General features: G+C 38.4%; 2 protein-coding genes and 3 long non-coding RNA genes across 10 annotated transcripts; 2 read left to right on the top strand and 3 right to left on the bottom strand.

The window, feature by feature from the left end:
- The first annotated feature begins 8901 nt into the window (after positions 1-8901).
- Positions 8902-69273, top strand: LOC117596386 (uncharacterized). Its single transcript, XR_004577517.2, has 3 exons — positions 8902-9395; positions 9687-9827; positions 69127-69273. It is a non-coding gene; the product is annotated as an uncharacterized LOC117596386 (long non-coding RNA).
- A 29088-nt stretch (positions 69274-98361) lies between these two features.
- Positions 98362-144468, top strand: elavl2 (ELAV like neuron-specific RNA binding protein 2). Of its 3 annotated transcripts, none has more exons than XM_053231031.1 (8): positions 98362-98756; positions 121503-121593; positions 123727-123967; positions 131823-131926; positions 136862-137015; positions 138259-138484; positions 139213-139251; positions 142048-144468. In XM_053231031.1, the coding sequence occupies exons 2-8, from the start codon at positions 121522-121524 to the stop codon at positions 142373-142375; spliced, it is 1164 nt and encodes a 387-aa protein (XP_053087006.1). In that variant the 5' UTR covers positions 98362-98756; positions 121503-121521; the 3' UTR covers positions 142376-144468. The 3 variants fall into 3 exon arrangements, with proteins under 3 accessions (XP_053087006.1, XP_053087007.1, XP_026801171.1); XM_026945370.3 differs by lacking the exon at positions 98362-98756 and adding an exon at positions 99851-100221; XM_053231032.1 differs by lacking the exons at positions 98362-98756; positions 121503-121593 and adding an exon at positions 99845-100221.
- LOC117596385 (uncharacterized) lies at positions 139233-240084 on the bottom strand. Of its 3 annotated transcripts, none has more exons than XR_008301196.1 (4): positions 239909-240084; positions 228286-228337; positions 158327-158451; positions 139233-140474 (listed from the first exon to the last, which is right to left on the bottom strand). It is a non-coding gene; the product is annotated as an uncharacterized LOC117596385 (long non-coding RNA). The 3 variants fall into 3 exon arrangements; XR_008301197.1 differs by lacking the exon at positions 239909-240084 and adding an exon at positions 239725-239824; XR_008301195.1 differs by lacking the exons at positions 228286-228337; positions 239909-240084 and adding an exon at positions 158682-158793.
- A 6340-nt stretch (positions 240085-246424) lies between these two features.
- LOC113545701 (doublesex- and mab-3-related transcription factor A1) lies at positions 246425-251209 on the bottom strand. 2 transcript variants are annotated; one of them, XM_026945156.3, is made up of 3 exons: positions 250944-251209; positions 249087-250549; positions 246425-247440 (listed from the first exon to the last, which is right to left on the bottom strand). In XM_026945156.3, the coding sequence occupies exons 2-3, from the start codon at positions 249457-249459 to the stop codon at positions 246659-246661; spliced, it is 1155 nt and encodes a 384-aa protein (XP_026800957.1). In that variant the 5' UTR covers positions 249460-250549; positions 250944-251209; the 3' UTR covers positions 246425-246658. The 2 variants fall into 2 exon arrangements, with proteins under 2 accessions (XP_026800957.1, XP_034157276.1); XM_034301385.2 differs by having other exon boundaries at positions 249087-251209.
- Positions 251210-267880: 16671 nt separating this feature from the next.
- LOC128317632 (uncharacterized) lies at positions 267881-272334 on the bottom strand. The gene is made up of 3 exons (XR_008301150.1): positions 271906-272334; positions 270512-270635; positions 267881-267986 (listed from the first exon to the last, which is right to left on the bottom strand). It is a non-coding gene; the product is annotated as an uncharacterized LOC128317632 (long non-coding RNA).
- Between the last annotated feature and the right edge of the window lie 1182 nt (positions 272335-273516).

Genomic DNA, 273516 nt, shown 5'->3' on the forward strand with positions numbered 1-273516 from the left:
TCAAATCTAAACTTGAGTATTTTTCCAAAGAGCTTGAGTCCTGATTGGCACTATGAGTTTCCTAGTTTCTTTCCATGTCCCTGTTCTTTCATCCCTGCCAAAGTGGCCATCAGACAAGGAGTGTGTATGTTCATGGAGGTTTCATCTGATTACACCTTGCTGATTGTGCAAGGTCATACGCTGTTGCTTCACATCTATCAAGAGTGCTCTCTTTTATTGCCAATACAGAATCCTGGTGAGAATATCAAACAGTGTTTTATGGTATTATGACCCATTTAAATGTGCCGTGTTGTGCTTTTGTTTTGGGGATAGAGTGGAAATAAAACATACCACAGGACAGAAGGTGCCCAAAGGGAGGATTAAAACAGCATAGTTGAATAATGGACTGGCTGTTGAAAAAACTGATGAAGAACTTGTGAGTGAAGAAATATCTTCAAGATCATAACACGAGGCCAGCTCGCACTTGCTGGTAGCAGTAATTAAAGATCTGCATAGTCTGCAGACTGCATAGTCTGAATGTGCCTAACAGCATCACCACCCCATCAGCCCATTCTCTTACAGAATCTCCACCCTGTCCCCGTGTGCCTTATCCCCATACCATACCATCCCTACACCCTTCCTCCCAACCCATGCTCCATCATAATCTCCCTGCAGGCCCCATCATCTCTGCATCTTCACCTCCAACATATCTCCATGTGCTCCAACACTGCTTCCATCCTGTCATATCAGGCCATATCTCCATCCCAGTGACACTTTTCATGCCTTCCCAAACATCCACACAAGCTCTATACCTGCCCCGTCTGAAGGCCCAATCTCAATTCTTCGTCTCATAATCTCCAATACTGTCCCCACTCCATCCTCACAATCCCCAATACTTTCCCCACTTCATCATCACAAGGTCCAACAATATCCCCAATGCATCCTTCAACATTGCCCCCATTCCATCCTCTTGAGCTTCAATCCTTTCCCCATTCCATCCTTCCAACCTCCAACACAGTCTACCAAGTCCATCCCCACAAGCCCCAACACTTTCCCCACTTCATCCTTACAAGTGTCAACACTGTCCCAACGCCATCCTCATGAACTCCAACACTGTTCCCACTCCATCCTTACAAGCTCCAACAATGTCCCCACTCTATCTTCATGAGCTCCCACACTGTCCTAACCCAGGTCCACAGGCTCTAACACTGTCCCACTGACTCCATCCTGTTATCTGCTCTATCCCCACTCCACAGTGCAAGCATTAACTGTCCTCACCTTATCCTGGGATTTCCCAACCCTGTTCAAATTTCCTTCCAGTATTCCCATTTAGATCCCTACCCGATCGCTGCATGCTATATCTATACATCCTTACACAAAATTACATAAAACTGTTCTCTCATTATCGAATGCTTCTGTCTGACAAATGATTCTTTCACTCCTATAGTTGTTCCAGTATGTTAATCATATTTTTCACTGTTGTGCACAACATTTACATTTATTATTCCTTTTAAGTTGACAAATAGGGCATAGTCAGCGAGGGAATAGGACAGATGCTGGTTTTGAGATGCAGCCTCCCTCAGTTTAGAAACATTCTGTGCAGTTCCGGTGGAAATCAGAAATACATTTACCCGGAGTTCAGAAATACAGGAACATTCCTCAGACTTAACCTCCTCGATTCCCCACCTCACCCGAGACTCATTTTCACCACCTCTGACTCACACACTCACATTTCCACACGAAGCTCCGGCAAGTCCTGCGATTCTTCAGATAGAGACACTTTTAGCCGTGCTGGTGTCGTTTTCATGCCACGTTCCCATAGAAACAGTCCCTTGGCATAGGCCATTATAGAGAGAGAAGGAGCTGCTCGTCACCTGCGAAAGCTTTCAGTGGGATTTCAGGAGTCACAAAGTCTATAAATGGCCAGAATGTGCTATCATTCTTTCTCTGTACATCCCCATTCTCCCTTCTTAAAGACCAACGTGGGAAGGAGAAATAACTTGCTGAACTAATGTTCTCTGTGTGAATTATTGCTCTTTAATGCACATGCTTAGAGAGGAAACTTTCATATTGCTCACTTTCTTCTCTTATCACTAGTAAATATGCTAATTATATGCAAAGGTATCAGAAAACTTATTAATTGATAAATCAACATGCCCATGGTTCATGTCTGTGTTTCTAGGAAGTGCACAGTACACACACACTTTGTGCATAAATCTTCTTGCTGCATTTTTTACCCTATCAAATAAGCTCCTGCCAGACACACGGCTGAACAAAATGACACTGTGTGTAAATGAGTAGAGGTTTTATGTGATTATACTTCACTCCTGTTTGGCAGGTGAAAGTGACTCATTTGCAAACGAAGCGTTTCCCGAGGTCATGCAGGTTTTTGACAGCTGAGTGAGTGATTAGGCATTATACCAAGAGTTACACACTTTTAGTCAATCATGCACCCACACACATTAAACCTGCAGTAAATTTATTTACAGATGACACACACCCACACACATGCAGCCATTTGCTCTTTCTTCACTCAAGATAGAACTAATTCCCACTTGCAATAATGACACATATGTCACTTTCTGTTAGTAGAGACTGGCAAGCAAGTTCCACTTAGATAGATAGATAGATAGATAGATAGGCAAATAGGTAGATCGATAGATAGACAGACAGACGGACAAAATTCTAACTTTAAAATTATTGGCACCCCTGCAATTAATATTTGGTGAACCTTCCCCTCATTTATTTATTTATTTACTTACTTAGAGTTTGATTGTCCATGAGTCATTTGTAAGTAATGAGCTATGAGGCCATATGAACCTCAGCAGAGCTACAAATATCAAATGTCTTTACTCTGAGGAAAAGATCAGACAGCAGCTTGATATGTATGTAGTTGATTTCTCTGTGTGCATGAATGCAAGATGTATAGTCAAAGTTGAGGACAGTCATTTTGAGAACTGAGCGAAACTGAACAGAAAAAGAAAACAATTTCTTTTGCTTAAAACTGACCACGAAACTGGTGTTAATTGTCAGCCATCTTTGTATTGTACATATTCCTCCATCACACACACTGTCAGAGCTGTGGCTGAGCATTTGTGCAATATGAATAAATAAAACAGAGTGTACACTTTTCTCCTGCTCTCCCAGCCTCTCTCTCTCCATCCGTCTCTGAACTTAATTTCACACTCCACTGCGTTTCTCTGACAATCTCGACAAGCTGACGCCAAAGGCAAGAAGGGATGAGACAATGGTCTCTGCTATTAGCGTTTCTAAAGCCTCTAAAAGTATGGAAACAGACGGAGGATGAGAGAAAGAAAGCACATTTATATAGACATACTGTACGTATATATAGACATATATGCATATGCATATGCATGAAGAGACTTGTTGCACCTCTCAGTAGTTCAACAGGAAACTGATAATCAACAAATTAATAACACTTTAATTAACAGATTAAAAAAATTCATGTAGATGTAAATATGTCAAATTGAATGAGTAATTGAAAATGAATCATTATAAGTGGCATAATTAAGCAAACAACTCAACATGGAACAATATTAGCAACTTGAGACAAGACTGCAAGACAAATCACATAATGTTATTGTTTCCATAGCAACTGCTAATGTGCAGTAAACTTTTTTTTTTAATTTGCATTGTTAATTAACAAAAAAAAAAAAGAAAAGAAAAAAAAGAAACAACAAATAAAAACGTTTAATTGTTGATATAGTGAAGCTTTTAGTGTGGAGATGTTTACTTATCATTTCTGGAAGGAGTTGCCAGTGTTAGGGCTTTGTAACAGTCAGTAAAATTTCAGACATGGGAAAGTATTCAGGACAGAGGAATTTGCGATTTCTGGTTTCTCGGTAACATGACAACCTGCGTTTTTTATCATTATTACTGTCCCATAGTGAATGTGACTATATATGCTTTGTTCTTATAAACAAGTTTTATATTTCCTAACTGTGTAGTTCTAAATTGCATTAAATCACATTACATTCTAACATACACATTAGCGCTTAGTAGTATTTTGTAATATGTGATAAAATATGCAAATATGTTAAATATTTTATTGTAAAAAAAAAAAAAAAAAACGGTTGAGCTGTTATTTGATGAAGTATTTACTGATTCAGTGATATTCTATGGTTCCTTCGAATCAATACTGACATGTACAGCTTATGAATATTAACACGTAGCTTCGATCCAATATTCGAGGTTGTTGCCCTAACACGTTCCCGGGTGTGATATGAGCTGACACTGACCATCAAATATTTGTCTCTCATGCACGCCGAGGCTTCTGGGTAAACGCAAATGATTTTCTGCCAGGCTGCAGATGGACACATTACAGTGTGCAGAAGCTGTATGGATTTTATGTTTGGCATAATGAGAACGGCGCAGCCTTTGAAAATATGAATCTATTTTCTGAGGCTTTTGAAGCCGAGGGCACAAACAAGCGTGAAGCAATCATGTCACACAGTCACTCCCAATATTGTTCTGCAGGGTCAATTAATGAAGACGGCATAAGATGTCATTTTTTTTGTTTTCCCCCTAGCACTGAAGAGACTTATATGTGATATCTCTGCAGTAGTATAATTGCTATATGCTAATATGTTAGTGTTTTAATAGTAGGCATGTTAATCCAGAAGGAAGCTTATGAGACGGTACACAACCCTCAGCTTGGTGCTAATGTCACAAACCCCATAGCCATGCTAGCAGAAAATAATGTTAGCAAAAGATCACAAAGGTGTTCAGATAATTATACAAAAACACAGCTCATAAAGTAAATGTAAATATATAAAGTAAATGTTAATTTATTTAGCATTAAACATTATAATTATACTGTACATTGGTGAGACTTTCTCACTACTGGCAAACATGAGCTAGTTTACTAGCGGTTAGCTAGCTGGCTAGCAACAATACGTGCAGTAAAACACAGCACACAGTTGTACATTACAAGCGAGAAATGTCAATGGATACTAAACAAACCTAAATATGGAGATGACTGATAATATTACACTTTACTCCAATCTTGGAATGACGTACTGCAGTCACTGGTGTTGCGACATCTTAAGCAAGTTCTCAGAGTGAATTAAGTTTTTTCGACCATTCCCGCTAAATAATTAACCACATACCACTATTAAGTAGTATGAGGTATGGTATTCCACAACATACCTCATACTACTTGTGGGCTCAAGTCTTACTTTAATCATGGTGAGAATTTTAGCATTAATTAGCAGAGAGGAATCATTTGTGGCTATGAGATACTTAATTTGTGGTCCTGACACATTAACTTGTGGCCTCAATAAATTAATCAGGGGCCGTGCCTTAGGTACACTGCAAAAAAATGACGTCTTAGCAAGTGAAAATATCTTGAATATAGTCAAATATATTTAGTATATCTTATTATAAGATTACAATAAACCATATATATGATTATGAAACCTGTTAAATAGCCTTGTCTTGGCAGATAATTTTTCTAATTTTTAGCATTTATTTCTACAAAGAAGCAAAATTACTGCCAATAAAATAAAATTTAAAGTTTGAAATCTGTTTAAGAATTTTAAACAGGCTGAATAATCTTGTATTTGATTTATAATAATCTCATAATAAGAAATACTAGATCATTTTTATTCCCCTATTCAAGATACAGTATTTTCCCTAGCTATCATTTTTGGCAGTGTAAGGAAGAAACCAATCACATCACATCCAGAAGTGTTTCATTTCTCTTATACCACATCAATTTGTCAGTGTTATGTCATGACATGTTGTGCTTTTAACCATTTACAGTTACTTTTAATGTTGCTGAATGTTGGCAAAACAAGCTCCTAAGTTATAGCATTTTGTTTTTTTTCTCTGTCTTGAAGTTAATAAGACAAACTTAACTATACCAGTGTAAGTACAAACGTTGTCAAATGGGGAAAAATTCCTGGTAAACTGATGTGACGTTGATACAATAAACTGAAGTCATGTGTCTTATACTGTCTCATACAGTCTTACACTGTCTTATACTGCAGAGTGATTTATTGTCCAGAAATGAACAATTGCAAAATGACACACACACACACACACACTATAAATGGCCGTAGGCCAGCAAATCCATTGTGGAAACGTCTGACTTATGGCCAATCACATGAATCAGTACTGTATAAGTTTATCTGAACACACACAAATATAGACATTGTACTGATCTAGTGCCAACTATAAATCTGATTTAGTGCCATGCAAAGTAACTGATGTTGAGCCATTTATTCTCTCTCTCTGTCTCTCACTGCAGAACGAACTTTGTGCCCTTTTTATATCAGACAGTTCTGTATTATCTCTGTATATCTGAACACACACACACACACACACACAGGATTGATTTTGATCTGTACTAAATAATTTAGCGCCGACTATATTTTTAAAAGTATAGATATAAAGTAACAAAAATAATCCATATAGTTCATCTATTTTTCTCTCTCTTGCACCCCTTTGTCAGTTTTGTCAGTTCTTAGCCACTGCAGTCACTAACAACGCAGCGTTGAGCTTTAGAGACCCTTGACTGCGTTTTCATCATCCTCAGCGTTTCGTTGCAGAGCCACAGGTCACCTCCAGGCCCTTGTGCTGCTCTGGCATTCCTCTTTCTGCAATGCACGCTGATTTCAGACGCACAGCCTGTAGTTGCATGCATTTAGGAACATACTGACTCTGAAATGGCTTTTTTTTTTTTATATAGCCGTACTGCCATATCTGTCAAACTGCGCTGAGGAAACTCTTGCATCATATATGTCATGAGTTACTCAGGGAGTGAAATCTTGGGTTTTTTTTTTTTTTTTTAAGGAAAGTGAGTGTGATCGGGACATTGAAGGCTAAAGAGATGGACAGATGGGCTGCAGTGATCAGAAGAACTTCATGAACTCACATACAGGAACCTTTGACCTTCGTTTCAGAGTTAACGTTCTGGTTCTTTCCAGCAGGAGAGAGAGCTAGCGGCCTGCTTTTTTGCAGCACCTCACAGAGTGCTAAAAGGCTAAGAATAAAAAGGGACTTTAATAAAAGGAAAATAAAATAAATGTATATGAAAAAAGACACAACACTGTAAATGTAGACTATCCCACTCATATAATGTAGATTTTATGTAGAATAATACACCAAAATAGACAAATACAGATATTACACAAACTTTATATTGTCCGGTACATAAATATTTGGACACTGACCAAGAAGTACAAGAATTACAGAGAATTACACCTTTTATGCTAAAAAAAAAAAAAAAGCACTTTAGGTCCCTTTTTAAGGAAACAGACTAAATCAGAAAAACTAACCATCATAAATTTACTTGTCATTTTCAGTGATTGGTTGTAAGTCATTACAGTCCATGACTGCCTGAGGTCACGAACCCATAGACATCTCCACTCTTCTCTTCTCTTCTCTTCTCTTTATTCTTGTGCAAGTTGATCTGTGTTTCATCTGTCCATAGGATGTTGTTCCAGAGCTGTACAGGTGTTTATTTTTAGATGTTTTTGGCAAGCTCTAATCTGGTCTTCCTGTTTTTGAGGCTTACCAAAATTTACCTCTTGTGGTAACCCCTTTGTATTTACTTTGGTGAAGTCTTCTCTTGATTGTTGACTTTGACACTGATATGCCTACCTCCTGGAGGGTGTTCTTGATCTGGCCAATTGTTCTGAAGGGGTTTTTCTTCACCAGGGAAATAATTCTTCATCCACCACACAACACTTTGGGCCTGTGTAAGATTGGACACCCCTGTTGTAGCTCAGCCATCTCAAAGTTCGATGTGTTGTGCGTTCTGAGATGCTTTTCTGGTCACCCCGGTTGTAAAGAGTGGTTATTTGAGTTACCATAGCCTTCCTGTCATCTCGAACCAGAATGACGATTCTCCTCTGACCTCTCTCATCAACGAGGCGATTCCACCCTTATACCCGCCGCTCACTGGATGTGTTTTGTTTTTTGCACAAGACTGTGTAAACTCTAGAGACTGTTGTGTGTGAAAATCCCAGGGGATCAGCAGGTGCTGAAATACACAAACCAGCCAATCCGGCACCAACCACCATGCCATGGTCAAAGTCACTAAAAACATGTTTTTCCCCGTTCTGATGTCTGATGTGAACATTAACTGAAGCAATGCGATCAAATTAATACCAGATATTAAAAGACAAAAGACAACAGACAAAAGGAAAATTAAAAAATTTCATTAAAAAACTTTTTAAAAAAACATTAATACAAAATATACAAAAGACAGGGCACCCTAAAAGATGGGCATTATACATGTATTTTTACACAGCAGACATTAATGTGGATTTAACGTGGATTTAGTCTTAAACTGAGTATCTTTATTCCTGTTGTCATAGACACAATGACAAGGGCTACACACAGAAAGACACTCTCAGACTGAGTACTTACTCTTAATGGCTGCAGATTGCACATAATTTTGTCCTTCTGCAGGCTGTGTTTATTTTGATACTCCAATAGAGAAATGCTTTTTTTCTCTCTCTCTCCGGTTGTTTGCATACATGCTAGGGTATTTGTGCCAGACAGACGAGTACAGTGATGTGCTTTGACAGCTTGTCAATCAACTAAGCCATGTCTCTAGTTCATGTTGACATGGTGGCAGGTGATGTAAATCTAACATGAACTTACAGCATTTTTTGGAGATATTCTGGTAAAAGTGTGTGATCAAAATAAGACATAATAACACTGGAGATCATGTTTTCTGTTAAAATTTTAAGTGATATTACTTCTGCTCCTGGCAAGATTTAACATCCAAAGATCTGACGTAAACATTTAAAGTAAATTTTTTTTACCCGCCCCTTCATTAATGAGCTCTGCTGACACACTGCAGTTCCTCTAGTCACCATGAGGGGGCAGTATGAATCTTTATAAATAGAAGGTCTCCTCTGGCAGTGGTGTGAAAAAGGCCAGCATTGTTTGACTACTCAAGTGCACTGTCAACAGTTTAAAACAAACTCATAGCTCTGTTTGTCAGAGAGCTGCAGGAAACAGCTTTAATTTAACCGGCAGCAACTACAGTTCAAGCTTTTGCTGGTTTCTGTTTTGATTCTGGTCATGTGTACTGATGCCATGTTTTACACACCCTCTCTGTCTTTCTTTACAACTCTTAAGGGTGTAATCTCTTTCTTGTAATACCTAATACTTGCTATCAGCAGCAAGCTAGCACAGTGTGAGTGCTAAGTAGCAGGATTACTAGTTACCTAGCATAATACCTAGCTACCTTGCTTGCTAGCAAGCAAAATAAAATCCCATCCGCTGTCACAGACAGATGGATTCTCGTTGTCTCTCGGTAATGGCCATGTCTGTCACACGATTGCGCAAGAGGAGTTCCCTGCTGAAAAATCCATCTTGGTGTGACAAGATACCAGCTGCCAAAACTGGCCATGCTAGCAGACCATCTTTGCTAGCTAGTAAGTTATTTTCCAGCTTCCTTACTACTTCAGTAACTGATCAATTGCCTCCCAGTCAGATGGTCTACCAGGTTGACAAGGTCCACCTGTGTTTTGGTACCTGGATTATTTAGCAGGGTTTGTAGCAAGGAGACAATTTTAAAAAATAATAATAATTCAATACAGTAATAAAGTAAACAGTGATAAAAAGTTACATGAAGCAATTTTCTTGGAAATTTCTGCTAACCAAAACTTATAACCCTGTGAACCCAATCAGCATTACATTGTACATGTATTTTACTGTGTTGACAGGATTATGTTGACAACAAGACCATTTTTTCAAGACAATTGCATCCGATTGCAGTGGCTCCTGAGTCAGTTCTGTTTCTGATGTCTACACTGATGCTGACTCAATCCCACGGACCACCAAGGAGTCTCTGTTAGAAACTGTCGGTGGGTCCATTATTTTTTTTCTCTAAATAACTATGTATAATTTCTGTTAGTTTCTCTGTAGCTGTTAAATAATCCATAGTCATGAACAAATAATATGCTTTAAAATACATAATCGAATAACAAACCGGGACTGTAAAATGGCGATGAAATACAGCCAAGGTAAAATTATGAATGGAATTCGATAAGGGTGGGAAAAACAATATGGAATGAGTGGAAATATTGTGATGCCTAATGTAATCCATTATCTAGCTTAAGTATTCACCCCCTTGAACCTTGGCACTGTAACTCTACACCATACACCATTTTGCATTCATAGATCAGGGACATTGGAGGAGCACAGAAAGACATAGACATTATATAGACCAATATGTATATTTTCCTGACTTTATATGGAGCAATAAAGACTATTATGAACTATGGAATATAAACTATATATAGTCTAATCATGACCTTACTATTATAAGGTTAAGAGTGGATGGGAAAACCTTATAATAATAATACTAAGGTCATGCAATATAAAATAATAGTCTTAGGAGACCATATGTGGACTAATGTAAACGTTGTAACTTTGGTAAATACTAAACCTGTGTTCACACTAGCAAGCCAAAAGTCGTGTGTTGGTTGTAGTTTGTTGCTTGTAGTTTGTAGTTGAGTTCGTAGAGTTCAAGGCCACTCTATGATTTATACATGTTATGTTTGTTTTTTATTTGCATGATATACTGTATGCTTGGCTATATACTAGCTTTGTTGGCAAGGGAAGGTAACTGTACGAGCTACATACATCCACCAGTGGCACCAATAATCTCTGCTACTTCCTTGCAAGCTTTATTTTTTTCTTCGTAATGTCTCTATACACATTTAATGAGAGGTTGCATATGACTGGATATATAGTTTGCATATAACTGATAAAATCTTAGTTCAAATGGTGTGAATTTGACTACTGTTGATGCATGAAGAAACACAACATTTCATTTGAAGTAAGAAAGAGAAACAAAAATCGAAGACCATATGAAGTGGATGTCACGGAGGACTGAGGCTTTAGATGAAGGAGAAAAGCCAGATCCATCTCATACATTTCGGTTCACTGCATAAATGGTGTATAAAGGGCAAAAATGGACTTACAACATAAATCATCAGAGTGTTCATTTCAAATATCTGAATGTTCTGCTCATCCACAAAACCTTTTCCTCCAAAATCCATTTCCCAAAAAAATCAGACCACAATCAATAGTGCGGAGAGCCGAACAAAGCGCAGTTGAACTATGGGTAAAATCGGATCCCCGGCAGCTCATAAAAGCCCAATGAGCAGTAATGATCTCGTAATGAAACACGTTCTCCTGAGTTCTTTATATCAGCTCCGTGCTGCACCGCCCCCGGCTCCATCACAATTATTAATCTGAAGTAAATACCAATTAATATGGAATGAGTATTGAACAGAGCATTTGGGATGCTCTAATATAGTCAGATTATCCATCAGCTCCCTATTAGAATCCAAACTGCCTTTAATTACACCACTAAGTTATTTTTTTATAATCAGAGAAAAGAGCCACCTTGCAGGAAGTTGGTGAGACTACTGGAACAGGAGCTTAAACATTAATGTATATGGATTTTTTTGGTAAATATGTAAGCATTATGGAATGCATCCATTGTGGGGCTCATTTCCATTTAAACAGAATGTCTCACTGTGTTTTATGTGTAATACACTTCGAGCAGTGTGTGTGTGTGTGTGTGTGTGTGTGTGTGTGTGTGTGTGTGTATGTGTGTGTGTGTTTCCAGCACTGCAGAACCCTTTACATACTCAGCATTTTCAGATGATTCAACTTCAAGGTTTAACAGAATGGATTAGTGAAAAATATGCACAGTTGTTCCGCTATGCCAAAAATAAGTACATCAGCCAAGACGTGTTAGATTTATTTTTCAGTTTTGCGCTGGAGCTTCAAGGCTAATGTTGTTAACAAGTGTCTAAATCATCCCATTCACCTCAAACAGTTTTGTTGAGGTATTCAGTATCTCAGAATTGCTTTCTGACATCTTTTTAAAAGGATATATCTTTATATATCCTTTTAATATATCTTTACCAAATTTATATCTTTATAAAAGGGTAAAAGTTTCTTCCTTGTGCCTTTTCAGTTTTTGTGTTTTTCAAATGAATATTTGTGTTTTTCAAAATATTAGTTGGATATAAATCCTTTGTTTACGAATTTTCTGGATTATCTATGGAGGTAATAAATGGATGGAAAAAGAACATATAGAACAAAGGATTTGAGCAGAATTCACCTCTTTAAGGTAGATTTGCAGTGATGAATGTGACAAAATGAGAAATGTTACTTAAAAAGTGAATCAAAATGAACAGTCTGAAAATAATTAATAATGATATAAGCAATTTAAGAACATGGCAGGCAGCCAGTTCCCGGTGTGTGACTATTACAGAACACATCAGCAGTTTGATTGAAAACTGTCAAAAAAAAAATTTTCCTCAGTACATTACAGCGGCTCATGCTGGATGTTTTAAACTGTAAATTTGCTGCGCTCTTATTTTCGGGAGTCACGTCGAGCGTGTGAGTTATATCGGTTTGATATGTGGGCTAATGATGGATCATTTCATAAATATGTCTAAAGCACATTAGTCACTGCGACAGAGCTGGTAGGTTGCCAGATCATTACCGCACACTGCTATTAAGGACACAGTCAGCGTGGTTAATTGATTTTGCACTGCAGTGATGAAAATGAAGGCAACTCTGAAAAGGCTGAAAAACCCAAACCACCTCAAAATGTTTTCAGAATTTTCAGCATTCCTTCAGTGTTGATTTTTCTATCCTTCCATTTATCTGTCCAATTATCCATCCATCCTTCTTTTTATTCATCAATTAAGCTGTTGGTCCATCCATCTATTCATCCATCCATCAAATGAACCATTTGTATTTCTGTTTTTTTCATACAGGTGCCCATCCATCCATCCGTCCATCCATCCATCTTTCCATTCATTCATGACCTGTAGATATATCCATGTATCACTCACCCATTTATCTTGCTGTTTTTTTCATACAGCTACACATCCTTCCATTCAACCATCCTTTTAAACATCCACCTACCCATCCATCCATCCATCCATCCACCCATCCATCAGTCCAACCATCCATCCATCCATCCATCCAACAGTTCCACTAATGTTTTTTGTTTTTTTCCTTTCTCCACTGCTCACATTTGCTTTGTCTGGCTTCTTGTCTGATCCTTTACTCATTTGTTTTATTTTTAGTTTTGTATTCTTGTATTTTTCATTAGCTGTTTATAACAGGAAAGACAGCAGACAATTAAGCAGCTCTCCCAGGCCAACAGAGTGAGCCTTTAGGGCAGATATTTTCCCCACAAAAATGTCACCACATTAGAGAGTGAGTTTTACACCTTTAAGACTTTAGTGATTGTCCTCCTTTGGGACAGTAACATTCTTTTCCCCTATAGGGCAGTAAGGGTCATTGTCTATTTAGCTTTCCTTTGGGGCAGTAAGTGTAGCAATGAAAGTGATACACTTTACACATTTTTAAAATAATGTGTCATTTCTTCATGACAGTAAGAGGGCAGAATTATAAACCCTTAATGTCAGTGAGTTTTTCTTTTTTAGGATAGGAAAAGTAATGTCTCTTCGGTGTGTCTGTCTTCTAAGGAGGGGTACGTGTTGCCCTGTTTTAGGACAGAAGTCAGGTTTGCCCCCTTACAGTAGTGAAGGGATTTAAGAATGTATTTCGTTTTAGGGAAGTATAATTTTGCACTCTTTGGGGTAGTAATAGTGTGTTGCCCTTGGAGACGGTAAATGCATGTCACCTCTTCAGAGTAGTGAGAGTGTTGTGCCTTTAGGGCAGTAAAAGTGTTTGATCCTTTAATACCTTTAGAGTACTCAGAGTGGTACCTCTTTGCGGGTGTAAGAATAACACTCTTTTAGGATATTGAGAGGTACCATTCTTTTGGGCCAGTGAATGTCACCCCTTAGGGCAGTAGGAGTTATGCCCCTTTAGGGCAATAAGAGTGACTTTAGCACTCTGCTTTTCTCCTCTTGGCAAAAAAAAAAAAGCCAAAGGAGCCCTGTGGGCACAGCCATAAATAGATATTATCCTGTTCGTCATATTAACCAGCACGGTCTGAGTGGCTTTTTATAATCCTCTTTAGAACACTTCAAGGTGTGGGCTTTGTGTGAAACTAGGTGTTGGGGTAAGACGGTTCTCGCTTAAGGCTGCAACACACACACACACACACACACACACACACACACGCCACAGCTTGAGAGTTTGCTTTTGAAAGTGTTTCCATGTTTGTTCTCTCTTGGCTGACTCCCTAAGGAGTGACGTAAAGTAACGAAATCTCACGCCCAAATTGCCTCGCTTTTTGAAAAATGCTCCCCGAAAGGCTTCTGACACACAAACAGGAAGGCAAGTATCTAAAAACAGAAAAGTACTTTAACACAGCAGGAGAGAGAGAGAGAGTAACAATAATGAGAGTTTTTTGTGTGTGAAAACCGAATAAGGAATTTTATATTCATAGAGCAGACCAGACTCCCTGTTTTAGAGGCACTGCAAAAAGGAAATGCCACTCTATAAACATCATTTACATATTAAAGGAGTAAATCAACAAAAAAATCAGACATTTTTTCCACTTACCCTAAAGTCTGGCGCTACCAGAATAATATGGCCGAAGCAATAAAAGCCTATCTCATCTCAAATCTTTTTCATTTCAAATAAATTATTTTGCCAAATAGAAAGGATTTACTGTATTTACTCATTTAGTTTATGCATTTATCCAGCTTTCTGGGAAAATTTATCCAAGAAGGCTGCAAAGTAACAGCTAAAACAATTCTTTTACTCATACAAATTTTGATTATTCAGCTCATTTTTGAAAAAAATACCTTACTCTGGGTAATAGATTGAGCCATTAGGGCAGAGTTTCACTCTTCTGGAGCAGGAAGAGTATCCACCTGGTAACCCTTTAGGTGTGAGCTGTCCCTTTAAGGCAATCTTTTGCTCCTTTGGGGCTGTAAGAGTCCATCACCCTTTTATTCGGGCAACTTGGTATCCCTGTAGGGCAATAAGATTATCACTCAGTTATGGCACATAATTATCTTTATGCCTTTAGGGCAGTGAGTGTAATACCCTTTATGGCACAGAGTAAATACGTCTCAAATGCAGTGAGGATGTTAGTGTGTTTTATCATGACAGTACCTTAAAAGTGTCTATACACTTAGCAAGTGTGAGCCATCCCATTAAGGCAGAAGTTTGGTGTCCCTTTAGGGCAGTAAAACTGCCCAAACTCTTTCTTTCTTTCTTTCCTTCCTTCCTTCTTTCTTTGTCCTTTGGGGCAGTAAGAGTGTGTCACCCTGTGGGGGAAATCTGACATGTAGGTAATAAGAGTATCACCCCTGTATGGCACAGATGTTGTTATGCCTTTAGGGCAGTGAGTGTAATACCCTTTATGGTGTAAAGTAAATACGTCTCAAATGCAGTGAGGATGTTAGTGTGTTTTAGTATGACAGTGCCTTTAAAGTGTCTATACACTTAGCAAGTGTGTGTCATCCCATTAAGGTAGAAGTGTGGTGTCCCTTTAGGGCAGTAAAACTGCCCAAACTCTTTCTTTCTTTCTTTCTTTCTGTCTGTCTGTCTGTCTGTCTTTCTTTCTTTGTCCTTTGGGGCAGTGAGAGTGTGTCACCCTGTGGGGGAAATCTGACATGTAGGTAATAAGAGTATCACTCCTGTATGGCACAGATTGTTGTTATGCCTTTAGGGCAATGAGAGTAATACCCTTTAGGGCACCTTGTGAGGGCATTCCCCGATATTACACTGCATGTTTTACCTTGAAGGTTTTTCGCTTTACACTAAGCATATCCCTTTGAGCCGTGCCTTTAAGGCAGGACTATGGTGTCCCCTTAGGGCAGTGAAGCTCTGCCAACTCTCTGTGCTTTTTTCTTTCTTTCTTTGTCCACAATATTGAACTACTTCGATCAGCTAGAAGACCCAAAAAGCAATTTATGTTTAGATGGCAGAATTGAACTTGGTTATATTTCTCTTCTTCTATGGTTTCAATGTTATATTTGTAATATTATCCATATCAGTAATACAGGAGTATATTCATCTTGAACACCCCAGTGTACTGTAAGATGGACTGGATGAAACGTTTTTTATTGACGCAGTATCATGTTCGAGCCTATCTGAGAGTCCTTGACCTTCCCTTCGGACTCCAGAAAGGAATCCACTTACAGATCAATAACAGACGAGCGAGCGTTCAGCGGCTCATATGTAAGCTAATAAAATAAAGGAACAGCCTCTAAGACGATGACGGAGATTTATCCAAGGGAAGATGATGAGGCGAATCAACAAGCGTGTTAAAAATAGTGGAGTTATTTAGATAATAAACTTTCTACAGCTTTCTATAAAAGCTCTTGAGTATCTGTGACAAAGATCCAAATAGACCCATTTTTTAAACATTATTTATGTTTCCAAATCAATTGAACATGCTGGAAATGACGTTCTCAGCTATTTGAATTGTATTTGTGCATGATGTGATGGTTTCGCTGGTCGGCTCATGAGCTCTGACGCAACTGTAAATTTCAAAAGGGATGTTGAGGTTATATGACGTGGTTAACTATTTAAACCGTAGCTACCTACCACCCTATATTTTACCATATATTTTATATATTAATAATATTTTGCTATATACTTTTGAAGACGTTTTGAATTTTATTCTGGAAGACAGGAATGAATAAACTCGGATACCGAGGAAATCTGACAGTTTATCATGACATTCTCTTTTCTTCATTTCCTAGCAGATGTATATAGTATGTGTACGAGAAAAAGGAGGACGTCCTTTTTAAATATGTCAAAGTATTATGTTTGAGTATTTCACGCTTCCGAAAATAGTAAAGGATTTGCATTCAGTCGGAGTTTAACTTGTCATGTTTGCAATATTCTGAAGCAGGTGACAGGTGACAGGTGTGTGTTTACATGAAAATATTGAGCCTGATCATGGGTGACAGTCATCCCACCTCAGGGTTTTAAGACTAATCCTTAGACACATGAACCAGAACAGCAACGCGAAGAGATGAAAATTTAGCAGGAGTCCATTTCTGCAGAGATAAGCTGCTGAAATGAACTTCCGTACTGATTTACATGGTGTTTACTGCATTATGGTGTCAGGGACAGATTATTTGAATATTAAATATTAAATATTAAATATGCTTCAGTAGTTCATCAAAATTCTGATGTTCTAGCATAATATCATTTCTATAGTAACAACTAATTCATTGGGACTTGTACTGCTGATGCTGCATGTAATGGAAAGCTAATAATAGACACATTAAAATCTGGCTGATATTTAATTTTAAAAAAGGCATAGGTATGATTGTCATGTAACACTTATGTGTTTTTTTGAAAGTCTCATTCCAGATTTATTAACCTTTTGCTGTTATAATAACCTCCACTCCTCTCGGAAGGCTTTCCACCAGATTTTGAAGTGTGACTATGGGGATTTGTGTTCATGCAGCCACAAGAGCATTAGTTGAGGGGTTGAGGTCAGGACACTCGAGTTCTTCCACTCCATGTCTTCATATAGCTCACTTTGTACACAGGAGCTTTGTCATATTAGAACAGGTTTGGGCCTCTTAGTTCCATTTACAGCATTCAGCAGACACCTTATCCTGAACGACTTACATTTACCTCCTTTATACAACTGAGCAGTGGGGGTTAAGGGCCTTGCTCAAGGGCCCAGCAGTGGCAGATTGGCAGTGCTGGAATTTGAACTCACGACTTTCCGATAAGTAGTCCAATGTCTTAACCACTGAGCTACCACTGCCTTACAGGGAAATTGAAGGGAAGGGAAATTGTAAGGCTACAGCATATAAAGACATCCTATACAATCACGTGCCTCCAACTGGGTGGCAACAATCTGGGGAAGAACCACATAAGAGTGTGATGGGCAAGTGTCCACAAACTTTTGGCCATATACTGTATCTATCTATTGTAATATGCATTGGATTAGACTATGTCCTTAACCTGAACACTAAGAGATTAGTCTCAATCTTTTCCATCCGTCTCCCTCAAATGTCCTTGTCTCCCTGGAAAGCTAGACTTGCCAAAAGCCAAGTCCAATACAAATTAGATTTATCCCTTAAGTTTTCCGTCGGACACTTTGAGACGCGACTCGGGTTTCCTTGTCAGGGGAGGAACCGCTGACCGTGATTTCATTTGTCTAAGTAGATAAATCATCGGTATTGAGCTCGTCTCTCTCGGCGTGTCACTCTCATTTAATTTGCCACTCGAGGGAGAAAGTGGCGGAGTGGAAAGCGCTGAAGGTTATGCCAGTCTTGAATCTTAATCAGTGGCGTCCCATCAGTTTCCCTGCTCCCTGCTTTCACCTTTAACGTTTGACTTCAAGCGTCTGTTTGCCAGCCATCAGCATGGAAATGATCCGAGTCCGAGTGAAGAAGTTACATTCAACTTTGAAGACTTGACACTTTTTGACTTCATTTCTATCCTATCACCTTTCAATCCAGTCCAGCGGTCACCGGTGATATGAAAAACAGTTTTAAATGGAATTAGCCTCGCTAATGCATGACATTTCACTGAGAAGCACAATGTGGAGGAGGGAAAATTATGAGGCAATTCAGCAGAAATGTGGGTTATCGTTTCTGTAATGTCAAATCTGACTGGGGTGAGTGTGACGAGGCCACAGCGTCAAACATGGACAATTACACTGGCTAACTTCCAAAAGCATTCACAGCAATACCCTTAGCGAGCCCCCACTCTGCTAAATTGCTTTTGTTCGACACCCTGCGTTTTTAAATAATACTGTCGAGTGAAAAGCTCTCTGTAAGTGTTTGGATTGCACAGCGGTGGACTGTGAACTCATAGTGCGCACTTTTGTTACACTCTGCCATGAATAGAGAGAGCATTCAAAACCTAAAATGCAAGAAATATTATAGATTTTTAGCTCTCCGTATGCTCCCCACTTAGCAGTGGATCCAAGGCATCTCTTAGATTTTATGGCAATGCAATTTATTTTAAAATATCAGATTATTGATCCACGGTCCAATTTATAACTGTTGTAAGGTGCGCAATAACTGTTTCGCAGACAACATTAAATGTAACTATACATGGATAAAAAAAATATGACGTGTCATTCCAAAATTGTAATCGTTGGTAAATTGCTGTTATGTAAGCAAAATAAAACACTCTGGGACATGCTGTTATAAGGAAAACAGTAAAGTTTGTGGTGGTAACAGTAACTCAGCTTCGTGTCAGAGTATCACATGACCCAATCACTGATTATTTTCCTATCACAGCATGCATCTGAGTGTTTTATTCCTTACAGAAATAAAAGAAGAAACAACTCAATTGAAGCTATTAAATGCAAATCAGATAATTGAAGCTTCATTTTGCACAGAATATCATGTCTAACAAAATAAATTACATACAAGACTTACTAAATTTGTTGCCATAAATGGAGACCAGGATTTCGCTGATATAAACGAACACCCGCAAAAGCACACACGTAGACAGAAAGCAGATCTTGTTTTACGTTCTGATGCCAGAAGATTATTTATACCACTAAAATATTAATGTACAATCCAATCATGTGATATAAAAATGTCATGAAAATGTAACTGTGCTTCAGGATGATTGAGAGGCACGAAATTGACTGGCTGTTGCTACACCATGCATCGCACATGTTGGTATTGTATTAATTCTCAAATCCACATGTTTTTGTTGCAGTTGCGTCACTCTTTGCAAAGTCTCTGCCTAAACCAGTGGCAAGAAAAATACAGAGAATTTGCCATATCCATAAACACCAGTACTGCTGGTTATATCCAGATCCTATATAATATGCGTGTGTTGACATCCAATGACATCCACATGGATTTATAACTGGATGGATGGATGGATGGATAAACATAATCAGTTTGGAGAGGAGGACACCAATGATCTTTTGATAAATGATCTTTTGTGGTACAGATTTAGAATTGTCATAAATCGGTAACATTATGAATTTTAAAAATGCTGTTTTTAAAGGCAAACTGATCAAGGTTATTTACATTATATAAATTATACTAGCAATTAATGGTTTGAAGGACTATAGAAAGAGAGAGAGAGAGAAAAAGCGAGAGAGAAGCTAAACTCCACAGATCATGGCACTTTGGGCTTATTTTCCTCCTCATTGACAAACCGTACTTGTTGGCCACATCGAGAGCTGACACACCGTGACAAATCCGTCCTGCTGTATTGGCTGTTTGATCCATACGCAGCCCAGAGGTTATTGGCATTTGCCACTCACGCTCAGCCCTTAAACCCCACTGCTGCTGATTAGGCAAATACACTCTCTCGCAAATAATTAATGCTCAACGCTGAACTTGTTCTGGGACCCAAGAATGAGGAATCCCCAGAGACGAAGAAACCAATCCTTTGTTAGCGTGCGCTTTGTCCTTGAATATGCTAAAAGGTGTTGCAGTGTTTTTAATAGTAGTGAAACCAAACAAATGAAGATAAAGATGTCTTGCTGCTCATCATCAGTTCTACTCCAACAGAGAGATGTCTTTTAACAGTGTGTGATTAGCTATAAACAGGTAGAAGATAGGCTACTGGGGTTTATTTTTTAAACTAGGAAAGTGCAGAAAAGTTTTAGTATGGAAATGTCATGCAGAAATATAGACGTTTGATGTAATTTAGTATTTAACACAGGAATTGGACATTTCTTAATGACTGTTTCATTCATATTTCACTAAACTGACCTGTAATTTCACCAACTACAATAATTCATGTATATGTGTTACAAAATATCACAATTATCACTGTGTGTGTGTGTGTGTGTGTTCTCTGATATGTGATTGAAACCCTTCTTCTTTGCTGCATTAAATCACCTACCCAATGCAGGCTCACACACTACACACACTACACACACTTAATTGCATAATTAAATATTTTTATATCCCTGTCTCAGAGGGAGGATGGAGAGTCGTATAAACACAGCAATAACTCGCCACTCTGTCTCTTCACTGAAGGTCAAGTGAGTCTGAATATTTTATGACCAGAAATGAAAGAATAATGCATCGAAATCAAGATGCCCTTCAGCCAAGATTTTTTTTTATTATTATTGTTCACACTGAAAGCTGAAACAAAGTATATTAAAATCATGTATTTCACTACTACTATTCAAAAAATACTACTACTACTACTACTAGTAGTTGTAATAATAACAATAATAATAATTATAATAATAACAATAATAATAATTATAATAATAATAATCATCAGCATCATCAAAAATGCCATTTTGGATCTGATGTATTAAATAAGAGCTTATAATTTACATATAATTTAGGGGGCCAAGCACCAAAGGTATATAGGTACCCTATTGTAATTGTTTTATACTTTTGCAACACCAAAGTTAGACACAGATTTGCAAAAACAACTCTGCAAACCAATGTTGTAGAAATGAAACTATACTTTCCTCTGATTCTTTGGGTGAGGCCGAGTTCAACATATTCATTTTCACCATATTGGATTTTCTACCACTTTGATTTTATTTTAAAAAAACAGTTTTTGCTTTTTCTTCTAGAATTTTGTCCAATTGCCACAAAATTTGGATCACAGCAACGTGAGGTCAACTCTAAAAAAAAAAAAAAAAAAAAAAAAAAGAACTTGTTTCTCAGATTATCGATGTGGGATGGTTCGTCCATAATGTGCAAACGAATAAAAAAGGCGAGACAGGCCAGACAGGAAGCGAGGGTATACTTCGTATACATAAGTGAAGGACCAGGAACTAAGGGACTCCAATACATTTTGTCTAAATTCACCTCTAGGGGTTGCTATAATTCACAAATTAGTAAAAGTCTTATAACTACTCAACATCAAATCATGATTGTTCTTGATGTAATGAATTCGTGATGGCCAAACATAAAGTCAGCCATTTTAAGTTTCAACAAAAAAACAGTCTTTCAGTTCTTCTCTTACACATTTTGTCCAATCATCATGAAATTTCCATCACACCATCGTGAGCTCAACCCCAACAAAACCTGTTTCTCAGATTTTTGATACACTAGTGGTTCGTCCATAATGTGCAAACAAATTTGATGGTGAAGTCGCCAAACATGAAATCAGGCCATTTCTTAGCAACGTTTTTAGGTATTAACACAAACCTGTTTACCAACAGTCCCTGATGTTAACAAACAAGATTTGAGTTGCAACTCAGTGCAAAGTGCTTGGCCCCTTAATTGCTATTTGAAACTGTACTTTTTTTAACTTCAAAAACAAGCACAAAGTGCAAAAAATATTTGTTCTCAAGTGTATAACTAAATTAGAATATGATATTGTTGGTATTGTGAATGTCGACAATGTCTGTTGCTGGATCTGACCCCACAAACGTCTGATCACTGGCACAGAACTTCACCTGCTGCACCACCACTACCCATACTGAACACAGTGCTTTAGTCAGACTGAGACTGATGGAGGACAAATCAGACACTCTGATAGCTGGATATCAGTCTCATGTGTCGGGTAAGTGGAGTGTCTGCGGTCACGCCGATTTATCACCATGCCACAGCGAGTCTCTGAAACCCATCAGGGGTGAATTAAGCTGCTCTGACCACGTTAAACACTTTAAACTCTGCAGATGGAGGCTGTTTGTCACACGTGGATGAAGAGAATAATTCCTGTAAAATATCGTCTGCAGTGATAATGAAATTGCAGCCGATGTCTAAAAGCAAACAATAAAAGGTTTGCTTTTCATGAACAGGCTGAAGGAATGACATGCTGTGGTGTTTCTGTAATGAAGGTGTTAATGTAGTCTAAGAATATAGTCTAAAATGTCTGACAATTACCATTATATATGTATATTTTTGTATTTAAGGGGGAAAAAAACCTTCTCAAAAATGTTTTAATAAAATGAAGATTGGAATCATGGTCCTAGCTGTTATTCATGTTCTAATTTTACTTTTTCATTAAGCATCATCTTATCCAGCTATTATTATTATTAAGGTTAAGAATAGTGATGGGGGTGCTATGACTCACTTTAGTGGTTTGATTCTTTCTAAGGAATCATTTATTTAATCAACATTTGCAAGTTTTGATTTGACTTGGAGACTAGAGATTATATGAAAACAATCAATCAACAGGGTGTTGCGATGCGGCGCAACACGAACTGGGGTTACCTTTCCCACCCCAAAGGTGATTATTTTATAATAATACTGTTATTATTTATGTTATAGCAGCTCCAGTCAGTCATTCCCTCACCAGCCATGTTGTCATGTTAGAGAGAAAGTGTAAACTCCTCCGTCCTGAAGACTTTCCCATGGCGGAAAACTTTCAGATAGTTACAAAACACTGACACTAGAGACTCCTTCCATAGAAGTTAAATGAACATCTCTTTATAGAAAACCTCCCAATATCAGTAATTAGATGGGTTTATTTCCTGAGTTTTATTTGTTAAGTTCATTTATTACTAGCCTCAGATTACGTGGCTCGTCTGCCATACACTTCCCTGTGAATGAGCTGTTGCTATAGCAACAACGAGTGCATGAATATTAAGCTGTGATTTGAATTACAGCTGGAACTTCTGCTGTTGTAGAAAATGAATCAACACCTTTTGACCAATCAGATTTGCGAATTTGTGATGATTGGTAAGGCATTGTAAGTAGATACTAGTAGTTATATTCACAGAATGGAACTGATCCTACATCATTACTATCAGATGAATACATGGTCGGCTCTTTATGCTCCGATGTCTCTTGTGGGATTAATATTAATGCAACAGCCAGCCATTTGAATCCCATTTTACAGGAAGATGGTTGAGAATACATTAGTAATATCTCGAAAGCCCCATGTGTGTGTGTGTGTGTGTGTGTGTGTGTGTGTGTGTGCTGATACAGGATCTCATATTATGATCCTTTGATTGGGGGAAATAGGAGATCATCTTTCCATCTCCAAATCTGCTAATGAAGAGAGGTAATGCTAGCTGAGCCACTAAACCTCAGCTTTTATTAAGAGACGGCCAACACAACAGGCCATGACAGATTTTCTGTTGCTTTTCCTGTTCATCAGAAACCAGCCTTTCCTTAACACACCTTTAACACACATTACCGATGCTTAATCTGACTGAATATGGTAAATCAGAAGCATTGTCAGTGGTTACGGACCCCTTGAACGTTTGTGCTCTTCCAAAAATATTCCAATCGATAAGAAATGGCATTTCCTCCAAGAGTACTTGGAGAATAGAGAGTCCTCTAGATGCTACGGCAGGATAAAATCCTGTATACAGACCAGGTCTAAAAGAGTGCAAAGAGACAAAAACAGCTTAAATTTGACTTGGATGAAATTAAAACCACCATTAACACCCATTGCTGAATGGCTTTAATGGAAGGTAATAAAAAATGCATAATAATAATGTAATTTCTGTACTTTAATGGGCTTCAAACATTTGTGCATTTTTCAAAAATATTAATGGGAAAATCATGTTTTTCTCCACTGGTGCTTTATTTTTGGAATTTTTGTTTAAAATACATGTTCTAAGTTAATTAACAAGATGATCGTGAAATGTCACTGGATCTGTCTGCTCCGTGTCACCTGATTGCTGATACTTGCATCTCTTCAGCACCTCCAGTCATGGACTCTTTAATTATACCAAAGCCCGAGAGTCTAGGGGCCAAACCTCACACTTTCCATGTGCTTGCATTTGCGTTATTCCTTGTTTCCTGGCGCTCTAGCAATGATCAGTTTCTTGTTATGTCTAAATCTTGCTGTGCCTAGATCTTATTACATGTCAAGTTCTTGTTATGTCTTTCTGGTTCTTATGTTCTTATGTCATTCTTATGTCATGTTAGGTCAGTTCTTATGTCATGGCTAGTTCTTGTCATGTAGTTCTTGTTATTTCCAGTTACAATGTCATGCCTAGTTCTTATGTCCTGTGTAGTTCTTTATATTTCTAGTTTGTGTCATGACTACTTCTTGTTATGGCTAGTTTTTATGTCTTGTCTAGTTCTTATTGTGTCTAGATCCTACGTTGATTTCTTTTCTAGCTCTTATTACTGTATGTCTAGTTCTTGTCATGTTTAGTTCTTCTTATATGTAGTCCTTATGCCATGTCTGGTTCCAATGTGTAGATCTGGTCATGTCTAGTTCTTGTTAATTCTGGTTCTTGTGTCATATCTTGTTCTTGTCTTTATTCCTTTTCATGTTTAGTTCTTGTCATGTTTAGTTCTTGTCATGTCTAGTTCTTAAGTCATGTCTTGTTCTTGTCTAGTTCTATTCCTTGTTTCTAGATCCTCTAGTAATTATTAGTTCTTCTTATGGCTAATTCTTGTTTTGTCTAAATCTAGTTCTTATGTCGAGTCCTTTTCATATCTAGCTCTTGTTATGCCTTGTTCTTCTCAGGACTGGTTCTTGCCATGGCTAGGTCTTCTTATGTCTTGCAGATGTGACACTTATTAGTCAGGCATTATGACAGTTCGCATTAAATGTGTCATGAATCTAATCATATGTCATGTGTCATGTAATAAAACATGCTAGAGCACAATTAGTAAAAATTAGCGTATGACATGGATGGTAGCTGTCAAGATACCCATCATCGCAGTCATCATGACACTTCAAATAGCGAAGAATAATGAATACTTGTCTGAGAAAAAGAATTTTCTCTTTAAAGGTTTAATAACTGATGTTGGCTAATAAGAGGTACTTGGTTGGACTTGGACTTTTGTGAAAAGTTTGCATTTACTTTCATTCCATTGGTGGAAACTTGGTGCAGCAGCTTTTGTCTCACAGCTATATCCCTGGAGTGAAATGTAGAGTTCATCAGCAGGCTTTTGGTGGACTGACTGTTTTTTGTGATGCATGACAAAAAGTCATGACCTCGATACGGCCCAACAATTCAGAGCTTCGGTGAGGTTTTTGTTGGGAGATATTTTCTGAGAAAAGCTGAGAACAAAATCAAATGGTTGTGTATTCTCCTCTCTGTGCTTCTCTCAGTGCTTCTGTGACGAGAAATGCCACACCCTGTCCACACACAGATCACCGGCTCGGGTTGACAGTGTGTCAAACGGCACAGATTGATGATGCGTTAGCTGCCAGGGAGCTGCATCATATTAGCAGGACAATGAAACAGTGGGGAATAATGTCCCATTGCTGAGGATGATGGATGATGTTTTACCAGCATCGCAGTTTACAGCTGAGCAGCAGGAAGGAAATTAGTCTCGCATATAGCACACTCACATACACGCACATATACACTGGTTTAAATGATCAGCTAGATGAGAAAATATATAAATGACTGACATGCAGCAGAGGTGTTTAGCAAATGTGAATCTTAATATGGAATCGACTCTCTGCTGTATGAATGATCCAATTCATTATGATGCAATATGATTCAGTATTGTGCAAATACATGTAGATTAAATGTAAAAAGTAAGAAACCACGCCTTCTTAATTTCTTCGCGACTGCTATTGAATCAGTGCACACTCAATTTTGGACAACTGGAATCACTATTTTTCTTTTAGCATATTTCGGTGTCATTCCAAGTCCCGCCTCTCAAAATTTAAAAGGCGGAGCTGTTACTGGAAGTTCAGTAGAGTAAATAAATATGTAACTTAAATATGTACTATTCCCACTGTTTAAAAAAACATTTATTTAAAATAAGATTACGAAGCTTGCTTGAAGCAAATATTTATGTAAAAGTTTTTAGGTGAATTAGATTTCCATTATTGGTTAGCTACATTAGCCTCATAACTGGTTGGATAATTGAGTATCTTTGGAACAAGAGGAAAAGTGCTTTAAAATACAATTATTTTTAAGATAGCTTAAACACTTCTGCTTGAGCTAATTCGTGCAATCATGTGCATTTCTATCCCCAACCTGAATAAACGTGGCATTGACTGACCCAGGGTCAGCTTTATCTGTGAATCTGCTTATTTATGTTTTCCCTCCAATACCAAAGCCTCTAATTTATTCACAATTACCTTTTAATTAGAGTTCAATCTAATCTGAATATAAGCATCGGCGCTTGTTCAATATAAGCAATTTATATGCAATTAAGGAACCTATTAAAATATAATTACTGATTCTTGGAGGAAAAAAAAGATCGATTGAAGAGTGGAAACTAAAGGACCATATTTCTCCCAAATGAACTACAAGATGCCGAGAATGTAGATAAAGGTGTGTGTGTGTGTGTGTGTGTGTGTGTGGGTGGATGGGTGGGTGTGTGTGTGGGTGTGTATGTGTGTGTATGTAAAGTGCTGCTTTGCTGGTTTAATAGCTAATATCTGGGGTGTAAAAATCAAGTAATTGAATAGCAGGCTCAGTATTTATGATACGTTGCTGTATGATAAGCTCCTTTTATTATTAGTTTATTACTAGAAACATCAAATGATTTTCCTTTGACACTCTCTTGCTAAAGGGGGCGTGGTCTCTGTCCCTTCATTCATACAGCAGGTCGTGGATCATCTAGATGTTAAATGGTGAGATGCGCACCACCTAGATCATCCACAGTTGGGTTGAAGTGATTGAACACCATAGCTAAGTCTTTTTTCTGTAGCATTTTATTCACTGGTGTGTAATGATGTGTTATGCAATTTCATATCACTTCTGTTTTACTTCAAACTGCAATATAGCAGCCAGAGGGAGAGAGAGAGAGAGAGAGAAAGAGAAAGAGAGACATCCAGTGAGTGGCAGTTTAGATTGGTTTAAGTTGACAGGAAGGCAACAGTAACTCAAATAACCACTCTTTACAACTGTGGTAAGCAGAAAAGCATCTCAGAATGCACAATTTGTTGAACGTTGAGGCAGACATGCTACAGTAGCAGAAGATCACATCAGATTCCACTCCTGTCAACTAAGAAAAGGAATCTGAGGTTACTGAGGTCTCTCTCTCTCTCTCTGTGTAGCTGACCTCAGAGATCAGTATTGATGTAGAAAGATAAGCTGATAGCGCAGGTTTCACGTACTCCACCATGTTCATGGCGTCAGCATACATCACCTTGCAGGAAAATAACGATTTAAAGTGATCTAATTCAGGATCTCGAGTCGCTCAGTCAGCTAAGGAAGTGTTTCTGACTAACTATGTCTGACTGCTGGTGGAGTGAAACGCCAAATGTCTGCATAGCAGTGCTTGGACTTCTATGAACAGATTACCTCTCATATCAACAGACCATGTGGGCTTCATGGCACTAGAAAGCAAACTATTCTTGGTATTCTTGGTATTCTTGGTATTGTACAAACACATCTGAGGGAAATATTTGTCCATAAGACTTAACTACGTGCATTTTCACTACTGGTCTCAGACTTTTGGACCCCACTGTATACCACAGTGATCATTTTTTATTAATTAAAGAATTAATAGAAATTTTTATCCATTTATAATTACAGTTAATGTTGAGGAACATCTGTGAAACAAGAACACTTCACCATCAATGGTAGTTCTTTTTTTTTGTTTTGTTAAATAACAACACTTTTTAAAAATCTGTTTAGATTATGATTATCTGTTGTACAGGTTTTAGAAGAAGCACATTAAAAAAAAAAACTGTGATTCAAATTCCAGTTATCGAAAATGAATCAACACCTTCTGATCTATCAGAATTGGGAATTCAACAGCGTTGTGGTATATTCTCATTTATTAACCTGCTCTCACACCTCGTGACTGCATGATGAATGGTAAAGAAGATCAAAACATATAAATATAGCCATGCCTAACATTTCTCTGAAAATAGAACCAACAAAATCATTTATTTGCACACATATGGGTTTGAAAATAAGCAGCAGAGGAATTACTTCTCATTTCCCAGAGTGCATTTCGAAGGATAAATCAAAATGTCCTCTCCCAACTGCTCCTTTGTTCCCGCACTCGTTACATTTTCTCACCAAGAATCAGCACTTAGGCGCCTGATTGGATTGTATCTTGATTTCATACAGCATTTAGACAAACCTGTTAAAAAGGGGTCAGGTCTTAGCGCTCATCAGTCATCCTGCCAGAGAAGTGGAGGATGATGGCAATGGGATCGATATTTGTCGTCCGTTCGAGAAGAACAATACCCAGATTGGTCGAGGCGAACCTGTTTCCTGAATGGTGTGAGTCTGATGGTGTGAGTGTTCACCACATGGGGTAGATTGTGTGTATTACCTAACCTGAGTGTGTTTCCTTTTTGTGACAAAGTGCTTGTATTAACCCTTGCAACCCCTGCATAACCCTTTTTTTTAATAAATATGAGCTGTTTTTACTACTATATTAGATATAAATCACCTCCAAACCACTCCAATGATATGTACACCATTTTTATTTTTATTACCCCATTAAATGTTGCTCATCTCCATTCAGCATGGCGGACAGTGAGAGATGTCTTGGGCATTTTGTTCTAAACATTCTACACAAAAAAGGTCTGTACATTACATTAACAAACATTAAATTTTTTAATAAGACATCATATAAATTCTGAATTGCATTACATTTGTTAATATAATATAATATAATATAATATAATATAATATATCCATGCATGATTTTTCATCTGATCTGTGGTGGATTTTCATTTATCTATATTTTTATTTTCTTTAAAAAGGTATTCTTTAGTGAATGAAAGGTCAGTCTTGACTGTATGTTACCAAACAGTCAGAGAAACCAGGACCAGCTCTGAAATCCTGGATTCTCAGAGTTATAATACTCGCATTTATGTATAGATAGGTTACACAAAGAGCAAAGAAATGGTATACACTGAAGAATTCTTACATGCACTTCAGTCCTTATACAATAGATATATTCAATGCACTGGTTCAGCTCCCCTGTGTACCCTTCCCAGCACAAAATATAGCTTATTCAGGATGAATACAGAAATGAAACAGCAAAAATGAACCTAAATAAATAAATAAATCGCTACATTAGCCTGGAGTCCTATCCAGGGCTTGTTTCTTGCATACAGTGTTAGTAGTTTCAGATCTGCTGCAACACTAACCAGGATAAAGCAGTTAGGAATTATAATAAATAATCAGAGAGGATGGGGTGATGAAGCAGAATTACCAGTACCTACCTGAAATGGATTATTTTCCTATAACAGGATTTCCAAAGAACATGTTTTATTCCTCTTATCCCACAGCAAGAACATAGCAAATAGCAAACATACTTTTTATCCATTTATAGTTATGTTTAATGTTGTGGAATGTCTGTGTGCCAAGTTAGTGCCTGTTACTTATGTTTGTTTTTTTCTTTATATATAAGTTATTATGATGAAAAAAATGCAGCTTTCCGTGTTACCAAGAAAAGCAAACTCCTCCATCCTGAGTTACTGTTCTCACCCCAAAGTTGATTATTTTATTATATTCTTGTTATCACTTCCATTATAGCAGCTACATTCAGTCATTCCCTCACCAGCCATGTTGTCATGTTACCGAGAAAGTGTAAAGTCCTCCGTCCAGAAGACTTTCCCACGGTGGAAAACCTACTGATTTTCTAGAGACTAGAGGCTCCTTCAAAAGAATGTTCAGAAATCTTCACCCTAACAATGATTATTCACATTTCTAAATTCATGATGCAGAACATCTGCATGATAACATTTTAGAATGAAATCATTAATGCAACATTGCAGACAGAAGTACTGTTGCAGAAAATGAATCAACACCTTCTGACCAATCAGAATGGAAAAGTCAGCAGCACTGTGGTATGCATGTCTCGTGTGTCCAAACCTTTGCCCAGTAGTGTAGGTCACTGCCAGAAAAAAAGGTACAGCAGTAGTCCCTAAAGTCCCTTTATGTACCTGAAATGAGTTTTACACTGCAGAACACTGCCTTTCACTTCTTCAGCTGAATGATACATAGAAATCTATAGAATGCATATCCTTGAGAATTAAGTACAGTTTCATGTCACTTGAAAAATGCACTTCCTGTTGGACATTTCAGCATGGCTGAGGAATTTCAGCTCCACTCACTACATATATAGCATTGTCATTTGAATATGATTGAATTAAATCTGATTAAGCCCAAACTGGATAAACAAAACTCAGAACTCGCTAACTCAGTTAAGAAATCCATTTCATTTCTGCTTTATCTGTTTAGGTCAACAACAATATAACTGCAGCACAAACACACACACACACTTACACATACATACACACAAAGAGACCCTGCAGCAGGAAGGAGGTGTGGATGTCTGTAAGTTTAGATGGTATTAAAGTATATAGTATCTGTGTGTGTTTTGTTTTTATCTGCTTCATCTATTGGCCTTCTGTTTAATTCTCAGTCCCTCCTCTTAAGTAAGAGCATCAAAAGACGTCCAAAAGCGAAAAAAAAATTAGTAGTGTCAGCCTGCTAAGCTGTTAAGATAGCTCAGTTTCAGCTAGCTAGACCTATATGTAAACAAAGACGATAACATATATCAAACATAACTTATACATACAGCTTATTTACAATATTTACCAATTACAAAGATTACAATAACAAGCTATATTATTACTGTTATGGATTTGGTTCCTGCGAATATGACTGGTGCTGATGGGTTTAAGTTTGAGATGTCAGTCATGTTCATTACTGTTTCAGTGATTGGCAGCTAGTCACAAGGTTCCCTTTGAGAGATCTCCCAATCATCACATGGAAAGAATATGAAGAAAGTACGTTCATGTGAGATAAGTGAAGAGCACAGCTATTTTTTTCTATGTAAAACCCTCCAATTAAGCCTTGCATCCGGACGGGACCCAAAATGGCATGTTGTCTAATGATAGTTTTTCTTTCCTCCTATTAAAGCACGGCGTACTTGAATGTGCCATAGAACACCATAGAAACTGCGCATCAATACAGGAGATGTGTCAGAGGCTTCAATGGAGATTATCCTGCAGGCTGTGCTGTCACCGAAAACAGATTGAGTTTAAAAAATGAACAGCGCGATAATGCAGCAAAGTTTGATCCTTTGATTCGTTAAAATGTTGAATTTCACCAAGAGTGACACATTTCTACATTTAATATAGAAACATTTCATTGCCGCATTTTCATGAAATTTTAAATTTCAGGGACGTCAGGATTCACACGTCCTCTGTGGTATAGAAGCTATTTAAGCTTTTTAGAAGAAGTCAAGTCAAGTAGATCTTTACTGTCATCACAGCCATATACAGTGTGCAGTACACATTGAGATGAAATAACATTTCTCCTGGACCCAAGGTGCAAGATACATGTATAGCACACACAGTAGAGCGTAAATACTCCTACACAGAGGGGCAGTAGTGCATAAATACTCCAGTCACAAAGAATATTTAACATGGCAATAAGACACTGAAGTAATCATAAGGTCCATCGCTGTGACTAGAATGATATTTAGTATAAAGTATAAAGTGGCAGTGTCAAGTCCCGTCATGCCTCATGATGGCTATCTACAGAATTAGCTTCTGAATGTTTACATTAAAATGGTGATTGTGATGTTACACATACGATGATGATAACTGAGCAGTGAATAATAGGAAAGCTTGCAGTGTTTACCTAATATGCTAGTAGGCTAACTTCAGTGTCATTAATTCAGTAATCAATCCACCTACACTCAAACAAAGCTGTCACAATCCTGATCGTTCTGCTTTCAGTCTTAATTACCTGTGCTATTTAAGCCCTTGTCTTTCTACACCCTGCTCAGTCAACACCTCACAAGTCTAAAAGGTTTCTCCTTGCTTCTAAAGGTTTATTGAGCTTTCCTTGTACTTGTTTAGTGTATTTTGAATATTAGACTTGTTTGTTGGACATCTTCCGAAAACTGTGATGAATTTACTGGTTGCACATTTGAACTATTTGTCCATATAGTACACAATAATAGAAGGGATTTAGGATGGGTTCCCTTTTGAGTCTGGTTCCTCTCAAGGTTTCTTCCTCATGATGTCTCAGGGAGTTTTTCCTTGCCTCTGTCGCCTCTGGCTTGCTCATTAGGGATAAATTCAAATATTTACAATATATTTTTTGAATCCATTTATTTCTGTAAAGCTGTTTTGTGATAATGTCCATTGTTAAAAGGGCCAAACAAATGAAATTGAATTGAATTGAATTTTGGTGCACAGATTTCTGTCTTTCTGGTTTAACTAAATTAATTGTATTTTTTTAGCCATATTTGTTTGAATTTAAAGATCTCTTAAGTAAGGAATACTTGGTGGCGTGGTGTTTTAGGGGAAAAAAAAAAAATCAAAGATGGTGATGATGTGATGCTACCTGACGGGAAGTTATTGTTCTCACCCCAAAGTTGATTATTTTCCTGTAACAGCGTGTCCTTTATTTATACCCAAATAATTAGTCCACAATTACAAATAGTAATTTTTTTAAAGAATGACACACCATGCTTTGTATTGGATTGTAGTTCCTTTTATATCAGCGATAAACATTCGTTCCCTCACCAGCCTCTTTTCTTCTTTCTCTTGAAGTAAGAAAGTGGTGTGCAGAAACTGGAGACTCCTTCCAAAAATGTATAAAAAACTTTACCATATCAATTATACTCTAAGACTTGGCTAAATAACAATATGTTTTTAATCCATTAATTATGAGGCTTAGATTAGGGATTAACAATCATACAAGTACTTGTGAGGGAATCGTTATTATAGAAAAGATTCCTTCACAAGTACTTATATGATTGTCGGTACACAATCTAAGTCTAATAATAAATGGATTTGTTTGAAGTTTTCTTATGTAAGGAATAAAACATTGTGGATCACCAGCCTCCTCACCAGATTTAGAACAAGTGCATGATTTGAAATAAAATCAGAATCAAGAATTCAGCAGTGTTGTTGTTTAACTATGAATATTAGTTGAAGTAGCTCTCAGTGGGAATTGTTATATATAAAGCTGGACTCCGAAACCAAACACTTGATAAAACGTCCACAAAAAATAAATAAATAAAAAATTCCCCGGCTCTCCGGCTTTCTTTTTGTCCTCATAATTCTAAAGTGTATTGAAGGAGAACAGTGTATTCTGTATCACATCAATAGCTGAGAATAGCTTTTCTCTGCAGAGCAGTAATATTAGTGCCTAGGGATGTGTGTGTGTGTGTGTGTGTGTGTGTATACCACTGAGACACACCAGTCAGAAAAAAATGTTGATAAGCTGGTTGTCTGAATGCAAATGACAGAAATTAACAGCAGTCTGAGCTGGTGAAACGTAACATTTTATAACATCCTGCAATAAAAATTGTGTGTGTGTGTGTGTGTGTGTGTGTGTGTGTGTGTGTAGCTTATGCATGTATATATTCTGTATATCGTATCATTTTATTCAAGCAAGACCTTGTGAGAAGTGGGAATATGATTTTGTGTGTGTGTGTGTGTGTGTGAGTGTGTAGGTGGCTACAGGGATGTTATGTATTTGCTGATGTCTCTTTTTGAGCCTCGCCATGCAGGAGCACCGCGATTGATTTCTGCTCCAACTCACTTTAATGTGACAGAATAGGAGAAAAACACACAATCAAATAAAGTGCAAAAGTTTGAGCGCATCAATCCTCTGCACCTGTCACCAGAGGTGACTTTTCATTAGCGTGCTCTGTCAATAGGGAAGTGTGAGTGTGTGTGTGTGTGTGTGTGTGTGTGTGTGTGTGTGTGTTGTCCATTTTCATTAGATCCATCTAAAGGGTAGTCAGATGCAATTACACTGTATAGATCTCACTCTTACACATTCACCTCAGTCTTTATTTTATTTTCGAGGATTTCTTTTAGTTTAGTTATGTTTTAGTTTATTTCCTTCTTTATCTGTTCGTCTGTCTTTTTTTTTCAGCTTTTCCATTTGTTTTCAGTTTAAGGTGTTTTATTGGCTTACAAACAATGGAACATTTCTATATGTACAGCTGACAGAAAATGTAAATAATAATGAATAAACAACAACAATAATAATAATAAGAAGAAGAAGATGATGATGAAGCAGATGAAGGAGAACATGATTACAAGGAGAAAGAAAAACAAGATGATGATGATAAGGAGGACAGAAAGAGGAAGAAGAAGAAGAAGCAGAGAACAATGAAGAAGAAAAGTAAAAGAGGAAAAAGGCAAAGATGATGATGACAAAGATGAAGGAGATGATTAAGCAGAAGATGATTACAAGGAAGAAGAAAAAGAAGAAGAAGGAAAAGAAAATGAAGAAGAAGAAAATGATTTTGATGATGATGATGAAGATCAAGATGAATAAGAAGAATTAAAAGAAGAAAAAGCTGAAGAAGACAAGGAAGATGACGATTATGATAATGATGATGAAGATAATGACCAGGCTGAAGAAGAAGAAGAAGCTTTAGGATTGATTTTCTTGTCGACTTCCCTTCACAACTCAGATGTGTGTAGTCAGAGTGTATGAGAAGACAGAAACACACCTCCCCTTGGCAACAACGATGCGGCTGGAGCGATTTCCCCAATCCTCAGACCCTGATATGAAACGTTTGCGGATGTAAAAACAGGTGCAAACATTTAAAAAAGCCAGTTTACTGACAGGATCTTTGGAGGACTGCGTGTGTCACATGAGCCAAATCACACATCTTGAGGTTTTGTGCATTTGGATTAATGAATATGCAATTTGGGAAGTTTTTTAACAAAACAGTGTGGTGTCAATGCAAATCGATTCATTTTGCACTGACAGTGTGATTCACTGCAGCCTGGAAGTCACTTCCGGAACGGCGACTGCATGCACAGATTAATGCGATGACTTACCACATGTCCTTTATGAGCTTTAACAAGGTTCTCTTTCACATATACCTTATTAACATAATGCTCACTCATGGCTATGATTTTTGTTCTTATCATATTTGGTCTCACTGCCTTTAGTCTGCTTTCTATTTGTATTAATTCAGTTTTCCTCTTGTGAGAGTCTATTTGAGATCTGAGCATGAGAACAATTAGCACATGCTAAAAAAAACTCATTTACATATTGTTTCCTCCCCCGACTTTGCATGTGCCATAATTAAAGCGATTCTTCATTGCAAATCACCCGCAACACGCCCACTATTAGTGCATGCAATTTATCCCATCGAACACACAAATTAGTACTTGTTATTATGGATCATAATAAATCTGTGGCTCAGTGTATGCAGATTAGCTGGCTTGCTAACTGGCTTGGTTCATACATTCACATTCTATGACTAAGAGATTTACGTTATTTATTCATTTATAGAAATTTATAAATACTTAAAATCTAGGAGGAACACTCTTCAGTGCACCAAAGAACCTTTAGTATTTAATTAGTATTTAGTAATTTAGTATTTATTTAGCTATTCTTCAAGAATAGGCAATTGCCTTGTTTACCCACAAGACAGCAAAACCAAACACATGACAGCAAAAACAAAAACAAGACAAAAAATTCAGAAATATTACAACAAAATAAAAAACAAGACAGCAAAATAAAAAAAAAACAAGACAGCAAAACCAAACACTTGATAGCAAAAACAAAAACAAGACAACAAATTCAGAAACATTACAACAAAATCAGAAACAAGACAGCAAAAAAAAAAAAAACAAGACAGCAAAACTAAAAAAACAAGACAGTAAAACCTAACACATGGCACCAAAACAAAAAACAAGACAGCAAATTCAGAAACAAGACAGCAAAACATACACCAAGACAGCAAAATGAAAAACAAGATATTACTTGAAAGCAGAAAGCTTAGGATATCACTATAACAAGTAACATTTTATTTAAGTTATAGTTTTGCTAGGCTAACTAGTTTATATTAAATTAATTTTTTTTTTTTTTTTGCTAGGCTAACTAGCTAACACAGACTGAAAATGTGCAATTCTTTTTCCTTATGATAGTCAGCAGCCAATCAGCAAACCGTCCAATCAGCAACAAGCATGTAATAAGCATTTAATAAGGACCTACTATTTCTATTTTTTGGTTAATGTGTTTCCAAAATTGCTGCTGTGTGGGTTTTTTTTCTGATTTGCTGTTGCATTAATGTGTTTTTGCACTTACGGGCCACAGTAGTTTTGGGAAACCTTTGTGTGAAATTGAAACGTCTTAATTTTCTCAGTATATCTTGTTGGTGCTGCTATAGATTATATTCAAACAGTAACACAGCGTTAATTGTCATCATCTCTTATCCATCGCTACTGCTATAAACTGATATACCGCTGTGAGGGTTGGATGTGTGGAGGCGGATTCCCATTTTCAGTTCATTAAAACAAGCACGGCTTGAAAATTGCAAAAATGGTCGGCAATTAATTTTTAATCTGAAATCATCAACTCAATATTTGAGCAAACATTAAAGCTGAAAAGGGGGTGTTTACCCAGAGGAATAGCTTCATCTGCAAAACGAATCAATAATTCTGATTGAATATAGTTCTCTATTTAATGCTCATAACGCTGACATTGTTCGGGACCCCGGACTGCGAAGAGTAATTGAACGGGAGATTGTTTCATATCGTTTCAATCATTTGACGCAGTGAACAAAAAATGATATTGTGTTCAATTATGGTCCTCAAATTGAAGACCTTTGAATTCATCTGTTATAAAATTCCATCTGGTTTATTAACAGGATGAGATGATGAACACATTTATGGGTCGAGTATGTGCCAATAATTGGTTATATATATTAATATACCGCAAAATTCACCACAATTAGCATGTTAGCGTGAACATTTTAAAAATACCATTTTTTAGACAGCCTTCTTGTCAGCATTTGGACGTCTTATATGTATTAGTCGTTATTTTGGACAGGTAGACTCAGATAAACACATAATTCAAGTCAAATCGATTCAATAGATATTGTCGCAAAGCAGCTTTACAGAAATCTGGATGTAGCTTTAGATCTCTAATGAACAAGCCTAAGGTGAGAGTGGTGTGGAAAAACTCCCTGAGATGACATGAGGAACCACCATCTTGTACACCAGTTAGTACAAGCTAGTAAAGCTAGTAAAGCTAGTAAAGCTAGTAAAGCGAGGGTTGTAAGTTTGGCTTACTTACCGAGTATACTTGTAGAGCATAATATGGTTGTAATACTGTGCAATAGCACAATAATATACTAGTAGTAACAGTAGTATTCTGTAGTATGCAAGTATCCTAGGACCTTGAGCATCCTCACTATAAGTTGTATGTTCACACGCAAGATGCTGTGGGAGAGATTTTGCATTTTAGTATGTGTCTTTGATACAATGCCTCTAAACAACATCATTGTTCCTCAAACAGTGTAGCTCAGTGATTAACGTTCTGAAGCAGTAAACAGGAGGTGTAGAGTTTGACCCATGCTTACATAGCATACGTACTTCTAGAGAATATGATGCTCTTATTACTGCCTATAAGGACAATAGCATACTACAGCATACTATTACCATAACTAGTCTGCAAGTATCCTACGATCTTGAGCATCCTCACTACAAGTTGTCTGTTCACACAGAAGTCACGCAAAGTCATTATGGGGACCAAAATCCCATAAGTCTCCATAAGTATTATTAAAGTGTATCTGGGACACATACCTGTATACTAGCATACTAGTATATTTTTGCACTTGTAGATAGTATAGTAGTATGCTAGTAATTTGAGTGTACTCTATTTGAGCAGCCTGTTATGAAACACATCGTGGAATCCAAACATTTTATAGGGTCCCCATAAGACAGATGTATGGGACATCATAAATAGAAAGCACCCCATGAGGAACTGTGTGTATGCGTGTGTGTGTGTGGGTGTGTGTGTGTTTGCAAAGGCAGTAAAATATGACAGTAAAAATAAATTGCATATAAAATTGATGAACAGAAAAATGATTTCACAAATCATTATTTAATCAGTTGCTTTAAACAACCTCATACACAAGTCTCTGAATAAACATCACAGATCAGTGATTAATGAAGAACGAGAAGTGATGCAGATGGAAGGAAATGGAGAAAGAGCGAGTGTATGAGATAGATGGAGCTGTAGAGTGAAAGAGAGAGGGAAGGAGAGAAAACAGGACTGGAAGGAAATGTTAAAGGGAACCAAAGGAGAAAGACAGAATGAGATGGATGGTAAAGAAAGAGAACGAAAGAGAGATGGATGGAGAGGGAAGAGAAAGAGAGAGAGATGGAGAGTAAGCTTTAAAATCCCCTTGTCTTGCATCTTTGTTAAATTACACAGAGAACCGCTTTCTATTTTCTTTTTTTCCTTCAGGGTCCAAAGACACAAACGAGGCCTCGAGGGCAGCAGCCTTTTGTTTACTGTTGATTATGTGTTCAAGGAGGGATGAGTGTGTGTGTATGTGTTTGTGTGCATGGGTGTGTGTGAAGAAAATTATGGAAAGATAATTAATCCTTTCAGGGGTAAACAAACATGTTATCTTGAAAGCGACGCGAGTAGCTATTATGATAATTCGGCGTCATGGTGGCTGTTTAAAGTTGTAATTAAAAGCTACAGGCCGTTGTCCTCCGAATGTGGGTTTCACCTTTGTGCATTAAAGAGAGGCTTCCTCAAAAGTTTCATTTGGACTAGATTCCTTGGAGTGTGTGTGTGTGTCTGTGTGTGTATTCATCTGTCATCAGGTAAAACATCCTGTTCAGACACAAACCTCTGGGACCCAGAGATGTTTTGAGGACAAAATTCTGGTCCCCATTATGCAGTATATGAGGAAGTGCAAAGGTTTATGTGTGTGTGTGTGTGTATTTCTATTTCTATATCTTCCCCACAATGATAGGAAGGTCTGACAGTTTTACCTTGTGAGGCCTTTTGGTTGGTCCCTACAAGGCAACTGTTTTTAACTAAAACTAAAAAAAAAAACTAAAAGAGACCAAATGTTTCTTTATGGTTACTGAGATTAGGTTTATGGTTAGGTTTAGCTTTAGGCATAGCATTAACTAGCTACATTAATAATTATGTCAGTGGAAGGTCCTCACAAGGATAGTTAGACAAATGTTTGTCTGTATGTATGTGTACAGTATGTGTATGTCTGTGTGTTGTGACTACAGTACATTTCCGCACTAAAAATAAATATACGCAAACTTGATTACTAGCAGTGACTGGACTCTGTATACTGTATATAGATACACTATATGGCCAAAAGTATGTGGACACCTGACAGTCACACTGTTATGTGGTTCTTCCCCAAACTGTTGCCACAAAATTGGAAACACACAATTGTATAGGATGTATATGTTTGCTGTAGCATTACAATTTCCCTTCACTGGAACTAAGAGGCCAAACATGTTCCAGCATGACAATGCCCCGTGCACAAAGCAAGCTCCAAGAAGACATGGACTGCCAAGGTTGGAGCAGAAGAAATTAAGTGTAGTGCACAGAGCCCTGACCTCAACCCCCCTGAACACCTCTGGGACAAACTGGAACGCAGACTGCACCCCAGACCTCCTCACTCGATATCAGTGCCTGACCTCACTAATGTTCTTGTGGCTGAATGAGCACAAATCCCCACAGCCACGCTCCAAAATCTAGTGGAAAGCCTTCCCAGAAGAGTGGAGGTTATTATAACAGCAAAGGGGGACTAAATCAGCATCCATATTTGGCCATAGTGTATAAAGAGTATACAGCAATGTTACTAGTTTGTATTATATCTATTCTAATCTGGTTTATTATATTAGTAAACAAACAGCTATAGTAGACAGACCTTCAGGGCAAACTTGACACACTTCCAACACTAGGAAGGAATTAAGCTTCCTTTAATAATTACCGTAATTATATGCTCAATCTCTGTCAAGTGTTTAGACGTAAGATGACTTTTATTTTTATTGGTCTTAATTTTCTTTTCTTTAAATAGCTCTCTCTCTCTTTCCTTCTGCTCATGATGTTTATTTTCCTCCATTTGAATTGAGCTAATGCATCTTCTGTCTTTAAGCCTGTACAAAAGCATTTAGGCAAATCTTTCACGGTGATTGATGGCTCCTGGTTGTTACACACTTAGCCAGAGTTACTGGAATGAGCACAGCTTTGGAGAAAGAGATGTGCAGCCAGATTAATGCTTGGGTAACACGTTGATCATGTAATACAACAGATAACAGTCCTTTTGCACCACAAAAATACATATTGTCATTGCCTGACCTTCATAATAGATAGATTACTGGAGATAAATTGTCAAATACCGGCACAACGTTAAGTTCCTTTACTATTCAGTGCACGGAAGTTTTTTTTGTACATAAATATACAGAATAATAAACAGATGGCCTTAACAGTAATGAAATGTTATAACATGGCATAGTCAATTATGCAAACACAACACAATGTACCCTTGCTTGAAAATCAGAAGCATTATCTTCTGCTTTTGCTGATTTGTCATTGAGATGAGCCCAGCTGTTCGCACCATATTTCACCTTCCTAATCCACAAGGGCGATAAGCACAAGAATCATGTGCTGTCAAACCCGAAAACAAGCTTTATTTACAATCATCAACTTCCATTTATTCAGACCATGTCAGCTGTGCACTAGTGAATGATGAGGTTTTATATATTACTCAAAAAATTGTAAACAATCTGAATTATTGAAGCATGGCAAATGTAGATAAAGGAACTGGCTGCAGATTAAGTCCAGACCTTGAAGTATCCAACACTCATGTATCACTGTCCTCCAGTATGCAGTCCACAGTGAATAATAAACCATGCTTAGGATGCATGCAAATATATGCAGATGTAAAATTATTCACATACCTCTGCAGCATTCAGATGTTAAGTAGTTTAGAGATAGCAGTATTTTTAAGCATGTCTTTTCAGCGTTCCCTTAACAATGGAAGAATTCTTCAAGGTTGGATACTGGCTAATGTTATTTTCTCCATCAAGCATTAACATTCATCAACCAATCAATAACGCTCACCTAATACACATTAACAATAGTCAGCAAACATCAACATCATTCACCATAAACCATCATCAAACGCCAATATTTACCATCAAGCACAAACAATCTATAGCAATCATCAACATTCTCTATCAAATACCAATGTTCACCAACAAAACACCAACATTCACTGACAAAACACCAACATTCACTAACAGAACACCAACATTCTCCATCAAACACCAACATTCACTGACAAAACACCAACATTCAGCAACAAACACTGACATTCACCAACAAAACAAATATTCACCAACAAAACTCCAACATTCTCCATCAAACACCAAGATTCACCAACAAAACACCAACATTCTCCTTCAATCTCCAACATAATTTAACATTCTCCATTAAACATCAACATTCACCAACAAAACACCAACATTCTCTATCAAACACCAACATAATCCAAACACTAGCCTTCTCCATCAAACAAAGCATTTTCCATCTATCACCAACATTGACCAACAAAACACCAACATTCACCAACATTCTCCATCATTCTCCAACATTCTCCATCATTCTCCAACATTCTCCATCAAACACCAACATTCACTGACAAAACACCAACATTCTCCATCATTCTCCAACATTCTCCATCAAACACCTACATTCTCCATCATTCTCCAACATTCTCCATCATTCTCCATCAAACACCAACATTCACCGACAAAACACCAACATTCTCCATCATTCTCCAACATTCTCCATCTAACACCAACATTCTCCATCATTCTCCAACATTCTCCATCAAACACCAACATTCGCCGACAAAAAACCAACATTCTCCATCATTCTCCATCAAACACCAACATTCTCCATCATTCTACAACATTTACCAACAAACAACCAACGTTCGCGAAACATATTTTAACAATCTTCAGCAAATATCAACAATGTTCACCATAAACTATCATCTAACACCAATATGCACCATCAGACACCTGTGTAAGATGTTGTTATAGAAATGTTAATGTATTTTGAACAAGTACGTTAATATAATAGCTGCTGAAAATTAATCAATCTGACCAATCAAGATAGAGAATCAATAATATAATATATATATAAAGCATCTTTCTTACAAAAAGGCTCACATCTCCTTTTTTTTTTTTTAACATATACATCTTTACATCTGATCTTTTGCCAAGTTATATTATGGGCAATAGATTGGATTTAAGTGTCTATTTTTAATAGCAGTTCTCAATCATCATGTCAAAAGTCAACTCCTCAGCAAACCCTAACTCAAATGTTCCTGTGCATGTGTGTGTTGGCGTGTATGAGGTCTTTCTTCACAAGAACAGTGACGTGCCAGAAGTGGGCACTCAGTGAGTAAACACTGCTGTCAGCCTGTAATTGCTCTGTCACACCACAAAACTAATGGCGTCCCACCCGCTCCTTGATTTTACCTAAAACAGCAATCTAAGGGTTTTACGACAGACACACACACACACGCGCACTCACATGCACACTCTTTCTGTCCTCTTGCCATCTACTATGTCAAAGGACTTTTTTTCCATTGTTTATATGGAAATGCACCAAGAATGTCAGGATCGATAAGCCATTAATCATTGTCTTCATTAATCAATATGTTAAATGATTATAACAGTCTTAATAAGTCTACAACTAAGAAATTACTATTATTATTAATATACTTATTACAACAATTTATAATAGTCCTACTGTGGGTTCAAAAGGAAATGGACGGCATCAAATTATTATGCACAATATCACGTATGTTGAGTATTGTGATATATCGTTTATCCGATGATCAGCTCAGGAGAGTACGCTTCTGCTGTGTTGTGCTATTTGTATTGCAGACGCTTATAAAAGCGTCTCTCTGCGTAGGGGATAGAGTAACAGCACAAAGCCATGTGCATTAACATGTATAGAAAATACAGCGTCTGGAGTATTTTTAGATAATGGAATTAAACTGCTGTCTGCTGGGAAATACGCAAGATCGTCCATCACACACTGCACCGGTACGTCCATTAGGGGTACAAACACACACACACACTCGCGCTTGCACACACACACACAAAGTGGAAAAAAGGTGGCATTAGACACGACTCTCTGCGTGAGCAGACTTTAAAAGCACTTAAGATAATGCAAACGATGGTATAGTACAATATTGAGGGTTTAGGCTGCATTATATTATTAAAATCATGTAAGAGCCACATTATTTACATATTCATCTGCTCTTTATACATGGCTGAGCTATGAACATTTATAAAAAGAAGAAAAATAGTTATCTGACCTTCATCTTACTGTGTTTAAAACAAATACCCTATTGTATTTCAGTTTCTGTGCACGTTGATTGTTTCATGAGCATAAACGTGCCAACATTTATTCTCCACTTTGTTGCCTTAAATGGCATCAATTCATAATTTTTGGGGTTTGGTGCCCTGTGATTTGTAACACCAGATTTTTTGAAAAGCAATATGTTACCAAGTTAAAGGTAGGCCATCTAAGGCTACTTTTGCTAAAATAACCCATTTGCGATGGTAACTTTTGGAGCTCAGGCCTTGTAAGTGACACGTATGAAGGTCTTCATTCCATGTCAAATTTTCATCTCCCGCTTCCATTCCATCTACAGGTTTTTAGTAGAATTGAAATCCAGAGACTGTGATGGCTATCAAAACACTGATTTCATCTTGCCACATATTCATCTGTTTGATTTGGATGTATATTTGGGTTTATGGCCTGGTTTGAACCAACTGGTAGATACAACCAAGGTTTTTGGATAAAATATCCTGCTAATTAACCAATTAGAAATTTTTTACAAGAGTCTAAGAACCAACAGCCATCAAAGAGCCCCAAATCTACCCACATATTTTACAGTATTTATCAGGGATTTTCCTTGAATGCAGTTTTTTTTTCTGCCAAACCTGTCAATCATGTTCATAGCCGATATGTTTGATTTTGCTCTCAACTGACCACAGCATTCCAGTTCCAGTGACATTTGGTCTTGTTCAGGCACCAGAAGGGCTTCTTTTGTGTAACATTTCCAAACAGTTTGCCATATACAGTACATCACTTCTCTATGTCCATCTGAAAAGAAAAAAAAGGCACAGTGGGATTCGTCCATTTTTGCTGGAGATATTGCTGAAAACCTCATTTTGTTCCATGTATGTAGGTCTAAGTATTTTTCTAATATCATTTTTTCCTAATGTTGAAAAACTGAAATCTGTGCAATTATTAGCTCTACATTAACTGTTATTACAGCTTTCAGGCTTTTTGCATGTTCCTTCTCTTTGCAAGATTGTGAAAAACCATGGGTATGACTGTGGTATAATTGTAACACTTGTTATAATTGTATAGTTTCTTGCTTCAGAGGCTCTCAGACTGTTAGGTGTGGAAGGTGGCAGCGATGAAATAAAAAAAACGTCCACCTCATTTCCTCATAAAGCTCATAAAAACATTATCCTTTTTTTCTCTAATCATAGGATTATGGTTAAGTATGGTCATGGTTTTCCCACAGATTCTATAAGAAAAACTGAAAAAATGGGGGGAAAAAATACATCTTTTTTAGCTCTGCATCATCAAGTAATTACAATACATCTTTACAAGGACAAAAATTATAAGGTGCAATCTTTCGCATACTACAGCCTCTGCTATCCTCTGCCATCTCTACCTTTCAATCATTTTTTTTCACACCAGTGAAAAAAAATGGTGATTTTTCTGCATGCGCTTCATCATACATCACATTTATTGTTATTTTCTAAGTTATCCCCAGTTTAACAATGATCTTTTTCTAATATACAGTACATATAAGTTTACAGCATTCCAGCTGACCCACATGATGTTATAATTGTGCCACTTTGCCTGTACAACAGCAGCGCAGGACTCCTTTTGGATTCAGTAAAAAAAAATTTATTTGGTAAACTTGCACTTGAAATGTAGAAAACATATGCATGATGTTAAGCGGTAAGTATGAATTCTCTAATTTAAATCATCACTAAGCAACTAAACTCAAACCACTTAAAAAATTATCAAAATCATATCTAAGATTAAGAGAAGATACATAGATTGGGGATTTTGAAAATAAATATTCTCATTGTATTGCTGTAAAACTTTAGGTTAGGTTCAACTTTATTGTCATTGTCAGAGTACAAGTACAGAGACAACTAAATGCAGTTAGCATCCAGTAGTGCAAATAGCAAATGAGTTAAAATGAGATAACAAGGTTCTGGTGCAATAAGTTAACAGTGTACAGGTAAAGCTAAACAGTATGATTCATACCAGTAATGCAAATGGCAATTAAGTTAAATGGAATAAATAAGAATTATGGTGCAGTTATTTGAGATAAACAGTATGCAGGTAGAGGTAAGCAGCATGATGCATGCAATATGGTGCAGTGGATACGTACAGTGGATTAAATGCAGATGTGCAAATAGCAATAATGTGCAAATAACAATCTGATATAAATAATAGCAATAATGACAGATAATGCAGTAAAGTGCAAGTACTTGCAAATAATTAAAGGCATAGTCTGGGACAGTTGGTGTTTTTTTGAAGTCTGTTGAGATGTGTGTGTTCCCTACGACTAGGGTGAAACTACATCATCATCTCTGCTGTGGCTGTGGCCCATTTAGGCTTGTTTTTCCTCCGTGTAACATGAACAGTCGGAGACATGACCAGTATCACATTTATCTCTGCAGCACTGATGAAGCTGCACTGGTTTTATTGCCTATTTATTTGAATTATTCATGGCTAAGACGATGTCTACCATGGAATGAGCATGGCACTATGGAGAAAATCGAAGATATCTTAAATGCAGGAGATTGGAGTTTCTAAGGCTCAAGGCTAGTTTTACATGGTTGATTTGGAAGGTTAAAAAGTGTAGGATTCATTTAAGCTTTCTGTATATATGTATGGGATTTGTGAATTTGTGCTTTCAGTTTGGGAATGTGTGTTTGGGAGCAAATGATACACTCACCCTTCATGTCTTGATAACACTACTGTTGGACAACTAGGACATATGAAATGCTGTAAAAAAAATAAAATAAAATGAAAAAATAAAAATAAAAAAAAAAAGCTAGCTAATGATTACCACGTAACCATATAACAGACAATGTAAAGGCACAGCGGCAGTGAAAACAAGACAAAACAATCAGAAATATCAACATTTCCCTCAGATGTGCTGGTTAGCTATTAAGAAAAGACACCAAACAGCTAAAATTACACTGTAATTATAATTAGCACTGAATGCTAACTGAAACAGAGTAGGGAAGTGTGGGAAGGGGGATGGGAGAGAGTGGGGGAGGGGTTTGGAGGGGTTACAATAACAACAAATGCAACAGATCATGCCAACAGCACTCACACAAAATAAGCTACTAACTCTCATGACGATATGTTTGAAAGATTGAATATCGTGGTATATCTTGCAACCGATTATTAGCTTCCACCTGGTATGAACCTGTGCCTTTACATTTGTGTGAAAAATGCAGGCAATCTTGTTCCCATTTTCTCAGGCTCTGTGAAAGCACATTAAAACCCCATCGATCCTCCGAACTCTGCAGTGTAATCCGAACGTAAAGAGGAAAAAACACACACAGCCAGCGTATAGATTCACAGCAGAGCGGGGGAACGAGCGCCGATCAATAGCAGTGATCAGGAATAAAATAACCTTTTGATGACCAGAGGAAACGCGATCCATTCGTCCCAGTGGTATTGATTCTCCCCCTCCCTCGTTCCTCGTTTTTCTTGAGTGCTTACGCAAAACAGGAAGAAAGATAATAGTGGGAACACCTACAGCAGTGTGAAGACATAAAGGTTGGAAGATAAACTCGGTTTGCATGGATCACGTTAAACTGCGAGAAAAGGTGAACTTTCAGGATGCAGTGTGGAAGAGGATGGGAAAGGGAGTGACAGCGAGAATGAGGACTGTATTCTCTGTTAAACTAAGAGTTGGAAAAATCATGTAAACAAGTTTCCGCTACCTCAAACGTAGTTTGTTGCACTTTAATGCACTGAAGTTATGAAGCTTATGTAGCAAGTAATGAAGTAATAAAAGCTTATCATTTTTGTTCACACAGACGCTCTGATGTGGTTTAGGACACAGTGGGACTGCTATAATCTATAAACATGAACAAAAATAAGTTTACAGAGTTCATAATTTACTTATAAATTTGAAGAAAGTAAATCATTTCCTTTACTTGTTAGCTATATCCTCACAGCTTCAGCACAAAGCTAAAGAAGAAAAATGTCACACACAAAACATGTTCAAGTTGACTTGGCTTAAAGGAGAAAACAGTTTAATCTCCAAATCCAAAGTTTTGCTGAACTGGGGATTTTAGGACAGAGGTGAACTTTCAGGATGTAGTTTGGAAGAGGATGGGAAAGAGGGTGAGAGCGGATGGATGGATGGAAGGATGGAAAGAAGGGAGGAAGGAAAGAAAAGGTGAACTTTCAGGATGTAGTTTGGAAGAGGATGGGAAAGAGGGTGAGAGCAGATGGGTGGATGGATGGATGGATGGATGGATGGAAAGAAGGGAGGAAGAAAGAAAGAAAAGGTGAACTTTCAGGATGTAGTTTGGAAGAGGATGAGAAAGAGAGTGAAGTGTCCATTTTAGGAAGACAGGAAGGAAAGAAAGAAAGAAAGACAGATGGAGTGATGAGACAGAAAGTAAGTTGTCTTGCTGTGTGTGCGATTTTCTATGATTTTTTTCTCGAGTGTGTTTCGTCATTTAATGTCAGAAAACAATACTTTGTTTTGTCCACAGCACAGAGAGAGAGAGAGAGAGAGAGAGAGAAGAATGAGAAAAATTGAGTGAGGGAAACATAGGATGAGAGAGCGCAATGCTTGAAGGGATGCAAATTGATTTCATGCTGTGAGAATAAGAGAAGGTTGATGTATTTGCTTTGTGCTGAGGAGAATTGAGCTCATTTCTTTCTGCAGGTGATTTGTGTGTGTAAGCACTAAAGGAAACGTGCTGTTTTAAAGCAAACTCTCTTACTGTACGCTACACATTTAACCCCATCAGGTGAAACATCCCAGTGCTCTTCAGGGCATCGGTGATGACGGGCTGGTGAGATGTGCAGCACTGCTCAGCCGAGTTACTATTATCACCTTGAAGTTGTTTACGTTCTGTACGTCCTGAAGTGTTTTGTGTAAGATGTTTGGAAGGAGTCTCCAGTGTCAGCGCTTTGTAATCGTCAGAAGTAAAGCTGTAATTTTAAGGTTTCTGACACGGGCTAGTCTTCAGGACTTTGTGCTTGGCAGTTTTGACAGGCTGTGGGGTTGTTGTTGTTTTTTTTGTCTTTTTAACTCGAAGAGAGAAAAAAGAGAGCGAGGGAACGACTGTTTGTAGCTGCTATAAGGTAAGTGATAACAGGAACTAACTTGTTTTGCGGACGTTCCGCAGCATTAAATGTACCAATACACGGATTACAAGTATGACGTTGTTTAAAAAATAAAAAACTAAAAAAAAAAAGTGTTGAGAAATTGTTGTGGTGTAAGAGGAATAAAACACTTTGAGGCATGCTGTTATAGGAAACTAATCAACTTCAGGATGGTAACAGTAACTACTACACCACTGAATAATACACTCCTCTGTGTGGTGCATACTGTCATCTCTACTACCCTCAGTCAATAAGAACACATTGTTGTGGTCTGATATTAGTGAAGAATGATGGAGTCTTGGTTCTCTCTCTCTCCCTCTCTCTCTCGCTCTCTCTTTGTCTCTCTCCCTCTCCCTCTCTCTCTCTCTCTGTAGTGTTCTTCATGCGTGAGTGCTGAAGGAAGTCTAATTAAGCTAATGCAGCAGATGTGTCATAAGGTGGCCGTAGTGGACGGGTGGGATGATTTAGTGTGTGTGTGTGTGTGTGTGTGTGTGTGTGTGTGTGTGTGTGGCCACACCACATACTGATTTATTGCGCTTTTAGTTGCGTTCTGTGGGACTCGATTAACTGAAGGTGCCAAGGGGCCGTCTGTTCAAGGACAACACACACGCGCACACACACACACACACATTTAGCCATAGAGCCAGGATGAGAACATGTAGTATGTGTGTACATATATGCTTCTGGCAAATGTGTGTGTGTGCGTGAGTGTGATCTTGCATGCATGTATATACTCAGATATGTGTGTGATTGTGTGTATGTATGTGTATTCGTGTCTGCAGAGGGCAGTAAAGGTTCCCACAGAGGTCTCTCCTCCTCTCTCTATTAGTGTTAGCCTCAGCAGCAAGGTGGACACACCCATATCTGCAGAGGAAGGATGGAGGGATGAGGGAAAGGAGGGAGAGAACAAGAGATCAAAGCTATGGAAGAAAGGAGCGAAATATATGTTACTTATGTCACACAAATATAAACGACATTGCACATGGTTTGTATTGTTGCATTGTGTGTGTGTGTGTGTGTGTGCGCGCGTGCGTATATGGTGCAGAACTCTTATCTCCACAAGCGCATTAAGTGTGTAAACCAGGTTCAGTGAGTTCAGCTTCATCTACAGGACGTGATTTGTTAGTTTATAATATACACTCGTGCCAATCCTGCATCGTGTCCTTCGACAAGGAAGAAAAATAATGGCAGTGAGTCAGAATAAATGCTTTTAAAAGAAGAACCGCACACACACACACACACACACACACAGCGAGAGAGAGAGAGGCACAACTTCTTCTCTTATAAGTCTTTTTCAGTAACACACTGGAAGTGCTGGATTCAAAGAAATTATTAATAACAATTCCACCGCAGATTCAGGATTGTGGTTTTAATTTTGCTATTTTTTCCAAAAATCTTTCCAGCCAGGGCTTGAAACTTGAAACTGGGACCAGTGGATAAAATGGTGCTGTTCCTACATACATATATACATACATACACACATATATACATACATACATATATACATATATAAAGAAAGAAAGAGTTTTATATAGTCTGTACATACAGTATATGTGAGGCTTGTAGAATGTTCTGTTGTTGTTTCCCTATTTCTCTGTTCTTCTATTTTGGGTGGTACTTTCCTGGTACTTTATTTCCTTGCTACCTCCAGACAATGTTCTGCTCCCTGTATCTTGATTCCCTCGTTATGTTTTCTGGTTCGCATAAAAAGTAAATAGAGTCTGTATACACTTGATGAAGTAACAGAAGAAACACAGATGCCAGGATTGGCTAGTGTTGCTGTGATGGACAGAGGACAGAGAGTATGCCATCCCTCCTACCCAGAGAGCACGGCCAATTTTGCTCCCTTGGTTCCTAGCATCATCGGGAGTTGAGCTATCGACCTCCAGATGATAGGGCGAACACTTTTCTGTGGAGCTGCTCAGGAGCCCCGTTGTTTCATTGTTTTGATGTTGAACCTCCTTCCAGTTCTCTGTTTTAGGGTGAAATTTGTCGCTATGCCTGATAAGTTCCTTCTACGTTAACTTTCCAAGCCAATATGACGGTTTTTAGCATCTGCTTACAGCTTCTTGATTGTCAAATAAAATCAAAAATTTTAAAGTGAAAGTGGGCTTGTTAAGAAAATCATTCTGACCCTTCAGTAGTTTATCAGAATAAAGCTTTGAAATAATGTTGTTGGAACCATAGTATTCCGCCATACTGATATATCGTCATGCACGTAGTTCCAACTACATCATCCATCCAGAGACCCTGACTCTCTCTCACACACACACACACACACACACACACACACACTGACACATTTCCAAACTTTTCCATCAATGGGAATTTGAGTCAAAATTCTGACACATAGAGGTGTGTGTGTGTTAGAAGAGATGAGCCGTGACGATTTCAAATATGAATGCAAATGATGGCGTCACCCCACAAACATGCTTCTATGTTGAAAACTGACATCCAGAAAGTTCTGAATTCCTCAGGATGTGTGTGTGTGTGTGTGTGTGTGTGTGTGAGGGAGGGGAAGAGGAAATCGTGGCCTGTTTTCACTCGCTGTTGTTGATGAAGTTTTTTTGGGGTGTAGCATGGCAGCTTCTTACGACTGATTCGACAACTGTGAAAAACATGGTAATGAGGCGACATGCAGATGTTTTTGGAAAATATCGAATTCGTTCCAGCACATGCACCACACATACTAATATGACAGCTACTTCCAGGAGATTCGAATTAACATAAATTAACATACAACTGATTATGAAAGCAGATGTTTTCTCCTGCCCGTCGTTTCTGTAGTGTTGATGCACACATTCACAGATTTTCCGCTCAGGAGTCAAAATTGCACAGCACCTATGTTGCATAAGTGATAACTTGTAGCACAAAAAAAAAAGACTGAAAAGTGAAGTTTTGCATTTCGTAGCAATTTGGTTGCATTCCGTATGAAGATTTATTTAAATGAGCAATTCACTTTTGAGTAAAGGATTTGGATATTTTTACCACCTCTATTTAATTGCTTCGGTTTCCTTTTACAAACAAGTTTCCCCACCATATTTTGATGTTTGCTAATGGTAGTATTTTTTAGATTGCAATGCCTTCAGCGTAGGATCCTGAAGTCTAACACTGATGTTGCTTCTGTCCCTTGGACCCCCAAGGGGCTATCTAACAAACTTCACTCGACTGAATAAATTATTGGAACGGTGCTTAAAATAGCCAAGGGAATTCACTCGACTAACATTGTGAAGGGAAGGTGCTGCTGAAATGAGTAATGCAACAGGGTCCTGATGTTTTATTCCACTTTTAAAGCACAGCCACAAGCCTATACTTTTTGAGTATGGGTGAGACAGCTTGAGAAAGGTAAATACTTAGAGATCATTAGTGAAGGTGAAGTGGGTACAAATGTTCAGTGAAGATTATTAACTGTGACTATAATCTGAGATTGGTTTATCTGCATTTCCAGGACAGTTTTGGAAGACAGAAGGATGATGGGACATTTTAAAGATGTGCTTGTATGTAATTCTGGACCAAATGTAGTAGAAGGAGACAGATGTGTAAAATTATCATTTATTTTTCCTGAAATAATTACACAGAGACAAAGACACACAATATATCAGGCACAAAGGAAGTGCTTTCATTATTATATTTATAGATTAGAGCTCACCAGTCATTTATTCCAGTAAGAGCATCGTAACAACCGATAACGAGTGTCTAATATCCCAAACACACAAAGGAAATTCCTCCATTGTTCTCGTAACAATGCCATTAGATGTATGGTCATAGTCGCAGTTTATGGATGAGCACTAATCCAAGAGCCTTTGCTGCTATGTCATTAGAGCCCATAAAAGTTAATGTGCTTGAAGGTAAGAGGGTAAAAAGCTCTCGTTAAAGGGTAAATGAGTGCAGGGACCAGCAAAAAGCTTCTCTTCACAAGGGCTTAGACAGCACTTTTAGATTGAAGTGGACAGGTTATTCTATTGTGGTGGGGAAAGCTACTGTTCATTAATGCTAAAATGTTAAATAATTCTACTAATGAAATCTGTAAATCCATTAATTATTTGTAAGGGCAATGTTATGAACATAATAATAGTATTTCAATAAAAAGTCTAAGGTCACCAACCAGCTAGGCTAGCTAACAATGTGATAACACCAGTAGCTAATTATCAAGACTAGTGTTTACTGGTCAAAAGTTAGTTACTGCCTCAGTCTGCATTATTGTGGTGGCTAGAAAGGGGGCCATGCATCACACTTTAATAAGGATTCTGTCTTCCATGCCTACATTTACAGCTTTTGACAGTCACAGATATCCGGTCTCAGCTGGTCATTCCACAACCTTCGTGCCAGTACAGAGAAGTGCATTGATGCTTGTCTTTCTTGTGTTTTGAGGGATGGTGGGTCAAGGCAAGCCTTGAAGGACATGTGGTACAGAGTGGGGTTTGAAACGTGTCTTTAGGTCGGTGGATGTCGTTTCGGTTTTGGCTACGTAGACAAGTCTTATTTTTAAACCACAAGCATGTACAGGAACCCAGTGAAGGGAACACAGCAATGGTGTGAGGTAGGAGAACTTATAGAGGTCGAAAAAAAAGCCATACAGCTGCATTCTGGATCAATTGCAGGGACCTTATGGTGAGCGTGAGAAGATCTGCCAGAAGCAAGTCACAATAGCCCAATCTTCTGCTGTCAAGGTCCTGAAGAAGTACCTGAGTGGCTTTTGTGGAAAGAAATTCCAGAATCCTGCCTTCGAAAAGGAGGAATCTACATGACTGAATCAGGTTAGCAGCAAGTGTGCTGTCAAATGGTGTGATCCAAGAGTTCTCCAGGGAGATGGCAAGATCTTGATGTGGAGGTGTCTGCTAAATTGGTTGTCTAGTTCATCTAGCACAGTAGCCATAGGGCCTGCTTTGGTTCTTACCCTCTCTTTTGCATCCTTCCTCCCTACTCCTCCTTTATCCCTCAGTTCCTTCCTCTACCAGTTCCTTCTTCTTTTTGGTTGGAGTCACCCAGTTGATGAAGATGCCCTAGCAAGGGTGGCATTAAGCATAACCCCTTTGCCAAATCAAGACAAGGAAGACTTTCCAACTACTGTGTGTTGTACATATATAAAAAAAAGTGTACTCAAGGATCAAACACTCCCACTGGCTTAGAGGTAAGATGATAGTTTGACAGTAAGATTGACAGCAAATGATAGTTTATTATTTTGGTGTGTCTCCTAGGATACACATTCAGTTTTCCCACTGACCAGCCCTTAGACAGATCCTCATCCAAGCTCCTTCAAGTATGTTATGTTTACATGTACAGCATTTTATTATTATACTGTTAGATCTAGCACTTTATCCACACTAGAACTGTGTATTGGTCGGCGCTGCACTGTCTTTTACTGTGCCTAGTGTCCTGTTTTAGTAATTATTTTACTGTCTTGTGCTGTTTGCACATGTGCACTTTATGTAGTCCTGTGTAGGTCTGTGTAGTCTTATTTTGTTCTGCGTAGTCTCATGTAGTCCTGTGGTGTTTTATGTAGCACCATGGTCCTGGAGGAACCATGTGTACTGTGTACTGTACCAGCTGTATATGGTTGAAATGACAATAAAGCCACTTGACTTGACTTGGCTTGATTTGTCATTGTAGCTCCCCCTGGCCCACTAATCCCAGCCTTGATGTGTCTACTACTCAATGCCTTCTTCACCCACCAGCTATAGCTCCCCATCAGATCTATGGTTCATTTCAACATGGATCATATCTTTGGTGATCTCATTTTTGCCTTATGACCAAGTCTTGGGCAGTGGTAGATCAAGGCTACAGATCACAAGGTTGTGAGTTTGAATCCCACCATTACCAAGCTGCAACAGTTGGACCTTTGGCAAGCCCCTTAACCCTCAATTGCTCAGTTGTATCCTGTCTCAACAGTAGGTCACTTTAAATAATAGCATCGCTAATTGTAAAATGTAAATGATTAATGTAAGTCTTAAGGTTGTTTATAGGGCTATAAAATCTTCTCTGTTACTACAAACTTCTACTTTGTCTCCACACACCAGGAAAGGGTCTGATGGTTCCACGTGATCTCATAATTGTAAATATATAAGAATTTAGACAAACAAACTGGTGTAAAGTTTTAACAATGCTTAGGGTTAACTGTTAAGCCATATAAATACAAATACCAATGAATCTGATGTTTCTCATTAAATTTTAGATAAATTTTACACAAGAAACGGTAGGAAGGTTTAATGACCTAGACGTACTTTTCATCTGTTCTTAATTTATCATATTAATCCCAATGCTATGCCCATGTAAAAGCACTTTAAATAAGCTTCTCATTCTTAAGAGGTTAGGACATCCTGAATATATTTGAAGAGTAGACAACAAGACTTTTGTAACTGAAAAACATCCTCAAAGTTACAAAGAATGCAATGGCTTCTAAATAGCGTAATCCTGTACAAGGGCTGTGTACCGTACTTGCTGAAGTGCACTTGATGAAAATGTACCAAGTAGTAGGGCAGAGTTCCAAGTCAATGGATACAAAGTGACCTCGGAAGGACAGGAGACTAGTGCACAGACAGCAGATTGTTCTCTATCGCATTGAAGACCTTGGAATAGCACAGATTTAACTTAATTACCTGGTAGTAAAAAGAAGACTGCAGCTCGCCTCAGTGACCCCATCACCCCACGCACACACATTCCACCAAGCTCGAATTTATGATGTCTTCTGAGACCTTTTGATCCGGTAAAAATTGTGTATTAGCTTTGAGAGAGAAAAGACTTTTATAGGCGCTTTTAATGGAAATTTCAGATGTTCAATGGCAAAATTATAATCGTTCTTACGGCTGAAGATGAAGTCATTGTATCCTTAAAAGATCACAATTCTCAACTTTTGCTGGAATGAATGTTATCCATTTTGTTCAACTCCTAAACTATATTTTACCCATGTCTGTTACAGATACATCTGGGCATATAACTGCCTTAACCTTTGCAGGTTAAGTAAGGAATAAAACATGATGTGCTGTTATAGGCAAGTAATCAACAAAGTGGTGTGTGATGAAGAGGAGCTACTATCATCACCCCAAAGTTATTTTCCAATAACGGCACATTCTGAAGTGTTTTTTTTTAATCCGTATAATAATAAATATATAGTTACATTTATATTTATGGAAATATATAGTTATGGAACATCCTCTAGACAATGTAGTTTATGGTGGACAACACTTACTCAGACACTGAGTATTTGTGTTAGTAATAGTATTATTTCTGCTGTATTTGTCAACTGTCTTTATCATTCTCACTGAAACTGTACATCATGTTTTTTTGTTGTTTTTTTTTATAAGAGTTAGATGTTCAGGTTCATTTGACAATGTAGTTAAGTTCCTGCCAGGATAGTTTGGAAACTTAGCTTTGATGAGTCAGTATTTCCATTCCACCCTTAATATTGATTGCTGTACATATCTTTCAGCTTGGAACTAAAAGTTTTGGTCCATGCTTCTTTTTATTTTTTTTCTTAGTCCAGACACAATAACGAAATGATGCGGCTGCACTGTTGCTGGTTTTGGGTAATGAGTCTGGAAATATGCCAACTCTGTCTCATTCCCTGTGGATGTCTGTCCAAATTATTGAGATATATATATATGGTTCGTCTCAGGCCTGCTTGGTGTTTGGGTAAGATCCTAATCTGATTACCTAGGCAATGATCTACATTAGATACATTAATGGAAACTGTAATAGGCAGCAGTGAATGTAGCCCATCTTGTTAGTATCGATTCTCTTAATGTTAAAAGCACTTTACAACAAAAGGGAGATAGCCTTGTACTCTCTCTCTCTCTCTCTCTCTCTCTCTCTCTTTCTCATAGGTAGATCTGATGTCCTGGAAAAAAGCAAGTGTCTTTCCGAACCCAATGCCAGCAGAAATAAAGTCGCTCTTAAAAGCTGATCACAGGCCAAAACTATCCGGTGGAACATTAGTAACTGTTCATGGATCAGTGCTTATCAGGCGCTTACACAGCTCAGTGCATGGACAATCTTAATTAGCTATATCCTCAGAGGGTGTTGTGCCAATATAACTGATTTTTAATTACATCTTAAAAGAATTAAGTACAAATTTTAGTTAAAAAAAAAAATAGCTTGAAAGTGAAAACATTATTAAGCTATATTATTTTCAGTTAATTTTTTTTATAACTTACATTTTTTAATTAAAAAATCAGCATACACTGGGTATTAATCCCAATCTGACTTCACAACAAGGAAATAATTATATCATGATCAGGAACTAATTTTAATGTTAAAAATATTGTTTTATATCAGGTATCTGAGAATATCATATCACAGTAACAACACTTCTGGAATTTCTGAATATTGTTAATTATTTCAACAAGTATAAAATGATCATGCCTTAATGGCATATTGTTATGCTTTTATTAGACATTTATTTTACATAAAGAAGCACTTTCAACCATGTAACATGCAGTGACAAGAACTTCTCATGTAAACGGGTGAATTAGCATTAATTGAAATTTGAAAATATTTGGCTCGTTGCCCCTTCATGGTTGTTCAAGTGGAGAAGTTTGATAAATGAGCTGAGTCATTTCAGATGGCACTCTGTGTGTCTATTCACACATCACGTCCAACAGATGGCAGGTGTTTAATAGATTTAGACAAACACACATGAAGCTGTCTCTTCCAAGGGCATTCGTGTTTACACAGGATTTGATCCAACGCAGTATATTAATATTAATATTATACGAGATAAAATAAACCATACTATTATAGGATAGATTAAAGGCACATCAAAATTTTTACCAGTTTATTGTGTAACATCTGTGAGTCAGGTTATGTTATTGCGGGTGTAAACAGCCATTCCCTTGTCATGTTACCGAAAAAGTGCAAGCTCCTCCATCCTAAAGACTTAGCCATGGTGGAAAATTTACTGACTGTTACAAAGTGTTGACACTGGAGACTCCTTCCATGAATAAAATAAAATAAATGTGTCCAAAACCTCACCATATCAACAATTACCTTTGTTAAATAACAACACACTTTTTAGATAGTTGTGGGCACTACAGAAACAATAATACATCAGAACAAGCACGTTAAACTAAACCTGTACTGCATTACAGCTGGCGCTGTTGTTAGAGCTGCTGCAAATCATAGAAAATGAATCAACACCTTCTGAACAATCAGAATCAAGAATTCAACAGCACGGTGGTATAAGTGATATTACAGGGAAAGGAGCATTCCTCCAGATAACATGACAGCTTTAAATAGTGTGTCTTGTTGTCCATGCAAATGAGATTATTGGGAAGAGGAGAGATAACACTACTGAGGCTGCAGTCCTCCATCTTTCCCTCTCTCCTTCTCTCCCTTTCTCCCTCTGTCTGACATTTCCAGTCCTGACATTCTATGACATTTTACCATTTTGTATAACTGATTTTCAAGCTGGGGAATTAAAAGCAGAGCTAAAAGGAACATCGATGGCAAATTCCTCTCTCTCTCTCTCTCTCTCTCTCTCTCTCTCTCTCTCTTGCTCTCTCTTTCGGTTCCTCTATGTTGTCACGGATTTCTCTTTTCTCGTCTTAATCTGTTTGGATTATATAGCCAGCTCGTGCTGTCATTACCCAGCACCAGTAGGCGTATTTGTATCACGATGAGAGAAAGGGCTTAGACACACATTTGAGACCTTGGATGCTTTTTTTTTTTTTTCAATATGACATCATGACACTTCATTTTCAGCAAAAGAAAAATAAATACAGCATTGACAACAAAGAAAAAGTTCATGAACGTCATTTTGTGAGTGTGATTTTATTTACATAATATGAATATAATGTTCTTATTAGATTGGGTCTTTAATAAAAGGTGTCTGATGAAGTAGAGCATGGGCCAGAGTAGTCATGGTTGAATCCAAGGCATAGAAAACTCCATTTTAGCCTCAGCTGTTTAGTTGTCTCCATTAGCTTTATTTGAATGCAATTTAAATGAATTTTGCTATATTATCTGTTTAAACGTTTAAACTGGATTTCAGGCATATTTAAGTAGTTTTACATGGGAAGTTTGTCATGTCCATAGGGCCAAATTGTGATGGCTAGACGACTGGGTCAGTGCATCTCCAAAACGGCAGGTCTTGTGGGGTGTTCCCAGTATGCAGTGGTTAGTACCTACCAAAAGTGGTCCAAAGAAAGACAACCGGCATACTGGCAACAGGGTCATGGGTGCCCAATAAACAAGTGTTATTGATGTGCGTGGGGAGCGAAGGCCAGTCCGTCTGGTGCAATCCCACAGAAGAGCTACTGTAGCACAAATTGCTGAAAAAGTTAATGCTGGCTATATCCATCCGAATTGACGTCTTGGTAAAGATTCCATTATTTCTCTTCTGAAAAGAGGTTTTGCTCTTTTGCTTCAGTATATAGACACTCCAGGAAGTGCTCAATCTTTTCTATCATCTCCTGCCAACACCAGAAGAAACCAAGTCCAAGTTTAAAAACAGAACAATAAAATATAGATGTTGCTTAAAACGACAAGTCTAACACTTCGAGGGGTAACAGAGTTCCTGGCACAGGTAGTCTACATAGATGTTATGGTCATGTGACCTACTAGTGAACAAGTGCAAGCATAAGCATACGTGTGCATTGTGAAGGCGCTTCCATCTCTATCGTTTAGAGAGATCGCTTATCCTGTGCCAATCATAATTATGTAATAATAAAAATAATAATAATAATTATTATTATTATTATTATTATTATTATTATTATTATTATTATTAAGGAAATCTTATCCTGACTGAAGAGTACTTTAGCTGCATGTAGTTGAATGTGTGCCATAGTTAGCTGTGTTTAGCCTCATTCATCTGTGTTTAGTTGGGTTTTAACCTCATTTAGCAACATTGGGCCTCATTTATCAAGCTGGATATGAATTAATTAATTATTTGTAAATCACAGATTTGGTGTTTATGAAAATCCCATCATTTCCTGAGTGTGCGTAATTTTACACATAAGAAGATTAACTAATGTAAACCTCGATTGATTGGCTTCAGATCATATAAATCATAATGAGTTACTGTACTTTTATATGCGGTTTATCCTGTCAAGTTTAAATGGCTTGTTCACCTTTTATCTACTTTACCTTTTCCATAATTTGGCTACAGATTTTGGCCTTTCAGGTGCTGTTAAATAATATAGATTTTTATTGGCATAGACGTGAGAGTAAATAACTCTTTTTGCAATTTACTCAACATTTCCGCTGTGTAAGCTTTGCCTTTTATGGAGTTTTGTGGGTGTCATTAAATGCAAATCAGCTGTGCCATGTAACCTGGTAATTTAGCAGCCTTCTGTGATTGCATTTTAGCATATTTAATTTCTTTTCAGCTGCATTTTATTTGCAATTGCATTAATTTCAGCTTTGTTAGCTACATTTTAGCCTTGGCTGCTTATCCTTTTTGTGTCTATGTACAATCCCATTTATATTTATATTTGTTTAGTAGATAGTTTAGCTGGCAGCTTTTATCCAAATTGTCTTCCACGTATATCAGACATTTGAGAGGTAAGCATCTTACTGGATTTGAATGGATTTGAATGCAATTTTTTTTAAAACTGCTGAGTCAGCTATTAAGTCCAGCGGTAGACCAATGCCATATCCAGTATCTTTTTTTTTGTTCCATTTTAGAAGCTCTTTTAAAATGTTTTTCCATTAGAACATTTGGTGAGTGGGATCACCTATTTAAAAAATGCTGTCTTTTGTTTTCTGTATATTTCTGCATCACTATACATCTTTGACCCCCATATTTATCACGTCATATTGTGAGATATTTATCTTCTATATGTTCTGATGTATTCATGATCTTTGTCCAGGGGCAGCAGTTATGCAGATGAGTCATTTTCTGTACAGTGATCTTAATACCACCATCTCCATCATGGCCTGATGCCTTGCTGATATTACAGCACAGAGCAGAAAGCCTGGCTCTTGTCTTTTTTATGTCTTTTGATCCAGCTTCATTTCAAGAGCTTTAATGCTCCATTGGAAGCTGGCTCGAATGAGACAAAGGCTCTTAAAAGCTGGTTTTCAGATGTACAAGAATGATCTGATTCGTCCTGCCCACACAAGGTACCTGAATGTTTTTTTTTTTTTTTAAAGTGAGCTTTGCTGCCGGATCGTTCATTATCATAATGAGCATGCAACCAAATATAGCTTCAGTTACAGCCTGAATGACAGGAGAGCAGTTCCATGTGGAAACGTACCTACAGTGAAAGTCTGTATACTGAACTTTATTCTTATTTTAACACTAAACCAGCCATTATTGATCATGTCTCTGGAGTTGGTAATTGGCTCGGAGTCGGAAGACAGAAGAGCCCTTGGTCATGGCCGTGCATGCTTGGATTTGATTCTGCTTCAGCTAAAACCTCTTAAAATGTAAGTGAGAGCTGCAAACATTACTAACAAGAAAATCCAGAATTTTTCCACAAAAAAATCCTAGCATATATCGCTACATGGCATGACGCAATGCTAACATCATACATAAATGATGAAAATGTAACTGAGAACTGCATTCAGCAGAATTTATAAGCAAACAGTTAAGTGTATAGGTGAACTCTCTATTATTTAAAACTAGCACAAGTACATGTTGTGTCTGCAGTCCAGTTCACGTCAGATGTTGATAATAACTGTCTACAATTGTAGCAAAAAATATTTCTTGTTGATTAACTGACTATTTTGTAGTTTTGACATAAAATAGGCTACACACTTACTACTAACATGAAAGGAAAACATCCAAATGGACTTGCTGGTCATTTTAAAAATGTTTTTTCACACACCTGTTTTCATCACTTTGTCTGAATTGTAGGAAACTCGTTGGCTTTAAAGCCCCCTCTATACCAGTCATATCAATGACAAGTTGTTAAAAATGGGAATATCAGATCCTTCCCCTTTATTCCGGGATGGTGTAGTGTTCAAAATGAGCAACTCCCACGCCAGCAAGTTAATCCAGCACCTTTAACCAACCAGTCCTGTGCCTTTTGATTCAGTTTCTCAGAATCAGCACCTTCTCCACCGTCGAGCCAAAATCTGAATCATAATTGATTGCAATCGAAATCTAAACTAAGTTGGGAGCTTCTTTGCTAATGAATTTACCCAACCTGGGAGGCAAATTAATCTCCTCCGTATTGACGCTGGGAAGCTGAGAGATTAAACGTCCAGGAGATCACAGTGTGCTCAGTTCGAGGTCTCGGCCATGTCACTTCTCTTTGGGAATAATACAGTGTATAGAATGTTAAACAAGTGTTAACCTTCTGTTAAAGACTTTTGTTAATGTTATGTTAATGATGCTCATGTCAATGCAGAAAGGATTATGATTGATTAGATCTGAGTACAAATGAAATAGCTTGTAGCTATAGTAGCGCTGTATAACATATGAAACGATACATGATACACGATATCAAGTGATACAGTATGTTTTTGCTATAAAAGCTCATAATGTTGAAACTTACACAAAGCTAGCAATTTAGCAACATGAGTCATGCTGGTAGCATGCTACATTAAATGAAATGCCTAGCACAGAGAGTTCTTTGGTAGATAGCTGGCTACTTGTTGAAAATTGTGTGGCATTTTCACATGGTAAATTTTTCTACTAAATATTTTTGTGAAAACTAGTGATAACTAGCATTTGCCTTGCACCTTTGGGGTTGGGGGTTTGAATTCCGCCTCTGCCCTGTGTGCGGAGTTTGCATGTTCTTCCCGTGCTTCGGGGGTTTCCTCCGGGTACACTGGTTTCTTCCCCCAGTCCAAAGTGTGTGTCCAGGGTGTCCCCCGCCTTGTGGCCCGAGTTCCCTGGGAAAGGCTCCAGGCTCTCCTGTGTAGGATAAGCGGTATGAAAGAGGGATGGATGGATGGATGGAAGTCTGATGACCTGCAAAAGTGAAAAAAGGAGGATATCTCAGTTAAAGATTTCATTCTGAATGTGGCGCAGGAACATCACAGACATTTTGACAGTCAATATCTGATTACAAACTGAATTGATTAATGTCCATTTCGCTACGTCACATAACTATTCAACAATTTGATTACAGCGTGGCATTCACTGTGTAAGGAAATCACACTTAGCTAGCAAGGTTTCAGAGTGTTTTTAAAGAAGATAGCATAGACAAGGTTTAAAAGTAAATAAAAACATTTCCAAATCGTTTTAGTGAAATATTTATGGTTTCCTAAAAGTTGAGTTCTCAATGTATGTTGTAGGTAGACACAACCTAAACACGTTTTTTCAGCTTTTCTGGTTGTTTGTCAGAATATAGCGACATCCAATGGGTTTTTTCCCAGAACACCACACAAATTATAAACACAAAACATCAAGAGTATGTAAATGCTTAAAATCCTGGTGTACTGTTTTTAAGCATAAAATTCGCCCACCTCTCCATTTCATTCGGTTGTTCACATAACCACAGGATCTTTGCTACTTTGAAAAGTTTAACTTGAGGCTTGTCCTTTGAGATCTGTTGAAAATCCTGCTGAACACCATGTACACACACACACACACACACACACAGGCACATTATCTACCCACTCTTTCAAATCTCAATCAGTTGTCCTCGCATGGTAGAAAATTAGCATCCAAATTTCAGAGAGTTTCATTGCAAGAGCTCATTATTGGCAGCCAAAGGACAAATTACACACCCTTATCTCCTTTCAGCTCCAATCAGTTACTGCCATTAACCAGACCAGTGCATCAAATTGCCGACAAGTGTTGTGCCAACTGTGCACCAAATATCACTTTGATGAGATTGCTAACGCAATGTGCTGTGCTTATGTGATCTTGTTTTTTGTTTTGTTTTTTTATTCCTGACTTGCCAAACCTCACATAGACCGGTACATCTACAGTAGGAATGTAATTGAATATGAGTGCATTATTCAGAAAGAACAGATAATGTGTTGTAAATATATACAAATACAGATATGAATAATAGGAGCACTATTATTATTGTGTGTGTGTGTGTGTGTGTGTGTGTGTGTGTGTGTGTGTGTGTTTATAAAGCTTGCCAGAAGAGTTCAATCTTGAGTGGAATCTATTTACTATCATGTGGGCATGACAGAGTGTGGTCAGATATGAAGCTCGCAGGACAAAGAAAGACCGGTGATGTATGATAATAACTATCACAGTGGTTTAAATTAAACTTCTAGTTTGTATAATTTTTTGCGAAATAGAACCAAATAAATTTGGTAGAAAATATCACAAACACGTACAAATAACAATAATAATTGAGTTAAAAAAGTCTTGCGCACTTCTCCAGCTGAGTTCAATTAGTTACTCGAGTGATGTAGCTGAGTTTGAGGAACTGTCAGGGGCAGAATTCAGAGACGACGCTGATAGTGCTGATATTTCTAGCTTTCCAGCATTTCTAGTGGAAAAAAAGAAAGGAAAAAAACCATTCTAGTTTAGGACATACCCACTTCGGGTTTAAATCCAAATAAAGATACAGATATGGATGTTTGGAGCACTAAACAGATACAGATACAGATAGCGTCATTGCGTTACATGTCAAATCTATAGGTTGTAAGTAAGTGACCAGTGAATCAATATTAGTTGTTTCATCTATTTACTGGCCTGGCGAAGTCATTAAAGTGTAGAACATCACATTCTCTATTTTCAAGCAACAACCAACAAATTAGACAAAACAGTAAAGCAATTATCATACAAATAAAGCTACTTCTGATAAATACCACAGCATTAGTCTTTGTCTTCAGCTGACTCCGGTACCGCTGCTTCTTCATGGATAATGCTCATGATACCACTGACATTTATCCTCAAATCTCAGATTAAATATTCATGCGTGAAAGAACAAAACAAGAAATTAATCACAGGAGAAAAATAAGCATGCACGTTTTCCCGAGCTTTTGTGGCCACTCTTAAAAGGTCTACAGCAGAACGCCATCCATCCTCGGCGTGTCGGAGAAGTCCTTTCCGTAATCGCTCGTCACGGTAATTAATATCAGCTTATTGAGTAAGGTAGAGTCATTATCTCGGTTTGACCGTGACGATTTATCTCCGTGTGTCGCAGGGTGACAGCAGCGGGAGCCGTTTACTCCGAGCAGGTAGAGATCGATTGAGGGCTCGCTGTGCTGCTCGTCTGGAGGCTGCCTGCGTTTCAGCTTTTACAACTTTCTCACTCCTGAGATTGTAAGCTAGATATACCTCCAGCCAGGCTTTGAGAGTCGTTTTGCCAGTGAGGATCAACTTGTAAAGTATTCATTTCATTTCATTTTTGTTTTTTTGTTTGTTTGTTTTTAAATCAGAAATAGTTTTAGCTCTTAAATCCAATTCCTGGAGGCCTGAAGCTCTTCCAGTTTATTTTTCTTGCTGCAGTGTACAATATTCAGCTTATCAGGTGTGTTACAGAAAGAATACTTGCTGGAACACTAAAGTGTTCACCTTAGCAGCCCATTAAGACCAACATTTTATCATTGTATTAAATACACTCTATTTATTTGGTTGCTGACATTACTGACCATCAATAACAGCACAGAAAATAAGGGGGAAAAATATCCAGAGTGTAAAATTAAAAGTAAAAAATATATAAAGAAAAGTGATCAAGGTGATCAAGAAAAGTGATTAAAATGTTAAAATGCTAAAAAAAAAATAAAATAAAAAAATATATAAAAAATATGAAAAAGCTACAAATGATAAAAAGGGAAAATATGAATGAATAAAAAAGTAAATGTCAAGTAAATTTATTGTTAATTTGTTCATTCTTATTATTTTTAATCATGTAAACTCGAAGATAATGTTGAAAATAAAAATGAGAAAGTAAAAAGTGATAAAAGGGGGAAAATACGAATTCATAAAGACGTAAATGTCAAATACGATTTTTTTTAAGTCGCAAAATAAAAAGGATTATAAAATATTAATATGAAGATCAATGATGAAAGTAAAAATGTTACATTGAAAGGTAATATTTAAAAATTTAAAAAATGTAAAATGATAAAGGAGAAAAATATGAATTCATAAAAAAGTGAATGTAAAGTAAAATTTAAATAAAAAGAAATATAAAAAAATAATGTTAAGTTCAAGATCTATGGTGTTAAAAGTAAAATGTAAAATTAAAATTTCCCCTCATACCACCGTTATAATATTTCTGTTCAGCTCCAGCCTGAGACTTGATAACTGATTGTGTGTGTGTGTGTGTGTGTGTGTGTGTGTGTGATGGGAGTGTAAAGTCAGTGGCCTCCAGCTGCGAATGTTTCTCTCAGAAACAGCGAGTCTCATCTGGGCTGCAGAAAGCCTTAGAATTCCTCATCAACTCCAGATACAAGAGGGAAGCAGATCTGACACTCAAGTAAAAAAAAAAAAAAAAAAAAAAAAAAAAAAAAAAAAAATCAAAAATAAATAAATAATATACTCTAAATCATCAGAGTGAATATGACTGGTGTTGTATTCATTTATAAAATAGCTCTTTTGCTGGCACAAGCAACCTCAACTTAGCATGACTGGCTTAAAAAAAAAAAACTCTTCAGCAAAGTTTGGCTTGCTCTCCTGGCTGGCTCACCAAATAGTTATACCAAGTGTAAAAACTGCTTTTATAATAAAATAAACAAATAAAAGAGTGATTTGTCGAAGGGAACCACTTCTTATACAGAGAGATGTTTCCATGTTGGAGCTTTTCAGCGTCTCTGGGCCGTGATATAAATCGTGTGAAGTAAATCGTAATCTAACAGTCGTGATTTCTCTTTAATATTCTGCTTCCTGCAGTTGTGACGGTGTGTTGATTTGCTCCACCTCAGTTCTGCTGATGTTTATTGATCAGTAAATCTGATCATGCTACGACTATCAATATTCTACAGCTTTGCTGAACACTACAGTGCTGCAGAGGAGGAGGAAGTGGAGGAGGAAACATTTACATTCTCTTTCATTATATTTCTGCATCTTTCTCTGTATCTTTATTTTTTTTTTCCTCATGTTCTTCCTGTATTTTTCTCTATTTCCAGTCACCTCTTGTCTCTTTCATTCCCTGCCTTTCCTCCCTCTCTTTCTCTAGCTTCTTTTGTCTTATCTATACATACCTGTACATCCTCTCCCTTTCTCCTTCCATCCTCTCACTTGTCTCATTTGTACTGTTTCTCTGTGCCTCTCTTTCTTTTTCCCCCTCTCTATCTTTATTTTCTCACTTTCCTTTTTTCTCAGTATCTCTTTCAATCTTTCACTTCTTGTTCTCTTTCTGTGCAGAGGACTATTGTTGTCTTTCTTTAGGGCGGTAGGACTCGAGTCCAGTCTCCAAAGGTTTTCTGTATTGACTTGGACCTGTCGCAGACTTATTGGCATTTGTACTTGTATTTGTCTCGGCATTGTTCCGTTGGCAGATAATTTTTCATATTTTAAGCGTTTAGGTCTAGAGAGAAGCAAACTGGTCTTCCAGTAGAATAAGAAAATGTACTTTGAAATGCGTAAAAGCGTCTAACAACAGGCTGAATAATTTTACATTTGATTTAGAATAATCTCAAAATAAAAAATATTACATCTCTTTTTTGCATAATCAAAGTACATGATTTTCATTTGCTAAGATAACATTTTTTTTTGCAGTGTTTATAGATAGATAATTCCATATATACTCCTACGGTTACCTTGAAGAAACAGGACACACACACACACACACACACACACACACAGTCCAAATAAAAGCCACAAATATACACATGCTATATGGGTTATTTTGACTATTCTGACACACTGTTTAACTAAATACACTAGACAAGACAGTACACACTGATTATGTATCTGGACTATCACTTTTTTAATCCATAGACATGTAGTCGCCATGCAGTTAAACCCACTTCAAGTAAAAATTGGGATAGTCTTGTGCAATTTTATGTGCAATGTGAGTAGACACCATAAAGAGCCATTGACTTGCTGCCATTTTGTCGAGGGTGCAGTCATGATCCGCTATATCAGACACCATATCAAGAGAGAATAAAAAGATTCTGGCTACACAGAATTGTCCAAACCTGTCCTAAGTATGTATTAATGCACATAATAAGCTGACTAGCTTGTCCTTCATTTGAGTTAAATTACACAACCACTCTTAAGGCTAGTTATTTATGTTGTCAGAGTACCTAATCATGGGATTGGGCAGCACACTGGAGCGTTGATTTGCCTGGTGGAATAGTTAATAAATGTAAAATTTGTCCACCACTGACATTAGTATACGATTTGGGACTACAGGACTTTGTCCTTTACAATACAGACTACTGCCCCCTCCTGGTGTGGAGAGTTGTTTTGGGCTCACAGTTGTCAAAAATAAAAAAATATTAAATACATTAAGAAATATGTCAAAAAATAGAAAAGGTTTTGTCACATGACATAAGAGAAAATGGATTGTACAGGAAATGGAGGAGAGAAAGAGTAAAAAGACAGACACAAAAAGGAGAGTGAGAGAATTACTCAGGGAGAAAAAGGGAGAGACAGAGAGACAAGAGAGAGATCAATATTTATAGATAGACACAAAGACAAAGACTGAAGGAGAGAGAGAGAGAGAGAGCGAAACAGAGAGAAAGAAAGAGACAGACAGAAACTAGAGAAACAAACAGAATGGCATGGAGGAAAAAGTATTAGAGATAGAAAGAGGCAAAGGATTGTAGTGAGAATGAAACAGAAGACAGCAAGAAAGAGTGCTAAAGCCCCTCAAAGCCCACAATCCTTCACTGTGTCCACAGCAAAATCCCTCTGATGTCCTCATGGTGTGTGTCAAGACAGAGGGAAATGTTGAGTCCTCCCTGCAACGCCCAGACAAAGAGCAGTGTGTGTGTGTGTGTGTGTGTGTGTGTGTGTGTGTGTCTTGGTGTGTTTCTGTGTATTATGGTACACATTTCTGTGTCTTTCATCCACCACTCTGTTTTTTAACGACCAGAAGTGGCAGTCTAGTTTTCTGGATACACTGTATTTTAGCTAGACATTAGCTCCGGAGATGTATACAACCTCGAGGAAAGCCTCTATATTGAGTATGAGCTCTGAGATTACATTTATTAAGAAAGTGAATGAAAGCGAGAGAGAGAGAGAGAGAAGAACATAGAGATGCACTAAAGATAAAAAGGGGAAGTGGAGAGTGGGATAGAGAGGTAGAATAAGAGAGAGAGAGACATAACATTTCCATTGTGAGATGTGAAACTTCATTCTAGAATCAGTGCACTCATCTGTCTGCTGTCTGACTCACTAAGAGTTTTTAAAACCACTAATCAATTTTGCATGAACCCTGACCCCATAGTGTGTGTGTGTGTGTGTGTGTGTGTGATTATCTCACCAGGAAGACAACATCCTGTTCACACACCGACACCATGGTGACCAGTGACATCATGGAGACAGAAATCCTCATCCCTATATAAACAGTTAACTTCAGAATTATTGGCACCCTTTATGGAAATGAGCAACCATGAATAGCTGCAATGCAATACGTGATTTTTTTTATTTATTTTTTTTTTAGATGAGGGTGAAGTATAGTTTTCTTTTAACACAGTATATTTTTAAATAAATAAATAAATAATTAATTAAATGGTGGTTTTAAAACTATTGGCAGCCCTCCACCCCCTGTATTGTATGATAAGGTTGAGGCACGTGTAGAGGGATTCAAAGGGACCAGGCCTCCTTTCTAATCAGTTCAAGTTCCTTTATATTCTTAGGCTTAGGGGTGTAATGATCAGATAATTTGGTTCGATGCATCGATTTGAAAGGCAAATGACTGAAATTAATCATGTCACCACTCATTGATTGATTTTTATAGATTATAATTGATTAGAAATCAATAATTATTGAAAAAAGGATAGACAATTGATCATGAATATTTCTAAACTGAGGTGCAAATGTGATGGTGATTTGTCTGTCACTCTGATACTCTACATCATCATTCACTAATTAACAGTAGGCGCACCCCAGATTCTGAACAACGTTTGCCACATATCAATCAGAGGCTACTAAATTAAATGGTATTGTATTGTAGTAGCTTCAGTACTATCTTCAAATATTGCATTGTTGCCTTACAAATCAAATTCATATAACGTATCGTATGTGGAAGCCTGAGGATTAGACCTCTACATAGGCTTGTGCATATGGACTGCCTTCGACAATTTAGAAAGATTTTTATAATAAGTGGGCTTCATTTCATAAAGCAGGATCAGAACAAATTTATTTGTAAATCATTTGTAGGAGCATTGGCAGAAGAGATATGGTATTCATGATAATCCTGTTAGTTCCTATAAAAATCCTGTTGTTGCAGATAAAGTACATGAAGTATGATTCACTGTGTGTATGAAAGAAAGAAAGAAAGAAAGAAAGAAAGAAAGAAAGAAAGAAAGAAATTTTGTCATATTACTTTGACCCATATTGACTTGAAACCCTGGATTGGTATAAGATCAAAGTTTGTTAATGATTGTCAGCTTGGTGAAGTTTGGGAAGAACACAGCCATGGCTATTTCACTCCTAGAGACCTTGCTCAAGCTTGGTGTGGCTCAACCTTCCAATCAATATCACAAAACCTTAACCATTGAACCAGTACTGCCTTCAATCAGCAGTGACTCTCTGGGACTTAAGCTCACAAACTTCTGGTCACTAGTGCAGAAACATATCCACTCAGCAGCTACCATTGCTAGTTTGAGGTTCCTAGAGGCACTGCAATATCCAATATCCAATGTGTGGTTAAATGAAGTAACGGTAACCATAACTTCCATCTCCCTGCTCTAAAAATGTATTTAATTTGTAGTCCCCATGGAGAGATTGTACCACATTAAATGAGAGGAGAGATAAAAACAGATAAAACACTTGGTAGGCCAAGATACAAAGCCAAAATGTTGAGCCATGAGCCCAAAAGATAGAGATGGGAAGCCTAAAGGCTAAGACATGAACCCAGACAGGCAAAAATGTGAAGCCAAATGACCAAGAAGTGAAGATAAAAACAGAGACATGATGCAGAATGAACAAGTAGGTAGAATCATGAAGCAAAATGGCCAAGAAGGGAAATAAAAGGCAGAAATGTGAAGCCAAATGGCCAAGAAATAAAAGTAAAAGTAGCGATGTTAAGACAAATGGCCAAGAAGCAAAAGCAAAGATAGAGATGTGGAGTCCAAATCCCAAGACCCAAAGCCAAAACAGAGAGAAACAAAGCCAAAAGGCAGAGCAGTGTATCAAAAAATGAAAAAATGAGACTGCTGTGTCCCTTGTAACAGTGCTTATAAGCACTACTACACCAACACAGGTATGATCTGATGTGTGTGTGTGCGTGTGTGTTCTATGAAAAATTGATGGGTGTATGCTACCGTCTGAGAAGATGGAAGATGCAGCCGGGGCCTTTGAGACAGCATGTGTCTCATGCATGAAAAAAGAAAAGCCGTCATGCTTGGAAATTGTATCATCCTCGCCACCCTCCCCCACTTTTTCCACTACGTATTTCTTCCCAAAAAGCACATGATGCTGGAATGACAGAACGGATAAGAATCCTTCAAAGACTAGGCGAATTTAAAGCTCTTTTCTCAACAGGAGCTGAGATTCGGTTCATTAAAGATATATGGTTGGTGAGCAACTGATTAGCAAATAGCTAAAAAGACACACATTCGCTATGTGGGCGAGTGGCTAATCAGCTTTCGCGGGATGGTATTGACATCGAACTGTTCCACATTTTACATTCACAATCGCCTCTTTATTTTTCCATCTCTCTTTGGCTTGACACCATAATGACATGACGGTGGAACAGAACGGAGCTGCTCGTAATTAGCTTCCATTTTGTAAATGAAGCTATCAGGAGGAAAAAATGACAGGATTTCACACTTTCCAAATTAGATTTTTGCAGGTTGTGCCAAACCAAGTGTCCTTGAATGCTTCAAAGAAACAACCCTTTTCTTTTTTTCTCTCTTCTGCCGTTTTCTCTCATTCAGCACAGGCAGCGCTTGACAGACCCGCCGCTTTGCTCAGGTGCAGATTATGCTGACACGCTCATTTGTTCCACTAATGACTTTTAACTGTGCTGAAATAGGAGTGACTCTAATCACAGATGAGTGATCACCAGGATAGGAGCATGTGAGAGAAATATAGAAAAGATGGGGGGAGAGAGAGAGAGAAGATCATGATAAGATATCCACAATGACCTCCATTCCTCTCTTTCTCTCATAGCCTCTATCACTCTTCTGTACATACAAGTACATGCAAAGGTACTCTATCATGTATATTTTCAGATGTAAATAATGTAACCGCTAAGGAGTGAAGAGGGAAATGAGAGGAGGTTGGGGGTATTAGGGGATTGGTGAGGAAAAGTAGGATTATGGGATTACTGTGGTCAAAGGTCTTAGAGTGTGTTAGATGCGTAAGAAAGGTTTAAAAGAGAATATAGATCATTAGAGATGCATTGAGGGGTAACAGGAGTAGGACGGTGGGTTAAGGTCGAGTTAGAAAGGGTGAACGAGTGTAGGTGGAATTTGGAAAGGTTTACATGGGGTTAGAAGAGTTAGAGTGGAGTAACAAGGTGGTACAGGTGAGGGGATTACAAAGGATACAGGGAGTTTAGATGGTAGGATAGGTGGTTAGGAGGGGTTAGAAAGGTTTAAAAGAGGTTACGGAGCATTAGATGGGCTTGGAGGAGTAACACAAGTAAGAAGGTGGGTTAAGGTTGGAATACAGGGGGTAAAGCAGGCAGGATGAGGGTTTTACATGGACCGAGAGGACTGAGTGTAGAGTAGCGAGGTTGTGGGAGTACAGAGGAAAGAGGGAGTAGGTGGTTAGAAGGGGTAAGAAAGAGAGAGAAAGTTGGGAGTTTGTTGGAGGGAAAAGGGTTAGATGTAAAAAGGAGTAAAGGGAGCTGGAGAAAGAGCAGTTAATCTGTCTAGAAACAGGGCAGAGAGGTTTAAAGGTACGAAGTTAAGAAGGGAAACGGTAAGAATAGGTTAGTAGGTACGAGAAGGATCCAGTGGTGGTGGGAGTTAGAGAAATGATAAAAGGGGTTACAGATATAAGGGGTAAATGGAACCAAGCTTATATTTGCTAGAAGGTGTAAGACTGGGTTGGGTGGGGTTTAGAGGAGGTAGGAATGCAGTTGGTGTTATAAAAAACGGTAGAGAAGTAAGAGGGTGGGTAAAGAGGGGGTTGCGGGCAGTTATATAGGGTAAGAGGTCAGAAATAGATAAAGAGAGGTAGAGGGTTAGAAGGGGACTAAAGCTGTGGAAAGTGTTGGGTTAGCAGGTTAAGCAGAGGTTGGACATTAGACAGGTAAGAAGGGGTTTAGATGGGAAAAGGGGGGAATTATGGAGGTTTGTGGAAGAGTTAGGGTACAACATGAAGGGTTAGTTGGGTATGGGAATATGATACAAGGAGAAGGAGGGGTTAGTAGAGAAAGTAAGGGTACAAAAGAGGGGTAAAGATCATAAGACAAGGTTAGAGGTGGTAAGACAGGGTTGGAAAAGTAAGGAAGGATGAGAGGAGGTTAAAGAAAGTGAAGGTTTGTGAATACATGGTGGGGATAAGTGTGAAAAGTGGGGGGGTTAGTGGGTGAAGGTGAAATTGGGAATGTTGGAGAGGCAAAAAGGGGGCACTAAGGGTAAGACAGGGATAAAATGCAGGAGGGTTAATTGTGTAAAATGTTGGGAATATTAGAGCAGTAAGAAGGAGGTGAGAATGGTGAGAGAGGGTAAAAAGTATTGTTGCTTTACATCCTTACCTGCTTGGCATGAGGCATGACTATAGCTTTGAACGGCCTCCAGTTTGTGCTGCCTAGGCAAGAAAGTAAAGTAAAAAGTCAGGGATTGGTGGAGCTACAAGAGGTTATAGGAGGTTAGAGGAGGGGTAGAGGAGGTTTCCTCTCTCACTTTCCTTTTTATTTTGTTTCTCTCTCTCTTTGCCAGTGTGCAGTAAGAGCTGTAGGCACTCACACTACAGCTTGTCACTTTGCAGCATGTCAGCAGTCATCAAAGAGTATCTGCACTGAGCCTCTCTATTTCACTACAGTGAGAAAGAGAAAAGAGAGAGAGAGAGAGAGAGAGAGAAATACAACCTAATGAACTGCATTCATACTTGGGTGAAGTATTCAGTTTGATGCTGTTTGATGCTACACCAGGAATATTAACCTACATCCTCTCTCACCCTTAGGCTCGTGCAAGTCATGTGATCCATCATGTTTGACTTTCTAATGTATTGCAACACGAGAGCGAGGGGGAAGAGCAAGACAGCGAGGCACAGAGGGAAATCTCTTCATATGGAGCCTTGTAATGGTATATTTGAACTAGCCTGTTAAGTCAATACAGTGCCGTGAGTCTGCACTGTTGCCGTTCGCATTTCAGAGGATTAGTCAGCCTACATGCTCACTTCCTTATTCGCTACAACATAAACAAGAAGTGACATTTGTCCAAGGATAATATGTATTCAATACCACTCAATAGTCTCAGTTTATTTACTTCGTTCAAAGCAATGAGAAGCAAAAAGGCCAGAGATTCGAACCAGGCTTTCAGGAGTGAGCCATTAGCATGGCAGCCATGATGGATGGAGCGCTTTCTCTGTATTAACCGCTACGTTAAAAGTCATTAATCCTTTAGGAAGTGCTTTTCACATCCGACCCTCCCTAAGGAGCACGAGAGACAGAAAGAGACTTGAATCTCAGAGCATGTTATGTGAATGTATGCCGCAGAGAGCCAAAAGGCGGTTTACGGTTTCTGTTTAAAGAGCGGTCGTGTCCCAACATCCCACACAGAGCTCACTAGCTGTGCTTACTGCACCATGGTTTAGCTCACACCAACACTGTCACTCTTAACCCTACTGTAGTGTTCACTACTTAGCAAACGCTCTGTTTCTGTCCACCTTCGGCACTTTTGAATGTGAAGAGCACTTCCTGTGTCTGATATACCTAATTCTGTCATTCTCATTGTGTGTTTCTCTTTCCCTCACACTCTCACTCTCTCTTTTTCTCTTCCTGATTCTCTCTCAGTCTCCATACTACCCACACATTTTTTATAGACAGCCAAGGGATCAATTTTGAACGAGAGCTCCTCTTGTCTCCTGTCCTCTGAACTTTGCCCTCTCACCTTCTTGCCTCTGAAGATTTACGCCGTGTGTTAGCCCGGCGATGTGCCGTAATCGACTCCAGCAGTGCCAAGAGAGTGCGTGGGCGATACACTCATCTCTGATCTCTACGGCAACCGCTTCCAAGTTGCTTCTCATAACAACCGCATCTGGACTGCGTGTGCTTTACAGTCCATCTACAGTTTTGGAAAGAACTCTCATCAGAAGAGTCAAATTATCCCACCAAATCCCAAAACCATCACAACAGAAAGCAGTCAAAAAGCCACGTCAAACTAAAGGCTAGGTTCTCACGCTTCTGTGAGTTATCATCTGAAAGGCTGGAATGTGCATAGCTATACGTGTACTGGGGGCCTCCTTCTCATAACCTGAAATTGCATTTTTGTAATCCAGGCCCCTTAAGGGCTCATTACCTAAGGGCTATGAGTAATCAGTTCCATAACTAGTAGTTAAATTCAGTTGAAGTAAATAGTAGTGCTTCTGGAAATCCCACATCATATGTCATACTGGCCGGTCACTGGAAAGATAGCAGAATGTTTGGGCATTTCTTCTTCGGAGAATGACTTTTCCAAGCTGACTCTCAACAAAACTCCCAAATATAATCTTTCCACAATAAATCATACCAAATCATAGAGTTAACCCCACCCTGTCCTAAAAATTCAAACAGAGTATTTCGTTGTCCGTGAATGTTGTGTTTCTGTAATTGCAATATATCCTGTCACATCCATTACCAGCTCAAACTATCCTTCCGATCTTAATATTATTGTTCTCGGTCTCATCATAGGCCTTTTGCATGAATGTAACACCACACCACACCCTTTTTTTTTACCACATTTTTTCCCAGTTTGGTCATTTTCCAATCCCTGCCCACTAGCTAGATCTGCTCTATCACTAACAGCTACCAACCAGGGAGAAAGCAAGTACTTCCTCCAAGGTGTGTGAAGCCACCACATCTTTTCAAACTGCTGCTCATGCTACATACATACACAGCCGAACCCTCAGAGGAAAGCACTATCTACGCTCTTCCACATACATGAGCTCACAGACTCCCACGATTGGATAGTGTCACTCTGACTGACAGGGAAGAGAGTATGCCATCACTTCCACTCAGTTCCATCGAACATGGCCAATTTTTTCTTTTGGATTCCAGGCCCGAGGATGGTTGCGGTATTGTTCCACAATCTCGTGGTATTGTACAATCTCGCAATCTCTCGCAAATGCTTTTCTACTGCTCCACTTGGGAGCCCCTTACACGCACACTGGTCCTCTTACTGTAATGCGCCTCTAATGAAATGTGTTAAAATAACATTCTTCCAGAGCAGAAGCTAGAACACAGCTGTATATGTTATATCAAATAAATATGCTATACCAACTATCCGTGGTGGTTCAGCAGGCTCTGGGCTATGGATCAGAAGGTTGTGAGTTCAAATCCCAGTGCTGCTGAGTTGACACTGTTGGGCTCTTGAGCTCAAATATAAATTGCATTGAACAAAAGTGTGTCAGATGAATATATATGTAAATATAAAAGCTCAGCCAGCCCAGACACACACACACACACACACACACACAGGGACATGAGGTGACCTTCACTAATGATAAAGTGTGTAAGCACTTTCATAACCCTGACCCTACAGGTCAGAGGTCAGAGTATGTTCAAGGGTACAGGAAGGAGGCAGAACCGGGTCATGACATATAGCTGAGAACATGTGAGCAGGGTGTGAATAATTCATAGGGCAGGGGGAATATTGCTTGTGTAGTGAGTATGTGAAAGAGAATGTGAATGGATAAAGCAGCATCCTTTTTTTTTTTCTTTTTCCGTTTTCGTTTCTTTCCTTTTCTTTACATTGTTTTTAACTCAGAGCCTCTCAATTACTGAATAATTCTTACAGTTTGTATCTAATACACAATATCCTGTCTATATAACAAACATACTCTAATGTAGATTTACTCTGTGTATTGCTTTATTTATTTTCTTACTTTTTCCTTTAGTTAACTATTAACAAATATAACTGTTCGTTGTTTATGGTGAAGTTAATAATATATAACCTCCTCCAGTTTTCTAGGCATTATTACTTTCATTATATTTAATTTCATTATATATCATTGTATTTTTGCTTATTTGAGTAAATGAATTGAAGGAAAAATAAGAATTTGGCACTTCTACTTTGGCTATTTTACTGTATTGCAGTACAGCATTTTGTTTTGAATTCAAATATAAATAGTCTGACATTTCAGTGTTATTTTCAACAGCAAATCTACTTCCATTATCCACTGATAAAAGAGTACAAGACAAACAATTCTATATACCATGTTAAAAGTGTACAAACTCCAACTCCAACTGTAACTAAAAAATATTTTTAAAAAACGCAACAATTTTAAACAAAAGCATGGTAAGACTTTGTTCAATGATACCTTGATACAATAGTGTTTAAGTAGACAAACAAGTCAAGGACTAAACACAGAACAGGTGAACACAGCCAGGCAACAAACTAATGACAGGACAGGGGCGGAGACAGGATTAGAACAGAAACCAAAATGAACACAAGTCATTTGTCACCATGGGAACTGAGACATGAAGGGGGAAACCATGACACAATGTTGACTATTGACTTTTTTCTGTTAAAGAGACAAATACATGCTGATTCTGACTCCTGATTACATACACATTACTTAAAAAAACAAAACAAAGGCACAGCTCCAGAGTTCGATCCTGAGCTCAAGTTACTGTCTGTGAGGAGTTTTGCATGTTAATTCTGTGCCTGTATGGGTTTCCTCCGCGTTCTTCGATTTCCCTGCATCTCCCAAAAACCCGTTGGATTGGTGACTCTACTGTAAACGTCCCCTAGGTGTGAATGAGTGTGTGACGGTGTGTGAAGCTGCCCTGTGATAAACTGTCGTCCCATCCAGGGTGTATTCCCACCTCATGCCCGCTGCTCCTGGGATAAGCTCGGGATCCACTGCGACCCTGACCAGGATAAAGCGCTTACTGAAGAAGATGATGAAAATTTAATCATGTGGGTGCCAAACTGACATTCATCACATTAGAGATTTTTGTGTTTGATAGAACAAAATATATTATATGCATAAGGTTGTGTCTTGTAGCAGGAAAACACGCATACAGATTAAGAGCTGCCCCACACACACACACACACACACACACACACACACTCACACACCCTCGCTGTGTTATTAGCCGTGGCTCAAGTGGCCACAGAAGAGAGCTGAAAGTTTTTCAGGGGTTTATATTGCAGAGGGAGCAGCAGGAAGCCTGAGTGGGTGTGAAATGATTTCTCAGCGCTGCTGGGCATTCGTGGCCTTTTGCTGCTCAGCACAATCTAATATTAGAACATATTACTGTGCGATTTTTTTCTGACATTTAAATGTTATTACGGCGACTGAGGTCCTTCCTGAAAATGTCCAAGCTTTCGCCTGCTAACACACACACACCACACACTTACACACACATGGCAAGGACACTGGTATAACTGCAGCGCTTCTCTCACAATACAATGCAATTCAATTGCTCAAGGTGCTTTATTGCCGTGACACATAAAGGTACATTTGTGGGTTTTTTTTTTCTTTTGTGTTTTTGTCACTGCTCAGGAGACAATGTGTATGAATATTGTAGAATAATAAAAGAAGAAAAGGACCACATAGGTCTGTAAAACAGTTACCAAAAAAAGGGAGAAAATGATGAAACAACATTAACTTGATGTGCAGTTCCTAAAGAAGACATAATAATAAACAGAATTACTCTCTCTTTAACACACAAATGCACAGCTCTAATATTTTTAATATTTCTTTAATTTCTTTAAATATCCATTTAATGTCCCAATACAGGTACTCGGCAGTTAAGGTTCTTGCTCCCTCTGGTCGTCAGCACTCCTTTCAGCCCTTAAAGCCCATTAAAACAGGAATGCAACATCCCCGCTCATGGAGATGCTGAAATTCCCCGGATCCCAGATCAACCTTCTGTTACACAAAGGATCAGATCTCTATAGCTCGCCTGCCTGAAATAACTCCCCCATGTGATTACCCAAAATATTAATACTAGAAGGGGGTGTCTCGCTCTCGCTCTCGCTCTCGCTCTCTCTCTCTCTCTCTCTCTCTCTGTGCTTCTGAGATGATATAATAGGCCTCTCAAGGCGTCATCGACAATCTGAGGTATTAAACTACTTTAAAAGCAGCCAACAATCCAATATGCTGTGATTTACAGACTTCTAGCTCTTTGGTGTAGAAGAAGAAGAGGTCCACTCATCTTCACACTAGCGAGTAACAGAGTGATAGATGATCATTTATTTTCTGTGTACGTGTGCTACACAGAGCTGCAATTTCAGCGACTGCAGTAAGCAACAGCATGACATTTGCACTCAGATGTACATATATATACATTTTTTCTGGTCAACTGTAGTGGATAAATTATTGTTTGTCAAAACTGTCCACTCACTCACTGCAGTGGAATGTGGAATGTATATGGAAGGAAGACAAGAGAGTGAGAGAGAGAGAGAGCAGGAAGGACAGAAATGGATTATGGGTTTGTCTGGATCTAAGCCAGCTGATGTCACAGTGTGTTCTGGTGACTCGAACTATTTCTGCTTCAAAAAAGTGATGTGTTTCCACTCGGTGCGCAAAAGCTGGTGTAACCTATTGCTATACCTGTGTGTGTGTGTGTGTGTGTGTGAGAGAGAGAGAGAGAGAGAGAGAGAGAGTCCTACTTGTTTTCCCTGTTCGCTTTTGGTTAGATTTGTTGCTCCACGGGAAAAAAACTCTGCTGCAATCAACTAGTCAGCGGGAGAGAGGAGCACACACACATACACTCTCTCTCTCTCTCTCTCTCTCTCACACTCACACAAAATCACTAACCTTCACTTCTAATGAGAAATGCTCTAAACATAAGCATGAAGTCTGACAGTCATGTCCATTCATTGTCTCTCTCTCTCACATGCGCACACACACACACACACACACACACACACACACTGTCTCTCTTTCTGTCTCTTTTTTTCTTTGTGTGTGTGTGTGTGTGAGTGTGTGAGTGACTGGGTTTCTATTCAAACATTTTCCCAATTTTGACTGAATTTGCAAAAATGTAATTTAATCTGTGTTTCCATGAGCTATTAATATGAAGGTGGCATAATTAGAAAGAAATTAGACACAACAACATCCAAAACATCTGGCTGATGTTTGTGTTTGTAAAGAAATGAGCGCCAAACATCACGTCTTCAGCAGTTAGGGTACAGTAAAGCACAATATAGACTAGCTGGAATGTAAAAGCAGTGGAAAATCTTAAACCATAAAACTCGCTCATCTTATAGTGCATGTGGTTCGACGTTTCTCCAGTTCCACTTACAACTTTACTTCTTCTTCTTCTAATTTGCAATTAGTTCCTAGTTTTCCTAGAACTTATAACTGTGGTTTCGTTGTATCCTGTCATAAATGACCTCTCATTAAATGTGTATAGAGACATTACGATGAAAAATAAAGCTTGCTAGGAAGTAGCAGAGATTCTTAGTGCATCTGGTGAGTGTATGTAACTAGTGCAGCTAGTTAGTTTTGCTAATCTGACAACGAAGCTAGCGTGGAGATTAGCAATCCAATTTAAATACATTTTAAACAAAAGTGGTGACAACTTCTGGGAGAATAGTTTTGTTTTAATGTGCGCTGAGTATTTCCATGTTTTTTTTTTGGTTTTGCTTCACAGTTTAACAATCAAGGTGTTATAAATTAAATACAGTCATTGTCACACTGGCGCTAATTAAAATTCTCCAATTAAGGAAAAAATGAGCATGAAAATTCATATACACACGCTTCAGTTTTTGCACTTTCAGGTTTTATGAATCACAATTAGTACTTCACATTTACCATAACGTCATTTTAGGATTGAACATCAAATCAGATCGTACAAAAGTCATATAAATGATACATTATATACAAAAGTTATATAAAAGTTGCGAGAGTGCAAAATGAGTCCAGTACTTTCGACTCACTCGCTGCTAGACATTTCAGCATACAGAGATATGACATAACACTTTGCTGATCTTTGACAGGAATGTGTTCCAGCAGCTGGGATTAAAATAAGGATGAGAAAAAATAGAACTATGGATATAGCGTGGGTGGATACACAGAACTGTGTGAATTAACATATATACAATAACCTACACATATACGGGTCTGTACAGAAGTACAGGTTGAGTGTAGCGCTGTAGTAAGTTGCACCTACGCAATAACTGTGCAAAAATAATCAAATACTACACCTGCCTTTTACCTGCTTCAGAAGTTTTATCCATGTGTCTAGGAAATCTATAGACTGAAAAGATATCACTCTGTATTATTCACTTTCATCATACTGAAGTCTAGTAATGCGCATATTAAAACACAGACAGGAAACAGATCCACAGGAGACGTAGTCTCTCACTGAGGACTAAAAAAAAATACAAAAACGACTAACAGCTAACAAGTAATGGAAGACTGAAGTAATCTCATCTACAATCTTTTCCACTAATACATTTTCCAAAATCTTCATTTACCCGCTTCAAATGACATTGTTAAGCCGCAAAATCTCATTTGCAAATAAATGATTTTGTGAAATAGCAGGGAGAAGTTCCTGCACTGTAGCTCCATCTTCAAACTGGATGATAAGAAAAACACTGATTCTGGTTGTCCAAAATTGCTGCCCCAGTACAACAGTTACTTCCAAACACCAGTCTGATCCAGTCTGATTGGTTGAAAAGTGTTCCATCCATATCTACATCTATAGACAGTAAGTGGCTAATACGTTATCATTTCTATAGTAACAACATACACAGGGACTTGTATCATAGCACTCCATATAACGAAATTTTTAAAATGTGTGTAATTGTTCATATGAGGATTTTTTTTTTTATATATATTTATTCAACAATTATGGAAGGAGTCTCCAGTGTCAGTGTTTTGTAACAGTATTTAGGGAAAGTCTTCAGGACAAAAGACCTTTATTTTTCCAATCAATCAATCAATCAATCAATCAATTGAGGCTGGAGAGGGAACTAACTTGTTACACAGACATTGCATAGAATTAAATGTAACTAAAAATGGATAAAAACTATGACATTAGCACTAGCAAATTGTTGGGGTAACAGGAATAAAGCTGGAGGAAAATAACCAACTTTGGGGCCACACCACATCACCCCATTATTTTCCCATACAGCATGCCATATCACTCACCTGGTTACATCAAAGATGGCCGCTGAGTGGACAGGCTTTACTGTATAATGACTTGATTTTCCTATAACAGCATGTCCCCAAGTGCTTCATTCCTTATGTACAGACAATACCATATGACTTACATTGTTACATCCAAGATGGCTGCTGAGTGGACAGGCTTCTTGTGCTTCGAAATAATGATGCAGCCTTTTTTTTTTTTTTTTACTGCCGTCACTGTTTTTACAGTAATCTGTCCAGCTGAACTGGAGCCTAATGTCTAGTTTGGGCAAGTCTTCATTTTAAAATGGAATGGAAAAACGTCTAGAGGAGCTTAAGAAAAGATGGCTCCTTTCCAACATAATCAGGTAACTTATGAGTGAAGAGTATACTGACCAACTGCAGCACAACAGGACACCATTTAGTCACAAGGATGGAAGTGTTAGCACTGCTTATGTTAGTGACCAGAAGGTTGTGAGTTCAAATCCTATCCCACTGTTCAATTATCTTCTAGTTTAACATCTCTATAATTGGACTCAGTCTGCCAAATGGTTAAGTATAATGTAGTTAAAAAAAAGAAAAAAACATTTAAGGCGGTGATTCTTATATGACAATTTGTCATCCATCTTTTTTTTTTCCCTCCAATCTCTCTGACACTTTCAAAAGTTGGCATCTCTATTGCTTGTAATTCACTTTTTGACCTTCTTAATGCTCTCTGTTATTTTATCAACAGGCAATTTAGGTGAATAAATATTTTAGGTGTCAGTTAAACAATTGAGTAATTGAATTTTTAATTATTGAGTCGTGGGTGTTTGCTCAGAGAAACGAGCTCAGACTTTTTTTTTGAATCCGTGCGAAATTAAACAAATCTTTCCTTACTAGCACAAACATATTAACTGTGAGGCTTTTTGACGAATTATAATGAATTCATACTTTAAACTTAATCAGCATCCAAACACGGGTCAAAGAATTGGGATGAAGAAAGTTCTGGAAAGTTTTTGTTTTGCATAAAAGTGAATCTGGGATGGATGTTGTAGACAAAATCTAAAGATGCCGATGGATACAGAGGAACAGAGTGGAAGGAGTTTGTTTTCTGACCAATCAAATGCCTTTGTGTTGTTTTAACGCTAAGCAGGATTTGACACATACGAAGAAAAAGTGTGTCGATTTGTACAGTGGAAAATTGATGTCTGTTTCCTACATGGTTGAATAAGAAAGATGTGAAAACACATGATGTTTGTATCAACCCTTTTCTGGGTTCTTCTGAATGCATGTAAAGGATCTTGTCATGGATCGAAGGACAACATCAGATCTTCTTTTGCTAGCTGCTAAAGCACAGATCAGAATCCTCTCACTCGTAGTGATCAGGCTTTTTTTTTTTTTTTTTTTTTTTTTTTTTTTTCCGCTGTAGCACTATTGAAAATACATCTTCTGGATATTTGGTCAGGCGAACCAAAAGAGAAAATAAATGCTTGATGCAATACACAAAATGCTTTAAACTTGTTTTTTATATAATTATCTAATCATTCATTTAATTCCAGTCTCTGTGTGCTGCACACTTGGTCAAGGTTTGTTCACCTTTTTCCATTGCTTTCATTTTGTCCAATGAATGAAAGAGTTTTACAAGTATGTTTGCAGCCCTACAGGTCCCATAGCCAAGGTTTTTAGTGTTTTGTTTCGATTATGCAGAATTGCAAACCAAACTAACTAAATTTTTTTTAAAAAATCAAATATATTAATTTCCCTCTGATTTGGACTCGGCAAATGGACTAATAGTTGTGAAAGCACAATCAAAGTGGAACTATGTGTTCACCATTATACTATTCCAGGATATTTTAATTTAAAAAAGACAGACTTTTAATGGAAATTGAAACTTAGAAAACAGCTGATAATATAGTTGCACTTTGAACTGTTGAAATCTGTAAATACAGACACCCCCTACTATTTTACAAAATGATTTATTTCAAAACATGAACTATGTTAATTGTCAATGCTCAATTACGTTTTAAAGAAGTTTAGGAAGGTTTGCGCATGAAATTTGGGTGAGATAGACTTTTATTGTTAGCTATAAACTAGAGAACTGAAATGTTAGACATCAAGCATGTCTTGGCTAAAATTCAAATCATAACACTTGGAAAATTAAACACATACATGCATTTCAGCAGCCATGTCTCAAGACAAAGCCACTGGAAGGTTTAACTCAGTGGTTAAGGTCTTGCGCTAGTGACTAAGGTTGTGAGTTCAAATCCCATCACTTTTCTTAACCTTCAACTGCTCATCTCTTTGCTTGGATTGTATTCTGCTTCGTTTGTAAGTCGCTTCGGATAAAAGTAGCAGCGTGTTCATTTCATCTCTGAACACACTCTCAGCAACAGCTTTAACCAAGAACGGACGTTTTTCCACTTCAAAGCACCATGGCCTCGTTTCTCTTCCCCCCTTTTTTTTCCTAAGATGAGAGCTAATTTTAAAAAAAGCTCCATGACTGAATTGGAGAGCGTGACATATGGTTGAATGCGGCAGCGACATCTCAGAGTCAATTTTGTCGCGGAAGCGTTGCCATTAAAGATCACAACAGCGTTCAAATGGAATTCATATCGACTGCGATATGGCGGCGGCATCCTCACTCTCCCACTTCTACAGATTCAGAGACACTCGAACCTTTTGATGTGACATAAGAGAGCATGTTGAGAGCGGAACACTTCAAAGGTTGGACACGTGTGCCTCTATTAAGAGTGTTTGACACGATTCATACACAATTCTAAAGCAGGAACTGTATGGAAAGTTTCATATTCCTGTACTGCATTCTGGGCATGAAACAGTTTGTTGGTGAGAGTTGGTGTAATGCTCATGAGAAACAACATGTGTCTTTAGTAGTCTATGCTAAGACTAAACATCTGTTCATTTGGCATACACGTTCATCCAAAGCAGCTTGGGGTTCTTTCACACAAGACATTATTTTCTCAACCACCAGCACACATTTTACATGTTAGTCTACAGGAAGTGGCCTCAGACGAAACGCACTGCCAGCAACAGTTTTCTTGGTAACAGTGAATAAGTGAAGTCAAGCACTTTTTCCTCCCTAATCAGTCAGGTCAAAAGTTGGGTGGCAGCAGAGACAAATAAATATGTAGGACTGCTGTGAAGAGCTGGTGAAAAAAAATAAGAATCTTGTTAAAGAGTGAATATAAGGAGATTTACAATTTTCCAAAGTTTCAATGTAATTAAAAATAACAACTTTGCTATTTTGGGGACAGTCCCTGGTATTAGATGTCCCAGTTTAACTGCATACAGTCAAGTGCTCACACAAGCAACTCAAATTCTCTTGATTTGACTTCTCTATGATGTAAAACCAGCAGGAAATCAAAAGTTTACCATACCTAGAATGTAGAGCTTTTTTCACCACAGCTTACAAACTAACAGCAGGTGAACATCATTTTTTCTTTGGGCCAACATTGGGCCACCAGGACTGGCAGATTTTCAGCCACCTTTAAATCGACCTTGCCAGTGTTGGCAGGATTGCCATGAAAAGTGCTCCTTTGCCAATGTTGAGCCAGCAAAAATTTGTCCATTGGGCCTACAGGAATGACAGAATTTTAGCCACCTTTAAATGCCAATGTTTGGTCAGCATTGGGTTAATTTTGGCAGGGTTGTTGGGACTATGTCAGCCATTCCGTTGGGCCAACATTGGGCCAGGATAATTTAGTCCATTGGGCCTTCAGGAACGTCAGATTTTCAGGTACCTTCAAATGGTGGGCCAGTGTTGGCAGGATCGACATGAAAAGTGCTCCTTTGCCAATGTCGGGCAACACTGGGTCAACTCTGGCAACATTGGGCCAGCAGTGGGTCAGCTTTGGTAGTACTGTTATGAAAGTGCTCTTTTGCCAATGTTGGGTCAGTAATGGGTAACCTTGGCAGGGTTGTTGGGACAATGTTAGCCATTCCACTGGGCCAACATTGGGTCAGCATAAGTTTGTCTGTTGGGCCAGCATTAGGCCATCAGGCCTGACAAATTTTCAGCCACCTTTAAATCTACATTGCCAATGTTGGGACAGTGTTGGCTGGGTTGCTATGAAGAGTGATCCTTTGCCAACATCACCCCAATGTTATATAGGGAGAGTCAACATCCCCAGCTAAAATAGACAATGGGTCCATGTCAGTTTGCTAACAGGGAAGTTTTAGGGGATCGGGGGAAAGACTTTTCAGACATCACAAGAATCTTTATAAAAAGACATGGCCATACATGCAGAGCAATCTGGTCATAATCATAACATTAGCTAACCTAGTTCAGTATAGAGGGAATGCATGGCAAGCATGACTACGATGGATTCTGCTGATCGTGACCCACTGAAGCTTTAGACCATACTGCTATATAGTTCTTTAGCAGTCCTCAGTCAAATCACTGCAATTTTCACTGATAACTAACATTAGACAGCCATCATTAGCTGACACAAGTTAACAGAATAAATATGTTGTTGAAAATCTATATTAGACAAACTAAATAATAAGCTAACAATTGCCAATTTAACAACTTTCTTACTGCAGTTGTCCACTTGGAGTTTTGCTGATTGCACATCTGAGAAAAAAAGCCCATTGGAATGGGTATATTTATTGCAGTAAAAGTAGCATTTGCTTTAAACTGCTGTGAATAAAAGTTAAAGTTGACAGAAACATTTCAAGTAAAATAAAAAATATACCCAACAAGTATTTAAGTACAGTGTGAAAAAAAATCCCCTGTGTTATTACACACCATGGTAAAAAGATTAAAAAATAAATAAAATAAATAAAAAACCCAGATCTCAAAATAAATCAGAGCATGGGTGTTAGGAAAAGAAAAAAATTGCTTAATTAAAAAAAAAATGCAACCATCTGGAACTAGCTTATTCTTCCTCATAATAAGATGTGGTGATTTTATATAAAATTGATGTGGGCAATTTTATGTAAACATACTAATAATTATTTAGTATTACAGGAAATATGTACTTATTGAACTAATTGAGGAAGACCAAATACTAGATTTTCTTTCTCTCTCTGTACCATAATCATCAGCTTTCCCTTTAATTACAAAATAGATCACTTGCATGAGACAGTGTTGTCCTTTATTTCAAGACCATGTTGTACTCTGTATTGAATCTGATTCACAGATAAGTTTCCTTCCTTCTAGCGTGTCCTTCTCAAACACCCCTTTTTTGCATTATAAATATGGAAGACTGTTTCCTCTTCCTTTTTCCCCAGCGGAATGGAAATCAATGCTAATCTAGCCGGGTGAATCGGGCAGCATTAATCTTGTGGATCTGTCTGTTTGACTCGGTGGAATCGATCAATACGACGGACTGGAGGGAAAATGCTCATTAATCTCTAATTCTCCTCAAAGACACTGGCAAACTAAAGAGAGAAATAAACTGTTATTGTAGGACTCCAAACATGTCTTATATCTATTCAGTGAATATTAATGACAGATGGACACAAAAGTATGTGCGTGTTGAATGGTGTGTGTTGCTGAGTGACAGATATCATTGGGTAAAAGCAGCAGAGCTTAAGTTAATCAGCTGATAGCATGTTTCATTTGACATATACTTAAATATGTTGTATGTTGAGGAATATGAGTGTCATAGCCTCCATAATACTGCTGCACCCTGTACATCACCTTTCATGCTATAGACTGCCAATAAACACTAAGGAAATAATATAGCGCTGATTTATGGCAACACTAATAGGACAAAAATTAAACTAGACTGCACCAGTAGGGGGCACTTATGTTTTGTTATAGACCCAGTACTAACGTGAGGCTGTATTCAGAGTTCGTTGAAGCATGCAGTGGGATTTGGGATTTAATACCAAAACTGTGTGCATCTGTGACATAACTACAGATTTAAGGACTATGCAAAAGTTAAGCGAGTGTTACACACATGGTGAAGGGAGCTGTGTAGCCTTTTGTATTTTTCATATTTAAATTTTATCTTACTTTTATATCATATTACATTTGAGAGAGCAAACAAAAAAAATGCTATTTCCTTTTTCAGTCCGTATTTTCTATCCCCAATTTTTTTCCTGGGCTTTAAAGTCAGTGATCTATACGCTATTAAAAAAACACCATCTCAGATGTTTCTAGTGAAGAAAAAACTAGTGACCTCATAGGCATGAATTACACACAGGTAATTTACATAATCAGAATGACACACCCAGAAGCAGCTACATAACCCAACTCTGAATATGTGTAACTTTCCTTACATAAATATTAACGTAATCTTTTGAATTAAGTCAGTTAACTCTGAATACGGCCCATGTAGGACAAAAGTTCATATCAGACAGACTGTATGAGATGTCTTATACTCCAGAGCCACCTGTTAGCCAAAAAATTATTGTAACTAGTGCATTTGTGGGTTTTATTACATTTATTAAATCAGATTTGTCATTATCATCATCAGACATGTGTGTGTACAGTATGTTTTATCTCCTCTCTGATATCTATATTGGTCTCTGTTCCTCCTATATCTCTCACTTTTCATACCTTTTTCTTGTTTTCTCTTTCTTTCTGAAATGTATATTCCAGAAAGTCATCTCTCCAGGACTACAGTGAAGTCATGGCTAATATATTCCCCGTCTCAGTCGGTGTGAGAGAGCTGAAGTGCTTTTGAATGAAGTGGGCTTCACAGCAGATGATACTTAAACACAATATTTCACAGGTAATCAACACATCCTGGAGACAACAAATTATGCTTTGTTGTGTTTTATATTTTCTGAAACACAGGCTTAATTCAGTTAACAGCCATATCATACACACAATGAAAGGGCCTAAATGAATCAAATGAGTGTGTGGGTGTTTTCAGCAACAAAATTTGTGTGATGTGTATTATTTTCTGTGCAGGAGAAACATATTTTTATGTATAATTTATATTTTATAGATACATTAAGGAAATATTATGGGTGGGGGTCTGGGAGGGATCTGGGGGGGGAGTGCATTACATATTTTAGTCTGGTCTCATGTGTGTATGACATCACCCAGACACCCCATTAGCTATGCATTATGGGTACTGTGGGATTTCCCCCTCCCCCTCCCAATGAGTCATATGTGTACAATGGATGAGATCATTCAGTTCCATTACCCAGAAAACATCGAGCAAAAAACAAAATAGACTCACTGTTGTTGAGTTGTTAACCTGGATTCATACACTGTTCAAGTGGCTATAAAGTTGTAAGGAGCCTCTTGTTAGGGAAAATATGGATTCCAAGGATACGCTAGCTAATGATTTAGCAAGTCTGTGTGCACCTGTTATACAGACAATGCAAAAGCAGAGCGACACTAGAAATGAGTCAAAAGTGTTAGGAATATGAACATTTCTCTCAAATGTGTAGATAAATTACTAAGAAAAGATTGAGTGACTAAAATTACCCTGTAATTACACTTAGCCTCGTTCGCTAACATCGACCAAACTTCCATGCACTCCGCCATATTGGCCAACATCAACATTCCATTACAACTCATTCTATTACATCTTAAACAAAGTGGCAGTATTTACGGAGGTAACCGATCAAAAAAATGTCAGAAATTTGGCAATGTTGGTTTTCATCTTAACAATTTTAGATTTTTCTGATCTTCTCCACAGGAAAAAAAAAACTAATCAAATATAAGTGTTGTGGATATTGTGACTAGAGGAGAATAATAAGCCAAAGAACTTTTACTTTCAGGCCTTGTATTGTTAATAACATAAATTCGGTATAATGCTAAGATGAGGATTAGCCTACCATACTGGCCAATGATGTTTTTATTCTAGAAAAACAAAGATGGGACACTTTGAAAAAAAAGTCCTTCAGAGATGCAATCTGGAGTACATCAGGAAAACCCAGAGTGTACTGGTGGATTGTTTTTTTAGTCGAGCAACTTCATACCATCATAATGAAACATTTCTCCATTCCAGTGGTGAGACACTTTAACAGCAATGGGCATGACATTAATGACATCTCCGTTTGCATTGCTAGTTGTTGCAACATGAGGAAAAAGTGAGGAAACCGAAAGGAAAATAACTGATCTTGACTCTCGGAAACACTACAGAATCAGTATCATGATTTTACAACAGCTATCACATCATTAACTATTTTGAATATCATCTGGTCACTTCACTTGCATTGCTAATGAACAACTTTTGTCCAGAACATCATGTTTCTCTGGAAATAGTTTTGTACTACACTTTCTTTACTTTTACAACATTTACTATTTTGCTAAAGCACACTGCAGTTACTTCCTGGATTTGATTCTTGGATAAAAACTAACGTTGATGGTAATAAAACACTTGGGGGAGTGCTGTTGTAGGAAAGTAATCAACAGTGGGGTCATGTGATGTGGACAGACCTGAAGTTACAACCTTGCAGTTTGTTATTTTCCTATAAATGCGTGTCGCAAAGTGTTTTATTCCTCTTATACTACAGAAAAAATTAAAATCCTCTATATTAAAAAAAACAGTATATAACACTTTTTATCTGTTTACAGTTACATATTATGTTGCAGACTTGGTTTGTTCACAAAGCGAGTTAGTTCCTGTTATCGCATACTTTATAGAAGATATAAACAGTTGTTTCCCTTAGGGGAAAAATTTAAAGGAACAGCTATACATTACAACATTGACACTAGAGACTCCTTCCATTATACACCAATATCAACAATTATACATACAGCAGCATGATTTATTATTAAGTGTAGATTAAGTAGAACATCCACCATGTCCCTGTTAATTAGCTGTTACTATAGAAACAATAACATATTAGAACTAGCGTATTAATGTAAACCTGCAATTATAGAAAAACTGCTGTTATAGAAAATGACTCAACATCTTCTGACCAATCAGATTTGAGAATTGGTATACGTGTTATACTATACAGGAATGTATATGCATACGTGTCTATGTGGATATTCCACTCATGTTTGTATATCTCTGTATTATCCTCACTGCGTTTTATGAGTGTGATGTCATTTCTTTATGATGAATTGTCTAGCAGGAGTGAGTCAAAGCTGCTGGATTCATGTTACGATATTGACGCTTCACTGCTCAATAGATCTGATGAAGAACCTGGGATGAGTGTTGAAACGTGTTCAATTGTTGTAAAAATGCTGTGGTAACATTTCCATTTCCCAGCAGGCATGAAGCAAGTCTTATCTTATCAAGCGATGTCATAGAAAAGGCTCAGTTTATGAAAATGTCTTTATCTGAGCATCATTTCTCACCTTGCTGTCTGAGATGTCACTGTGTAGCCAGGTAACGGTGCCTGAAAAGCAGTGTTTCACTGCAATTATGCCCATTATCTCGTCTTGCGGTGTCAGAGGCTGATTGTTGACACTCGTTCCTCCCCTGAGCGTGCGCTTCCTCTAATCACCTGTCTCACATTCAGGGCATGCTAGCGCTGCTCTTCTCTGGATGCAGAGCATGACAGCGCATTAGTGCGACTGCTATTGACATTTCACCTCCCTCGCCGAGGGGTGAATGTGACGACCTCCAATTGTGCTTTCAAAGACGGATGGGTCAAGAAGAGTTGACCTTCGACCCCTGAGGGCAAAGCAATGCTGTGAACTGGAATATAAGATAATAGCACACTTTGTATATGTGTACGTTTGAGCATTGACCCATGCACTGACCTAAAGAAAAATAAGACTCTGTGTCTTTTGTTAGCAGCTGTTTCTCTAGTATGTGTTATGTGAATTTGGGAAAAAAGATGTGATGTTTACTGGAATATAATATAATTCTACTCTGTTTGTACATGTGTGTGTGTGTGTGTGTGCGTGTGTGTGTGTGTGTGTGTGTGTGTGTGTGTGTGTGTGTGTGTGTGCGTGTGTGTGTGTGTGTGTGTGGTGTCCTCTGTAACGTGTCCTCAGAAACTCTATCTATTACAGCTTATGTTGCCTTTACAGTAACAAGTCCCTTGAAAGCCATCTCACTGATTCCTGGTAATGATTCACCATGAAACATATAAATCCGGTTTGGTCTCGTGGGATAAAAATGCAATATATTGTTTAAAGAAGCAGGGAGAACAGTGTAAACATATAGCAAATGTTTTATCATATCAAGTGTTGAGTTATGTTAGAGTTATATTAAACATCCAGCCAAATCAGAATGACAAAAATAGGAAAGATATAAATTAGATACTTAAAAAAAAAAAAAAACGTATCTCCTGCTCAGACAGGTTCCGGTTTTAGGATTGTTTTCATCCTACCACAGGGCTCTTAAATTCTCAATTCTGATTGGACAGAAAGTGTTGATTAATTTTCTGTAACAGTAGCTCTGGCAATAGAGCAGCTGTAATTCAAATCACAGGTTTATATTAAAGCACTAGTTCTAATACAATGTCGTTTATAGGTTCAGCTGATAAACAGAGGCTGTATGATGATATTTAACAAATAATAACTTTTATTGCCTTCTGTAAGGAGACGTTTATGTAATATTTATGGAAGGAGTCTCCAGTGTCAGCAGTGAGTAAGTGTTTACAGCACGGGAAAGACTCAGCACTTTCCAGTTTCCTGCTAACATGACAAGCTGCGTTTTTCTGATATTAACTTAAAAAGAAAGAAAAAAGGAGAGGCTGGCTTGGAATTGACTGTTCCACTGATGCTCCGCATCATTACACGTAACAATAAACAGATGAAAGGCATGATGTGTCATTTTTAATAAATTAAACATTTAGTATGTTTGAACAATTGAAAAATTGTAATCAAATTACAGATGTTACAGAGGGAGGCCACAAGGGTGGCCAAGCGTATTTCATGGGGGGCCGTGGCCCCTCCTTTAGAGCCGCCCCTGTCTGAGACCTGTCCTAAAGTTCTTACACTGGAACAGAAGTAAAAGTAAAAGATTGCTAAAGTTGCATTTGGTAAGATCAGTCAATTTTTTCACGATTAGGTCTCTAACAGTTAAGTAGATGGATTTGACATTTGAATGCCCACACCTTCAGCCCACACCTTCATTCCCACCCATGTTCATAAAGCTCCGCCCCCAGGATCTACAGTAGCCTGTAGAGTAATTTGTCTATAAAATGACAGAATCCTATTACTGGTTTATGGTATTTTTAGATTTAATGATATTTAGAAAAATCCCAATTAAATAAAAGCTAGAAATAGTATAGTAGCATATTAGATGCTAGTACATACACAATGGATCTTATATAAAAGCACACTTTCATATTCACTAGTCCACTTATGCTTGACTATATAGACAGTAAATGTCAGTACAAAATATATGTTATGAAGAAAGTGTCTGCTGCTAAATGAAAATTTCCATTAGCTTTGGGTGAGAAGTGGCCACTGCAGTCATGGCAAAGTATTCATTTCTGCCTACTATAATAACCTCATAAAAGATGTTGGGGAAGTTTGGTCTCTTCCATTACTGTTTTTAACACACATTTGCTGACTTCCTTCATTCATGAGTCAGAGGTGTGCATCATCTCCATCACCCTAGCAGCATAAAAGGAAGGGTGTCGACAACACTCGACCTCGGCAACAACGACAGTGAAGTTTTTGAAGATTTGCATACAAAAGTTTCTTTTAAACTCTATATAGTGCCATATCGGCTTGCTGACTACCTAGCATGCTAAAGAGCTAGCAATATACTGTAGCAAATACTAAACTTGATGTACAGACGAAGAAATAATGATGAAATTGACGAAAACAACGTAGCAAATCAAGTAATACATTTCGAAACATAAACGCATTTATCCACCATGTTGGTTGTTTAATGCAATTCAGTTTGTCTGTAGATTTTGGACCAGAGAAGGCATGTTGAGTGTGCATTTTTTTGGAAATTTTACTCCATTTTCTCCCAATTTGGACAGCTACCAATTGGGGAGGGTGAAGAGTAACTCATGCCTCCTCCAAGATACATGAAGCCACTACACATGCTACAGTGCTCAGCATAAATGAGTACACCCCACTACATTTGTCAGAAAACTTTTAGTTTCCTTTCAGAATCAACATTTTCTATGAGATACTATACTACAAAATACTCCTACAAATGTGGGCCATTGATTGCAAACAAGATTTGTTAATTTGCACACACAAAAAAGTGATTTTCCTAACAAATTCATTCAAGCCCATGTTGCAAAAATGAGTAATCCCCAATTATAGTCTTAGGAGAAAAGCCACACTTAAGACTACAAAATTCTACTTAACAGGCATTCAACCACAGGTGAGTCTAATGATTCATTTAAGAGGTGTCCAGCAGACAGATGACTATAAAAGAGCATTACTTAAGAAAGAAAAGCCCTTCCCATTTCATGCTGTCAGCAATGGCTCCCCATGGAAGAGAAATGTCCCAAAATCTGAGAAAGAAAATCATTTCTTTACACAAAAAAGGTGAGGGCTACAAGAAGATCAGCAAAGCTTTACATATCAGTCAAAATACTGTAGCAAAAGTGATCCAAAAATTTAAGAAAGATGGAAGTGCAACCATCTTACAGAGACGTCCAGGCCGGCCACTTAAGTTAACATCTCGACAGGAGCGTCTTCTGATGAGAAGGGTTGAAGAAAATCGCCATGCAAGTTCACTGCAGTTAGCTAAAGCAGTAGAAAGCCAAACTGGAGTGACCGTTTCCCGTGACACCATACGGCGCACACTGCAGAGGAATGGCATGCATGGGTATCGTCCACGAAGGAAGCCTCTCCTAAAGCCCATGCACAAAAAAGCACGCCTAGAATTTGCTAGGGCCCATGCTGAAAAAGATGAAGACTACTGGGACTCTATACTCTGGAGTGATGAGACAAAGATCACTGTTTTTAGAACTAATGGGTTTAAAACTGTATGGCGTCGTAAAGGTGAGGATTTCAAAGAAAAATGCATGGTGCCTACAGTGAAACATGGTGGTGGCAGTGTCCTTATGTGGGGCTGCATGAGTGCTGCTGGTGTTGGGGAGCTGCATTTCATTGATGGTATCATGAACTCAACGATGTACTGCTCTATACTGAAGGAGAAGATGCTGCCATCACTCCGTGCACTTGGTCGTCGTGCACTTTTCCAACACGACAATGATCCAAAACACACATCTAAAGCTACTGTTGCATTTCTGAAGAAGAACAGGGTGAAGGTGATTGAATGGCCAAGTATGTCTCCTGATCTGAACCCAATCGAACACCTGTGGGGAATTCTGAAGCGACAAGTTGAGCATCACTCTCCATCCAGCATCCAGGCTCTAAAAGAGGTTATTCTCGAGGAATGGAAAAAGATAGATGTTGCAATATGTCGCCAACTTGTTCATTCCATGCCTAGAAGACTTGGTGCTGTCCTTAAAAATCACGGTGCTCATACAAAATACTAGATGTACGTAGTAGTTTTTGTTGCGATGTGTATTCATTTTTGCTTCAACCAATTTGAGTAAAACTGAAGATTTTGTGATCTAAGTTAGATTATTAACCTTAATTTCATGTTATGGAGTTAAATAAGTGTTCAATAAAACTCAGCCTTGTGAAAACTTTGGAAATTGTTCTTTTGTTCATTGAGCTACTGATTAAATTCGTACTTTTTAAAGGGGGTGTACTCATTTATGCTGAGCACTGTACGTCACACAGCGTAACACACTCAGAGTAAAGTGTGATCTACGCACTTCCACATACATGAGCTAACAGATGCTCACGATTGGTTAGTGTCTCTGTGATTGACAGTGAAGAGAGAGAGTACGCCATCACTCCCACTCTCTGAGCACTGTTTTTTTAATCTTGACAAGCTACGTGGTTTACCTGAGAACTATTACTAAAGACCACGGTGCCTGCACAGAAACTTTGGCTACTTTTTCACGACAAGTGGGAACTGGGAATTTTCCACTTCCTTCCTACCTTCCTCTTTGAGGTTGGTAAGAGTGAATGCACCAGGAAAGCTGATATTTGTATTTTTTTAATATAAAAAGCTTTTTCACTTTACACATAACCTCACCTTTGCTATTCCATGTTTAAAAATCTGGACATGCCCCTGATTTGAATGGAAGTGAGAAGTGTCTATGAGTTTATAGATTGGCTCAAAGACATGCCTACCAATTTTTTTCCCATGGAAGAAGAAACATGTTCAGATTGTTAAAATCAGCCCTGGAATCATTTTCAGAGGCGTGGCAGCAAGAGGAATGTCCCAATGCTAATGCAATAGGTGCCATTGCCATCTCCCACATCTCTTATACTGATGTTCTGGGTGTTGATTGAAAAGCAGATTTGGACACGTGTAGCTCACATGTTTCTGTCTTGCCGGTAATGTTCAGGACATACAGTATGTACACTATATGGCCAAACGTTTGTGAACATCTGATCATCACACCCATAAGTGTTCCATCCCCAAACTGTTGCCACAAAGTTGGAAGCACACAGTTGTCTAGAATGGCTTTGTATGCTGTAGCATTACGATTTCCCTTCACTGCAGCTAAGAGGACCAAACCTGTTCCAGCATGACAATGCCCAAAGCAAGCTCCAGGAAGACATGGTTTGCCAAGATCGGAGTGGAAGAACTCGAGTGGAAGAACTCAAGTGTCCTGCACAGAGCCCTGACCTCAACCCCACTGAACACTTTTGGGACGAACTGGAACGCAGACTGCACCCCAGACCTCCTCACTCGACATCAGCGCCTGACATCGCTAATGCTCTTGTAGCTGAATGAGCACAAATCCCCACAGCCACGCTCCAAAATCTAGTGGAAAGCTTTCCCAGAAGAGTGGAGCTTATTATAACAGCAAAGGGGGACTAAATCTGGAATGGGATATTCAAAATGCATGTGAATATTATGGTAGGGTGTCCACATACTTTTGGTCATATAGTGTATAAAAGCAGACAATGAAACATCTACTGTACAGCAATACATTAGGGGCATGGCCACGGGGTGGTGTTGTCACCCTTGAACTAGACCTTGCTTCCCATTTGTATCGCTGCAGACTGAATCACTCTCTTTGGATGGATATGTGTGGCAGATATCCATCCATCCATTCTCTGTACTGCTTATCCTACACAGGGTCACGGGGTAGTCTGGAGTCTATCCCAGGGAACTCGGGGCACAAGGCAGGGGACACCATGGGCAGGGTGCCACCCCATTGCAGGGCACAACTGCACACCCATTCACACACTACAAACAGTTTGGAAATGCCATTCAGCCTACAGCACATGTCTTTGGACTGAAGGAGGAAACTGGAGTACCTGGAGGAAACCCCTGAAGCACGGGGAGAACGTGCAGACTCTGCGCACACAGGGCGGAGGTGGGATTCGAACGTTTGTAGCCGTTCCGTGAGTTTTCCATAATCCTATGCCGTCTTCCTATTGGTGGCTTTTAGACGAGTGTCGTAGCTGCGCTCACACACTGAGATGTTAATAAAAAATTTTTTAGGCTGTCTTGGGTTTCAATGGCACTAAATTCCCCGCCACTGACCTTGTCACATTATGCAATCTCAACATAGACAACGCAGATTTCAACTCACAACCAAAGAATTGTTTTATGGTCGGAGATAGTAAAATCCAGGTGAATAAACTGTAAAGTCAGTGTAAAGTCGGTTTAACTCTCACTGCACCCTCTACACTTTACAGCGACAAAAATTTTTAAATTGCAAATGATGTGCTTTAGTCTCTAGCAGGGATCGAATACCCATAATGCACTTTGCTGTTTGACAGTAAATGTATAGATGAAATGAGTAGTATGTCCATCAGTCTTCTGTACTGCTTATCCTACACAGGACCCTCTCCCAGGGAACAAGGTGGGGGACACTGTGGACACAAACATGCACTCTGGACAATTTAGAGATGTCAGTCAGCCTACAGGGCATGTCTTTGGACTGGTGGAGGAAATCGGGGTACCCCGAGGAAACCCCTGAAGCACTGGGAGAGCATACAAGCTCCACACAGCCAGGGCAGGGGTAGGATTCAAACCCCCAACCCTGGAGGTACGAGGCAAATGTGTTAACCACTAAGCCACCGCACCACTGAGTGTACTGAGTGTACTGAGTGTAGTATGTGTAATATATAATGTATATGTAAAAAGAAAGAAAGAAAGAAAGAAAGAAAAGGTCATCCATCTACACTCCTCGCCTTGTTGCGTCCTTGTGATTTTTGTCTCATTCATTATTTCAGATCCGCAGGGTGGCTCCAGCCCCAGTGCAATGATTGACAAATCCGGGAGCCAATAGCCTTTAAGAGTGGGCGGGCTCACGGTGCGAGAAAGGGAGGCGACAGCCAATCGGATGGCGCTCTTTGAAAACCTCACTGTGGAGGAGTGTACTCTGGTGCGTATGTGTGTGCCGGTGAGTGTGTATGTGTGTATATGTTGAGGTGTGTGTGTGTGTGTGTGTGTGTGTGTATAAATGGCCGCGCAGCTCTCTCTCTCCTCCGCATGTTTGACTTTCTCCAGCTATGTGGCGCTTGGGTGCAGAGCAGCAGCACGCAGCCTCCTTTTTTTAATTCCTCCATCCATCCATCTCTCCATCCTTCTTTTCTTTCTTTCTTTTCCTTTTTTGATTTTTTCCCCCTCCCCTGCTTGCGCTGTCCCTTTTTTTGTATTCAATAAACACTTCATTTGAATCATTTTGAGCCTTGGTTATTATTATTCTTATTATTCTTATTATTATTCTTATTATTATTCTTATTTATTTATTTCATGCTGCCGAGTTGCAGATAGAGAGAAAGCGGATTGTGGTCAGTGTAGCGCGCGCTCGGTGGCTTTATATTATTGGCTTTAAATTTGGCTCTGGACGTCGCCTAACTTTGCCTTTAGACACACGGTAAGCTCTGCTTATTCCTTTTTCTTTAAAAATACTTATGCATTTCTTTTTAAATGTGACCTGGGATGGTAGAGAAGGTGTGTGTGTGTGTATGTGTATGTGTGTGTGAGGCTTTACGTTGAAATATGACAGCTCGGGACCGGGAATAACCGTATGTGTGTGTGTGTGTGTGTGTGGTTTTGCTGCGCTGATTTTGCATGCTGAGCGGCGCGTGCATCGTGTAAGAAGCGTGCATGCAGTATGCATTATCCATTCCTAATATATCATACACCCTTATACTGCTACTGCTACTACTACTAATAATACTACTTTTTAATAAAATTGTAATACGTTTTCCTTTTATGTTTATTGTAATTTTAATGGGATATTTATACTACTAATATTTTTTGCTAATTATGATAATAATAATTATTATTATTAACACTTTTGGCATTAATATGAAGACATCATGGTATACAGATGAGATGAGAGGAGATGATCTTCTGAACCACACACAACAAGAACAAAAATTAATAATAATTCTTGGACTTTTAAGAGGCAGCTCAACCCAGAGGTCACCTCCATTTCACTGCAATAAAGCTATTAAATGAATGAAACGTTAGTTTATTTCCTTAGAAAGCATGACATCTGTGCTGTTTATCTGTCTGCACCAATCTATCAGTCATCGATCATCATTTTGTGCATTTTAGCCCAATGATGGCTGAATTCTTTGTCTTGGTGTTAAAGCTGCATCCATCCTTAAGGCTTCATATAGCAGTTGAATATATAAGCTGATGTAGTAAAATCTAAAGTTCCTTCATTAGCCAGGTTTACATAGCAATATGCTTTTTATGTACATGTATGAGAAAGGCACATGGCATTACAGCCAATCAGAGGGAGGATAATATGGACAGAAAATATGACACTAGTATGTGGTTTGAATATTTTATACTCTCTATTTCACTCATATGGAGTATTTGTGATTATAGGATTCATCTTTGTTCACAAACTGCAAGTTATTTCACAGCATATTTAATATTATTGTTGATAAGGTGCAATTTCAAGATTAAACTTTTTTTTTTTTTTTTTTTTTACACAAATACATGCTCTTATATACTATTTCATTATAACACATTATTATTCAACTTCAGCAACAAGAGAATCAGTGATGTTTAATTTCTAATCAAGCGCCACGTTTCCAGCTGCTACTGATTCCCTACACCTGAGGCAGGATAATTAGCACTGTGACCACTCATCCCGCCCACTTTTGAATCATTCTGTCCAATCACAACAAAGCAGAACTCTGATACTGTGTTCTGATTGGCGAATTGGCGCGGTAGTTTGTCTCCTGATTGGCTAATTGACCTGCCAGTTTATTTAGGCTCGTCGTTTTTTCGCGCCACTGCTTTCACTCTGAGCTCGGCTTGGGCTTCTTTGGACCTGCGTTTTGGTTAAAGGAAGGACGCCTCGCTTTAATTAAAAAAAGGTAAGAAACGAGGAGAAAGTTGTTTTATTGGTAGAAAACCTCTTTACATGTTAAACGGTGGTGTGTAAAATGGCGTCTGTGCGCTTTTACTCAGTGTTTTTAAGCTTGTGTGCCGTTTTAGCTTCCTGCGTGCTACTAATAAAGCTAACGCAGAACAGTTTAACGACTTTTTGTTTTAATTTAATTGAACTTTGCTGTTAGTTTAGCTTTAATTTGTTTATTGCTAACATTTTAAACTGAAGAAAAAAAAAATTCGAAAACTTAAAAAAAAAAAAAAAAAAAAAAAAAAAAAAAAAAAAAAAAAAAAAAATCGTCGCGCGCTTGTATCGAATCGTTATGTTAAGTAGCGGCGCATTGGTGGGCCGTGTTCCAAACGCCTCCCATCTCTTTATTCGAGTGTACTACGTAACCCGATGACGCAATTGCGTTCCACGCACAGTGTAGTGCACTACTTATCTAATACGCTCTAATTTAGGATTCGACCTAACGGTTTTTTTTTTCTGTATCGTAATGGCGTTCGCCATTTTAAAAAGCAACCGTTTTGTTATAAAAATATTTTTGTATAGCAAAATATTTTAGTGGTTTTTAGAGTTCTGTATAGTCAACGCTTGTAGAGAATGGGTGTTTATTTGGAGTTTTATTTCATTTATTTGTGGTGTGTTGGGTGACGTCACGTCATTTAAAGTTAAATAATCCATATGGAGCAATATTGCTGTTTTTTTTTTTTTGGTGTACATTAAAACAATTTAAAAGCAATATCAGAACCTGTTTACACTCTCAGTTTCAATAAAAATGATTATACGTCATCTCTGTGCGATTCTCGACTCTGATTGGTCAGAAGACGTTGAGTTCTGCTAGTAGTGCTGGCTGCAATACACATCACAGCTAATGCCTTATCGTTTCTATAGTAACCGCTAATTCACAGGGCCGTGTTCCAAACCGCACACTACCCTACTACACTAAGGCAAAATAAAACTATAAATAAAATTAAAGGTGATGCACTATTTAGTGGATTAGTATGTGGTTTGGGACGTAGCCAGGGACTGTGACTGTGGCAGGTGATGCCTATAATCTAATGCTAATATTCCTTTATATGTATTCAGGAATACTATATTATTAACTAGCAGGTGGTTAAAGGTTGCTAGTTATCTAGCTCAGTTTCCCCATATGTGGACAGGAGTGTTAAAGTCTGGATTTCTGTATTAAAGTCTCGCTTTAAGTTTTCATTCTTGGTGCTTTAACCATAGACCACCATGTTGCGTAACTGTTTTGATTGATCCCTCGGTTAGGTTAGCTAGCTTATCAGACTGGGTTTGTTTCTGAAGGTTCATCCTCTCATCTTGGATGGGATTGGTCCAAAGTGGTGGAGCTTCAGGACATGCTGTTGTAGGAAAATAATCAGCAAAGAAGTGGCTTGATGAACATCACGTCGAGTTTTATTCCTCTTCTACCATGTGCAATTTTTCATTTATTGATGAGTGATGTTTTAATTTTTTATAGTTGCATTTGTTGTTGTGGAATGCCCAAGAAACAAGTTATAATTTGAAAGTGTTATTTTTGTATAAAGGCATGGCTCGGACAGTAGTTCCTGCTGTGAAATGAAGGATAAGTTTATATTAATGCGCTCATTAAAATGATCTCTGGATGCTCCACGGAAGATGAACACTGATTTAAAAAAAAAAAAAAAAAGAGTTTAACATATGATTGTTGATGTGGGGTGTTTTTTTTTTTTTTTTTTTTTTTAGGGAAAATTTAACAGTTATGGAAGGAGTCTTGGTTGTAAGTTCTTCGTAGCAAATTTTCTCAGCTCTGGAACGTCTGCAGCGCGTTGTGCCGCGTCACACCACCACGTGTGTGTTTTCGTCTAACAGTTATTCCTGACAAGTCAAAAAGCAGTTTATCAACTTGTGCAATAACTTATTCCAGCTATAAACATTTCCTTCCCTGGTCTCAAAGTTAAATAACACTTTTTTTTATATATATATAATTCAGTTTATTACGCTATGTGGAGCGTCTGCTGAGTCCCCGTGAGCGAGCTTAACATTAACATAAACCCCTGATTTGAATTAAAGCCGGAACTACAGTCAGCTCTTATTGTAGAAAATGAATCAACACCTGCTGACCAATCAGATCGGAGAATTCAACTGGAAGAGGATTTAATTGGTTAACTCATTTTTTTGCACTTCAGAAGTACAAACCTAAGATGTGAGCTCTGTTCAGAGTTGTATGAGCTCAAAATAATATTTTAATCGTGTTCACGTAGGCGTCGGTGAGATTAATGTTGCAGCACCTGAGAGTGTAGTGGTGTAACTTAATGAGAGCGATCTTACTGGCGGTGCAGACTCGAGCGCTTCATTACTCTGAGTTTCTCATCACGTTTTTAGAGCTGAGAGTTGATTAAACGGCAGCGGTAATCAGTGTGTGCTTGTTATTTCAGTGTGTGTATCATTGTGAGTGTGTACTGGCTGCCAGTTGAACAGTCTTATTTCTGAAAAATGTGATTTATTTATTTTTTTAAAAACAAAATACAGAACTGAACTGGCTGCACATCGCAGAGCGTTCACCAGCACAGTTTAGGGATCTTCCTGCTCTTTCACCAGTTTGCTTTAGGAAAGTGTGACGCTTGAACTGTCACGATATCGTGTTTATTCACAGCTGAAGCAAAGTATATGATCACAATTCCTGAATGAAACTAGAAGCGAAACTACAAACTCGTCAATGTGCGGCTTTGATCATGCTGCCCTTAAAACTGATACAAAGCTGATTATATCCGTTTCCACGTCTGTTTCTACGTGTTTACAGGAACATGAGCCGTTTTGATACCGAAAACAATGTTCGGTTTCTCCACCCGAGTCGTCCTAGATAGCGTCTTATGGTGCAGGCTGCTCCAAATTTCTGTTTTCAACACTGCTGTGTTTTAGGTTTGAAAGCTAGCTAGAAGGTGACTAGCTGAAAAAGGGCTTTAGTTGTGGATTCCTGGTGTGGTGGTTCACATTAATAAAATCACAATGTGCAAATTTAAATCAGCAAGATTGTCCTGCTTAAAAAGAACTCGCACTAATTTTACTTGCGTGTTGTAGTAGAGCTGGACGATATGATAGAATATTGATGTGATCAATTGTCATGATGTGCTTTTGAAACATCATTACTCTTTAATCTTTTACTAATTAATCTTTTTAACATTACATCTTTTTTAATAAAAGTTGTAATTATTTTTTATTTAAAAGCTTGCTCAAATTGGCTGACTTGATTTTTTATTTTTTTTTTGCATTAAATAGTTAAAATTAAAATGTTACTTTTTTTTTAGGTTCAAACGTTTTCATTTCCAGTGTTTTTGTGAAATCAATTTTTGTAGAGATTATATAAAAGTCTGATTTCTATAAATGAAACACTGCTGTGTTGCTGTCAGTTTGTGAGCAATTCTAAACTTTATACCTTTATAGTGAACCTGTACCTTTGTGTTTCGTGTCGTACACGTGAAAGTCGTGATGTGATGTTTTTGTAATATCGCCCACTCCTACACTGGAGTAGTTAAATTTATCGATCAGCTGATATTTTGTGCAACACCGGCAGATAAATCCTTCTTTACTTTGGGTGCGTACGCTTGTGATTCCAGTGTAATGATTGCGTGTGTGTGTTTGATATCCTGTTGGGTTGCACTACATTGAGCTGCTTGACTTCTTGGAAAAGTGCGTGCTCTTCTAAAAGACTCGTATCTTAAAGCTGCACAAGATATTTAGTTGTTTCAGTAATCGTCTTTGCCATGAAGTAGCTAGTGAAGCTGGTATGGCAGTAAACTAATACGAACAGTAATCGTCTTAGCAGTACTGAAATCATAGTGCAGTCATCGCTTGTGATGTAGAGGTAAACGCGCTACACCATCAGGGTCGGCTCGAGACGATCGATAGTGTAGTAGTCCCGGCTTCAATTTCATGAGCATTCCTGACTCAAAACGCCTGAGTAATACTAACTCTAGCGATGACCTCCTACAGCTGACTTGTTTGTTTTGTCTTTTTTTCCCTCTGTAATGAATTAAGCAGCGTTCACACGACTTTCTGCATGCGAAATTTCTTGGGAGGCCGCTGATTTTTTGGGAAATTTCTTGGGAATACACGCCCAGACGCTGGCTTTTTTTAACCCACAAATTGTGGATTCTGACGTGCTTGTGTTTCATGTTGATTTTATCTTTAAAAGCTTGTTGTGTAGAACGGGATGGTGCAGCATCGCTATAATCAGTGCTTCCTCCATCTTGGATTTACTGAAGAGGTCAAGCAGCGACGTGTCGATATTCGATTGGTCACACGTCTTTGCGTGATGGTCGCAGGTCAGCGTTCACCAGATTTGAACTTTGGAACGCAGCATAATGCAAAACTTCTTCACATTGAGCTTGTTTCCAGTCTCTAGCATTCGCATGCGTATGAATGGAAGTCGATGGAACTGAAACGTCTAGTGCGACTGCCGATTTAACGTGTAACACGTCTCTGGCCACGCCCCCTTGATATCCTGATACTTAATATCTTCCAGTGTTGTGATGAAATCTTTATCCTGTCGCCTGCCTCTAATCACACTGCCTTAAAATCCCCATGAAGCCTAAAATACGACTGTTATTTGTTGGCCCTTCACAGAAGAGTTTCTTCTTATTATTAAACTGTCCGTAATGTCGGCGCTGTCCGAGCGTCTCCCAGAAGTACATCCACAGCATCCACCATTTCACATTCAGGAGAAGAAGCTTTATTAGCAGTGTGTGGAAACACGAGAGTCCCGTCTCACTTTTATTCTTCTCTGTAAAGACGCTGCTCATCTGCCTAACGATGGGAATCAGGGTTCTGTACGGTTTTAGGAATAAACATTCACCATTAATGTGTACGTGAAGTGATGAATGATGCTGTAGTGTCTACTAGATTGTTTTCTACAATCTCGGACGTTTGTGTCCTGTTCCTCATACGGTGACGCCCCGTTCACAGCATCAGCCATTATCTATAGAAAAGTAACTTGTGAGAATAAAGTAATGCTATTTACTATAATAAAATAATACACCTGTAGCTGCTGTTATGAACTGCTCCTTTAATTAGCCTGCACCATCTCGCATTTCTTAATGATTTTATTTTTCTCCTCCTGCAAATGCTTTCCCAGGTAGCGTGTGCAGACCTGCTGTAGCCCTATTCAGATTGGGTTAGTTTATCAAACAGTTTAAGAGACACTCACTCTTATTTCAGTTTGGGATGAACTCGGGTTCCATCAACAATTTAAAAAAAAAAAAAAAAAAAGTTTACAGGAAGCATCCATTTTTTGTGATTTAGGAAGTGTTTACTATCTGGAGGAGAGTCACTGATCCGTGTGCTGCGAGAATAACGTGGCAAGTAGCAGTAGCCAGATTTTTATCTGGACGAGACTAAAAAGATGAGCGCTGAGTTTGGTGAAGAACAGTAGAGCTGTAATTTTCTCAGAGGAGGACGGAGAACGCCGATACGGACAGAAATAATATTCACAGAGGAGCATCTGTAAAACAGGAAGTTTTTCCAGGACCTTGTGTGAATTTAATCCTGTCTGAATAGGGCTTTAAATAAAATCTCTTTATGTAGGCACTTCCATAAAACTTTCCAAAAACAGTGTGTGAAGTATCTCGCACATTTGCTCTTCTGTATAGCTGGTTGTTGACGTGAGCCTTCTGTGATCACGTGACTGACGTTAGCTTGCTTTATGTTGTAGTGCTACAAGCAGTTCTCTATTTCACACTATTTTTAAACAACTGGATCAAATTTTTTTCTATCTGCAATCTGAGCCACAATTGTTTTGCTGGTACCAGCTCTACTCTTTCTACATCTCTTCTGCCTACAATCATACTCTCTCTCCATCTCTATCTACGCTCATACTCTCTCTCCATCTCTATCTACGCTCATACTCTCTCTCCATCTCTATCTACGCTCATACTCTCTCTCCATCTCTATCTACGCTCATACTCTCTCTCTCCTCATACTCTCTGTATACTCTCTCTCCATCTCTATCTACGCTCATACTCTCTCTCTCTCCTCATACTCTCTGTATACTCTCTCTCCGTCTCTATCTACGCTCATACTCTCTCTCCATCTCTATCTACGCTCATACTCTCTCTCTCCTCATACTCTCTGTATACTCTCTCTCCATCTCTATCTACGCTCATACTCTCTCTCTCCTCATACTCTCTCTCCATCTCTATCTACGCTCATACTCTCTCTCTCTCCTCATACTCTCTGTATACTCTCTCTCCATCTCTATCTACGCTCATACTCTCTCTCTCTCCTCATACTCTCTGTATACTCTCTCTCCGTCTCTATCTACGCTCATACTCTCTCTCCGTCTCTATCTACGCTCATACTCTCTCTCCGTCTCTCTCTACGCTCATACTCTCTCTCCGTCTCTCTCTACGCTCATACTCTCTCTCCGTCTCTCTCTACGCTCATACTCTCTCTCCGTCTCTCTCTACGCTCATACTCTCTCTCCGTCTCTCTCTACGCTCATACTCTCTCTCCGTCTCTCTCTACGCTCATACTCTCTCTCCGTCTCTCTCTACGCTCATACTCTCTCTCCGTCTCTCTCTACGCTCATACTCTGTATACTCTCTCTCCGTCTCTCTATGCTCATACTCTCTCTACATCTCTATTTACACTCATACTCTCTATCTACTCATACTCTCTGTACTCTTTCTTCATCCATCTACTCTCTACATCTCTACTATCTAGGCATACTTGCTATACTCCATCTTTATCTACAGTCATACTCACTCTCTCTCCACGTCTACCTACAGTCGTACTCTCTCTATGCTCTCACTGTGTAGTGTAAGAGTTAACGGCTGTGAGTTGAGCAGTTGTGCAGCGTGCTATTTGTTTATAAGATGTGATTGCATCACTCCGGTGTTGTGCTCTTGATGGGCTGTAATTTGGATTTGTGAAAGTCGTGTCAGTTTTGTTTCACCTTCATGGCATTTAGGTCCCTGACCTTTTACTAAATAGGATGTATGTTCTCCCTTGAGCCACATTAACATCTCAAAGTGTTAACTTGCCTTTATATTCAGGTGAGAAGTCGATGTCTGAAAGCAGTCTCTGCTCCCTATAAGAACACTGTATAGGGTTTAACCTGGTGCCTTCTGCACGTCACAGTCTGTGTTCAGCTCTTAAGTTTCTCATGGGAAATGCTGACGGCTGAAATGTTGAGACGTACGACAACATTATATCGATATCTTGGTGAATTGTATCACAGCACATGTGGCAGTCTGGAAAAAATCGAACACTTTCCAGTGTAAAGTGATCTCAGTCTGTGTGTAAACACATTGTGAGATTTGTCCCGATATGTCCAGATGTTAAACTTTAAAGACTTTTATTTAGCGACACTGTTAGCCAGGTTAGCGAGGCTCATCACTCAGTGAGTTATCTGTAGGGATGGGCTCTGTGCTAAGGGTCGTTTATCCGTTTTAATGATCAGTGTTTCTGAAATGCCTTCGTTTTTAATCAGTGTTTATCTTGCGTTAATGTGAGTGAGTGTTTAGCCGCGTGCATCAGTGGTCACTTTTTACTTGTTTTACTTTAATTCTGTGGAAATCATTTCATGTGTTTTAAAAGGCTTGGGAATTGAGAATTCTCTAAATGTGCTTTTTCCTTCATCTGCCACCGCCCTCCTCCTTTTTCTATTTAATTTTACTACTTTCTCATTCTCCTCCTCCTTTCTTTCCACTACCTTCTTTCTCTTCCTTTCTACTTTCTGCTCCTTTTTTCTTCCTTCCTTCCTTCATTTCCTTCTTTTTCTCCTTTGGTCTTTTCTCCTCCTTTTTCTTTCTACATCCTTCCTCCTTTCTTATTCCTCTTTTTCTTTCTTCTCCCTCCTTCTTGCTCCTCCTTGTGCTTCCTTCCTTTCTTCTCACGCGTCCTCCTCCTTGCCCGTGATCCTCCTTCCTTCTTCCTCCTCGTTTTTCCTTCTCCTTGGTAAACTGCTCTTTCTGTGTAATGACTGTAAGCTGCAGTGAGTTTCAGTTATTATTGATTGACTTGTTGAACAGTTGATTGATCATTAATCAGAAAGTGTGTTAGAGCGACCTAAAATCTTGGTGAAAACAGAGAAAGTGCAGACTTGGTTGGAAGACTTTAAGAACAGTAAATTAAAAGCCGTTTTTAGTAAATTAAAGTTAAGGAGTCACACATCCCCTCATTATTGCTTCACTAACTGACCCTGTAGATGTGAGATTTTCTACAGATCTTCCGTCAGTGCTGTTTACCTCGCCGTCCATCAGGATTCACTCGCTTTATATCGTGATGTGGAGCCGATTATTGCCACACGTGTGTGTTTTAGTTAAGATTTGCATCCTGTTCAGGAGTGAAAAGGAGGTGTACGAGCTTGTCGTGATGCATTATTGAGGCCGAGCGTTTAAGATCTTCAGACATCAGAAACAGAGAGAGAGAGAGAGAGAGAGAGAGGAGCTGTCCTTTGTGTTGCAGTAGAACAGAGCTGTCATGGAACTAGGTTAACTTACTGTTCAAGGCCTTGAATATATTTTTCTTTTTCTCTTCTTGCTCTGTGTGTGTGTGTGTGTGTGTGTGTGAGCGCACATGCATGTTGAGCAAGAGAGAATGTGAGCCTGTGGTTCTTTCCCCATCATGCATTTCACCAGTATAAGAATGACCTGTTTAATTCTTTAATATCTACAAAAATAATTTTATTTTAACTATTTTTGTTCATGGTTAATAACAAGAGAAAAATTAGTGCTTCCGGTCAGTTAGTATTGTATTTTTATTTAAACAAATAATAAATTTATCACAATGATTTTATAATTTTATATATTATCTACTCGTCATGTTGCTGTGGACTGCTAGCGTAGCTAATGTGTTCAGTTGAGTTTATTTCCAGGAAGCCGTGAGTGTAATTGTGCTAATTAGTACTGTATGGCTGAAAAGTTGCATCTGCCAGGTGGTTACGGTTTTATTTCCCATGCTGCGTGCTGCTCAGTCAAAAGCTGCTGTGGTGCACGTGTTAGTGACAATCCTGTGTTCATAATAAATATTTAGCAGGGGTTAAAGTGCGACATTACACTGGGTTGTAAATATATTTTATTGAATGTTTCAAGTTAGTGAACGAGTTTGGTTAGTGAACGAGTTTGGTTAGTGAACGAGTTTGGTTAGTGAACGAGTTTGGTTAGTGAACGAGTTTGGTTAGGAGGAACTCGACAGATAAAGTGGATGCTCTCCAGACACGAGCTTGGTCATGCTGTGTGTTGGATGCGTTTAAAGATCATTAACAGTTTGAAGAGGACTTGAGAAGAAGATATTAGATTTCGTCTATCTTAACCCATAAAGATGAAACAAACAAGTTTTAACACTTCAGGGAGGCTAAAAGCTCTTTGCTGTAGTAACGTAAGAGCCGAGTGATGGAGCGGGTGTGGCATCGCTTGCCTAATACGAGTTCCATGGTTACAGCGGGAAAAATACCGGAAGCTGGTTACGAGTCGGCTTTAGCTGCAGTCACTAGCGCTAGTGTTTAGTCAGCATTTTTTCGGTTAGTTACTCGTTAACAAGGTCAGGGTTGCTGCGAAACTCAAGTCTGTAATTAAACGTAACAAGTTATAAGCTGTATCTAAGCGCATTATAAAATTGAAAAAATGATGCGTGCGTCATGCGCTCCGTGTTGAACAGCAGTGGAGATACTTATTCAGTTATTGTACAGTGAAGTCACTCTGATGAACAAGATACTGTTTTCTTTTCTTAATTTAAATCTCTGTTCCTGTTTTGAGAGCGAAGACATTCACAGCTTTATCTGTCCAAAAGCATGGAAAAGTGAAGATGAGACGCATCAGGGAAAGATGTGTTGCACACTGTGTTTGTTGATCTGAAAGCTGCAGACACGACGTTTTCCTGCAGATATGACTGTCACTGCGAGCCTGCCGCCTTTCTCTTATCCCACGAACAACCACAACGTGATAAACGCTCACACTGTGGAGCTTTTCATGTAGTGGATTTACTGTTTATTTCCTTCTGGTTTTTGTTTTATGCACTTACGCAGACACGTCAAACAGAAAAACCTTAAAACTGCGATATAAAACACTTCCTTTTTTTAACATTTTTTTAATGTTTTTTTTTTTTTTTTAAATAAGAGGAATCCAGACATGAAGTGATGAAGTGCTGGAACACTTGCACTGAATGAAGCATTATGTAGAGATGATCCACTTTTGTGACGCCTGTTCAACAGACAATGAAAAATAAGGTTTTCATGTCTCACCCTTGTACAAGGATGTGTGCAGACATCCTTCACTCCAAACAATTCTTCTCCTTCCTTATTTTTCCTTCCTTCTCCTGCTTTACTCTTCCTTTTTCCACCTCGCTCATCCTTGTTCCTCCTTCTTTTACTATTCAGCGTATGGCATGAAAGAGTAGTTTTTTTGTGCTTTTACAGTTGAATACATTGATGCTGTGATTTAAGCTAGTTTACCATACTGTGAATATTTCAAACTGTTATTGCTTGTTTTATTTTAACAAAACTGTTGTCATTCAAATAGCTGAAACCTACAAAGTCTTAGAACAATGTAAAATAAAACAAAGCTTGCTCAGGCATCTTTATTCTTGAGTGATTATGCCTCATGGAGATCTTTCCCTACTGCTAAATAGCTTTAATAACTGCTATAAAACTCATCTTGACTATTTTTATGCTCGCTATTTCCTAAATATTTGATGTTCTCAGAGTGACTGAGCTCATTACCCATCATGCAGGCCTACATTTTGAGTAGAACGGCGTTAAAGCGGCTCTCTGTACGTAGATGCGTCCTGACAGCCGGAGCTGTGTGCAGAGCGGCAGCGCGGAGAAGCCGTTAACCCGCGTGTTGCATATGTGGGCGTGAGATCATTTGGCGCTCCTTTCTGGATTATTTTTGCCTCGCAGCTTGCTATAACACCCGCAGCGATGGCAAGAAGTGTGACCGTTTTCAAGCTTTTGGTTTGGATCATGCAGGTTTTAACCCTGAATTCACCAGATCGGTCTTCAATTTAAAAGCTCACGCACCAGATTGCGTAAACTCTCACTGGTTGGGTTTGGAGTATTGGTATATTATTGGTATATTATTTAGACCGTGTAAACACTTCTGGCACGTGCCTGAGATCATGCAAAATCAGCACCAAAACCCAATTAGGTTTTGGATTAAATCGCACTCTGCAAATAGACTTGTGCTGATTATATAATGTGGTGTGTGAAATCGGTGCAGCACGAGCTACAGTGAGTAAGTGTACTTACTGAAAAACTGACAGACGAGTGTAGATACTGTAAACGGGCAGCTCTTGCATTTTGGGATGATTTTAAAGCCAAGCAAACCTGAGACAGGAGTGTTGAGATGGTTGCTGGCAAAATAAATCAATCAAGTGCTAACAGTTATCACCGTAGCACAGATGTGTGTTTTTGATTTGTGTGGAGGTGCGAAAGTTTGTTTTATTTTTGACCCCTTTGCTACAGTGATTATGGGAGATGCCTGAAATCAATGCTTCTGCTTTCTTAGATAACGACTGCATCCGAATTACCTCGGAAGCGGGAAGTTGGAAACTTGGAATTGTCATTTTTGACCTTGTGTGTTTGAGCTACATAGTGGGGAAAATGTTACAGAAAGTTATAGACTTAATATACGAATGCAGTATGGTTCTATAGTGATTGATCTAATGCAATTATATACATGTACATAAACGTGTAACTCCTTAAAAGGTAAGAAGCGCTACCTTTTACTGTTCCTTATGTGAGCAGCCATGTTGATTTGACGTCACTTGCTGAACTCGAGGTTGAAGACTGTCCCGAGTTCCCAAGCAGGACCTCTGAGGCTTTTTCTTCCCCCTGGGAGGTTTGAAATTACAAGCAAAAGTAGCAGTCGGATCAGACAATTCTTCTAACAAGAAAATGTTCAGAGAAGGGGCAAGAATTTAGGATGTGAAAGACGCTTTTACTTTTGCTTCACGCTGACTTTACCTAGATGAATTCACGAACCATTAGAGAACAGGAAGGTGGGAAAGTGGTCTGTGTGGTCGGTTAATAAAAAGGACAATCTGGGAATTAAGTAGCATGTCAGCAGACTTTTGCCTCTGTTTATTGTGTGTAACATTTGACGTGGACCGGACTACAGAACAGACAAATGGTAAGCTTGAACACTTTGTTGTGCAGATTGCAGTTGAACATCAGTTCAGCCCGATACGCGTTTCATTTGGAGCCGTCTCGTCCACTGACGTACTTGTTCTGCGTTAGATAACGGTTACTTTACTGCTGAAATTGGACAAAAACTGTGCTTTTGGTTTTCGGGTTTGACCTAAAAAGATTAGTCTTACAACACGGTGTCAAATGTTACACTTTTACAAACAACGTTAAAAGTCGTGACGATTAGAAAGTGCTTGAATCTTTTTTTTGCTTTTTGCATTTTGCTGTCCTGCTGCGGTCAGCACTCGGTCGATGAACAGAGAAAATGTCGGCCATCTTGAAGTGTTGACTGTGAAATCACCTATAAATCCATCATGCAGCTGAGTTTTCACCATCGCTGTGGCTGGGAGCAGCAGTAGCCTTCCCCACTGCACGGCTCATAACGTTATTACACTTTCCTTAAACCCGAAATGGCAGAAACACTCGTCTTTGTGTGTGTGAGAGAATCAGTCATTTATCATGATATTTTTATGGTAAATCGTGAGCAGGGAGAAATCACTGTCGCACGAGTTTACTGCGATGTGGAAAGTGAGCATGTGCCCGTGCCGACCGTAATCCACCGGGATGGTTTTAGTGACGCCTCCAAACTCGATGCACACTGAAAGAATTTTACTGACGGAGCTAAAGCAGTGAGGTGACTGACTCGTCTCTCTCCTCCTGTGAACTCCTACACTCAAACCTCAGCATCTTGTCACTCAGACTTATTGCTATTTATACGTTATGTTTTGATCACTGCACCCCCACCACACACACACACACACACACACACACACACACACACACACACCAACTGCTGCACCATTTGTTGCAGGACTGAATAAAGGCTAGTTGCGTCATTATTACATTGAATAATTCTGATAGATACATGAATAGAAACACAAACAGGTCACTGAGTGTGCAGTTAATCCGAAATCTTTTTTTTTTTTTTTTTTTTTTAAAGGAGAAATAAAATACCCACAGACTGAACCGCGTGAAGGACAAGTCATAAAACCCAGATAATTATCTCTAACGCAGTGGTTTTTTTTTTTTTTTTTTTTTTTTTTTTTTTTTTAATGCTTGCAATAATAATAACCCCAAATACAAAAAATACTTGTAAAGCAGTTTGTTTGTTTATTTATTTAATTTGGTGGTAGTGATAACATCCCCAAATAATTACCTTTTAAAGCAATGTGTATTTCTTTTTTGTGTTTTTACATCAGGGATGCAGTGTGTAGATCTTTATTCGATCATGTCTTTGATAACGTGTCGTTCTTGCATCTTGGACAATGTGGCAATCTTCAGCTTGTGTTTGGGCTGTGAGCTGCTTTACTATCTGCTTGCACTGCAAAAAAAAAAAAAAAACGACTGAGTTTAAGACTGACTGCGTGTATTTATTTTTTTTTTCCCTCCTGTTTCTACATTCTTGTACATTGCCGATTCCTAAAAAGAACAAGCCACGTTCTAGTCTTTAATCTAGTAAAGACATTCTCCTATTAAATTTTTTTTTTGCTACCATTGACTGAGAACGTATCCGTGCTTGAATTGTATGCAGTTTATCAGGATGTCTCCTGATAGAGATGTTGTGATTTTCTCCCCCACTCCTAATAAACGCTTGCTGTTTTGTGAGTGAGCGATGTTACGTGATGGTGCACGTGCGATGTGCAGCACTTGAGCAAAGTGAGATTGTTGCTGTATTCTAGCTCACTTTCGTGGTTGAGGAAAATAACCGTACTCGTGTCCTTCCCTTGAGGCCGAGATGGAGTGTTATCCAACAGTTCAGCATTCAACCTTACGAATAAAGCCTCTCCCAAGTAGGGCAGAACATTCAGCGTATTTTTTTTTTTTTTTTCTTTCTTTATTTTGACCTGCTCTGTCATTAAGTCACTCTGACCCAGGAGCACGTTGTGAATTTTTACGCACTGTAAATTTTTAGCCTCAGAAGTCCAATTCTGAACTTTAAATGAGATATAAAGGTACACAGTGTTCACAGACCCAGATACAAAGTGAATACTAAAGGTACAAAACGTGTGCTTTTTATTCTGGTTGTTCAGGGTTTGTTTTTTTTTTTTTTGCATTTGCTAGTGCCTCTGAGAAATTAGTGAAGGATTTTGACACTGTAGGAGGCATCGTAGGCTACATTGAGAGATTTACAGTCTACAGATATAGCAGACGCTTCAAAATATCGTCACCAGTGCGACAGTGGGCGTAGTAAATATATTAGCTGGCTCGCCAGGCGACTAAACGCTCCAGTGTGCTGCCCAGTCGCGTTTTCCGGTTGCCTGGAAGCAAGCTACGTACAAAACTGAGCTAAAGTAGTGTAATAACGTATAATCAGCTTCGTAATTGCGTTAATAAAGACTAAGCCCAGAAATCCTAAACTATCTGGGCAAACAACCCCACGTGGACTTTATGAACTTTCTGTGACCCCCCCAAGCCTTAGCATTTTGTTTTCTCATTATTTACTATCACCATATTCAATAAATATTTAGTTGCGTCTCCCCTCCGACTTCTGTTGCTCCACTGAGTCTGAGCCGCTCTAGTCGTGGAGCTAGGGGAGGTAGATGGATGGAGAAATTTGTCCTTTTTTTTTTTGTTTTTGTTTTTGTTTTTGTTTTTTTGAAGAACTACCCTGAAGTACGCTAGTGCAGTGCGTCATGATGGCAAAGACTACTCGTAAATTAAACATGGCTTGTTTGAATGAGACTCGCAGTAACATTTCAGAGTAGTAGCACACAATCCATCTTCATAGTTGGAGAAATATTCATTTGAAAAATGAATCAATAAAATGCATTTACAGACATTTTCTTTCATGACCCCATTTGTGAATCAGCTCAGTTTTTAAATGCCTGGACTAAGGCATTGAACAAATGTATTTTTAACTTTTTCTAATAAAGTTTCTAATGCATCACACCGTTTGTGACCTTGTTGGAAGCTGTTGAAGGTTTTGGCTGTGAGCTGCAGTTTTCTGGCCTCACGTTGGGCCTCGGTTATCGCGCTGGATATGAACGGATTTATTCGTGACTCTTTCGTACAAGTGTTTAAACAAGAAATTTGGTATTTATGAAAATCCCACAAATACAGAAACTTTCGTGTCGAACTCGTGCTCCTGAGCGTGTATATTTACATGTTAACCTCGAGTTGATTGACTTCAAATCATATTTTCATGGATTAGTGCAGTTGTAAGTATAGAATATACTGTCGAGTTTAAAGTGCTTAGTTTTATTATGTTTACAGCATTTAGCAGATGTCCTTATCCACAGTGACTTACAGAAGTGGTTTAGAGTCTCTAGCAAAAACACATCCTCATGCTAGTTCACTAGGTCAGGGACCAAGAGCACCATCCGGAACATTCTGTGAAAATCAGCTGTCAATTGTTGGCATTAAAGGATATAAAAAATAAATAAATAAATAAACCCATAAATTAAGACAAATAAAATTAATCATAGCCATAAACAAATGCCTCAGCTGACGGAGGGTGTAGCGCTTGTTTATTATTAAATATTTTTATTGGCATAGAAGTCAAAATAACTTCCACTGCTGTCTTTCAGCTTTTACCCTGATTGTTCATTTTGTTCTCCCAGCTGTCTGAGCACTTTTATGAAGTTTTGTGGGCGTCGCTACATGCAAATGAGCTGTCGGGAACGCGCTTTGCACTTTAACAGTCCGACCTTTTGGTTTGATGTACAGTTTTATAAGCAGCAACTGAAATGAGTTGATGCAACAATCGAAGCTGGTGTGTTTGAAGCATGTTAAGTTGAAACATAACTTTCTAATTCTGTTCACCAGATAAAATATAGTATAACAAATGTGTTAATGCATATAATTAGAATTATGATAAAATGGTATACAGTTATCAGAATATAGATATGAAATCTCATGAACAGTGAACGCATCCCTCCTGAAATCCACTTCAGTCTCCTCTTTTATTGGGCTGCTTTCTAAAGCCAGGAAGTGGGCCAGTGTTTTACTCCCTGTTGAATTAAAAGGTGAAATTACAGAGAGAGAGGAGTGTGGAAGCTGGATAAATAGCACAGCCTTCTTCCTCATCGTTTCCTCACAGTTTTTGCCGTGCACAGCGTTTTTGTCTGGCTCACAGTCAGCCTTTCTTTTCCTCAGGCTGTATTGAGCTTTTCACAGGCTAAAGATGCGGTCTCTGTAGAGCGAATTCAGATGCTGCTGGATTGAATCGATTCACCCTTTTGTATCTGTCGGACGTGGTTAAATTAGAAAGGCTGATGTGGGGGGGATTAAAAAAAAAATCTTTTTATTATACAAATCTGCATCAGTGTCAATCAAAGCTGTTGGACTTTGTTACAATTTAGAGTCGACTTCCTGGTGAATCTGTGGTTTGCGTGCAGAGGATTTTATTACTAAAACTGAGTCCCTTCTGTATTCATCCTGAACTCATTAATATACTGAGGGGCAAAAACCCTTCATTTATATTCACGTTATTTGTAAAGACGTGTCCTCGTTATCATAACAAGCACAAGACCTGTCAGAGTAGCTGAGGATGAGTCCCAAGTGTTGGAGCACCTTGTGTCTCCTTTATAAAGGATGTTGTACATGGTTTAGTCCGTGCGTATCGAACCGTGGTGCTTGTGCTTCACATCGGTGTGCTTCTTTAATCAGGTGAGAACTCAGAAATCACACTCGAGACCAAAACAACCTGTCCGAGCGAGGTGGTGTCGATCCTCTTCCTAGCCAACACTAGTGAAAGCCTTTCGACTCTGAATCGACTCGATTACAGGAAGTTTTGTGATAAACTGAGCTAAAGGACAGAGCTGTAGCGCCGCAGAAATCCTGTGTTCTGGAGATTCAGCGCAACAAACAAATGAAACGCTGTACGTGATGCAGAAAACGTTTACAACTAGTTATTTATTATTAGCTAACGATTTCTTTAGCACCATCTGCATGATCTTTAATCTTGGCGGGATGTTTTCAGCCCTACACATTCTTCAGCCAACCCCCCCCCGTCATGGTTTGATTAATTATAGACAGTGTAAAACCAAACCAAGTTTTGGTGTATTTGCTTCGATTAGCCTCAAAGGACTAACAGGTGTGAAAGTGCCCATAAAGCACCCTTCATTCTTTGTTATTCTGATTTGGGAATATGGTTTGAACGCTGCTCCAATTGAGCCGCAATCCAATTTCAGTTATTTTTAATATCTAAAATATATTTTGTAAATTGCTAGAGCCCTTTGTTTGCTCATATAACTGTTTTATCCTTCATTCTGCCCAGGCATTGGATTAAAAAGTTTATTCTGGTTTATTTAGAGGTCACTGTTTTTTGTATTTATTCACATTGTATTATCAGGTTAAGTGTGATTGCTGTTAGTTACACACTGATATGATGCTGGCTGTTGGATTGAAATGCTGGACTTGGTATTTCATGTTCAGTTTCAAGCCATAGATGTGTGTATTTGGTGAGCATGTGTGAGATGGTGGACGTGATGCAGATCTCGCACTGATCGTAGGACACAAATAGCCTTAAAGCTGTTTACATTGGCATTGCTCCTCACAGGAAATCAGCTTGGTTGCTGTGAAGATGTCGGCGTTGGATACATTTCAGCCGCGTTGGTATGTGTTTTTTAAAAAAAAAAAAAAAAATTGGTAGTGGGTAAGAGCACCTGTATCCCACCTGCATACAACTAACACTGTGTTTATTAGCTTGCACAGATGTTTTAAAAAAAAAAAAAAAAAAAAAAAAAAGGGGGGGGGGGGGGGGGGGGGAGGAAATGGCAAAACCCAGTGCAGTGCAACGTGCAGTCAGTGAGGGAGAATGGAAACGTGGCCAGATGAGCAGAAATGCCAGTAAAAGACCTACTGCTGTTTTGTCGAGAGTGCAAACACTACATGCTACATCATGGAAAGAGGATAAGGACTGCGCTCAGTCACCTCTTTCTGGGAATTCAAGTGCTCGCTCATTAGCTCTGTCTGAATGCAGCTTCACGCACGTTCCTCGTTTGCATTAATTAATTAATGTTTTAGCTGGTCATACTCTACATAATTAGGTTTCCAGGTGACCAAAGCACAGGACTGGGTGAGCACATTGGATCTGGTGAGTGTTAACAGGTTTAAGACAATTTCATTGTCCTGAATTTAACAATACAAAATACTGGCGAGACTAATTTTGTTTCCCTGAGGTATATCGCGAGACTTCTGTTTATTATTCATTGAGCGCTGTCTCTTCTTACGCAGTAGGCAGCAGCATACAGAGCAGGAAGTTTGCAAGTGGGAACTAACCGCCTCAAAGCAAGCTTATTTAATAGTCCAAAAAGTTAAGCTAATCAGAAGGAAGCGTTCTGGCACGCGAGTCAAAGACGAGGCCTCGTTTCATTTGGCCTGCCTAAACTTGGAATAAATAAAGCTGAAACACTCCGGTTTCTACCGCGGCTGGCCTGATTGCGCTCTGAAACACGGGTTCAAATTAACGCCTCTGTGCTGCGCTTGATGCAAGTCACACTCGCGTCTAAAACGATTCAGAAGCACGTGGTGTGTGTGTGGTGCTGGCAGTGGTGTAGCCAGAAACTAATTTCAGTGGGATGAAGGGAAATGTACAAAATAAAATCATGATTTTTTTTTTTTTTCCTCATCTTTACAGTTAATTCAGTCAGTGTGACGTGCTCGTGCTTTTCAGATGAATGTCGGACAGCAGCAGGAGGAGTTGTGATTTGAGGACGTGACTTTATTTACTCTTTTAAGGCACAATCTACCACCAGTCAATCTTTCCATATTAGGAACATTTCCATAAATGTATTTTATGATAGTGAAAGATTAAAATAATGGTAATTGGGGAAAATTTGATTTTATTAGACCTGATCTACTTTTCTCATTAGTGTATTGATATTGCAGCAGTTCAGTTTGTCATTTAAAAAAAATAAATGCATTAAATTGTCAATATTGTCTCATGGCGCCTGTATCGGGATACGTCTCGTATCATGGCTTTAGCGTATCATCTCATAGTTAATGATTTTTTTTGTTCATGGCTGGTCTTCCTTTATCGTTTCCTCTGAAGTTGTTCTGAAGGGGTCGAGTATAAACCGTGATGTGGCTGTGATTTAAGGCTTTAAATAAACTCGAGTTCCTCTTGACTTTCCCTCGGCACTTGCACTACGGTATGAAATGGTACAAAATTACAGACGACGACTAAACAAGGCACAGAAAGCTCTTACTAATAACATACATTTACTCAGAAATGACTGCGTATCTGTTCTGTTCTTGTTTAGTTAATACTTTTGATTTGTAACTCATTCCATCTCCATTACTACATCACTGCGTTGCTCTATAATCACATGTTCTGGTAAAGTCATGAGGTGAAGTTTTAGCACTGATCTGACAGCTTCAGATCTAAATTCCTAAGAAATCTAAACTTTAACAGATGCAACAACTAGAACGAGGCGTAATAACTCACTGTACTCTATCTGCTGCTTAGTGTGAATCGTAACAGCTAGCTCTTAGCGTTCAGCTACTAGGCGACATCAGCGTTATCGGCATGCTAGCTAGGGGTGGGAGATATTCCAAAAATATCTCTGAAAATATGTTTGAAGGCGAAGAAGTGTGTGTGTGTGTGGCGGGAGAGTTTTCCCAACTGCCTGCCTGCAAAACAGTAGGGTTACTTTATTTATTTATTTATTTTTTAAATGCATGTATTTGTCTGCAATATCTACAAAATAACTAACTTTAAACTGAAAAAGGAGAAATTCAAATATTTATAAATTCTCATAAATCAGGTTTTCCAATTTTAAAGCTGCTTTTAATCAGAGTATAATTTCTATTCTTTATAGAAATAAATATCAATTTTATTCCAAATTGTTTTGAAACAAATCATAGATTTTTAACTTAGTCAGTATGGAATATTTTACATTTAAATCATTTTTACTATTTAAAAATGTATAATGTATCCTGTTTATTTGTATGCCTATTTAGTGTTGTGTGCATGTTTCTACTTTATTTTATAACCTTGCTCTTGCTATGAATATAGCCCTTGATGCTGCATTAGAAATGAAACGTCTAAACTCTAAGACACTTTTCTGAAATTTCACAGGTATCGTGACGTAATTAATAACGAATAAGATATTAGGAGTAAAGCTAATAATGTCTCATGGAAATCGTCCCTTGGGGAGAGAAAACGGCACTAAAATGAACTCGAACCAGAGAAGAATGTGCTTTTACTACTTCTGTCCTAAAGTGAACATTAGCGTACTCGATTCACTTTTACTTACACACACACACACACACACACACACAGCTTCATATATATGGAACTGTAGCACTTTTGAGCAGTGGAGTGGGAGTGAAAGGAGCAATGAGTTTTGTTTCATTCTGTCTGAAATCCAGATGAGGAAACTTTCTTGAAAGTAACTAATCTCTCTAGGCCTGTGTGTGTGTGTGTGTGTGTGTGTGTGTGTGTGAGAGTGAATGTGTGTTGGCTGTTTAGCCAGATTTTGATAAACATTTCTCGTTGTTAAACGTGTGAACAGATGTAAAGTGGAGGCTGGTCATGGTCATTTTTACATGAATCATTGCAAAGGCGCACGAGTTTGCTGGGATCTCACGAGTCTGACCTTCATCTCTGCTGTCCGGTGCTCGCATACAGAGCTTTCTGTTTTTCTTTTCTTCCACCTCACCGTCACTGGATGTGGCCTGCACCAGTTCAGTGCATCACTGATTGTCTCGCACGATGCAGCTTTGATTCTGGAGTGAACTGTTTTAACCTCACCTCCTTTACTGTCCTGACATTTTTTTTTAATGATCTCAGTCATAAATGTCGATTCCAGGGTTCTATAGTCTGAAAAAGCGGGTGATCGTGTAATCTAGTGCTCATGTGTATATTTTGGGAAGTAAAGTGCCACTAGTGTATAAATTGCGATGTTGGATTATAAAGGAGACTTGAGCATGAAATGCAAATAGATTTTTACTACAATTTATGATTTTACAAATGTTCTGCATCTGTTCTGTCTGATGTATGGAGTGACGCTGGGTCGTTTAAAAAATGTCTGCATGGCTTCCCCAGTCCCCAAAAATTAACAAACAAATCCCTCCCCCTCTTTCTGTAATGATGTGATCTGACGTGTGTGTGTGTTTCTAACACGGTGTGCTCTGTGTCCACATTTTTGCAGACGGCATCTCCAAACTAACATGGCAGTCAGGCTGTGTGATGTGGCTTCTCTGCTTAGAAGTGGCTCGTGGGCGGCTGAGCCTTGGACCGGGGTCTGTGGGACTTATTTACTCTTTTGATTTATTTTTCTTTTTTTTTTATATATATATATATATATATATATATCCTCCTTCTCATGTCTTTCCTGTCATGGCCAATTTCCTGTGGTGCTCCACGTTACATCTCGAGTGCTTATAAATCATGGAATGGAGAGCAAGCAGGCTTGGGTCGTTGTGTCAAAAACGAAATTCAAACCTTGCTAAAAAATCTTGAGCGACTCGAGCTGTTCAATTCATCACGTCTCAAATCTGTCCCTTCTCTGCTTCAGATTGATTAAATTTGATCAAATGTTATTAAAAAAAAAGTTTTGCCCTCAGGCAAGTGATGTCATTTATCGAGTAATACTTTTGTTAGCGGTTTTGCGTTAGGCGCGCTATTCCAGCAGTTACGTAACGAGTATTAGTGTTGTAAAAGCAATGATTAAACCCCACTTATAAAGAAAACTGTTGCTGTAGTAATAACGGGCCAAACACTAAACTGTAGTTTAAACTTAAACTGCACGTCAACCATACACAAGTGACGTAAACCATACTTGTAAAAAATGTAGACTTACCTGATTAAATACAATATTCAAACCTATAAGCATAAAAACAAATGCAAATAAAAGTTCAGGAAGCCAAGAAGTAATTACAAAATCTTCTGAATTTCAGTTGAAGTCAAAAAGTGCCAGGAAAGTCCAGCAGGTAATGGTGCAGATGTAGGAAGGATCCTCTACACGATGTGACGTAGAGAAGGTTTCAGCTGGGTTGTCCCTCTTCAGCTACGCGTCAGATGTGCTCCTGGTTTTCTGCTCAACACTATTTCAAAATATGAAATGATAAAATTAAAGAATTTAGTGAGAGTCCGCACTTTTAGCTGTTACTGTAGCTGTTATCTGTGACAGAATTCAGATGAGTGCTTTAACTCCAGAGCAAATTCTGTCTGGAAAACTTGGACACGCCAAGAAAATCTAGAGTATTTGCAGAAGGGTGTTTGACGAAGTGTACATAATGTGGATTATATGTTGATGGGTGTTTTTGGAAAAAGGGCATCAGTTGGAGTGTTTATTCTAGACTGTAGAAAATGCTGAAGTGTGTATGAGGAGGGTTTGAGGGAGGTTGATTGAAAGGCGTTTGTTGACTGGAGTTTGAAGGTGCTTTGTTGAGGGTTGCTGGAAGACTGGTGTTTATTGAATAAGGGTGTAGATTTGTACCTGTTGGAGGTATTTGAATATTTGAAGAGTGTGTGTTGGTGTTAATCTTGTGAGGATGTGGTGCTAATGTCTCGTGTGTGTTGCTGATTTTGACGGTGTTGTTGCGCTGGTTAGGTAAACAATTTAATTGTAGGTACTGGTGTTTTTCAGCTTGGAGTAATTAGCTGTTACTTGGCACTAATGTTAATGTGATTAGGAAATGCTTTACAGCTGATCAGGTGCTTTGTGCTGGAGCAGCGTTTATTATGGCGTTAATACTCCTGATGAACGGTTCTGGCTTTTATTATACTGAAAACAAGATAAAATAAGGTTTGCTGTTTATAGTGCTACCACTCTGCAGAGGATCTCTACACTTTCGCGTCCTTAACACGACCCCGTCTGTGTTCGTAGCTAATTAGCATCATTGATGCTACGTGCACGTAGCTTAGGCTTGTTACAGCAGGAAGAAATGAGGTGTGTGGGAGACGGAGCAGCAGAAATGGATTTTCTCTCTGGATTATTTTATCTATACACTAGACCTTAACTCTCCTGGTATCTTTTTGTAGGAGCTCGAAGCTAAAAATGTGCTTGTTTTCTCAGTTTTAGACTACAGACAGATCGTGATGGTCTTCTTCCTTTGTCATTTAAAAAAAAAAAAAAAAAAAGACACTTTAAATAGGATCATTTTTTATACATTATTCACTATTTCGATTTAATCTTTCCAAAAAAAAAAAAAAAACTCAAATTGTATCTGTGTGAACTAAAAACTTTTACATGGAGAATTTTATTTCTTAAACATTTTTAGGTTATTAGAATTGAAAGCGTGTCGTGTAAAATCTTTGCTCGCACAGGCAGCACCTACAGGCAAGATGGCTCATGATGACATGTTGGAAAGGTGGAAGGTAAAAGTGTGTTTTCTGACTTGATCTCCTTCCCCCTTTTTTGGGTTCTTTAGCAGGTAATTGCTGCCATGGAAACGCAGCTCTCGAACGGGCCGACGTGTAACAACACGAGCAACGGTCCAAACCAGATGAACAGCTGCTCTTCACCGGTGGAGTCGAGCGGCATGGAGGACAGCAAGACGAACCTGATCGTGAACTACCTGCCCCAGAACATGACTCAGGAGGAGCTCAAGAGCCTCTTCGGCAGCATCGGGGAGATCGAGTCCTGCAAACTAGTACGAGATAAAATCACAGGTGAGGGTTTTTCACCGTCTGTTTTATTTTTTCCTGTTTTCAGTAAAACAGCATTCGGTAAGGATTTTGGTGTTTAAAAAGGACTATAAATATACCTCTAAATGATGATACCGATATCCATCTCTTATTGTTTTCCTTAAAAACTACTAAGGTTTAACTTTTTTTTTTTTTTTTTTTTCCCTTTAAACTTGAAGCACTTCATAGTTCAACCCTTTCACACAAAAATCTCTTACACTGTGTCATAATGTATTAATGTATATAAGTCTAAATATAATAAGTCTTTCAGTTCCAAAAATTTCTTTTCCAATTCCAGTCTTTGCCATTTGTTACAGGATCTGATATCCGATATGGTTTCTCCAATATCCCATCCACTTTTACTTTTTTCTGGAATCAACCCGACACAGATAAAATAATCCAAACTTTTGGAAAAAAGATCTGGATTAGACCTCATCAAAATACCTGAGGGCTGGTCTCACACTTCACACCACACACACACACACACACACACACACACACACACGTGTACTTTAGGAGTTTGTTCTGCTGGAGAACAGCATGGGAGTGCGGCGAGCCAGTCCAATCGCAGCCTGGAAGATTCTGAAAGTTGTGGCCAGAAGAGTGTACCAAAACATGTCGCATGCTCCGTATCCCGTGAGTGGAACATCCGAGGCTGGGAGAAAAATATAATAAATACAAAAAATAAATCAAAATGTATTTTAGATGTTTAGAGTTAACTTTTGTGTCAAAAATGGGCATTTTAAGCATCTTAAATTGTGAAACTTGAAAATAAAAATGCACTTGGTTGTGTATGGATCTGCAACACGATCCATGTTTTCCTACATTTTGTCTGCATCATACCTGAGGAACTGTGTCATTTGGTCACATGATCATTTTCAGAAATTAAGCTTGCGGGAGACCTTTTGGTGTGTTGTGTAGCAAATACGTGTGTAATCGTGTTTGGTACAGCTATAGATGTTTAGTCCGAGTCTTTTCTGAACGGTTTTCCATGACGTTTTACTAACTTACATCTGTTATATAAAATGTCCTGGTTTATAAGGTGCTAGTTTTGTTTTTATTGTAAGTCATTGATATTTTTAAAACTAAGTCGATCGCGGTCTGTTTTCCGATCAGTGAGTCCCTAATAGAGTCTCGGTCACAGACGCACATGAGGGGATGAAGTCGTTGCTAAAATTGGGGCTGTTGCTCATCAGAGCTGCTGGTTATTGTGTTGTGGACGTGGGCATGCGGCGGGCTTTGTTTCTCATGCGAGCGTTATGAAATGGACTTCCTACATGAAAGCTGTCATCGCTGAAGCCTCACCTCAGTAACCACTGACTACTGCAACTTTACAAACTACACTCCACCCTGGCCATGTTCACACGCGCGTTAACTGTAAGTATGTAGGTATTTTCACTGTACTCATGTTTTTGTGTATTTTTAAATCATTTGTGTAGTATAGATTGAATGTAGCTGTAGAGTCATTCTCTTCACGATTCGCACAATGTCTCCTGGATTTCATGACATCTAATTAATAAATATAATTAACTTAGATTTTAATCCGTTGATATGCGTATGACTATTTTAATATCAAACTCATGCGTATGAATGTTTTATAAATGAAGCCTCAGGTCTCCGTTTTTCAGACGATAGAATAACTGAAATCAGAGTTTAATACGAGTTAAATTCCTTCAGTAGTTTATCACAAAACATACAGAAATACTTTTCTCTTTGGTTTATCAGACTAATCTCCTTAACTGTGATGGAGAGGGCTTTGATGGAATTTATTATTTTTTTTTTATCCAGTAAAATTATAATACAAAAAGCAACGTTGCACATTTTCTCTCTTTTTGTAAGACGCAACAAAATTAGCAAAAAAGTCAATACCAGAATAAGCATTTCATCTCAAGTCAAAGCTCTCAGCATGCGTTCTCTCCTCATTGCCTCACTTTATATTCTCAGCGTCCTACATTTATGAAATAGCTTTTTTGTTCTCCCTTTAAAAAAAAAAAAAAAAAAACAACCAAAAAAAACGACAGCAAGGATAGTGTGGCCCCCTTAACTGAGCAAAATGTTCTCATTATACCCCCCCCCCCCCCCCCCCCCCTTTTTTCCTAAGCGAACGCGGTTATGAAATTTCCCCGCTAGCCAAGCAGATTGGCTCACTCACTTTAAAGAGCCATTTAATTGTTAAACATCACTGGTTTTATTCTAGGCACTTGTTCTGAATCCTGCCCCCACACATCTACTCAGCACGCCACTGGCTCAGCGGCTCTGCGGCTCAGTAAGATGCATTAAAATAAGCTCGACTGGATTCTGCGGTCTCCTGTAACAATGAATACATCGATTCTAGCTTTCGCTCTTATCTGATCACACATTCGGCTGATTTCATTATGTAGAATTAATTCACTACATGTTTCGAAGCATAACTGCAGTTCAAAACTAATTAGGCTAGCAAAAATTTCTGGACATTGCACATACAAGAAAGCAAAAATATAGCTTCTTTTTTCCAGGCTCTGTGTAAACATCTTGGAGTTAATGCTTTAGATTTCTTCCTGCCCAAACTTATGCGTACGAATAGATTACTGTGGTTTAACATTTGTGCACATTAGTTGTAGTTATGACTTCTTTTTTTTTTTTCTTTTTTTTTCCTTACAAAAATCAGATTCCTATATTTTTCAACAGCCTGAAGAATTTCATTATGAATAAGTTCCAGAAATAGTTCCAGATCAGTGACTGTTGGAGTCAACCACGTTTGTGTGCGGGTGAAATCATACGTCGTCATAGATTAAAGATCAAATCTGTGAATTAGTGTATCTAAATGATCTGTGGATCTGTGACGTATTTAGCTGTTAAGCTTTAAGCATATTAAAGCAGATGCAAGAGCTATGAACAAAGTAAAAATAAATAAATAAAGGAAATGTCCAAATTTTATATTGAGTAAAAGATGATTGAAAATAAGAATTCTAAAGAACTGATTAATGGACTGTCTCGCCTTCTCAGTGATGTACGTCGTGTAAGCCAAGGCTGTCTCAGTGCACGAGTTAGTCAGTTAATTGCTCTTATATCCTTTCGTGGAAGACGTTTGAATTCGTATTTGAATTGGCGAAACCTAGAGTGTATACATGTATACATCAACCAACAGGGGAGATCACTCAGTTTTTAAACACTGAAATATCGGCTGTACCATTTCCTCCAACCACACCGAGTTTGCTGATAACGCCGTGGTGATGGATGGTGAGTAGGAGGAGTGACTTGCAGACTAGAGAAAAACTACAATCGCACATTGTTATCCCTCTCTGCTGCACATCAGTGATGCAGCCATGAAAACAATCAGAAGGTTTCTTGGTGTGCATCACACCAGCCTCCTTAGACCAAAAGCCCAGCGGTGCTTCTATTTCTGAGGAGCACAAACCTTCTCTCTATCATCCTCGCGGTGTTCTACATGGTGATCGTCTGATCTGTCTTGTTTGGGAATTGGAGCAAGGCCCTACAGGAGGTGGTGAAAGCAGCTGATCAAGAACACTTATTACATCTGCATAGACGCTCCTGTTGTGGATGATCCCGCTCTCCTGGTCATGGACTCTATACCCCTGACTTAGTCTAGGAACATCTGGGGAACCATCACCAGACTCTACAAATGCTTCTTCTCTTCTGTTTATTTATTTATTTATACTTTAGCGCCCTGTATTATCTTTTGGACTCCACTCTTGTAGGTATTATGGCAGCTGGCTGCATCACTTTATTGCAGTTCAGGCTCTGCACATTTCTTTGTCGTGATTTATGACTCCACAGTTTTGGAGCGCAGTTACTGTTGCACTTTTGGACTTTGTGGTCCTTTGTGCCTTGCTCCTGTGTTGTTACATCATTGTCCTGTAGAATCGGCTTTTTTCTTCCACTGCAGGCGTCTTTCTGGCTAGAATGGCAAAGATCTACTTGTGTACCTTTATTTAGCCCTGACCTCTGTCACGGCAGAGACTGATTCTTTTTTGTTTCTCTCGTTCTCTCCTTTCCTCCTAGCTCAGCTTCTCGGTTTCCTCATTAAAGCACACCTCCGTTAGATCTCCCACAGTAGCACACTAAACGGGGAGCCAATTATAGCGAAAGCAGATGCTTAGAGCCACTCTCTTGGGGACGAATGCATATTCTGCCAGTCTAATTGGCACTTTGCTGGTTGGTTTTGGTGAGTGAAAGATGTGAGTGGTGTCTGGTTTTTTTTTTTTTTGGGGGGTGGGGGTTCGTTCAGACCTCTCCTAATGCCTTTTTCCCCATTGGAAGGATGCTAGTTATGGTAATATTCACCTTGTTGGCTGGTCAAATGTGACATGTCAATTTTAAATCTATTACCGTCTGTTAATCCACATGCACGATCAGTCCTTTATTTCCTTTAAAGCCTCTGGAAGCACTGAATCAAATTTTTTTTTAAAAAGTCACTTAACAGGTATTGACGTACAATTTAATTATAGGTAAACGGTATAACATTGCAAGATGACTAGCAATGATGTCTTCCTGTTAATGTAACCAAAATTTATCTCCTGTCCATCACCCACATGTGAGCCTTCCCTAAACTGTTACCACAATGTTGGAGGCACAAAATTGTATAGAACGTCCGTTTGTTGTAGCATTACAATTTCCCTTCACTGGAAATATGAGGCCCAAACCTGATCAGCACCATGATGCCCCTGTGCACAAAGTGAGCTCCATGAAGACATGGTTTGTCAAAGTTGGAGTAGAAGAAATTAAGTGTCCCGCACAGAGCGCTGACCTCAACCCCACTGAACACTTTTGGGATGAACTGGAACACCGACGGCACCGAGGACCTCCGAGCCCGACATCTGTGCCGGACCTCACTAATGCTCTTGTGGCTGAATGAACGCAAATCCCCACAGTAACGGTCCAAAAAGAGTCGAGATTGTTCTAACAGCAGCGGGGTTTCCCTCTGGAATGGGATGCTCACAAGGCACATATGGGTGTGATGGTTAAGTGTCCACAAACTTTAGGCCAAATAGATGATCTGCTGCAAATCAGAACATTGCATGCCATGCTGGAGTAAACTGTACATATTTCTAAAGCTTGTCGTTTGCAGAAGGTGGTGATGTAGTAGGGGTGTGTGTGGATACTCAAATACCCAGTCTGATATGCTTGTATTTGAATGCATCAGTGACAAAACTGCTTGGATATTCGTTATGCCCCATGGCCAGAGGAAGTTTGTTGGGTTTAATCAGGTTGTTCCGTGTGCCTGTAGACCAGAAAGCACTGATTTGGAATTACTGTGATTAGTAAATCTGACGCATGTCATTTTGTCGTGGATCTAAATGACAGTCCATTTCTGCGTATTGCTCTATTTTAACAATGACATAATTTGGGAACCATAAATAAAATACTCCCATACACACCCAGCCCTTTTTCTTTTTTGAGAAGCTCCAGAAGGATTTTTCCAATCTTATTTTTTTCCCCTGTTCAGTGTAAAGCAGTTGTCTTGCACTGATGCACATTTGGGATGGTTGAGCTTTGGGGATCCCAAAAAAAAATAAATAAAAAAACCAGACAACACTCTCTACCCAGAGTAGGATTTCCTGTGTTGCTCTTTTTGCTGTAATTTTTTGGATTCGACGGTGCGATTTGGCACAGCATCCTCTCTGCAATCTCACCGTCTGTGCTGATCATTAGAAGGTTTCGCTGTAGCGGAGGAGGCTGAGCTGAACCTGACCAGCAGCTACATCTTGGCTGTGGAAATTGCATCGCTACCATGTGGTGGAAGGGAGTGGGTGTTGAGCTTTATTTTTGTTTTTATTTATTTATTATTTCTCAGGCAGATTTGAGATTGAAATTATTCAAGAGAACAGAGATCTTCATTGCTCAGCCTGATGAGTCATAGCAGCAGTCTGAGCCCCCCCACCCCCACCCCCCGTGTCTATTAAAATAAAAACGTCCATCATACCAGGCCGAAGGAGAAACTTTCCCTTTTTGTAGAGAGAGCTGCTTCAATCCAGTGAGAAGGCTGAACAGAGAGGAAATGCTTGTATGTGACTAATTTTAATAACCTGATGACTGATTAGTATTACTGGGATACTGCATTTGAGACGTTTCAGTCCCTCATTCCCTCAATTCATCCTGATTGTCAGCATGTCCAGAATATGATCCTAAAGGCTGCATTACCATTTTTTTTTCACCTATTACAGCAGCATAGAGTTTAAGATATAACGCCTCTCGAGACAGGAGCTGCTGTAATCGGCTGCCACTTGCACGGCGCCATCTTGATGTGCTATCACATCGTGTAAGAATTCCCTGGTCATGAGAAGTTTGGTTAACTGGCTTGCAGGTAAAAAAAAAAACAAAAAAAAACCAATTTGAGCAAAGACAGGTGATGACCAAGTTTGGACAGTATTAGAAATTTTGGACAGCGGTAGCTCAGTGGTTAGGGCATTGGACTATTGATCAGAAGGTGTTGAGTTTGAATCTCAGCACTGCCACTGCTGGGCCCTTGAGCAAGGCCTTTAACCCTGTTTAACCCTTGAGCAAGGCCTTTAACTGCTCACTTGTATAAATGAGATAGATGGAGAATGTCCTTACACTTCTGTAAATTGTATTGGATAAAGGCATCTGCTAAATGCCGTAAATGTGAATGGACCAGACTCTCGGAATGTAAACGCTACTACGACTGGTCTGATGCGTCACACTCAGCAATTTGTAATCAGAGTACTAGCGTGAAAGAATACTGGCATCTTGTACCGCCGCTGTCATTCTTGGTTCTCATTGTTGTAAATGTTGTAAAAACGTTGTATACCGGCAGCACTGACAGCTGTTGCAGCTGCAAGGCACATTACAGGTTTATATTAATGCGCTCCTACTGTTTCTATAGTAAGAACATGCACAAAGACTTCTATGGCAGACGCGCCACATAAATGGAATTAAGTGTGTGTGTGTTGATCTGGCAGAGTTCTTAAAGGTGATGTTTGTTTAGCATTTTTGGAAGGAGTCTCCAGTGTCGGCCCTTTGTAACAGTCAGAGGTAAAACTATAAAGTTTGTAGATGCAGAAAGGCATCAGGCTCGAAGGGCTTTGCGGTTTCTTGCTAACGTGATAGGCTACGTGTTTTATTTTCTTATTGACTTCAAAAGAGAAATAAAGAGGCTGGTGAGGGAGGAAGTGTTTTACAGCTGCTCTGACTAGAAACAGATAATGTCTGACTTGTTCTTTAATAAATAGGAAAATAATCCAAATAGTCTCCAAGTTATTTTCCTGTAACAGCACGTACCCCAGTGTGTTATTCCTCACATCTCATACGGTGTGATGCGCAATAACCTTATACAGTGTAAAGCAATCTTTTAAGGAATACGATCGCTGTCCTTAAGCTGCCCGATTACCTAAAATACTGATTGCGTAGGCACGGTGTTGTCAGAAGAAAAAACCATGAAGCGAGATATTGCAAGCTGAATTTCACAATACACCACATGACCAGTTATCTGCGCACGTCTAGTCAGAGCTCATGAACGAATGAAGTGCAGTGATTTCTAGAAATGTGTCCGTGTGGCTCGTATGCTGTCCAAGCAGCCTAAATTAGTGTTTGTGTAGTGTGTTTAGGTCTACTGTTCCATGAATAAATATTTCTCATTTAGAAATGGGCTGGTCAGTGTGGTATTTTGTGTTTCCATGAACACAGTTGTTACAAGTATATATTGTAGACATTCTGAATTTAATTCTATGCATTTGGATTTTGTGTGCGTGTTTGGAGTGTGCTTTAAATTTGTTAATTCACTTCATTTGTAGCTAATAGCTGTAAGTAGTCTTGATAAAAGCTTGGCTATTTAATGTGATATAAAAATGCATGATCAGAACCTACTTCTGTTTTATTCCAGGGCAGAGTCTGGGTTACGGATTTGTGAACTACGTGGATCCTAAAGACGCAGAAAAAGCTATCAATACTCTAAATGGACTGCGACTGCAAACCAAAACCATCAAGGTAAGAGGGAGTGTAAAGAGAAATTCTGCTTGTGAATGTGGGATTGGACTATAAAGAAAAACATATTACGCCATATCAAACCTGCCGATGTTCACGTGTGTTGCGTAGGAGCTCCACGTTAACACTGAAATTATCACGCTAAAAGTTATCAGTAAAAAAAAGTCAGTCTTTTTCCCTTTAATATAAACAGATGAGCTAATTGAATGTGAATCTGGGATGACTGACAGGTACGTGTGAGTGTTGGTCTCTGATATTAACTTTTTTTTTCTTTTTTTTTTTTTTTAAACTGTTAATTTCTGTATGTAACATTTTCCCTGGAATAGGAAGAAAGTGTGCATGTAAACCAGAACTACAACAGACAAGTGGCAGCTTCCTTTCCCCCCTAAGCACCTGGTGGTTGCTGTAAAACCACACGTGTGTGTGTGTATACACAAGGCTTTCTCTGCCTTAGCTAAGTGATGTGAAAGGACTGTATTGAAAATGTCCTGCATTTTTACCCCTCACTCCCCAGTATTCCTCCTCTGGATTGGCTGGTCTGCAACACGACTCTTTCTTACAAATCACAACTTTAGATTTTCAACGCGGATAAAATTAAATGCAGGAGCAGCAGTGTGTACCAGTTTCCTGTTTTCTTATCGTGCTGTAACACTCCTGGGGGGGGGGGGGGGGGGGGGGGGGGCTGTTCTTTTAGAAGTGCTGATGCCATACAGTTAAATAGGGAAGGTGATGTTGGACAAGTTAGAACAAACGTGGTTAGAGGTCAGGAGGGATGGATGAGCGAATGTTTGAACGTTGAGTTATAGCTGTACCTTTCCCTCATCTGCTCTCCAGAACATAAAGTAGAGAAAAGCAAGGGCGAGTTTGGTGGCGTTTATCGATCGCGGTTCCCGTGCGCGTGGACGCCGTTCAGAGCTTTAATTAAAAGCGGACAGTTTTTATCGACGTGGCTGAGATTGCGGAGCCGAGCCAGCGTCTCACGTCTGCCAGCGTTCTAATTAAATTTAGGCAGATAAGCACTGTGCACTGTGTCACCCAGGCAGAGCTGCTGAGGAGGCAGAGCGTGTGCGTGTTTAGCTAGAACCGGAGCTATTTTACAGTTCTAGCTATGTCCTCCTAAAATGATGTGCCAAGCTTACTGATGCATGAAGTTTAGTGTTCCTGCTTGTGGATTAAATGAGCTAGAGCACATGGAGCATCATCCTGTTCTGCTACTAGTCCGCTTCTAGCATTTTGTTGGTGAGGAACGAGCTCACGTAGCTGTGTATTGCTAAACCCGAAAAATCCTTTAATTATTATTAAACAGTTCGGTGTCACTGCTGCTTGCTGACGCTGTTTTGTCGTCCTTCTACGCAATCAGTTGAAAAAGTTTAAAGATATCAGAAATGTCATTAAACCCCATTTGTGTAAAAGGAAGGTTTTAAGGAAGAGAAAGAAGATTCTGCTGTGATATGAAAGAAGTAAAAGAAGTACATTAACTCCCATAATGCCCTGCAATGCAGAATACCCATGCTGCACTCTAATTAGGAAACGTGTGTGCGCGCGTTTGGGGGGGTGGCGGCGGCGCATGTTAAATTGGGACACCGGTGTTTGTACCCTACATATAAATAGTGAATAGTGAGGTTTAGGATGCGTCCATGTGAGCTAGTGATTGGGGATATGTGGCCTATATAGTGAGAAAGTTGGATGGTGCGACACGTTTAAGACGATCAAAAGATTTTGATTATTCTGACAAACCATTCATCAGATTAAAAAAAAAAAAAAAAAAACTACTTATGGCTTAATGCACAAAAAAAAAAATCTGCTTGGTTATAGCCTTTGCAAATGTAAAACTTGTGAAAAGAATGTTATCTTGCGCACTTAGAACTATATGTACACTAGAGGCGTAACGATTTGATTGATGATGCTGGCTTCATGACTTGGTTCAGTTTGAATCCCAGAATATTTTAAACAAAATTTGAATGAAAACCTCAATTTTTTTTTATTTCTGTATAATAAACAATGCAAACTGATGTGCATTTTGTCTGTATAAAGCTAAATGAATCAGGAATAGCTATGAACAGAGGTTCACACACGTCACTTCCATGATGCACATCGTCACATTTTTGCATCGCAATGTATCGTTGCACCCCACTATAAATTTTTATTTTTTTTTAAATTGCCTGTAAAATGTTTTGGGCTCAATGCCTGCTCACTGAAACGGTTCAGTTGTGACAGCCTTGCGCATGGTTACAGTGTACAGTGACCGGTTTTGCTTTTGGAACGAATGCTAATATACTTCCTTAAAAAAAAAAAAAAAAGTACTGGGTGTCCTTTAAGTCTAGCATCACAGGAGCAAAATGCAAGCTTTTATTTACTGAACTTGCTCAGTATATTCTCTTTGACTTTGATTTCCTCTGTGTAGAATTATTTGGATTGGTTTTTCCTTGCTCAGGTACGTCATGGTCTGTTAAATATAAAATTATACATTAATGCTGTGATGCTGGACTTGTGTGACGCCCTGTACAGTAGTGAGACGATACACCAGCGCTTCCTTTTTCTGTAGCTGCTACATGGTTTATGCTACATTGACGGATCGGTCAGATAAAAAGAAAGAAGACTGTCGCATCATTAATCCATAAAACTCGAAAAGAATTAGTGGTCTTGTTCCTGGACGTGTCTTGGTTTAGCACTGCTAGCTGTCTAGATAACGTATCTGAAATGAAATGGGTGTGTGTGTGTGTACAATCCTCTGTCTAGGATTTATTCTTTATTGCGAGAAAAGATGTCTGCTTAAAACGAGTGTAACCTAAAGGAATGGTGTGTAAAGTGTTTTTAACTATTAACAGTCAGTCAATGTAATAGTATATTGACGCTTATTATGGTGTGTTTTTGATCAGAATTGTTGAGTAACATGGTGTGGAGTTTGGAGTAGTTTGGAATAATGTTTAAAAATGAAAGTGCTTTACTCTAGAGCAAGCAGTCAGGCATTATTTTAACTAAACTCTTCTTTCATCTTCACGGTTTAAAGAAAAGAGATGCACCATGCCGTCGTCGTTTTGCCAAAAGCAGCTTAGCATATGCTCGTCGTTGGGGCTGCGCATGAGCCGAGGGATTTGGTCGGCGTTTTGAGCAGCAACAGCTCACAGTTTGGAGAGGTGTTGCAGTCTCCTGCGTTATAAATATCTCCATCTGTTCCAAAGCTTTCTCGCTCTATAGACAGTGGTTGGGCGTGATTGTGTCGTTAGCTTAGAGGCTCGAGTGAGAATGTGCTATTGTGGGCCTGTCAAAGCTTTGTGTGCGTGAATTTAACGTTATTATGAATAAAATCTGTTTCGCAGCGCTAGCGCTTCGAAGGCTGGCGATGTTCTGCTGTTCTGTATTTGGGATGAAAAGGAGGCATTGAATGTTGGAAATAAACTGCAGTGAAGTGCCATCAGCATGTAAATACACTTACAGCACTCATTTAGGTGTGTTTCACCTCACTCTAGAAACTCTGTGGAATCGTCTAGAATGGTACCGTCATGGCTTTAGCTGACTGGCTGCCATTGATGAGTTGTAATGAATGGAATTTGGGGACTAAATGCTGTCTGCTTTTGGAGACGCCGCTGTTGTTTCAGCCGTCCTCTTTTCTGTGTTGTGTAGTGAAGAATTTGTTGCATTGAAATCTCGCTATTACTGAGGAGAAAGTGATATTTTAAGTCATTTGGAAAATGTGTGAAAGAAAACATGCATTACAGTCTTTATTGCTTCATTTACAGAGTTGGAGTGAAGAATAAAATCCTGGAGTCGCCTTGTAATGAGATCAGCTCGGCTGTGTTGCTTTCCCCTGTGCAGTGCTTACGTGCGGCAGCAGTGCGGCATTCACGCCAAACTATCCAATCAAGTCCTCTACCACGTTTGAATTCTTGACCACGCCCCAGCGATTGATCCCATAATGCACCTTGTGTGGTCTCGAGTGAATTTGTCCACAGTGGACACATAGCAGTGTTTGTGTTGGTGTTAACCTACCCTACAGGGTCAGAATCGGTCTGCAGGGGTACCGACCTGAACCGTACGTTCCATCTACCAAACTTTGTGGACACCTGAGCATCACACCCTTCCCAAAACTGTCGCTAACTCGCTAACAAGAAACCTGCCATTATCCAATTGGCTAATGATCAGTGTGGTTTTGCTGCTGGTTACTGTTTCCTGAAACACGTACAAACCTGGCGTAACACAACAATGATTGTAATGCTAGACTAGCTTGTTACCATTAACGCAAACGAACCTGACGTTTGTGAAGTAGCTAGAGCTACCTTCCAGTTGTAGCTGTGTTTTTTGGCGCTCGCTGCTGTTTTTCTGATTATTTGTATCATTATTTATAAGGGTTGATATAATGTACTTTTAGAAATGGGTAGAGACTGATGAAAATGGTTTAATAAGTGGTCACTCTTTCTGGATTCATATGCAACCCGTGTATCGTGCAATTCTGTCTGGTGGACAAGCGGCTCAAATGGTAACAGACACAACTACTGTACATATTACTAAAACCGGGGGAATTAATTTCTGCATTCTCATCTAAGGGGAGTGTGAAATTTCACTGCGGCTGCAGTATAATGCTCTCTGGAGGAAAACTAGTCCCCATGTGGTGAATAGGGCGTGTGGTTTAGGATACATCCACAGTGAACAGCTGATGGTGAGGTATGTGTTGGTGTGAATAGCTGTGCGGTTTGCGACTGTAGAGTGATTAGCCTTTTTAAACACGGTGCTGATTTGTCATGTTCCATCACGCAATATGAACGCTACCAAGAAATGATGCTACAATGTTTTTTCCTTCCCCATATTGTTGTACATTTTTAGATTAGATTCATCTTTGTCATTGTGCAGAGTGCGAGTACAGAGCCAACGAAATACAGTACAGCTTTTGTAGCATGTAAAGCTGTTGAGCCACGTGTAACGCGCGTGTTGTGCCATCAGGTGTCCTACGCCCGTCCGAGTTCGGCCTCCATCAGAGACGCTAATCTGTACGTGAGCGGTTTGCCCAAGACCATGACGCAGAAGGAGCTGGAGCAGCTTTTCTCTCAGTATGGACGCATCATCACGTCCCGAATCCTCGTCGACCAGGTCACAGGTGAGTGAGTTACACCTGCTCGAGTTACATCATCGTTCTGTAGGACTTGCAGCTACGAGAAATACCCAGTATGAAAGTCCTGGTCCATTTATAGATGAGACTGATGTCTTATTAATGTCACTCCACACTCGAGCGACACCAGAAGTGCTGGAGGACGTTACAGGTGCTGCTGCTTAGTCTCCAGAAATGGCTGGTTTTTTCCCCCCAATCCCCTCAGTCATAAATATGCATGGACAGATGAAATGTGAAATGGATTTTAGAGCAGAGAAAGGCAGCGTGTGTAATGAAACCCACCTTCTCTCCCCCCCTCCTCTCCCACCATCATCTTCCCCTGAGGTGCTGCTTTAATGCCTGTTTCACAGCGAGCTTTAAAATGAATTTACAGTCAGACTGATCTCCATTTCCAAAATGCCAAGAGTCTCGCTCACACTCTCTTGCGCAGGCTCTTTGTCTTGCTTTCTTGCTTTCTCACATTTCCTGTGTGTGAGATGATGGTGTGTTTGTCTTCACTTTTGCTGCTATGTAAAGATCGACTCTGTCCATTTAAAGAACTGGAACAGGAGAGAAAAGGAGAGAATAAAAGAAAGTTAAAGAAACCACATTTTGTAAAGAAGAGAAGGGAGGAAGATGGTGGAAGGAAGAAAGAGCAGCAAAACCAGAGGTGCAGACAATCTGCAGTTATGCTGTAGCATTATGAGTAAAATTTCTTCTGTGGCTAGTTTACTGAAGGTAAAAGATGTTTGCTTTTGCTAGCGGTTACTTTCGCTCATACTTTCGCTGAGGTTTTGGGGGGCCAGTAAAAAACAAGAGGGCAGGACTGTGGTCTCTTCAGTTGATAAACAAACAGAGGAGTTTCTAATTAAGTTGCTATCAATGTGTCCCCCCCCCCCCCCCCCCCCCTCCTGCCTGCTAAGATTTTCTTGTTAGCAGTATTGGCAGCTCAGCAAAAATAAAAAAGATGGATGAGAATGAATAGAAGATAATGAAATGGAGTAAATGGTGCAGTACGAGTGCCATGATGGTGGAAGAAGCTGAAAGTGGAGAAATAACAGAAGTCTATAAAATATTGGGGATATGCTAACATAACCATCTGTCAACTAATCAGACAGCTTGGCTAGAGCATCCACTTTTAGTGTCTTGGTCAAATGATTAAAATAAACAAAACAAAAAAGCCAGTGACACCTGTTTGAGTTTTTTCTTTCTGATGTTGAATTTGTAATGTGTTTGTTTCTCCCGTCTGCAGGCGTGTCTCGAGGTGTGGGTTTTATCCGCTTCGATCGGCGCGTGGAGGCTGAGGAGGCCATTAAGGGGCTGAACGGGCAGAAGCCTCCCGGAGCCACCGAGCCCATTACGGTGAAGTTCGCCAACAACCCGAGTCAGAAAACCAGCCAGGCTCTGCTCTCTCAGCTCTACCAGTCTCCGAACAGGAGATACCCAGGACCCCTCGCCCAGCAGGCTCAGAGATTCAGGTAATGCGCTGGAGAAATCTGCATTGTGGGGACAGACTTTAGGTTGAGACTTTAGATTGAGCTGTTTATTTTAGTGTCAGCTTTCTTACGATTCCAATATGATCGTCAGGGATATAAAAGTTCTCCCTACTTTAGAGAGGAAGCCGTGTTTAGCTCTTTTTCTCCTTCATTCTCTTTCATTACTTTTAAAGTGACTCAGAATGATGGAGCAGGTCACATATAATTAATGTAACACACATTCTGGTAATAATGTGCCAGACTGCCTGTCACTGCGTCTGTGCTGCATATAATTATGTATAATTATTAAATCATAATGCATGCGGGTAACACAGGGTGTCTCTGTTCAATTAGAGATTGTGCACGTTTAATTTTTGAGCGTGTCAGTAAATTTCAGTACATGTCTAGGGTCAGTGCTATATCATTTTTTTTTTTTTTTTTTTTTTTTTGGTTAATTGGATGTTGGTCTGATTGGCCAAGCGAGGAAATTTGAATATCCGATCTGCACTTGCACTAACGCAATCCAGGCTTGAATTTTTAGACCTGACTGAATTGAAATGAATTAAGTGTTGGTATTAGTGAAAACATTCAGGGTTGTGCAAGTAGTTTGTCTGTGTATATTGCTATTGTGTCATGTAAAGCCTCCATGGGTGTTTTTAATTAATAATAAGTTCATTGGTAACAAAATCAAGTTTCATTGTTCTGTGCTAATCATCTTTGTTTCTTTTCAGGCTGGACAACCTGCTGAACATGGCCTATGGAGTGAAGAGGTAAATGTGTGCATGAGCTGTGTGTGAATGGAGAGTTCAGTCCAGTAGTTTGGTGATTTTCTCGCTCAGACACCTGATTTGTCTCAACACTGAGCAGCAAATTGCTCAATTCAGTAATTGATTACTCCACTGTGAAGACCAGAGTTGCCATAAAGACTACAGTTATTAATATTGTTTCACTGGATGGTGTGGTACAGTAACAAATCTAAATAAAGATCTATCAGAAAGGTTTGTGGAGAGCTTGTCAAGTTCTACTCAGAAACAAGCAGTATGGTTCCCCCTTTAACTAAATATTAAAGATGCGTTAAATACACCCAGAGGAAGTCAGGGGTGCCAATACTTTAATCTTGATTGCAATCTTCTTACAACAGAGGAAAAAATACTTAGACTCTGCAATAAAAATAAAAGAATTTAAAATAGAAACCTGTACGTTCTGTGCCTCACAGCTCCAGGGTTTGATCCTGAGCTCAGGTCACTCAGGTCTGTCGCATGTTCTCACCGTGTCCAAGTGGGTTTCCTCTGGGTTCTCTGGTTTCCTCCCACTTCCCAAAAACATGCAGGATGGCAGACTGTCTATGCTAGGTGTGATTGAGTGTGAGAGATGGACTGATGTCCCACCTGGAGTGAATTCTCTCACCTTGCGTCCAGTGTTCCTGTGATAGGCTCTGGCTCCATCCCCTGACCGGGATGAACTGCTTACTGAAGATGAATGAAAAAGAATGAACTTGTGGCTGAATCTCAGATGCCGTACTGTTGGCTCTGTAGTGCACTGTGTATGCTGTAGTAAGCAAACAAAGTCAATAGGAAGCCATTTGGGGGTTCAGGCCAACTGGAAGACTTTAATTTGGGTCACAGGTTAGAAATGTAAAAATGGTGCAAAAATATCTTACACAAAAACCTTACTGTGGGCAAATAAATAAAACAATGTTTTATGGTGAATTTGTGATGCCTCATAGCCTTGCATAGAGATGAGAAAAACATTCCTTCAGCAGACTGTTGCACTACTGAAGTTGTTTTCTACTGTACACCAGGAAAGCCCTCTTCTTTTTCTTTCTTTCTTTTTTTTCCCGACCTGTCACCAGCCTGCACTGTTTTCAGCTCCACCCATGTTTGGCACTCTTGGGTACAATGGTACTTGGTTACAGTATGGGTCACTTGGCAATGGAAACAGAGTGTGGGATTATGGATGTTACTGTACCTCACTGTCCAGTGGAAAGGATGTTCTGTAAAATAAATGTTGTAGTGATTTAAACTTTGATATTTAGGTGAAAAAGGTAAAAAAATATTACTGAACACTTGACTCATTTTTCTGCACTGTGAATGTCACTTAACTGCAGAAGCATCTCCTTCCTTTAAGACTGCTAGCATCAGAATTCACACTGTGGTTTTACTGGAGCAAAATGTAGCTCACACTGTTCCTAAATGGTGTGTGTGTGTGTGTGTGGAAATGTAGTGTTAGGAACACACCTGTCAGGATGTGGCTGCTGAGAGAAGCTCAGCCGAGTGTGTGATCTAATCTGAAACCTGCTGAAATAATTCATGCCCTGCTGTTCTAGACTGCAACCACACACACACACACACGCAGTGCTACACACTCCTTCGCTAGTTATTTATAGACTTTTTTCCTCCCTTTGGCAAAAGCTCCACAGAGCAAATGGGGAAGAAAAAAAAAAAAAAAACATTAGCATTTTTGTAGATTTCTGTCAGACTAAATATAAGTGGATTCTCTTCTTTCTTTTCTCCTCATGGAATCCTCTTTTTTTTTTTTTCCATTTCTTTGCTATTCCTAAAAAGTTCTGGTTTTGCTCTTCTCTTAAATGCACTCCCAAAAAAAAAAAAAAAAAAAACCTGTGGAAGTGGCTTTATGGCATGAATGGAGCTGAAAGTCACAGCATCTCAGCAGCCTCGCTCGGTACGCCAGTGGCAATAAATAAATAAATAAATGAGGATGGTGGGTGCAATGTGTTATTTTTATAATGAAGTTAGATGAGCTCCTCCCCTGACCTGCACACACGCCGGGTTTTCTGTGTACACACACACACACACACACACACACACACACACAAAAAGTTACTGTGATGCTCTACTTAGTATGTAGTACAGTGTTGTCTTATGTGCTTTGGGACAGGAAATCCATGCGCCTAATAACACACATTAATACATGAAGTCAGATTTAACTGGACAAAAGGAGTCATTTTTTGTACAGATGTGCTTTTGTACATATATAAATATTTGCTTACATATGTATGTACTTACATATGCTCTTATCTGTGTACACTCTTGTGTAATTGCATACTTGGTAACACATGCATACTTGCATATTTAATAATGCTCTTGGGTACAGGCATACTTGCGTACTTCGTAATATACATACATTCCTGCGTACTTAGTAACGTGCTGACTTGCGAAGTTAGTTACGTGTGTACTTACTTGCATACTTGAGATAATGTCTGTACTTAATGTACGTCTTTGCATACCTGGTTACATGTGTTAAAGTATGCAAGTGTGTATGTACATTGGTAATATGTACATACTTGGTAACACGTGTACTTGCTTGCGTGTGCTCATACTTGTGTACTTGCTTATGTATGTACGTACTTGATAGCATGCATCCATACTTGCGTATTTGTCTAAGAGCATGTTTCCTAATGTGCTTCCTTATTTACAGTACGTACTTGTTTATTTTGGGTATGATTTCCTTCCAAAGTCACAAAATGGTGAGGTAGAAGTCCAGGCGTTTAATGTGAATGTGTGTTTGTGTGTGTGTATGTACCCACACTGTAATTTCTTCCGCAGTAGGTTTTCTCCCATGGCCATCGACGGCGTCACCAGTCTTGGCATTAACATCCCCGGTCACGCCGGCACGGGCTGGTGCATCTTCGTCTACAATCTGGCTCCTGACGCAGACGAGAGCATCCTGTGGCAGATGTTCGGGCCGTTCGGCGCCGTCACGAACGTCAAGGTGATCCGCGACTTCAACACGAACAAGTGCAAAGGCTTCGGCTTCGTCACCATGACCAACTACGATGAGGCGGCCATGGCCATCGCCAGCCTGAACGGCTATCGCCTCGGAGACCGCGTGCTGCAGGTCTCATTCAAAACTAACAAAACGCACAAAGCTTAACGGCGAGCGTTTCTCACAGTCTACGATGAGTTTGGGAGCGGGGCGTGAAACATGTTTAAACTTTCTCAGACATGTTTGCAAATCAGTGTTATAAAGGAAAACTGTTTATTGTGTTTTTTTTCTTTTCGTACAATTCTCTGCTGGTCTTTAAAAAAAAAAAAAAAAATAAGTGATTAATAGCATGCGTTGGGTGGCCACTGTGCCCATCTTATATTTTATTTCTCTTTTTTTCCTCTCCTTTCTTTGATTTTCTTATTTTGAGCCATTTTCAATGTGTTTAATATTGAAAAAAAAAAACCTTTGGTAATCTTTCCATGTTTAGTTTCTCATATTGAGTTCATTGGCTGCATAAATGTTACTGTTAAATTGAGGAAACAAAAAAAAAAAGACAAAGACAAAAAAAATTCTTAAAGCGGTACCTTGCCAAAGAGCTACGAACCTCTTTGAAGTGGGTTTAAAAAAGTGTCTATTTTTATAAAAAGAGAAAATTTGGAGAAACTTTTTACTGGACATGGAGCAAAATATTTTGACTTTGAGAAACTATCTTCATACGACACCCTGTGAGATTTTCACAACTTTACCAGACAGTTTGCAGAGTTAGAAATTTCTGGAACGATTTATTGTTGACAAAGATTGTCTTTTGAGGTCTTTGTGTTCCACAGCTTGCGTTTGGATTCGATATTTTTGAGACGCAGGCCGCCAAAACGTGAAAGTTTTATTACACGCACGCATATGCATACACACACACACGTGTGCATGCAGGATGATGGAGGGAATCTGTAGGTTATGAGCGGTTTGGTTGAATCGGTTCTTCCTCGACAGTTTCCTTCTTTAAGAAAAGGGGGGTGGGCCTCAGTGCTGTATTTAGTATCTTGTTGAACACTTTTGTCTTTCTAAATGCTGACAAAGGTTTTAGCTGCTCTGAATGAAGGAGAGAACGGGCTGATGATGCCTGCGAACAGAACAAAATCGACTGAATGAAGTGTTTGAAGGGAGAAGATCTCCTGAGTTAATACCTTACTGTAAATAAGTACTTTACGTTGAGTAATATATGTATCGTTTAATTTTTTTTCCCCCCCAAACGAGTGTGTTTTGGTTAGGTTTATTTTATTTATTTATTTTTTTTTTGGGTTAAAGTACATATGGAAATTTTTTGTTAGCTGGTAATTTGGTTTGCCTATGAGAGTTGTTTAGTTGAGACACTTTGTTTGATGCATTATTACTGTATCAGATTTGTTGGTGGTTTTGTCCGTAGATAGTCTTGCTTCTGCGAAATTCTAGGCTTTTTTTTTTTTTTTTATCTATATATTATAAGCATTAAATATATTTGTGGTAAAAATTGACGAGCCACAGTTTTGAACAAATACTTATTTGATTTAGTTTTCGTATTCATGTTACACTTAATACATAATATAACCCGTTTTAAAATTTAAAATAAAAAATGTATATTGCTTAATCTTCATGAGGGGAGCCTGACGAGGCTTTTCCATGACCGTAGCAACACAATGGTGTTTTATATTCTCCACTTAATGAAGGAAAGAGCCTTTAACAGTGCAGTTCAGGCTCCCCGGATGTGTGGCAGTGTGCTATGCATTACATTTCTTTTCCTTCTTTCTCATTTTGGCTGTTTATTTGTTTTTGTTTATTTTCATTGATGAACTGTGGCTTTGTGCTGCTCGGGGACAGGGAGAGCTTTTCATGCCACGTAGGGTTTATTTTTCCGTTTTCCTTCTCAATGACGCTCGGAGGCAGAGACCAATCAGCTGCTAGTGTTTAAACACGGCTAAGTTTGAGCTGGGATCCCGTTTGTGGTGTGAAAAGCCTCCGTGTCCCGTCTGTAGTCTCAGTTCTGTAGTGTGTGCATTATTTATTTAAAGATGTACAGTATAACCTTATTCACAGCTGAGTTTTGAATTTTGGGGTATATAATATATCTTTTTGTTCAGTATTTAAAACAAAAACAGTATTACCAGAAGATGTACATGTTCTTTTGCTTTCTTTTTTCTTTTGTGTTTGGAATACTTTGTATTTTTTCATGTTCGGTACATCAATAAATAAATTGAAGGGAGCTGTGATAGTTGCTCTTCACTGTGTTTTATTGTGTGTTTTCTTTTCTTTTCTTCTTTACCTTCCTCTTTCCTTGCTTTTTTTCCCCCCTTTTTCCCCTTTGTTCTTGGCTTACTTCTTTCCCATTCCTTTCCTGTCCTGTGCATTTCCTTTCTTCTCTGCCTTCCTTGCCTTTTTTTTTTTTTTTTTTGTCCCCCCATTTCCTTTCTGCTCTTTTCCATTCCTTTTCTTCCTCCTTCCTCTCCTCTCCTCTCCCCTTGCCCTTCAGCCACTTGAGGCGAGTGTGGAGTTTGGCAGCCATAGGCTTGCTATAATTACTGGCTACCTAAAAGTTTTATGCTTTCTGCATTTTGTGTATTTGTGTTGTAGTGGTTTCTGGGTAAGTGTGGCTCACAAAGTTGCACTGACAGACTCAAATTCTAACAGCTCACTGCGTGACCAGAAATGTTGTGACTGTAGTTCAGTGGGTTTTATCTGGAGTTTCAGAGTAATACTGCCAGTTGAATTCTTGACTCTGACTGCACACCTGGCATTGCTCTGATGCAGCGCTATAAATGAGCACAAAGCTTCCGGGAAGTGCCGATACGCGACGAGATTATAGACGAGAGAGAAAAGTGTCGAGAGCTCATAATCTGTTCATATTCAGCTATACTTTGGTGTTCAGTTCAAGTGAGGTAATTAACCACTGAGGCACGACCGCCCATGATGTGATTTAAAAATAGTTTGGAGAGTGTAACTTGCATGTTTGTCTTGATTTGCCATCAGCTCAAAGTAATCTGCTAACCTGCCTGTTCTTAGTGAGCAAAGAGTGAGGAAGTGAAGGCTATTGAAGAGTGAGAGGATAAAGCTAGATATAAATACTGGCTTGGTCAGTAAAGTCTCATCTCGCAAGCTGGAGTCAGAGATCTTTCTTCACCAAAAGCAGCTGTGGGTGGGGCATATGGTTGATGATATAACCAACCAATCACAGACTTGCTTTACCAAAAAAACCTGACACGTGTCTTGAACTAGTTTTCAATCCAATATCTTCCTTTAAAAAGCTCCATCACAATGATCAAAAGTCAGGTCTCCATAAGCTGTGCATGTATGTGCACATTATTGTTAGTATGAATAGCTTTTTTTTTTTTTTTTTTTTTTTTCTTAATCTGATTCCGAAGCTTGTTGCCAGAAATGTGCACCAAGCTTCAGAATCAGATTAAGTAAGCTACTTTAGCTAGTACATGACTAGCATTGGGAAGAAATGATGTGACAAAGATGCACGTGATGTAAACCATACGATCAGTAGTCTCTCTGTTGCTAGTTTTTCTTAACACACTGTTTGCTGTGCTACATGTATTTTTCACTTTATTATCCAGTCCCAAGACAGAAGCGTTGCTGCTGATGAACTCTCAACTGCTGTTATCGGTGGCCATGATGGTTCTGTCTGATGGGAAAGGTTAGTGCAAAAAAAAAAAAAAAAAGTCCCACCACACTTGACCAAATGCCTGTCCCTTTTACAAGTGTGTATATTGTACTCAATACAAGTACCTGATTTGAGACACAGCCCCTTTCACACAAGTGTCAACAATTGTAGTGTAACCATTAGTAGTAATGATTTTTCACCTCTTGTTATGACGATACAGGAGACACCTGAAAACTTTACTGCTTTCTTACATAAAGCAGCAGTCAGACCAGACATGAATAAAATTCCCCTGGAAAAGCTAATTCACTGAAAGGGAAAGGACAAGCATTTGCTGTTACTTTCACACCATGTTCATGTCTAGGTGAATTGTGAATTCATTAACTATGACCTTGTGAGCCAACAGAAAACAAAAGGATGCGTATTTCGCGTTGTGTCGACAAATGGGCTGTTCAATAATGAAAGCACATGGTAAAGTTTGCAGTGACTTGTTTGCTTTCGGCATGTCGTGTACAGCAGAAATATTCGGACTTCCCCCATGAAGCCCACTTCCCTGTTTTTAGAGAGTCTTCTGCACCCACATCCACTGCCCATCCAAATTAAAAAAAAAAAAAAAAAAAAAAAAAAAGAGTGGGGGGTGTTGAGCCCGAGTCATCCCATTTCCCTGGGGCTTTTATTTTTCTATTAACTGGCAAATATAACAATTACATGAAGTGGCTTTATAATACAGCAGACCTGGCAACCCCATAAGTAATCGCTGTATTTAAAGGTACATTAGGTAAGATTAGGTCTATACCACTTAAGTAGATGGATTTGATTTATTTATTTATTTATTTATTTATTTTAAAAACCTCCTTAAGCGCAAAAAAGTGCATTCAAATAGCTCATCTGCTGTTTTTGAAAAAAGACTGCTTTTAATGTATTTTGGAGTACCTTCCAGCGCGCTCCGATGTTAAAGTGCGGAGCTCCTACATTCCTACAAAATGCGTGAAGGTTGACAGGTCTGATGGTCTTAATTTTTTTTTTTTTTTTTGGTATTTTCCATCTCAGCCCTGATTTGCACCTCCTGCAATTCTTTCCCACACTTCATTTTCTCTCGAGCTCTCAAAAATTTTTGAAACAAGCTATTTTGTGTCCCTAGTTTGGGAGATATTTTAATTTCTTTTCATGTCGTTTAATTTTATGTGCAATGCCTGAAATGCACTTATTGTAGTTTTGTAACAATCATATGAAGTATGCTCTGTTTTTAAATCCAGACATTTAGGATTTTCTTGTTAGCAAGCTTGGCACCTTTGCAAACATAACCATAATGCTTTACTACAGCCTGCTTTTTAAAAAGAAACCCTCAAAGCATTTCTGACAGATGTGACACAAGTGTGTAGATCTGGAAGCGCATTCCTTGTTCAGTTTGCATTTCTAAACTAATTACTCCATTATAACGCTTGAAAAGATCATCAAGAACAAACATAAAATGTAGCTATTTATTAAAACCTATAAAGTTTTTTTTTTTTTCTTTTTCCTCCCCCCCTTCCTTCCTGCTTGTGACCCAGTTTTGGTTGTTAATTGCGGTGTGATGAGGCGGTGCCTGTAGCTCCTGCTGTGTGAAGAAGAAAGGAGCAGTAATAGTGTATTGATTTTCCTCATCGTGCTCCACTTGAAGCTAGCAGCCGTGCTTTCGAGTGTGTTCAGGAAAGAGCGTTAGTCAGGTGATCCTGAGCACATGTCACTTCAGTTGTGTGGAGAAGGAAAAAAAGCTTCTTGCTCTCTGGTGAATAAATGAACAGTTGTGGTGTTAACATATTTAAAGAGCAGTGGCTTCAAGTCACCTGAGTGCACGCTTATCCGTCAAGCGCATGTTTTCTGCGATCACGCTAATGCTTTGCCTTTTTTCACGTTTACGTGACCATGTAAAATGTGCTGCTTTTCACGTTCAGCATATGCATGGGGTTTATATATGCCATCTGATTTTGAGAACATCACGATACTTCACGGTACACGATATATATCGATATATATAATTTTGCTGAGGTTTTGCTAACAAAGCACAAGCAAGGGTGAATAGCTTTAGAGACTTTTCATTAAGAAGGGGATAACTGGCATAAAAATAGTTTTAAATGTTCGCTTAAAGATATAAAGCACAGACGTCTATACATAATGACAAAGTATATCTTGATATTTATCTCGATATCGCTAATCCTGAAGTCGTTCATGTTGAATATTATAGTTTATAGCACAATGCTGTTGAATTGTAATTCAAATCAGGTTTATATTAATGCACTCGTTGTAACTCATCCTTTCTATAGTTATAGCTTATTCACAGGGATGTGTATCTCTCAAGTCTAATAATAAACCTGTTTTAAAAAAGCGTGGTGGTATACGAGCTGATATGGTGATGTGTCCTGTAAGAATATGTTTGGTGTTTTTGGAAGGAGTCTCCAGTGTCAGCCTTTAAGTTTTCTCTCACGGGAAAGTCTTCAGGACGGACCATGCTGTGTTTTGCTATTTATTGTTAACAAGCTGCAAGACTACAAGAGAAAATGAGGGAATGATGATCAGACAGCGGTTTGGATTTACTCTTAAAATTAATTAATTATTGGTGCTATAACTAAGACACAATGTTCAGTGTTTAAACCACTGCTGTGGCTGATTTTTCTCGTCACTGTTTATCTGTTCTACAGCAGCAGGTCATAAAGTGACGTTGCAGCAGGGAGACTTTTCTCTTCTTTCTGCTCTGCTTTTACAGCCAATTTCATAAAAACTGCAACCAGATCCCCAATGGTCTCGCAATAAAACGCACAGCATACGAAGCTGTGACTTCATGGCTTGCTGTTAAAACCGGTCTCTCTTCTGTGTAGAAGTTACGCAGTGTGTCTGCGTCCGATTGGTGGTTACTAAATTTAAAGCATTTTCCATAAATGCTTGTTTTGTCGACTGACAGGACGCAGATCTTGAACAGCTAACCCAAATGACCTTCAAGTCTTCCACCATTGTGCCTCTATGAGTCAGCTTACTAAAGATACCTCAAATGCATCATCAAGTTAAGAACACACAGAGAGGAAGATTACCGTGATGCTCTCTCTACCACTTAACCATCTTAGTGCTGCGAGGCTTTTATCAATGTTATTGGTTATCGGTCAATACACAGAGCTCGGATCAGCAGAAATGTGGTACTGCTTCAGCCCTACTTATTATAATAAGACTTATTTATGTAAGCCAGAAGTCACATTGCCAAATACTGAATACTAACTGTACATAACTATGGTTTTATACTACAAGGTAAGAGGGGAAAGATAAGTGAGTCCAGTTTCCACAAAAGAAAAATTTACAGCTGACAAACCATGTTTTGCGAAAGAGACTTTTCTGTATCCAGAAAAGGGGCCTGATTGGATCGGTGCCATCTCTAGTTGAATTCTCTATGCTGAATCTAATAACAGCATATCCTTAGGTGTTTTATTCCTCTTGCATCACAGCTATTTGCCAATCCTACCATCTTTTTTTTTTTTTTTGTTTATTGATTAAAGAACAACTTGTCATACTTTTTATCTGATAAGTTATATTTAAGGTTGTGGAACGCCCACACAAGTTACAGTACATTTTTCTGAGTCTGTACCAGATTTCTGTCAGGATTTCTTTAATACTGACAAGCTGCATTTTTTGCGAAAGAAATTTTAAACTAATTATAGATGGCCTGTAAACAACTGGTGTTTGAAATGGAAAAAAAAATACTAGACTGTGTAATTTTCCCCCACAGGTTGCCTAAAAATTACCTGAAGTATAAATATGTACATTTTAGTAAATCTCATTCCCAGCCACAACCCACGCTAGTGTTTTTCTCTGTTCTTACTCACACACCATCATCACTGAAAGCCACCTGATGAGATGTGTGCATCAAGCTGTTACAGGCTGAGTGATTCATCGTGCTCTGAATTTCCCCTGACAGATGTTTACAGCAGCATACGTCAACAGCACCTGCTCCAAATCCACGTACAGCCTTTTACTCGCATACACATGAGGTGTGAAAGTGGTAATGTGGTAGCATCGTATTCCTTGTCCTACATTACATTATGTAAGGGATTAAATGCTTGTGGGTGTGCTGTTACGGGAAAATCAACAATGGTGTGTTGGGATGTGGCCCAGTGGTAAGTGGCGTTACTGTTACCACCCAGAAGTTGATTATTGTCCCGTAACGGCACAACCCAAAGTGTTTTTCTCTTGTAATGCAGCCATTTTATGATTACAAATTTTGTTTATTAAAGAACAATGTCATACTTTTTATCCATTTATAGTTACATTTAATGTTGCGAAATGCCTGTGAAACAAGACAGAGTTCCTGTTATCACTTACATTATAGTAGCTATAAGCAGTGGTTCATCAGCCTCTCATTCTCTCTCTTGAATAAAACAACAAAAAATGCAGCTTGTCATGTTGGAGAAACTGCAAAGCACAAACTCCCAAGTTGGAAGTCTTTAAAGTTAGAGCTTTACCTCTGACACCATTATTGATTATACATTTTTCTTTATTAAGTAGCATGTTTTTAATCTGCTTATTATTAGTCTTAGATTATGTGAAGCACCCACCATACAAGTTAGCCATTACTATAGAAGTGATGATGTATAAATTTAAATTACAATTCAACAGCGTTGTGCTATAAACTGTTCAGAGCACGATGAATCACTCAGCCTGTAACAGCTTGATCTCATCAGGTGGCTTTCAGTGATCAGGTCAGAGAATTCAACACTGTTGTGGTATAAAAGTTTACTAACACATCTAACATCTAGCTATTTGATAATGTACAGTAATGAGCTTAGTATGATTTTTAAATGTCATTCCTTCCTAGCTGTTAATCAGGATTGGGCTGGCACAGCTTCCTTTATTTTACTCATTTGTTCTATCTAAAGATATTTCACTATGTTAAAGTATTTTTTATTTTTTTTATTTTATTTATTTATTTTTTTTAAGTAAAGAACAAGGCAGGTTTATTTCGATTTGGTGAAATGTCTCCTGTGTTCTCGTGAACATGAGTTCTGGAGCATCAAGCTAAATAATACCAATCATGCTGAGGTGACATTTTTGGAAAAGACACCGTCATACAGCAGTTAAAACCATATCTAAGAAATATCATTTTAAAATGTTTTTGCTTACTTTAGCTATCTTGAATGCTTGACTGTTCACCTGCAGGGTCTGATTTTCATATAATTTACATCTAATTGTGAATGTTAATCACACTGGTGGTGATTTTTGCCTTATTAGCACAAAATCCTTAATGACTAAAGTACAGCGCAGTTTTAAATCATTTAACTCTCTGCAAACAGTCGTGCTGATTAAGAGGGTGGGCCGATTTGCATAACGACGATTGCATTAGTGAGGAAAAAGGGCAGAAATGCAATTTACAGACTTGACCTGGAATTATGCAACTACTAAATTTGGTAATTGTTCTGGTCATTTCTTGTTGGGGTGGGCGAGACAACAAAATAATTGTTTCCCAGTTAGACTATTCAATGCTGGTGTGTGAATTGTTCTCCGAAATGAAGCTCTGAAATAAAGCAACAGCCATTTTATGTCTTTCCTTTTGCAGAGGTTTGACTGCTGAAGAAGAAAGAGGAAGGATCTATTAGATTTATTCTTTGTTCATGACTTTAGTAAAGTGAAGTCACTGCATTCATCTATGGGCTTCATTCCTCTTGTTCTTGATTTCTCTTGTTCTTTAAAAAAAAAAAAAAAGCCGCTAACTCACTAGCTGCATCCCAATACCAGTTGATGCCTCCTTGTCTCCTAGTTCATATACCTCTCCATCCATGACCCAGAAATCAATCAAAACATCTTTAAAGGTGCATCGGTACTGCATTTAGGGGAGCCATGGACAAGGAGATAGGAGGCTTCTAGATTGAGGATGCTTCCTTTGTTTATTCTAGTGCATGCTTGCATCTCGTGTAATGCATGTTTCCTCAGCCACAGAACCATAAAAATAATTTTCCTAAGTCTTGTTCTCGTAAGACTAAAACAACTTTTTAATTGTGAATTAGCAGTTCAGCAACATAGTCAACAACATACTTAACAGTCAATTAGCAGAGTTCAGTGGAACGAAGATTTTTCTTTTTTTTTTTTTTTTTTTTTTAATGTCCCAACTTTCAAGCTCCACTGCACACAATTTGTTGAGACTTATTTTTTTTTTTAATAATAAACAAATGTGACTTAGCTTTGTCCAGTTGAACAGGATTACTAACCACCTCAATGCCATGGTTTAATCTATCCAGCATTACATGTTAAAAATGATCTTAATGATGTTAATTACTTGCTGGAGTGAAAATTACCCACAATGCATCTCCACTGAATCACAGTTTCTATTTACCCTTGACATCATTCCTCATTTCCTCCATTGTTTGATTGTAACCATTAATATAATTTCAAATCAAAAGCATGTCTTAAAAACAAAACATTAAAGAAACATTAATGATTTATACGTAGATGTATAAGTGTGCTTTGCATTTGGGTCCTGATCACCATGTCAGGGTTTACGTTGTGATAGAGTGGCTGTACGTTATCGCCTCCTGAAACTTGAACTGGTAAGACTGAGAAACACCAGGCTTCTTGTGCACAGCGGGGTTTCTGTTGATAATTATATAACTGTGTATGGTGATGTGTGAAATTAAGCTACCACTATTATCAGGTTGATAACCAATTATTACTTAACCCTCATTATACTGGAGTAGCCCCCCTCCTCCTCGTGAGTAGAGCAGCCTGAATCACTCACATACACACACACAGTTTTACTTTCTTTGAGGAGTATTTCCACTGACTTACGTATTACTGAAGTTAAAAAAATGAATGCTATACCTACACCTAAACCTACTTTCAATAAATCTAATCTTGGTAACCCTCTGTAGTCCTGTCTCAGTAACCATCTCTAACACAATCCTTAATTTCAGTAAGCTATATTCCAGTAAACTTAATGTCAGAAACCCTTACCTCACATAAATCCCAACCTCGGTAACCCTGACCCCAGTAATCCCAACCTCGGTAACCCTGACCACAGTAATCCCAACCTCGGTAACCTCGACCACAGTAATCCCAACCTCGGTAACCCTGACCCCAGTAATCCCAACCTCGGTAACCTCGACCCCAGTAATCCCAACCTCGGTAATCCTGACCACAGTAATCCCAACCTCGGTAACCCTGACCCCAGTAATCCCAACCTCGGTAACCCTGACCCCAGTAATCCCAACCTCGGTAACCTCGACCCCAGTAATCCCAACCTCAGTAAACCTAGTAACCTTAACGTTACAACAAACAAACCCTTACCCACAGCCTCTGGAACCCCCCACAACACACACACACACACCCACACACTATAAATATTGCACTTTCTCTTATTCTAGTTATATTTCATACTTACACACTTACACAAACTTTATTGAAGCTATTGATGTTAGGTTAAAAAAACAAGCAAAGGAAAACATTTTGGTTTTGTGTGTGTGTGTATACAGACTATTTGGCATTGACAATATTTACACACATGGACAGATTTTAAAATCCTGAAGCTGTCACTGGCAAGGCTATGCTCAAGGACAAAACCTGAATTGTTTGCCAACTGAATCCTGTTAAATCCTCTTTAAACAATATTCTAGCAATATCCTCACACTGCAGGCGGGCTGATTTACAAAATTATACTGTAATGTACTGAAAACCTTGATGCTGGATTCTAAAAATCATGTCCTTCATTTACTCTTTTCCGTTGACTTTAGGCTTTTATCTCCTGTTGTTGCTTCACTGTGTTAATGTTTTAACTACTTGTGCTCGTGAGGCGAAGCTCGGCAAGACCAGGTTAATTTTGTCATCTGGATATTCCAGTTTTTTACAACGGTTAGTTCTCATTGTCAGATGAAGTTGAAAAGCAAGAGGGGAAGCCAATGTGAAAATGTTTGATTGGGTCCACACTGATGTGTACAAACAAGCAGCAGGCTAGCCAGCTAGCCGATGGGCTATTGGCGAGTGCGGTTTCTTCGGGAGCTATTTCCGTTTATGGAGCAAAAATAAAGAAAACATTTAGCCATATTGTGTCTGAAATGCAAGTTACTTTCTAGTTTACAGAACATAAAAACAATATCGCCCTCGCAATCGTGCAGTTATACTGAATATCCGCACGGCTGCGATTAACTACGGCACGATTCACAGCCGTGACGATATTCAGTATAATCACTGTCTTGCTCATGCGATATTGCTTAGATATCCTTGTGAAATACAAACATTGGACCATTTTTTTTTTATTGGCATTTGAATTCATGTCGTAATTACAATAAATAGGAAATGTTTTTTTTTTTTTGGTTTGCTTTTAAAGAGAGAGCTTGAAGGCAGCATTACATACAGTAAAGATGATGTCAGAATGCTCAGTTTGTCTATAACTGCTACCTAGCGAAATATATCGCTATTAAAATCTAATGCTAACCTTAACCTCGGTGCCAGAGAAGACTTTTTTTTTTTTTTTTTTTTTTGTAGCAAACACACAGAGCAGCTGGCCTCTCCATAGCATCTAGAATCATGACCATGTGGTGTGTGTGTGTGAGACTGTTTAGCCCTCCAACTGTGTTCATTGAGTGCTTCAGCATCTCGGCAGGAGAGATAATGAGATTCTGGCCACAGAGTGGGAAAAAACACACACGGTTTTTGTTGTGTGTGTGGGAGAGAGAGAGAGAACCTGATGCAATGACAAGTCATTATCCAATGAGAGTCACTGGATAACAGGCAGCATTCAAGACACTTCAGAACAAACACACACACAGTAATGGCCAAAACAGCTGGGAGGCTTTATGAAGAAAAATCAAATCTCCACTTGCTTGCCATGTCTTCTTCATTTAGCTCTGTTTGTCCACTTTATTTTCCTGTGCTAAACTGGCCAGCCTGGTGGCTCGCTCATATTTTCTGGGAAGTGCTGAGAAATTCTTAGGTTCTACATTCTCAGGGTGTGTGTGTGCGAGAAATACACATTGGATGACCTTTGACCTGCATTCATATTACAGTGGACCAAAGGAGACATGAATAGTAGCAGTAGTTCCGGTTTAGGTTAATATTAACGGGCTTGATGTTTAAGGAGTCTCTAGTTTCAGCACTTTGTAATGGTCACAAAGTTTTCTGCCGAGTTTGAGCATTCCCCCCCCTTTTTTTTTCTGCTAAAAACCTGGTGAGAGAATGATTGTTTATAGCACTGATAAGAACTAACTAACGTTTGCCAACAAAATAAGTAACTATAAATGGATAGAAAGTATGACATGCCATTCATTAGTAAATTATAAATTGTAATCGGTGGCAAATTGCTGTGGTGTAAGAGAAATAAAACACTTTGGGACATGCTGTTATTGGGAAATAATCAACTTCGAGGTGATCAGAGTAACTCCACATTGCATCAGGCCACATCACACTACCCCATCGCTGATTATTTTCCTATTACAGCACATCCCATCCTACTTTATTCCTTATGTACTGAACAAAGCTGTATATAACCTGTGCCGAATTCACTACTATGAGTGTGTGTGTGTGTGTGAGTTCATGTGTGTGTTCAGCTTCTGGCCCTTTCCAGCAAATTGCAGTCAACACAAACCCACCCACACACTACTGAGGGAGAACTTCCTCTCCTCTGGCTCGCTTCATGTGCAAATCTGTGTGTGTGTGTTTGGTTGAGTGGCTCACCACTTAACCCATGTTCATCTCCACACCCTCTCCAAATTCATCTGTGAAAAAGATCAATGGTTTCCCTTTTTAAGAGTTTAAGTGAGAGTGTGAATTATTAACCCAGCTAAGGATTTGTTACATTACTGAAGTTTAAGAGGCAAAATACATTTTTTTTTTTTTAGTGAGGGTTTTTTTTTTCTTTTTTTTTTTCCTTCCTTTCTCCTCCCTACTAGGCCGCATGAGGTGCAGAACATGCTTCATATGTTAGGAATAATCCACTTGGGGGTGTGCTGTTGTAGGAAAATAATCATCGGTAGCCTGAAGTAACACAGAATTACTGCTACCACCCCAATATTGATTTTCAATAACTGCATATCCTGGAATGCTTTATTCTTCTTATACCACAGCAATTTGACAATTATTACATTGAATGAACATCATACTTTTTATCCCTTTATAGTTTCATCTAATATTGCTGAATGTCCACGAAACAAGTTCCTGTTATCACTTGTTATAGCAGCTATAAATGGTTCATCACCAGCCTCTTTTGTCTTTTTCTCTCAAAGTTAACAAGACAAAAATGCAGCTTCTCTTATTACTGGGAAACTGCAAAGTGCTGACTGTTACAAACCACTGACATGGGAGACTCCTTCATTAAATGGAAAATAAACATCATCTCGCAGATATATCAATGATTCCACACAGTTTGGGCTGCTGTCCTAGAAAATTAATCACCTTCTAACCAGTTGGAATCAAGCATTCAACAGCGTTGTTGTACAAGTGAGTTTGCATAATTTTTTCTCAAGTGTGAAGTGTAATTCTGTGCTTTGTGTTGTATTCAAAATGTGTTTTTATTTTATATATCTATCTATCTATCTATCTATCTATCCATCTAATATATATATATATATATATATATATATATATATATATATATATATATATATATATATGCTGTTTTTCACCACCTTGCCATGTGTATTGAGCCCAGAAATTATTTCATGTCTCCAATTTTCAGTGAAACTGCATCATTCCAACTCATGACGGTTAAAATCTAAACTATGGACATTGCCATCATGAGGTGTTGAATCAAACAGTCTTAGAGGGAAAAAAAATCCAAATTCCTACAGTTTTCATATTATCTGGGACGTATATACCAGGTTAAATTGATTCCAACAGAGCTCTTGCCACCACACAAAAGAGCATCTGTCAATGATAATCGACCATCTGCATCTTCTCCAAACACATCCAACGTCCAGCCAAGCTCTGCTCCAGCTGGTAAACACCATCCATACCTCCTCTATCCATCCATCCATCCATCCGACCAACCATTCATTAAACCGTTTGTCATTCTTTTAGCTCATTAAACAGCAGTGGCTTGGAGCTGATTTTGTATTTCTATTGAATACACAAAGTTCTTGTTTCCACTTCTTCATCTATCCATCACTAAATAGACAGTGATCAATGAGTTGGAGCTAATTCTGAGTACTGGAGGAAGGATTCGTGTCTAATTAAGCGTTTTGATTACACAATCAAGATTATTCTTATTGGTCCTTTTTCACCAGGCAGCAACATGGAACAATTTATCCAACATCAGACCTGAGTATGATTCTTAGACCCTTTTCAATCATCCATCCATCCATCCATCCATCCTTGGCTAAACAGATATTGGGTAGGCTTCTACTGAAAACTAAAAGTAAATTCAAACACTAATGTGAATGAATCTTGGATGGGTGCATGGATGGACAAAGCACAATAACAGTAATTATCACAGGTTTTCACAGCTAAATAACCTTCTCTAAAGATGAAGATAGGATTGATGGAGCAAACTAGCAGTAATTATTGCTAGTGTTTGAGGCTAAATTATCTTTATCTTTAGTGGTGGGTGGATGGAGCAAACTAACGATGGATTGTAATGTATGGATGAAGCAAAAGCATTAGTTTGCTTTTTCCATCCATCCCTCACTAAACAGGCAATAATCAGTAAGTTGAACATAATTTGACTGTGTGCTTTAGAAACATCTTATTGGTCCATTTTCATCATTCATCCCTCATCTATTCATCTTAAGCATTCTAAAAATGTACCCAGTCACAGTTTGTTGAAGTTTGCCTGCCTATCTATCTGTCTATCCATCCATCCATCACCAAACAAATATTGATTTAACTTTGCATTCTGATTGGGCCCCCCTTTTATCTGTCTATCAACCCATCCTTAAATCAACACTGAATAGATAGTATTGATTTGGACTGCAGCATTCTGATCAGGTACTGGAGAGGATTTGGGATGGTCCACTGTCACTATCCTCCCTTAGATATTGATTCCCAGGGATTCTTGTGGGTCTACTTTGTATCCATCCACATATCATTCTTTCCTTCACTAAAGATGATCTTATAGCCTTGAAAACTTGCAATAATTGTTAGTTTGCTTTCTCCATCCATCCATCCATTGATCATCCAGCCATACATCCATGGCTAAAGATCAAGATAATGTTGCCTCAAAAACTTGATACTGTTAGTTTGCTTTCTATATCCATCAATCCATCTATCCATCACTAAAGATGAAGATAATAGCTTTGAAAACTTGATACTGTGTGCTTTCTCCATCTTTCCATCCAAGGCAAACATTCCCTCATCTTTCCAAGATGAAGATAATTTAACCTTAAATATCAATACTGCTAGTTTTACTTTACTTTCTTGAGCCATCCATCCATTAGTAAAGATAAAGATAATAGCCGCTTTAAGACAGGATACTGTTAGTGTGCTTTCTCCATCCATCCATGTATCCATTATTAAAGATGATTATTTAGTCTTGAAAAACTTACCATTATGACTGATGGTTTGGTTTCTCAGTCCATTCATCCATCCTTGCATATTGTTTTGGCCCCAATTTTGGAATCTGACGAAGTACATCCATGTTCACCATCTGTCCGTCCATCCATCCATCTTACTAAACAGAGATTTAATTCAGATTTGATTAGAGCTATTTTACATTCTTGGATGTAAAAATTCCTACTGCTCCACACTCCTCATCCATCCATTTTTTTAAAGTATATTTTATATGATTATATAATATATTGTATGTAGTACAATATTGGTAGCTGTCTGTGTGCTGATATCAGCTTGGCAGTGACAGTTTCTCAGGAGGGTTTTTTATTTTCCTCTATGACTAATTCTGACCTTGAGCATGAAGCCTGAAGGACGACTATAAATATGACTCTGCTGTTAACACTGCCATGCTGTTGCAGTTTGCTGTCCAAGTAAAGCTGTCCTTCAACACCGCATGATTCATTTCTCCATCTTTGTCTCACACCACACTGAAACTTAACAATTAACATTTCATCAGTAAACTAACAATTGGCCACAAGGTCCACATTTAATTATTCATGTGGAAAAAGCGTCACTCTTGAACAGCTAAATAGCAAATCTTTGTAAATACACATGAATTAAAACACAATCACAGTACAGCTACACTCACTGGCCCCTTAAATAGGAACACCTGTACCCCTGCCCATTTATGCAATTATCCAATCAGCTAATCATGTGGCAGCAGCACAATGCATAAAATCTTGCAGATGTAGGTGAAGAGCTTCAGTAAACGTTTATATCAAACAGCAGAATGGGGAAAAATGTGACTTTGTGGCATGGTCGTTTGGTGTCAGAAGGGCTGATTATTTTAGAAAGTGCTGCTGATCTGGGGTTTTCACACGTAGGTTTCTAGAGTTTACACAGAATGGCGTATGAGAAACAAACATCCATCGGGTGAGTGGCAGTTCTGCGGGCGGAACACTGACAGGAAGGCTACAGTAATTCAAATAACTACTCTTTACAACTGTGGTTAGCAGAAAAGCATCTGAGAACGCATGTCTGGGAATAACATGCCGGACCTTGAGGCAGAGAAGCTACAACAGCAGAAGACCACTTCGGGTTCCGCTCCTGTCAGCCAAGAAGAGGAATCTGACACTGCAGTGGGGACAGACTCAACCAAAGTGGCCAGATGACGATTGCAAAAAGACCAGGTGACATTTTCCAATCTTCAGCTTTTAGGTAGACTACTGTCTTCTTTTTCTACTTCTTTTTTGTTTGTTGTTCTGGTCATTGAGTCACTTAGGACTGTTGAAAATGTTTTATTTATATATATATATATATATATATATATATATATATATATATATATATGTGTGTGTGTGTGTGTGTTCCTTGTATAGATTGGATAAATAGCTATAATATGATAGCTACCACATAGCTGAGACTTGTGTTAACTATAACAGTAGTTGTATTTACAAGCATGGTAATTATATAAACAGGATTTTTCTTCACATATAAGGTTTACATTTATGTACTGTGCAGTAGGAACCAACATACGTACTCAAAATCAACAAGATTATTGAATTTTTTGTATGACTAGAATGTCGCCTGTGTATCACTGTGTGAGTGTAAATATGTAATATTCAACAACATGACAATTAATTAGACTGATTTTTATATTGTATACATAAACCTTGTAAACCTTCCTCCAAAAAATAGAGAAAATTTGATCTTTAAAGTTGAGTTAGCACAAATTAAAAACATTATTTGGTTATCATGGTTTCAGTCCTGGTTTTTGGCCTGAGTTAAAAAACAGTAGCTTAATTTACAAATTTTGGACTATACAACACAAGAATAAGGAGGAGAATGAAAAGGAAGAATAACAGCACATCAGTGTAGCTCCATAATGAAATATATGTGTATATATATATGTATATTAAACCACCACTGGTGAAGTACAGCTAACACCCAAAATGATTTACGGTTTTTTGATAGCCTGAAGAGATCACGTCATAGTTTTCAGCTGTCAGTTTAACCATTTTTCCATCTACTGTCTACTTTGATATTCCATTACATCTCCATTACATTGAGGAACGAAAAGCTTTATAAATCAATATATCTGTGCTCATACATACTGCTAACTGCTTTTTCAAATGCATCTGGATTCACGTCTTGGCTCAGGATACTTCCACAGAGCATTATGATTCTGGACACATCCTACTAAAGTGCTTTGTGTCCCTTTTATTTCATCTTTTGCCTTGAAAGAGCCTCGCATCTCTTTCCGTATCAGTGACTGTGCTCTCGCCATACTCTGGCTGCAAAATGGCTCATCATTGGAAAACCAGTCGCATTCCATAATGCAACACGCGTCCCTTTAGTGAGCACTACAGTCAGAAACCCGACACACACACATCTGAGATCGAACGCTGACTCCTCTGAACCCTCGTTTACATGAGGAGGAAAAGTTATTGTGCTCCCTGGCTGGTTTCTATAGCAACCCTTTCATCCACCACCCCCACCCCCAACTCTCATTCTCTCTCCACAATATATTCTGTGGACAAAAGGTACCTAAATTGTGTGATACTGATTAGGATGAGAGAGAACAGCATTAATAGAAACCAATTAGGCAGACAGACCTATAGTTCAGAATTATTGGCACCCTTCATGGGGGGGGGGGGGGGGGGGGGTTTATAACCCTTGACCATTTATTTTCTGTGACTGTGTGTGAAATGGAGCCATTACTTTAGTGACAGTGGCAAGCAACATTTTAATTTCGAATGATTCTTCAGACCAAAGCTTTGGCAATTGTGGGCCGACGTTTCTTCAGTTCCCCACTCACATCTTTAGTTCCTACCTGCAATTAGTTCCCATTTACTGTTTGAAGAAAATCTTCTAAACATGGTTTCATCTTATCCTGTCATATACAACCTCTCATTAAATGTGTATAGAGACATTATGAAGAAAAATAAAGCTGGAAATAATGCAGAGATTGGTGGTCCCTCTGGTGAGTGTACGGAGCAAGTACATTTAGCTTGCTTTGCTAATCTGTTAACAAAGCTACTACAAAGCCTAGCATATTACATAATGTTTCACACTGATTAGTGATTAGTATTTAAATTGTGTTTAACTACTTGGCTACTTCTTATTGGAACTTATATATTAAACATTTTAAACCCCTAAAGAATGTTTAAAATAATTTTTCATTAATGGAAAAATCTTCTTTTAATTCTACTGTAACTCTATTGTTGCTTTTGTCTAAATATGAACATGATAGGGTTGCTGCTGCATGTATCAGATTTTGTTCATTCGTTTTTTTTTTTTGCTTGTGACCTAAACCAAAGTCTATAAATTATTTTGACTGAATTCTAACATCAAATTTCTTCACTCTGCTGAAAAATATATTTTCTAATCAAAAAAACGTTTTAGATCGGAAGCCATGTTCAGGATTTAACATCTCTTTAAATAATATTCCCTGCCACATGAAGCTTGTGTCAGTGCTCAGGAGGTCACCACAGAAGGTCAGTTTTATTTCCTTATGGGATCTTTAAAATGGAAAAAAAAAATGCAACATTTCCAAACGTGAGTGATATTAGGGGCTTATCGACCACACTTTAATAGAGACAGATGCTAAAAGTCACAGTTTGTGCTTAAACTACTATATTTCATTGCCTTTGTGTCAAAGTCTGAACAACCAATAGGATTCAAGATATTGACCAGATTTGTGCCTTTTTGACATACCCAGATGATGACTCACTACTAGAATCATGAAAATTTGTGTGAAGTATGGTAATGGTATTTTCCAAGTTGTCTTCATATTCAAGCTTTACAAGATATCAGCCCATGTTTGCCTAAAATCATCTGTACCCATTTACATAAAGTGGACATAGATATGTATGTATGACTTTATAAATTGCTACATAAATTAAATCAAAACATTTAAATGTCAGCAACCTTCATTTATTTGAATTATAAATAACACAGTTCAATCTCAGAAATTACAAGTTATAAAAAAAAACAATTATTCCATAAGATCTTACATAGGCTACATACATATTAATTATGCTCTTAAATATTAGAAAATAATACTGCTGATATGTGCCATGTAGAGTGTTGATGATTATGATTGTGTGCAAGGAAATTCTCAAAGGCTAGTTCAATATCTATGAGCATGAAGGTATGTTTAAATGTTATAAATCAAGTGGAGAAAAAAATTAGGAAAACTACACAGACCTTAACAGACTTGCCATATGGCAGCCATATTACCAACTTCTGCTAATGTTAGCCTTATGCTAAAGTTTAATCTTTCACCAGACTGCACGCGAGCATGCATACGCCCCGGTTTATTTACCCGCAAACCACTTAAGCAGCACATTAGCAAGGGCTGGGTGCAGGGTGCTAAAGGGTTAGTGACTGTGGAACTAATTTGATCTGGCTGAGTGGAGCAACAACAAGCGGCAGTTCATCCTGTGATTGCTTGTTAGCACTCCTCTGCCGCTGCAGGGTGAAAATATTAATTATCGTTTGTCTGAGTTAATTTTGTCAGAGCAGCCGCAGAACCGCTGAACTCGATCCCAAACCAGGCATTTTCTCCTGCTGGAGCGGCTAATTAAATCTCAAAGAGGAAAGATTTCAAATGTAAGTTTAAAAAAAAAAAAAAAGGTGTGCGAGTGAGTGAGGCGTGTACAGGGTGAGAAAAAAGGAGCAGCTCCTCTGGGGGACTTTCACTTTTGTACGATTTGTTAAATAATGATCCTATGATCTTATAACACTGAAATAGCTGATCAGTACCTACTGCTCGGCCATTGATATTACGTACTGATCAGTATGTGTGTGTCGTATGCATACAATCCGGACATACTGCATACGGCATTGTCATGTGACCTCCGACATCAAATAATTGAAAAACTTAGAGCCCGCCGGATTGGATCACCTGCAACTGTTTTTTTCTTCTTTAAACCTTCAAGAAGTTAAAAATTTACTCAGGTGTTGTTAAACAAGTACAGTTTAACCACAAGGAACAACTTTTACTTACTAGTGCTTGTAGTACTAGTACTTAAACTAGTGCTTAAACTTAAAAAGAGCCAAACTGCTGCCTTGAGGTTGCTGCCAACCTGCCCCTTCAAAATAAAAATACCTTCCGCCATTTTTATTTGGAGTGATCCATACTGCAGAATCTCAGTGGGAGCAGTAGGTCATCTGGGTATTTCTCGCCTTCTGTTTTATGAATACTGAGAATTCGGATACTACTCCTTTGGTGTACTGCTTTTCGCCTACTGTGTAGCAGGATCGTAGCGATATTTGGATGCAGTACAGTTTTGTTATATTCGTGAGTAATCTGCAGGTTCAGAGACATCCACTACACGCTGTTCTTCTCCTTCAGTAAAAATAAGCCAATGTTTAAATTGCACTAAATGATGCTTATATAAATAAATGTTACATTAAAGAAAACAGCTGTTTCCAAATCCAAAAACAGAGAGGTGATGTTGGAAGCACCCCATTCCTTGCTTGTTTTGCGCTAAGAAGTGAAGGAATCTTGCAGCCTCCTACAAGCTATCATCTAAATTACTTCTAAAACATATAACTCCACCTTCAAACTTTAGGCCACTCCTCCTGCTGCTGGTATGGAGTAACATCAGCCTGTATTAGAAAGAAAGCACTGTGCTGAGGAAGAAAGAGATTCGGATTCAGCGCTGTTTTTAGTAGTGATGTGTTTGTAAACGAGTCGACTCTTTTTCTAGAATTTTGTCAATCCTCACCAAACTGTCCTACCTAAGCATCCATTTATAAAGCTTTGTTTAAAAAAATACTGCAAATATTTTTGAGCTATTTTGGTTTGCTTTATTATTGTAAAGTTGTTTCTAGCATAAAAGTATCAGTAAACTATTTTGCTAGTATCAGTAGACTATCAAACATGTCTCGACTGACTACATTTGCAGTACAGGGATGCACTGCATAGTGTCCCTTCTGAAAGAAGTTTCGCTCATATCTATTTGAATTGTTTTTGTTAATTAAATTTAATGATTTAGAATCTCCCTAAACTAACATATAACCATCAGTAAAATAAGACACTTTAAAATAACTTTAAACTTACTTTAACTGACTAATAAATGTCAGTAAAATTAAACACTTTCTAACACTGTCAATAATATACCAACTCCAAGTATTCTTACAAATCAAATTACATTTCTTAATCTTAAAATACCCACATTGTTTAATTGATGTTAAGACGTATTAGAACTAATCAGGTTACTAAAAAGCTGATTAGTGTGTTGTTATGATAATGGATTTATTTCGTTTCATATCCTGTTTTGTTTTAGGTTTGTTTTGTTTTTTTTTCCCCATTTTATGTGGTCAAAAGACTGAAGCTGTAGATCGCTAGGCTAATCCCAACTCCTTGGACAATAATATTGGAATAAATATGATCCAGCATTAATCTTAAACTGCTCCCTCAGCTCAAAAATCACACTGAGAGGGATCATTGGGCTGAAAGGCTGAAAGGATGTTATAATTTGACAGTTTGTCAGTTTCAGTTCGATATCGTGCCATGGTTTTCAAAGCGGTCGTCAGTAAATGGCATATAACGCACATATAACAGCACAGGAACAGTGCTGTCACTCTCATCCACCTTTAATTTAAGGTTTGCTAATATGCTAAAGCTGATATTATTTACATTTTCAGTGTTAACATGTGGCTTGATTAGCGCTTCCACTCTGAATACAGTTCACTAAATCTTACCGTTTGTGTGGATAAAAAGGCCTCCTCTAATGGCACTTGAGCCACAACACCCTTGACAACCTGAAAACGAGCCCATTAAGCAAAAACACTTAAACATGCAATTATGTACTTAGTCCGTGTGAGCCACCAGCAACCAACGCACTGAGAGAAACAGAAATAATGTTAATGTGTGTGAGTAAATGTTGGTGTTTGATGGTAAATATAGGTGTTTGAAGGTAAATGTTTGGTATTTAATGGTAAATGTGGGGTTTGGAAAGTGAGTGTTGGTGCTTAAAGGAGAATTATTGGTCTTTGTTGCCAAAATTTGATGTTTGTTGGTATGTGTTGATGTTTGAAGAGAAAGCTGGCGTTTAATGGTAAACATGGGTGTTGATGGTGAATGTTGGTGTTTGATGGTGAATGATGTTTAAAGGTTGGTGTTGGTTAATGATGGTGTTTGAGAGAGTTGTTTTTTTTAAAGGAGAGTGTTGGTGTTTGATGGATGTTGGTGTTTGTGAATGTTGGTGTTTGATGGTTAATGCTGATATTTTAATAGATATTTTAATGGAGAATGTTGTTTGTTGGTAAATGCAGGTGTTTGATGGTGAATATTGGGGTTTAAAGGTGAACGCTGGTGTGCGTTAGAGATGGTTTTTGATGAGAAAGCTGGTGTTTAAAGAATAATATTGTTGTTTGATGGTGAATGTTGGTGATTTCTGATATGATTGGTGATTTGATTGGCTATTTATGTCTTTAATATTTGGCCCAAAAATTAAATGAAAAAAACAACAAAGTGTGTTAGTAAGCTGTTGGGCCACCCAAAGCCACCAGAACAGCTTCAATGTGCCTTATGGTAAATGTTCGATTTTAAACATAAATGTGCATTTTTGATAGCGATTGTTAGTCTTTAAAGGAGAATATTGGGGTTTGTTGGCAAAAGAAGTTGTTTGTTGGCAAATGCTGATGTCTGAAAAGAAAGTTGGTGTTTAATGGAGAACTGTTATTGTTTGATGGTAAATGTGGATGTTTAATGGTGAGTACTGATGTTTAAAGAATGTTGGTGTTTGTTGAATGACGGTGTTTAACGAGAAAGCTAATGTTTAAAGGAGAGTGTTGTTTGATGGATGTTGGTATTTGTTAGTGAATGTTGATGATGTAGGTGTTTTTCCCAAAGATAGTCCCTCAGTTGGTGTTGTGATGGTTGAGTCTAAAGCATCACTCCAAAATCTCCCATAGGTGTTTGACTGGGTTGAGATGTGGTTTATCTGAAGGCCATAGCATATGATTTACATAATTTTCCATCTACATCAGACCATTCAGTGACCCTCAAATATAGACGATGCATCATCTGTCTCCTTCCTCTGAGCTTTTTATAATCTGTTGCTATTCATTTCAGGGTCAGATTTGCTGTGAGATTCAGTGCTTACGAGTAGCATTTACAAGATTTACATTAGCGCCAGGTTGAAAAGTATTACTCAGAAGTGGACTTCTTTAAATGTGGCTAAATGGATGGCTTTATGTTGAGCATCTTAAATGAATGCTACTATGACAGTTTTATTTCCCGTATGAGAACTGATTTTATCGCTGCTCTTTTGTTAGCAAGAGTCGTGGTCCAGTCAACAAGTATGCACTAGCCACACACAAACACACACGATGCGACAGATGGCCCTGTAACTGTCCTGGCTCTTCAGGGTCACTCTTTGCGACCTCTAACCTTAAGCGCTAAAGTCACATGATTTCCCCTGAGTCCCATGTCTGACGGCAGTATGTGCGTCCTTTCCGTCAGCCCTTCATTTATTGCTGTAAATTACCAGATTAACACATTTGTGTCTGTATATTGTCTGAAGGGAACATTGTCCCATTAGCATTCTCTCCCTCTACTGTTAGCTTCTAAAGCTAGCCTGTTCCCTTTTACCAGTGACTTATTTATAACAAGCTCTCTCTTTGCTACTATGTTTCCTCTAAAACTAGCATGCTCCTTATGATGCTAGCACCGTCAATCCACCAATAGCAAGCTCTCTTTACACTGCTAGCACGGTCTTTCTAACACAGAATATTCCCAATGCTAGCACATTTCTACCCATGTTCTCTCTCAAATACACTGCTGGTATGTTTCCTCTAAAACTAGCATGTTTCCAATGCTGCTAACATTTCTCTCTAACACTAGTGTCCACTCTTTACACTACTAGTCGTTCTAACACTAGCGTATTCCTTACATTGTTAATCAGCAAAAATATCATTTTTAACTAACACACTAGCACACTTTCTCTATCCACATTCCCTCTATCCATGCTCTCTCTACAGTTTCCTCTAAATCTAGCACATTATCTTACACTGCTAGCATAATCTTTCTAACACTAGCATACTCCTAATGCTGGCATTTTACCTCTAACATGCTTTATCAGCAAAGTTTTTTTTTTATTATTATTATTTTTTTTTTTTATTAATCCTAACGTTTTCTCTAATGCTAGCACATACATAGCATCTACACGTTGCCTCTAAAATGCTCTCTACTGCTAGCATGATTCCAGTGCTGCTAATATTTCCCTCTCACACTAGCACTAACACTTTCTTTAGTGCTAGCATTCTCTCTCTAGCACCATAATGTTCTGTCTAATGCTAGCATGTACTTTCTAAAATGATCTCTCTGCTACTAACATCTATCTGTCTACCAAAAGCATTTATACTGGTCCTCTACTACTACAATCCTTCTAATGTTTCCAAAACCAGCACATCTCTAGCATTAACAACAGTACAGTAGCTATTAACATGCTTTCTTCTAATTCTAGCATGTTCCCTCTACCACTAGCACAAGCCAAGTCCTTAACAGCAGCCATTAATATTTCAAATGGCAAACCTCACTGCAGGGCTAGTGGACGTCGTCCAAAGAGCACTCTGAGCTGTGTGTTTTTGCGTGTTTTACAGAAACAGCAAAGCTGCAGTCCAAAAAAGAGCTGAGTACAAAAATAATCTCATCACCCAGCAAACTACATTTACCCATATGTTGTTTTCAAAGGATTTTATTCTTAGTTTAGAAACAAAAATATCAGTTGTTCTCTAGTGATGATCTGTGGGATGGAAAGGCATTGTCATAACCCAAATATATCCTAATACACTGACATAACCAACACCCCTCGCAGTACCCTTTCTTAATACATTGATTCACAACGAAAATTGTCCAGATTACATCATGATTAAAACTTTCTTATAGCTAACATTCTCCTTAATACATCACAGCATATAATCCTCTTAATACGTTATGTTATAAACAAAATTCTTCTTTATACATTACGTGAAAACCAAACTTCCTCTTAACGCATTGTCGTAACCAAAATTCTTTTTAACACATGTCATAACCTAACCTCCTCTTAATGTGTTATAACCAAACCTCTTCTTAATACGTCAGATCATAACCAAAATTCTTAACACATTTTTGTCATAACCAAACCTCTTCTTAATACGTTACATCATAACCAAAACTCTTTTTTAATGCATTAAATCCTAACCAAACCTCTTTTTAATACATCATATCCAAAATTCTTTTTAATACATTACATGATAACCAAACCTCTTCTTTGTACATTATGTGATGATCAGGCTGTCATACATGCATTATGTCATACACAAACCTCTTCTGAATACATTGGCTCAAAAACAAACCTTTTCTTAATACATAACCACAGTCCCTCCCAATACACTTTCTCCTCACTTTAATGTGTCAAGGTGAAACATTTCTTAATATAACTCCCACACCCTGCCTACGGTATCAAACAATACCAAAATTACGATATCTACGATAACCAAAATTTACGCAAAGTATTGCCAACTTCCTAATACATTGTCCAAAAGTTCTATTAATAAATGACATCATAAACAATAGTCCTCACAATTCAGTAAGTCATATCCACAAACTCCCCCAATATACTGTCAAACTGATGGCATATCATAACTCCTCCTAATACATCATAACTACCAACTCACCCCAAGGCATTGTCATTACCAAAACCCTGTCTCAATTCATTTAAAAAGAATAATCAAATTAATAATCAAAAATGATTAGTATAGCATTAATTTGTGAAATCTTACAACAGGTCATTATGACTTGAGGGTTTGAAGAGTGATTGTGTGTGTGTGTGTGTGTGTGTGTGTGTTGATTAAAAGCATGCATACACAATATCACTAAAAGGACATGAGTAAGCGAAAGCATGATGTTTATTCACAGCTTTCAAACTGCTGTATTTAGAATCCTGCTTAGCTAGGACTGCTGTGAGGCTCAATCTATCAGCATTGACACACTCATTTTCTGTGTGTGTGTGTGTGTGTGTGTGCGCATCTGCCAGTGCCTATCTCTCACGCAGTATATTCTCCAGCGATATCTGGCAGCAGAAAATAAGAAAATACACGTCTATTTATTTGTCACACCTTCCAACAGTCTCCTTTTCAGCAGATGCTGTTTCCATAGGTTAATGGTTTGTGTGTGCGCGCGTGTTCATGTGTGTGCGTGTGTGTGTGCGTGCGTGCATGTGTGTGTGTGAGTGCAACAAGAAAGCAAGAAGGCGACTGACATCTGCATTAGAAATAAATGCTGCTCTTCAGTAATGGATGTCTTGGATGTATACAGGACTAATGTATACCGAATAAATGTTACGTAAAACCCTTCATGTATAAAAACATTCATTTGCTGTTTGACTTCATTGTATGTTTTATTTAATCTTAAGATCATCTGTAGCAAACTTAGCTGGGGTCAGCTATTATCGGTTTATAGAAGTATAAGATTAAGGTAATTCCTCCATGGTCAGTTGAGGAGGTACAAAAGCCGTTCCACTCTGGACTTTCTTAAACACATGGCCAGTTCCATTCCAGCTCTGAACTGGACGGTCTTTGGCCCAAGTATGAAAATATCTGATCAGGTTAACAACATAAGTATATTTCTGGTAATGTTAGCTAGCTAATAAACAAAGACCTGTAGTGCTTTGGCAAACATAAGATTACATCATTTTTCTCACTGCTAACTGCTGCAAACAAAACTGTGTGTTAAAAAAAAACTTTCCCCCATCAGAAACCAACAATACATGGGATTGCAAACATTGAAGATTCTGAAGCTTGTGGCCAGAAAAGTGCACAAATGCTCTCCATGTGCTATAAGCAGAGTGTATGAGACTGAGACTAGAATAATGTTAACTTGCTCTCCATTTGACTCAGCCAGTATCTTGCTTTGTTGGACTGAATAGAAAAGAGCTAAAGCTGACTATTGCATTGAAAATGTGCCAACTGATTGCACAATACTCATCATTGTCAGTTGGATGTTTTGCCTCAGGAAAAATGCCAAATACTCAATTACTCTTAAAAACTGTAAGGTTTTCCCCCAACAGTGTACTCCTCCTTTTGGTTCTGTCTTGCATCCTAATTTGTGGATTTGCTAGAAAATATGGACACTACTCTCAAAAACTGTGTTCATCATCTATCACATATTGATGCACATCAGCATCTCCTCCATCACTAATTGTCCTTTGTTTTGTAAAAACCTTTGTTTTTGGAACCAATGTCTGATTCTACAGTGTTCTCTAGAAAATACTAAAATCGAAAAGGCTAAAATATAGACTGCTTATGTTTCTGATTTTGTTTTATCCATATGGGGGAAAGGTTAAAGGTTCTATATAGAACCCTATATCTGTGAGTGTAAACTACCTGAAAGAACCCTGAGAAACCCTTCTAAGACTATACTGTATCTCCTAAACATATTCCTTTTACCCTCTAAGTTGTGGATCTTCTAAGCCAAAATGGCTGACACCCATCAGAAAGGACTTGCAGGTGATATTGAGTTAACTGGAATTTAAAGCCTCGGCTGATTGTATTGCTGCACATTTTTATCTAAAAGAGCCTTATTTTCCAATCAACTTGTCTCTCTGAGAATATTGATGCATTTATTTGATTATGTATTAATGAACCAATTTATTTACATTGTGAGCTGTTGACGGGCAGTGTGATAAATGTGAGCGTTTAAATCGGACGCCCCAAAAAAAAAAAAAAACGCACACACACACACAGGGGACACGACTGTCTCTGTGGCAGATTAATATTGCTGGCTGGTTACTTCTCTGCCCACGATGATAGATGAGATGTCTAAATAAAAAATGAACTTGATTTCCACTGCAGAGGCTATGATTCATTCTAATGTTCCTTCTAACTGACACACACATAAACATCCATACACCTGCATATTCTCACACACGCATATACATGGGTGTTGATGTTTCAACGTAGTTTGCAAAAGTGGCTAATCTAGGCTATCTGCTATATAGAATACTGTATGGACTGTTTTATCTGTCAGTGTGTGTTCTCTTCGCAGCTTTATGCTCCTTTGTGAAGCACCACACCTTTAGCCTTGTTGTAGCATTATAAACAGTCATTCAGCTGAAATAATTTAGCTAATTAAGGCACCTAGCTCTATAGCTAAACTTTTATTTTAGTAATTTTATGCTGTACTCGCATCATATGGGAAAAACATAATTCCCGCCTTCAAAGAGGTTTCGGAGCTTTCTGACAGCTGCAGTTTCTCAGACCAAACCTGGAAGTGAGCCAAGTGACTACATAAACTTGCCATGCATCCAAGGAGAAGGTTTTAAAATAGGAATTTTAGTTTATATTTCAGTTTAAAATGACATTCTTCAGCTAAAATTGGTAAGAAGTGTACTAATGTTAATGCCATTTTTATCTAGTAAATGAAACAGCAATGCTTGAACACTTTCAATTTTTAATAACAGAGTTTACCCAAATGCTATAAGATGTGGATTAAAACTCAGCATAAGTATTTGTCTGTCACTGTCTTTATTTCTATTCTGCTTGTTCCTATGTTCCCTGTATGTTTTTAAACTTATTTTCTGTTAGTGATTGCAGCATTGTCAGTAGCTTTGTTAGAGATTAGCACTGATGGTTAAAATAAGGCCAAATACAAGCAGTATGACATTTGAACTTAATACTGAATTATTAGAGCCACAGCTCTGGTAGACAGAGAGAGAGATAAAGAAAGGGGGATGAATGAGGTTTCAGAGAGACAGAGGCCTTTAAATTGTGTACTTTTTCGCATGTAACCTACTTAAAACCCTGCCTCTGTGTTACACAGCACACTCAGAAGCTTTCCCTAGGGCGCATGTTTACTGTATGTTTTCTAGCATAGAAATGTGACTTTGTCTGACATTTAAAGTGAGGAGAAAGGCAGGAGCTTCCCACCAGCTCTGCTTCATACCCATAAATAAATAAATAAATAAATAAATAAGACGTCCGCAGAGCACAAAGTGAATCTCTGCTACACACTCCCAAACTAAAGCACAACATAGTGAACACAGTGTGGTTTCAGACATACTCAGGTACAGCTACAGTATCATATTCACCATATTATCAGGTAAACACAGCATAAAGACAGGTGCAGAATCACTGACTGTTGCCTCTCTGTTGCCCTGTACAATGTATTTGCCCCCCTCGACAGAAAGAAACCACCACAGGACCACCAGTGAGCTGATATAATTTTGGGTGGTGCTTTATCCTCAGTACAGCAGTGACACTAAAATGGAATGTTCTGGTATGAGTGTATCAGGCACAGTGTTTTTTTCTGGGGTTTTTTTTTATCTTTTCTTTTTTTTTTTAATAAGTCAATGTCACTGTGGCTAATATCATAATAAGTCAACATCTCAGTGAAAACTGAGATGGCGCATGAGATGTAGCCATAACAACAACCGAAAATGAGGTAATTGCCACTGAATTTGCTATCTGTTTAGTGTTCAGAAATCATATAAAAATGTCTTTTATACAAAACTCTCTATATCTCTACTCTCTCAACTGTTAAAAATGGGATGCCAGTGATTAGATCTTGCTCTCAAAAGTTTCTTCTCCAAATTCTTACTTTAAACTGATATAAAGGCTTAACTGTATTTAATCGTAGTGGAGAAATTAAACTTGCTGTTACAAACGCCTTCTGCACTCTTCCCAAAGTGATGTGAAATCTCTGCAGGAGAATACTTAAAAATGCTTCATGGCAGATTCAGTGCTCATAAAGTGTGTGTGTGTGCGCGCGTGCATGTGCATTTGTGTCAGATCGGTCATTAAGAGTGTGGCAGGTGCTTGAAAAACGACACACACTCCTATGAATCCAGAGCAGATGGCAGCCCATCAGCAAATACGTTTTGTGTGTGTGTGTGTGTGTGTGTGTGTGTGTGTGTGTGTGTGTGTGTGTGTGTGTGTGCGCGTGTGAGTGAAAGAGAGAGATACTGCAAAAGAGCAGCTGAATGAATCACACTCCTCTGTTGAGACCTGAGACCCTCCCCGAGCAAAGCACTCTATTTTCTGCCCTTGATACTTTCATCATAACACTTGTACGTGTGTGCGTGTGTGCATGCACATATCTGCAGAGACAGCACACACATTTGACCTCGACACCACATAAATGAAACCCCAAGCTGTTTGAAAATAAAAACAGTAGAAGCAGGTTTATAGGAGACATGATAGCAGAAGAATGTGGAAGGTTTGTGTGTGTGGTACATACAGAGTGTGTCTGTGCTTGTCCTTGTATGTGCATGTGTGAGGAACATGAAAGTGTGTGTGTGTTCTCTACTTCATAGCAAAGGAAGAAGGCTTTTGAAAAGGTCAAAGGAACGAGAAGATCCACTTGCTCTTCTGCCCCTGGGGAAAACAGAAATGGCTGAAGATAAAAGACAGAAGGAGAGACAAAGAAGATTGAGCAAGTGAAGACAGATGGTAAAAACAGAACGATATAAAAATAAAGGTGATTTGTGTGTGTAATTGAGATTGGAACACAAACACAAAATCCCAAATCACTTTGGTCAGCCAAATATTAGGTGTACAAAATGTTCCATGATATTTTTTTTCTTGTGACAAAGGTTAATTAAACTAAAAAAGCAGACGTTTGTTGGTTGCATAAGTATGGATATAAATTGATGCTACCACCACCACCATGTTTCACAGTGAGAATGCAAGAAGTGTTGGATTTCTGCCAAATGTAACATACTGGGCTGACTTTTTGGCCTTGCCGCAGAGTTGTTTTTTCCACATTCGCTGAAACATTTAAAAATTTATTTTATTTATTTATTTATTTATTTATTTTCTCCAGTAATGGCTTTCTTCTTGCCACGTTTCCACAAAGCACAGCTATGGTGACGGTTATCCTGTGAACAGCTTCCCCCATCTGAGCTGTGAATTTACTCTTGGCCTCTTGGTTGCTTCTCTGTCTCTTACTGATATTTGCCTGGAGAATTCATGGTGTAATGACGTTGCGTGAAAAAACTAAAATCCACTTCGTAAAACCAGGCTTCTTTAATTACTCCTGTTTGGACAGGGGCCCATACAGTGGCCTTTTGTGCGTAATTAACTGCTTGACTGACTCATTAAACTGCAGGCATTAATTCAGCGCTGGTGCTCCCTACCACATCCATCATCATTGGGAAAGGCAGGGAGTGTGACCGTGTGTTTATTCTGCGTGAATATGAATGTGCGACAACAACAACACAACTCGGCTAGGTGATTACCTGCCATACTTTTAAACTCACCCTGCGCATTTGTCCATTTGTTTATCTTAAATTTAGAATGTTACCACCCCACAGTTGATTATATCAAATTTTCTGCTACATATCTTAAAAAAGCAACAGAAGATTATAGTTCTTTTCAGGATGGAGGGCGCTGGAGTGGTTGTTTCAGTAATGTGCTCTATCTAGGGCCCTAACCTGTCCAAACCCCAACGGCTCGTCTCTCTGCCTGCAATTCAGAAAAAAAAAAACACAAATTCAGAGGACTATGCCAGCAGAAAAATGATTAATTCTGAAGTGCAATCCTTCCTGACCCACTGAGATCATTATTTATTTAGCTAATTGATTATGCAATTAATTAATCTATTTCTCCGCATTTGTCACAGTGGCCTGAGTAAATAAAGAACAGAAGCTAGGACGTAAATTTGTCCAAGACATAACTCATCCTAATGTTCTCCTTAATTGAGCTCACAGCTTTTCTGTAATGCCTTCTTATACACAACTGGAAACTAAATCGAGCAGAGCATAAAGGAATGGTTTCAATAAAATCATGGTATAAACACATAATCCCAAATCACTTTGTTCGGCAAAAAAAAATAGATGTACATAATGTTCCTACAATATTTTTTAAGACAGACATTTGTTGGTTGCGTAAGTATTGACATAGTGGTAACATGATGTTATAAACCAATTCACAGATGTGCTGTTTTTAACCCTAACCGTAACCCTCCTTTGCATCTAGACGCATCACACCACCTCGTCGTTAATTATTTTTCTACAACTGCATGCCATCAATTGTTCTATTCTTTAAATATATGAAAGTGATTCTGTATCCAAATATGGAAATCATACAAATGCAATTTAAATGAGGATTTTGATTTATATGATTGATATTTTATGATAAATAAAACAATTAAACCTAAGAAATTAAGCTTTCTAGCAAAGCATTCCTATTTTTTTTAAATCTTGTATTACTGCAAAAAAAGATTACATAAAGATTTATACCTTCACATTGCATTTACATGTGCTACTTTTTTGTTAATATCATTTTCCAAGAACAAATTCTTTTATTTCAAAATAAGCTAAAATTAAATATAAGCCGACCGTATCTTTAATTTTTCAAAATAAACTACTGTTTATGTTTCAGTTGTAACCATCATTAGTGAGGTTAATGATCCGTGAAGCCTCAGATCTTTGAGCCACACCAACACCAGAACTATCTAGAACTATCAGCTAGATGGATCCGCAGTAAAATATCCAGTTGCACCTTTAGACTTTATGCCACATTTACATCAGGGAAAAATTAAAACAGGGAAACTTACAATTATTCCGATTTAAAAATGTTCACAAAGTTGCTATATGTAGATTTTATGTTTTAAAACCTAAAATTAAACCTAATATAACCTAATACAGCTGTCATGTTAAACATTAGCAAATCTCTTTCTAATACAGTTTAAACAGTTTAAACTGAAATAGACATGAAAATTCCTATTATAAGACCTTACTTCATTAAATACACTACATGTTTATATATTTCGGAGAGAAATTAGTAAGCTTTTGAGAAATAATCATAGATTCTGATAGTATATTTTGAGAATAAAATTATAATATTCTGAGAATAAAGTAACAAAGTTACAAAGAATAAAATTGTACAATTTTGAGGAAAAAAGTCCCAAGTGAGCAGCGAGATTAGTTTTATAGGAGGATACGCTGCCTGAAGGCAAAATTTAGTCCGATGTCTCAAGTAAATTCACTGTAGGTTAAAGTACTAATGAAAAACTTACACTTAATATCAGGTTTTAGCAGTGTCTACTGTAAAAAAAAAAGAAAAAAAAAACATGTTTCTGTTGCTCAGTGTATCCATTCCATCCCAGACTGTTAGCAGTCTTCAGCTATCATTTGTTGCTACATTTTTGACAAATCTGTTGGTAAAGCCAGTCACGAGCACACAGCAGGTACGCTAGCTTATTCAAAAGTCTTGCTAGGTGTGTGACTCTGCTAACTCATTACTATACACCCTCTTAACTGTGTATGCGCGTGCTTGCGTGTGTGTGTTTGTGTGTGGTCGGGAATGGAGCTATTTTAAGTCCTGCTTGTGTATGCAAACTAGCCTGAATGGAAAAGAAAAAAAAGCACCTGAAAGCAGAAAGAAAAACACGGAGAGATTTTGTGTGGATTATGAGTAAGCCTGTTAGCGTGTGAATTGTCCTGTGTGTCGCATAAACACCACAGAATTATGATGATTAGAATGAAACTGTATAAAAACCTCCAAAAATAACTGATGTGGAATCTGTACAATCAGAAGCTAATTCATTTTTAGGCAGCTTTTGCGTGCTTTAGAGGTAAAGCCTGTCCTATGTGCCTCATTTTGGCCAAATTTGAGAAGAGCGTCTCACACATCATCAGCACAATTCTGATCACCAAATCGGACTTTCATGGCATTTCTGACAAACTTCCTCTGCAATTTAGGACTTACATGAGTGACATATTGCACAAAATGCTTGGCTGATAGTGAACAGTTAAAACTGAACTTAGTATGCTTGTACACTAGTATGCTAGTATCATATTGGCTTGTGGAAAAATGGCGATCTTAGAAGAAATGTGTCTTTTTTAAACGGCAGCCACTACAGATTTGAGATAAAGAGGAAGTTATATTTATGGGCTTGATTACGTTTAAATGTTTATTTCACCTCACATAATACGTGTGGTATTTAATGATGACTAGCCTACTTTATTATGCAGCATGTTGAATGTATTGCTCGAAATGTCTACAGGACCCTCGTATCGAACGAAATATGATACGCCATACCATTACACTCCTATTAAATTGGCATTTCATTTTTTGTTGTGCTTTTAACATCATCCATAATTTGCACACAAACATCTCAGTATGTTTACTAAATTAAAGTACTGGCACACTCGCATCGGGTTGTGTGCTGCCTTTAAATCTCATGTGATCAAGGGTTCATCTGGTGAGCACATTTAACATAACAACTACATTGTAATAACCTGAGACCTGCTTATTTCAAAATATTTTTTTTTAACAAAATTAAGCATTATTTTACCTTACATGCCTGTTACTAGCTACCAAATACCCTCCAGAGAAACTCCTAATTTAGTGTTACGTGATGGGAAATCCAACGCACACTCAGCCAGGATATGGATAGTTCTAGATGTGGATTTCTGAGCCACATGGTTCAGCGGAGAAGCAATAATAATAATAATAATAATAATAATAATAATAATAATAATATCTGCTCAGTGGTAATCTTTTTCCTTTGAAGGAAAGGGTATCATGTATGAGAATATAGCAGCACAGTCAGTAATTTCACATCTAAATAGGCAACAAATATAAAACTGAAGCACACAAACTAAACAGTGCTGTGGGTTTTTTTTTTTAATGGACTAGTTTAGGTACAAGGCTGTGGATAGAAAAAGCAAGTCCACGGGTGGCTTTAATTAAAAAAAAAAAAAGTCTATGAGTGAATAATTCAAATTAAATTGAACGAGTTTTCATAGGCTATGGCAAACAAAGGGAAAGTGTAAGTGCAGATAGTGTATATATTATATACAAAACCATTTCTGTTGTAGTTGGAATTATACAGATATTACAGTGATTCAGGTTGGAATGCTATTTGTGTAGGAAATGTAGCGATATCATAACATCGAGGAGAGATCTCAATTCAAAATGAATAAAAGAAAACAAGACTGTAATTGTTGTTTTTTTTTTTTTAATAAAGAAAGATAGGACATCAAAAGGACATTAGAGATGTTCGTGCATTTACAAGTCAAGTGAGTGTTTTTTTTTTTTCGACCAATGAATGAACAAACCTTAACAATATCATAACTTTTCTGTCATATATGGCTAACATTTTTTGAGCTAGTTTCAGGTCTTTGCGATGTATTTGGGATGGAACCTGGCAACCCTGTAATACCAGCTACATGTCACAAGAGAGAGAGAAAGTGACTGGGTTTATCTAAAAAGGTCACACGTGTACAGATCTGTGTCTGACACTGAACCAACATTTCCTGTGTCTAATAATTCATCATGCATTGTTAGTCTCATATTTCCCACAATGCCAAACAACAAAGTCAAACACCAATTATCCATTTTGTCAAGGTCAAAGGGTAAATTATATAGATGATTTTTCCAGATATTTGACTATTTACAAATATCATATATACGTTTGAATTGTACATATTGCATTGTTTTGTCTGGTATTTATTTAAACTGTTATTTATTAGATTTACCAGTTTTGGCTTAAACGTGTAAAATTCATGCATTGTGTGTTAAGCAAACAACTCAGGCTGTGGAGCTAGAAAACTGCAGGGACAAAACGAGAGAGGTGGTGTGTGGAATGAAGGTGGAGGACAGACATGGAGGGAGAAGAGGAAGCAGTGTTGTCAAGGAAATCCTGGATCATGTGATGTAAGCAGAGTGATGAAGAGTGTAAGAAGATTTTCAGAGAGAGAGAGAGGCTGTGAGGGGGAGTGAGAAGGAGCGAGTGATAGAGTCCTAATCATACGTTTAGAGGAAAATTCCTGACAGAATCAAACCTCCCACCTGTTTCCAAATACAAACAAGAAAACAAACAGAAACACCAGACATTGAATCACTGCGCATGAAACAACAGAGTGCACAAAATGAAAACGCTGTCAACGAAACAAATGCGTTGAAGGACTAAATGCTTTATTTCACTTATTTGCAGAAGGAGTGCATTTCCTTCTTCTGAGCACTAGATACTTTATTTAGTATTAAAGGAGTAGAAGAGTTTTTCGATCTCTATGCACAGTATCTGTATTGTATGCATGATTACTACAGATAAGAAGTTCAGAATTTCAACACGTTTCCCTGCACGGAAAGAAAAACAGATAACAAACAGATTGACTTGAAGCGTAATTATTAAAGAAGTCTAAGGGCAGTTGGTTGAATTCTGTAAATAAAGCAGGGATCCAGATAAGCAACTAACAAGACTCAATGTTAAATTATTAGCTTATGACTATAGTTAATTTTGTGACTTTTGGCACTACATGTTACCAATTTTAACTAGAGCCATGGATTCTGAAAAGACGATATATCTGTTTTGAAATTGATTTAGAGAATAAACACACTTCGCTGTTCAATCATCAATAAACAATTAAAAAAAGCCACAGCATCACATGCATGTGATTGGATAAATGTCAAACTGAGGATCTGCTACAGAAGATGTGGTTCATGTTTATCGTATATGAGAAAACATGAAAACATGTCACTGAACTACAGCCATTTTGTTTTCATATGTCCATCGGTTCTGAAAAACTACTTTATTGAATATAGTGTATAAAAAATCATAAACAGTAAAATTCAACTTCAAATATTATGACTATAGAACAGTTTTACTCTGTCTTTGCACAGTTTTGGTAGACAAATGAAAAAATGGGTTACAATTAAGCTCTTATTTCTCTCTCCCATAATTACATACTTTTTTTATTAGTTTCACTGTAGTTGCTGAATAAGATAAATAACTGAACAATAAGCCCAGAGCTTTTCATTGTTCTGAAAGACAGCACAAAAGATTCTATACACTTTTTTTCTATGCTTTTCCACACACCCACAGTAATAGATAAAAAAAAAATCCTTCAGAAGATTAAATCACTCAAGTGAGACTTTTGTCTAAAACCACTTTCCTGATTGTCTGTTTTTAAAATTGCACTCGAGCTGTTGAATCTGTTTCCACTGTGAGTCTGCAGAGAAATTTATATATCAGACTGTGACTAACTCATACACGACTCTTGGATTTGAAAGAAACAAAAAGAGGAAAACGAGGTCAAAAATACAAGGTCTTTGATAGAGAATAAACGGCCAGATGTTAGAGTATAGAAATAGACTTTTTTTTTCAAAAACTAAACAATTTATTGATAAAAGAACATGAGCAGGACAAATGAGTAACAGTGTGTGAAAGTTTGGTTATTTTCTAGGAAGGTACAGGATGGATTTCTGTTCCTGGAAATGTTCCTTTGCTTGTGGCAAATGGAAAAATTTCCCTTAATTTCTTGTTTATTTTTCAGAATTTTTAGCACATGACTACATCAACACAGGCTTCACTGTTCAAACACTGTTATATTTTGTAATATATTCAGCATAATAAATACAAATGATCCACTTTTAATCACTTAACATAAGTCTAACTAAACATGTAGCCAAACGAACAATGTTCCTTGACGTGGGAATGTCATTTAAAGTAGATGTAAAAATGAGTGCCTTACAAATGCCGAGTGCCGTATTAATTCAATTCAATTCAATTTTATTTGTATAGCGCTTTTAACAATGGACATTGTATTAAAGCTTTTTTTTTTAAGTTCAGCACTGTTTAGTTAAACATACAGAAAACAGTTATTAGTCATTGTTATGTAGTTACAACAAATCTGCCAATCAAAAGAAGTTCCTGTGTGCTAAAAAAGTAATATATGTCAGAGTTTGGGATTTAAAGAAGAAATAAAGTGCGCCACTGACGGTTAAGATGATTTAGGTAATTATACATTGAGTGCCATACAATTCTTAGTCTTTCTTTGTTTCATTATGTTTAGTAGTATTAAAGTCATTTATTAACCAAACGTGCATTATATAACATCCATCTGTGTCCCTCAGTGGTGCAGTGGCTAGAGTTGTGGTTCATGGAGGTAGTTGGGTTAAGGCTGAGGTGTAGTATTCTGGATATAGTCACTCTAACTACTGAAAATAAACTAACTATTACTGCTGATTAACCATAGACCTATAAATAGGTACCTCCTTATGCTTGCATTTAGAATATTTCAACAAAAAATGTATGACAAGCCAAACGATCACTTCTGTATGAAGCCATTTTAAACGGTTCTCAGAAGGCACACAGGTACAGTGCATTAACACACTCAGTCAGTTTGTTGGTGTGTGTTGGTTAGCGGTACTCTCATAATTACACTTATGGCATCCTGTTACTGAGAGAAGCTACAGGGGTGTGATGAGCGCTGAACCTCTAAACAACCATCTCCTCTTCCACTAAATATTTCATTCTTGTTTCTCTTTCACGTGCATGGTTGAGCAATTTATTAAGATAAAAGTCCAATAAGTAAGCGCACTGTCTGTCTTTCAGTGGAGCAGTGGTTAGCATCATTGTTTCTGCTGTGTGACATCCCTGGTTTGATTCTGAGTGTTAGCCTTTTTTTTTTTTCTGTGATTAAGAATAAAAATGTGAAAAGTTCTTTAAAGCAGTCTGCTAGTATGAGATCCTGTGGCTCAATTGGAAGAGCCTCGCCTCTGGGTTGAGAGGTTGCTGGTTCAAACCCCAGCCGGGTCTCCAGGATATGAATGCGGAAGGTTCAGGAAACGGTGGCGTGGGAGGTGCAGGATGGCCGAAGGGTGCGTTGTGGAAGGCGTCGGAGGGTGTTACCTGAAATGGGGGGCAATATCCGGGCAGCTGCCCCCCAGTGTCTGAGGAAATGAAGAGAAGGGGTTATGGACCAGGAAGAAAGTGTGACGACTTAGTTTTGCATATAAAGGGGTCGCTGTAAAAAACCTATCACCCACACTTTTTTGGGGGTTTGTGAAACACCATTTCCTTCAGCCACCCATTCTCCACAACCCACCATTTTCAACTCACAACACCCACCACCCAACCCAATGTGAGGGCAAGCCAGATTCGAACCAGCAACCTCTAAGCTCAGAGGCAAGGACTTTCCCACAAAGCCATCAAGTCTCACACAAACACCCCGGTGTCATAGGGCCTTTGTCTTTTAAAATAACAACCATAAAAGTAAAAAAAAAAAAAATTGAGAAATAAATATACCGTATTGAAAACCTGAATGCTTAGTACAACAGATTAGGCACCAACAATTCCTTATCAATAGGATATTTTGTCAGTAGCTAATGAGTAGGAGTTTATTGGTCTATTTCGCCTAACAAGTGGACCAGCTCTTTCTATTCTTGAACATTTCATTTCAATTATGGTCCACAGGAACACTTTCTAAATTGATTTGGTGGGCCGGATCACAACCGTCATCGGGATGGTCCTGTCCACGCTGTATTTTTAACATTCCTGACCTAAAGCCTGCTTACACAGGCTGCGACGAGGTTTAATGTCAGAAATGAAGAAGCTGGACTTTGAGACATGCTCAAGTTCTGCACCTACAGGACTGACATAGTTCCACGTTTGCCAATTGTCCAAATAGATAAAAGCAAAGTGTACATCATCCCAAAAATCTGTGCCAAATTTACAAGAGATACAAACATTGTCAGAGGTTTGAATATCCTCTTTACAAACTATGTCAACATTATCATCTAAACCAAATCTCTGTATCAAGAGTTAGGAAGGAATGACTTCTTGTCAAGGTTTGTGCATACAAAATGAAAAGACAACACACATAGTTACCAATTTAAAGAAAAAAAGAAGAAAGGGACCAGCATGCACAACAAATTAAACACCCAAATCAAATTCAAGTGCAGACAATCCTGCAAAGACAAGCAACAGTGCGACTTACACACTGTCTAGCTTTAAAGAAAGTGCTGTGTTTTTATGAAAAGTGTGTGTGTGTGTGTGTGTGTCTATGAGATCGCTGACTGTTTGGCCCAAAACCAGAGCTGCCATATCGAAGCAAGACTGATAAGCATATCTGGCTCATAAAGAAATGTGAGGAATGTATGTATATGTGTGTGTGTGTGTGTGTGTGTGTGTGTGTGTGTGTGTGGTGTTGGTAGGAGGTGGTGCTATTTCAGTGCTGTGGGGGGGGGAGACACACCGCTAATCAAGAGCCTGTCAAAGAGGAGACGAACACATGCAGACACACACACACCTCCAACATGGAGAAGGAGACAAGCTCAGTTATGTATTCATATTCACACACACACATGGTTAAGCCATTACGTCCAGGTGGACTCTATGTTCCACCAAACACACAGAGGTCAAAGGTCAAGAGGTTGGAGTACGTAGACCACACGCAGTAGCCCTGTGTAATCACAAGGAGAGGAAAAATTCAATCATTTATCTTCAGTAACAGCTTCATCTTGGTCTGGGTCGTGGTGGCTCCTGAGTCTATCCCCGAGAAACAGAAGCCTCTTCAGAATAAAGAAAGCATTTCAGCACTATAGACAAGATCAGTATCGTAACTTCTTTTCAGTGGTGTACTCTTTCAAGTCTGTGCTATATACTTTTATTTCAGAACTGTTTTTTCCAGCACTATATTTAATGTATATTTCAATCCTTATATTTCAATATATATCCTCAGTTTTATTTCAGTACTATACTGACTTTAATTTCAAAACTATACTAAGTTTTATTTCAGCACTATAATAAGATTTATAATAGCACTATACTGACTGTTATTTCAGCACTACACTAAGTTACTCTGTATGTCAGTATACTGCAATAAAACAGATTTTTTCTTTAATTGGCACTATACTGACTTATTTCAGCACTACACTGACTTTTATTTTAACATTAAGCTATGGTTTATTTCAGCACTATACTGATGTTTATTTCAGCACTATACTAATGTTCATTTCAACAATGAAGTATGAATGTTTTTTGAATGTTATTTCAGCACTATGCTGGCTTTTTTTTTCAGAACTGTACTGATTTTTTCATTACTAGCCTTTCATACTGACCTTTCAGAACCATGGACAGCGCCACTACTCAAGACAATGTGCGTCAGTACTATGGACCTGCATCAATAGCGAAATAGTGTAATAGCCATGATTACAACTGATTACAACTGAGATCCACAGTTAGACACATTTTCACTGCCAACCCTCGACCCCAAAAATCTGCAGCAGAGATCAGCTTGAGTGTGAATAGTCAGGAGTTCATCTGTTATTGAGTTGAATTTGGTGCTACACATTCAGATTCCTTGACAACTAATTGAGTTATGTGTTACTTCCAAAAAAATAAATTTCAATTCGAGATGCGTTCTACTGGAAAATATGTTGTATCATGCCTGAAATTCAGGAGTGCACTGACACTGATAAAGAAGAGAAGATAAAGAAGGAGAAATGGAGAGAGATAACAAAATGGGGAGTAAGTGAAAGAGAGATAAAGAGAAAGGAAAAGTTAAGGAAGAGACAATGGATGAGAGAAATATTGAGAGAGAGAGAGAACAGAAGAAGCAGGGCTGCAGCTGTCATATCTGTACAGTGTGAGTGTTGAGGTCCTATACACATACAGACACACAATTTAACACCTCCTCTGCCCAATTAAAAAGATGTTGATGAAACGTTTGAGCATCATGATGCCATGATCCAAACACAACCTCCATGTATCACACACACGCACACAAACACTCAAATGAGCAGTGATACATAAATACAAACACTGTACAAAAACACACAATCAAGTTGATTATTCAACAAAACGCTCAAGGAAACACAATCGAACATACCAATACATACAAAAACACACAAACACACATGTTAACATTTGTGTGCCTTTGAATTCTTGATTCTGATTGGTCAGGTGTTGATAACTTATTTCTGGCTTTAATTCAAACAGTTTACATTAAAGAACACGTTCCCATGCGTTATCGTTTCTTTTGTAACAGTTTACAGAGGGACTTGCGTGGTGGACGCTTCAGGATTAAAAACTGTGTGTAACTGTTTCTATGTGTAAGTTTTCTTAAGGAGACTTTAATTAGCATTTATGGAAGGAGTCTCCAGTGTCAGCGCTTTGTAACGGGCAGGGGTAAAGCTGGAAGTGTGCAGGAAGGAGGAGTCTATGCTTTGTCATTTCTCAGTAACATGACAAGCTCTGTTTTTGTCTTTTCTTAACTTCAAAGAAGAGAAAAAAGAGAGGCTAGGGGAGGGAACGGCTGTTTATAACATTAAGTGAACACTCGTGGAAATTCTGCAACGTTAAACAGATAAAGGTATCACATGTCATTCTTTAAATTAATAAGAAAATTGTTAGCATTGGCATATAGCTCTATAAGAGGAGTTAAAGACTTCAGGAGGTGCAGTTATTGGAAAATAATCCACTTCGGGGTGGTAACAGTTGTTTCTGATCACTAGCTAACGATTTCTTAGTGTCTTAAAAATCCAGGGAACTCCTCTCTATAAACATCTGCATCCTGTGGCGTCTACTTCAACAGGAACAAACACGTCTGCTTATTGCCTAGAGTGATTGTTGCTATGACGACAATTCTTCGACAACAGTGTATTCCACCACCATTCCTCACACACACACACACACACACACTTTTCTCCTGAAAACTGTAAACTATAACACAACTGTACAGGAGCAGTTGGTAGGGCAGAGTGTGAGACTGAAGAATGAGTGTGAACTTCTGCCCTTAAAGAACAGGATTGAGATGAAGCCATAACACAATCACACACACACAGACACACACACACACACACACACACAGCTCAGGACCTTTAAATAGTTGCTTCATCTGACACACACAAATAAATCCATTCTTCAGGCAATAAAGCAAGACACACACACACACACACACACACATGCATACACCATGGCATTATTAGCATGTCTGAGTGTTAATTATAACAGTAGCTGACGGGTAAGCAGAGAGATTAAACTGTGTGAAGTCCCCCTCTCTGTCTCTCCTTCTCTCTCCACCCTCTTCTTCCATTCATTATTTCATTTTTACCACCCATATGAGGGACTTATGTAAGTATGACTTATGTAGCCTTATGAACACTGACCTTACATAACATGCTAGCAGACAGGCAAAGCAATGGAAAGGGTGGAAGAGAAGACAGAGAAGGGGGTAGAAAAACTAATGAAAGAGATAGAGACAGAGAGAGAGAGAGAGAGAGAGAGAGAGACATCATTAAGCGAGAGAAGTCTAAGAATACTGTCTTGCTTTTTTGTGGTAGCACAGAGTGTTTACATTTAATCCAAAACTGCACAGCAATGCCTGCTTTTATTCCTGAAGTGTAGACTAATAGTGTCTTGATTGCCACATCTAGCACACTTCACTCTAGCTGTTATTGGAACACAGCCCTATAGATGGCAACCGAGGGGAAGTAGAGACGCAGAGTCGACAAGGGCGCGTTAAAACAGTATTAAAGTGTTGATGCCATAAAAACAAAATTGCAGAGCCATTTCAGTGCAGTAAGCAGCACCAGACTCCCTACTGAGAGCCTCAATATGAACAGACTCACGGCCTCACACGCACACGCACACACACACAGCACCACTGTGTGTGTCTCTCTCTCTGTGATGCTGCCTGTCAGGGGAAGAGAAAGGCTCTAGCACTTTGCCTAACACAAACACAATCGCAGATGGTTTGACTCTTCACTGGGAGGCAAGAGACCAGGGTGCTGTTTACTGATAGAGAGGTGTGATGGAGGCAGAAAGACAGACAGACAGACAGACAGACAGACACACACACACACACACACACACACACACACACAAACACACAATTGTGTACGCTCAGTACACACACACTCACTAAAACATGCACATATAGTGAAATATGGACACACACACACTGAAAACTGTGTTCGATATGGCCATGTGTTTTGGTGAGTGTGTAAGCGAAACATTATGTAACAGGCTACCTGAATATATGGAACACACACACCTTAAATTACTCATTTTTGATTGGCTATACAAGAAAGATTAGGATTCATTAAGCATGTGGATCAGAAAATGGTTTGATTTACATGAACCTCATATTAAAAAATCTACACTTTGTTATAAACAGGTTTATTGGCATTAAGTGTGCAAACCTGCTCACAGGTGTGTATCATGCTGGTGTTAATCAAGGCCTAATTAGTGGTATTGTCCTCTCACCATAGGAAATGTTTTGACAATGATCAAGACCGTAACGATTTGTGTGTGCGTCTCCTCACCACTAATTATGCTAAACTGCCAAAGCACATCAAAAACCAAGACGACACATGACAACGACTCTAAACAACATTGTGTTTGTTTACATTTTGCTCAGACATAACAGAAGCTAGCACGAGGGATGAAAAATAAAATAAAATGGTCACTCTGTCTTTTAGAAAGAAATACTCTTTCTTCTCTCACTCTTTCTTTCGAAACTGAATAAATTAAATGTAGTATCAGTATATATGATAACACTTAGTCATTCTGTTATGGGAAAATATTCAACAACTAGGTGGTGTGTTGGAGTTACTGTTACCTCCCAGAAGTGGATTATTTTCCAATAACAGCCAGTGTTAAGGCTTTTGCTGCTTCTGGATTTGAAATGTACGGTTTGGACGGCATCGTACTGGCGCCGAAATGACGAGCAATACAATCTTACACTTAATCCAATTACGAAATGAAGCTTCGTTTTAAGCACCTCGATGAGCCGCAGTGTGTAGAAGCAGCATGCAGACAGGAAACACACTTGGTGTGTAAAAAGTGTTTCACAGAGGAGAAAAGCTTGATTTTCTGTGGTGTCTTCAGGAAAGAAGTGCTGAATAAAACAGCCACAAAAGGTACAGAGGTGCTAATAGATAATTAAATGTGCATCTGAGGAGTGTGTGTATGAGAATAGTCACAATGTATGATATTACTGAAACAGTTCAGCTAAAGTTTGCTTCTTTAATTTTGCACTGGAGCTACAAGGTTAATAGCTAATAACCCAGATATCACACGCATCAGCATATTTATGTCAACGACCTCGTTTGCTAACTGGGAAGATCTCAGGCCAACTTTTTTTTATCAGCAATTTTTGAGCATAAGGTATCGTTTAAATCCACTGGTGTTGGACGAAAGCGCCCCCTCTTCATCCCAATGCCGTTAATTACTTGAAAAATAAATTAGAGATTTACATAGAAAGAATTAAATCGAGTGAGGCAACGCCTTCCAAGAAGTAACCAAAGCAACAGGAACAAATGGCTATTGATATTTACAGGTATTAGGATGGTAGCTAACAAAATGACAATGAGAAAGCAAAACATACAACACATCAATTTGTTTAAATGCTGCTAAAGTATCCATAGCATCTTGATATCAGAACATAAGATGCTATAGACTACTCTCTAGTGAATTTAGGCAGTAGAGCATCAACAACATACAGTAATTCAGCAAAAAGTCTACCATTAATATCATGTAGGGTTGCTTGGGTTCAACAAAATTTCCAGCTCAACTACATCTTAAAAAACACACAAAAAACTGAAACTAGCCCAAAAAAAAGAGCACTGGAAAAGGAAGACATTTGTTCTTTTTTCTGTGTGTGTGAAATACTTGTTTCACATGTAATTTTTATTACTCCATAATTCCCCTTTCCCTCTGCCAATCTTTGCAATATATCTTACAAAAGTAATGGTTCTATCAAAAATCAAAGACACATTGTCTGCCCTTACACTTTGCTTTTCTTTTGAAAATTTAATAGTTTTATTTCTGATTATTTGCTATAAAACAAGGTCCCATTTTTGACCACGAAGTGCAATAATAGCTCTATAGATCTACCTGGGGCAGGAAGCATGCTGCCCTGCAATCTTCCCCATCATCTAGAAAGGCAAGCAAATCAACAAATCAACTATCTGTCAAATAGTGTTTTTTTTAATTGTTGGTCACTCCAAAGAGGTAATTAGTATTATAATATAGTATAATAAAATATATGGAGTTGTGACAGTCTTTATGAAGGTTAACGTTTGTTAAACGGCTGATATAAATGGTGGGGCTCTACAGAACTTGCATCATGTGCAACAAACGAGGAAAATAGGAAATGATGATAAATATGCTACAATGTCACAGTGAAATTGGGAAACAAAGACAACAGGAAAGACAGAATGTAAAACTAGGAAGGAAGGAAACTAACAGTAACAGTGTGTTCCATCTTTTCCTTAAATATTATTATCTGATGTGAAGCCACTTTCTTTGGGTATAATCTTTTAATTACTGTGTACCTAATTATCAGTTTGTGTGTTTGTGTGTGTGTGTAAATCACAATGTTACACCAAACACGTCTTTTTATTTCTGCTTTGTGTCTAACAGCTTTGACATTAAGCAAAATTGATTATTGCTTCATTTGTCTCTCTTCTATTTGTTTGAACACACACTGTGATGTCTGTAACCCTAGTTCAATTAGCCAGGAACTCTCTCTCTCTCTTTCTTTCTCTCTCTCTCTCTCTCTCTCTCTCTCTCTCTCTCTCTCTCTCTCTCTCTCTCACACACACACGCTATTCCCTGCACTGGTGCCACGCTGGCGAAGAATCAATCACCAAGGATCCTGTTGCCCCGGCAACGGTGTGTTCCATCGCCGTGGAGTAAGTGGTGAATGATTGCATGTGTAAGTCATCGGAACGAACGAGTGCGAGAAAACGAGCAAGTGGGGAGGGGTTTTTATTCCCTTCGTCCCTTCCCTCCTCACTCGGCCTGCCTGCGAGTTAATTAAACCAACCGGCACAAAATACATCTGAATACGGAAAGATAGAAAACACACACAGAGACTAATCTAATTCCCACACCGGAGAAGGAGGGGGTGGGGAGGAGATGGACAGAGAAAAAAGAGGTAAAAAAGATGGAAGGTGAGGAAAGAGAGAGGAGCGAGATGGTACAGAGTAAGAGAAAGAGAGATAAGACAGAAGAAAGAAATGAGAGATAGACAGTGTAGTGTGAGGTTAGGGGGAAGATAAATATGAGAAAGAAAGAGGAGAGAAAAGGGGATAAGATAATACAGTGTGGGTGGGATAGACAGAGCATAAAAAAGAAAGAAAGAAAGAAATGCAAAGTGGAAAAAAATTAAAGAGGGCTGAAAGAAACAGGAATGATCCACAAAGAGAGAAAAGATAGAGGGACAGAGAGACAGACAATGATGAAGATGGGTAAAACAATGAGGAGAGACAAGGAAAGGGAGAAAGTAAAAGAGATGAAGAGACAGGAATGGAAAGAGGAAAAAAGAGGAAGGAATGTAAGAAGGGAAGGGTAGAGGGAAAGCAAGATTGACATAGGAAAAAATAAAAAATATAAAACAAGAAATAAAAAAAGAGAAAGAAGAAGGAAAAGGGAAAAGCTGGGAAAAATAGGGGAAACAAGGATAAAGGGACATGGAAAGAAATGGATGTATAAAAGGAGAGAGAGAGAGAGAGAGAGAGAGAGAAAGAGAGAGAGAGAGTGAGAGAGAGTGAGAGAAAGTGAGAGATGTCCAACTGATATCTGTTGGAATAAGACTTAATAAATGATGAAAGAAAACAAGACATGAAGCAAAAAATGAAGGCGAGAGAAAAGTAAGGTGTGAAACATAACAGTCAAAAAACTGTGTGTGTGTGTGTGTGCGTGCGCACACAGGTGATACCCCTCTGACCCAGTTCTCCAAAACAATATCTATTACTAACACGAGCTCTGTATTTACGTCATGCTGGCAACTCACTCGCTTGTACATTTACGGAATAATTAAACGTACGTTTATGGAATAATTGAACACCGTCTCGGTGTTTAATATTTCATGTTTCATCTTCGAGGCTGATTTGGGATTCAGGGAGTCTCGCTGCGATCCTGTACGTCCGGGCCGTGTTCCAAATCAACATCTCTTTCTCTGTGCCCTGGAGTGCGCACTCACATCTGTCAAGTGCACAGCAGCCAATTTCAGTCAGATTCGTGTTGAACACATCGAGCTAACTGGCCTTGGCGAGGGCATGGAACAAGATGGGTGGAAGTGAGCGGGGAAACACTGAAACATGGTGTTGAATAATCTGTCTGCAGGGGACTGGGGCTCCATCAAAAGAACTGTGATGTCTCGACTGAAGCTGCGGAGGAAGAAGATCACTTCGGGCAAGGAGTATTTTTATTCAAACACGTGCAGGGAAGCGTCTGTGAGAGTCAGACTGGAGTTCTGCACGTCTCATGTGGAGGACATGGAGGTCTAAAATAATGATGTGTGGAACACCAGGAAGCATGAGTATGTTTATTTACGCTGCTCCAGTAGTCATACAGATCAATATCATGTCATTACTGGAATTAGGGAACGACTTGAATAAGGAAACAAGAGACCAAGGGCATACTGAGACCAGGAAACAAGGAAATTAGAAATAAAATAAGTGAAGAATTTAGAAAACAAAGAAAAGCAGAAAACAAAAAGCCAAGAAGAAAGAGAGAGAGTGTGTGTGTGAGAGAGAGAGAGAATGGGAGGCAAAGAGAAAGATAGTAGAGACAGAGAGAATGAAAAAGAGGAAAGAAAGGATGAGTGAGAAAGTCAGACAAGGGAGTTAAAAGAGTGAGGAAGTGGAGGAAAGAAAAAAGAGGAAAATGTACGAGAAGAAAAGGGAAAACAGGTGGTAGAAAAACAGAGCAGAAGAAAGAAAGAGAATAACGTAGAGAGAAAGAAAAGAGAGAGAAATAAAGAAAGACAGTAATATTTAAAGGGTAGTGTTTATAGGCCCACATGGCGCCTACATAAGCCCTTGACATTAACCTACATAAACACTTATTTCATGCTTCAGCATGGCATGTCCACTTCATACTGGTTGGGAGGGACAGCGTTACTGTTTCCCCTGTCAAACACAGTGACACTAGCCAATCATGGGCATCTGTGAGCTCATGCATGTGGAAGAGGTTAGATAGCTCTTTCCTCTGAGTGTGTTATGCTGCCCTGAGCAGTTTTGAAAAATGCATTTGTCTGGCTTCACGTGTCTTGGAGGACGCACATGTTAGTGTTCACCTTCCCCAGTTGGTAGCCTTCATATGATAGGAAAGAGCTGGCTAGTGGATGGGAACTTGCAGGTGGCCAAATTGGGGAAAAAAAAGAACGTTCCGGTATAAACATCCATAAACACACTCCTTACTAACAGTAAACAGAGTAAACAATCTAACAACACAAAGTAATTAACTACAACCTGATTAGCTCCTTCCATGTCATGGGTAAACAAACTCAAACCCAATGAGAGTTTCAGAGAAAGAGCTAGTCACTGGATTGAAAAAAGTTCCCGTTTTTAAGTGTGTTAAGTGTTTTGGTTGAAGCGGTAGCAAATAAATTAAACAATCTTGTGCATTACACTTGCACTGCCAGTTAAAAGGCCTCTTCCTGTGAAAGTATACACTTCTTGGCCACAAAAAGTGGTTTGATGGCAGCAATTATAAATGTCCCTAGTTAAGAAAGAAACTAGGGAATAAGGAAACTAGGGAAAATAAGGAGCCAGGCAACAAGAAAGACTGAGAAAATGTGGAATAAGAAAATAGGGAACTGGGAAATCAGGAAACAAGAAACCTGCGAAAAAGGCAACTAATGAAATGACAATGAAACAAGAAAACTAGAGTAACAAGGAGAAAAGAGGGTGTGGTCTGTGAGTGTGTCCAGGGCGGAGCTGGAGGAGTAATTAGGAAAACAGGTCGTAAACCAGAGGTTTTAATGCTTGACACAATTCAGAACATAACAAAGATTTTTTAAAATATTTTTTTCTTCTCTCAGGACAAAAGAATCATAAATGTTTGTTCGTCTTACACAGTACTAAAATTGCAAACTTTCACACACTTCCTCAAGAGTCTCTTAAAAAAAAAAAGAAAAAAAAACCAAGAGAAATAAAAGAGCCATGAATTCAATTACTCCTGGGCTTCCCACCATTTCAAATAAGAAAATGCCTAAAAATAAATTTTAAAAAAGCGCATAAACACGAGACTATAAAACATGTCATGCTCAGAATTCCTTTCACAAATATCTCAGAATCTCTGGAGGCTGCAGTTTATTATTTCTGTAATGACTAGAGCATCATGGGAATTGAGTTATGCGGAGAAGAGACTCAAACTCATGTTTGTAGTCTTTAAAACAGCACAGAAGGTGCTCGTAATCCTGAAAGGTTCAGGTTGAACATCTGCCTACCGGTTCACTCTACAACTCCACTGGGGTCCTCGCCCCGTTCTCTCTCCCCTCTCTCCTATCCTGCACCACTCCAATTAAAAGTTAGAAACATCCAGATGGCGAAAAATGCACCACAAGCTCTTTTTTCACCCTGCTCTCCACCGGATGGCTGGTGGAAAAATGGAGTAGTTGAAGCAGAACAGCTCAAGCCAATGCTCGGAAAAACAGACGCACTCGCTCAGCTTGTCCTTGTACAATGTCGTGCTGCCAGAAAACTCCCTGAAGCTCCCTAATTATAGTTTTGAAGATGTCAGCACTGTTGGTCCACTTTTGGAGCGATTCGCTAGGAAAGGCATGGAGACCTGGTGAATGCTGAGGAAAGCTTTTATAAACTTACGCACTTTAGCTGTGGAGAAGAATGAATGTTCACTGGATTTAATTTAGCCATTATTCAGCCAAAAAAAGACATAAAACACAAATACAGAAGTGAGGCAAGGGGCAAAAAATCCACACGGCTTATCAAATCACTATAAACCTAAGGAAACAAGGAAACTAATGTCTATGGAACAAACAAACTGGGAAGTTATAGGGCATGGTGCAGGGAACAAAAACACTGCAGTGCTTATTAAATACATATAAATAAATAAATACATGTTACATATTAAATACATATAACCAATGAGCTAGGGAACAAGGAAACCACGGAATAAGAATACTAGGAAATAATGAGTTAGAGAACTATAAGGAACCAGGAATAAACTAACTATGAAACTTGAAAACCTGGGAACTATGAAATAAAGCAACTATGGAACAAGAAACAAGGAAACTAGAAAAGAGTTTCCATAGAATTAGGAAACAAAGAATCTAGTGAACTAGGAAATTATAAGGCTTTTGTAAAATGGTGCAGGAAATACACCATTTACACAGTGTTTATTAAATAAATGGTCTAGGGCACAAGGAAACTAGGTTATAAGGAAAATATGGGACTAGGGAAAATAAGAAGACAGGGAACAAGAAAAATTGGGAACAATGTAACTATGAAACCAGAAAAGAGAAAACTGAAAACTAGAGAACAAGGAAACTAGAGACCTGTGAAATTTAGCAACTTTGGAACAAGGAAACTATGATACTAGAGAACTAATTAATAAATTAGCTATGAAACAACAAGAAAAATAGATAAACGATAAAGCAACTATGGAACAAGAACCCCAGGTAACTAAGGAATAAGGAAACTAGGGAACTAGGAAACAGTGGAACTGGGAAACAATGAAACTAGGGAACTATAAAAAAAAATATTTAAAAAAAACAGCAAAATTTGAACAAGAATCCTAGGAAACTAAGGAACAAGAAAACTAGGGAACTAGGAAACAATGAAACTAGAAAACTATATTAAAAAAACAGCAACAATCGAACAAGAACTCTAGGTAACTAAGGTACAATGAAACTAGGTAACTAGGGAACTAGGAAACTAGGAAGTTATAAAATAAAGCAACTATGAAACAAGAAATTTAGGGATCTAGAGGACAAGGAAACTAGTGAACTACAAAATAAAGCAACTATGAAACAAGGACACTAGATAACTAAGGAACAATGAAACTAGGTAACTAGGGGACAAGTAAACTAGGAAATAAGGAAACTAGGGAACTAAGTAACAAAGCAACAAGTGGAACATACAATAGTGCAGGAAACAATGAGATAGATAGATAGATAGATAGATAGATAGATAGATAGATAGCATTTAAAGTGCTCTATAATGTTTGCTATGAAGAAAAATATTCTACAAACATTAATGATTTAAATCAAAACTTACACCAAAATAAAAAAAATCTCACTGTGAAGGATGGAGCCTTCAAAGGGAGCAGGGCATAAGATCACTTAAAAATGGAGCAATGAATGCTAATCATGCAATGTGTGCTTCTTACAAGCTAATGAGCACAAATGTTTAGAGGGAAACAAAGGGGACAAAATATACTATATAAAATATATATTGTATAAACTTTACACAACCCAACATCCTGTATACCATGATGTACAAACACAATGCATTCATTATTCCTTTTCACTTTGTACAGCCAGAAATGGCTAATTATTATACGTGTCTCCATTTTTGGCTTAGTCACTTAGCCATTGTTGGTGCCACTAGCGGCGACGGCATCATGAGTAGTCACCTTGTTGTTCGCACTTTCAGGCCCAAGATCACGCTAACACCCTAATGAGAGCGGCACGCGCCAGTAGCTCGTTTTAAATTTTAATTAGCAACTCTCTAACGCTAGCCCTTGATCTGTTTCAGCTGGTTAGCATCCAGCCCTCGCTCTGCAGACAGGCCGGATGGGAAAAGAGAGTGGCTAACCAAAAAAACTGAGCGCTCTTAAGGGACTGTGCTGGTGCCAAGGAAGCGTCTCGCTTTCACTGCTGGTCTCTTGGTTCTCTTTGGGATAACAAGCAAAAATGCTTTTTTTTGGCTTTATGTCTTGGTGAATAATTCAACAGTCCCCTTTTTAAGCTGCCAAAGGACTCTGGAGATAAATAAAAAAGAAAAACGGAGAGGCTTCATTTCACGCTATTTTTGACAATCTGTCTAAGTCGGCGCTTAGATACAGTAGCAGATACTGTCAAGAAAGAAATAAATAAAGCAAGCAGGCAGCTTTATGCCAGAAAGGAATTGGTATCTTCCCATCGCTTTATTTCTGTGCGGCGTGTGGAGGCGTTCGGCAGTTCTCGATTCTCCGGCACCTTCCGCCGACCCTCTGATAAGTGCCAAACCGACGCTCTGTAGCAGGACAGAGGTGATAATAGAGAAGCTAATGGTCTTTAAGAGAGTGCTCTCTGCTACAGCGGGCTGGGATGCAGCAGTGACGTGTTTTTTCAGAGAACGGTGGGAGCTCATGAAACCCACAGATGTGACATTTTTCATATTGCCGAAAAGAGCTCTTCACCCTCAAAACGCACCTTGTGGCGGCTTGTCCTCCTACTCGAGGACTGTTATTACATGACAAGGAGAGCTTGTTTCTGGCAGGCTCTGCTCCCCAGCAGTAAGTGAGGAGACAGATCATTGTGAGGCAGCCTGACAGCACTCTAGATCTTAGCAAACTTACACTGCAGTCTGTAAGCATTTGGGCAGTGACAGTATTTTTGTCTTTCAGCTCTCCATCCTAGCATGTTGGTTTAAATTGGGCAGATTTAGATTTGTAATGAGTAGACTATACAGGAAACTCCTTTGATACTCAAATCTGCCACTAACAGTAAAAACAATGTCGTAAGTTAAAGGAAATCTCCACCTTGAAACACATTATATACGATTATATTGCAATATTTGTGAGGTGTTTAGTGATTCTGGTGCTATTTGTTTGTTGATGAGCAAATGAAATGAAATGAGCTGAAGTGTTTGTACAGATGCTGGACACTAGGCTTGTGTGATATAACAAAGTAATCACCGCTACACAATATTACACTGCCCCATATCCAGTGACATTTACTCTGATTATATTAGATTCCGCCAACCGTTACCCATTTTGCATAGCAGCACCCCAATTTAACATTGGAGTACACTAGTATAAGTACACTAGTATAAGTTATCACTTGAAAATACAACAAAAGAAGAGTCTTTTTCTCCCCAATAAAACAGCAGATGAGCTAATCGACATACACTATTTGACCAAAAGTTTGTGGAAACCTGACCATCACACTAATATGTGTTTTTTGGACATCCCATTCCAGATTTAGTCCCCTTTTTGCTGTTATAATAACCTCCACTCCTCTGGGAAGGCTTTCCACTAGAATTTGGAGCATGGCTGTGGGGATTTGTGTTCATTCAGCCACAAAAGCATTAGTGAGGTCAGGCACTGATGTTGGGCGAGGAGGCCTGGGATGAAGTCGTAGATCCAGTTCATTCCTAAGGTGTTTAGTGGGGCTGAGGTCCAAACTTGGCAAACCATGTCTTTGTCACTTTGTGCACAAGTGCACTGTCATGATGGAACAGGTTTGGTCCTCTTAGTTCCAGTGAAAGAAAGCTGTAATGCTGCAGCATACAAAGACATTCTATACAATAGTGTGCTTCCAACCTTGTGGCAACAGTTAGGGGAAGGCCAACACATGGGTGTGATGGTCAGGTGTCCACAAACTTTTAGCGATATAGTGTATTAATCTGGAAAAAATTTACACAAATCTTTTAAACTCTCCAATATTAAACGAGACCGCCAGGAACCCCCGCCCCTTCACCCAATCTCACATGTTCTCGGGGCTTTTGAGACTGACGGGGCACTCTTTATTTCTGTCAAGGTAAATGAAGAATGTTTTGATTTCATTCATATGAAATAAAATGTATCAGTATATGATCAACTTAGCCAACAAGTATACAGTTAAGATCAGTTAACTATATTTATTAGTGACATTTTGGTTGATAATTGCCAAAAAAAAAAAATGGCCTGCACAGAGCCCTGACCTCAACCCCACTATACACCTTTGGAATGAACTGGAACTATGACTGCACCCCAGGCCTCCTCGCCATCAGCCAAAAAAGGCAATTTTGGTGGACAGTAAAAAGAAAAACCTAAAAAGATTAAATAGGCCTTGAATGAGGTGTCAAATCTAACACTTTACAAATAATTATGCTAATTAGATCATGATTTAAATACAATGTTTTTGGTTCTCCTGCACCAGTCAGGACACATTCAAACATTTTGCACAGCTAAACGTCAACGTCAGCTAAATGTCAGCCATGTGGCCGTTAGACAACTGATTTGTAAAAGGATTATATTGAAAAGTGTACTTTAATGTGTTTTTACTGTTTACTGCGCATTACTATTTATATACTATAAATTCACAATCCAGGTGAGTTTTCGTTACTGCCAGTAAGCAGTTCCTGACTGCACAGCATTATTACACCTTTCCCTACTCTCCTTAAACCCGAAAGTGGCAAAATGGTGTGTCTACTTAACTGGAAATATAGTTTTCTGTTCTGGACGATTAAATCATTTATCTAGATTTTTAATTAGTAAATCACAAGCAGGGAAAAATCAATATCGCATAAGCGTACTTGACACTTTTATATCAGCTCTGATAGGTTTTATAACTGACAACAGAAACTCAGTCTCATATTTCCTGGTCTTTCCTTTATTATGCAGGTTTATTCTGGTCTTTCAGGATTTACATACACCAATGACGACTATAAAGATAATCACTGATGTACTGTATGTAAATCTTGGAAAGGACAGCAAAAAAGTATTCTTCATTCATCCATTACTGTGCACTTTTAAATAAAAAACCTTTCCACAGCACAAATGCTAAAGCCTTCTACGTCTTCTTCACAGGGGAGATAAGGTGTTAAATAATTGACTTAAATGGAGCTTGAGCTGATTTAGTAAAATATCCATCTAGGCAACGCCACTACATTATGAATCGCTAAGTCGTTTGAAATGCTCTGAGTGGATTAGTAATTTGAATGGAATAATGGAAAAAGTATAATGTTTTAAATAGCTTAGTGAAAAATGAGATTTAAAGATTTAGGTTTTCTTTTGACACACTTCGATACTCTTCGAAAAAAGAAAAAAAGTTCCTAAAAGGTTCTGTCGGTGGTTAAGGATGACTTTCAGTTTCTGGGTTCTACAAAATAACCTCAAAGGTTTCTTTCAGAAGGACACTCTGAAGAACCATAAAACAGGTTTCTCTATCCTTTAACCAACCTTAGACCCCTAAGTAGACTCCCTGCTACTGATACACACAAAAAGTTCCTCAAGGGTTCTTTTGGTAATTAAGGGATGGAAAAACCTTCAGTTTTAGGGTTCTACATACTTATTTTGAAGGGTTATTTCAGAAGGACACACTGAAGACCTCTAAAACCCAAAGAACCCTAAGACGTTTTTATGTTGCGCACTTAAATAAAGTTCCTCAAGGGTTCTTCAAGTGATTAAGGAATAGGGAGACCTTCAGTTTTGGGGTTCTACATAGTACTTTCCTTGAGGTGTTCTTTCAGAAGGACACACTGAAAACAGGTTTCTCTATCCATTAACCACCCAAAAAGAACACTTATTAAGTCATCCTTTTGCTGATACACTCTTAAACAAGGTTCTTCAAGGGTTCCTAAGGAAATGTTCTTTCAGACGGACATACTGAAGAACCCTAAAACAGGTTTTTCTATCCCTTAACAACCCAATGCTTAGTAAGTCTCTTATTAGGGATTCTTTCAGAAGGATACACTGAAGGGGTTGTTTAGGGGTTCTAGAGAGTGTATTTAGCTGTGTTTTTGTTTCTAAAGCTACATAATATCATAAAATTTGTGAAATAAAGCAGACCAATCTAGAACCAACTACAAAAGGGTAAAATGGGCAATGAAAATATGAAATGGTCAAACTCACAACTGTGATGTCTTTTGTGTTCATCATATTAATCACATAATTCAACTCTTTTACAATCAGATCTGTCAATTTTCAGCTTCCAGAGAGTCTGCGTCTTAATAATAATGCAATAACCTAATAGCTTAAAGAAATAATAACTTAATAATAGACCTATATAGACAGAAGCCTTTTTATTTATCTAAAAAGTTTTGGAAACACAGGTTTCAGTAGACTTATGTTAAAATGGGATCTCAAACACTGTAATGCAGAGTTTTGCCTTTGAATATGTCAAAACAGTATTTAAATGGTGAGGTTCATTCTGACAGACTGTAACATTTTACAGAATTGAGATAAGAATGAAGGTAGAAAGAGCACAAAACCCAACACTTTCTATTCACAGGTAACCGACATGATAAAAATGTTTCTGGATACGCATAAAGACAAAGAAACAAAGTTTGACTCACCATCAGTACTTACTGCTGAATAATGACTACAAAAGTTCAATTATTCTCCAGAAAGATGCGATACATCTGCGTTCGTACAGTGGGATGGACGGCTTTGTGCTGGAATGAATACCTTAGTTTGAGATACAAAGGCGGTGAAAGGGAAGAAAATGGCTTTCTGTTGGAAAATTAACATACCTTTTTTAACACATCTATCTGTCAAGCCTGGCTATGTGTGTGTGTGTTTTTGGGGTGTGTGTTTGTGTGTCTGTGTGTGTGTGTGGGGGGGGGGGGGGGGGGGGGGGGGGGGTGTTGGCACAGTAAGAACTGCCTTAAAAATACAGACCAAAAGTCCAAGATTAAAGAGACCTGGGCTACACTACAGGATTGTGTTTAATAGCTTCCCCTCATGGAAAAATCTCATACTTTTCACATGTGATTACATGAACAAAATTTGATCACATGGGAAAAATTGTCATTTCAAAATGTCATGCCCTGAAACTGATGTGAAGTAGATATATGTGACACCATGTGCACAAAATAAGTGAATTATGTTAAAAAAAAATCACATGAAAATAAATGAATCATGTAAAAGTTACACGTGAAAATAAGAGAATTTCCTGATTTTAAACTGGTCTCAAACCAGTTTAAATTCCAATATTAACACCACCAATCTACTCTGATCTACAGCTGTTTCATCCACACTTATACTGTATATTAGAATATACACACAGCATCCTTAATGCCAGTTAAGCTACTGTTGTAACAAACATGACCCACGTATAGTAGAGGTTAGTGCTACAATCACATACAACACAGGGACACAGTCCGCTCTTCTCAGGCATGTGCTGGTGAGTGTATAAAAGAATAAAAGCCTACACACTATGCTACAAACAACTATGATATGAAGCCATTTGGAGAAGTGGTGTTATCGAGAGACATGGTTTACACATTAGACACAAATACACAAGCATGAGTCAGGGTTTTCATTTAGGATCTGTTTTATATATTAAGATATTTATATTCAACAAAGCTGAATGCTTTGCTATACACTTAGTTATGTATACAGTTTTATCAAACTGTTGAACTGTGTAGCATCCAGCAGCCAAAAGCAAGGGATTTGTTTGTAGAAATAATATTATTAATAATATTAAATTATTACTAATTTAAAAATACATTTTAGTCTGTAACTGAGATAAAGCATGGAGTATTGCTAGAAATGTACATTTGGTAAGCTGATGTGTGTGTTTGTGTGTGTGTGTGTGTGTGTGTGTGTGATGTGTCTTTTTGGGAGACTGAGTCTCTGAAGTGCTGCATCATAATTTAGTCACCACTTTCATCCATTATTTAGAATAAAAGGAGTAAAAATGCTTCTGCAGGAAAAAGAAATCAGTGTCATTGCAGGACAGTAAGGGAGGCGTGGCCTCTGTTCCTATCAGTCTCAGTAAAGGAGGCGTGGCCTCTGTTCCTATCAGTCTCAGTAAAGGAGGCGTGGCCTCTGTTCCTATCAGTCTCAGTAAAGGAGGCGTGGCCTCTGTTCCTATCAGTCTCAGTAAAGGAGGCGTGGCCACTGTTCCTATCAGTCTCAGTAAGGGAGGCCTGGCCTCTGTTCCTATCAGTCTCAGTAAGGGAGGCGTGGCCTCTGTGCCTATCAGTCTCAGTAAGGGAGGCGTGGCCACTGTTCCTATCAGTCTCAGTAAGGGAGGCCTGGCCTCTGTGCCTATCAGTCTCAGTAAGGGAGGCGTGGCCTCTGTGCCTATCAGTCTCAGTAAGGGAGGCGTGGCCTCTGTGCCTATCAGTCTCAGTAAGGGAGGCGTGGCCTCTGTGCCTATCAGTCTCAGTAAAGGAGGCGTGGCCTCTGTTCCTATCAGTCTCAGTAAAGGAGGCGTGGCCTCTGTGCCTATCAGTCTCAGTAAAGGAGGCGTGGCCTCTGTGCCTATCAGTCTCAGTAAGGGAGGCGTGGCCTCTGTGCCTATCAGTCTCAGTAAAGGAGGCGTGGCCTCTGTTCCTATCAGTCTCAGTAAAGGAGGCGTGGCCTCTGTTCCTATCAGTCTCAGTAAGGGAAGCGTGGCCTCTGTTCCTATCAGTCTCAGTAAGGGAGGCGTGGCCTCTGTGCCTATCAGGCTCAGTAAAGGAGGCGTGGCCTCTGTGCCTATCAGGCTCAGTAAAGGAGGCGTGGCCTCTGTGCCTATCAGGCTCAGTAAAGGAGGCGTGGCCTCTGTGCCTATCAGTCTCAGTAAGGGAGGCGTGGCCTATGAGCCTATCAGTCTCAGTAAAGGAGGCGTGGCCTCTGTGCCTATCAGGCTCAGTAAAGGAGGCGTGGCCTCTGTGCCTATCAGTCTCAGTAAGGGAGGCGTGGCCTATGAGCCTATCAGTCTCAGTAAGGGAGGCGTGGCCTCTGTGCCTATCAGGCTCAGTAAAGGAGGCGTGGCCTCTGTGCCTATCAGTCTCAGTAAGGGAGGCGTGGCCTATGAGCCTATCAGTCTCAGTAAGGGAGGCGTGGCCTCTGTACCTATCAGGCTCAGTAAAGGAGGCGTGGCCTCTGTGCCTATCAGTCTCAGTAAAGGAGGCGTGACCTATGAGCCTATCAGTCTCAGTAAGGGAAGCGTGGCCTCTGTTCCTATCAGTCTCAGTAAGGGAGGCGTGGCCTCTGTGCCTATCAGTCTCAGTAAAGGAGGCGTGACCTATGTGCCTATCAGTCTCAGTAAGGGAGGCGTGGCCTATGAGCCTATCAGTCTCAGTAAGGGAGGCGTGGCCTCTGTGCCTATCAGGCTCAGTAAAGGAGGCGTGGCCTCTGTGCCTATCAGTCTCAGTAAAGGAGGCGTGACCTATGAGCCTATCAGTCTCAGTAAGGGAGGCGTGGCCTCTGTGCCTATCAGGCTCAGTAAAGGAGGCGTGGCCTCTGTGCCTATCAGGCTCAGTAAAGGAGGCGTGGCCTATGAGCCTATCAGTCTCAGTAAAGGAGGCGTGACCTATGAGCCTATCAGTCTCAGTAAGGGAGGCGTGGCCTATGAGCCTATCAGTCTCAGTAAAGGAGGCGTGGCCTATGAGCCTATCAGTCTCAGTAAGGGAAGCGTGGCCTCTGTGCCTATCAGGCTCAGTAAAGGAGGCGTGGCCTCTGTGCCTATCAGTCTCAGTAAGGGAGGCGTGGCCTATGAGCCTATCAGTCTCAGTAAGGGAGGCGTGGCCTATGAGCCTATCAGTCTCAGTAAGGGAGGCGTGGCCTATGAGCCTATCAGTCTCAGTAAGGGAAGCGTGGCCTCTGTCATACTGAATCACTGCTTTAACATCAGATCATTAATCCTGTGTCAGAAAGCACATCATATTGTCTCAGAATGAGTAAAACACACATCATTACTTCATTCAAGTCTAATTCGAACGAAAAGCAGAAAAGTTTCTGGATGTTCCAACACATTAAATGTAACTATGAATGGATAAAATCTATGACATATTTAAAAAGTAATCATTTTCAAATTGCTGCAGTGTAAGAGGAATAAAACACTGTTATAGGAAAATAATCAGCTTCAGGGTGGTAACAATAACTATGCTTCACGTAGGCTGCATCATACCACAGTCACAGTTGATTATTTTCCTATAACAGCACACTCCCAAGTGTTTTATTCCTTACTTATTAAAGTCAATAACAGAGGGTGGGCAGGAGGGAGAATGAGAGAAATCACACAACACCTTAGCCCACGCTTACTTATTGATGTTAAGTGTTTGCTTGTGAATGGTACTGATTGTTGCTTCATAAATTATTTACTAGTTTTAACATGATATTTTTTTGTAAGAACTCCATATTACTGTGGAATATTCCACCTGCGAAAAGCGTGTTTATTGGCATCCATGGGAAAATAAAACACTTCTAATGCAGACAAGCCATCTGTTAAAAGGACGACACACACACACAAACACACACACACTCACACAGTCCAATCACAGCAGACGGGCAGTTTGGACAGGTCCTAAACACGAAACAAATTGCTCACTCCATTTTAATTCAGCTGGTTTGTCAGGGCTGCTCTAAATCACGTGTGTGTCTGACAGCAAGTATACCGAGTTTTATGTTGGCCATAAATATACCTGTGTATGTGTAAGAAACCAATGGGGTGTTTTAGTTTAACAGTAAACTGCACCTGCCGCTGTGTCTGTGCCTCTTTGCCCTTATTGTAGCATCACATTAAGCAGGAAATATGAGGAAAACTGTTTGGTCTATAAGAACTAATATACTGTTTTCTATATAGCTATAGATATAGGACGGACCTGTAACAAGCTGCTTTATGGCTGCTAGAATGTAAGTGACAACAGGAACAAACTTGGTTCATGGATGTTCAGACAACATTATATTAAATGGAAATGGAAAAAAAGTAATTGTTACTGTTAAATTAATAAAACAATGTACTAGTATTAATGGAAATTAAAATTGTTGTGGTAAAAGAGAAGTAAAATGTGCTGTTGTAAGAAAATAATCAAACTCTGCGTGGTATCCGTAACACTGCTTCTCAGAGGGGCGCATGTTGATTATTTTCCTATAACAGCACACCCCAATGCTTTATTCCCTTATATAAGCAAGTTGACCAATCAGTGTCTTTAAACAGAAGTAAACTGGAAGGGATCTCACACAAAAAGGGATCTTACATTTTCCCTGGAAAAGCCAAGCAAGTTTTTTGCGCGCGTCACACATGTGCAACAATGACTCGACAAATCCATTGGGACTGAGATTCTCACAGATGAGGAAAAATTGCACAGAAAGCAATCAGTAGGTGAATGTTCAGCGGGCAAAGTGTAGCGAGGCAGCTGTAGAAAATTACAAGGAAATTTGACAGCTTATTTGAAATTTGAACGCTAAAGTGTCCTCTGTGTGTGTGTGTGTGCGCACTTGACATTCTTTTCAATTTTCCATCTCTTTCAGTCTGAATCCTTCTCTCGCTTTTTTCCTCCTCTTTAGCCCACAGAGAAACATTAAGCCAGAAGGGAACCAAAATTCAAAAGCATTTATAAATTGGCAAGCAGATTTCTTTTCCCCCCGTTCATAATTATCATCAAACAAACTTTATATTGCATACAGCGAGAGAGACTTTATCAGCTGCGTACAGGCCTAATCAAAATAAACGGGTGAAAGCGCAGGGGGACGTACAGACGGCAGAACACATTTACATCAGCTAGAGACAGAGAGAGAGAGAGAGAGAGAGAGAATGAGAGAGACAGCAAGAATGCACTGTGAACTGTCAAACTAAGCTTAAGTCATGCATATGCTAAACGATTTGAATTCTTGGGCTTTAGTGATGACTCACACAGTTTTATTGCCCATTTACTAGGTTAAAAACCTACGATTTATCAGCACACACTGTACAAAAATAAACAATCTGCAAAATCACAATCTGAAAAGCCCTGACGTGTTCAAACTTTACACATTTCAGACAGAAAACAATCACGGCTCAATCAGAGATCGTTTAAGCACAGCTCATGGTGCCACACACAAACGGTTGATGAACAACCAGAATTCTGACAGGTGCAGAGATTGTACAACAAATTGTATGATGGGTCAAAAGGTTTTGTTGGAAAGCTATGGTCCTGCTGTTTATGATACAACTTCCATCTTGAAAATCGAACAGCAAATAAATAAAAAAATGCAACAATTTTTCCAAAAACAATATATCAAAAAATATATTTAAATGACAAACTTTTAAGCTACAAATGGATTTAAAATAGTGAATTTTTTTCACTACGGATCTCTTCGACAATACGCAAAGTCTCTATCAGTATCAACATTGTGTTAAATTATGTCACAGTATGCTTTTCTGAGATATTATGGATATTTTTTAATTAAATATATTTAATTACAATTATATCTTTAAAATTGTAAATTGTGGAACCTCATTTTAAATACAACACTACTACTGTTATACATTTCGTGTATTGTAAAATTTCTTTATTTTTGTCATGTCACTCACTCCTACCTTGAAGGTCATAGATGGAAATAAGGGAATGTTTTCACTCATAATACATACTGCATATCATCAGGTAGAAGGAATGAAAACATTTGCTTTCGTGTACACATGTATTTTCACATACAGGTCGCCTGACAGGTTCTCTGAGAAGAAGATGTTTGAGTCATATTATAATATGTCATATAACAAACGTTTCTAAGTTAATATATTTGCTCAAAGCTTGGCCCATTTATCTCCTCACATTAAGCCATCTGTACACACAAACGTGCATTATGCATAATTATGCATAATAGGGGTTGCATTATATCTTCTGTTCAACACAAACTATGGGACAATATCCTTCATGTAGAAGAATAAGATGTTTTGCATTTCTCAATATACAAGATATTATCTTATATATGGTTTATTGTACAGCAAAAATAACCACAAATGTTTAAAACTTCAAGTAAAAACTGCACCTTCCAGGAGGGTATAAACTGGCTATAAATATCCAAACTGCATTTGAAAATGAGTATGAGAACCTTTTTATAAAAGAGAAAGACTAAATGTTCATTTTTGGAAATATAAAAGCCTTTGGGAGCAGACTGTGCAAGAGCTTGCAAGTGTGTGTGTGTGTGTGTGTGTCTGTGTGTGTGTGTGTGTTCCCAGCTGACCTGTGTCAGTGTTTCCCCATATTTCATCGCTGACATGTCGGTAATAGGTTTGGGTCACCAGAAAGCCCTGTGCTACTGAGGAGAGAAACCAAAGCAAACCAGCTAAAATATAGAACATTTCTGGCTTTCCCTTTGTTTTTAAATTTTAGTTTACCTAATATGACCCAGATCTCTCTGTTTTCACATGGGTTTCCTCCGACCTCTCAAAAACAGGGCAAAAGGTGGACTGGCTCATCTAAAAATGCCGAATTTGTGGCACAGATATTCAAGATATAGTTCAAGATTCTCGTCTGATGGTGAGACCAAGAAACTCAGAGTGTCTGAGGTGTTTACAATTATTGTTGGCACATTATATGGCTAAACATATATGGACACACCTCCTAAGTAATGAGTTTAGGTGTTTTAGCCACACCCATTGCTCACAAGTGCAAAAAAATCAAGCACATAGCCATGCAATCTTCATCGACAAACACTGGCAGTAGAATGGGTCGTACAGAAGAGCTCAGTGACTTTAAACACTTGTAGCACTGTCATAGGATGTCATAAGACCTATGCCACAAGTTAGTTCATGAAATTTCTGCCCTGATAAATCTGGCCCGGTCAACTGCAGGTGCCGTTAATATGAAATGGAAGCATTTAGGAGCAGCTCAGCGACAAAATGGTAGACCATGCAAACTCACAGAGCATTCCAATCTGCCTCTGGAATCAACATCAGCACAAGAACTGTGCGTTGGTAGCTTCATGAAATGGATTCAGCAGCTGCACAGAAGCCTAAGATCACTATGTGCAATGCCAAGCATTGGCTGAAGTGGTGTAAAGCATGCCACCACTGGACTCTGGAACAGTGCAAACACCAGATGTTCTGTGGAGTGATAAAGCATGCTTCACTCTCTGAAAGTCTGACGGATGAATCTGTGGATGCCAGGAAAACGTTACCTACCGCAATGCATAGTGCCAACAGTAAAGTTTGGTGGAGGGGGGATAATGGTCTGGGGCTGTTACGTAGGGTTTTATATATATAATTTTATTTCATTCTCAGGGTTCTATGAGTCTCATTACTAGTGTTTCTTTTTGACTGTATTGTTGAATGTATGTATATTTGTTTCTAGTTATTTATTTCTGTAGTTTTTTCTAATTTGTTCCCAAAGCCTGTATCCAAGCTTTGGCAATACAAATGTTAATATTTGTCATGCCAATAAAGCAACCTTTTGACTTTGATATTTTAGACTATTTTATGCTTGGAACTTTGTGGCAAGAGCTTGAGGAAGGTCCTTTCCTGTTCCAGCTTTACTGTGCCCCTGTGCACAAAGCAACATGAGTTGACAAGTCTGGTATGGAGGAACTCCAGTGGCCTGCACAGAGCGTTGACCTCAACCCCACTGAACACCTTAGGGATGAATTGGAACATCAATTGCGAGCCAGGCCTTCTCATCCAATATCAGTGCCTGACCTCACTAATGCTCTTTTGACTGAATGGGCACAAATTCCCACAGCCACGCTCAAAAATCTTGTAGAAAGCTTTCCCAGCAGAGTGGGGGCTCTTATAGCCTCAAAGGGGGGCAACTCCATATTAATGCCCATGGTTTTGTAATGGGATGTCCAACAAGCTCATATAGGTGTGATGGTCAGGTGTCCACATAATTTTGGCCATAAAATGTATATTATTACACCGTTTTTGAGCATAGGAGCAAAGGAAAGTAATTAAAAGATTCATTAATTAAACCAGCAACCCACTGAATGAGAGAGAAGAGAATCTAGTGAAATTCTAATGACTTACATATTTAGGTCTTTTAAAAACATGCACAGACAGTTTACAAGTGAACAAAATGACATGAAATTGAATGATACCGATCCTTTTACCTTAGTGACTCATTAAAAAAGGTTGAATAATTTGTGAAAAAAATTTGTAAAAAAAATTAGTTTAGGGGAAAGTGAGGACAGTCCTGCCTCACAAGGATATTTTGGGGGAAAAGAGAGAGAGAGAGAGAGAAAGTTTACAGTGACATTTTGACAGCGACATCTTTGTGCTACTAAAATGGCAGAACTGGGTCGCATCTGTTAACAAACAAAAAAGGATAAAGCAGGAAATGTAGAGAAAAAGTGAGAAAGAAAGCGAAAGAGAGAGTGTGTGTGTGTGTGTGTGTGTGTGTGTGTGTGTGTGTGTGTGTGTGTGTGTGTGTGTGTGTGTGTGAGAGAGAGAGAGAGAGAGAGCAAGAGAATCCAGATTCCTGAACAGAAAGTGTGGTTTTGCAGTTCAACTCTAGAGACAGAAACTGAGTCACTCAGCTGGCTGTTGATAGATTTAGGGTGAATCGTTTTATTCTGTTCATATTAAAGCTACATTTTTCCATTTGAAGTGAGACAGTATGAATGAAAACCCCAGATTTGGGGATTAAAAAAAAGTTATATTTAAATGGCAGTGTGTGTTTCTGACTCTTGAAAAACCGAGCAGTTCTCCCAACTGTTGATTTATTTAGGGAATCAAACTGGGGCAAATCTTCTTCATTTCTGTTCGTATTAACTGTCATTTTTCAGCTTTATTAATTCTGAAACATCCAAGGAAGAGCTACGAATGCACTGCATTAGAAAGAAAGAGAGAGATAGAGAAAGAATGAGAGAGAGAGAGAGAGAGAGAGAGAAGCCCAGATCCCTGAATAGAAAGAGCGGTTAAATGGCCGTGTGTCTCACACTAGAGACTGAAACTGAGGTAATGCGTTTCATAAAATATTAAATAAAGCCCCCTCAGCTTTGAATAAAAGCACTGGCAGGTCTAGCTAAACGATCCTGACATCCAAGGCATAGCACTTTCTAGAAAGTACACATACACACACAGAGCCAGCAAAGAACACATTTTAAAACCTAAAGCCTGGTGCATACATGCATGCTCACACAGACACAATGAAACACACACATGCACACAAAGTCAGTGAAACACACACACAGTCACACAGCCAGACTAGACACTCAGTCTGTCTCTAAGGTGTGTCCTTAGTCTTTGATGCTATATTGCATCATTCTGACCCAGATTTCCTGACTATATTAGCCATCTCTTGGTTTATTGGCCATTCTACTCAGTTTAAAGCATCTCATGGACCAAACTCAGTCTAGGACAGAGGTTCACCAAAAGGGGGAGCCATATTAGGGAATTATGGTAATTATGGAATTTCTGACATAAATAGAAACGTCTTTCTTTGTCAAACCCATTTCTTGCTAAGAATATGCAAACAGCTGTCATACACTGTAATTTCAACAAACTACTCATCATACAGCTACAGTTAAGCAACCTACAGTGGACCAGTAGATAGTAGGCTCCACTTCTGGATGGCTCGAATCTCTTTAACAGCACTTCACTGGCTTTGTACTTGTACTCTGCTCAATGACAATAAAGTTATATCTAATCTAATATAATCTAATCAACAGGGAAATACAGTACACACTAATACATTAATTTCCCAATGTTGAAGAACATATGCTTTAACGTTGTGCACCACAGCACAGTACCAATGATCTTAACGTGGATAACCAGGCGGTCTGAATTTTTTAATTTCGTTAAAACGATGGAAGTCACAAGCCTCTATGTTATTATTTATTAGTGAGTTTGTACAGGTATTAGTCTGTCATTTGAATTGAATCAGTTTAATCCAAAACCCAAAAACAAATCATCTATACATATGTCAAGTTTAATGGCAATAATAAAAAACGTGTTGTGTTAGTGGGAATTTCAGAAATAAAAAGCCCCACTAAATGGCTAAAATATTGCTGTACATATGTAAATAATGCGCTAACATTTGAACATTTAGATAATGTTCATAAATAAATGGGGATCTATGCAGTTTTTATTACAGTTAAATTTTTACGGTCTCTTACTGAAAAAAAAAATTTGAGAACCCGTAGTGGTGAGAAGTGTCAGGATCGGGATAGTAGGAGCACCTGGGGCCATTTACAATTTGCATATCATGAATATTCAAGAATCAAGATTCAGTACTTTATTTGTCACATGTGCATTCAGAGCTCGTACAAAAGGTGCACTGAGATGAGATGCGGCAACTCCAAAGATAATAAATAGACCATACAGATAATATACAATGGGTATAAGGTATAAGGTATAAGGTATGGGGGGGGGGGGACGTTGCGCAAGATGATACACAAGGGCATTCAAATAATACATATATGAAAAGGTATGTATGTATGGATATATCTATATAACTATGTACATATAAATACACTGAAGTCCAGTGCATTGTGCAAATATGTGCAACATTTCATGATGAATATTCATGATTTGCTGCATTTTTAATGAGAGTGAAGGTCCGTTTCCTGGACATAAAAAATATACACATTTACCAGTACTGTAAACTGTATTAGGGCCAGTAGAGGGTTAATACTTATGGCACTGGGTTGCTAATCTGAAGGTTGTGAGTTCAAATTCCTACTGAGCTAGCTGTTCAGTTGTATTCTGCTATACTGTAAGCATCTTTGCGTAAAGATTTCAGCTGAATATGTAGATATAATTTTTTTTCTCATAAACCATTGATGGCTAAAAGTTATACTCGGTTATCACACCAGACATGGTTCATACCAACCTTATTTTACGGTCACATGTACATGATATATAACAGAACAGATCATTAACATGACCAGACTACAGCAGTGAGCAGCCAATAGTAGGTTGATCATTCAATTAATATTATATAATAAAAAAAATCTTGAGAAAAGAAAAACATAGTTATAGCATATCTATGTCTCTAATACACACTCTTTGTGTTTCAACTGTGGCTCCTGTCCTCTTTTGCTCCTCCGTTTACTTCTTACCTTTATAAAGTGTATTATTGGTTTTGGTGACATTCAAGTCTAAAGCACACATATATATGCACACACACACACACACACACACACACACACACACACACACACATACTCTCACATCCAGACATTGTAGGTCTAGGCACCACCCAGCTGTGGAGTGTCTCTTACCTATTTCTTTGGTGTTTGATGTTATATTGCATCATACTGACCTAAATTCCAGCAATGTGCCTTTTTAAAGCCAAAAGTCTCCTCACGTTAGGTATCATGAAAGTTCAAAATGCGCAATATTGCTATTGGGGTCACTTTAAAATATCACCATCGTGCCTGCTTTCTATTCCAAACCTTTTCTTAGTTATCACATTATAAAAAAAAAAAAGCCTACAAACCCAGTGTAAAATATGGTGGTGAGTCTCTGATGATCTAATGTTCCAAGGGTTCTTGTGAAGTCTGATGAATTCTGCTATGTTCCAAGATATTTTATCCCCAAAACTGGTTTGCCTCTGCCAGGTGGTTAAGACTTGGCCATAGATGGTCATTCAACAAGATAAAGACCTGAAAATACTTCCAAAACAACACAAACATTTGAAGGACAAATCAAAGTTTTTCAAGAGTCTCTGGATTTAACCTTCCTGAAAACCTGGTATGACTTCTAGCAGACATCCAAGAATATAAAGGAGCGTGAAATGTTCTACATGGAGGAGAGGCCCAAGATCTCCAGATCTCCCACGATTTCCAGATATTAAGGCACCAATCATTTTAAAAACAGTATTTTCATGTTTGAAAAAAATATATACAGTGTACCCATATGTTTAGGTGTAATTGCAAGTGTTATTTGTTCTCCCCCCCCCCCCCCCCTCATTTTCATGAGGGGTGCCAATAAATATGAACCTATACTGAAAAGACAGTGGTATAAGTGTTATTTCCTTGAATCCTACTACTACTAACAGCAAATTAATTAATGCCGGTGTTCATTATTTAGCTTACATGAATTACAACAACAGGCATCAATTAGTAATCAAGTGTTAATGACTTTTTAACATTGCTTGATGTTTTAACACTGAAGTTTGTTGTTTGTTCACAAACCTGGCACTTTGTGCCTCGACCCAAATTGTGGCTTCTGGGCATATTTGCTATTCCTCACGCCAACATGATGAAAATAACACACTAATACTATCATGAGCAGACGTAACACTCGCCTGCTGTGCCAGAGGAAACTTTTAATAATTCATACTGCCTATTTAACTTGCAAATCTTCTATTAATAACCTTTGATGGTGGGCTTGTTACTGAGTGTGTGTGTGTGTGTGTGTGTGTGTGTATGTGCATAAGAGAGAGAAAGAGAGAGAGAGGTCGTACAATCTTTAGAAATAAAAAAAATCTGATGATGGGAAATATATGACAGTACTAAAGGTGTAGAAATAAAGTCTGTATCATTCCGAGCAAAACAACAAAAGATGACTGATTTACGAGTGTTGGGGATTGAAAACTTTCTCACACAGAACAGAAGGGAGAGATGGGACTAAGTTAGCTCTGAGGATGTAAAGATGGTGTTGTCTTTCTCCCAAACCTCATTTATTTTATAACCCCATTTAAATTAAATGAACTGCATAACAATATTAAGGGAAGCACTCTCAAAGCACCTTGAAGTCAGAGAAAAGGTCATTCCTGATAGCATTATCGACATCATCTCACACACAGAGAGAGAGAGAGAGGAAGACAGAGAGAGAGTGATTCAGACACAAATAAGGAAAGAGTGAGATGGGGAGATAAAGAGAAGAAAAAGCAGAGAGACTGTGAGTCAGATAGCAGACAGAGAGACACTCAGACAGAGAGAAAAAGAAAGAAACAGAAAGCAATGGTGATAGACAGTGAGTCAGACACCAAAAAGGAGGAAAAAAGGCAGAAGGAGAAAGAGGAAGAAGGGCACACAGAGGGAGAGATACACTAAGCCAGACAGAAAAACCAAGAAGAAAAAGTAAGACTGAAAAACACATAGAGACAGGCACAGAGACACACACACAAACACAGAAAGAGAGAGAGAGAGACATGGTAAAAGAGAGAGACAAGAAAGAGAGAAAGACAGAGAGACAGATTTAAAAACAGATAGAGACAGGCAGGAAAGAGAGACAGAGACATGAAGAGAGAGACACAGAGAGAAAGACAGGTGCAGAGAGAGAGAGAGAGAGAGAGAAAGAGAGAGAAAGAGAGAGAGATGTGTGTCGAGTTGCTGATTTTAAATTATCAAGTGTTCTAAAAATATCCAGGCTGAGTCATCACACTCAACACACTGCCTCCTGATGGGGTGGTGTTCGGGTGTGACACTCACACACACACACACACACACACACACACACACACACACACACACAGTTAACACTGTCATGGTAAATGTCAAGGTAAATTTGGGGCAGTCATAATAAAATAATCAATAACATTCATGAGTGTTTTATTTCCCTAACATCACAGCTACATCACCGCTTTGTTATATTTTCAGTTATTTGTATTTACATTCAGTGTTGTTAAAATATCAGTGAAACAAGCAAATTCTGTTTAGTGTAGGTAACAAAATGCAATTTCAGCACAGAGACACAGGACATGAGGAAAAGGTCAGAGAATGCAGTAGCATAATTAGCATCACAGTGAAACTGCTGGAATATTTGCACAACAAAAATATAATAAGGATTCTCTTCCAGCTGTTTTTATGCATCAGATAAGTGAAGAGAAACAAGCAAAAAAAAACCTGTTAGCATAACCAAAGTTAGCATATGGATTAGGTATAATACAGATAGCAAACGATCAAAATTAGCTATTCAGTTAGCATCATAGGCTTTTGCTAGCTTTGGTAGTTAAAAAGGCCAAACAGGATGTGAAGCCATTCCTTAGTAATACTTTTTCTGTATAGGCTCCAAAGCTAATCTTTCTCAGAACCTTCATCTAATCTTTACCACATATATTTGATACATCAAAATTATTATTAACCTCTGCACGATGCAACAAAAAAGCGTTGGCCTATTGTCAGGAGACTGCAAATTTGAATTCACACGATGCCACAGCCATCCGTGGCCAGAAGTCAAAGACCGTGCTCTGTGTGAGGGCGGGATGTCAATCACATCAACACTAGCCAATCTTTAAGCTCATGTATGCAGAAGAGGGCAGATAGCACTTTCCTCCAAGTGTGTTACACTGCCCTGTGAATTAACATGAACATATGCAGCTGGCTGGTGTCATATGTCTTGGAGGAAGTACATGTTTGCCCTAACCTCAATAAATATATATTAAAACTGTATTCTCCAGAATCATTCGCAGGATCACAGTAACACCAAACAGATTAAGAAGTGGTGCTTGGACCCCAGTGGTCGCTGCTTAGAACTATATGATGATGACGATGATGATGATTAGTAGCAGTAGCATTATAATTATACCAAACATTACTTTGATAAATAGTTATTGTGAATTAAATTAAATTCAGCACATGCCTAATATCTAACCCTGAGGCTGTGAACTGAAGACGTTCATATCTTATTGTTTGCAGAAGCAGAAATATTGAATGCCTACCTCACAGATAATTATATTTCAGCTCTGATGCCTAGATTACAGCTCTCAAGCTCATTTGGCTTGTAAGGGCTTGTATAAGTGTCACACACACGCACACACACACACACACACACACACACACACACACATACATACACACAAAAACACACAAACACACACCCTGAGGGGGTGACATTTATTAATTAAATATGGTGTTGTGCTGCAGGACATCATCTCATCTGACTGTCTCCAGACTCTGATAATTACATTGGCATTTAGCTTGAAGATAAGCTGACCTTACAGCCCCTGTATGAAAATCTCCTCAGAGAGAGAGAGAGAGAGAGAGAGAGAGAGACAAGAGGAAAAGATGTGTATGTATGTATGTACGTACTGTATGTATGTATATGTGTGTGTACGTATACATACACACACATATACATACATACACGCACATCTGGTATACAGCAGTATTGTGGTCAGAAAGTGACGTTGATGAATGATGAAGGTAAGAGGACGATAAATACACACTGTCTATGGGTTATGGTCTTTATCTGCACTCAAACAGGTTAGGAGTGTGTTATAAAGTGTAGTGTTTAAAAACCTTAACATCATATTAACACCACACACACACACACACACACACACACACAAAACCATGTCACTGATGTGCACTGCTGTGAAAAAAAGGTGTAACAGATTAAGCTTAATTTAAGATTTTTTAGCTGGCTAAAGTGAGTGAGTTATCGAGTAATGAAAATACACACAACAGAAACAAACAGGTCTGATTGTTTTTTTTCTTCACACTATTGTTTAGTTCCCTAGCTAGCCAAAATTTGCCAGCTTGTTCATCACACTTATTTTTAAGTATGCATGTATTAAGTATTAAGTATTACGTATTAAGTATGCAACAATTTACTGAGAATGAAGCAAAAAGATCGAAGTTTTCCCTGAGCATACGAGGCTGGAATAATTTTATTGCAAAAGTAAAGGTTTGTGAGAGGTGGAAAAATTCAGGAATGTTTCTTTTCTGTGGGTGTTTTTTTTTTTTTTGTTTGTTTGTTTTTTTTTGATGGATTGCTGGTCCACGCATGAGCTATATGGGTACCTGTGTACTCCTGTACAGCTATTGTGATTAATCTGTCAGACACTGAGCAAAAGATGTGATGCCACTTCTAGTCCATGTCATCAAAAATTGAAATCTAACTCCAAGTCAAAAGATTTCATCTAGCCTTATCTCCCAGCCCTGCTGTGAATTTTAAACACAGCAACGTTTGAGCTTGAAAAGTCCACACTGCATTTTCTCCTCAGGAAAGCATTGTCGGAAAAGGTCATGTATGAGATTGTGGTTTGCTATTTACTACACAAAAACTATGGCACAAAAACTCTTTGCTAATGAAAAGGTAAAGGTCAGCAGAGAAAACGTGTTTGCCTACAGTATACACACACACACGCACACACACAAACACAAACATAACTCTAAATAAAAAACTCTAAATAATAACTCCCTGATCATTTTTGATGTTAGTGGTGTAGGAGTCAGTTTTTGATTTTCTTGGCGTGTAGGACAAAGTAAGGTCCAGTTGATCAGTGACAGCACACAGCAGGGTAATGACAGGAATACAATAACAGAAATAATAAAAATTATAAAAAGAAATCTAATATTAACCCTAAAAAAAGCGAAAAGATGCATTCTTTTAATTTATTACTAGGACAAACTAGAGAAATGGTAAAGCAGTCTAAACTAAAATGTTACAGAAACTGAGATATCCCCAAGGCTCTGGATTGTGCCTCAAGGGATTGTGGGACACTGGAGCTGTTTTGCGTCAGGCTCGATGATTTCTTTGACACCTGATGGGTGGAAATTTCGCTTTCCCTAACTCTACAGCTCAAAAACACAATCCATATATAGATCTAATTTCTTTTCATGAAATTTTCTCTCTTTTTAGTTTTGGGTTAAGATTTTAAAATGCTAGAACGCTGCTTCTGATTGAGAAGGGGAAATATTTTCAGACCAGTAAAGCTTGTAGTTTTCAAAACTATATAGCAGAAAATGTCAAGATTTCTCCATGTGAAGGGTTTTCCCAGGACACCACTCATACCACGTATACAAACCGTTATGCGTTTTCAGCTCCACTGTGGTATTTTCTCCTCAGGAAAGGCATTGTGGGAAAAGGTCATTTATGAGATTGTGGTTCACTATTTACTACACAAAACACAGTGGCACAAAAACTCTTTGCTAATGAAAAGGTAAAGGTCAGCAGAGAAAATGTGTTTGCCTACAGTACACGCACACACACACACTTGCGGTCACACACAAAATAATAACTTGAATGTCTGTTCTGAGAAGGATTTTGGAAGTGAAATGCCACTATGGTGCTGAGGTGTTATCTAAGCAAGCCACAACCATACACACACACACACACACACACCGCAGCTTAGCTGTACCTAGAAGACTGGTTAGATAAGAGAAAAGGTCTGAAAGAGCCAGCCTGTCACCATCAAAACGCACACACACACACACACACACACACAGCTGCTACATTTCGCCTCAGCATAGTGTCTCTGGATTTTCATTTTAACACTCACAATAAGTTACGATACACTATATAATAATCATAAGGTTAATCATATTTAGATATTTGGCTATAAAAATTGAGCCAGTAATTCTACATGCAAAATTCTATATTGTAATTCTATACAATAACTTCAACACAAATTCATGCATCGATATATTTCCAATACACTAAATGCCTATTATATGTTTATTTCAATGTTTACCATCTTCTCATTCATAGATCACTGGGCTTATGTTTAAAGGCAGTGGTTAAGATGCTATTAAAAATCCTGTCTTGGATGCTTCTACTCAAGAAAAATCTGGCAACCTTCAAGGTGTTAAATACACACAAGTAATCTGCATCCATAAAATCGACTTAAGCTGCTGCGACATTGAAACTGAGTAACTTTCCCCACGTAAATACTTATTAAGACTTTTCGACTTAAGTTGCTGACTTGTTTGAATGTTTAATTTCTGAGCGCATAAGGGCATTTTCTTTTGCCTATTTTTAAACTGTGCATGTGCTCTTTAGTTGCTGGTTATCACCTCAACACAACAAATTAACAAATAAACAAATAAAACCACTGGTCAAAACTGTTTACTGCAACAACGATAGAGTAAACCAATCCTAGTAAAACATCATTCATCATCAATCCATCATCTCTTTTTTCCTCTTTTTGCATAAAATCTCTGAGATACAAAATAACTGAAATGAACATCTTTCTGTCAGCCATTTTATCACATGACAATACTGTCAGTGTATATGCAGGTAACATCACAAGCAAGCGAACCTAACCTAACCTAAGTAAATAAAGTGTGATTTAATAGTACCTCAATTTTTGACATGTTCTCTTGCTGGACTCTGGAGTCATGGTCAAGGCATCTAACCTGAAACGTGACAGTAGTAACTGGATAATCCCGAGGGCTTTAGACTCTGCCTCAAGGCATCGTGAGATGCCAAAGCAATTTTGAGTCAGTCTCCATCATTTATATAACAGCTGCATATGGGTGGTGTTTTTCTGTCTCTCACTGATGAAGGACGTTTCTGTGCCTTTCAGTTCCAATGATGGAGCTTTGATGTTGACCACCGTGTAAGACCACCTTAGTTAAAGGTGTAATTTTTTTTTATTCCTTGTACAAATGACCTGGAAGATATGTAACATGATTTTTTTATGTTTTAAGTCACTGAGAAAACCCAATTGGAAAACCTCCAGTCTGGAATGATTGTTTCTGTCAGTCATTTTATTGACACTCTACAGGCCACCATAGATCCTGGGGCGAGGCTTCATGAACATGGGCGGGAATTATTCAAATGTCAAACCTACCTAACCATTAGAGACCTAATCTTAAAAAAAGACTAATCTTACCTAACGCGCCTTTGAGACATTTTGATGCAAAGCTGATGTTTGAGAAAATCCTGATGGACTGAACTGAACACACTTGAAATAAACCAAATGGAGTGTATGTAATCACAATCTGCTCTGTAGCGGTGTACAAACATGCCTTAAATGTTTACACAGGTGTGTGTACAAACACTCAAGTGCAAAACAAATGTCAAAACAATTCTACTGCTTAATTAACACCACCCATCCTTTCACTCCTCGGGTTGTTGTTTCCACGGTGCTAAAAAAAAAAAAAAAAAAAGGCACAATGTGCCAGCGACTTCTGTTTATAAACACACAACCATCAAAAATATTCGTTTCACCAGTCGACACCTCAGCTCTGATTGGCAGTTTTGTTGTCACTGACGATGAGTCATTGTGGTTACGGTGGCATTTTGACAGTAATTACATTTTTACACTGCTAAAATGAGCTGTATCTGTTAACAACCAGGTAAAAAGGGTAAAGCAGGAAACAGTGATAGAGAGCAGTCTCCATTTTGAGAAGTAGGTGTGGCCTTTGTGCCTATCAGTCCCAATTAAGTAGGTGTGGCCTCTGTAGCTGTTATTCCCAGTGAAGGAGGCATGGCCTCTTTGCCTGTCAGTCTCAGTGAAAGTGGTGTGGCCTCTGTGGCAAACAGTTCCACTGAAAAAGGCATTGCCTCTGTTTGAGTCACTCCCAAGTTTTCCCCCAAATGTAGTCAAGATCTTTGGTGTCTCAGGCTTCTTCCTCTAGCTTTGCACTAAAGCTATGAGGCTAATGAAGCTAACAACTAACGATCATCTATCTCATCCAAAAGACTTTCTATAAATCCATTCCCACATTGGTTCAAGTGACACACAGTCTCTTTGATAAATAAATTTATTGTATATTTAAACATTTAAATAAAATTGGTTTCTGACTAAGATAAGTGCTGCCCATAGATAATAGAATATAGTCAATCAGTGTGACAGAAGAACTGGATGCAGTACAAGGGAAAGATTTACACAAAAGATTTTCCATTGCTTGTTACATTAGTCTTGTAGCTCCAGTGCAAAACCTCTGTAAAGATATTAAACGTTCAGGGTGATGCTTCTACACAAAAAAGGATGACATGTTCACTGGTTTGCAATAAAACCTCACTCACACACACACACACACACACACACCCACAGAGTAGGTGGGTCAAGGAGAAAGCCATAAGAGCAGACACACACTACTGACAGTTCCATTACTCTCTCAAAACATCCACTTTATCCTCCCATCTTTTCCATTACCAAACCAGAGATGGAGGGGTGTCTGGACAACAGGAGTGGAGCAGATGAGGGCATCTGAAGCCATGCTAAAGTCCATCCTTGACACACACACACACACACACAAATCTTGAACGTTGGAAAAGCTCACGTCAAGTGTGATTGGAAAAAGGCGTGGGAACTGATCTCGTGTCATTGGGTTTCTCACTGAAGACCTTTAGGGTTATATAACACACACACACACACACACACACACACACACACATTTAGAAAGATCTGACTGCAGTCAAGGGAATGGAGAGAAAGGAAAGTTGAGTGGCAAGAAAGAAAATGATATAATAGAGCATAAAAAAGCATTAGCATTATCTTAATGTTAAATCATTCACAGATAATCGGTTATCAGATATACTGCCACATTCATCATTATTGTTATGATTCACACTTTGTTACCAGTAGTGTCATTTATTTTATTTTATTTGTTTAATGTTGTGTTTGATGTTGTAACACAAGGGAACCTGAAGCCTAGAGGCCTACAAGTCTAATATAGCTAACAAGTAAGGAAGGTTTATAGCTAGCATCACAAAATCATCACACACAATTAACTCAAATCTTGTCAAGTTGTCTAGAATTGTTTATGTGGTTTCAGACACTGTGCAACACAGAGTTATTTGTAAAAAATGGACAAAAGTATGGTGATGAGCTAAAAAAAAAATGTTGCCATCCTTAACCCAAATCACTTTCTTCCTCAGCATATAGCTTGATGTCACATTAGCATCAAACTCAAGTGGGAAGCCAAAAGAATTCTGAGTTACAAGAAATTCAGATAATAAAATAGTTCCAGTGTGATTTATAGATGCTTACTTCACAAGTCACACAATGCTACACTGGGAGCTAGAAGCGCTGGTTACTTGTTAGCTAGACTAGCCTTATAGCTCCAATGAAAATCTAAAGAAACACACTTCATACACTAAACAAGTCTCAGCTGATTGGCTATATATACACCTGAATTGTTCTGCTAACAAGAAAATCCTTACAATGAAGGTGGGACATGAAGTCAGTCAAAATCATGTGTATAGACTGTGGAACACCAAAAGGCTCGGGACAATCTTTAAAAGTTTGTATATATGAGTAAGTCAGATGTGTTATTGTAATTAAAAATTGTTATGGAGGACAATAAAATGTTGTTATCTCTGAACCTTACATGCAATATTGTATCAATATCGTAAATCAGTATAATGATGTAAGGACAAAAATACAGCTTAGATTTAAGAACACTGTTTTAGAACATTATGTCATCTAAAAAAAAATCTATAAAAATAGATTAAAATTACTTTACTGTGTGGTCAGTGATGTGCCATTTCAGAGGAAGAGAGAGAGAGAGTGTGTGTGTGTGTCTTACATCACTAATCTCCCATTTCTGAGTCAAGTCACAACATGACAAAGCAATCAACTGTCCACGGACACATAATTAGTAAAACCACTACAACTACACACCAATGTAACAGTGAGACCCCCCTTTAAAGGGGAAGAGAATGGCACATCAAGCTCTCAGCTTTCAGTGATGGAGAGAGAGCAAGAACAAGAGAGAGAGAGAGAGAGAGAGAGAGAGAGAGAGAATGATACGAGTAAAAGCATGGAAATGAGGTAAAACAAAGAGGGAGTGAGAGACAAAAACGAAGAAACCGAGAGAGAGAGAGAGAGAGAGAGAGAGAGAGAGAGAGAGAGAGAAATGATGTGTGAATGTGACTCCTTTTCCATTAAACCACTGTTATCTATTGCCCCCTATTGGTAATCACAGGAAGTAACACACACTCAAAGAGAGAGAGAGAGATGACCATGGAGAGCATGCAAAAATAGTTCGGAGAATATTATTTGATGATGTTTTTCTCTATTACTGGAATGAACTTAGCAGGACATTCTGACTGCAATCTGAGCTTACTTTGATGAGCATGTTTGATTACATTATCTGAGACCGTAGCTTAATTCTGTTCACTTGCCAAAATGTGTGGTTTTGTTATAATAAGACTTGCATAATAAGAACAAAAGCATGGAACCAATAATGCTGGTTAGGAAGCTTCTAAATCCTAAACAGTGATGAATACTAGGTGATGGAGAATACTGGTGTGTGCTGGTACTTGTGGAGAATGTTGATAAATTTGGTGTTTGATATTTATGTTGGAGTTATGGTTTATGTTGGCATGTGTGGGTATTTTCATGGAAAATGTTAGGGTTTTTTTAGGGTTGTGTGTTGGGGTTTTGTTGGAAAATGTTGGTGTGTGTGTTAGGGTATGATGGAGAATGTTGGTGTGTGTTAGGGTTTGATGGTAAATTAGAGCTTAATTGTAGTTTTGGTGTTTGATGTGGAATGATGGTATGTGTTGGGGATTCGATGGAGAATGTTGGTGGGTTCTGATGTTTGATGGTAAAGGTTAGAGCTTGATTGCAGATTTGTTTTTTGGTAGATTTTTTTTATTTTTTATTTTAGACTAGTGTTTGTTAGAGAATGTTGTGTGCTGGGAGTTTAATGAAGAATGTTGGTGGCTGTTGGTGTCTGATGGAGCATGCTGATGTGTGTTGGTGCATAATGATAAATGATTGTTCATCAACATGAGTGTTGGTGTATGATGATGAATGATTGTTCATCAACATGTGTGTTGGTGTATGATGATGAATGATTGTTGGCTTGTTGGTATGTGATGGAGAATGCTGGTGTGTGTTGTGGTTTTGATGGAGACTGTTAGTATGTTTTTGTGTTTGATGCTGAATGTTGGTGTTTGATGGAGAATATTGGTGTGGTGGCATTTTTTGGAGAATGTTGGTGTTTGATGGAGAATGTTGGTGCTTGATGGAGAATGTTGGTGTGTGTTGGTGCTTGATGGAGACTGTTGGTGTGTGTTGGTGTTTGATGGAGAATGTTGGTGTGTGTTGGTGCTTGATGGAGAATGTTGGTGTGTGTTGGTATTTGATGAAGAAATATTGGTGTGTGTTGGTGAATTCTGGTTTGTGGTAAAGCCCACAATGCTGTAAGATTGGGCTATTCATCTTATTGAATTAGAATGAGAATGTTGGTGTGTTGGTGCTTGATGGAGAATGTTGGTGTGTGTTGGTGCTTGATGGAGAATGTTGGTGTGTGTTGGTGCTTGATGGAGCATGTTGGTGTGTGTTGGTGTTTGATGGAGAATTTTGGTGTTTGATGGAGAATGTTGGTGCTTGATGGAGAATGTTGGTGTGTGTTGGTGCTGTAAGATTGTGCTGTAAGATTGGGCTATTCATCTTATTGAATTAGTGCTGGTGTTATACACCATCCATAGCCGCAGAAAAATACACACACAGAAGCTCATACTGTAATGGAAATAAAAGACTTGGCCAGAGTGTGGCTTGGCTGACAGAGAAGGATGTTTCCTGTGACTTAGGAAAATGTTTTATTTGAAACTTTTCTGCTTCTGTATTAACTTAAGCATTCGAGTGGAAACTGAATTTATCATAGGCATCACAGGAGAGAAAAGCATAAAAGCGCAAACAAGGGTGAGAGATACACACTGAGTAAATGAAAAGGCTGAGACAAAGACAGATTAATAGAGAGAGAGAGAGAGAGAAAATGACACAGACACACACACAAACAGAATGATTTAGAAGGATGTCACTCAGATGCATCTCAGCAATAAATATCATGATACTGATTGTAGAAAATGTACACGCACACGTGAAGACATCCTGACCTGAGCTTATATTATATAAATGCAGTGCAAGAATCAGTGTAATGTACTGTTGATTGTCGTCATTACAAGGAACTGCCAGGAGTCCCTGATGACAAGTGGGTGCTGTATGCTAAAAATAGCAAAAACTGCAATCAGCTCCTTTTATCAAGGTATGGATTCATCCAGTGCCATCAGATCACAAAGCATGATGGGAAAATGCAGTTGAGTGCTCAACAGGAGTGATCCCAAAGCAGGAACATCAAGAATCTTAGTCACATTTCCAGGAACCAGGGCTAGTAGATAGTTCCTGCTCCTGCTTTTTTTTTTGACAGGAAACTATTCAGGCTGTGCTTTTTGACCGTAACGAGCTTCTCAGAATGACTCCTTACTCATTTTTCACAAAACCTGATTACACTAATTGTGTGTGAGTGTGTTTTTTTAACAGAGATGGTATGGCATGGCCGGCAAAACACAACATTTTCACACACAACACTTCTGTTTATACAAGAGTGCATTTTGTACATGTTTCTACTGACACAGTGCTTGCAGCAAAAATAAACAAAAAGCGTGAAACTGGTGTCTGCAGTGTAGTGGGACTGTAGAACAGGAACTCATTCTTGAGAGTTTGGTAGCTCAAAGGAATCATGACCCTCGATGGAGACACACCTGAAGTCTCATTTATCAACCTTTAATTAACAAAGCAAACAAATCACTAAATAAGGTCTCATTTTTGGCGTCCACATCAGTTTTGTGGAACCAAACACAACAGCACCAGCAATGGTTGCAAGAAAAATACACAGAGGCTGGGGCTGATTTCTTTCTAGCGCAGACTGTAGATTCATGAAGTCTATCAGTGACAGTTATGTTTGATCTTCATTTGGGCTGATATTTTTCAACCCGCTATACTGACACACATAACACGTCAGCAGCAGTGATTGAGAAGGCGAGTGTGAAATACAGTAGACACACTGTCCAATCAAAGTACAAATTTCACAAAAGAACAGATAATAGAACCATAAGTTTTGTGGCATTTTTTTAGCAGGTTTTCTGTTTACAGTGTTTGTTATCCAGATGAAACATGCCATGAACTCAGTCGGGCATTATAGACATGAAACACTTAAAAAATCACTAGTGCAGCTGCCTACCTGTTGTTTGTGTATGTTTAATAGTGTGACTCACATCATTCGTATTATGTCATTAATTATATATCTTAGGTCACAGGATAATTGTACATAAACTCGAATAGTTTTTATATTTTTACACATTAATACATACTTTGTGACACAAGTTCACAACAGGTGTTACAACTGCTCTGATTAGAAATGTCACTTGACTTATACATAGGGTGCCATAAAGGTTATGAAGGCTATCATTACGTAATTGCCAAGCCTATGGCAGACTCATAAAGGACATATGACATTTGTTGTAGAAATCTATGATTTTTGTGACATGACATGACAAAGTGCCACACTGTCATGTGTTATAACAGTTGTCTTAGTATAGTGTCATAACATCTGCCATAAAATGTAAATATTGCCCTTTGTTTTATCTATCCTGTGATAATGAAAATGCCAATCATATGCCAAATGACTCATATCCAATGCAAGATGCTGTAAAACGTTCACAGCTGTTCAGAAGATAACAAGAGCAATGATCTATTGAAATCTCTCTGTGTTGCACTTTTCCCCTAATGCCTGCTCCATGTTATCAGTTCAGCACTTTTCCCTTGCCTTTTCTATATGTAGAGCTGTGCTATCTCCAGCACTGCTGCATCTGCTCGTTGAGGCCATTAACGTAGCTGCTTATGTAAATTGCTCGTTAACCGCAATCACTGGCGGCCGGTGCGAAACGCCGAGCTTGATCGTGGCTTCTTTTGATTACAGCTAAGTGTGTATTTGCATGCTCATACATATTCATATGTTTGGCATGTTCAGCTTGTAAAAAAAAAAAGAAAAGAAAAAACTCATTACAATTCATTGCCGTTCAGCTCTTTGTTCTCGGTGGTTGACAAAAGTCCTTATTAGTGCGCCGTTACGGGTGTTCGCATTTCCATTAGGATTATGATGAACTGCAGGGTAAGCCATTGCTTAAGAAGCATTAGACACATTCCAGTGGGTGAAAATCATTCTAAATAAAATAACATTACTGAAATTTGACATGGCAGTTAAAATGACTATTCTCACACACATACACACCCACACACACACGCATATACTTTTACAATAGAAATGAACCATACATTTTTAATCACAGTAGTTCCAGAAGGTTCTTTTCCTTTTATCACCTCAGATATTTACCAGGGAATGTAAATATCTGTTCACATAAAACATTATGAAAAACATTATCAAATCAGTTTCTGATATTCCAGTACAGTTATTGACCACTGTTAATTCACAATGTAGAGAAGGAAGATGAGTATAGCAGCCAAGTGTCTATCTACAGACAATATCAATCTATAATCTACACTTTAATAGGAACACCTGTAACCCTGTGTATTCATCTGGCAGGAGTGCAATGCATAACATTATTCAAATACAGTTCAAGATAATCACATCTAACATCAGAATGGAGGAAAATCTCAGTGACTTTGACCGTGACATGGTTGTTTGCTGTCTCTGAAGTTTACACAGAATGGTGCGAAAAACAAAAAACACATTCAGTCTGCATTAGTTCTGCAGGTGGAAATGCCTTGTTGATGAGAGTGGGTCAGAGGAGAATGGATAAACTGTTTCAAACTGATATGGTACCTCAAATAACCACTCTTTAAAGCGTGGTGAGCAGAAAGGCATCTCAGTTGGAAGAATCTTAAGGTGGATGGGCACAACAAATCTACCCTTGGGGCAGATGGGCTACCACAGCAGAAGACCACATAGGGTTCCACTCCTTTCAGCCAAGAACAGGAATCTGAAGCACAGGCTCACCAAAACTGGACAGATGAAGATTAGAAAAAGACCAGGAGATGTTTTTCCTGGGCTGACAGGAGTGGAACCCAGTTGTATGCATTGCATTACACTGCTGCCACGTGATTGGCTGATTGGATAAATGCATGAATATGCAGGTGTACAGGTGTTCCAAATAAAGTGGATGGTGAATGTACATCCATGGTCATCCCTGATTATACTATGGCCTATGTGAGAAGACAGTATATGTCAAATTAGCAGCTATATGTCAACGCATCTGACATACTGAATGTCAATAAAGGTGTGGAGACAGTCAGGTCTACCCTGATAAACTCTGTACCTCATTTTCAGATTCAGAGTCAGTGACTTAATTTTAAGGTAAAAGTTATGTCAATATTTGTGTGAGAAAAGTTACATCTATTTGGAGACAGGATACACAAGTTGATTTACCTGCCTGTAGTTCACTCCTCCAAGGTTGAAAAAAAAAAAAAACAAGGACTGGAAAATGTTAATTTTGAGTTTTGAATTTTGAAGCAGATCACATTTTTTCTTTGCTGTCAATTGCAATAAGATGTAACATCATAGCAAGAGACAATTTAAAAATAAACAAAAAGAAAGACTAATATAATGATACATGAATAATAAGATGGTAAGCATTGAGAGTGAAAAGCAATGTACTGCTGCATGAATAGTTAGTATTAATCATTAAAATAATTTGGTTTACTTAAACAATATGGCTTCCACCCTCATTATTCATAACTTATAAAATAGCACTTGATCCAGCACATCCTATTATTTTGCATGATGCACTAGAAGTATAACAGCAGAAATAATAACATAAATGCCAATGTTTCTGAATATGCCCCTTTATGTTTAACTGGTTTTTCACAAAATTTATGTAAATGTAAATATATACGAATATGCAGTGCTGATATTTTGAAACTGGTGGTCGTTTCTATGATTCCTAAAATACAGACACTGCATGGTTTGCTGACAAATTGTAAATAAAATTTAAAAATAAAATACAGTTCAAGTAAATAAACTCAACATGGAGCGGTCATGACCTATAATAGTGCAGTTGGCTGCGGCTGGGTGTCTGGGTCAGCTCAGTGAGATATCTTTTCATATGAGTAAAATGCATGCAGGTTCTGTTACACCTCTGTTCAAGTAAGGCTGAACTCAGATCAGCAGCATCTTTTCGCCTGAAACCTTTTTTTGCACACACAGACTTTTTCGGAGTGTGAGACACAGTTAAAAGTGGAACAGATGGTCTTGTTCTTGCAAACACACACACACACACACACACACACACAAACACACACACACACACACACATAGCTTTAAGGAAAACCATTTGTCTAAACTGTGCTTGTCACGCTCTGAATCCAAATGGAGGTGTTATGCATTTTAGCTAAGAACACAAGCAGAATCTTAATGAAAATATCTGATCTTAGTCTCTCTCTCTCTCTCTCTCTCTCTCTCTCTCTCTCTAAAGCTTTCTTATTCAGAGGAGCCATTGCTCACCTCTTTCTCTGTGATGGATGACACTCAGCCTGCCTTCATCCACTTTTGTTAACTGCAATACAGAGAAATGCATCTTGGTGAAATTTATTATTCCAATACCAGCAGCTGTATTATTTATCAAACAGTTACACTGATTCATACAGCATGTATTAAGTAAGTAAGATATTGGGTAATGTCGGTCAGGTCTGTGAAGGAGGCGTGGCCTGTGTGCCCATCAGTGCATTTGTATTGTGGAGACGGACATAGTTGTAATGACTTACAATCAACAGAATGCTAGTGGTACGTCAGAGTTTACTGGTGTATTTTAATGATTTCCATTTTTAATACAGTAGTATTATGCTTGATACGAAATGTTTTAATGCTTTTTAATAAATGATTTGCACTGCACCTTCCATGACATCCTAATCCTGATGGAAATGCTTAGCGTTAATAGTGATTCTTATCCTCACATGCTTTTTGCCTATATATACCTAATATGTCTAAAAAAAATAAAGAAATCTTTATGTGGGCCAAGTCTCCAGGGTAAAATACATACCAGTACTGTTTTATTTCCTAATCCAAGAAGAGACACCATCGCCTTTTTTATTATCCTGTCTAGTCTATATCAGACTTCTAGTCTATATCAGACTATATCAGGAATCTAATATTTTTCCTCTAGACACAGACAGAGAAAGAAAGATACAATGACAAAGAAGAGTAGCCATAGAATCAGATTTAGTCTAGACCTTTTATAAACCTCATTTAAATGTTTATATCCTGCAGTCTTGGAAGATTATGCTGTAATACAACATGACTAGATATGCAGAGAAATGCATTTATAATACATTGTCATTTCCAACAGGGGAATTAGGTACTGTAATGAAACTAGTGAATAAAAAGCTTCAGTTTTTTTTAAATAAATGAGTTACAGAGAGTAAAAGAAGGTGGTGTGTGTGCTTGTTTGTGCAATGTTTTGAAAGAGCAAGATTGGTCAGAAGGTTGCAAGGCAAATCACATCGTGCGGATGCTCCACATAAATGGATTAAAACATGTGGATTAAAACAATTGTTAATATGGTGAAATTTTCTATGAGGAGATGTTTATTTAGAATTTATGGAAGGAGTCTCCAGTGTCAGAGCTTTGTAACATTCATAACTAAACGTGTAACTTTAAGTCTTCTGACATGAGAAAGTCTTCAGAACAGAGAGGTTTACACTTTGAGTTTTCTCTGTAACATAGCAAGTTGTGTTTTTTTTGTGTGTGTGTGTGTGTGTGTGTGTGTGTTAGTAATTTCAGGAGAGAGAAAAAACGCTTTTTTGAGGGAACAAATGTTTGTATCTGCAAAAAAGTAAGTGATAAGTTTTGCATATGTTACATAACATTAAGTGTAACTATAAAAGGATAAAATGTACACCACTAACAATAAAATTGGTTATTGTTGGAAAATTGCTGCGGTATAAGAGGAATAAAATACTTGGGGGCATGCTGTTATTGGAAAATAATGGTAGCAATAACTCTGCTATATCACCTAGCCCATTGTTGATTATTTTCCTGTAACTGCATGCCCCCAAGTGTTTTATTCCTTACTTCTATGACAATATATTATTCACAGTTGAAATAATAACTGCATCAGCAATGTTCTCCCAATGTCCTGCTATATGCTTTCTAGTGCATTTATATCCTGCTCTCTCTCCCCCCCCCCTCCTCCCTTTTCCTTTCTTTCACTTGCCTTCTCTTGCTCTCAGTTTCCCCAATCAATTTTATTCTTCTATACTCCACCTTTCATTCTGTCTTCTATACTTCTCTCTTCTTCTTTCTTCCTTTATCTCGCTCCGTTGGTTTAAACATTACTGATTCCTGGTGGACCATCCTGTTTTCTAAACCCAGAGGTAGAATTTGAACAAAAACCCCACTGAAAAGTCACACACTCTCCTAGAACAGCCTCCTGAGCCAGAATGCAAAAAGGCCTATAAATCGTCTTTTGACTGTAAAAAGGAGATGAACGATGGGAGAAAAGAGATTCTCTGCTTTAACAAACGACATTGGGAGCGAGGCTGCTGGAGGTGGGTGGATGTCCTCGCTCACGTCCAATTCTGAGCCCATGAATCAAAATCGAGCTGCTAAAGAGTTCAGGGATAATGGAGAAAACAACCTGCTCTCGAGTTTGATAAATTAACACGGCACAAAGCTCAGTGCTGATCGATGCAATACAATTTGGTTGACATAATGGAATGGGCTCTGTGATATGTTCGTGTCAGTATGAAAAGGCAGAAGATTCTGAGCTGAACTGCATAACTCAACAAGATCTAGAGTTCATTAGCAAGAAAGAATCAAATATACTGTACAAGTCTCGTGGTAGAGTCACGTATCTCTACTAAAAGCCCTGATTTCCGCAATACAGGGACACAGACATGGACAGAATCCATGAATAATGCTAATTTCTTTCTAAAATTTGGAAAATGTATTGACACCCTGAAGGAATATTTGAAATAAATGAAAGTTGTAATCCTTAAAAAAAAAAAAAAAAAAAAAAATGCTCTTAGTCTCTCTACACAATTTTGTGAGGTTACACACATGTAAAATATATAATTCTCTAGAAAGCCAAAGAATGTTTCACCACATAAAAAAAGATTGCTGTTAACCTCCACAAGACAAGTGATGGATATAAAATTACGCTACATAAGCCGTCAAAATACCATTAAGCATGGTCAGAGCCATAATAAAGACTACTTTAACAAGTATTATTATTCAAAAATGTATTTTACTGTATTTATACCATATCACAGTTGAATTCTCTATTCTAATTAGTCAGAAAGTGTTATTTTCTGTAACAGCAGCTCTGATAGTAGTTCCAGATAGAAGACAAATCACAGGTTTATATTGATGTTATAATTGTAATACATAACCTAAGAATAATAAACAGATGATAAATATGTGTTATGTACCAAAGAAAAAAAAATATCATTGCTGATATGGTGAAGTTTTCTTTGAGACGTTTATTTAGCATTTATGGAAGGAGTCTCCAATGTCAGCAATTTGTAACAGTGAGTAAATCTTTTGACATTGTGGGAATGTCTTTAAGACAGATGGCTTTCTAACTTGTCAGTGACATGACAAGCTGCAATTTTTGAGAGAAAAAGAGAGGCTGGTGAGGATACGACTGTTCATAGCTGCTATAATGTAAATGATAACAGGAACTAACTTGTTTCACAGATGTTCCACAACAAAAGAACTAAAACTAAAAAGGGATTTTAAAAAGTATGTGTCATTCTTTAATTAATAAAATTATGTAATTTCTGGCAAATTATTGTAGCATGAGAAGAATAAAACACTTCAGGGTAATAACAGTAACTCTTTTTTGCATAAGGCTGCATCATACCACCCTGTCATAGATTATTTTCCTATAACAGCATGTCCCTGAGTTTTTCCTTATAGTAATAAAATGAAAGTAGCGGGTTACTACCCACATCTGGCCTTCATTACTCAGCTAGAGGGTTAGCCTACACTGAAAAACATAATTGGGTACTATAATTTATTTAAATTAAACTTTTGGTAATAAGCTATTTATAATTAATTCAACATTGCTTCTACATCACTGTTAATATTAGTTAGCATTAATAAATTTTATATACATTTTTTACGTAACCAAACTTTTAATATATTATATAGTTGCTTTCATCGATATCAAGTGAAAATCTCTTGAATACAGGCAAACTGATCTAATATTTCCTATAAGATTGTTATAAAACACATAAGACTATGAAACCTATTTCTTGACATTGTTACTAAGTTCAAGCTTGAATTTACATTGGCTGATAATTTTTCTTTTTTCTAGAAATAAATGCTTGAAAAGATCAAAATTATTTGCCAACAGAATATTCCAAGCTTGAAATTAGAAAATATTCTTAGAAATCTTTTATTTTTTATAATAATCTATAAAAGAAAAATATTATATACATTTGCATATTTTGAGATATTTTTACATGCTAATATATCATTTTTTTCCAGTGTACAGCCCTGTGCCCAAAGAGGTGAAAGAGACGAGGAGGAGGAGGAGGGCAGGAATGTTCTCCTGAAAAGGCAATCAGGCACAGACAAAGAGAGAGAAAGATGCTAAAATTCAAGCTGCAATCAGTGGCCTTTGTACTGCCAGCTAAGCCTGATGACGGTCGCTCTCAATGTTACACACACACACGCACATACACACACTGAATAGAAAAAAAATCTCAAATCTCTTCCTCTGCCTCAGATTGGCTTTTTTTGGAGTGTGGGTTAAAGTGGCAGCAGTTGGGAAAAGAAGATCCACGTGACTCAACATGACATGACTAATTACACTGCTTCCGCTGCGAACCAGGATGATTTAGGAAGAGGATAATCACCAAACTACATGTAGGGGTTGAGTAGAGTCACGGCTGCCAAACTATAAACTAGACTGGGAAGGCCCCAAATGTGGCCTTTTTAAACAATTTACATTATCTTTTCTCTCTCTTTTTTTTTTTTTTTTTTGGTTTTTGATCAGGTACGCAGGTTAGCTCCAATACTTAGCTAGAGCTCAGTATTTGGAGTTTTTATACGTTTTTTAATCATTTTTATACCAGTGCTGTTGAATTCTCAATTTTGATTGGTCTGTAGATGTTATATTAACTTTTTCTGTGTGATGCATTTTTGGAAGGAGTCTCCAGTGTCAGAAATTTGTAACAGTCAGAATTAAAGCTGTAACTTTTCCAACACAGGAAAGTCTTCAGGATGGAGACAAGAGGCTTTTTTTAATTTTTTTACCTCACGAGAAAAACATTAGGATGGTGAGGGAAGGACTGACATAAGTAATAACGGGAGATAACTTGTTTCGTGAACATTCCACAATATTAAATGTAAATTTAAACAAAAACAATATGACGTATCAATCTTTATAAACTGTAAACAATTAAGTATTTTAGTTTCAGATTAATTTCACAAACTTGTGACCTTTACTTCATATACAATTACACTATATCAATTACTACATGTTAACATTAATGTTTTTCTTTATTTGACATGGTAAGTTTAGCTTTCTTTTCTTTGTGAAATGAGCTGTAGGGCTTGTTCAGATTAATTCACATTTGGGAAAATCATTTTGATTAAATAAAAAAGAGAAAAAAAAAGCACACAAAGCTAACATAGCAAGCTGCTGACAAATGTTTCTAGTGCTAGTTAAATTGCAATGAACGTTAGCCTAGTAACAGTTAAACTGTTAATCATGAAACAGCCACTGAATTTTTCACTGTTCGACCAGTGATTAAGGAAAAAATAACCCATTGAAAGGGGATGTCAGGATACTGTGGTTGTTTAAATATGCCCTCAGTGAACAATCATTCAGTTATGCTAATTAGCCATACACAAATACACACACACACACATAAAAAGTCTGTTTATTTCTCAGTGAGAAAACAATGCAATTCCAGTAAAAGCACAAACTCCATTAGCAGATTCGCATCACGTTTTCACTTGCAGAAATAAGCTACGGTGTTTTACGCCTCGGCTTCTAAGACAGCACCTTCGGTGCATTTTAATTACGCGAGCAAAATTGAAATTCACGTAGTGGCTTATCAGGCAGCAGCACTGAACAATAACAATAAAAAATGGCTCATAAAGTGCAGCCGATTTATTGAGCAGCCGATTTGATAGCTCCTGCAAGATTTGAAATTACTAATCAACATTCTCTCTTCTTTCTGCTTGTGAGTGTGTGTGTGTGTGTGTGTGTGTGTGTGTGTGTGGTGGGGGGGTTGGGATAACGCAAGTACTACTTAACTGGTGCTCAGTTCAATAAAAGCTGAAGAACTTTTATTTAGTTTGTTTCTGTTTGGTTTTTAACCTTGTAGAATCATAAAACACATCAGTGAAATGTGCTGTAGCTTTTGTCCACTCTTTCATTGTGCTTGTTACCATAGAAACTACTCATTTCTCTGTTTATTTTTCTATTTGCAAATCGGTGCTTCTAAAAGGGCATGGCTAGATTTCTATATCTCAGCGCTGATCAATCACTGATTTCAGAATTGATCGACACAGCAGGTATTCAGTTACGCTCATCTTCATTACCTGAGAACAGCTACTGTTCTTCCATCGGGATAGAAATCACCGGTTTTTGATCAGTGTGTTTACATTGTGTTGGAGCGGTGACTGCAAATCTCCTACTTGTAAAATCTGCAAACTTGTAATTACCTCTGGAACCTGTAAATTTCCTGAATCTTATATCAAAAACCTATAAAATGTAAATCTGTACATATCTATCTATTTCCCATCAGTTCATTGGTTTCATTTTTAAGATTTAGATTTAAACACACCAGTGAAAGACAAGCTAGCTATCATAGCCATGAACTAGTGGTGGGTGATGTGACAAAAATATCATATCACAATATGCATCACAATATAAAAGCCTGCTAACAAGCTTGCTAAAAATATCTTAAAAGCTGTGAAATCCTGAATGTTATTTAACATCTAGAAAAATTTATTTATTTTTTTAAATAAGCTGTCAATCAAGGTTTATAATTGTTATAGTGTTATTAAGAGGACCTGTCTGTGAATGATATATAAATTGCTGTGGTTAAGAGGAATAAATCACTGCCATTAAAGGAAAACAAACAACTTGATTATTGATCATTTTCATATAACAGCACATCTTGAAGTGTTTTATTACTCATATACCACAGCAATTTTCAATCTTTTCATTAATTTAAGAAAAACACCATTCATTTTATTAGTCTAATGTTGCATAATGTCCATGAAACATTAGTTCCTGTTATCATTTATGTTATAGCAGCTATAAACAGTCTTTTCTTCACCAGCCTCTCATTTTTTAATAAGACTATCATGTTACAGAGAAACCACAAAGCCCTTTAGTCACAAAGACTTTCTTCTAAAGTTACACCTTCAACACTGACTGTTACAAAGCACTGACTCTGGAGACTCCTTCCATAAACATTAAATAAATGTCTCCTCACAGAAAACTTCACCATTTCAACAGTTAGACATCTGTTTATATGGAGCATCCACCATACAAGCCACTGTGTTAACCAGTTCTATAGAAATGATAATGTATTAGACATATCCTGTTTGCAAATCAGTTCATTCAAAAAGAGTCAGTTAAAATGAACAGCTGAAGGTCAGTAAGTGAGATGGATGTGTATGAGCCTCTTTCAGTCTCTGAGGGGAAATTTCTCACAGACACACAGGAACTGCTAGAGATAATCCATCAAGCCACACCAGAAAGCCTGGAGAGACACAATGACTGCTAAATGTGTATAACGTTTGTAGTCACTCCTTCTTATGCAGCTTTGTTTGATATCGACTTCCTTTGAAAATGGCTAGGGCTTTAACACTGAGCAACTTTCTACTTTAAGATATTTACTATATCTGTAGGTCAGATATTGTTGTTCAACTGGAGCACTCGCTTGTCTTGAATAGCTAGGCTAACAAAGTTAACACAAATAACAATGACACTAGCAGTACTCAAAAGTAAAAATTAAGCAAAATCGTTGTAAAATAAAATGCTAGAATGTGCACAAAATAAGGGCACAAAAACAACATGCTAACATTAATGCTTTCTTGTTTGTCCCAGGAGCACCACAAATTGCAGCAACAAAATGTTAATGTTGGTAATTTTGCCAACTTGCGTTCTGCAATTTTGTAAAGTATCCTAAGTTTTGGAAAGTATTGTGTGTACAATAAGACAATTTCAAATGTCAAATTTCTTTATAGCTGCTGTAACAGAAACTAGCTTGTTTCGTTGACGTTCCACAAAATCAAATGTAACTATAAATGGATAAAAAGTATGATGTCAATCTTTAACAAATTAAAAATAATAATCATTGGCAAATCGCTGTGGTATAAGGGGATTAAAACACTTGGGGTCATGCTGTTATTGAGTGTTAACAGTAACTCCTCTTCATCACACCACTCTGCTGTTGATTATTTTTCCTATAACAGCATGCCCCTGAGTGTTTTATTCCTTATATAATTAACGTTACATCTATAATGTTACACTGTCACAAATAGAGAGAATATTAGCAGAAGCGCTATACTATGGTATTGTATCACTTTTGTGAACTATTAAAAAAAAATGTTTAAGCTGTATTGCTTTTAGAACATTTTTGTGAAAAATGAATAAAATCATATGGAAAAACTTTTGAACAAGAAAATATGGAAAATAAGAAAACCCATTATTATTAATACAGTGTAATTTATTCAAGCAAGTCCTTCTTGTGCAGTTTGATATACCTGTAAAGTCATTATATTAAGATTTCTCTTTAATTTCATTAGTTGATATTATGAACTTTTTTTTTTTTCATTCTTAATTTTGCATTCAATTTAGGAAATGTGCCATTGCTGTAAACAGACTGTTATAGTATAAATACAGCATGTAAATATTAATTAGAGTAACTATCTGGCAGTGTAATGAGATAATGGGTAAATACAGATACTGAGACACAAAGAACAGAGATAACAGAACAGAACAACTGTCCTTATATTAGGACACTGAGTTTTTTCGTAAGGTTATATAAAGTGAAACTAGATCGTCTCAAAAATGGCACAATGTTAGCAGGTGCAGCAGTGACAGCTCTGAATAGAAACGTATCACTGAGTCCATCTGGATATTAGCATCTTAAACAGTGCAGCCTCCACAAACAGGGTAATAAAAATAGGTTATCTATTGAAGAAATGGGGCCACGAATATGTAGGAATCTGGAGCCGCGTGAAACCAAGTGGCTTTTTTATGAGTGTTGAGGGATCTGATTTTTGGTTATAAATCGCTTCCATCAAACCACACGGCTGCAATGACAAACAACTACACAGAGTTATGGTCTACATTCCCCATCTGCTGGCACCATTATTGAAAAAAGCCAACCTGCTTGTGTGTGGGTGTGTGCATATGTGTCTGTATGTGTGTGTGTGTGTGTGTGTGTGTGTGTGTGTGTGTGTGTGTGTAGGTATGCCGCCTTCCATTCCAATTTCCCAAGGAGAATTTACCCATAATGCAATGATGTATTCCATCAGCACGACTTCGGCTAAGCATGACTGCCTTTCTAGGGCAGGAGCGGGAAAAAAAACGCAGCCCAAACTCGCCTACTGAAGAGATTAATAAGACTCAATTTCAGATATCTAGACTTCTCTCACTCTCACTCCTCTCTGTTTTTACTTTTGCATTCTTCTCTCTCTCTCTCTCTCTCACTCTCTCTCTCTCTCTCTCTCTCTCTTTAACCATTTTCAGGGGGAAATACTGTGGTCATAATAAAATCTTTAAATGCAATGTTCTCCCCTGATACTTTACTTGTGGTTGTGATACATACAAAAGAGAAACTTAGTTTGGTTCAGGAATGTCTGTAGTTTTCAGAACTATGTAGTAGAAAATGTAAACATTTCACCATATGAAAAGCTTTTAAATGTCATCAAATATATTTACAAAACAAAGTACCACTGAAAGTTTTCCTGAATGCCATTAAAAGTTCCCAACTAACAGTTTCTATTTAAAACCTTTATACAAAATTACTGAAAGAAACTTTTCCTAAGGAATCAGAAGAATACTTAAGTTAAGAGGGCTTTGAATTTTTTTAAATGGCTAAAGCACCAAGTGAGAAGTTTAAGGTAGCAGTTTTTGATTTAAAATGGATGCTTGTTCCTCTGGAGACTATTTGTTGTGTCGGCCATTTTTTTTTTATAAAATTGTAACTGTGTGATCTGTCATTTCTATTTGAGACGCTGCAGCCTTATAAAACAATCAACTATTATGTGATTTGAGACCAAGCCTAAGACACAAGTACTCTTTACTTTTCTGGTTTTTGATTGATCAAGGCTTTGGGCTTATAAGACTCAAATGAAACTAAACAACACCATCAAAATCCACCACTAAAGGTGACGAGGTGCACTCATTCTACTAATAAATCAATATAACAGCATTGCCTCAACAAAGCATAATGTTCTATTGGAGAACAGACTCTGGAGAACACTGTCTAATCTGAGACCTGTTCAGTCTATCAGAGTGACACTTCTAGGACGATGGGCGGGGTCAAAGGTCGTCCCGCCTCACAGTCTGATTCTGTCAACCATGCCGAAGTGGAGGAGAGGATGGCAACAGCAGGACAAGCCCCTAGAGCACTGAGCTGAGCTAATGCTAACAGGTGTGTGTGTGTGTATGTGTGTCCTGAGAAACCTTAAGAAATACTTTTTTTAAAGTCTTTGCTGTTGTTCATGTTTGTTTAAGTTTCACACTATTCAAAAACATTTTCATCCCCTTAATTTGTCATCTAAAAGCCTTATATTTAATTTACTGGCGAAGACAATTTTTTGTGAGTTCTGCGTATAACAAACTGTGGGATAACATGTTCTCCTTATCAGATTATAAAGATCCTCTAGTGATAGATCTTTGATTAAAAAACATTACTATATTCTGTTTATGCCATTAATCAGTGCGATATGGGATCATGCAGAAAACAAATTTCACATAAACTGAAACATTTTTCAAAGTAAGCTTAAGGATTTTTTTTTTCTGTCCATTAGCAAATTTCATTTACATTTCACCATTTCCACTATTGCATTCGTAGTTTTCTTGTGTGTTTCACCTCATCAAATTTTCAGAAATGTATGACACTGCCAGAACTTTGTTGTCTGCTGTGTTTGGTCGCTATACGAGGGCAGCCATCTTGGACAACCAGAGTCACTTTTTCCTTTTGTTCCTTTCCTTGGTTCAGGATCGAGCCACGAACCGTGGTACTCTGAGGCTACAACGCAACCCACTGCCATTTTGGTTCTGTCAATTACCTGCTACAAGCTCCACCCCCTTCTGTTCAGTAGTGCATGATGGGATGGTTTAGTACAAAAAGTATCCTTCCCTTCACACCTCACTGGAAAGTACAGTCCAACTATATTTGTTTATACTTTTCAGCAGGTATGTATACTAAAAAAAAATCATCTAGAATAGTGCAAGGGTGTGCAATTTGAGACGCTGCTCTTTGTCTTGTGCTCCATCCACTTCTCACTAGCAATTTTATTGGTTTATACAGCCATACATCTCTCTGTCGCTGTCGCTCTCTCTCTCTCTCTCTCTCTCTCTCTACCCTTAGTTGTATTTCCTTCCAGTTAGCCAATGCAGGTGTAATATTGTGTCCATTTCTCAGCAGGTCCAGCTCCAGCTGTGCATAACTCCAATTTAACGACACACACGTCATAATAAATGGCTGTGGAGACACACTGCCCCCTGCTGGACAGGCGAGCTACAGCTACACGTCTCTGTTTACAATTTAACAATTAAAAATATACACAAAATGTATGTATCAAAAAAACACTATTCACCTTTAAATAAAGACTCACATATCTGTCAGACTGCAGTGTGAATGCGCCCTTGAGTCATCTTCAGCCAATTTCAGATTCATTTCCTGTCCGTCTGATTTGTTATTTATTTACTTGTCCAGTTTCTTACCTGTCTCTTACCTGAATTTGGGTGTATTGGGCTGGTGCAGGAACCCTTTTTTAATCTCCATTTTACCAGTAATTTCCTTCAAATGAATCCATAGAGCAACGTATTTCCTCTCAAACACACCTGATTCAACTCATCACCTGATTAGCAAGAGTAAAATCTTAAAAAATAAAAATCTGTTGATTCAAAATACTTTACCTGGCACCGCACGCGCGTCACGGGGCTTGAAGCTTCATTTCTGTGATTGCTTGCACTGGTTTAATAAACATAACTTAAATAAATAAATAACTTATAAAATATAACCGCTAAATCCGCTAGATTACTATAGACAGACATTATTGCTGTATATAACCACATAAAGTTCGTTAATTCAGTGAGTGGTTCATTCGTGCGCGCTCTGCGTCCGTTAGAACTGTTTGAAGTTTGAATTTTTTAAATTTTAACCGTCGCTGCGCGTGCAGCCTTGACTCTGGTGTAACATGGGCTTGATGCGTATACGGCCATTTTAATGCCTTCAATCTGTGAATTCGTAGAAATGATTCGTACATGTGAACTTAAATAAAATCCATACTCGTAAAATACAAAACAAGAAGTGAAACTATAAAATTATTAACTTGTGAAACATAAATTGAGCACTAAAACAATGTATGATTAATTGTGCATGCACCAATCAAAAATACCCAACTACATTACATTAAAAGTACAAACCCAGAATTTACTGTCACAAATACACTTACTGTCCACTTTATTAGGAACACCTGTACACCTGCACATTCATGTGCAAGCCAATCATGTGGCAGCAGCACAATGCAAAAAGGCATGCAGAAGGTCTTTGGCAAGAGCTTGAGTTAATGTTCACATCAAACATCAGAATGAAGAAAAAGTGTGATCTCTGTGACTTCGATCGTGGCAAGAATTTTGGTACCAGAAGAGTTGGTTTGAGTATTTCAGAAACTGCTGATCTCCTACGAATTTCACACACAACGATCTCTAAAGTTTACACAGAATGGTGCAAAGACCAAAAAACATTGAGTGAGTGACATTTCTGTGGGTGGAAATGCCTTGTTGATAAGCGAGGTCAGAGCTGGTTTAAGCTGCCAGGAAGGACAAAGTAACTCATATAATCACTATATACAACCGTGGTGAGCAGAAAAGCATCTCAGCATGCCCAAAACATTGACCCTTGAGATGGTGGATGGGCTACAGCAGCAGAAGACCACATCAGGTTCCACTCCTGTCAGCCAAGAACAAGCATCTGAGGCTATCAAGGGCACAGACTTACCGAAACTGGACAGTTGAAGATTTTTTTTTAAAAAAATCACCTGGTCTTTTTCCAGTCTTCAATATTTCGGTTTGGGTGAGCCTGTGGCACTGATAGCCTCAGATTCTTGTTCTTGCCAGGAGGGGAAACTGATGTGGTCTTCTGCTGTTGTAGCCCAACCACTTCAAGGTTTGAGGTGTTGTGCATTCTGAGATGCTTTTCTGCTCACCACGGTTGTCTTATTTGAGTTACCATAGACTTCCTGTCAGCTCAGAACAGTCTGGTCATTCTCCTCTGATCTCTCCCATCAACAAGGTGTTTCAGTGTGCAGCCCCTCCACACACAGGAAGTTTTTTGTTTTTCCACAACATTCTGTGTAAACTCTAGAGACTGTTGTGTGTGAAAATCCCAGGCGATCATCAGTTTCTAAAATACTCAAAACAGCCCGTCTGGTAGCAACAACCATGCCACGGTTAAAGTCACAGAGATCACACTTTTTCTTCATTCTGATGTTTGATGTGAACATTACCTGAAGCTCTTGACCTGTATCTGCATGATTTTTTTTTTTTTTGCGTTGTGCTGCAGCCATGTGATTAGCTGATTAGATAACTACATGAATGTGCAAGTGTACCAGTGTTCCTAATAAAGTGGACAGTAAGCGTATATTTACGTGCATATGCTTAGTTTCTATAATTGCACATAACAACTCGCTTTACAAGTGTACAAATTACAAGTGAACAAAGTATGAATCATGTCTAAGAATTCACAGTTAATGACTATAAACTATTAGAACTGGGCTTAGTCTGTTTTACTTTTCTGTGCACATTTGTGACACAGATCTGTTTTTGTTTTTTTCAAAGCAGTGTGAAAACATAAATCAGAAACCTTTCACGTCAGGGTGCGGTTTCGACAGCATATTAAGCTTTCAAAAGTCTTCAGGATGGGAGGTTTTTCACTTTGTTGTTCTTCTGTAGCATAATCGGATTTTTCTTTTCTTACTAACTTAAAGAGAGTTTAAAAAAAAGAGGCTAGTGAACGATTGCTTCATGCTATAACGGAAGTGATGACTTGTTTCACAGACATTACACAAAATTGCTGAGGTATAAGAAGAATAAAACACTTCAGTATGAGCTTTAATATCAAAATAATCAACTCAAGGGTAGTAGTATTAACTCCGCTTCCTCACACCATTGTCACTGATTATTTTCCTACAACAGCATGTCCCCTAGTGTTTTATTCCTTAGATGTTACAGATGTAACCTTATCTGAACCTGTTGATATCATTGAATGTCCTCATAATGTCAGTTAGAGCTGCACAATATCGATTAAAATTGCATATTGCAATGCATTACAGTTAATGCATCACAGTTAAAAATGGTCAAATAAATCTGACCTTTTTTTTTTCTTAATCATGCTAGTGCTACAATTTATTATAACAACCACAGAAAACCTATCTATCCTAACATCTGAGAGGTTAAAATTCCTACATAACCCTATAAAAAAACTTGTTGTTTGTTAGAGTGCTTTTAGCATATTGAAGATGTTTGACCAACAGCTATTGTTTCCTGAACTGATACACTTCTAAATGAACAAATCAAACAAATCAATACCTATGTGACATAGTGTGCTGTTCATGTAGTGATTGATTTTGCTCCATTTAAAAACAAATTTAAATGAACAAATCTATGTTATTGATTCACTGGAACTAGCATGGATGACTGCTCAGATTGACGTAGCTATCCATAGATGTCCATACTGGAATGAAAAAATGTTATGAGAATGCATGACACATGACAGAATAAGATAAACCTCAGTGCCCTGAGCTTATCCAAAGAAATTCTAACATGGCTAATGATCGATGGATGCTAAGGATGTGACATTGGTTAGCACGGTCATGCTAGCTTCTATTCACATTAGCATATGGCTGAAGTGTCCTTATTCTGCCACCTAAAAGTGACAGAAAAGGCCAGTTGTCAGCAGATTCTGTGTGTGTGTATGTGTGTTTTAATCAATACAGAGAAAACAGCATCATGACATCGGGGCCCTGCACTCATTAGTCGCTTGACTGCGGCTATTAGGAAAGCAATACAGAGGCAGCTTAAACACAGGTCAATAACCTCCACGGAAACATGCTGAGCCGAGGCATCCCAGGACACACAAACACAAACACACACACACACACACACACACACACACACACACACAGCAAAAAGCAGATTTTCTTGTTAACTGCAACCTTTAAAAGTCAGATGCTATTGAATTCCATTAGGCTGCAGATGTGTCCAATAACCCCATTCTGTGTATCCCTTCTGCGCAAGTAAACATGCACGTGCACACACACACACAAATGAATTCACTGCACAGGACATGCTGTTTACATCAGCCATTTGAGCTCTCTGTACTGACTCTTTGTTTACATATAAATAATAATCTGATAAATTGGATTCAGTCATAAATTTCTCCAGCATATTTACTTGCTTTTTATACTATCCGATATCCGATTAACTTGGTACGACTGAGTGCAAAAGTTTGGGTCCCCCAATGGTATTTGAATGGAAAAACAGAAAATGTACCTCCACTATACAATTTGTCATAAAAAATAAAAAGAATTCCAAAATGTTAAAAATGACATGTAAATTTTAAATCAAAGAAAGCATTAAATGGGGAAATAAGGCATTAATTGAGACTCAGATCCCTTCAATTCTTTCATGCATCTTATAGAAAGAGAGCTTTAACAATCAATAGAAATCTACAGGACATACACACTTCTGTGGAGTGTGTTGCTGGCTTCAGAAGTACACACGCATGTACCTGGACTTTTTACAGAACTTTTGGCACCAAATGCATTTCTTTCCATCAACCACCGTTCCAGTAATTCTGTTAGATAGTCCAAATTCTTCCAAATAGTTTTTGGTACCTGCACAAAAATGGTGCCAGCAGTAACTATAAATACTTGGGGGCGGGGCTAGCAGCATTGTTCAGATTAAAAACCTTGGGGTTGTGCTGTTGTAGGAAAATAATCAACAACGGGGTGGAGCGATGAAGCAGAGTTAATGGTACCAACCTGAAGTGGATTATTTTCTTATAACAGTTAATCCCAAAGTGTTTTATTCCTCTTATACAACTGCAATTTGCCACTGATTACATTTTTTAAAATTAAAGAAAGACATATCATACTTTATAGTTAAATGTTGTGGAATAGCTGCAAAACAAGTTCCTGTCATCACACAATCTGGCAACAGTGTAGCAGCTCAATTGGACACGGAAAGTCACAGCGCCTCCTGCAGGACAGGAGGAGTTAATGCGGAAGTAAAATCTCTATCTCATGTGTGAAGATTTACACTATGTAAATCTTCTGTCCTGAAGATTTTCCAGGAAAACTGAAAGTTACTGCTTTATTTTTAAGTTGCAGCTATAATTTTTTTTTTTTGAGAAAACTAATAATATACTGTATGAAAAACAACCTGAAAGGATCATACTAGTTTTTCTCTATGAGGTATGTTTTACTTTAATTAAGTATGAATATTGCTTGGCAACACTAACCATTGCGAACATCTCTTCCTTTGCTCTTTTTAAAGAATTTATTTCTTTAAGCCACATATGTTTTTGATTGCTGCTACGTGGGAACATTACCAGCAGAGGGCGCTGTTGCATCACATTTATGTGTAACAGCGACATTTAAGATGTGTACATTTCTGGTCTGTGTTAAAAATCTGTAAAGTTTATCTGTTCCCTTATAACTCGTCATCTGCCCCTCTTTATCTCTTGGTGACATTTGAATTTATATAAAGGATTATTTCAGTGGCCTGTAGAATTATAAGCTAAGACTCTGTGGAGAAAATTTAACTTGTTATATAAAAACTTTAAATGCTCAGTCAGAACATGATTATAATTGGACAGCTGAGTGCAAAGGTTTGTAACTTTGAAATGTTAAAAACTAACAAGACATTTAATGTAGCCCAATCCATCCATCCATTCTCTGTACCACTTATGCTACACAGGGTCATGGGGTGTCTGGAGCCTATCCCAGAGGACTCGGGGCACACGGTGGGGGACACCCTGGACGGGGTGCCAACCCATTGCAGAGCACAAACACACACACGCTCACACACTGTGGATAATCTGGAAATGCTAATCAGCCTACAACGCATGTTTTGGAGTGGGGGAGGAAACTGGAGTACCTGGAGGAAACCCCTGAAGCACAGGGAGAACATGCAAACTCCACATACAGGACAAAGGCAAGATTCAAACCCCCAACCCTGGAGGTGCGAGGTAACAATGCTAACCACTAAGCCACTGTGCCGCCCATGTAGCCTAAAGTAAGTTTTACAATATTTTTACCACAATTAATAAAAGTAAGAGATTAATAGTGAGACAAACAAATGATTTCTAAATGTAATACAAGAATTTTTTTGTGAATCTCTGGCATTTTTTTCCAGTTAGTTTTCTTTCACTCTGTGTCTTTATGTTTAGTTGTCTTTATGATTCGCTTATGTTCCAGCTTTGTGAAATGACAATATTTTCTAGTTTAGGTTTTACTCACAGTTTGCAGCCTGAGCTTGACCCTGTTCGAACTTTTCATGACCAAAAACATGCCACTCCAGAGTTCAGTGAAAACTTGTTTTGGACCTTATGTTTCTTAGGGGTAGATTTGGGAGGATCTGGATGGGGAAAAACATCAGAGTAGCACCTGTAAAGGATGGAAATACCCTAACTTCCCACAGAGAACTAATCTCTAATAGGGCTGTAGAAATATAATCTCACACTTAGACCTCACATATGCAGTGGTAGCCCACCAATTGGGCTATATTTTGGATAAAAATAAAGACAAGTCCAATTTATATATGTTTATGTAAGTGAGAACGATTCTGGGCCAAACAAGTAGAATCTAGTACATTTGTGTAGATCTGTTTAAAATTTAGGACCATTAATCAGATTTGTGGTAACTTAGTTCATTAATTAACTAGTGTTGTACATAATTTATGTAAAATATACACTTTACTGTGCAAAAGTCTTAGGCACCCTATTTTTTTAGTACAAACTTTAGTTTTCCAGCACAAACTTAAATGTAAAGAAAGCAGCAGATTACGTAAGAGACCACAAATTGAACCTGAAACTACAAATTTTTTTTTTAAATCATAGGGTCGTAACACCAAATATTGACTTTGTTTCATTTATTACTGTTTACTGCTCTTTATAGTAATTTATAGTAAAAGCATTTAATTTCATTATTTTTGAAGGCATCTTTACTCTACAGCATTTCTTTTCATGTGCCTAAGACTTTTGCACAGTACTGTGTATTTAGAGATAGATTTTGGAACTTTGTAAAGATTTTTCCCACTGGATGAATAAAGTCTTGTCTTTTTTTTTTTTTTTTTTTTTTTTGAGTGTATGTGAAGATGTAAAGGAGGAAGAAGATCCTGAATACTACAAACACCAACACACCATTCTGATATAGACATTTTTCTCCAAGTGGAGGGTTTATTTACAAAACGTGAAAATATAGGCTATGTACAGTTCAGACTACTCAAAAAATAAAGCTAGAAAATATGACCAGGTATAAAAATAGAATGAATGGTTCTGACATTTCAAGGCAAGAGAGGTTCATTTACAGGCTACAAAACTGGAGGCATACAAAGCTGTATCACCACAGTGGTTACTGTAATACACTAAAAGGACAGTATTAATCACTTCCGGTGTCCTGAGTAGAGAGGTGCGGCGCTGAGAGTGTCTTTGCTCTGGTAGGCCAAATCCCGGATCATGGTGGGAAACGGATAATCGCCGGGCGCGCGCAGAGGCACAGCGGGGAGCAGTCCGGATGTCAGATACGGAGAGAAAAAGCTCGGTAACGCGCCTCCGGACCCGGAATACGCAACACGCAGTGGATTGATCCCAAAACAAGGACTGAGCCCGTAGAAGCCGTCACTTCCGAAAGGTTTCACAGCGGAGGACTGCAGCGGGGAGAAGGCGGACTTTGAGGTGGGAAGGTGCAGCGCGTGAGGCCGCTGTGCCGCCGCCGTGTTCTCCGTTAACGGAGCTTCCGGTTCGTCTGCGCATCGTCCCTCTTTAGAGGCAAGCAGCATTTCGATGGCCTTCACGATGTCCCCCGTGCACGCGCTCAGAGCTGACTCCAGCACATCCTGCTTGACATGAGGGAAGATTTTCATCAGCACCTCGGCAGGCTCGCGCTCTCTACCGGAGGAAACTGGCCTCGCCACGTCTCCAGACGCCTCGACTTTGGGTTTATCCGACTCGCTTCCCGACTCCAGGTCTGAGGGGGAGAGAGATCGCGGGCTTGTCGTGCGCTCAGACAGCTGGTCAAACCCGGGAGAATGCTTTCCACTTAGCTGCAGAGGCTCTGTGGGACTGACCTCTGGGCCGAGGTCAAGCTTGGCCACCGGAGACGTCACCGGGCGCACGTGAGAGCCGACCATGAAGCCGTTAAACATGTATTTTTTCAGATGGTCTCCTGCAAACAAACAGATAATAGGGCATGAGAACAGCTGTAATGAACATAATAGAACAGGATGTGATAGAGTAGAGTAGAATAGGCTTACAGTGGAATAGGAAACAATAGAAAAGTAATAAATAGAATAAAACTATATAGGAAAACTACAGAGCAGAGCATAATAGAACAAAAAAAATGAAAGGTGGAGAAAAATATCAAATTGAATTTGGTAGAAAATGTAAAAAAAAAATGGAATCTAAAAATAAAAATAGAATAGAGAGGTATAAAAATATAGAATAGAATGTAGTAATGTAGAAATGTATAAAATTATAGAATATTATAGAAATGTATAAATAGAAAGGTATAAGAATATAATATAATGAAAATGAGAAAAAATGAAATGATGAAAATGAAATGAAAATGAAAAAGAATATAATGGAGTAGAAATTGAAAAATAGAATTGAATGGAATATAAAAATACAATAGACCAGAATATAAAAAATAATAAAAAATGAATATAATATCTAAACTATTGGACTGACTCTTACGCTGTTTCCAGACAAACACGATGTCAACTTGGGCTCCAGTGAACACCATAACCGTTACAGAAATAACAAAAGAACCGCTAACAAATAATAGACGCTTATGGCTACCAATTAGCATCATGATAAATAAGTGCAGGCTGAAATCATCACCCGCGCTCCTTAATCCGCACCAAGAGGCTAATTAATCTGAAGTATAACTGACTGACTGGTTTATGAGGCTCTATACACTGGGACTGATGCAGCCTATTCGTTCTTGGAATGATTGTGATTAGTTTCTGATTTAAATTCATAATCACGAGCTGGAAAGTCGGAATTTCCGGAAAGCTCAGTGTTGTGATGTCATATTATTAAACAAATAGAGCAGATACACAATTACACACAGTGAGTAAATGTTCTCTACTAGTCCACTAGCCTGCCTCGTTGTCATTACTGCAGTGTGGTGTAGAGGTTAGCTGGTTTCAGCTCCTTTACACAGCTCTCATTTGCGATTAGGGTTTCACGTGTACATCCCTTCAAGTCGTAGATACAAGTCGGAGCTTAAGAAATCATTCTGAGTCCTGATTTTCCGACTTGTAATAAACTGTTCTGAGGTGTTACTCAAAAGAAAAAAAAAACATTGTGCATTATGTACCTTTGGAGTCTATGGGCACTTTCATATATATATATATGAAATCGATTTTAATAAACAGACCTACACGCCTTGTCTTTACACACTTACTGTGGACAATATGACCCATGTCCATTTGAGGGTTTGGTCATAATTTAGTTTGTATAGCTACATATAAATTTTTTATCTATTAATTACCCCCAGTGTTGTATAGATGATTTCCATGTACAGTTTTGTGTGCTAATGCAAAAGGTAAACAGTTTTATGGCTCTTTTTTTTTTTTGGGGGGGGGGGGGGGGGGGGTAATCTGAGGAGCACGTCAAGGCAGTATTAATAATTAATTAACATTTAATTAACATAAAACAATAAAAATTAATTAAACACATAATAGCTAATAATATTCAAGTAAAATAATGAATAGGTCAATAACTACACAATTTGATAGAGAATACTACTACTGCTACTACTACTACTACTACTACTAATAATAATAATAATAATAATAATGGACGTACCGGGCTTGCTGTGCTCGGTGGTGAAGGCGGCGTGTAGCCCCGGGGTGGTGCTCGGTGTGATGCCTCTCTCCAGCAGCCCCGACCCCGGGTAGAGGATCTGCATCTGTCGGGCTTCGCTTTCCTCGTGCGCTTGTTGTCGGCGGAGCGCCACCTGCGCCGCCATGACCCTCTGGCGCTCGGCGATGAGCGCGCACTTGGCGCATGCGCAGTCCCTCCAGCGGCAGAAGCGCTTGTGGCCCTTGAGCGCCGACACGACGCCGTGGTTCCTGCAGCGCGCGCACTTCGGGCTCCGCGCGGGATACTGAGCCCGGTCCAGGAGGCGCGGCGCGCGGAGCAACAAGGGCGCGTGCAGCGGGGGAAGAGCGCCGTCCATGTCTGCAGCGTGTGTGAGTGTGTGTGGGTGGGTGTGTAGAAACGCAGGTTTTTAAATCCTCAGACAGATGTGAAACTGTACTCCCGGACACACACACACACACACACACACACACACACACACACACACACACGGACGCAGTCACGCCCCTTTCAGATGAAGGCTCAGGTTCAGCCAATAAGCTTCACCTAAAAGTCATTGTTCTTAAGTTACTGCAGATGTCTCTCACACACACACACACACACACACACATTGCATGTTAAGAGTAACAGTCACCTCCAGAATTATTTCTGTTTGATAAATTTTCAGGTGTGAGAACATGTGGAGTGCAATGTTGAACATTTAGAAGTTTTAATATCCAAGCTGGACAATACTTCATTAACATACATTCATATAAGTGTTTATACTTTATCTATTAATACTTTACTCAAGTGTTATTGAAATCAAATACTTGTACTCAATAATATTTTTTGTTTCAGTTTAGCATCCAATCAAGTTAATCAACGTAGGAAAAAAACCTTCAGATCCATGGCAATTCATCACCTGCTATAGCTAACCGACCGCTTCTGAAAATAGATAATCCACTGGATTACAGTGTTGAATTTGAGGATAAGTGCCCAATATGCTGCAGTAAGCAGAGACTCGTATAAACCGGGGCGCCAGGTTTACCTACCTAGTAGGCGTTAACTATATCTCATTTGAAAAAGCATATTGAGAGAAGCTTTGCTAATTTGCTAACATTAACTGTCTATATTTAACTAAGTTAGTCTGTTTTCTTTGCTAATGCCAGGTTAGACTAGCATAGACTCCCAGCTAGCATAAACTAGCTAGGCAGCAAGCTCTTTACATGGAATGCCCATGATAGTGGTTGTTTAGTATTTTAATAGTCAGCCTCATGTAGTTGTGTGTGTGTTTCCTTGCCCAGGGACAGCAGCAGCACTCATTGTCATCATGTCGTTCTGTAGCATAATGAACCCATCTGCCCCTTTCACCGTCCTCTATTGTTCCTCTCCAAGTGGCTCACGTTTTCTTTTCTTCCCAAACAATTCGACTCCCATGTGTCATCCACACACACACACCTGCTGAACACCTACAAACACACACACTCCTAAAAGAGAATGCATTGTTTGCTTCGTCTTTGTCAAAAGCTACAAACTGTGGTTGAGATTAAATAAACAAAAGACACTGCTTCGGGACTTCTTACAAGAATGACCGAAAATGTTTAGAACAAAGGAAAAGGAGTATAGAGGTATAGAAGTGAAAATTTGACAGTGTTTTGTTATTAAATGTGTTAATTACCACTTGTACCAGAGTGCTGCGGAATTCTTAAGTCTGATTGGTCAGAAGAGGGTTTATATTTATGCGTTCATTCTAATTTGTTATAGTTTTTATAGTAACAACTTACTTGTTTGGCAGACTCTCGACATAAACAGATGTGTGTGTGATCGTTGGTATGGTGAAGTTTTCAGTGAGGAGATGTTTACCATTAAATTATTTGTAAGGAGTCTCCAGTGTGAGTGGTTTGTAACAGATCAAGTTGTCTCTTCAGGTTTTCCGCCACGTAAAAGTCTTCAGGACGGCGTTGTTCTCTGTAACATGACAAGCGTTGTAAACATTCCACAGCATTAACTCTAACTTTAAATGGATAAAAGGTACAATGTGTCGTTCTTTAATTAATATAAAAAATGTATTCTTTGGCAAATTGCTGTGGTATCAGAGAATAAAACACCTCATAATCCACAGCTGTTATAGAAAACTGATTATTTTCCTATAACGGCACACCCCATTATGTTTTATTCCTTCTAAATATCACAGTAAAATGTGTTATTATTAGTATTATATTTATCCGTACAGATTACTGACACACTTGAAATGTATGCATGTAGAAATAAATACGAGCCATTTCATTTGTTCACATTTCTGTAATATGACGATGCAAAGGCTTTTTATGAATTTGTCATTTAAAAAAATGATCATCCTCCTGCCTGATGATGGACAGCCTCTATTTTTCCATGTTGTGATATGAAACACATTTTACATAGGAGGAATTTCATAATTATAGCAATAGCATTTAGCGACACTGCCAAAGCGTGCAAATCACACAAGACTGAGTTTAAACCCATCGAAATAGCAGAACCGTATAAGGATTAGTGAAATCATGCAGAGATGCGGCTAGCAATGTGTGTGTGAGGGAAAGAGAGACAACGAGTGTTATCTGTTCATCCCCCACCTGCTTTCTAAAGGATTTGTAAAGAACTCATCCAGAGATGCAGCGATCAACATGTCTGTGTACATGTGTGTGTGTGTGTGTGTACATGTGTGAGAGTGTTATCTGTCCATCCCTCACCTGCTGTCTTATCACACACTGCTCAGACTCGTATCTGGATTCCTTTTGTTTAATTGCACAAGCTTGGTCAAGAAGTACCACTATAACAGGCAAATCCTGTGTGTGTATGTTTTCTTTAAAAGATCATAATCTCATTTGTGGGTGAAAACACACACACACACACACACACACACACACACACACACACGGTTGAGGTGGCCAGCATCCCTCAGATGTGGGAAGTCTTGGTGTAGATGCACCAGTTTATCATCATGCAAACTTTCTGTCTAAATCATCACACACAGTTTGAAGCACATAGGGTGAATTCATACTTTTGACTATAAAAATTATTAAATTCGTGAGAACATTGTTGCTAGGCAACTGGTTAATTACAGACACTGAATATAAACTAATAACTATGACTTACAGTTTACTTACCTAGCACATATACACTCACCGGCCACTTTAAAAGGAATGTCAGTAGGGCAGTGGTAGCTCAGTGGTTAAGACGTTGGCCTACCGATTGGAAGGTCATGAATTCAGTCCCGAGCACCACCAAGCTACCGCTGCTGGGCCCTTGAGCAAGGCCCTTAACCCTCAACTGCTCAGTTGTATAAAATGAGATAAATGTAAGTCGCTCTGGATAAGGGCGTCTGCCAAATGCCATGAATGTAAATGTCATACCCCTGGTCATTCATTCAATTGTCCATCAAATCAACCAATCAGGTGGCAGCAGCGTAATGTATAAAATCATGCAGATACAGCTCAAGAACTTCAGTAAATGCTTACATTCTGACATTGTTGACATGGCATGGTTGTTGGTGCTAGACTGCTGATCTCCTGAGATTTTCACACACAACAGTCTCTAGAGTTTACACAGAATGAGGGGGTCAGAGGAGAATGTCAAGACTGTTTCGAGCTGACAGAAAGTCTATGGGAACTCAAATAAGCACACTTTACAGCCATGGTGAGCAGAAAAGCATCTCAGAATGCACAACATGTCCAACCCTGAGGCAGAATGAGCTGGATTCTCCTCCTGTCATCCAAGAACAGGAATCTGAGGTTACAGGCTCACCCAAACTGGACCAAATTGGAAAAAGACCAGGAGATCTGCATCTGTCCAGTTTCCGAATATCAAAGTAATAACAGGAAGTAACTAGTCTCCCAGATGTTCCACAACATTAAATGTAGCTATAATGGTTAAAAAGCATGATGTGTCATTCTTTAATTAAAAAAAAAATTTGTAATCGTTCGCAAATTGATGTGGTATAAGGGGAATGCCGTGTCTTTGTGTCAGGCCATATCACACCACGTTGTTGTGGATTATTTTCCTATAAAAACCACACCCCGCCATGTTTTATTCCTTAATTAATCAACACCTTCTGACCAATCAGATTCGAGAATTCAACAGCGCTGTGGATTTACTTTGCTTTCTAATATCTTTTTTCACTGAAGTTTCCACTGATGCTGATTTTTTCCAAGTAAAAAAATAATATCATTAATTTAAGATAAACAAATTAGTCTAAAACATTTTTTGAATATTATTTGGAGCGCTTCTTTAATTTTGGCCAAAAGTAAGTTATAAGAATTCACTCAGCTAGCCAAAGTATAGTGAATTTTATTATAGTTATTATAATAATTGATAATCAATAATGATTGATATAAATATATATTCTATACCTGATGAAGCAGAAGTTTTCACTCTCCAGAAGTTTGTTCTTTCACATATACGTGTATACGTGTGTGTGTACATGTGTGTCAGTGGTGTTTGCTGTGCTGTGATTGGATCAGTGTCAAATTAGTGTGTAGTGAAATACTGTGTGCGAGATAACATGCCCTATCAGGACAGGAGGGCTGATGTCTTATCTCACTCACACACACACACACACACACACACACACACACACACACACACACACACACACACAACTTCTGACCATGTACGGTCTTGTCAGCCCTTTTAATGCATGAAGGCAATAAAACAACCACCATGTGTGAGCTTGAGAGACAGAGACTTGCTACTTCTATGAGAAGAGAGACAGAGACTGAGCAAAACGCACACATACACCTCGTTGGTGAAGTGTGTGTGTGTGTGTGTGTGTGTGTGTGCGCATTCAGCGAGGCAGGGAGAGGCCGAGTGAGGGGCCCTGATGGAGGTCTATTTGTCCACTGGACCACCAGAAAAGTGCTGAAAGAGGGAGGGGAAAAAAAAAAATGGAAAGAGGCGTCGATATGTCAGAATGCATGCTGCATCAGAGAGAGAAGATTTCTCTGTAACCACAGTGACAGGAGTGTCCATGTTGAACGAGACGGCATTTCAAGCAGTATAATAATGCTTCTGAGGGGCTCATCTGAAGTGACAATGATAGCAAGATGTTAAGAAACAATATTTGAGCAGTTTCCTAACCAAATAACTTTGAAATCATGTTCTTTTAAAATGAATTTATGCAGCACTGTATTGCCAGTGTCATGATTTTGTCATGAATAGTCAATAGTCATTTGAATGGAAGTTAGCCATATGACTAACAGCAAAGTAACATATCACTGGATTTTTAACATTAGTCCTCAAACAGATCACTCTGACTTGATAAACTGAACAAACTATTGTAAACATTACTATTGTATTGAATTTAATAATCATACTGTAGACACATTGTGAACATCAGTGTTATTGCCATTTTGTTGCCTATGTGATCTGTTACTAAGGTACATTTTCACAGGTCGTGTTTGAATGCCATTGGCATGGGAAATATGAGCAACCAACTTCAGCAGCAGTGACAGCGACTCTAAATGAGTTGCGAGTGAGTTTATAAAGCCGTGTACACAAACACGCATTTAAATAATGATTCCAGCTGTAGCCGCGTAGAATACATGCAGGTAGAATATATAGCTATATTTACCTACATCTACCTAAATGCTGTTTGTCCTCCACTTTCTCCAGTGAGATAGACGCAAGCTTTACGAGAACCTCGCCAGTACAGCACGTTTTTCACAGAGCTGTTTTTTTTTTTTTTAAATGGAAGAGAAAAACTAGGAAGTTAATGCCCTGATCAAAGCAGTAATGTTTTCAACAGAGTAATAACTGTCTATTTTTTTTTTTTTTTTTTAATTTTTACAGGTGAATTAAAGCTATAGCTGCTTATGCTCTTTCCTATTAATGTTGCTCTTTTTGAAAATAGATAGCTGGAAGCAGATGTGCCGAAAACCGTCATCATTACAGCACTGACTCGAAATCTAACCCACCTCTTCAGTCTTCATCACTCGGCTCATGTTGAATTTGCCGGTTGAGTTGCGGGTCGATGAATTTTTAGAAAGGCCTGCTGAGTTTCAAATACCTGCTAAATATTGCTAATGGATCACCAGAGCTTGCTAAAGAAGTTACGCTTAGCAGAAATATGCTAGTCTGCATGATACAAAGACCGTCCATGACCCGTGGCTCATGACCCTTGACCTGTAACCCTTATGTCTGTGGCTAAGTGCTAATGTGACAGCCTGCCATGTGCAAGCAGTTTCACTAGGAAAACATAAGAATGAGATCTAACTTCAACATTTGGAAAGGTTTTATGGACAATACATTGTTTTAGAGGAATAATGCGAGAAGAAGGAGCGGGTATGTGACTCCTTTCGACACTGGCTTTGGAGAGTAAACACGGTTAATAACGACAAGTCACTTAGAAATTATGTAAATGCCGAAAGACTTTGGTGTGTCATCACTAGCAATCTAGGGGTTGTTGTCTTAATAGGAAAGTTCCTCACTCAGTGTTTATAACCAATTCTGACAAATTCAATGCCATTCAGATTAAGTATATATAGTAATATACGGTAAACACTTCCACTATAATGTCCAATGTCACATTAGCGATATCTCTATTAGCACTGTCAGCAAATCAGAAAATAAAAACTTGTTCCACATACTGTGAAATTTTCATCTTTAGAAACACAACTGATGAAACACCTCTGTCCAAAATGACTATGTTAGTATAATAAGTGCATATAATTATTGATAGTAGTATAGTGTGTGTACCTGTATACTGTAGAATCTCATGAATCTCGTCTGAATATCAATGATTCTGTAGTTGACAATATTATAGTATAGAGGCGTAATGGGTATGTTATAGTAGAGAGAGAAGGGAGGAAGGAAGGAAGGAAGGAAGGAAGAGAAAATCAAAAGATTAGATCCAGAAGTGCAAAAAGGTTGATTGTATTATTTAAAGGATCATTAAAATATGGAATATTTTCTAACAATCACTGAGTGACTTCAGTTCTGGGTTTTGGGAATCTGTCATCTCTCTCTCTCTGTTTATCCTCTCTGTAGTGAGTGGCGTCAGTGCTGTTTACAGGTTCGGGTTGACCTGTCATTCCAGAGCATACCTGAGTGTGTGTGAAAAGAGAGAACTGAGTGAGTGTCTTTTAACTTTTTAAACCCATTAAGTAGACTATGTTAAAGAAGTGCTAATCCTTGCAGAAAGATCAGTTAGCTTGAAGAATGATAATTCCTTTTCTCATCACAAGCTTTGCAAGGTGAAAATATACACAAAATGTCTTCCTTTTTTTTTGTTACTTGAAGGATAATGAAGGAGCTATACTGTTGTGAAAATGCACCCCGATACAGAGAACTCGAGAGCACAAGTAAACATTGTGAAATGGCAACAATGAAGCAAAAGAAGAAGTTGTGATCCTTACGGATAAAAGAACGTAGGAGGAAAAAAAAGAAAACAATGAGATAAAGAGACAGACAGACAGAAAGAGCCAACTGTCCTATCAGATGTGAGAAAAAGAGACATCAGCATGTTTCATCTCCCTATCGCGGCTTTGGTGTTATGGGAAAAGACTCATTCTCGCTCGTAGACAATAACAGTTAGGTTCCTGATAGTGAGGTGTAACGATCAGACACATACAGGCGAGATTAGACTGATCACACTTAGTAAGGCTGGGGGAGGTAAAATAAAAGAGTGTGGTGTTATGCCTGGACAAGCAAAAAAGCAGAGCTTAGCCAACACTGCTAACAAGAAAATCCTAGCAGACAAAGAGGGGAAAAAAAAAACAGAATTTAACCACAAAATGTTAGCATATATTGGTGGACAAGATGGTTAATATTTTTCAGATGTGCGCAAAGCAACAGTATAAAACAGTAATGTGAGTGCTATGTAATAATTAGCAGCTCCTACATTTTTTTGTGATCATGTGATTCCAGTCCCACCTTCTTGTTTTCTATTGGTTCACCTAGATAAGGTTGGCCTTATTTCAGCTAGGCTTTTCTACCTGGCAAATTTTGTTGGTGTTTAGTCTGACTGCTGCTTATCAGGTGTGTCCTGTATCACCATAGCAAGGGGTAAAAATCATAAATGCTAAAGCTAAACCATAGATGTTGGCACCTCTGAAAAGGTCAGGCTTGTAGGAAAGTGAAGTAGAAAAATCTAGTGCTTTCTGAGATAATTGGCTATTACAGAGATGTGGATGTCTAATCATTCCTGACCTACAACATTTAAGGTATTTTGATTGATTTCCCCCTTTCCCCAAATGTATAAATGTAGTTGGTCTGTCAAAATATGTTTGGTGGCTGAAGCTACTACACTGAGTTACAAGTTTAGAATTGTGCAAACACACACTTACCTCAAAAGGTGTCTTTTGGCTCAGTAATACCAATAGTTATAAGCTTGCACAATGCTAAACTGGTGGCTGTTAGATGTTAGCTACATTAAGGCTGAGTTATACTTGCTGTTAACTCCTGGTATGCAAGATGGCAGCTGCACGTATTTGGTGTTGTTCTCAGAATCTAACGTTATGCATCTGCATGATGTGCCACCAACGTAAGTAGTGAAGGCAGTATAGCACAATGTGTCTGCAACTTACTAAACAAAGTAAGGTCTTGTCTCAAATCGCATACTTGTACACTATTCTAAAGCACTATTAAGTACTAACATTATCAGTTTTCCTATTACAGTTGGTGTTTGAATTTTAAAAACCTCTTAAACCTACTGAAAGGTCTGTTTTGTGTACCATTCTGGATTTTCTGCCATCATCATGATTGATGTCATGATCTTCTATATTAGTAAATACTTTTTATATGTAATATCAGAGTTTTTGATTTGAGACAGTCCAGTGACAACAATCACGCAGACAGCAGAAAGTTTTAAAGAGAAACGAAGGTCGTCAGACTCTTTAATGTCGCTGTGCATGAAATTGTTAAACATTACCTTTCGACCTGGAAACCAGATAGACAGATGTTTTGCCTCTGATGTGCCATCTAGTGGACGGTCTTTTAATCCTCCATATGTACATAAGATACGTAAGCGAGTATGTGGTCAATGCAGCTCACGCAGCGGCCGCGCACGTGCACGTACGTGAGTCATGTCCATAAGCCGATATTACACAGCGTCTGTCAGTGGACAGATGAGTCAAAATGAAACTGCAGGTGTGAGGGGTAGAAATGATGAAAGTGAAGCATATTTGTGCCTTTAGCCTCACAAATCAAAATTAAGTGCAAAATTAAGTAGCAAAGAAGTATTTTATACTAAACATGGATTAATTGATCAGTTACATTTGGGGTTTGACGGACATTTGGGTACATTTGGAAATTATGTACACTTCAATTTAAAAATAATATAACATAAAATGGTAGTTTTAGGTTTGTGTGTTTATGATCCCAGGATTATTTTTGTTCTTCCCCCACCTACAGTGTGTTCAAAGTGCCAAACAAACGATGAAACAGACAGGTTGGATAACTGAATAAACCTCAAGTCTATTCATCACTAAAGACTCTGCTGTTATGATGGTGGATAGATAAAAACTACAAATGAAATGTGATCCCACCTGAAGTCCTGTTTTATGTCTTTCCTCTTCTCTTCCCACTCTATCTCTCTCTCTTTCTCCTTTTAACTAGTCATGACAAACACAAGGCTTCTGATGGTAACTGTGCAACCAAACCTGAACAGAAGCCAAAATCCCAAATGAAACAAAACAAAACCTGTATGTGGGTACAGCTAAATAGGTTTTATTTTATCATTGCCCTAAAACAGCCCCAGAACAATCTACACACATCAGATAAAGGTTCTGTAGGGGTACATAGTAAACGTATTGAATCCGCCAAGACTGCCATGTTTAGTGTCCCAAAGTTTGTCAGAGAATGTCATGCAGATTTGTCAATATAGTTTAGAAGTTTTCACTTTTAGCCCAAAATGTACTCATTCAGACATGTCTGTGGTCTGACTTTAGCTTTGTGCTGGAGCTAGACTTTCACTCACTAGTCTATCTGCTTGAGTATGGGCCCTAGATCTTATAAGCAGCTGCTAATAACAAAGTTTGTTAACTAAGGCTAACTAGAAATGTTAGTCTTTGTGGTTAGGATGTTAGCTGCATAAGCTAGCTATATAAGCTATAAGGTGGGGTGATGTTATCTAGCTTGTTTTAACTATAGAATGACTTCTGACAACCTACGAACACAACTACGACTCTTAGCTAACTATAAGCCTATAGCTAACTATATTTGTAAATGGAGCATTACCTCTTGTTTGGAGCATTACTTCTTGGTTGGTTCACTACGTTTGTTGAAAATATGGAAAGAATTACTGAATTGTCTCGAACAAGAACAATAAACAAGGGACCTTCCACAAGTTCGCAAGCTTTACCTCAGGATAAAGCTCGTTAACTACAGAGCTGCCTTCTGATTTAAATGCACTGGTTGTTTATTATTGGAATATATCTGAAGGTTCATGTGAACAAAGATAGAGGAAATAATGAAGGAAGAATGTTGTAGAAAGGGGATGAGACTGAAAGAGAGAAAGAGAGGGTTGTCACAGTTTGGCTTTACCAAGGGGCAGGATTAACAGGTTAAGTGGGCATTTAACACACTCAAGTGTCTCCTTTCAGCCCCACTCAAAAACCTGTGGGAAACCAACACACACACACAAATCAGGCTTGTGATAACACACATTAGCTTTGCTCTCAAGCTAACAATATACTATTACAACCTAAACGTGTCATTGTGATCCGATGACACGTCAAGGGGCCGCTGTGACACGTTTTTGGCTTGTCCTTTATTCTGGCGCAGGAAGTGTTAAGAATCAAAGGGTGTCATATTGAGCACCGCCTTAACACATTCCAAACTGCCTGTGTGCACGCTTATACCACAGGTTATTTGGGCTTGAGTGACCCCATGGAGGTCATGTCAGGGTCAGTCAGGGCTCAAAGGTCACCTAATGACAGTGGGAACCTGAAGGTGAGAGGAACAAAGGAGAGATTAGCATTCCTCTGAAGCTAAGGGAACATGACGTTGTAGAGCGTGAGGGTTTTTTTGTTTGCTTTAATTGTCAGGTTGTGTGGCATTAATGTGCATCTGATTGACTTTAACACACCTCTCTGTAGCAGATACACAATCCACTCCAAAAAGGTTTAAATATCTTTAAATATCAAAGGATTTTTGGCATTCAGTCAGTAAACAGTCCAGTGCTGAATCGGGAAAAGGGGGTTGAGGGAATACTAGACTATGGCTTACAATATTTGACACACACATCTAATTCCATTCACTTAGCCTAATTTTCTACGCCCCTAAATATGGATCTCTCGGGGGCAGTCGTGGCCTAATGGTTAGAGACTCGGCCTTGCAACCCGAAGGTGAACCTGAAGGTTCTGGGTTCGAGTCTCAGGCCGGCAGGGATTGTAGGTGGGGGGGAGTGAATGACCAGCGCTCTCTCCCACCTTCAATACCACGACTGAGGTGAGACCCTTGAGCAAGGCACCGAACCCCCAACTGCTCCCCGGGCGCCGCAGCAAAAGGCTGCCCACTGCTCCGGGTGTGTGTGTGTGTGTGCGCGTTTGTGTGCGCGCGCACTTGGATGGGTTAAATGCAGACAAATTCCTAGTATGGGTCACCATACTTGGCCACACTTCACTTCACTTATCAATACCAAAAAAAGAAGAATGGTTGGAATTTGTGGACTTCTTACTGTGTCCACACGGGTTTCTTCCCACCTCCAAAACACATGCCATTAGATGGTTTGGCTATGCTAAATTACCCCTAAGTGTGAATAAGTGTGTGTGCATGATAGACTGACGCTCCATCTAGGGTGTATTCCCACCTCTCGCCCAGTGATCCCAGGATAGTTTCTGGACCCTGCTCGACCCTGATCAAGATAAAGTACTTATTGAAAATGAATGCACATTATTTCAATAATTTCACAACTTTCTTGTGCACACCCCAATTACAGGGTACCTCTTTCCTGAGGCGGTAAGTCAACTTCCTGCTCTTGCCAAGCCCTTGCCTCCATTTAGACCCTACTACCATCCTGAAGCCCACAGGTTCCTGTACTTATCTGGATCCTGCTCTTGCCAGCCTGACCCAAGTCCTTGGACTCCTCTTGACCCTATATCTGCTATCCGGAGGATCTACAAGCCAGTGCTCCTATCAGAATCCTACTTTTGACTCACCAGCTGAGAAACCACACAGTCCTCCATCCTGAAGTCTTTCCAGTGTCGGGAAGGTTGCAGCTTTATCTGTTATAAAGCTCTGACACTGGAGACTCCTTCCAACTTCACAATATCGACAATTACACATTTTTTTAAAAATATGTTTATGTGGTGCTCCTACCATACAAGTCCCTGAGTCGGTTGTTATTATTGAAATGATAACGTATAAAAACGAGTGCATTAAAATAAATGTGAGCTCTGTCTTGCAGCTGGAAATACTGTCAGAGCTGCTGTTATAGAAAATTAAACAATATCTTCTGACCAATCAGAATCGAGAATTCAATAGAAATCTGTGTAACAAATACAAAATTTAAATCTAACATTTTGGCTCAACCTAAACACACAATGCTTTCCAATCCCATGATTCATTATTTAGATCTGTAGTACTTCAAGGGCCGCCACCTGAATGCCCGATTTAACCTCTTTTTTCCCTCTTGTACAAGTAGGAGACAAAAACTCGGCTAGTTTTCCCCTTTGATTCCGATTTATTTTTGACGCAGCACAAGAATCTCACAACAGAGTTGTTCTTGGCATGCTGGGTTCACCTTTCAGTGAGAAAAAGTCCCGCCGTGAGCTCAGAGCAGTGGCTTTATCCCGTCAGGACGACTAGTTTCCTAAAGCTAGCAGGGAGCGCTTGCCCTCTTGTCCTGCACACTGTGGGGGTCCCGTCATTTCCTCTGTCCACCAAGAGAAAGGAGGAAAGCCTGAAAGGAAGTGCTTCCAAAATTGAAGGTTCTGCTGCAGAAATGAATGTTTATATTACCTAAAGCGAGAGTTAGATAGATAGATATAGAGAGCGGGGCTGTTATCTGCTGAAGCTTGCTGAGTTAATAATGAAGATGTTGCTGAGGGATAAATCAAGACATTTGTTTGATGTTGCAGAAATTTCCAAGAGAAAGTGTGTGATGGCGTTCAGCTGTCATTATAGCAAGGGCATAACCACATATTGGATAGTGAATGGGAGTGATTATGTGGATTCATAAGAGACATAAGGATAAAGCACTTGGGGATATGCTGTTATAAAAAAATAATAATAAAAAAAAAAATACAATCAATGACAAAGTGGTTTGAGGTGGCCCAATCGATACGGATATCGTACTACCATAAAGTTGATTATTTTCCTATAACACCATGTCTCAGTGTTTTATTCCTCTTACACCACAGCAATTTTCCAATTATTATATTTTGTTATTAATCAAAGTACGTCACGTCATACTTTTTATTCATTTATAGTTACAATTACTGTTGTGAAACGTCCATGAAACATGTACCTGCTATCATTTAGTTGTAAACATCCATTCCCTCACCAACCTATTTTTTCCTATTTCTTGAAATTAATAAGACAAAAAAATGTAGCTTGTTATGTTATTGAGAAACCACAATGCCCTCCATCTTTCAAATCAGAAACGCAAAGGAACTGCTTTATCTCTGACTGTTAATATTGCACAGGTGTATTTCTCATTATATCTTTTTTTCTTTCTCATATTCTGTGCTTCTTTGTCTCTCTTTCTCATTTTCTCACTTCCCCACCTCTCTTTCTCTGCATTCTGTATTCTCTATCTTTTTCTGTTTTTTATTAGTCTGACTCCTGGTCATTTACTTTCAATAATCCATTTCTCTTTCTACCTCTCACACCTGCAGTTTCATTTTGACTCATCTGTCCACTGACAGACGCTGTGTAATATTGGCTTATGGACATGACTCACGGTCTGACCCTCAGATGTGCAGTGCATGGGATGCCGAGACACACAGCAATACACACATTCAGGTTAAATGAGTCAAATTCCTGTATCAGATCTCCAATCTCTTTTCAAAACAATCCTGACGGTAATAGACTAAAAAAAAATATTGTGCCATTTTATCTGGTTTATGAATGAATGAGAGATGAATTGGACCCATATAATACCAAGATCACAATACAGTTAATTCAGGTCAATTTTAAAATGTATAGCCTATGACTAACAAATTTCTAGAAATCACTCTGTGATTAGATTCAAGCATTTTTCCTACAGTAGCAGGAGTCGTTTTGAGTGCAACCCGCTCAATTAAGAGAGGAAGAGATCCTCCAGATTTACAGAATAATCCTCTTTCTCCTTTTGTCTTCTATTGTCTCTGTACTCGTCCTCTTAAGAGGATTTCCACACTTTTGTCCCATGCTTATCACTGTTCTTTACAAACACACTTTGTGAACTAATAGCAGATAACACAAATCCCAAAGCATGTTATTTTTTACTTTGCCTTCAGAACACGGTTAAAAAAAAAGATCTACTGCAAACAATGACGTTAGCAAAGTTTCTTTAATGCTGTCACATTTATCTACTATGTCCTATTAAAAGATTATAGTAAACCCAATATATGATTATTAAACACATCAAGCTTGAAATAGTCGTTTTATTGGCAGTTTTTCAGTTTTCTAATTTTAAACATTTATTTCTAGAAATAAGCAAAATTATCTGCCAATAAAATAACAAAATTTAAAGACTGAAATTAGTAAAAATGTCTAGAAATAGGTTTAATTATCATATATTTAGGATATTTTAATAGTATAATTGGAAATTTGACTATATTCAAGACTTTTTCACTTGCTAAGATGTCATTTTTTGCAGTGTAATGAATCGGAAACAGCTGCATAAGGGCAAAAAACTAGATATGGAGAATATGAACATAAACATCTTCCTCTAAGTATATGTGTGACTACACAGGACTGTTTCTCTTTTTACTATTTGATTTTGTGTTAACGTAAATCACTGTACCTCATTGTTATAAAGCAAATTCCCTTGTGTTATTCTTTCAAACAGAGGTGTTAATCTGCTGGTATTGCATAGTGCCAGAAGCTGTCAACACCACAGTTTAATCCTCATCGCTCTTCCTGGTTTCCGGGAATCCGATCAGCTTAAAAAGTACATAAGGTTTAGGAATAAGAGCAAGCTTAGTGTAATGACCCGTGAACAAACAATGCTTGTATGGATCTTTAAATATCGGAGACTTTTTGGCACGGGGTCAATATGCGGTCAGTGTTAAATCACCAACAGGAGGAGGATGAAGGAACACTAGACACTGTAGGATTACAATATTGTTTACACACTTCAGATTCCATTCACCATCGTAATGTTAACCCCTTTTCTATATTTTTACCAAAATTGAAACAAAAATATCATTTTCTAATATGAGACTTCAACTACATTAAGTGTAACTATAAGCGGATAAAAAGTATGACATATCGTTCATTATTAATATACTTTGCAACAGGCTGTCATAGAAAAATAATCAACTTTGAGATGGTAATAGTATAGTAACTCTACTGTACCTATTACACGATTCTGTTGTTGATTACTTTCCTATAACAGCATGCTCCAAATATTTTTACTTATTTTACACATATTTGTTTATATCAGTTAAAATGTTGTTCTTGTTGTGTTTTGAATATTCTGTGCCATATCATGTTACATATTAGAAATTTACCAGAACCTTGCACAAGCATTTAAATGCACATATGTCCTTGACATGGTGTGTAAATGAGAAATAAAATACTTTAAAACTCTTTAGAAAGCTTCCATCTAACCCTTTAAATGGTTCTTCGGTTTCCCTCACTGAGGAAACTCTAGATGTTCTCCAACAGTAGAACATTCCAACAGTGGGTTTCCCTTAAAAAGGTTTCAGAAAACTAGAACCAATAACCATCAAAGGACATACAGGCTAAATACATTGAATCTGGGTATTTCACAACTCCACACATTTCATGATACTATGCATTTGTTATGGTAAGTCAATTAGTGCATCTACTTTATTCACAATTTTTTTTAAACAATCGAGACAATTAGAGACAGATTTCTTTCAGCTTTGATTCACTATATCAGAGTTCCAATGGGTCAAAAGTTTACATACACCAAGTTTACAGTCTTTTTCAACAGTCTGGAAGATTTTGGAAATTTATGTAATGACTTTTAGAAGCTTCTGATTGGCAAACTGTCATAATTAGGAGTTAGTTGAGGGTGCACTTGTGGCTGTAAAAAAGCCTACCTTTACAGCTAGTGCTTTCTGATACCATGGTAAAATTCAAGCAAGTCAGCCGAGACCTCAGAAAACACAGGCGTAGTTCCTCCTTAAGAGCAATTTCTGAAATAACTGAAAGCACCACAAGCATCTGTACCAACACTTGTATGCAAATACAAAAATCTTGGGCCCACATAAACACTGCATCATTCAATAAAGAGGCACAAATTAACTCTCAGAGATGAATGAACTTTGGTCTGAAAAGTTCAACAAGAACCCCAAGACAACAACAAAGGAACTGGTGAAGGAGTTGGAGGCATCAGGTACCAAAGTATGGACATCCACCATTAAGACAGTCCTATATTGTTATGGCCTGAAAGGCTGAAAGCTTCTACTACAAGAACAAGAAGCTTCTACTAAAAGACTGGCATAAAAAAGCCAGACTGAAGTTTCCAGGTGATCACCAGCCTTGGAATGTGTTCTCTGGTCAGATGAAGCAAGTAATAACTGTTTGGCTATAATGATATGCACTATGTATGGAGGAAAAAGGGTGATGCTTTTAATATGAAGACTGTGAAGCATGAGGGTGGCAGCATCATGTTATGGGGATGGGATATTTTGCTGGAAAAAGGACTGGTGCACTTCAGACAATAAATGGCATCACAAGGAATAGAAATACTGGAGCAAAACTTCAAGACATCAGCCAGAAAGTTAAAACTTGGTCACAACCTGTTTGCAACACAGGAAATGTATGGTAACATAGAATTTCAAGTTTAAATATCTTTAGTCTAGGTGTATGTAAACTTTTGGCCTTAGCTGTAAGTGCATACAATAGAACTTGATGAAGTTACCCAAGCACAGCTCTTAATCACTCATCATCATGAGCTACTTTATCTTCCTGTAATCGGGCCACGACTGTAACCTGAAACAAGAATAATCATAACAAACTGCTTTTTATAATCCTACAACAATGTCTTTCTGTTTAAGTAAATTCTCTCCTCTCTCTAAATCTACTTCCACAGAACTGCTCAGCTCTTATCAGTGTCTTGTTTTTAATCTTTTCTTTGTGATATTTTGCATACTTTTCTTTTACTCTCTCTGAATCTTTATTAGCATCTCCTTGTAGTTGTAGAACTGAGAAACACATATATTGTATAATTAATCAGAAGCTTTATTTAAGATTAAGTAATTATGAAATGACAGATATAGTTAGGAATTCTGGTGTAATAAAGCGAAAGGTAGCCTGAGTACTATTCTCATAAACAAAACCGTCTGAATAGTGAAGCCTTCATAAAAGAACCAAAAAGTCGCTCACTGAACGTGAAGCATCCATGAAAGGTTTAACAGCATTTCCTACAGTGAGGTGGAAGCATCCTTTACAAATCAAGTACCTTTTCCCCCCTATTTTGTCACCAGCGAAATCCCACCCACCAGCCAGCTCTCCCCTAACACGACAAGTATGAACCATGATGGCTGAAGGCTAACACGTTTCCTCCGAGACAGGTGAAGCCAGCCAGGCCAAACGCATCTTTTCCACCTGCTGCATCAAAGGGTAGTGTAACACACACACTATCTGCCCTCTTCCACATACATGAGCTCACAGATGGCTACAATTGAGTGATGTCACTGTCATTCATAGGGGAAAGAGAGAATGTCTCACCCAGACAGCACAGGCAATTTTGATCTCTTGGGTATCATCAGGATTTGAACTCACAATTTCCAGATGACATGGCAAGCACTTTTCTGTTGCATCACTCAGGACTGCTAAACAAGTATCTTTTAAAAATGGAAACTATTTTATTGACCAGTATCAAAGATAAATATTACACTGTTTCATTTTTTTTTTTTTTACATATTCTACATTTTTGAACAGATGGTTAAAAACACACCAGTGTTGAAATATAGTGTTTATCTCTGCTACTACATTATTTAATTAGTTAATAAGTTGGACAGTTGAAGTCACTTTTCTCTTTTAAATCAATGTAACTGAGTCCCTATTTAGGGACTTTTTATAGATTATCCCTTGTTTGATGGACAGCTAAGATATTCGCACTGATTTCTAAAATTGTGAACACTTTCCAAAGATGCTTTAAGAAGCAGTAGGAACCTAAAGACAACCTAAAACTGTAAGGCAGAGTGACAGACAGGCAAGTAAAGACAAGCAATCTAGTACTGAGTGGTTGGATGTTGGTGGACATCTTTGGTTTTTCTTCTCCAAGCAGATATTTTATTGAAGCTGCAGGAAAATTACTGACTTATCACTGACCCCACCATTAAATCCATGAGAAAACATTTGTGGTTGTTTCCATTCATAGTGTTTGATTGATTATCAATGAGATAAAGAGAGAGTGTGATGGATTTTAAAGTTTACAGAAAGGTTGACACATGCATAATCGAAACATATGATACAACATTAAAGAAAAAAATGAAACGTTATTTAGTTTGGTGTTTTTCAAAACAAAGTAAAGCACTTAATCTGTTATTAAGCCTACAAGAAAACACTGTAAGCTCACTGTGAAAAACAACTCCTGAATTCCTGCACTTTAAAGAGTTGAAAATATGAAGGAGTAAAGTTTAAAATATGATTTCTTTGGAACCAAAGTGTATAAAAGAAAATGTATAGAGAAAAAAAAATGACTCTTTCTCTCTTCGTGTCCCCTCTCAGTTTAGCGTATCCTCCATTCCCGGCTCTCCTCTCCAGTATAATCTTCAGTGTACATCTCGAGCTTGTCTCAGGCTGTCTCTGGGTTTCATGTTATCACAGATAAAGCGAGTGTACACAGTGTTAATCAGATCAGAGTTAATCAGTGTTAACCACCATAGTGATGATGCTGTGCTCTTGAGCACATTACGCATCATGCAACTCGCATCCCAGATATTCAGATTTAATCTTTCTCATACCTTCTGAGTAAAAAAGAGCACAGATATCTCTCTCTTTCTCCTGAACTTTTATATTCACTTTTCTTGTGTCTTTTTTTAAGTACAACGTTCAATTTTGACTTTAGTAAATTCACAAGCTTCTCCATGGTACGTTTTAGAAAACATGAGTAGGAAATCGATCCCTGCACATGTAGAAATCTTTAGGTAAGGAATAAAACGCTTAGGGATGTGCTGTTATAGGAAAATAATCAGTGACATGAAGTGGAGTTAATGTTATTACTGCAATTTGTTTGTTTTTCCTATAACAGCACATCCCAAAGTGTTTTATTTCTCTTATACCACAGCAATTTGCAAATTATTACACTTTTTCATTTATTAATGAACATCACATCAAATTTTTATCCGTTTATAGTTTCATTTAATATTGTGGAACATCCACGAAACAAGTTATTTCCAGTTATTACATATATTATAGCAGATATAACACCTTCTAACCAATCAGATTTGAGAATTCAACAGCACTGTGGTATAAAACAGAATAAAAACCTTTAATCACAATCACAATTGAATATTATCAGGATATTTGTCCACTGTGTTATTAATGGAATTAATTAAACTGTGCTCATGATTAAATTCAGATGAATTGTACAGCCCTGTTAATAAGTAAAAACAGCTCTTGGTGGTACACTCAGATTTTTTGGACTTGACTGTAACCAAAAAAGCAGCAGCATCTGCCACCTCAAGAGTAATAATTGTTACTTTAGAGCTGGAAGAAAAGAATCTGATGGTTCCTTGGGGCAAAACCGCAGGGGCTTATTAAGGAGAATCAGCAGCAGTGAGGCTTAATGAGGAAAACTGCTGTTTCTCCACCTTCTAAACACAACAAAGTGGTGTTTATACAGGTAACAGTGTGATAATCTGTCTGTCTGCCCTCCTCAATCTGATCAGGTCAGGGACACACATCACGACAACTGATACAGAAAGGTAGAAAGTAAGAATGTGTGAGAGACACAGAGGGACAGACAGAAGACTGAGAACAACAGAGAGAAAGAGAGATACAAAGACAGTGAGACAGATTGAGAGAGAGAAGTAGACAGAAAGAGTGAGACAGGCAGATAAAGGAAAAGAGAGAGAGAGAAAGAGAGAAAAAGAGAGAGAGACATAGAGATCAGGAAAGATAAAGAGAGTGAGACAGGCAGATGAAAGACAGAACCAAAGTGAGACAGACTAAGAGAGGGGAAGAAAGTGAGACACAGATTGGGAGACAGAAACAGAGTGAGACAGAGATGATGAGACACAAATAGAGTGAGACAGACTGCAAGAGACAAAAAGAGTGAGACACAGATGGGGAGACAGAAACAGAGTGAGCAAAGAGATGATGAGACAAACAGAGTGAGACAGACAGAGAGAAGGGGATAAAGTTAGACTGGTCGGGAAACAGCAATAAAGTGAGACACAGATTAAGAGATAGAAAAAGTGTGAGACAAACGGGGGGTGTCCAGGAAAAGAGTGAGAAACTCTTATGTCTCATCAGTATGTCTGTCTGTCTCACCCTCTTACTGTGTCTCCATTCTATTTTCTCTTCCTGCTGTTATACTCTGTCTTTTTCTCTATGTATTTCTGTCTCATTCCTTCCATCTATACTTCTCCCTCTCCCTTTGTCTCACTGTCTTTCTGTCTCTCTTTCTCCCTGTCGTTCGTACTCTTCTGCATGTCCCTCTGTGTCTCTCTCACAAAAAGGTGGACAGAGACAGTGAGAGGGACAGAGTGAAAGAAACGTCGAGCAACATAATGACACTGAAAAAAGGGGGAGAGGTAGAGAGAAAAAAAAAAGAATATGAAAGAGGGGGAAAACAGACAGAAAAAAGAGAGAGAGTAGGAAGTACCAAAAGAAGATAATGACACATTGAGGGACTTTAAGGGTGAGAGGGAGAGAGAGAGATGGGGAAAGAGGGAGAACAAAAACAGAAAAAAGAGAAATATTAACACTAAATTAAGACAAGAAACTTAGGAGGCAAGGAGAAATCTTAACTAAGCAATCAAGGATGGAGGAAACTGAGAGGGATCTCAGGGAACCTTAAGACAGGCGAGAGAGAGAGAGAGAGAGAGAGAGAGAATATCCCTTTTGTAAGCTGGATGAATGGAGGATGACGAGACCTGAGAAAAGGAGAGGTGCAGCTCCAGGTAGCGTGTAATTAAGAGCTCAGCACTGCGCTGTTCCACAATAAACAGGTCACAGCAGGTAACGAGAGGATTAACACCTTATTAACACACCACCAACAATAACGCTGCACTCACCACACTGTAACACACACACACACACACACACTGTGCTAACACTACCTGAGTCAACATACACACACTTTGCTAATGCTGCATTAGACTTACCTCTGAAGTGGGAAGTTGGAGTTCGGAATGATGTCGTTTTTGATCTTCATGCTTTAGAGCTACAAAGTGGGAAAAATGGCCCCCTCCGTGTTCGTCTTCTATTAGCAACAAGCTAGCCAGCTAACTGTGATAAGTGATGTATAATTTTTTTCCTCAAAACAGCAAACTGTATAGTCAATATTATAGATTTAACAAGTGGATATATCTGTATGTTGATTCTAAAGCAAATACTTGTGTATATGCAACTCGTTTAAAGATAAGAAGTGCTAGATTGTTTACTGTTGATGCTGTGAGCAGCCATGCTGATTTTTACTTCACTTGCTGAACTCGGAGGAACTCGAGTTGAGGAGACCATCCTGAGTTCCCTAGTAAAAATTCTGAGCTGAGCGGGCATTTTCTTTGGTTGAAAGTAGACAATTTGATTGGAAGTAATGACAAGTTACAAATTGGCTAACGTTGTGAAGAAAAGAGTAATCTAAATTAAGTTCCTGTTAAGGTTAGCTAAATGCTGTGGAAAAGACAGTAAGTTAAAGTGAGCTAGAATTGTGGAAAAGACAGTAAGTTAAAGGTAACTAACATCGGCTACTTTTACATGCACAACAAATTCCATTTAAGGTCGATATTCGGGTTGGAGCCATATTCTGAATACGATGTTTATATGTGTACAGGCATCGGAATACTCCTGTATACATGGTTGTTGTAAGTAGGCCTGAGTTGCCATTCCTAAATCCCTAGCCTATAGCTAAGCATCTGTAACCACAATTCCTTACAGACTGAGCATGTGCATGTATCTCCTTTCAGTGGATTTTCTGAATAAGGTGTATAAATGCAACAAATCTGATTAAAACAGGCATATTCCAGGGCTGGGTATTGGAATTTCGGTAATCAGAATATTGTCTTAATCTAAATCAGGCAATCGGATTGCGGCATTAACAGGACTCAGTACTAATTAGACTATTGCCAAATTCTGATTAATATCAGAATTTTGATGTGCATGTAAACATAGCCAATGTCGAAAAGAGTGTAACACTGTGGAAAAGAGAGAAAGCTAAATTTAGCTAACATTGTGGCAAGCAGAGTAAAATAATGTTAGCTAACATTTTGGCAATAAATATAAGCCAAATTTAGGTAACATGGTGGGAAAAAAAAGATAACTAAAGTGAGTTAGATAGCTAGGTTGTCAAAATTCACCAAACTAAGATTAGCAGTGTTAGCCACCTAGTGCAATTAGGATGCATATCAGATAGTATAATTGGTGCTGATACTCAAAATGTGTAATTTAATTATGTAAAGCTTTATGAACCATGTTACTAGATGTGGGAAATAAAATATTTTCATGACAGTTCCACTGGAAATTATGTAATGAAAACAACATGCTAGTACTGACAGTTTACCTCAGAGTCTAGCTAGCAGGCTAGTAGTTTTCAAACAGAAGCAGGGAAAATGTCTGATCCTGATTGGTTAATCCTGCTTCTCACCATTTCTCACTATATACTATAAACAATACAAACAAATCAACACCGGGTAGGCTACAAATAAAGAATAATATACAAGCATAAAGAAATAAACAAAACATACAAATAATTAGATAAATGACAAAACGCCAAAGTCCATGTTTTAACAGCTATAAAGTGTGATTAAATAAACTATGCGACGTCTGAATTGGTTAAGCGTTAAGGTTTAAACTTTGAAAGGTTGCGCATTTATGAACATCAGTATAGCGCAATTACTGCGCATAACACTGTAAGTTGATACCTATATAATCAGCTGCGCAGAATGTGCGGTGTACTGATGTTCATCCGCCAAATTTCATCTGCCCAGACGTATAGAAACGTATTGATCTGTTTTACGTTTTATGAACATCAGTACAGCGCAGTTATTGCGCAGAACAATGTTAACATTGTTTACAAAGAACAATATCAACAAAAAAATTAATTATTTAAACCTATTTCTCAAAATACTACTGATTTATACATATTTTGCTTGCAAAGTTGGTTGTATATAGCTCAAATGATCATTACATTCTATATGTATTCGGAGATTTCTGTTATATCCACCGAAAAAGCGAAAGTGCCATTATAGTGTACAGAAGAGCCTTCTATTGGTGCACCAGTAAAATGCACATCAGATGTTTGGTGGAGGAGAGAGATGCGTAGGAGATGGAGGAGCAAGATGGGTGGGAAATGGAGGATAGAGGGATGACTGGAAGATGGAGGAGATAGTAGGAGATGAAGGACAGAGATGTGTTGGTGATGGAGGAGAGAGATAGGGGGGAGATGAAGGAGAGAGAGTTGGAGATGGAGGAGTGAGATGGGTGGGAGGTGGAGGAGAGAGATGCGTGTGTCTGGGATGGAGGAAAGAGGGATGGCTGGGAGATGGAGGAGAGAGAGAAATGTGTGGGAAATGGAGGAGAGAAAGAGGGAGATGGAAGAGAAGAGGGAATGAGTGCAAGATGGAGGAGAGAAGAGGGAGATGGAGGAGAGAGAGAGAGGGTAATGGAGGAGAGAAGAGGGAGATGGAGGAGAGAGAGGGCGGGAAATGGAGGAGAGAGATGGAAGAGTGTGAGATGGAGGAGAGTGAGGGCTTTTGCATGGCACCTGGTGCCGCTTCATTACCACACAAACACACAGGTGTGGGTGATGCAGGTGCCTGCGTACTGTAGTGGGTGGCACTGTGTGTGTGTGTGTGTGTGTGTGTGTGTGTGTGTGAGGATGTACATTTAGCCGAGCATGAAATCCTAAACGCACCGTCAGCAGAGTTAAAATAAACAACCAAGTTCATTAATCTCACGCACACACACACACACACACACACACACAGAGAGAAAGAGAGAGAGAGAGAGAGAGAGAGAGAGAGAGAGAGCCTTGACCTCTGATCAGTTTGTCTTTTTTCTTTCTCTTAATAATTTTCAATGCAACAGATATTGATTTAAAAATATCACCAATTACAAATAGCAAAAAAAAAATTGAAGCAGGGTAACAGAAATAAATTCTATACACCAATTA

This window comes from Pangasianodon hypophthalmus, chromosome 28 (assembly GCF_027358585.1).
Source record: "Pangasianodon hypophthalmus isolate fPanHyp1 chromosome 28, fPanHyp1.pri, whole genome shotgun sequence".
NCBI lineage: Eukaryota > Metazoa > Chordata > Actinopteri > Siluriformes > Pangasiidae > Pangasianodon > Pangasianodon hypophthalmus.

Coding starts and splice junctions, on each gene's coding strand:
- LOC113545701 (XM_026945156.3), bottom strand. CDS start 249,459: ATGGACGGCGCTCTTCCCCCGCTGCACGCGCCCTTGTTGCTCCGCGCG. Junction 247,441..249,086: donor CACCGAGCACAGCAAGCCCG/GTACGTCCATTA, acceptor GTTTGTTTGCAG/GAGACCATCTGAAAAAATAC.
- elavl2 (XM_053231031.1), top strand. CDS start 121,522: ATGGCAGTCAGGCTGTGTGATGTGGCTTCTCTGCTTAGAAGTGGCTCG. Junction 123,968..131,822: donor AGTACGAGATAAAATCACAG/GTGAGGGTTTTT, acceptor GTTTTATTCCAG/GGCAGAGTCTGGGTTACGGA. Junction 131,927..136,861: donor TGCAAACCAAAACCATCAAG/GTAAGAGGGAGT, acceptor TTGTGCCATCAG/GTGTCCTACGCCCGTCCGAG.